General features: G+C 32.9%; 4 protein-coding genes and 2 long non-coding RNA genes across 9 annotated transcripts; 2 read left to right on the top strand and 4 right to left on the bottom strand.

The window, feature by feature from the left end:
* The first annotated feature begins 17,171 nt into the window (after positions 1–17,171).
* LOC127719103 (uncharacterized) lies at positions 17,172–19,987 on the top strand. Its single transcript, XR_007990174.1, has 3 exons — positions 17,172–17,513; positions 18,270–18,330; positions 19,103–19,987. It is a non-coding gene; the product is annotated as an uncharacterized LOC127719103 (long non-coding RNA).
* Positions 19,988–31,491: 11,504 nt separating this feature from the next.
* On the bottom strand, positions 31,492–66,961 carry LOC127719161 (electrogenic sodium bicarbonate cotransporter 1-like). Its single transcript, XM_052225183.1, has 19 exons — positions 66,822–66,961; positions 58,591–58,735; positions 57,283–57,443; positions 56,497–56,721; positions 54,451–54,548; positions 52,897–53,142; positions 51,577–51,723; positions 50,840–50,919; positions 49,417–49,591; positions 49,002–49,135; positions 39,918–40,470; positions 38,608–38,721; positions 38,068–38,232; positions 36,815–36,993; positions 36,416–36,488; positions 35,980–36,048; positions 34,884–35,060; positions 33,257–33,373; positions 31,492–32,837 (listed from the first exon to the last, which is right to left on the bottom strand). The coding sequence occupies exons 2-19, from the start codon at positions 58,731–58,733 to the stop codon at positions 32,466–32,468; spliced, it is 3,228 nt and encodes a 1,075-aa protein (XP_052081143.1). The 5' UTR covers positions 58,734–58,735; positions 66,822–66,961; the 3' UTR covers positions 31,492–32,465.
* Positions 66,962–79,512: 12,551 nt separating this feature from the next.
* LOC127718473 (sodium-driven chloride bicarbonate exchanger-like) lies at positions 79,513–146,712 on the bottom strand. Of its 2 annotated transcripts, XM_052224519.1 has the most exons (21): positions 146,659–146,712; positions 136,021–136,061; positions 120,774–120,921; positions 120,085–120,245; positions 119,308–119,523; positions 118,002–118,105; positions 117,203–117,448; positions 115,166–115,312; positions 114,243–114,334; positions 112,626–112,800; positions 110,139–110,272; positions 108,473–109,043; positions 106,899–107,012; positions 105,007–105,171; positions 103,661–103,839; positions 102,002–102,074; positions 98,060–98,128; positions 97,018–97,194; positions 85,348–85,464; positions 84,352–84,364; positions 80,143–80,409 (listed from the first exon to the last, which is right to left on the bottom strand). In XM_052224519.1, the coding sequence occupies exons 3-21, from the start codon at positions 120,917–120,919 to the stop codon at positions 80,231–80,233; spliced, it is 3,078 nt and encodes a 1,025-aa protein (XP_052080479.1). In that variant the 5' UTR covers positions 120,920–120,921; positions 136,021–136,061; positions 146,659–146,712; the 3' UTR covers positions 80,143–80,230. The 2 variants fall into 2 exon arrangements, with proteins under 2 accessions (XP_052080478.1, XP_052080479.1); XM_052224518.1 differs by lacking the exon at positions 84,352–84,364 and having other exon boundaries at positions 79,513–80,409.
* LOC127718474 (uncharacterized) lies at positions 91,266–95,648 on the top strand. Its single transcript, XM_052224520.1, has 2 exons — positions 91,266–91,321; positions 93,285–95,648. The coding sequence occupies exon 2, from the start codon at positions 93,289–93,291 to the stop codon at positions 94,198–94,200; it is 912 nt and encodes a 303-aa protein (XP_052080480.1). The 5' UTR covers positions 91,266–91,321; positions 93,285–93,288; the 3' UTR covers positions 94,201–95,648.
* A 15,261-nt stretch (positions 146,713–161,973) lies between the features above and the next one.
* Positions 161,974–237,075, bottom strand: LOC127718466 (cyclin-dependent kinase 14-like). 2 transcript variants are annotated; one of them, XM_052224511.1, is made up of 18 exons: positions 236,916–237,075; positions 224,157–224,222; positions 209,833–209,873; positions 208,872–209,058; positions 205,297–205,448; positions 204,565–204,650; positions 203,367–203,446; positions 191,376–191,470; positions 190,041–190,103; positions 186,636–186,697; positions 185,923–185,984; positions 185,452–185,572; positions 180,322–180,415; positions 179,323–179,386; positions 177,812–177,912; positions 170,872–170,962; positions 167,637–167,659; positions 161,974–164,816 (listed from the first exon to the last, which is right to left on the bottom strand). In XM_052224511.1, the coding sequence occupies exons 1-18, from the start codon at positions 236,962–236,964 to the stop codon at positions 164,787–164,789; spliced, it is 1,467 nt and encodes a 488-aa protein (XP_052080471.1). In that variant the 5' UTR covers positions 236,965–237,075; the 3' UTR covers positions 161,974–164,786. The 2 variants fall into 2 exon arrangements, with proteins under 2 accessions (XP_052080471.1, XP_052080470.1); XM_052224510.1 differs by lacking the exon at positions 167,637–167,659.
* A 6,227-nt stretch (positions 237,076–243,302) lies between these two features.
* Positions 243,303–252,081, bottom strand: LOC127718471 (uncharacterized). 2 transcript variants are annotated; one of them, XR_007989855.1, is made up of 3 exons: positions 252,008–252,081; positions 245,721–245,750; positions 243,303–244,663 (listed from the first exon to the last, which is right to left on the bottom strand). It is a non-coding gene; the product is annotated as an uncharacterized LOC127718471 (long non-coding RNA). The 2 variants fall into 2 exon arrangements; XR_007989854.1 differs by lacking the exon at positions 252,008–252,081 and adding an exon at positions 249,876–250,188.
* Between the last annotated feature and the right edge of the window lie 36,277 nt (positions 252,082–288,358).

The following is a 288,358-nucleotide window of genomic DNA, read 5'->3' as shown; positions in this document are numbered from 1 at the left end:
ATAAAGATGTGAAAATTAAAATTATTTAATTTTTTGTTACAAATTCATAAGTATGTAATTTAGAATGACGATAAAGATGCGAAAATGAAAAATAACAATGTGATCCAAGACTAAATAAATATGTAGAAAAATATGTTTCGATGTCAAAAAAAGTATACTCTCTTATTACCATGATTAATATACGTGTACAATATATATTTTAAAAACCCAATTAGTGTACTTAATTGATAGAAACATTAGAAGATATGGCCTCCCCGCCAGAGATTACATTACGTAGGAGGTTAATTATGTTTAATTACACATAAAAAAAAAACTGCAGGTCATCGTACGGTCTTTAATATTGAGCACACTCAATACCGTATAGATAGCGTTATAGCTTTTATCAGCCTTATACAAATGCAAATGTTACACAATTCAGACGAAAAACTAATGGCATAATGAGTGGCTTATCGTAAGACCTTCAGTTATATATACCAATAATAGATTCTTCCAATTGTCACATTATTCACAAAAAAAGAGTACAATAATTTCCTTACCATTCCTTACCGAAATAAATAAAACAATATCACAAATATATAACCTTAAAATTGGATTTTTGGGAACGTTTGGTAACTCTTATGAGATAGTGTTTATTCTTTGAATGTTTGCTTTTTCATTTTTAAAAAAATAGATGAAGATTGAAAGCGATAGATTCTCACTTATAACAATATAGATCTGTGATACCATTAGATAGCTATTGAGACAACATTCACCATAGACCATATTATATGGAAATACGCAAGTATAGGTCACCGACAAATCATCTTTGAATAAGAAAAAAACATACCGTTTGGTTACATTTGTAGCTATATGAATGTCATCGAAAAAACAAATGTCTTACAATTCAAACAAGAAACGCACCGGCTTGTTTTATTTAAGAAGGATTACATATAAAAACATATATGACAGAGAGCAACCAGCAAAAAACTTTTAATACAGACTCTTGACCTCATGTTTCTGACTTTAAAATGTTTTGAAGGTCCCAATCTTTCCCCCATGAGATGAAACAACCGTGTAACAGCACAACATGATAACAAACTGTAAAAACGTAATTGAAAACGGATTGACTTATCAGACCGGCTCAATGCTCATAAACTCTCAATATGAAGCAAAAGAAATAAAAACAAAACACATATAAAAGATCTAACAGTATGTACAGTTACTGAGCTAGCTAGTTTATAGTCAATTATCAAAATGCATGTAGATAAACCATGTTTCCATCACCAAAATAGTTTTGATTTCATAAGATTTCTAGTTTATTAGTAATTCATCATTGAATAGTTTCTTAGTTTGACGGGTCTCTTATCTATAGTAGTTGTATGTCGATTTTCACAATCATAAGTAAGTATATTTCAGCAGGATGTCTACAAATTCCCATATAAACGGAATATAGATCTGGCTGCACTTTATGGAAAATATGTGTCACAGATGACTACAAACAGGTAGTTGGCATATGACTTTGGCCTGAACTATAAACTATCAGGTGTACAGATTTATACATTGAAATACGTCTTAATCTATGTTATCAACTGGAAATGTCCTTCATTGTATAAAACTAGTTCAAATGTACATTTATTTTCATATAAACTCGTCGACTTTTGTGAACTTTGGTCTTTATGATTTAACTAGTCCTACTCGCGACATAGCCAGATCATTCTTTCCATTACTTATATTCGAGTTCACTTAGTGTCAGAAAAAAGAGCTCTGATTACGAAGTTTGTTAATTATGAATCAATACAAATAATCTTACTAAAGGATATACTAATACACCATCCGATAATCCTGGGGTAATCTTACTCATGAGAAAAAGTAATTAAGTATGGGGAAGCTATAACCATTATAGTTGTTATAGATTTCTTTCAAACCTTGTCTATTAGATACAAATCAAAGAAAGAATCAAGACATGAAGCAACCCATATACCGTGATCTATTCATGAATAAACACCATATTCTAAAGTGATATTAATGACGTTTTATGTTCTCTTTTAGAACGTTTTGATTTCGTTATTGAATGTCATTGACAAGCAAAAAAACAGCGACTTCGATTTAGTAACAAAAGATTGAAGTGATGAGAAAGAGACCGTGTGTATAGACTCTAACTGTTTGTTTGCACTATACGTGATATTTTAGAAAAACATGTTCATACATGAAGGCCATACTTTGATCTATAATTGTTTACTTTTTACACATTTTGACTCGGATGGAGACTTGTCTCGTTTGCACTCATATCACATATTCTTATTTATTCCAAACATGGTTTGTGTTCAACATTAGGTTAAATATATTATATTTGTTTTTTTTTTTTTATTTTTTAAAGACAGGAATAATCCCTGATAAATTAATGTTTGTAAAAGAAGTGGAAGCAGCATTCATGTATTGTCACCAGTTACCAGATCGAGACCATGACATATTAGAAGACGGAACTGAATATATGGTTGTTAATCTTGGAGGTATTGTCACGTTAAATTTTACATTTATTAATACTGTAGTGAATCTGTAGTGCATCCATTGTTATGTTTGAGTCTGTGTATTAACTTACATTTATGTTTTTAATTCTTATAAAAGTAAAAAAATCTTTTTCAAGTTTAGTCAAATTCAGAATTTTGTTTCTAAAAATAATTAATTAAGATAGGGTTTTTTAATGACATGAATACGAAAAACACATTTCAAAATTATTGTAATATTACCATGATTACGGTCACCTCGATTGTAGGTTTGATCCACTACTTCATTAATTTTCAATTTGCGTTTATAGTATTTTTTCTGATTACAATTTAACATTTCACAGGTCAGGCTATCTTGTCCCTGTAATCTAGGTTTCGCTTATCATACTCAGTGTCTAATTTTAATACAAAACAGTGCATTATCATGTTATTTGTGTATAACTCGTGGAATATCAACAATGAAAAATATTTGTGTCGCTGTGTTGCTGTCTCATTAACATGCATCCAATCTTTGACTTTCAACCAGCTCAAATGAAACATGTTTTATAATGTTATCGGGACTCTTTTGATAATCACAAAATAAGTACTAGCTTTTTATATTTAATGAATGCTTCTTTTCATGTATTGACTGTCTAGCCTCTGAATGTTTTTCTAATAAAAGAAGTATGTCCTAATATTACATTGTAGGTGGTAATGCTGACATAACAGTCCTCCAGAAGAATGTCAATCAAGTGATAACAAAATATCGGGTGACATGCAATGATTGCGGGGGTGCATCAGTGAATAACAGCTTCATTGGATTTTTAACTAGAATAGTTGGTGCGCCATTTATGACATCATTAAGAGAAGAAGCTCCTGATAGCTATAAAGATATTATGACAGAATTCGAATGCAAGAAAAGAAATATTAGCATTACAGAAGGTCAAACATGTAGATATAAAATGACAATTCCGTGGGTAGTCCTTAATTGTATGTGCGAAAAATACCTTAGTGACAATTTAGAAAGCGTAATTTCGGATTCTCCGTATGGGGAATTCGTTTGTCTTCGGGGTGATAAAATGCAAATTGAATCCAAGATTTTTCACAATTTATTCAAGATAACTATTGACAAGATTATATGTCTGATGAAAAACGTGTTTGTAGATTATAAAGATGCACATAAAATAGCGGCTATCGTCATGATTGGCGGCTTTTCAAACTGCGTTCTAGTTCAAGAAGCTGTGAGACAAACGTTCTCCACTGAAATGATAATTATACCGGAAGAAGCTGAACTAGCAGTGATGAAAGGGGCAGTTTTATGTGGACACCAGCCATGCCAGTACATACAGATTGAGGTGAGAAATATTCTATGTTTGTGCTATCGGCAACAAATTTATAGTAAATAATAAATGTTTATGTTTGCTGAATATGTAAAATTTGTTCAGAAACACTGACTATGAAAAAACTAGTTTTCAATGAAATATGTACAAATTAAGGAAAATATAAGGTATCTAGAGATGTACACTGTTATGATTTACAAATAGTTGACAAATATCAATATTACATACAAAGCACTAATGTTGCCCAAATCCAGTGAATACATCTAAACAAGACAACAATAGATCTGCTATCAACATTTGGTCCCTTAGTAGATAAACATATAACGAGATATGTTTTTTTTACATCTCAGTCACTTTTGTTATCAATGGTTTATAGAATATACCAATAAAAATATTGTAACTATAGAGCTATGATATTAACAAGCCACTAATTATACCAAAAAAACGTATAAAGGAATGTTAGCAGCAAAATTGACAACAATACGATTCAATGAAAAAACGCACATTGATAAAAGTGGTTAGAATAGTTCAAAAATACAAATTCGTGAAGACAGGTGCAAGAACAAGTCAGAAAAACAAGCAGCCGATGTTAATAAAATCAGAGATATCCCAAGTGTACCACGATGATCAAGAATATACGACTAGATGAAAATAACAAGGATATATCAACGTGACAATAAACTAAATGTTCGCAAAGATATGACTAGCCGCCAGGTAGAAATCAAATATGTTGTTTTATGAATGGGACGAAGTGATCACAGAGGAAAATGTCCAGGCAACAATATCCAACGGTCAGGAAAACTATTTTTAACATAAAGAACAAAATTTTGAAGAGTTTGATTGATCCTTGCCGCTCTACATAACAAGCACGGCAACAAGAATATGAAGAAGAAATAACTTTATTTTTAATCTCCGTAAGTTTGCGAAGAAACTCAAAGCAGGCATTCAATGAACACAAAGATAATGATGAGATTTACTCCAGGACAATATACATAGAAAAAAGAGAAATCATATTGGACTTGGTGATAATCGGGAACCACGGTCTAGCACAACTTTTTTTTTTTTTGCTGCACTGTTGTTATCAGATGTATGCGATTAAGAATAATGGGTCTACATCTAAGCATGTGTGAATACCCTCTACAGCTCGAATATAATGTTGAATCTATGGAAAATAAGGCTGCGGTGTCTGCTTACTTTGAGTGTTTCCTTGCGAAACTTACCCAGACTGAAAAAAACCAACATTTGTTAGATCATAGACTGATGAATTTCAATTCTAGTCTTTTTTCGTAGGAACACTGAGGAGTCCAGACTAAAAACATCATGAACGAAAGCGAACAGAATAAAAACAGAAGCCACACACTGAAGAAAGCAAGATTTTTTTTCTATAACAATAGTGTGTTGACGATTTCACGTTTACCAAGGAACCAGTATTTTTACAAAATGCACAAAGAAAAGAATGTGGCCAAAATGTTTTGGAAAAAGCTTGATGACAACGTGTGAGCCTCATACAATAACTTGAATTGTTCCAGGTCGTTTTAAAAGACGGGGAGAACTTATAAGCATTCGAACATGAAGTAATGAGCTGGACCTGTTTGACATAACTATGAACCTACTACGGCAACTATCATTACTACCCTGGAAATTTAAAAGGAGTAGAACAGAACATATGCAACTTGAAATAGAAAGTTCAGATTGAAAACATCCGCAATGTTATATGTCCAAATCGAAATTTGGTCATTTTGCAATATATTTCAGAAGAACTACAAACCTGATTTTGCATGTCCCCGATAAGCCTTAGACGGTCTTGAATAAGGCATCTTGTAAAATTACAATTTCCTCCGATGTGGGTGGCTAGATTACAATCGTTTTGTACCTTTACTAAAATCGCTCTTCACGCAATATCTACTAAAGAATTTTATGAAGTGAGTGTTAAAAATGAAATTCTCGAATTCGTCATGTTCAAGAATAAATGCCCTGAAATTTTTTCTGACATAATTTATGAATTCCTTTCAATAACTCGACCTTGCGTAATTAATGGTCGAACAAGAGACCAATGCGAAAGATCAACACAAACGCTACGCTAATAGTCAGATTTTGACCACTATTAAGAAAAACGAAACACTCGTGAATGCCATTATATCATTTGAAAAAAACAACAATGTCGATTGGATCTCAAAATGTTTGACACATTTACATCAGCAAAGTAGAATGCTAAATTTGTCTATATATTTCATATAGACACAAGGATCACACCAATCGGAATCGTTCTTATACCTAACAAATGAGTTAAAAATGTTTGTAAAGAGTGTTGGTCTGAATCTTTCAACAATGTTACCATCGATCCATCGATAGCAAAGGCAATTCAAAATCACAGATGCAACTCCCATATTCTAATTTGGTTAGTGAGGCATTAAGCAGGTTGAATAACCGGGTCACTAGAGACCTGTAAATATTTATTTAGATATTGATGCGCCACTCAGCGTCAACCCTGCATTTTCTTTTACAATCTTTTGAATGCAAAAAGAAGATATGGTATGATTGCCAAAGAGAGAACTCTCGACAATAGACCAAATGACACAGAAATAAACAATTATTGGTCACCGTACGGCCTCAATAATGAGCAAAGCTCATACCGCATAGTCAGCTATATAGGTCACCGTACAGTGAAGTTCATTAAATCAACTCCCTTGACACTGAAACACATTGTTCCCTTTGTGCCAAGAACACAAGTTCATCCGTTATCTACAGCGTTTAACGATTTTCATCGATATTAATATAATAAGTCCTTGTAAAAATGATGATCCTGCTTGAAAAGAATGTACATCATACCAAGCACAATATCTAAGCAAATAGCTTACAACACCGTAAAGACAAAATAAGCTCGAGCAGTGAATTTCTGTAGAAAAAAGTTACTGAAAGCAGAAAAAGACGTTTTATCTGATGTCTAAAAAATCATGCCACTAGCTTTTTTATCAGCTTTAGTAACACCACCGGATATTTTTGTTTTTGTATGCGCTGTTTATCAAACAAGTAAAAGACCCTTTGGACCTCATGGACAACAGTCTCGCTATTTCAGAATTACATTATAAACCTGCTTTCATTGACATTTTGTCAATACACTCGTTGACACTGACCATGCGTTTAGATATTGATCTAAATATATCGATATCTTATCTGTATGTGAATCCGCTACCTTTGATTAAGACGATGGTCAACCTTTAGTTAAAAAAATAATGTGCCACACGACGTTTACAAAAAGTCTGCTGGCAAATATTGTATCATACATTTTCTTTAAAATTGAGCTATGTCTTTAAGATGAATTTAAAGAGTTATTGGATCATTGTCGATGATACAACAACTGAAAGACAATTCAACAAAGGTAATTAAATTCAGCACAAAGTAGATCGTCTATAAACACGAAATTCTACACATGATTTAGATATAACGTTAAACAATAGTTGTCTAGCTTTCTGACTAACGCTAGGCATTTTGATATAGTTTGGTGGATAGAACTATGGTTTTCAAATCTTAGCTCACAAATGGCTCATAAAGCAAAATACAATTTACCTCAGGAAAAGCAGACCACTAAATGTAAAACAAAACAATGTAGAATAAGATTACTTACTACAGTTTACAAATAAAGCAAACGAAAGATTAAGAAAATAGGAGGAGGAGGAGGAGGAGGAGGAGGACGACGACGACGACGAGGGAGACGACGAGTCATTACATAATGATATTTCGATATTACATGATATGGTTTCGTATTGACTTGATATAGTTTTGTCATTACTTAATATGGTTTTGTCATGACTCGATGTGGTTTCACCATTATTTAATGTTGTTGTGTCATTAGACAATGTGGTTTTAACATTACTTGATGTGTATGTGACATAACGTTATGTAGTCGTTTTATTACATGATGTGGTTTTGTTATTTCATAATGATGATTAATCAATTCTTTATATGGCTTTAACGTTACGTAATGATGTTTCAAAATTTGACGATTTTACACTACATGATGTGTTTGTTTCAGTATTTGATGTGGTTATCCCTTTACTACTACGAGGTAAAATCACGTGACCATGATCCTGCTTGAAAAGAATGTACATCATACCAAGCACAATATCTAAGCAAATAGCTTACAACACCGTAAAGACAAAATAAGCTCGAGCAGTGAATTTCTGTAGAAAAAAGTTACTGAAAGCAGAAAAAGACGTTTTATCTGATGTCTAAAAAATCATGCCACTAGCTTTTTTATCAGCTTTAGTAACACCACCGGATATTTTTGTTTTTGTATGCGCTGTTTATCAAACAAGTAAAAGACCCTTTGGACCTCATGGACAACAGTCTCGCTATTTCAGAATTACATTATAAACCTGCTTTCATTGACATTTTGTCAATACACTCGTTGACACTGACCATGCGTTTAGATATTGATCTAAATATATCGATATCTTATCTGTATGTGAATCCGCTACCTTTGATTAAGACAATGGTCAACCTTTAGTTAAAAAAATAATGTGCCACACGACGTTTACAAAAAGTCTGCTGGCAAATATTGTATCATACATTTTCTTTAAAATTGAGCTATGTCTTTAAGATGAATTTAAAGAGTTATTGGATCATTGTCGATGATACAACAACTGAAAGACAATTCAACAAAGGTAATTAAATTCAGCACAAAGTAGATCGTCTATAAACACGAAATTCTACACATGATTTAGATATAACGTTAAACAATAGTTGTCTAGCTTTCTGACTAACGCTAGGCATTTTGATATAGTTTGGTGGATAGAACTATGGTTTTCAAATCTTAGCTCACAAATGGCTCATAAAGCAAAATACAATTTACCTCAGGAAAAGCAGACCACTAAATGTAAAACAAAACAATGTAGAATAAGATTACTTACTACAGTTTACAAATAAAGCAAACGAAAGATTAAGAAAATAGGAGGAGGAGGAGGAGGAGGAGGAGGAGGAGGAGGAGGAGGAGGAGGAGGAGGAGGAGGAGGAGGAGGACGACGACGACGACGACGACGAGGGAGACGACGATGATGATGATGATGATGATGATGATGATGATTATGATGATGATGATGATGATGATGATGATGATGATGATGATGATGATGATGATGATGATTTTATTACAAGCTATTCACATCTAGATATTATATTACAACAGTAAACATGACTAATACAGATAACATGTTAAAGCACTTAAGAGTCATTTAATATTCGGCTAAATAACCATCGAATATTACATCTTCCAACTAATTACGTATTTAAGAGATTGCAGCTGCTACCCAGACTTTATAAACCGTCACCAGTGTCTGAGCAGAAAGTTGATGAACCAGGGTTATGTCAAAGAACGTCTCGTCCTTTTTCTAAAAAGATTCATTGGAAGATATCAAGACCTTGTTGATAAATTTTCCGTATCAACTTCATAAAAAATACATGATGGTCTTGAAGTATAGTTCTAGGTACTGACATTGTTTATCATCTTAATTACGTGTTAAAGTGTTCTTTGTAAATTATTAACCTTTACTGTTTATGATGAATCCCGGTTGTGTTGTGTTGTGTTGTGGTCATTATTTGTATTCCTATTTTTCATTTCTGCTTATTTTCGTTGTCTATATGCCATTTTGTTTTTCTTTGTTGAGATATGTGTTTGTTTTTATAGTGATTAGGATTATTACACGATGTTGACTGTTGTACCCCTATTTTTGTCATTTTTACGTATTATATCTATTTGTTTTGTTCACACATTGTTGTTAATATAATTGAACTGTATGCCACTGTCATACAATTGAGAGGTTAAGCTAGCTATAAAACCAGGTTTAATCTATCATTTTCTACATAAGGAAATGCCTGTTCCAAGTCAGGAATATGACAGTTGTTTCCCATACGTTTGATGTGTTTGAACTTTTTGCTTTTGGCAAGGGGCTCTCCGAGTTGAATTTTCTTTGGAGTTTGATATTTTGTTATTTTACTTTTTTTCACGTTCACGATGAGACCTCAGACCATCTGAGATAAGACACCTTGTTAAATTACAATTTCTTCTGATTTGGTTCACTAGATTACAATCATTATTTGTCAATCGAAATCGTTACAGACGAAAAACATTTTAATGAGATATTCCTTAATTCTTCAACGTCAAGAATAAATGCACTTATCCGTTTCAAGACATTGTTTATGTTTTGGGTTCCTGATCTCGACCTTGGAAAATTAATGCTCGAACAAGAGACACAAGATCAACACGACTCGACTCCTATCATCAGATTATGACAACTATTGAGGAAAACAAGACAATCGTAAATGCCATTACATCACTTGAAGAAACCACAAAGTCGATTGGATAAAGACATGTTTAGACTATTTTATGGAGCGCCATAGCTGTCTTATGTGGAACTCTGATATAACGTTATGTTGTTCTATTATTACTTGATAATAGTTTGTCTTTACATAATATGGTTTTGACATTACGTAATGATGTTGTGATATAACTCAATATGGAATAGTCATTACATAATGATATTTCGATATTACATGATATGGTTTCGTATTGACTTGATATAGTTTTGTCATTACTTAATATGGTTTTGTCATGACTCGATGTGGTTTCACCATTATTTAATGTGGTTGTGTCATTAGACAATGTGGTTTTAACATTACTTGATGTGTATGTGACATAACGTTATGTAGTCGTTTTATTACATGATGTGGTTTTGTTATTTCATAATGATGATTAATCAATTCTTTATATGGCTTTAACGTTACGTAATGATGTTTCAAAATTTGACGATTTTACACTACATGATGTGTTTGTTTCAGTATTTGATGTGGTTATCCCTTTACTACTACGAGGTAAAATCACGTGACCATTTTGGTAAAAAATATGTTCTATTTTTAGACCGATTTCCATATGTCGTTTGTGTAATGCGCTTTGGATGAGTACCGCTATTCATTAAGTTAAAGTTCAAATTAAAGCTCAAGTTGTTGTTCATAGTTATTTGGTATGAAAAAGGGGAACGACAGACAAAATTAAGAAAAAAAGTACTAAAAAATGTACAGTTATTCGGACATAAGGGGGATATCTCAAAACCACTTGCCGGTTTTTCCTTAGTTCTCAAATGGAAGCAGGAGGGGGGCTAAGCAACAAAGCATCAATTCTATAAAATAAGAATTCTCCAGGTTTTTTAGCGTGTATGTTCATTTGAACATATGAATATTAAACTTTTTTTTATTAATTGCAGTTTCTGATATACCACGCACTAATTGAAAAAAAAAACCTTTTTGAAATATCTGTTTCACAGGTGACGACGAATAGGTTCCAGTTGTCGTAACCACAATGCCGTCATCTTTTCCCTTTTCCTCGAATGTAAACTACCAAATGAAACCAAATCACTGGGTTTGTACTTTCCCGAATAACAGGACGGGTGTCACAAGTTAAGCAGAATCCGCTTACCCTTCCAAAGCACCCGAGATCACGCTGATGGATTTATGTTACCCAGTCATACTGATCTATTTAGTTGAGCCAATCAAAACTGTATTTATATTTTCTTCTTATGCTGTGCTATGATACACTAGGTTAGGATAGGGATTAGCGCTTACATACATGTTAAACTCCGCCGCGTGCACTTTCTTTAAATGCCTGCCCCAAGTCAGGAACCTGTAGTTCAATGGTTGTCGTTGTTTCATGTGTGTCATATTTGTTTTTAAACGCCCGTCAAAATTTTGTCGGGACGTATAATGGTATACAAATGTCGTCTGTCCGTCTGTCAGTCTGTCCGTCCGGCGTAAACATGTCGCACCGTAACTTGAGAACGACTTATCCAAATTTCATGAAACTTGACATAGTTGTTTCTAATGATGGTCAAACGATCTGTATACTTTTTGGTGAAAATAAGATTAAAACTTTTTGAGTTACGGGACTTAGTAACTAAAACAGGTGTGTGTTTTTTTTTTCACATGTCGCGCGGTATCTCAAAAACAAGTTATGAGTATTGCTTAAAACTTTACACACTTCTTAGTTATATTAATCTTAAGATCTGTATACTTTTTGGTGATGATTCAAAATTTTATTTTTGAGTTATTGAGTATTTTGTAAAAAAAAAAAGGGGAGGGGTTTTTCACGTGTCGCGCCTTATCTCAAAAACGATTTATGATTATTGCTTAAAATTTTATACACTTCTTAGTTGTATTAATCTAAAGATCTGTATACTTTTTGGTTTTATTCAAAATTTTATTTGAGAGATATTGAGTTTTTTGTAAAAAAAAAAAAAGGGGGGGGGTTTCGTCAGAAACTATTTATGATTATTGCATAAAAATTCACACACAAGACGACGGGCGTATCATGCGCTCATGGCGCAGCTGTTTATTCGCAGATTGTTTAGCTATAAACTAGACCGTTAGTTTTCTCGTTTGAATTGTTTCACATCTTCACGTGGTGGTCTTTTGTGGCCGACTATACGGTGTGTTGAAGGCTGTTAGGTTGCCTATGATTGCTTACATCCACTGCATTTAATCTATGGTGGATAATTTGCTCATTGGCAATCACACCAATTGTTTATTTCAATTTCTATGTTGCGTTTTGTATGCTGTAAAATTGTTTATCTGTTGTACGCATACCTACCCTTGAACCCTCTTTTCGGAAGCTCGAGCAAAAGCCCTTGATCCACGATAAAAAAAAATAGAACTCAAATTAGATAACTCGAATTTCAACTCTTAATCTTAATCTAAATGAGACTCAAATAGGAATTTACCTCGAACTCAAAGTCAAAAGGTGACTCAATTTAAAAGTTGAAGTCCAATTGTAATTCGGAACTCTATCTTCAAATGTGACTCAAACTCGAAGTTCAACTCGAAATTTGGTATGTGGTTGAGAGTTGTTTCATTGGCAATCATACCACACTTCTTTATTTCTATATAAGGATTTTTAATGCATTAAATATTACCGAATTAAACTGTTTTGCCATGATAAATTTGTAAACCTCCATGAATTGTTATAAAACTTGTATAGGAGTTATTCTTCAAGATCAAGATAAAAGCATCTACAGAAAAACATGTTTTCCTCCGTTAAGTGTACCAGTTAACGTACAGTCAGTCAACATTTAATTTACGCTTTCACACTGACAGCAGAATTATCCGGCGAGACACAGGGTTAATAAGAATCTTTAATTTATTTATTAATTTACAGCTTCCATTTGAGAACTAAGGAAAAACAGCAGGACCAAATGGTCGTTCCTTTTTTTCATACCAAATAACTATGAACAACAACTTGAACTTTAATTTGAACTTTAACTTAATGGATAGCGGTACTCATCCAAAGCGCATTACACAAACGACATATGGAAATCGGTCTAAAAATAGAACATATTTTTTCCAAAATGGTCATGTGGTTTTACCTCGTAGTAGTAAAGGGATAACCACATCAAAGAATGACATGAACACATTAAATACTGAAACAAACACAACATGTAGTGTAAAATCGTCAAATTTTGAAACATAATTACGTAATGTTAAAGCCATATAAAGAATTGGCAAATCATCATTACGAAATAACAAAACCACATCATGTAATGAAACAACTACATTACGTTATGTCACATACACATCAAGTAATGTTAAAACCACATTGTCTAATGACACAACCGCATTAAATAATGGTGAAACCACATCGAGTATTGACAAAACCATATTAAGCATGTGTTAAGTAATGACAAAACTATATCAAGTCAATTCGAAACCATATCATGTAATATCGGAATATCATTAAGTAATGACTTTTCCATATTGAGTTATATCAAAACATCATTACGTAATGTCAAAACCATATTATGTAAAGACAAACTATCATCAAGTAATAATAGAACAACATAACGTAATATCAGAGTTCCACATAAGACAGCTGTGGCGTTCCATACTATTTACTTATCACATGGTAGAATGCTTTATTTGTCTATTCTTTTTAATACGACTTATGGATCAAACTAATCGGAATTGTTTTGCTATCTGCAAAAAAAAAGAGTTCAAGATGTTTTGCAAAGAGTGTTGGTCTGAACTTCACAACATGGTTACACAACGATAACAAAGGCAATTCAAAATTATAGACGCAACTTTTTGAAAATTAAAACCCGCCACAATCTGTTTGTGCCTGTTTCAAGTCAGAACACTAGCATACAGTAGTTGTTGTTTGTCGCTCTCTACTTATCAATTCCTTGTTTGCTTTATATATTAATAAGGCTATGGATATTTCCCTAACACTGTTAGCTAACTTGAATAGATAGCGTGTTACGTTGACCTATAGTTGCCAACATCCACGTCATTTAATCTCTGGTTGATAATTAGAACGCATTGGACAAAATGGATATTGACATTACGACAGGATATATCCTCTTTCATTGATGACTTGATGCAATCTTTAGTATATGACACAAAACGTTTTCTCGAACATTACACAGAGTAGAAATATCCGTAAACTGAATTCTGAAGAGGCATAGTTTTATAATAATGTATAACGTAGAGTCTGTTTTGAAGACTGATTGTGCAAAGGATATTTTGCACTTTATTCATATGCTATCGTAGAAGGCATAAGCTGCTACAGTACTGTAAACGAGACATTGACAGTATTGCCTGTACACGGGTCATACAAAAATAACAATAGCATGTTATGAAGACTTGTTAAGATATCAATGCACTAATCATCACCAACCATGCATTTACCCTTCTCGTAATTAAACTTTTTTGTAGTTCCGTAAACCAGCTTCCTTGACCTTGACAGTCATTGCTCACTAAGCGCCAGAAAACATGCTTGTCCGTTTTCTGTAGCGTTCAACGATATTCGTCGTCGATGTAAATGAACCGATCTTTATAAATATTAATGATCTAATGCAGTTGAACTCGTTTGCGAAGAATTTACATCATACCGTGAACGATATTTTGGTAAAAAAAAACTACCAATACCGTGTAGACATTCTATGTTTGAGTCGTAAAACATCTACTGATTCATGTGGCTGAAGCGCGAAACAAATATTCCAGTCTTGCTACCAGCATAATTGTAACAATCTGGTGATTTTGTTGATGCTCTGTTTACCTAATAAAAAGTAATATTACAAAAATACTGAACCAAGGAAAATTCAAAAAGGAAAGTCCCTTATCAAATGGCAAAATCAAAAGTTCAAACACATCAAACGAATGGATAACAACTGTCATATTCCTGACTTGGTACAGGCATTTTCTTATGTAGAAAATGGTGGATTAAACCTGGTTTAAGCAAAAGACACAGTATTTGAACCCCTTTAATTGTAGTATCACCAAACTCAGTATTGAATGACAAACAAGATATCATTGAAGCATTGACGTGTTTTTCGATATTACTGTTGACGCTGACCATGCGTTTAAATAATTATCTGACGATATTGGTATCTTTGTCCTGTAGTAACAAGTAAAATAACAAAAATACCGATCTTCGAGGAAAACTCAAAACGGAAAGGCCATAATCACCCGTCACCGTTGATGGAGATGATGTCTTGTTGAATAAAAAAAAGTAAACTCAGTTTAAACATGTTAAAGAAACGACTTCTAACATAAGAACTTGAGGACTTTGACATTCAGAGAGAGAACAGGAAAGATGTACCAACGTAGCTTTGTTGTCTCAAAAATCATAAAACAAGGAAGATTAAGTAGATAGAAATTGTGCTTGATGTCTAAAAAAAATAGATTGATTTAGTACAATTAATGTACAGCCTTGATGTCATTATATCTAACACGGTTCATAAACCATTAACATATAATGTGTGCATAGCGGCGAGCAAGGTTGGTTCAACGGGATTACAGACATATTCAATACACTGAAACATCAAGAATGGATCAGAGTTATGGGTTATTAAACTATATATCAAAACTATCTTTGTGAAAGATTTTTGTCGGAGTATTTATAAGTGAACAGTTGGAAAATCGCGAATAAAATTCTTTCTTTTCGTTGGTCTGTGTCTACTTTGGTGATGAGTAATATAACATTTTACCAGATATACATTGATTTTATCATTCTGTTGTTTACGATGATTTTTTATATCGGCTACTGTCTCGGGTTCCTTTTTCACACGCAAATGCCTTAACATGTTTTACCTTCCCTTTAAAATGTTAGAATATTAGCCGATCACTATTTTCCGTTTTAAACGTTGATTTTCTAAATCATGTTTACACATACTATGGTTTAAGATTCTCCATTTTACAACAAGCCTTTGACATTTAGCTTTTTTCCGTCTCAATTCATAGAATTATTAAACAATTTGACCAACTTCTTAGTTGTGACCTTTATCTTCATTTATTTCGTTCTCTTAATATATTTTCTTTTTGCTATGGTAATTAAGTGATTGAGCAAACACTTTCTTTTCTTTCCTCCCCATCTTTTCTTGAGTGTCAGTGGTCTCAATTACTGCATACACATAATAGTATTATACATATATATTTCTCAGTCTTTTTCTTTGTTTCATAGTTTCGCCTGGTCAGGTTGGCAATTGGACACATGACTGATTTCTGTAAACGTTCTTGCGCATTTTTCCTCCCTATTTAGTTTGTATAGATGACGGATATATTTCCAGAATTTTTTGTTGACCATTCGAAAGTTTGATTTTCAAGATCAATAATAAAACCCTATCGGGGTTTTGTGGCTGTGTTGAAGATTCATTGGTGGCCTTTGGTTGTTTTCTGCTCTAAGGTAGGGTTGTTGTCTCTTTGACACATTTCCGTTTCCATTCTCAATTTTATATGTTTGTCGTTATCGAATGAATATAATATATTATAATGTTGTTTCCAATTGCAAAGTAAAAATTCATAAAACCTATTTCAGTCAGACCAGTGAAGGTATATATTTTCTTTATGTGAATCTTTATCGTAATTTTTATTTGTAGATGAAAGCAGCACAAACGTCCGTTACAAAATGCATCTTTTGTGACAATCCAGGAATTTACCACTGTACTGAATGTAAATCGGCGTTTTGTCAGATTTGCAGAACTAAACATGATAAATTGCCGACTACGAAGACCCACACAGTAACCGATTTGAAAAAAATTGACCCGTCAGCTTTTTCAACTAATGCAATGTGTGTATCGCACAAGTCAGAATTCATTTACTTTTGTACACGATGCCATGTTCTGATATGCGGTAAATGTGTTACAACTGAGCACAAAGGTCATGACATCACAGATATCAAGACTGTTGCTGACGATTACCGAAGAAGTGCAGAGGGAAATATTTCCGATTTGAAAATAGCAGTCACCAAGCTGTCAACAGTAGTAAGACACATGACAGAAATTGAGAAACCGACCATTAAAAGAACATATGAATCCGCCGAGGCCGAAATAGACGAATCTGTTAAAAAGATAACAAAAGCAGTTTTTTTTTAAAAAGAAAATAAACTGGATGAAGTACAGAACCAACTTGATATAGAAATAGAAGAATTTCAATACGATCTAAAAAACAAAGAATGGATATACGAACATCAAAAAAACATCTACGAAAGTTTGGAGAGATTAATGCATGTATCACATGACATCACCTTTATCACTGCATACGAAACCCTGAAGAGAGAGATTCATGACATCAGTGATTTCGTTGGAGAAAGAGGTCAAAAACAAGTATACAGGTTTGATCAGAAGGTGTTTGTTCAGGAAGTTGTTAATGCAATTGTGTCTGATTTTGAAATGAGGTAAGAAAAAAAGAATACAATACAAACACACATTCAAATAGAAATAAGTCAAATAAATCAAAGTAAAATTTTGATGAATTAAACAATGAAATCAAGAATGTTTGTAAACAACTCAACTATTTCCAACACTACTAGGGAATAGACTGCAAAATAAAAGCCAGCATAAATTTATAAAAATCTAGAGACGTTTATTAATGTACGATTCCAAAACCAGCACCAATCAGAACTGTAATTTTAGAATACAATACACAAATACGGATGTAAGTTTTTCATTTTTTTGCAATGATCCTCATCAATGCTAGTCAATAGTGAAAATAACACAAACTAAATTCGGTGTGTCCATCGGACCTGTTTTTATATACCTGCATTAGGTAAACTCATATTAATCATTTAAAAGAACCGGGACAAATGAACACTTATTTTAATGTCCAAAAGGAATCCAGTTTAGATAATAAAAAAAAAAACATCTAAGGTCAAATACGGTAGCAGTTAATAAACCGTCATATAAATGTTAGCAATATATTTCTCAACTCATCTTATCTTTTAAAAGTCATCTGTTCATAAAAATAACAGCATCTTCGTTGGATTCAATTTTCAAAATTAACTATCAAATATTAAACTGCATTCAATAAAATGATACCAATGGTCGCACTTGTAAATGAAACAAATGCTTAGGATGTTGTGTGTATTCAATGATGTAACAAATTCCTAGTCTAACAGTTTATACAAAGCCATTGTTTCAATGAATATTTTTAGTTTGGTAGGCAGGGAAGATGGAAGCGTTGTTTTAATGAACAAAACAGAAACAGAAAAGAAGGTATAATGATGACAATATATATACGCCGATTGCGACTATTTATTATTAGCTTCTTTTGTATTTTTTGTAATTTTGAATAAAGCAAATATCATTTATGTTTTTTAATTATTCATGGCTGCCAAAGTGGAATACATTCATTTCAGTTATTTAAATGGGGATATATATCGTTACATTTAACAGGAATAAAATACAGATGCAGATCTGTTTTTTTATTTGACGGACATAACAAAAGATTGTAACTTCTCTCCTTGTTTACTGTTTATACAAAATTTTACTCATCTTTCAAACCACTGAATAAAAGTGTCCAATATGTCTATATTATTATAAATCTGAGAAGCCTCGGTCCTGCTCTATAGTGATCAAACAAATAAGTAATCAGCAACTTTCGAAACATGTAATTGACTGATTGAAAGTTACATTATCGCACACACATTTGTAATGTTGGTATGTTAAAACCAAAGAGATTTTATAAGAATAACCATCTAGGAAAAGACATTTAAAATGCATCCGTCATGAACTCGTTTGAGTTCAGTAAACTCCGTTCATGTAAAGCTGACTTTCAATTATAATTTATTCAATGTATATCATGAGTTCTTGCTACCTTTTTGGTGGAAAATTTTGATCAAGTGCACTTCATGAAATAGAAAACAACATGTCTGAAACGTACAAAACTATAAGCACCTTATTGTTATGAATTTGAATGTCCCTCTGGTATCTTTCGCCCCTCTTTTATTGAGCATTATTTCAAACTAATATTTTGTCTTTTATGTAGGAAAAGGAATAAAAAGCAGAAAAAGAATACTTCATCAATGAACACTTTCCGTAAAAAACGACATCCGGAAATTAGAGAATATATTGAATTACCAATGCACTGTGTATGCAGCAACATTAAACCATTGTCGTGATGTCAGCCTATTCATTTACTGTGGATTCTTTTTCTAGAATCAACGCTTCCTAAATCTGTCGCTGAAATGGACTCACCAAATTATATTCAATTGTTTCCTTTGTGTACTTAATTTCATTACGTTTGAATTGGCTAATTTACTGATTTATGTTCACTAATGGAATTAATTTAAAAACTTACCTTCAATATTTGTAATTTCTATATGCCTTCACTGGGAATCGAACCCGTCCTTGAAATCTATTATGTGTGACTGACATCAACATATCGACGAAACCTCTCGGCTACCAATGGGTTACAAAGTAAATGTCTATTTCATATATATGAATGAACATATAATATACATCGGTACAACGGACACACAGGGCTAGTACCTTTATATATACATAGTTTAGGCAATTGTATAGTATAAGTTGATAGCCGCGAGGTTACCATTGTTAAGATCAATGAGTTAAAGGTAGGGACTTGTCGGTTTAAGTTAAAATCCCTGTTTTCTCTTTGTTGTCCCTATTCTTTAGTTTTTCCGGTTTTTATTTTTCTTTCTTGTTTGGATGTTATTGTGGATATGTTTGTAATAATAGCGAGTTTTACCGTTTATTTTTGGATTATTTTAGGCTATTTCACATATTTGAAACGAAAATGATTACATTCTATTTGTTCACTTTTGTTTTATAAATAAAGTATGATTTCATCTGTTAATAATTTTTCAAATGATTATTCCTAAATTCCTATGCGAGAAAATCGTGATGTGCCTAGAATGAGCTTCTTGCTAGAAATTTCGGTCACATACTTATTATATATACTCTATATATGCTCTTTGGGTTGTTGTCTCTTTGACACATTCCCAACTTCCATTCTCAATTTTATTAGAAATAAGTTCGAATATGTCTTATTTTGTAAAAACAGATAATATTCACATGTCTGATAATATAAAGATTTTTATAGGCAGACGTGTTGTGTTATATTTGTATTTTTTAACCAGTTAATTGTGATCCTAGATTTATCAATGTATCGTTGGACGATAACATGGTTATTTAAACTCACTTACAATACCATCTAATTAAGAAAAGGCTTTAATTTTGAAAAGAAATTAACACAATAGTTTAAGTTGTAGATACCATGGATAAGCGTTGATTCATGAAAAACAAACCATTCGCCCTCCGAGCTCATGGTTTTTTCACGAATCAACGCTTATCCATTGTATCTATATAACTGAACATAATTAAAACTAAAATTATTGACCTAAGTTTCAAAATAACCATTTAGCAATTGGTATGTAAATTGTGTGTTTATTCTAGATTACTGTCTTTTCAAATAAAATTTGATTTTGATACTGTTTATTTTTTTGATTTTGATCTATATTTCATGTTTTGAGTCAATAAGAAACAAATAAAAAAAGAAATTGTAAAGCACGTTTTGAACCTTATCAAAGTCTTTATCTTTTGATGTAATACCGTTTTTTGATCGACCCATACAATTCAGAATATGTTTGTGGCATACCTGTTAAACATGCTATATATATATATATATTTGTTAAAATATACTTTTTCACTTTTTTGGTCTTTTGAAAAAAGTTGATTGTGCTGTATTTGGACCCCTCTAACAAGAAATTTGTTTTGCATGCACACGTATAAAAATTCCGGTTTTTATCCAACGCAATCATAGGTTTGAACTTTGTTTTCAATTTAGACTTGTTTATATTTTTTTCGTATGGGCTGTATTATATTTTTCGTCGGGTTTATATGATCCGTTCATCCTATTTTGACTCTTTAAAATTCAAGGTTCTATCCTAAATTGAGGTAAATTATATGGCTTTCCAAATACCATTTCGATTCCTAATATCACTGACGAGACATTAATTGTCGAAATCCGGATATGGTGTACAAAAACCTTTGCACCTTTTGTTTGCGGTATATCATCTTTTCCGCAAGTTTATTGTTTTCTGTTTAGTATTAAATTTATAATTAAGACCCATTAATGACATCGGTGATCCGTTTATTTGGCAATCGCCAATGGCAGTCAACAGGGTTTAAGAACATTTGTTGTTCGACCTGTTAGTCAAATGCGTCTTGTTAAAATATACTTTTTCACTTTTTTGGTTTTTTGGAAAATGTTGTTTGTGCTGTATTTAGACCCTTTTATCAAGAAATTTGTTTTGCATGCACACGTATAAAAAATGCGGTTTTTATCCAACGCAGTCATAGGTTTGAACGTTGTTTTCAATTTAGACTTGTATATATATATCTTTAATACAGTTATGAACATAGCATGAATAAGACAGTATTTTGAAAGTATAACAGAATATACATGTTACGTTAGTATTAAATGCTGTGTGTTTAAAAGGGGTGTAAATATTTTCGGGTTTATTCAATAAATTATTAAATAAGAAGCAGTTTTAGTCAAATCCAAGATCATTCACTATATCAACCAAAAACCTTCATATTACTTTTTGTCTTTTTTTTCGAAACCCTAGGAGACCAAACATAAACATCAAATACAAAGAAACAACAACATTATACACATTCATTTACGTTGAACTCAAAAGTCAAAATTATAACCTCATTTTGTCCTTTATTCTTTGACTGAGTCGAGGTTCCTACTGCTTTGTCAATCTAAATAAAGGCAACAGTAGTATACCGCTATTCGAAATTCATAAAACTTTCTTAAAACCACAACAGGTAACCTAGACTTCAAATATCGAATTTTGGAGTCTGTAAGACACAAAGTCGACGAGTCACAACGTTTATGAAAAAGTATAATAAAAAAATAACGACTTGAAAGAAATTAAAAACGGATAGTTCCTTTTCAAATGGCAAAACCAGAAGCTCAAACACTTCAAACGAATAGAAAACAACATTCCTGACTTGGTACAGGAAAACGGAAATCACAGGATTATTAAACCCACCTGTTCGAGGGACAAAGAACATTCTCTAAGTAAATAACAGTTAATGAACACCAAGGACGCTTGGGTTATATCAAAGAACGCCTTGTTTTTTTTCTAAAAAAGTTCGTCGGAAGATAACAAGACCTTGTTGATAAATATTCTGTATCAACTTCACAAATAGTACATGATGGTCTTGATGTATAGATTCTAGGCACAGACGTTGTTGATCATTTAATTTATGTGCTATAGAAGAGGGGGCGAAAGATACCAGAGTGACATTTAACCTCATAAATCGAAAATAAACTGACAGCGCCATGACTAAAAAAGAAAAAGACAAACAGACAAACAAAAGTACAGAAAACACAACATAGAAAACTAAAGACTAAGCAACAGGAACCCCACCAAAAACTTGGAGTGATCTCAGGTGCTCCGGAAGGGTAAGCAGATCCTGCTCCACATGTGGCACCCGTCGTGTTGCTCATGTTAGTACAAACAAGTTAAATAGTCTTATTCGGTAGGTCACATTCGTGAAAAGGGAACGGGATTGTAGTTACGACATAGGAACATATTCGCTATCATCTGTGAAACGGATATTCCAAAACGGTCAACCAACTCGTGATGGCGTCCGTAAAATTTACGAAGGGATGATTTCAACTACACCATTTGGAACTCTTGGTTTAAAAGCTTCCTTGTGAGCAGCAACCCTCTATCAAGGAAATCATGATAGGAAATACAAGCCCGGGAATATCGTGTCAATTGGGAGATATATACTCCGTATGTAGGCGCTGCTGGAATGTTGCTACATAGAAATGGAAAGTTCACAATTGGGAAGTTGAAATCATCTCTTTTGTCGTAAAGTTTTGTTTTCAACCGACCCTCATTGTCAATTTTCTAGATGTAAGTCAAGATATGAGGCAGACTTAACTGTATCTGTTGTATCCTTTATCTCTTGTTTGATGGGATAGATGCGTTCAACATAGTCACCACATTTTAAATTATCTAGTGAGAGAACATCATCTATATAGCGGAAAGTAAAGTTAAAGGATACTGCTAACTTCTTTTCTTTCTTGCTAAGAAGTTCCTGTATGAAGTCAGCCTCATTTGAATAAAGGAACAAGTCGGCAAGAAGAGGGGCACAGTTGGTTCCCATGGGAATGCTGACAGTTTGTTGAAAAACATGTCCTCCAAACGTAACAAATATGTTGTCCATCAAGAAATCAAGCATCCTGATAATGTCAGTTTCAGAGAATTTTTTGTTTGAATCAGAGTGATTTTTTACAGAGTAGGATTTATCCCTCCCTAAGACAAGATACTTGTATCTACGTTGGCCATTCTTTTTTATGAAACAAAGCAATACTAACTCTTTCAATTTGCCTTTAAGTTTGGAATGGGGAATACTTGTGTAAAGTGTAGAAAAGTCAAATGTTTTAATACTGTTGCAAGATGAAAGAGTCTTAGATTGTATGAACTCGAAAAGATCTTTGGAATTTGTTAGTATCCACATTTGATTCACACCACCTCAAGAATAGGCAGTTTCACAATAACCATGAAGCCCGGCATTGATTGCTGATACAATTGATATTAATAATTTAGAAAGAGGTTTCGTGGAGCACTTGGAAGACCCAGCAATATACCGTTGTTTGTACAGACACTTATGTAGTTTAGGTATGCAATACAGTGATGGAAGATGCAGTTCTTCATCTTTGGTTGAAATTCCAAAGAAACATAGAACAGACCTATGATTATCCAGGATTTCCTCTTTAGTAAGTTTCGTGGGGGTATATGTTGGGTTTCCAAGTGAATTGTCAATACCTAATTCATTTATCAAGCAGTTTATGTAATGTGATTTACACTCAAAAACTATGTTGTTTGGGGCTTATCTACGGGGACAACATCATATTTGTCATGGAGGTAGGACAAGTGTTTTGCAACATTTGGGTCTTTAAAGATTGACGTAGCATGGGTATTGATAGACCCATTCAGTTTCTTAATTCTGATTTGTATCAACGACCGCATAGCCTTAATCCATTCGGAAAGAGTATCTACGTCTTCTTTCTCGCGTTTAACCTATTGCCAGGCATACTCCTTGACTGAATCCATCAGTATGTTGAAGTTGTGTTTCCAATTGATGGATTTAGACTCACGATATTTCGGACCTTTGGATAATACATTTCGCAGGGAAGTGTTATTGACAATGTTGGGTCACCGGTAATAATGTGGCAAGCCAGATTATATATGAATGAGGAACTAGCACAGATGCAATCAGGAGGTTTAGACTTGAAGTCGTCAATATTGAGATCCTGCAACACGTGTTTGTAATTGAAAATTTTAGTTGCAATTAGTTTGGTATAGATATAAGAAATGATTGGTACAGACTGATCTTTAAAATAGGGAGGTACTTTCGATGAAACTAATTTATGATGAAGGATATTGCCCAAGTCGAGACTTTTGTTGGCAAAGGAAAGTTTAAGAAAGGATCTTTTCTCTTTTTCATCTTTTCCAATGCGAATGGATTGAAAAGTCTATGACTTGCAATATCCGAAATGATAGCTGTAAGTTTGTATTGGTTTGAATGAGGGTTTGTAACAGTGGTTTCCAAACATAAATTGAACAGAGAATGAAATTTTTAAAGGGATAATGAATAAAGCTTCGTGCGAATGTGATGAATACCTAACGGGTTTTGTTTAAATGGCAGCAAGTCATTAATAGAGACATCATGGAGAGTTGGTGATGTATAATGACGATGACCATGACTGCGTCATTATACATCACCAATTCTCTTATATAGTGTTCCAATACATGTCTTTTTAAATTATTTACCTTTACTGTTTGGTTCAGTTTTGGTAATATCCTCTTGGCGAGTCTCGGTATTATACATTCCGTCATTGTGTTATTTTACTATGGTCATGTTTGGTATTCTTTTCTTTCATCTTTGCATATGTGCTTTGTCTTTATATGTGCTTTGTCTTTATATGTGCTTTGTCTTTATATGTGCTTTGTCTTTATATGTGCTTTGTCTTTATATGTGCTTTGTCTTTATTCCATTTTGTTTTTCCTTGTTGACATATTTGTTTTTAAAGTGATTAAGGTTATAATATGGCAGTTGTTATCAAATAGTCCGTTTCTATGTATGTTCTCGTTTGTTTTTGTTGCACTTCATTGTTTCTGTTGTTCCGTTATTTTCCTCTTATAGTTGATGTGTTTCCCTCGGTTTTAGTTATTTACTCGGATTTGTTTTCTCTCATTCGATTTATGACATTTGAACAGCGGTATACTACTGTTGCCTTTATTGTGTTATATTACTTTTTGTTACAATTGTAAAAAATTTTTATTACTTGCTCCCAATCACAAGCTTTTAATTTTAAGCTTTGTTACTTTACTAACCTTCCGCCTACTTCTTAAGTCCTAGCTGCTTCCAAAATATTCGTTTTATCGCATCAGATTATTATTCATTTTCTAAAGACTAAATGAAGCTATCAACGTTCAAACTACGGTCACGCTAGCTTAATTGTTTTGAAAATAAACATTGAATGACAAAATTTCTTCTAATGTGACGTTTACATTTTCTGACGTCAGACACGCGAATCAATGAATGTGGTTTTTAATTTGATAGATGCTTTTGTGCTTTTTTGTAAATAATTGTTTGTTTTGATATTGTAACACAGTGATGACTGCTGTACCCATATTTTGACTATTTATTCATAATGTCTGTTTTGTTCACGCATCGTTGTAAATATAACGGAATTTGATGAGACTGTCGTACAAGTGAGAGGTTTAGCGCTATAAAACCAGGTTCAATCCACCATTTTCTACATTTGAAAATGCCTGTAACAAGTCAGGAATATGACAGTTGTTGTCCATTCGTTTGATGTGTTTTGTCATTTGATTTTGCCATGTGATTAAGGACTTTCCGATTGAATTTTCCTCGGAGTTCAGTATTTTTGTGATTTTACTTTTTAATGCCCATACATGTGTATAAGTGTTCTTATATATGAATAGCGCAGACCTCGAACATAACACAAGGAAAAAGAATCTCGCAGCAACCAAGTTTAAAGTGGTAGTTTTTACAAATATTTTCTAATACATAAACCGTATCTTGGTCACAGCTGGATCTTATGAGTTCTATTCAGACACAATCTGTAATTTTACTGATTGTGTCTTTTTTTTCTGATTGAGATCTTTTGACTGTTTGTTATATTAAATGGCAGATAGTGCATGTCTAGCGTTGTTGGAGCTGTTTTATGCATGGAGCATAATCCTGTTAATTAAGGCGTTAAAGTGTGAACATACACGAGCGTAAATACTAACTGAGATATATGAATCCAATACAAATAGAGGGTATACTACTGCTGAGAAATGGAATGTTGACATCTTTCTTCGGTCTAATCACCATTCTTACTACTGTAAAAGACTGCCTTCGGAAATATACTGACAAAATGTATTGAATCAGCGGTGTCAATCAGATGTGGATTATCAAAATGACTACAGATGTGCTGTGCAATTAGAAAAATGTGTTAACCTCGGGTTAGTAATGTCGCTGAAAACGATTATATCAGCTAAACGTCCGTCAACTACATTCTAGTCAAAAAGATACATATTCTATATGAGTTTTTATGTTACAAAAATACACTTGAAAATGGTATTTTTCAATTGATTTGAAACAATTCAACGTAACATGTAGACCTTTGCTGAATATGAAAATGAGTACTTTATTTAAAAAACAAATTATAATGTTATATGATTATCTATATGTTACCGTATGCCTTTCGACAATGAGCAAAACCCATTTTGCATAGCAAGCCATACAAAGTTATAGAATAACAAATGTTAAGCAATTCAACCGATGAAAACTAACAGCCTGATTTATGTACAAAACAATAAATAAAAAATAAAGATGACATAAAGCAACAAACAAAAACAACTGAATTAAAGGCTCCTGACCGCTTGCCTACAAAAAATCAAACGTAATGGATAGTTATCAAAATATGTTTTGGGGAAAAAATGAAAATAAAATATGTGACCAGCCATGAGATTTTCAGGCTTTTGGAGGTACCAGGGTCGAAATTAGTTTTTTGCATTTTTATGAAGTGTACATAGATTCAAAACACCCTGACAAGTTATTTTGCTAGATTCTTCAAAATAACAGAATAATTGTCATTTTTGTTACTTTCGATTTTATTAAAATTTTTCATATTTTCAATTTTCATATGATGTTCATCTATCATTGTTGCTATGTCTTATTTTTTTATTCTTTTTTTTTTTTTGAAAGGGGGGGGGGGGTCAAGTCTTTTTAGATTAATCAAAGGGTAATTGTAGCTTATATAACTAAATAACCGAATGATTTTAGTTCTGTTACCATAGCAACAATGACTTAAACGCTTTTCTTTCTTTCGTAAAGAAAACTACATCAATGCTAAGAAAGTGAATACCAAGATATATAATAAACCATCAAGGAGATGTGTATTATTTGATATGCTTTCTTATATTGATTCTGTTGACAGTTTGGACTTTCAACTCTTTACACTACACTTCCACACAATCTTATCAAACAGAAGTTTTCCTATTTAATTAAATGGTCGTTTTGGTAAATCTGAATGCAAATATATTTGCTGCAACTCATTTAAAGCCTTCTTCTCTAACGAGAAAGTAACTATGCTTCATATACTTACTGGAGGTGTGATGAGATGATTGAAGCCGATAATTTTCTCCTTGATAATATTTATGCACGTTTCGGCAAAAAAGTTTATCGACAGGTTGTAGGTATTCTTATGGACACTAACTGCGCCCTTTTGATAGCAGACTTGTTCTTGTACTGTTATGAATCACAGTTTATGACCAAACTGAGTAAAGATCCGTCAAAATTGCATTTAATTGATAAATTCAACAACACTTATCGTTATCTTGATGATATTCTTTCGTTAAATAATCAAGAATTTTCTAAATATACTGCCGAAATTTAGCCTAAGGAACTTACGTTAAATAAATCAAAAATAAACGGTATTAACTGTCCTTTCCTAGATTTAGATATTTCAGTTTTACACGGGAAACCCCACACTAAAATTTACGACAAAAGGGACGACTTTTGGTTCCCTCTTGTTAATTTTCCTTTTTTGGATGTTGATGTTCCTTTTGCACCATCTTACGCTGTTTATATATCACAACTCGATCGTTATGCCTGTGTCTGTTGTGATGTTTCGGATTTCACTGAACGTAATCTATGTTTTACTGGTAAATTATTATGTAAGGGATTTCGTTACCACAAATTACTTAATACCTTTACTAAATTCTTACATAGATATAAAGAGTTGGTTTTGAAGTTTGGTTGTACCTGTAGAAAACTTATTTCAAACGGGATAGCACATCCTCATTTTTACGGAGATGTTGTTTACCGTGCCCAAAAATTTAGAAAGGATCCTGGTAAACTTATCGATCCTTAAACTTATTCTAAAAGATTACCAATACAACACTGTAATTAGATCTTTGAATATTGTTTGTATTGGTATTAGTATTGATTTTGTTATCAGTAAATTAAAAGCAAACTAAATATTATTGTTATATACATATGCATAGTCATGGCTCTACAATCTGTCGATGCCTGTATCTTGGCATTGCACAAGGTCATGTTTTTCTCTGACCGTTGATGACGTCTTTACATTAAATCCATTGGATGTTGTATGTGTACTGATTGATAATTTAGTCTTAGATGCATAATCTTTTTTAATTAGTTATTATTGGCTTTGAACTAGCTGCCAGTAACTGCGAGGACTCTCAGATCTGTACTTAAGTGTTTTTTGTTTTTTTTTGTTGTTGGGGTGTACAAGTAGCCAGCCACGTCCCCTCTGTGTTTTTGTTAGATGTATTTCTATTTGTATCCATCTGATGAGTTAAGCCTTTTTCAACTGATTTTCATACTGTGTTCTTATGTTGTACTGTTACACCACTATCCCAGGTTAGGGGGAGGGTTGGGCGCCTACTAACATGTTTAACCCCGCCACATTCTGTATGTGCCTGTCCCAAGTCAGGAGCCTGTAATTTAGTGGTTGTCGTTTGTTGCTGTGTTACATATTTGTTTTTTGTTCATTATTTTGTACTTAAATTAGGTCAATAGTTTTCTCGTTTGAATTATTTTACATTTGTCATTTCGGGGCCTTTTATAGCTGCTCATGCGGCATGGGCTTTGCTCACTGTTGAAGGCCGTACGGTGACCTATAGTTGTTAATTTCTGTGTTATTTGGTCACTTGTGAGTAGTTGTCTCATAGGCAATCATACCACATCTCCTTTTTTTATATTTCTTATGTTCATTTATTATCTTATTGTGAATACATTGTGTTCATGTATCCTGACAAAGTGATTCAATCAAATATCTGTTAATGCAGAGTGAGATGAAAAATCAAACAGGATGGTCAATAATCTTAGGGCATGCAGGTGAAAGGGATATAAGAAACGTCTTCTTTACGTTGTTCTTAGACAGTCATGGATAATTGAAAAAACTAGGAATAAACATGGGTTGAGATAATATTGGGGTCCCCTGATGGGCGGGTATATCTTTCTTGATTTACACGTACCAGCTGTATATGTCCATACATATGTTCATAGTTTCCATTACAATGTGAAGCAATGAGATTTACTCCCCAAAACTTGGGTGTTCATTCTTCAATATGATTCGTGAAAGTTATAATTTTCGGTACTTTATTTTTCTAAATAATGTCTCGCAATTGTGATATAAATTAAACCATTTGTATAATCGAAAACATATTAATGATTCAGGATAAAGATATTTACGCAATGAATCTAAAAGATAAATTGTGTGAATTTAGAACGCGATTTTAAACGGGACTTTAACCTTAATTATTAATTTTACGTAAAGAATCTACTTGTTTTGTATATAAACAATATATAATTCTAATTACCTCAAGTCATGACAAAATGAAACTTCAATTTATCGCATGATATAATTGCACATTCAATAACAGGTGCTCTGATTACGTTACGTGATTTTACATCGACGTTTTCACATTATGACGTTTACCGCTATAAGCCTGGATATGTCATGGAGGGTCACATATATCTCCATTATCTCGAATTAAATCTAACAGTTCCCTAACTATCCATATATATTGAATATGTTGTATATTCTATAGTCTTTAACTATTATGTATTTGTATTTATTACATAAAAAGATTTAAAGTAACTAACTGGCTTGTTATAAATGATTACAATGTTATGATTATAACCGAAAAATACCTTTTGTTGCTTATTGTTATGTAAAGATTTTTCGAACAATATTTAATTGACAGGTGTACAGAATTACCAAATAAAATGAAGTTAAATAAGATTTAGTGCTTGAATTCACATTAATAACAATTGCAAAGAAGCTTTTTTCAATAACATTAAATTTATCGAATGTAAAGAAAGAATGCTGTTTTTTGTTTATCGTCCAGCACTGGAAAAAATAAAGTTTTTGGGGTTGCCTTTCTCGTCACTAGTAAGCGAATTTTAGTCCGAAACATTCATTTTGGTCTTAACATCATATAAAAAGACTGCACACTAAATTGCTAAGTGATGTTCAGTCTTTCAGTAACATGTCAGATTAATTAACTGTGGTTAATTCAGTACTGTTCAGACAATTCGCTTGCAGTCAATTCATTACTGTTCAGTAGTTTTTTTAGACAATTCAGTACTGATTAATTTTGTTTCTGATCTGTATACGTGAATACCAACTACATATATCAATTGCCGACAAGCGAATGATTTGAACAGTACTGAATTTATCGCAATGGTTGAGTCTGAACAATAACTTAATATCAATTAATAATTTATTTTTCAATCTTTTAAGAGCTCTACAGATCAAAATGACAGTTTCAGACTAAAATGCATTCAATAGTGTATGTTAAGCAGAAAAAATAAGTCCATAAGTCCAAAAGAAAAAAAAAGATTTGAACATCCTAAAAACTTCGAAAAATCTGTAAGAAAACATTTAATTCTTTTATATTTTATGATATGCTTTTTGTTATCTTATGTTTTAACTGCAAACATATGCTAGAAATCATTGAAAGTGTAAACTCTTCATGCTTGTATCAATGAAATAGTTTTGATTCTTTGCTTAAATTGTATTTTGAACTTTTAAAACTTTATCAAATTTATGTAAGAAGGTAATGCTGGAAGGTGACGCTACCGGAACACTTGAGACGATTCCCGTTGTTTTGTATGGTTCATCATGCTAAATGTTCAGTTTCTTTTAACAATCATTTGGTCACGGTGTTGTCAGTTCTTTGATTTGCTGATTCCTTTTTTTACAATTACATTAAATAAAAAATTACACAAACTAAAGGAAACAACTAATTGTTTATTTAATTTTTTCTTATTCTTTATTGCTTCTTTGGTCAGTTGTTATTTTGTATTGGTACTTTTTGGTCGGTACATAAGAATGTTTCGACTTGATGATATTTGAGATATAAACCATGTTAATCACAACGTAATAAATAGTCTAAATAGATACTTTGTGACATCACCATGATATTTAAAATTTAGTAGCTGATTTGTGTCAATTCAGTACACTAACAGTAAACTTCAGGAAAAGTGGGTCGAAAAATATCAAAGGGATACTCGAACTCATTGTCGAAAACAAACTGACACCTCCATGAAAAAAAGGAAAAAAGACAAACAACAGTACACAAAACTCATTACAGAAAACTGAAGACTGAGCAACACCCATCCAAAAAAGGGGGTGATCACAGGTGCTCCAGAAGGTTAAGCAGATTCTGCTCTTCACGAGGCACCCGTCGTGTTGATCATGTAAGGACACAACAGTAATTGTCAAAGTATCGCATAAATATGAATGGAAGTCCCAAGTACACTTGATATGTCACCAACATGACTAAAATGTCATATCGGTTTTACGATCGCAAAGAACAATGAAGTAAGAATCAAAATTGCGATGTACTGTTTTCCACATGTATAAAATGTCTGAAATTGATTGACAGATAGCTATAATACATCCTGTCAATCAACTTAAGGGATTTCATGTTACCGTTCATTCTTGTTTAACACAACGAAAAGTTATAATGATATGTTTTTTATCGTCAATCAGCTTGTGGATCAACTATATAAGGTCGTTCATTCTTAACGTCATCACACTGAAAAAGTACAGTTTCATAAAGAATATTACATCAATACATTATCGAGCAAATAATACAAAAAATATCCTCTTTGAAGGTAGAGATTATATACACTAGTTTTGTCTGAAAGCTTACACTTTTAAAAAGTTCAACTCTCTTTAATAAAAATCAGTTCGTTAACTATAACAGTTTTATAATGCCTATATGTTACGTGGTCACGTGGTTTTTGGATTACTCGTGCAATGTTGGTGGTGGTATCGCAAGTAAGGATGGCCTTCGTGTTTTCCTCTTATCAAATATTTCTTGATTTCTTATACCGTCTGTATTTTCTTGTGACAATGACCTGTGTAAACAGGAAAGAGAAAACTGAAAATCACTATTCACAGAACGTTCACTTGACTTCCGGTAGGTTTTGTCATCTGGAAGTGCCATTAAGGAAATCTTTCTTTGGCGTTTATCAAAAGCTTCCAAGTTGTTGGAATTCATCGCAGTTTCGTCAACACTTTGTAAATAAGGTCGAAATCCCATGTTGGCCGTTGCTGGCAGCGATTTGCATCGTTCTCTTCTTGCTGAAACGGACTCTCTTCTTCGTGTGTCTTTGTCCTGTAAACATAACTACTTTGTTCATCATGTGATTAAAACATAATAAATATGTAAATATCTTTCGCCTAAAATATTACTCATAGAGTAAGGCAGTGAATTAATACCGACCAAATACTTTACTTATTTTTAATTTTCAAATATTTATATAGATTACATTGACCTTCATTAAATTTGCTATTTGTAACGCTTTAAAAAAAATACATCTATACTGAATGCTTGTAAAGGTAGAATCAATGTACAAAAAAAAAGGTTTCGCGATGATTGAGAAAAAGAATAGCGATTAACCGATAATAAACGGTAATCCATAATATAATCGATAACACGAAAATATACTATCTGAAGTACATCAATGACACTTATTATAGTGCACCAGATGCGCATGTCCACAATTAATTTCTCGTATTTTATATAATATTTACAATATGTTTATCCTCTTCTTGTTCCTTCTTTGTCGACGCAGCTCCATCTAACCATTTTAATTCATGCTCCGAGAAAAGATAGTCCATTCCTTTTCTGACAAAACATGTTGCGAGAACCTTTTAAGAAAAGGAAAGAAATTGGTCTTTTATACTAAATGTTGATACAAACTTAAAGTCATGGTAATATTGTTATAAAAGGAAGAGAATATAGTTTTTTGCATCGTTGTTTTATTCTCTCTCCATTTTCTTAAATAAAAGTTTGAATATTTTTTGACAAAATTATAATGAGCAAAGGATGTAATTTCACGACCGATAATAGTTCATCCATCAACAAAACATGGTGTTAACCATTGCTCCTTAGTCTTAGCTAAAGTTTTGTTTCCTAGTAATTTGTAATAGTGTTTGGTTGGGTTTTTTTAGCGTTTTTATTGCATTGTGTAATAGTCACAGTGGTTTAAGCAGTGTGTAATCAACTGTATATCATTGAACTTGATTGCAAAGCTCTTTACTATGCATCATAGTTGACAACAATTCTAATATGACGTTCTTCAAACGCTTTGGGTACACATTCGTGGTAAAATATGAATATATTGGTATGTCAGCTGATCGTCAACGTCATGGATTGTTTGGGTTGTTCCAATCTTACTCAAACGTCTTTTGCTTTTTATAAATGAATAACCCAAGGCCAGACGGTATAAATGACGTCATTGAACGATGACGTAAAAATTTCAGCATTTTACGGGAATATGCACGAATTTAAAACTGAAAGTCGTCAAAAACATGAAAACATAAATAAACAATGATAAGAATTTGTTGGAAGCCCATTTTCTTAAATAAAAGTAAGATAATCAATCAATTTTGTCTAAACCTCTCTTAGTATGTTATTGTAAATCTTTTGAGCATGTCACTTATTCAGTTTTCTTCGTATTTTACGCCAATATTAATAGTGTGTTCAATTACGGGAACAGCAATTATTTCCCTTTACCTAGAGCGCTTAGAAACAAAAAAATTGATGTCTTTGTCCTATAAGAATAGAAATAATTAATGGAAGCTTGACCACTCGATTTCGCTCGTGGTAAAATATTTTGCATAAAACCCTTGGTAAAATCACTATAAATTCAAGCATCCATGAATTATTTCTTAAATAACTTGGCATTTGTATTTGTTCATATATCGTTATCATATCCCTTTTTTTTTTTTTTTTTGTTCATCGATATTTTCAATCAGCAATAATCAAGAAAAAAATCTATATTGTTATGTTGGGCTGTTACACAACTGTCTCAGGTTATGGGACCCGCAAACATGTTTAACCCCGCCACATTCTGTATGTGCCTGTTCCAAGTCAGGATCCTGTCATTCAGTGATTGTCGTTTATTGCTCTATGTCATATTTGTGTTTCGTTCACTGTTTTGTACATATATCAGGTCGATAGTTTTCTCGTTGGGTTGTTTTACATTTGTAATTTATAGCTGACTATGTGGTATGGGTTGTATTCACTGTTGAAGGCCGAACGGTGACTTATAGTTGTTAACCTCTATGTCATTTGGTCTCTGGTGGATAGTTGTCTCATTAGCATTCATACTACATCTTATTTTTATACTAACATATCAAAAACATGATTACTTACCATCACAGGAAAAATTATTGATATCTTTTTATAACTTTTAACGCCCCATAAAACACCCAAACAAATGACTTGAAGTACTGTGAAAAGATGAACTTTCTTCAATGGAACATGTCGCAGATATTGATAATCAGGCTGGTATTTTTGCGGAATAAATATAATGCTTATTCTTTGCATTAACTGAAAAAAAATGTAAATCATACTAATAATACATCACATGAAAAGTCATGACAGGCTATGTAGTCAAACATAAGTATTTACCTTTTTTCAAACTCAATATTGGAATGTGCAAGAATGAGTTTTCTTTTTGGTAATGAATATTTAACTTTATTATATCATTTTGAATGTAAAGTTAAATGTCATCTTGGAAAAAAAGGCAGTTTTAAAAAATATAATGAATTTAAAAAAAAACAATTAGCCAAGAGAACAATATTCAGTTGTATTTCATTTGAAAATAACAGAAGCAATTGCTAATTAGTGCATACATGTATCTATGTCGTTAATTTAAAACAACACAGTGCTAAACAGTAGACAGTGAAACTAAACCTGTTGGTTTTTCATTTGACATGAATCTTAAAAATGGTCGTTCTGATGAACATGTGACAATATATTGATTGATTAATAGATTGGTATTTTAATGCCTCTTTCAAAACTATTTTGTTATTTCTTGGCGGTCATTTTTATTGGTAAAGGAAGCCGGAATGCCTGGAAAGAACCAGCAACCTTCGTTAGGAAAACAGACAATTTTAGTCAATTTAGATTGGAGTCGAACGCACCTACCACGTGCCGGAGTGTGACAGGCTAATGATACAGTAGTTGGACTACTTAGGCCACTCGGGCACCGAGGCCACTATGTGACTTTATAAAATCGTCACTCAACTATACATGTTCTATCATTTCTTTTATTCATTAAATTGCAAATACAATGCAAGAATACGCTATTTTGAAGTCGTTTATTTGACTTTGTGCGCGTGAATTGTTATTTCAAGTACAATACACCCCTTGATTTTCGCTTCTAAAATATTACAGATTGCTAATTTATATCAACTCTACCAACATTCTGATCAAAAAGAGGTAAAAAAAATATAAGATTACTGACCTGCATTCCATTTAGGGAAGCAACACCCATGTAAAGAAACACACCATATAGTACTGGCATTGGTATAAACTATAAATATTCAAATCAAAAAGTTGATCAATATTATACATATAACAAATATCATACATGGTATATGTGCAATCCACCATAGAAGAAGGGGAATGTAACAATGAGATGTTGTTTGCGGTAACACATTAATGGATGTTTTTGTGTATGTTGTAAGTGCAGACAAGGTGCTTGTTTTAAATTACGTCTGACTCCGCGATATTTGTTCTACTATTTATTGCACTTAATGGTAAAACAAACCTATATATATAAAGATAACCTATATAAACGTTGGTCCATATTTTGTTTAAGAGATTGCGATTTCCACTCTAGCCATGCATCTCCTTAATAAAAAAAAAGGTTTAGTAGCCTTTCATAAACATAAACTTACCTTGAGAACTGAAGTTATTAGAACAGCGAAACCACTCAGTATTCCCACAAGTAACGCTGTTACCCTCTGTTCCCTATAAATATTAAAAAATAGTTCAAATAATTAGACATTATTGTCATTGACATCATCAAAACGGGATACAACTCTTTGTTGGGTAAAAGCACATATTTCTATCATTAGGTGAAGTGACTTATGCATGTACATGATATTTTGACAGTCACTAGTCTTTGATCTTTATTATCGATTTATCATGAAATATTTCCCTTTTCTGTTGTTGATTATTCTCTTCATTTCTTATTTGTTTTTCATGCTTTATTTATTGAGTTAGACTCTCGTATTAATGTTTGTTATCATGGAAGGGTTATTCTTTTCTTGTCCATGATTAAGCTTCTTAATTACCTCACACCAAGAAAAGTTGGTTTCTCTCCAGGAGCAGTACATTCCGATTCTCTTGATAAACTCTTTATGTGCGCCAGCGCCGACACAGTGGCTGCAACATACCATGGAAGTCCAAATAACGAAAGAGCCACTATCAATATACCAAGTACTAACATATCTAAATGGTATCCTCCTCCTTTCTGAAATAACACAAATTTTTGCAGGTTGGTAATAAAATCTTGATAACAAATAAAAAAACATATGTTTAAATCCGAATAATCAATCAAATATAATACTACTACAGAGAATGCCTATCTTCCCAGAGCACCGAACTTAACTCCAATTTTTAGACAATTAATTTGCCTTAGAGCTCCGTATTGTTGTTATACTTTTTTGCTTAGCCAATATAATTGTCAGCTGTGTTCTTCTCGACTTTAGTTTGCCTGTTCTAAGTAAAGGGAAGGGCAATATTTGTTTTTAATCATTTTGATAGCAAATATGCCCTAACATACACTTTAAACAAGAATTTTGTCTTTCATATATGATAACATGTCCATCATTTTAATCACCACTCCACAGAAACAATATTTATTTAACCTATGATCATGTTTACAATTTTTGTATTTTCACAGGTTTGAATAATGATTCAATTTAAAAATTCATTTGAATTTTCAATGTCCCTTCAAATTAAAAGTTTTGATTCTCCCTGTCCTTTTGATATAAAAGTAGTAATGTTTCATCAATCTAAAAAACAAAATGTTTAAAATGTATTTATTAAAAATCTGTCAAAATAAAGATTAAAAGTTATTTTAAAAGATATGTATTGCTGTTTTCACGTTTATTTGGCATAATTTTAAAATAGATACAGAACTGCTAAAAGTTTACTTCAAATGTGTCTTTTGAATCAAACAATTAGGATTGTCTGTTTATAAATGTTGAAATTATAAAGAAACTAAAGTTTCAACTCCTTCAGGAAGTGTTTGCCTTAGATGGATTTGGCTTTTCTTCTTGGTCATATAGATCTTCAACTGTTTCGGTTCTTATACATCCTTGGCTTTCAAATATTCGGCTTTGAGCGGTCCTGATGAAGGTAGGCCAGAAAACCGCTTTGGACGCATAAAATTTATAATGTGTTGTTTTCATTTTTTAGGAAGCTTCACTCTTGGTTTCACTGTCATACGTCTTGACCATCTATTTGTTTTACAATACACTAAAATTGCGAATTAAAAATTTGTATTTTTATAAAACGATTGCATGATGCGAAATAAACAAACCCTAAGTTTATGAGCTGGTCGATTAACGATAACTGCTGTTATTTGCTGGTCCATGAATATCAGGATTGTCGTCAGTACTGCGGGAATAGCAGCGGCTAATATCAACCACCAGGGATTTTTATCACTCCAAGGATTAATGAACCAACCACGGGCAGCATTACTAGGCTGGAATTAAAACATCTGTTATGTGTTAATGTTCTTTTTATAGCCTTTAAAGTGTTAAAGCTGTTTGTTTTATTTTTCGGTATCATAAGTTGTCATACTTTAATCGGATATTTCGTCAGATAACTTATTGTTCATGACATTGCAAGACAGCAAAAATAGGTACTAAATTTCTTTTAATATTTCCGGTAAGCGAATAATCATTTAGGAAATTGATTCAATATGTTTGTCATTATGGCTTGAAATAAACGTTCATTTTGTCGAGTAATATCATTGATAGCTTAAAAGTGGTCTCTGGTGGTGTCTTTTTTTTAATCCAAATGTTTAGCCTTAAAAATGGAAAATATTTCAAATAAACCATGCTCTTTATCAACATACCTTGAACTCAGTAGGAACTGATAATTTTGGTGTCGGAACGCCAAGTAATGCATCCAGTACAACCATAGATATAATGGACAGTAAAACTCCGAAGTCACTGATAGTACGTCTAATCTATAATAATAAGAAATGATATTATTGAGAACAAAATTCAAAACAATAAAACAACGAAGAAAGAACAATATAAAATCCGAGCATTGAACAAAAAGCCTTTATAACTTTTACAAATATCATATTGGAAAAAGTAATCATTATCATTAATTAAAATTACAAAACTACAGTCCTAGGGGTAATATAACATACAAAACAAAAAAACAAAAATATCTTTTTTAAATCCTGATTTGTTTTCTTATCAGGATTTCCTTGTAAGGGAGATGCTGCTTACAACGGAGACATTGTACAAATGGTTTGCAGGGATAAATCTAGTCGTCTTGTTGAAAGTTTTCCGAACGCCGTAATTGGTTTTGTTGGCAGTTTGGGGTATATTTGTCGTACACAATACTGTTCTTCTTTTTCTTGTACATGATTATCGTCAAAATTTATAGAAGTGAATATATGCATTGTGGATGATATATGCCTAGCAGGAGAAGCTTATACCGCCGACGCATATAGTCTCTCTTCTTTTTGATTTCATGCGATTCTCACAGTTTCTGTTGATGACCTTGGTTCATGAGATTTGAACATTGGTAAACTACGTTCGCCTTCATGTAAATAATTTGAGTAATTTTAGGATGCCTGTGCCAAGTCGGGAGTGTGACAGTTGTTGTCCATTTGTTTGGTGTGTTTTGTCGTTTGATTTTGCCATGTGATTGGGGATTTTCCGATTGAATTTTCCTCGGAGTTCGGTATTTTTGTGATTTTGCTTTTTTTTTTAAATTGTTCAGGTTGACTGTTGCAGCTACAAAAAAAACGACATGGTTACACTTCCGGAGAACAAACGTTCACCTACGACTTTATGATGGCATTGTTTTCAATAAAAAAGAGTCAAAAGTTACCAAAGATACCAAAGGGACATTCAATTACATAAGTCAAAAATAAACTTTCAACGGCATGTCAAAAAAAAAAGACCAAAAGACAAACAACAGTATACAAAACACAACACAGAAAACTAAAGATTGAGTAACACGAACCAAATCAAAAGGTGTATTGTGAACTGTTGACTTTCACCTTGTTACTTTTGGCCAATGTGATGCGCATCGTCCTTCGATGTGGGTTTTTTTATTTAATATTTCCGTTGTTTCTTCTCTTACGATGTGCTTGCATTATTTAAAACAATGATACAAAAATTTCGGTTTTTAATCAAATCTTACCGTTGCTGTTGCAAACGTTCCGCCTTTGATATTAACTAAAATAATTGCAATTCCAAATGTTCCTAGAAAAAGCAGAATGGAAAAAAAGAACACATTCGGTACATACGGTTTGTCGTCACATCCGCTTCCGGTAAGATTACCACCATAATCAGAACAATTGAACGGAAGCACATTATGGTGTTGAGTGCCCGGATCTTGAACTGAATAATTGAAATCTCGTTCATAGACACTGATTACTGACAGGTTCGTTGTATATTCAGAAACATTGTTAACATTAGTATAATTATAAGACGGTATTGTAAAGTTTTCACACACACATGAATCTGCTGATGACGCATGGTGATGAATCGGAAAATCATTTTCAACCTTAATCAAATTTTCAAAAGCTTGATATATGAATATCAGTGCAATTAGGCAAGCAAAACATTCTTCTGTAAATCTTGTTATGTATCGAACTAATGCACTTAAGTCTAGTGCTACGATTACAAAAATGATGAATGCAATCCATAATCCAACCCAGCATCTAAAGGGCATATAGTCCCAATCTTGGTCCCTGTAAAAAAGATAGGTATTCTTATACGTACAAATGTGGCAGTAAGTGGTAATAAAAAAATCATGCAAGCACGTCGATTTAAAAAGTTTTTACCGCTAATGATAAATCAATGTTGTCACAATTTCAGAAGTTTGAAGGAATAGGTAGGTCGGAATAAAAGCCAATTAATGTGGACTAATCTTCATATTTATTCATTCATCTTTTTGCTTTAAGTGTCGCTTTATTTCTTTTTAATCTAGTTAAAAAATCTGTAGTCGAATTCCTAAATAGAGGATTTATATTGTCAGTATTTAGTCTTGCAAAGTTAGATTAAGATTGCCAAAAAAATTAAAAAGATTTAAACTTATATTTCCTGTGGCTGCTCTCACTCCTTTAATCAAGGTTGTTTTTTTGTTTTTTTGTTTTTTTTTTTGTTTTTTTTTTGTTTTTTTGGCTTCTCTCACTATGTCTTTTGCACTTGAATTGAGGATAACAAATACTATATAAATGAATAACTAGAGTTTATTTTGTATTTACATTAACATTATATCAACCATTATAGTTACGAAATGGAAGTACACTATAACCAACACATTGTTATATCTTGGTTTTTGTTTTATCTATATTTAGCTTAAGTTGGCAGAAACTACGAAATGTATTTATAATATTCTGTATTAAACATAACTCACAAAAAACAGTAACATCTTGGTTTTTGTTTTATCTATATTTAGCTTAAGTTGGCAGAAACTACGAAATGTATTTATAATATTCTGTATTAAACATAACTCACAAAAAAAAGTAACATCTTGGTTTTTGTTTTATCTATATTTAGCTTAAGTTGGCAGAAACTACGAAATGTATTTATAATATTCTGTATTAAACATAACTCACAAAAAAAAGTAACATCTTGGTTTTTGTTTTATCTATATTTAGCTTAAGTTGGCAGAAACTACGAAATGTATTTATAATATTCTGTATTAAACATAACTCACAAAAAAAAGTAACATCTTGGTTTTTGTTTTATCTATATTTAGCTTAAGTTGGCAGAAACTACGAAATGTATTTATAATATTCTGTATTAAACATAACTCACAAAAAAAAGTAACATCTTGGTTTTTGTTTTATCTATATTTAGCTTAAGTTGGCAGAAACTACGAAATGTATTTATAATATTCTGTATTAAACATAACTCACAAAAAAAAGTAACATCTTGGTTTTTGTTTTATCTATATTTAGCTTAAGTTGGCAGAAACTACGAAATGTATTTATAATATTCTGTATTAAACATAACTCACAAAAAAAAGTAACATCTTGGTTTTTGTTTTATCTATATTTAGTTTAAGTTGGCAGAAACTACGAAATGTATTTATAATATTCTGTATTAAACATAACTCACAAAAAAAAGTAACATCTTGGTTTTTGTTTTATCTATATTTAGCTTAAGTTGGCAGAAACTACGAAATGTATTTATAATATTCTGTATTAAACATAACTCACAAAAAAAAGTAACATCTTGGTTTTTGTTTTATCTATATTTAGCTTAAGTTGGCAGAAACTACGAAATGTATTTATAATATTCTGTATTAAACATAACTCACAAAAAAAAGTAACATCTTGGTTTTTGTTTTATCTATATTTAGCTTAAGTTGGCAGAAACTACGAAATGTATTTATAATATTCTGTATTAAACATAACTCACAAAAAAAAGTAACATCTTGGTTTTTGTTTTATCTATATTTAGCTTAAGTTGGCAGAAACTACGAAATGTATTTATAATATTCTGTATTAAACATAACTCACAAAAAAAAGTAACATCTTGGTTTTTGTTTTATCTATATTTAGTTTAAGTTGGCAGAAACTACGAAATGTATTTATAATATTCTGTATTAAACATAACTCACAAAAAAAAGTAACATCTTGGTTTTTGTTTTATCTATATTTAGTTTAAGTTGGCAGAAACTACGAAATGTATTTATAATATTCTGTATTAAACATAACTCACAAAAAAAAGTAACATCTTGGTTTTTGTTTTATCTATATTTAGCTTAAGTTGGCAGAAACTACGAAATGTATTTATAATATTCTGTATTAAACATAACTCACAAAAAAAAGTAACATCTTGGTTTTTGTTTTATCTATATTTAGCTTAAGTTGGCAGAAACTACGAAATGTATTTATAATATTCTGTATTAAACATAACTCACAAAAAAAAGTAACATCTTGGTTTTTGTTTTATCTATATTTAGTTTAAGTTGGCAGAAACTACGAAATGTATTTATAATATTCTGTATTAAACATAACTCACAAAAAAAAGTAACATCTTGGTTTTTGTTTTATCTATATTTAGTTTAAGTTGGCAGAAACTACGAAATGTATTTATAATATTCTGTATTAAACATAACTCACAAAAAAAAGTAACATCTTGGTTTTTGTTTTATCTATATTTAGCTTAAGTTGGCAGAAACTACGAAATGTATTTATAATATTCTGTATTAAACATAACTCACAAAAACTAGAGGCTCTAAAGAGCCTGTGTCGCTCACCTTGGTCTATGTGCATATTAAACAAAGGACACAGATGGATTCATGACAAAATTGTGTTTTGGTGATGGTGATGTGTTTGTAGATCTTACTTTACTGAACATTCTTGCTCCTTACTACTATCTCTATCTATAATGAACTTGGCCCAGTAATTACAGTGGAAAATACTTTGTAAAAATTTACAAAAATTTACAAAATTTATGAAAATTGTAAAAAATTGACTATAAAGGGCAATAACTCTTTAAGGGGTCAATTGACAATTTTGGTCATTTGCCTTATTTGTAGATCTAACTTTGCTGTACATTATTGCTGTTTACAGTTTATCTCTATCTATAATAATATTCAAGATAATAACCAAAAGCTGCAAAATTTTCTTAAAATTACCAATTCAGGGGCAGCAACCCAACAACGTGTTGCCTGATTGGTCTGCAAATTTCAGGGCAGATAGATCTTGACCTAAGAACAATTTTATCCTCATCAGATTTGCTCTAAATGCTTTGGTTTCAGAGATATGAGCCAAAAACTGCATTTTACCCTATGTACTATTTTTTAGCCATGTCAGCCATCTTGGTTCGCAAGCGGGGTCATCGGACACATTTTTTAAACTAGATACCCTAATGATGATTGTGGACAAGTTTGGTTAAATTTGTCTGAGTAGTTTCAGAAGAGAAGATTTTTGTAAAAGATTACAAAAATTTACGAAAAATGGTTAAAAATTGACTATAAAGGGCAATAACTCCTTAAGGGGTCAACTGACCATTTTGGTCATGTTGCCTTATTTGTAGATCTAACTTTGCTGTACAGTATTGCTGTTTACAGTTTATCTCTATCTATAATAATATTCAAGATAATAACCAAAAACGGCAAAATTTCCTTAAAATTACCAATTCAGGGGCAGCAACCCAACAACGGGTTGTCCGATTCATCTGAAAATTTCAGGGCAGATAGATCTTGACCTGATAAACAATTTTACCCCATGTCAGATTTGCTCTAAATGCTTTGGTTTCAGAGATATATGCCAAAATCTACATTTTACCCCTATGTTCTATTTTTAGCCATGGCGGCCATCTTGGTTGGTTGGCCGGGTCACCGGACACATTTTTAAACTAGATACCCCAATGATGATTGTGGCCAAGTTTGGTCAAATTTGGCCCAGTAGTTTCAGAGGAGAAGATTTTTGTAAAAGTTTACGGACGACGGACGACGGACGCAGGACGACGGACGACGGACGCAAAGTGATGAGAAAAGCTCACTTGACCTTTCAGGTCAGGTGAGCTAAAAAAGAAAACTAGAGGCTCTAAAGAGCCTGTGTCGCTCACCTTGTTCTATGTGCATATTAAACAAAGGACACAGATGGATTCATGACAAAATTGTGTTTTGGTGATGGTGATGTGTTTGTTGATCTTACTTTACTGAACATTCTTGCTCCTTACTACTATCTCTATCTATAATGAACTTGGCCCGGTAATTACAGTGGAAAATACTTTGTAAAAATTTACAAAAATTTACAAAATTTATGAAAATTGTAAAAAATTGACTATAAAGGGCAATAACTCCTTAAGGGGTCAATTGACAATTTTGGTCATTTGCCTTATTTGTAGATCTAACTTTGCTGTACATTATTGCTGTTTACAGTTTATCTCTATCTATAATAATATTCAAGATAATAACCAAAAGCTGCAAAATTTTCTTAAAATTACCAATTCAGGGGCAGCAACCCAACAACGTGTTGCCTGATTGGTCTGCAAATTTCAGGGCAGATAGATCTTGACCTAATGAACAATTTTATCCTCATCAGATTTGCTCTAAATGCTTTGGTTTCAGAGATATGAGCCAAAAACTGCATTTTACCCTATGTACTATTTTTTAGCCATGTCAGCCATCTTGGTTCGCGAGCAGGGTCATCGGACACATTTTTTAAACTAGATACCCTAATGATGATTGTGGACAAGTTTGGTTAAATTTGTCTTAGTAGTTTCAGAGGAGAAGATTTTTGTAAAAAATTACAAAAATTTACGAAAAATGGTTAAAAATTGACTATAAAGGGCAATAACTCCTTAAGGGGTCAACTGACCATTTTGGTCATGTTGACTTATTTGTAGATCTTACTTTGCTGAACATTATTGCTGTTTACAGTTTATCTCTATCTATAATAATATTCAAGATAATAACCAAAAACGGCAAAATTTCCTTAAAATTACCAATTCAGGGGCAGCAACCCAACAACGGGTTGCCTGATTGGTCTGAAAATTTCAGGGCAGATAGATCTTGACCTAATGAACAATTTTATCCTATCAGATTTGCTCTAAATGCTTTGGTTTCAGAGATATGAGCCAAAAACTGCATTTTACCCTATGTACTATTTTTTAGCCATGTCGGCCATCTTGGTTTGCGGGCGGGGTCTTCGGACACATTTTTTAAACTAGATACCCTAATGATGATTGTGGACAAGTTTGGTTAAATTTGTCTTAGTAGTTTCAGAGGAGAAGATTTTTGTAAAAGATTACAAAAATTTACGAAAAATGGTTAAAAATTGACTATAAAGGGCAATAACTCCTTAAGGGGTCAACTGACCATTTTGGTCATGTTGACTTATTTGTAGATCTTACTTTGCTGAACATTATTGCTGTTTACAGTTTATCTCTATCTATAATAATATTCAAGATAATAACCAAAAACTGCAGAATTTCCTTAAAATTACCAATTCAGGGGCAGCAACCCAACAACGGGTTGTCCGATTCATCTGAAAATTTCAGGGCAGATAGATCTTGACCTGATAAACAATTTTACCCTTGTCAGATTTGCTCTAAATGCTTTGGTTTCAGAGATATATGCCAAAAACTGCATTTTACCCCTATGTTCTATTTTTAGCCATGGCGGCCATCTTGGTTGGTTTGCCGGGTCACCGGACAAATTTTTTAAACTAGATACCCCAATGATGACTGTGGCCAAGTTTGGTCAAATTTGGCCCAGTAGTTTCAGAGGAGAAGATTTTTGTAAAAGTTTACGGACGACGGACGACGGACGCAGGACGACGGATGCAGGACGACGGACGACGGACGACGGACGCAGGACGACGGACGACGGACGCAAAGTGATGAGAAAAACTCACTTGACCTTTCAGGTCAGGTGAGCTAAAAAGTAACATCTTGGTTTTTGTTTTATCTATATTTAGCTTAAGTTGGCAGAAACTACGAAATGTATTTATAATATTCTGTATTAAACATAACTCACAAAAAAAAGTAACATCTTGGTTTTTGTTTTATCTATATTTAGCTTAAGTTGGCAGAAACTACGAAATGTATTTATAATATTCTGTATTAAACATAACTGACAAAAAAAAGTAACATCTTGGTTTTTGTTTTATCTATATTTAGCTTAAGTTGGCAGAAACTACGAAATGTATTTATAATATTCTGTATTAAACATAACTCACAAAAAAAAGTAACATCTTGGTTTTTGTTTTATCTATATTTAGCTTAAGTTGGCAGAAACTACGAAATGTATTTATAATATTCTGTATTAAACATAACTCACAAAAAAAAGTAACATCTTGGTTTTTGTTTTATCTATATTTAGCTTAAGTTGGCAGAAACTACGAAATGTATTTATAATATTCTGTATTAAACATAACTGACAAAAAAAAGTAACATCTTGGTTTTTGTTTTATCTATATTTAGCTTAAGTTGGCAGAAACTACGAAATGTATTTATAATATTCTGTATTAAACATAACTCACAAAAAAAAGTAACATCTTGGTTTTTGTTTTATCTATATTTAGCTTAAGTTGGCAGAAACTACGAAATGTATTTATAATATTCTGTATTAAACATAACTCACAAAAAAAAGTAACATCTTGGTTTTTGTTTTATCTATATTTAGCTTAAGTTGGCAGAAACTACGAAATGTATTTATAATATTCTGTATTAAACATAACTCACAAAAAAAGTAACATCTTGGTTTTTGTTTTATCTATATTTAGTTTAAGTTGGCAGAAACTACGAAATGTATTTATAATATTCTGTATTAAACATAACTCACAAAAAAAAGTAACATCTTGGTTTTTGTTTTATCTATATTTAGTTTAAGTTGGCAGAAACTACGAAATGTATTTATAATATTCTGTATTAAACATAACTCACAAAAAAAAGTAACATCTTGGTTTTTGTTTTATCTATATTTAGCTTAAGTTGGCAGAAACTACGAAATGTATTTATAATATTCTGTATTAAACATAACTCACAAAAAAAAGTAACATCTTGGTTTTTGTTTTATCTATATTTAGCTTAAGTTGGCAGAAACTACGAAATGTATTTATAATATTCTGTATTAAACATAACTCAGAAAAAAAGTAACATCTTGGTTTTTGTTTAATCTATATTTAGCTTAAGTTGGCAGAAACTACGAAATGTTTTATAATATTCTGTATTAAACATAACTCACAAAAAAAAGTAACATCTTGGTTTTTGTTTTATCTATATTTCGCTTAAGTTGGCAGAAACTACGAAATGTATTTATAATATTCTGTATTAAACATAACTCACAAAAAAAAGTAACATCTTGGTTTTTGTTTTATCTATATTTAGCTTAAGTTGGCAGAAACTACGAAATGTATTTATAATATTCTGTATTAAACATAACTCACAAAAAAAAGTAACATCTTGGTTTTTGTTTTATCTATATTTAGTTTAAGTTGGCAGAAACTACGAAATGTATTAATAATATTCTGTATTAAACATAACTCACAAAAAAAAGTAACATCTTGGTTTTTGTTTTATCTATATTTAGTTTAAGTTGGCAGAAACTACGAAATGTATTAATAATATTCTGTATTAAACATAACTCACAAAAAAAAGTAACATCTTGGTTTTTGTTTAATCTATATTTAGCTTAAGTTGGCAGAAACTACGAAATGTATTTATAATATTCTGTATTAAACATAACTCACAAAAAAAGTAACATCTTGGTTTTTGTTTAATCTATATTTAGCTTAAGTTGGCAGAAACTACGAAATGTATTTATAATATTCTGTATTAAACATAACTCACAAAAAAAAGTAACATCTTGGTTTTTGTTTTATCTATATTTAGTTTAAGTTGGCAGAAACTACGAAATGTATTTATAATATTCTGTATTAAACATAACTCACAAAAAAAAGTAACAAAGTGACGTTTTTGTTTAATGTCAATTCCATTCCTTAAGACTTTAGACATTAACCTTATATTGTTTATTCGTATCATCACTGAAGACGTTGTGAATCAGCAGATGTAGTAATGATGAAAACACAAAAAAAAATAAACACTTTTTTTTCCTTTTTTTTCCTTTTGTGCATTTCATTGAAACAAAATTTACATGTGGGAGGTTTTTCTAGCTTTAAAACCAGGATAGCCCACCATTTTCTTCGACAAATGAATGAACCAGGTGTTTATCACTTGTTCCATTGATTGATAGCGTTTGAATTTGTCAGTTCATATGAACGTCTCCTTTTTGAATTTACCTTTGAGTTTGGTATTTTTAGTAATTTTTTTTCTATTATGAAAGAGGCTGGACATTCAATACTCATAGGTCTAGAAAAAAAACTGAAAAAATAATGGCTAAAATAAAGAATCTACAAAACACTACATAGATCACTACATCTGTAAAACTATAATATATATTCCTTCACTCTAACTCGGGAAACAAGAGCACATAAACACCCCCACATTAACATTAATTAACGTTAAGTGAAAAATGTCTTTCCTTAACTTAGGTTCTGATATAATAGTTTTTAACAGAGTTAATCTTTATCCTAATATGTAGAAAACAATAAAGTCACCATCCTGACAACACAAATATTCTGGTGATCACAGTTCAAAAGAGACGTTAATTCTGCGTATTATGATAATTTCCTAGTCCATGCAAAAATTGATAATCAATTTTGAGTTCTCTTGAATAAAAGTCCCCTTCATTTTTATAAAAAAAAAATGTTTTCCATTGTAAAAGGGATACATGAGAAATCAGTGTGGTACTTACACGCAAAAATTATACAGTATCATCTCTAATACCAACATTGGACCTGTACTTCCTAAGATATTCAATGGCTGACCAGAAAACAAAGCAAACACTACACCAGTAATGGCTGCGGCTAATATACATTCCATTGGTCCCTTGATTGGAAGGATAATATTTTAGTGGGAACACATTATGAGATTTAAGTATATTTTAAAAGGTCTTTAATACGAAATCGTTTTTCTTACAAATGAATCAGACAAATGATAAATTTATAATAAAAGAATAGGTGTATTGCATCTTTTCTCCAGTTATGTTTTGCATTTTCAAATGGCAATGAAGAAAAAAAAAGTGAAAGTGCAGTCACACAAAATTTTCTTTTTTTGCTTTTCAATCAATAGATTATCTGTTCAATATTTCTATTCCATAAATAAAATACCATAAAATTAGCGGTTTCTTTTCCAAGTAATCCACCAAAGGTCACATTCGGGGTCAAGGTCGCTAGGAATAAATATATAAATGACGCAAAACACTGTATATGTAATCCATCAGTAAAGTCACTCCCATACCAAGGTATTTTTCGCTTAACATCTGCTACAAGACCACCAAATAACCTGAAAATCAATCCATTTGATTTTATGAAAGCTTGCAACATGGAATCATGCGAACAACTAACACAGAGTTACACGTTCATCTTAAAAAGGTATTAGTAGATGCAAATAAATGTGATGATATATTTTATATCTCCAACAAATAATTACCTGTCAACCTGCAAAATTTCGATAGTGTTTGATTGATTAATTGATTGTTGCTTAACGTCCAGTGGCAAATATTTTATGCATTTTTAGGACGAGAAAAAATAAACAATAAATTCAATATTTTAGGTAAGTCCTGTCATTGAGGAGAAATTTAGACTGCCACTGGAAAATGAGGGTATTTTGGATAGGGACAGAAATTCGGCAAAATTCGAGGACACATCGCTTATGTCATATAGGAATTTGCAATGGAATTTTATTACCTTTTTGAGTGTCCGTTTCGACAGTCGTAGACATACGAAATAAACTTATTCCAATTTTTTATACTAGATACCCAAATTATCAAAAAATTAAAGGTTTATTATCACTATGTAATGTAAAAGTTATAAAAATATTATCACTGTTTTTTAGTAAACTTATGAAAATTTTGTGAATTGATTGTATAATAAGGTATTCTTTTTTTTTTCATATCCACCATTGTATTGTATTGTTTGTATATATGTAAATATTTCATCTTCTTGTTACACGTTTGAAATGTTTCTGAGGGATCAAATAAAGTTGTTAAGATGGCTCCATCATTGGAGTACATTGTTGTTGACAGTTACATTATTAACTTTGAACAGGCTTATTAAAGAAAATTGAACGAAAAAGGTTTTACGGCGCACATAATTTCGGTTAGTTACATATTGAACATAGGTCAGTTATAGTTACTTAAACGTACATGACTTGGATCAAATAGTATATCTTCATGTTCCTGCCTGTCCAATACAGCGTATGATATTCATTTGTCAGATAATTGTAGTGTGTTGTTACATTTAACTGCTAGTCAATTGCAGTGTATGTTTAGCATTCAGACTTTTGAAGTGTATATTTACCATCAAGACCTGTGCAGTTTCTTTTTACTTTTACGACTTTTGAAGTGTATATTTATATCCAATCCTTCGTCATTTATAACATTTACCTGCCAGTCCATTGAAGAGTGAACTTAATTAGCTGTGAAATGTTTGAATTGCTTATGTTTGCAATCAAGGCAATTGCAGTGTCTTTTACCTGTTAGCCATTTGAAGGGTATATTAACAGTCAGTCTATCGTATATATAACAATTACCTTCCAGTTCTTTGCAGGGTAGCATCTATATGAGTTTGGGGTTCTTTTTTCTTAAAGGATTGACCTGCTTTCCGAGTCTCCTGAAAATTTAAGCAAATATAAATGAAAACTGCCGAAGGTGTTATATAAATATGATACAACCTTTTATTTTAAACGCATTCAGGTCTCCTTATTCTGATAAAATCAAACGCTCGACTATTTCAACCAACATAATGTCATATTCCTAACTTTGCACATGCCTTTCCCGACGAAAATGGTGGGTTAAACCTGGTATTATAGCTAGCTAAACATCCCACTTGTATGACAGTTGTTTATAGTTCCGTACGCGTTATATTGACAAAACCCAACAGACACAATTAGTTAACGTGACAATAATATTGTGATATACTTGTAATAGCCAAAACATACAGCACAGACATAACACACAACTTACTTTAATAATCCAAACAAACAAACAAATAAAAGTATTGCAAAAAACAACCTGCAAAATCTTCAAAGTTAGAAACTGTAAGGAAGACGCTATCGATGAATCAAATTGGTGATAAATTTTATTTGAAAATTGCAATACTGTAAATCAATGCAACATTTTTCCCAAGGTACGCGTCTGATTTTTCATTGCAAACAAAGGACACATTCTTACAGATTGACTCGCGCTTGTTTTGTTCAATTTGGAGTCGTGGATGGATTAAACTATAATTGCAGTATTTTCAAATTTGATTTTATACGCTTATTCAAACCTTTGTGGGTAAAGTATCCGGAGGCTCTATTCTTGTAGCTGGATTCCAACATCCAGGTGGCAGCACTGTTGTTTGACTGGTGAATTCCTGAATTCCAGTTAATAAATCTATCTCCGATTCAGCTTTGTATGCTACTTCCCTAAAAATCTAAAAAAAAAGATATTGTTTAGAATGACTTTTTCACTCCTTTATATTCCTATTACATTCGTATTATTAGATCTGTGTAGTATTGTGTGGTCTGATGGTCATTTTTTTGCCATTTTTCTTTCGACCATGGTGTTCTCTGTCTTTCTTCAATTTTCGATTTCGATGTTGACATGTAATTCTTTTCTACCTTTTATATATATCATGACATAGTGCAATGTAATTTTTTTTTATAATATCATATTTAGAATATTTGACCTTGGTTGTCATCAGTGGTTTTAATAGATTGTCTACAGTGATCATGCTGTATCACTAGCATGTCAACACTGAGGTTGTGAGTTCGAATCCCTCACAGGGCAGGTGCACTTGACTCCAATCTTAATTTACTAGGAATGCCAGTTTTCCCACCGAAGGTCGGTGGTTCTCTCCGGGCACTCCAGCTTCCTCCGCCAATAAACATTGACCGCCACGAAATAGCACAATAGCGTTGAATTGGCATTAAACACCAATCAATCAATCAATATACAGTGATCACTAGCCTGTCAACACCGATATTGTAAATTCGAGTTCGACTCTGATCTCAAATCGACTTTTCAGAATCTATAAGTGACTATGGGTCATCGCATTGTTCGTACACCAAAATGATTATAACGTTAGTCATTGGATCAATTTCCTTTGTTTGGAATGTTTTGGTGTACGGATATCGGTATCGGTATCGGATTAAAAAAGAATGATAGGTTGAATTTGTAAACTCAAATTAAACAAAATGAGCGATCTTTTGATTGGCCTTATCTAAAAGTGAAGAATGGATAATTTTACTTGTCATGAAAAGCGTAGATATTTATCAAAGACGACTGACTTGGTGCAGTATTGAAAATTAAAAGTAAATAACTGAATATATTTAATGATAAATACATTAACATTTGAAAGAATGCATGTTCATGTTTGAGGTCATATAGTAAAACCAATCTGGATATGTTACACACATTGATTTGTCCAACTGATAACTTTTTCAGCTTTGTTTTCTGGGGAGGATTAGGTTTTTGTCGACTCGGGTGTGCTTCTGTTCCCTTGTAATAATCATAATATTTTTCGTCTCGCTCGACTCGGTCATTTTTAGTTTTTTCGTTCCCTTACATTGAAATCTAGATGATTTTTATCCATTAAACTACTTACATCATCTGTGATCAAGGTTCCCATACATCGAGCAGCTTCCTCTGCTGGTTCCAAATTCCCTTTTGGAACCAGTAAAATAAACAGGAAACGAGTTGGCAGATCCACTTCCGTTATCATTCCAATATCACTAGCAGTTTGAAGCCGTACAAAAGCACACAGATTTCCCTTTAAACCTTCGACTTCACCTACCATGATATTCATTACTTCGGAACCTTGTGGTATCTTCTTCTTAAATTTCGTATTCCTCTGATAACCAAAAATTATATCAAATTTATAACTAGGTAAAGATACTTTCGTTGTCAATACAATGGAATTTTATATGACTGTCATACAGGTGAGAGGTTTAGCTAGCTATAAAACCAGGTGTAATCCACCATTTTCTGCATAAGAAAATGCCTGTACCAAGTCAGGAATATGACAGTTGTTATCTTTTCGTTTGATGTGTTTGAGCTTTTGATTTTGACATTTGATTACGGACTTTCCAGTTTGAATTTTCCTCGGAGTTCGGTATTTTTGTTATTTAACTTTTTAAATACCATATGTACCAAAACATAAATTTAAAAATAATACTTTATAAATTTCACGCGTTCGAATGGCTTTTTTTTATTTACCTTGATCAGGAATGCGCAAAGACAAATATTCAAATGCCAAGGATGTTTAGGATCTGGAACAGTTGAAGCGCTATATGAGAAAAAAGGATCTTTAAATAAGACCAAATTTATCTTAGGTTCACTTACCTACGGGAGTTAAAACCTGAGTTTCTTAATGAGTTATGAAATTACAAAAGGACAATTTTAGAATGTTAACTTTATTGTAAATCATGTCAATACCAAAGTATCGACTACTGAGCTGATGATACCCTCGGAATACCCTCGGAAGTAAAAATGCGGTTTTTTTTTATTCTAAGTGTAACCATGTGTATTAACAGTAAAGTCCAAATTAACATAGTATTTACGTTTACGATTTTATATCATGTAATTTGTTAATTGATATTAAATATATTTAAAGAGGAAGATTTGTCTTGTCTAATTTATTTAGAGAAATCTATACATATCAGCTAGATAATGATTCTCGGAATAAGATTGTCTTCAATATCGCATGTTTAGTATGTACATCTATAAACATAATGACATACTTGTGGAACAATATCTATGTTCAATATTATTACCACTTGACCTTATAGCAGAAACAAATATATTGAAAATGTAATGCATAATATGTAAATGTCTCGTCTGCTTTGTTCAACTTACTAATTACATTACATGACTTTTTGTATATTTCATTATGATACGTTATGTTGATTGGATAACAGCAATCTCGCGTCATTCTGAAACTTACCTTCATTTCAAAATAAAATGTAACGTTCATGATGACACGAGCTTTCAAAATAAAGTGCACAGGTAAGTAAAAGAGTACTTGATATAAATCGTGTTTCCGTGATCCTAGCAAAAAATGTTGAATGCTTCTTTTAGTAAATTTATAGGATTGTTAAAGAGTTGACCGTACGCACATTTTTAGAATGAATCGCGTTAATAATGATATAAAAACGTTTACCTCCCCATCCGAAAGTGCAACCTCGTTTTTATGATCGGATGTTCCGGTTTCAGTACTGTCCATTGTTTCAGTAGATTCCGGACTAGGGTTGTATGCCTCTGAAAAAAGAAAAAGACTATGAACAACAAAATTATTTATTTTGTAAAAATTATTTCCTTACTCCATGTTTACCTTACAACAAAATTATTTCTATTTTCCTGTGTATGTTATTTTATTTAGCGGCATTTTGTCCAAGGTTATGGTTGTTTTTCTGGAATTGTTTTACGTCTAACCCCCTTGTTTAATTAATTTTTTATTTTATATTGTGTCATAGATCAAACGTTTTCGTTCAGTGTATGTTAACTTGTTTTTGTTAATATGTCTTTTGATTGAGTTAAGCCGTTTCAATTGATATTTTATAGTGTGTCTTTCTATGTTGTGATGTTACACTATTGTTTCAGGTAAGGTGATGGTAGACGCCTATTAAAACGTTTAAACCCACTGCATTTGTTTACACCTGTCCTAGGTCAGGAACTTGATGGTCAGTGGTTATCGTTTGTTGATGTGGTTCATAAGTGTTTCTCGTTTCTCGTTTTTCATATAGATTGTACCGTTGGTTTTCCTGTTTGGATGGTTTTACACTTGTCATTTTTGGTGCCCGTTATAGCGTGCTGTTCGGTGTGGGCCAAGGCTCCTTGTTGAAGGCCGTACTTTGACCTATAATGGTTCACTTTTTACAAATTGTGACTTGGATGGAGAGTTGTCTCGTTTGGCACTCATACCACATCTTCTTATATATGTGTACATTTCGAGTCAATACTGAAATTGTGCTCCTAACTCTTTCACCCTTCGACAAACATGCTATCGATCGATTTGCAAAATAGAGAATAATTGGTTTAAAATAAAAAGTATAGAGAAAAAGAATTAGAAAAATAGCGAATCCAGTAATAAGGATGCTTAATATAAAGAATACAGAATAATTGTCCATAAAATAAAGAATAATGAAAAACGGCCTAAAAGAAAGAGTACAGCGTTAAAGACGTTCCTATCGAGACAATCATAAAATTGTACTGATATCTTATCTCACTTGGTTTATTTTCAAGTATATTCAAATGTTAAAGCTGGCATATGGGAATATAATATATGAACTGTTCGTACATATTAGGAAAATATATATCTTATTTGTAAGAGCTGTAGACATACTTTATGGAAAGAAAAGCGAGACTCGTCGAGCTTTTCTCCTGTTGCTTAACAAGTTTTAAAATCTATTTTTATAATTTTCCTATAACATGTAAATTGTTCGAATATTGTTGTTATCCTGCTCAATGTATATCTATTATATTTGCAACACGTTGATTGTTTTTTTAAATGAATCAACATGACTGAAACGAGAACCACGAAGAGGACCCAAATATGAATTGTGATGTAAACAGTAATTTGACTGTTGCCGTTCGCTTGTAACTAAAACAGGATACAGGCCGTCTATACACGTCAATGTAATATTTGTTATCTGTACACCTGTATAATTATGCATCGTGATATGCATAGTAAAGATTTCGATTTCAGGAGAAATAGAAACACAAATATGTAAGCAATGTGTTCATGAATCAAAATACTCGAATATTTAAGATAAAAGAGCTTGCTTCCTCATAATTATGATAATTTAGGACAAATTATGATGAAATTTTAAATCTCAAAGACTTACAACGAAACAGTTGCCTAATAAACAAAACCGGCTGGCAGCCCATTTTTTTTAACTCGATTATAGTTAGACTAAAATCCTCAATTTCTAGGTAGAATCTCCAAAAAAAAAATCGGTTAAGCGCCTATATTCGATCGTCGCAGTTGAAATATTTTTTTTTGGTTTATCAATGATTGGTATTGACTAATCTGTGTAATTTTTGTCGATGTGTTTAACTTAAAATACAATGAAAAGGTAAAGACAAATGTTTCTTTAAAATGTAGACTTGTTCTATGTCCTTTATCCGTTTGGCTCGGACAACAAGAATGATTCAGATACCCTTGTGTTGCAAGGGAGATAACCGCCTAATTAAAGAATATACTTACGATTTGTATGACTCTTTGAGTCATTCGGGGTATCTCGGTCTTCGTCTTCACTCTGACTATGATTTTCGGACAATTGTGCCTCCGATCGTATCTTTGGCAGACGAATTTTATGAAGATGTTTATGAAGCGTCTTGTGTTTGTGTTTCTTCAAGAGAATTGCTCTGACATGGTTCCATAACAAGGGCTGTAAAGTACCATCGCTAGACCAATGTTCCAGTAAAAGATCTAGAATTAAACAACAGATGATAAAATGGAATTTACACCATGAAAAATGAAGAATCGTATGTTAGAAAACATTAAGACTTTTTAAGAAGATAGAAGAAGCACAATTGGTATCGTCCAAATTCAACAAATTTGAATCTATTCAACAATCAAAGAAACACATTTTTTTCTACTAGCTAAATCTGTAACTTGTATTCTATTATCTTTTATAAATTGACGGTGTGGACAGATATTTTCTTTATTTTAATTTTTCTAAGAAACTCTCAGGAGTATTCAATTCAACCTGTAAAAATGGTCCTGAAAATGAGTATACATTGTTGAATCTAAACTATTTTGATTTATAATGACCATTCCGACTCCTTGGCTTTCAAATATTCGGCTTTACTCGTTTCTGATAAAGGTAAATCAAGAAAAGCGCTTCGGACGCATGACATTTATAACGTGTTGTTTTCGTTTTTCGACAGTCATATTCGTAAAACCAGTATATCAAAAGTAAACAAAGGACAGATACTACGTACATATCGGTTGTCATAATTAAAAGGTCAGCATCTATTTCCTTCTCACCTACTATTTCGAACATAGATGTCGCTTCTAGATCTAGCAGCACGGGATTGGCTGTTACAATCATGTGTAACTCTGTGAGGTACTGCATGCACAAGGATGACACGTGGGGCTTGGACCATCGTTTACCATCCTCTTCAAGTTCCTCCTCAAACTTTACCCAACTGTTTAAAACGAGAGAGTCTTATCAATATAATAGGAACACTGACAGAAAGACGTATGTATCTCTATGCTACGCCGGATAATGAATTGTCTCACATACACCTTGTGTGGATAAACAAATGAAACATACGACTATCTTTGCTATGAAAGAACTGGTCAGACATGTCAGCATTTTAATAAAATTATTCAAGTAAGCAAATGCTCGATAAGGACAGAACAACAGATGAAGTGTGAAAATACTGCTGTATAAACTCGAAAAACAATATAATTTGTGATGCACACCAAGCTGAGGGTTAACAAAGGTACATGTTCACTAGGACTTCCTCGTCTGGCAATAAAAACCCTTTCTAATAGGGGTGACCGGTTGGCATCAATGTTAATATGTGGAATGGATGCATACGTACTCAGGCAAACCAGTCGGAAAGAGGAGATTATAACTAAGTGAAAATAAAGCTTTGACATTATAAATTTTAGAATTGATTTAAGGATTTTATACAATATTCCTTTTTGTAGAATATGTGTACCAAAGATATCGACCCTATCTCTTTGTGCTTTCACTTTATCGTTTGAGTGACTGGCAAATTAATAAATGTTATACTTTTCCATTTAATTGTTATATGGACACATTTACACCTTTAAAACAGAAATATAACAGTAGTGTCACACAATTTTTTTCATTCGCCATTTTATTCATCGACAACAGCTCCATTAGAATCTTATCTGAGTTCGTTTACAAGTAATTCATATAGCAGTCAATATGACTGCACAGTTGGCTGCAAACCGTGGCTGAACATTCACGGTATTACTAATAATCTTTGTCTGTCAATGCAAATTTCTTAATGTTATACTTTAATGTTTAATTGTTATTTGGACAAGTTAACATCTTAATAAAAAGTGAACAAGATGATACATTGTGACAAATTTTGTTATCTTCCAATTTATTTTATCGACACCAGTTTCTTTAGAGTCTGAGCCGAGTTTGTTTGGCAGTAATATGTGTAACAGTCTGGTGGCTAACCGTAGCGCAACATTTGTATTAAGAAAAGACGATATGATATGATTGCCAGTGAGACAAATATCCACCAGTGACCAAATAAAGTTTTTAGCATGTTAGTAAAGTGATATTAGGAAGTGTTTCATAATACCTACCGCCTGACTTCCTTCCAAACAGATTCGTCATGGAATGGTCTCAGAGCATCCATTTGACAGAACACGTGACATATCTCGCTTTCACTTTTGCCAATAACAATATCTGGAATCCCATTGGTTTTTGGATTTTCTTCCCCAGACATTTCTGGAAATGTCAATTATAACAAGAGGCTTATAAACAAAGAGTATACGATTGCCAATTATATAAGTCAGAATGGTTAATCTCTCTCTCTCTCTCTCTCTCTCTCTCTCTCTCTCTCTCTCTCTCTCTCTCTCTCTCTCTCTCTCACAAACTCTTTTATAGAAATAAAAGTTTCATATAATATTAACAAGATTTGGTAAAGTTGATAATGAGACAACTCTCCAACAGATACCAAATGACGTAGAATTTAACAACTATAAGTCAACGTACGGCCTTCAACAATGAGTCTAACCCATACCGTGTATGATTGTTGTTACATGTATTCATTGTGTACTGAGGCACGTGCCGTTAATTAAGTCTGAAACGCAGTTACTGTTGAATAGTCAAACTTAATGTGTATTATATATACATTTCATATTTTACAAGCAAAAAGTATGATTTATGGACATTATGATCATAATCCATCTTGTTACTGCGTTATTTCATATTTACAAGTTTAAGACAACCACAAATCTTTTTATAAGTCATTTAGCGAATACTAAATAAACTATGAAATATAAAATAGTAAGAACTGGTTACCTGCAATGCAGAGCTACTATGAGAAGTTAAGAGGTATCAATGACTAATTTTGCAGTGGATTTGCGTTACTTATGGGGTCAAATCCAAAATAAGACGAACCCTAGTGGACTTTGAAAAGAAAATATTCTTTATAATGTATGTAAGAGTTTTTGCAATACTTTTCCATATATTCATAAAATCAAAATGTTATTTTGTACAAAACAGTTTGTATATTGCTATTGAAGATGTTGACGGGGCACCTGGCATAACCCCCAAGTTTTGGTGATGTTCGTGGTGCTTAGTCTTTAGTCAATGAAATATTTTATAGACTGTTGTCTGACTTTTCGTCGTTCTTCCTTCTTTTCTTTGCCACGATATTGCCGGTTTTCTTTTCTTTGCCACGATATTGCCGATTTTCTTTTCTTTGCCACGATAAAGCCGATTATCTTTTCTTTGCCACGATATTGCCGATTTTTTTTTCTTTGCCACGATATTGTCGATTTTATCTTCGATTTATGATTTTTGATTGTCCAATAGGCATATTCCTCCTCTTATTTTATGAAAAAGTATTAAATAAATTGAAATTGTTTTATGTTTGATGGTATATTTTTGCCTCAAATATCCTTAACAGACATTCTTATGTTAGTATATAAAAGAGAATTATTAGATTGACTGCCGATAGAAATTTGGTTAAGAATGTCCTTCTCGTTTATTTTTGGATTAATACTCGAAAAACACCCAAATCTTTCAAAAATTGCAGCTTTATAGATATAAGAAGATATGGTATGAGTGCTAATGAGACAACTCTCCATCCAAGTCACAATTTGTAAAAGTAAACCATTATAGGTCAAAGTACGGCTTCAACACGGAGCCTTGGCTCACACCGAACCGCAAGCTATAAAGGGCCCCAAAAATGACTAGTGTAAAACCATTCAAACAGTAAAACCAACGGTCTAATCTATATAGAAAACGAGATACGAGAAACACTTATGAACCACATCAACAAACGACAACCACTGAACATCAGGTTCCTGACTTAGGACAGGTGCATCAAATTAAGCTATTTTCATGCATTCATAATTTGGCGTCAATTTCAGAAATACGACGCAATGTCATTACAAACATATGCTACACATGTGAAGCTGTGATAATGTAAAATTTGATAAAAATTGTAGAATCTTTGTTATTAGTTTTCATATGGTTTGAAAATGAATTGCTATTTCGTGGCGGTCAGTTTTTATTGGCGGAGGAAGCCGTAGTGGCGGGAGAGAACCGCGGACCTTTGGTAGGAAAACTGACCATCCTAGACAATTAAGATTGGAGTCAAGCGCACCTGCAACGTTCGGGATTCTAACTTACAACCTTAGTGTTGACAGGATAGTGATACAGTAGTTCGACTACTTAGACCACTCGACCACCGAGGGAAATGATTTAGTTTAATAATTCACGACACAACACTCGTGCGTTTATACGCTCGCTTGGCAAAAAAACAATGTCAAAGGAACAACGCGTGTAATAATGTTTGGACTCAATGTCACAACAAAGCCTTCAAAACGGAGAAAAATCTCACACATCAAGAAAACCATCGCACAAGCTTTTTTCTACTTCGTACTTTATTTATTTCATATCACTACAATATTTCTATGATGCTACTTCCGGTAAATGATGTTACATCCGGTAAATGGTCAACGAACACTGAACAATATCATGGTTTATATGGTTATATTATTCACTAATGTTATTTCCATATTTGAGCTGTTTTTACTTTGTATCTATATAATTGTAAATTTGTAATGTCCTAATCATTGTACTGATTTTGCCCATAATGAGTCCTCTTTTGGAAATACAATTTATCTTATCTTACCTTATCTTTTATTTTGATTTCAGAAGCCTTTTATTTACAATAAAATTATATATTTCATGTAAAAAATATTCTGAGAATTAATTTATATGTAATTTTTATATCCACAGATTTATAATTTTTGTTTCTGAAGGTTTATCACGTTATACGTCTTTACGTTATACGTCGTTTTATTCTCATACCAGAACAGTAGACATATATTAGCCTCGTGATATAAAAATCCACCATTTGATTAATTAAAGTTGTTAAGAATTAATTTTTTAAACTTATCTGACACAGAACAAGGATAACATATTCAATCAAATTAAATTTGTGAGACAAATAAACAAAAAATAAGTACGAACAAGCTTTTAGTTATTTACAACTTCAATAATAGTATAAGTGTGGGATTTACGCCAATGAGACAGCAAACCAACGACCACAAAAAACATCTAGAGGTCTCAGTACAATCTGCAACAAAACAAACGTGTCAGGTGCATGACAAGCGAAATATACTTTATGTCAAACTCTTAATCGGTCCGAGGCCATAAAATTTATGAACAAATTAAACAGAAAATTATCATATATCTAAACAACATTCTCCAAAAATACAAAAGACTTGTATATCTGTCGAAAGTTCAACAAAATAAAACTAAATATGTAACTCTTTTATTTGATTTGAACCTCTTTTACTTGAGCCAATTTATAATATTTCAGTTTAGAAAAACAGTAGAAAAAGAGAATTTTTGACTCATGATAGAGTTAAATAAATTTTAAATAGGCCTTGATTTAATAACATATGACTTTGAGAAGAAGACCAGTAATAGAATCGATGCTGATGTGTTATGCGCGAGTTTGTGTCGTGAATGTGTACACCATTTTTGATTTTCAATATCACAGAAATAGATAAACACACTAAGATAGGAAAACCATATGAACTTAAGCACCTAGAGGAGCTGTCTGTAACCGCTTACCCTTTCTGAATTAACCCCCGGTTTTTTAAGGGGAGGGGGTTTGTTTTTCGTGTTCCTTTATCTTTAGTTTTCAGTGTAGTTAGCCTCCTCATGGGGTTTTTTAATATGTGATTACTTTGCTGTTTTGATAGTGATTTTTTTATAACCAGACCAAATATTTCATGATTATTTGATAATTTGATAATCTAGGACTGTATTTTTGATTATTTGATTATCTTGTTTAAAAAATTATAAATGATTATGTGATATATTGGCCAAAAATTGAGATTATGTGATTACTTGGATACCCCGTTGAGGGGCCTCTGTAGTGTGTTGTTGGTTTTTATTCTTTCCGGGGTTTTTTTGGTTTTTGTTTTTACCATGATTTTGTCCGACTTTCACTTTTATTTTACTACATTGTAATGGCTTGTGACTGTCTCATTGATATCTTCTATCCCCCCCTTTGTTTTTCTTTTTTTTTTTCTTTTTCTTTGAGGGGGATAGGGGTATCCGGATGGATGGCAATCAAAAATGATAAATGAAAGAAGGAACTTGGTTAAACGGAAATAGACGAAACTTCTAATAAAACTTCACAAAAACTATGATTACATGGAAACCTAAAAACCAAGCAAAATAAACCTAATAGAAATAGAAATGTACCCAAGTGCTCCAAAAGAGCCAGTCAGTAATGAATATGAGGAGATGCCAATGAGACAAATATTTACCCGAGACCAAATGACGTAGATGTAATCAACAATAGGGTCGTTGTACGGCCTTCAACAATGACAAGGCCCCTACATGACACAATGTAAGACAAATGATTCTAAACAAGAAAACCAACGGTCTGATTTATGTACACAACAAAAACGAAAACACAAATGATAGACAGTAACTCACGACAACCACTGAACTTTACAGACTTCTGTCCTGGGACAGGCACACACAGCAGTTTGTCATTTTTTGGCATTGCATTGGAATATATGTGGTTATTTGCGTGCATTTTGTCAAATAATCTGACTGCAGATACTTTGCCTCTTTTGACACAATTGTGAAAACTGCTGAATCAAGAAACCGAATTGTGATTGACGATAGTTGTATTTCTGTTTGGAATGATTTTTAAAGCACGTGGGTGTTCGTAAAGCTTACTTTTGTGAAGCTAACCGTCGATAACAGCCGGCGTTAATATTCATGAGGCCAGCCTTCAATAATATTCATGAGCCATCAATAAATAACATTCACGAAATGATTTGCGTTCGATAATATGTTGTTAGAGAAACTATCGATTATTATGATAAAATAACGTGTTTTGTTTATATTTGATCTTGTTTCAAACAGGCAAGTCAATGGGTGTCTTCTTTGAGGTCCGCGTTTGTTTAATCAATTATAAAAAGGAACCATTAGTCTTCTGCAATGTCTGTGTCTTTTAACAACATTTAAAATGAAAGTAAAAAAAAAGGTTCATAAAAATAGAACCAAGAACCGATCTAGTCAAAATTCTGTGATTAGTGAAATAGTGCAAACTGGAACAACAACAAAAAAAGGATGATTAAGTATAGAAATGTAACGATTACTATAAACAAAGAAATTTAACGAAAGAGATGAAATATGCATAATTATAAATCTTGAAAACTGTATATTCCCTCAGACAAATTAAATAGAACAGTTCTTATGAATATCTCTGACTTCTCGAAGTATTTAAATATTTAGAAATTATACATAACACGTAAACTGAAAGAGATTAAAAGCAATTAATTGCCATATGGGTATTCCATTCTGTTCGTTGTCTACAAATATAGTTCCATCTCAACAGTCCTACATACCGTAAATGCGATCGTTTATCTTCTATTTTAAACAGCCCAGACAAACAAAAAGTTTTACAATTTAAGAAAAAAGAAGAAGAAATAAAAACTGCCAGCTTTTTTTACACAAGTGTAAAGCTTACTGTTTATTAAAACCATGCAAGTCAAAATTTAATCAACTTCACGAATAATACATGATGGTCTTGAAGTATAGATTCTAGGTACTGACGTTGTTTATCATCTTAATTACATGTTATAGTGTTCTTTTATTTGTCTTTGTAAATTATTAACCTTTATTGTTTTGTCCATTTTGCGTAATATCCTTTTGGCGTGGCTCGGTACTTAGTTGAGCTGTGGTCATTTTTATATTCTCGTCTTTCATTTTTGCTTATGGGCTTTGTCTATATGCTTTGTTTTTCTTTTTTGACATATTTATTTGTTTTTATAGTGATTAAGATTATAAAACAATGCTGACTGATGTACCCTTATTTTTGACATTTTTACCTATTATAAAATTGAGAATGGAAATGCGGAATGCGTTAAAGAGACAACAACCCGACCAAAGAGTAGAAAACAGCCGAAGGCCACCATTGGATCTTCAACACAGCGAGAAAATCCCGCACATGGAGGCGGTCTTCAGCAGGCCCCTAAACAAAATGTGCATTAGTTCAATGAAAATGGACGTCACACTAAACTCCAAAACATATAAGTGAACTAAAATTTAAAAAAAAAACATACAAGACTAACAAAGGCCAGAGGCTCCTGGCTTAGGACAGGCGCAAAAATGCGACGGGTTAAACATGTTTTGTGAGATCTCAACCCTCCCCCTATACCTCTAGCCAATGTAGAATAAACAAACACACAGCAATACGCACAGTAAAACTCAGTTTAAAAGAAGTCCGAGTCCGATGTCAGAATAGGTAACAAAAGAATTTAGCAAAATGACAATGATGAATAAATTAACAAGGGACTACTAGCAGTTACTGACATGCCAGCTCCAGACCTCAATTTAACTGATTGAAAGATTACGTCTTTATATGAAAATTAAGCACAATCCCTCCCGTTAGGGGTTTAGTATCATACCATCATAAAATATACGAGAAGAACATAACCCGTATCATGCCAACAACTGGTTTTAGAATAAATGTGTTTATTTCCGATACATAGACCCTATGAGTGAATCAATATTAATACCAAAATATGCCATCTTTAATGATATGACAACTGTATCGTAACTATATCCCTTCTGAATAAGTCTGTTTAAAGGTCTGGTTAGCTTTTGAGGTGAATGTCGAATTTTTGTGCTTTGTAAAGAATATTACCATAATAGATTGGATGAGAATTACCTGAACGTATAAGATGTCTGCATTTTGATTTATATTTACGAATGAATTCCTTGTACCGATGACAAAATTTAGTAAATTTTTTGACTGGTTAATGATATCGAAAACTATGGTGTAATAATTTTTTAGTAATACAGAGGTTTCTTTCGTTAAAATCAAATACGTTGTTACATACACGAGCGAATCGAACAAGTTGAGATATATAAACACCATAAGATGGTGACAAGGGAACGTCACCATCTAAAAATGGATAATTAACGATAGGAAATGAAAAATCATCTCTTTTGTCATAAATTTTGGTATTAAGCTTCCCGTTAAAGATATAGATATCTGTTTGTTTTGTTCACACATGCATTGTTTTCAATATAATGGTATTTTATGCGACTGTCATATAAGTGAGAGGTTTAGCTAGCTATAAAACCAGGATTAATCCACCATTTTCTACATAAGGAAATGCCTGTTCCAAGTCAGGAATATGACAGTTCTTTTCCATTCATTTGATGTGTTTGAGCTTTTGATTTTGCCATTTGATAAGGGACTTTCCGATTTGAATTGTCTTTGGAGTTCGGTATTTTTGTTATTTTACTTTTTAAAGGAAATAGAGACAAGACAATGACACCAAAAGTAATACCATTGAATTATGATAATTATTACGGGCTGTGTATAGGTAGTGCGAGCATTAGTCTAACTTTTGAAAAACTATTATAATAAACTGACCGACGTTAAGGCGTGAGTAAAATATAACAGATATATAAAGAACACAGGAAAACGGCAAAACTAATGCACTCTTCAGATCGTTAATAATCGTACCAGTCTTGTAATTTGCAGTTTTGTCTCATTGTATTAAAGAAGACGTTCAAAACTAGAGGTCTGTTGTTATTTATTTGTTTTCCTTTTTAGGGAGCTGCCATTTGATTTTTATGGGGGGACTAGGATGAAAAATTTTGTCCTGCATTTTTTTTGGTTGTTATCTCTGTCCTGCCTTTTTATTTTTTCACTCTATTCGGTCCTGCCTTTTTTTTTTTAGCTTATCCTGACTTTTTTTTACATAAATTGTCATCCTGCCTTTTTTTTTGCGAAGTGTCTCATCCTGCCTTTTTTTTTACTCCTATCCTGCCTTTTTTTTTAAATTTCATCCTAGCAATTAAAGGCAACCGTACGGCCTTCAACAATGAGAAAACCACATACCGTATAGTCGGCTATAAAAAGCCCTGACATGAAAAATATGAAACAATTCAATTGAAAAACCCAACAGCCTAATTTATAACAAAACAATTTACGAAAATAAATATGACAGACATAAACCAACGACAACCACAGAACTAGTTTGCTGGTACCATTCCCTCCCGTAACCTAAGACAGTGGTGTAACAGTACAACATAAGAACATACTATAAAAATCAGTTGAAAAAGGCTTAACTCACCAGATCGATACAAAGCAGAAAACATCTAACGAAAACACAGAGGCATGCTTCAAGAATAAAATTAACCCTAGTATATAAGTATCCCAACGAGGTAGTGATATACAGATAATCAAGCATAATACATATTTGAAAGAGTATTCATACACTTAGTTAGTCCATATTAAAAAACTTACCTTAATTGTCTAAGTTGAAATGTAAAAAACATACAATATATGCTACTCAATGTTGTACAATGCTTCCATTTGATTCAAATACGAAACAAACATTGCTGCTGCAGTGATCACGTGACCAACAAGCCAGAGACCAACGACAAATTTCAAGAACGCCCCTATAATTACATTGTTATTGTGTATTACAAGTGAATTGATGAGGAATGTCGGTAAATAACATTAATACTTGTAATTTAAAGTGTTAATTTGTATGTTGCAAATCTGTTTTATGACAACAATTTGACCTTTAAGGTCACTCTTCCTCAGGGAAAGCCCTTCAAATTTAATTAAAAAAAACATGCATTTCTCTTTTTTTTCAAGGCTGGTATAGGTAGATATTAATATGTAAGTTAAATACAGGTGAAAGTTTTATTTATCTGAAATCACTGAAATTAACATGCATGCTCCGGAGGGTAAAGGTCATTAGATTTAAAATTGCCGCTTCGTTCTTTGTATAAGGCTGTAGTTTTATCATTTTTTATAACCAAAATTGTGCATATTATAGTTGTAGCTAAAGAAAATATTGCAGAATATTAATTGTCTGAGATATAATTAACTTACGTTTAAATTTCTCTCTCTGTAAATCTTTAAAAGTTAACAAAATATATTTATTATTAGATACTTATGTCTTGCATTGGTCGAATTTGAAGACATTTCTTGAATCCTTGAAATGAAAGGTCATTGGAATTATTTCCAGACAAAAGAGAAGATTGTCGACGACTGTGTTGTAATCCATTTGCATTCGTTGTGTCCGTTCTACTGTCTTACGCTAATTCAAATATAACATTCTACAGTTCCCCCTCCCATATCTGATAGAACGCATTTATTTTATTTAATCAATGTAAACATACTATAGAAAATAGAGTCAAAAAATTCTGCAGCAGTTGAATGCACGAATGACTTCAAGTGACTTAATTGACGCTTTACCATTGAAGTATTGATTAAGAAAGTCAACTTTCACAGTGAGTGAACATGTCAAGCAAAATGGACTTTGTGATGTACTAACTTATTCAGTTTAAACAGTTCTTCCCTCCGATTTCTTCCACATGTTTTGCCCGTCCCATATTAGGCTAGCAGGGCCATGTGTTGTTAGTTGTTGGTGTCTTTGTGGCCTTCATTTATTTTAAGGATCCAAACCCATAGAGTTATACTAAACTATTCTGAACACTGAACATTACCCTAATCCATACCTAACTCTAACACTAACCCTTAAACCTAACCCTAGCCTAGAACATCGCCTAACCTAACTATAACCATAATTGAATCCTAACCCTTAAACCTAACCCTAACCTAGAACATCCCCTAACCTAACCATAACCATAATTGAACCCTAGCCCTTAAACCTAACCCTAACCTAGAACATCCCCTAACCTAACCATAACCATAATTGAACCCTAGCCCTTAAACCTAACCCTAACCTAGAACATCCCCTAACCTAACCATAACCATAATTTAACCTAACCCTAAAGTAAAGGGGCCCTAAAGTGAAAGAAGGTCGTCTTTGTAGGTACGTCTTTTTGTGAGGAGTTGGATGTTGGTGGTTGTCGTGCTCTGTTGAATTGTCTTAAATGTTGGTGATTCCTGGTATCGTGTTTATGTATTATGTTACTAAATGAATATCCTCTTGATTTCAAGATACTTAGGTCTTCAGTGACTTTGAGCATTCCTTGATGTGGTATAATTTTGTTCAATATTGTTCTGTTTGACACGTGCTTTTGTTATAAATTATACCGTTACTTGAAAACTTAGTGTGTTCGTATACTGCTTCTTGTAGTTAATAGTTATGTATATTTTTTACTTTTCACCAACAGAGATAAAAAAAAAAAGAGAGTATATAATTGAGATCTCAACACTAGATTTACCATTCATATGGTCATGCGCCCCTGTAATTCTTAATATAATATACACCTATTGACTGGGTGTGAGGGTAATAGCAAGTTTGTTGTCCCTGAGATACCAACTATTGCTTGAGGCAAAGCCGAGAGCAATAGTTGGTATGCGAAGGGACTACAAACTTGCTATTACCCGCACAACCAGTCATTAGGTGTTTTATTATACTGAACAACACAGTCATTAAGTGTTTTTATATACCAAATTAACTAATTTTCTAAAAGTGTACATATATCATCTGAAAGAATAGAAAAAAATGTCACATAACTTGACATGCAAAAGATGAACTATACGTTTTTTTATAGTTCTTCTTGTATTTGTAAATATTTCATTTATTGCAATCAAGACTAGAAATACTTGTGTTAAATTTTCTGTGCATATGATAAATTTAAGCTAAAGTACACCAAACGCAAATTCGCTTTTAGAATACGACGACCGAACCCATATTATGAATAAGGTACTACATTTTAGATCTTTAAAAAATGCGCGGGAAGATTTTCTCTCTTTTATAATTGCTTCTTGTAAGTGAAATTACAATCGACACAAACAGATTATACCGTTTACAATATCAGAGTTTGACGTTGCCAAGCAAAATAGTCAATGACATCATTATTGTCCAATGAAAAATAAGCATGAAAAAGTACGGGAAAGATGATTATGAAACTATTAACCGGGGTAATAGTCTTTGAAACTATTGACTGGCAAATAGTCTGTGGAATGAAATAGCACAACTATTTCATTATTTTTTATATAGAAAAAACATACTGAGGTATAATAAATCCGATTGTTTCCGTTCTACTGGCTTCAACTTGATTATCATAGTTAGCTGAGGTAAATCTACTGTGTATAATTTTTTTACTGGAAGCAAACATTTTCCAGTAAAAAGACTATTTACCGGTTTGTAATTTCGAAAACTAATTACTTAGTACTAGAAGCAAACATTTTCCCGTACTTTCTGCATAATAGCACACTTATTTACTGGCTATTTAGACAATAGCAAGCTTCGCGTCGGGAAATAGATGGTGTCTCGGGGGATAATACATTTCCCGAATAGCCAGTGCATACGTACAAAATATTATCGATATGTTACCTTTATATTTAACCCAGCAAATACTTTTATACTGCACTCGTTCTATTTGAGCAGTCAAAATGCGTTGACCGTATATTTCTATGTCATATACAGTCACTGACCTGATATCACTTTTCCTCATGAATATTTAAATAGAAATTGCCGAAATTATAATTAATTATTCATACGACCTATTCAACCTGTTCTTGTTTCCAATGTATACAACGACTCAAACTTATTTCTTTTGCAATTTTTAGAAAAAAAAAAACATATTTCACTTGTTAATTTTTTTGGTTTGCAAACTATAAATCATTATGTTTTATGCTTATTTTTGATATTTTAGTTCATTCTCAAACAAATTCGTTCACCATCGATTGCGGGTTTCAACAGGTAATGTACATTTCATTGTGTTGTATATTTCTCCGCCTGCATGATATGAGGCCTTTTTATAAAAGGGGGAAGTTTCCAAATATTCAAATCAAATAATAACATTAACACATTAAACAACAATTGAAAATGTTTGTTTTTAGATTGCAGTATAAAGACAATAATAGTGCATTGACTTGACATATCAACGATATAAGGATTCGGCCCGAAACGGGGAAAAAGCTCGGCAGAGCCTCGCATTTCCCCGTTTATAAGCCTCATCCTTATATCGTTGATATGTCAAGTCAATGCACTATTATTGTCTATGTATACAGTCTGTTTTTCCAGGCGATTCCGTGCATTTCCGGCTGTTTCCGTGTGATTCCGATTATATAACCTTCATATTTAACCTAGCGGTCAGAACGATTGCTAATGGGTGTTCTAATTTTGACATGTGTAGTATCTATATGACAATTAATAATGACCAGTTCACCTACTGTGACAGAAGGTGACGAAGTTATAAATCTAACGAACAAAACGCTTCTTCATCTTACACCAGGCTTTTATTTTCTAGCAAAATACACATGAATGTTACAAAAATAAATAAAGCTAGCTGTTATCTAAAAGTTAGCATACTTTTTTATAATGTGAAATTAAAACAAGTGACTCTAGTGGATTTATATATGACATTTTATTGTTTTTTTATGACCCCGGCCTAATTTGTGTATTGTCATTTTTCCTACTTAAACTAACGGTTTTTCTCACAAAAACTGACAGACATTTGATATATTTACACAAGATATAGGATAACTATACTGTATATAAAAATAAAGAAATGTGGTATGATTGCCAATGAGACAACTATCCCGCAGAGTTCAATAATATGCGAATCATTGTGGCGAAAACAGAAATGCAAAACTTAAGTGTTGTTCTATAATAATTTACGCAGGCAACTCGAACTTAAATGTTGAATTCACGTTAAATTCGCGTTCAATGTTTAAATTCTTCACTTGAAATTCACATTAAAAATGGGAAAATATGGTGAATTAAGCATTAACTTGAAATTCACGCACAAATGACACTCATCTTCTTTTCACGTTATTATATAGGTTGACGTGAAATTCACGTGAAAAACAAAATGGCTTTTAGAATAAATGTTCAATTGTATTTTTAACACCGTTGTTTTGGTTAAAAACTGTTGTATGATGCGTAAACTTAAGGAGGAAACAAACATAGTTTTGTTGTCAATTTCACACTAAAATCGTTATCATGTGATAATAAAAAAAGGTGTCGGGTATAAACGTAAACGAAATAGCAGCTGAGCGACACAAATATCCAAAAGATATTTAGAGAGTAACACATAATGTTCATCAATAGACAGGCATCTATACACTAGGCCAATACAAAATAAGGAGCTGTTGTGTGATTGACAATGCGACAACTATCCCACAGAGTTTAAAAGAAGCAAATTTCAGCATATGTATGTCGTCGCACAGCTTCAACAAAGAGCGAAAGCCTATACCTTATGGTCAGTTATTTTAGGTGTCAGATCACCAATTTACTCCCTCCAATTTAGAACAATGTAAAAGTAACCCTACTTTGACAAAAAATAGTGCTTTTGATGTTATTGTATACTTTAATTAACCAAAAGTTTGCAGAAATGAAACTTTTGGTGAAAGAGAAATATATTTAGACCATTTTGAGCCAAAATTTACTTGTCCATGAGTTTGAATTAAAAATTGAGGATCAATGCGCTCCATAGTATACTAAGATTTTCAGAGAAACCAGCGGTTATTTTTAGTAGTACTTGTCTTCCGAAAGGCAGTTCTTTCTAAGAAGACTTTAAACAGGGGTTGAAAAATAGCATGTAGAAGGGTGATACATGTACAATTCAGGATATACCTGGTTCTATGAAGTTAAACTTATGGTAAAATATTAAGAAAGCTGTGAAAATTACAAAATTTGGTTGAGTAGTTAGGAATTTTGAGTTAGTGGTCTGACACCTAAAGGCTCCGACATAACAAAATACGAAACAATTCAAACGAAAAACTTAACGGCCTGATTTATGACAAAGCAGTGAATGAATGACCAATATGAAAAACAGCAACCAACAACAAACACTAAATTATAGGTTCCTGACTTGAAACAGGGACATGTAGAATTATGTCTGTGAACACGTTTTAAGCGCTCAATCCTCCCACTAACCTGGGACAATAGTGTAACAGCACAACAATAGAACAAACTCAAATGCATATATCATGTCCGGCAAAACTAAAGTATCAATCAGCACACATTCAACGAACTTAGTGTTTAACCAAACTTCAAAACCAAAAGTTTGTAATGCAGAATGTTTGTATTCATGTATGAAAAGCATGACTCTATTGTTTGACCACAGTCTGAACTTTCGAACTCTTATCTGCCTGAAAGGTTTTTGTATATCTTTGCTTCTATACTATGGGTTATGATCTTAGAACTGACATATTCAATAAACATTTCTTGATACATTAGATTTATTTAAAAAGACTAATGTTTAAACCCATTGATCACGTGAAGGGGGGCTTCAGGGTGTCTTATTGTTGACATGTATTATTTTCACTTGCAATTAATTATAACATGTACAATATGTACAAGGTGAAATCGGGACATGCATCTTTTACATGTTGTAACATAGTTTGTTGTCTACTGAAGTTACATGTTCACATACCGTATTAAAAAAGAAAGATATGTAAGCAAATTGCAGGTTGTTTGTTATTCTATAAACTTTCAAAAATACAAAAATATGTAAAATTTGCAATTTTGTATCTAAAAGCAAAAGGCAGCGTTGCTCACAATTAAAGGGGCATAAGCTGTCAAATTCATGTTCATCGGTTCGACTAAAATTCTAATATTTAATTTATAACACACTAAAACGTATATCTGAACTATAAAAAGTATAAAAAAAACAATTTACAATGCATGGGCTCGATAATATGTATCAGCATTTCGTGTGTATTTTAGTCTGGACTCATCTTATTAACCATCGAGGTGACCACCAAAGACTGCCGACGGTCATATAACCCGAAATAAACATAAATATAGATATAAATAGATAGCGAACACGTGCAATTGGATTTTTCTAGGTCTGTTTGATTTCATATAAAAGGTTAAAAATATATGTTAATCATCGTTTTCACCTGTATAAGAATGAGTTTTTGTGGATCGAATCAGTCAATCATTGAGGCAAACGGTTTACCCTTGTTTCACTTTCAATGTTGACATTTTTTTCCTTTTAATAACTGAACACGCCTAATTCATGTATAACCCATCTCTAACTAAGGGGTTATATTGAAGGTCACATGAATACGGATTCAATGAGGTCGAATTATTTACTTGCAAGTGAATAATTCATCAGCTATGTTTCTTAGCTTATTTTGGCAAAATTGAACCAAACTGGCTACTAAAAGCGAATTATTATTTCACTTTTTCACTTTCATTAATGATTGAAATAAAAAAAAAGCATATTTTATTTTTTTTGTATATCTCGTAGCTAATGCCTCTTTAATATTATATCGACTCTTTAATAATCGAATACTAGTAGGTTTTAACAACTTATGTAATTTGAATCGAATTTAAATGATTTTTTTTTATTTTATGAACCCAGCAGTGTCAGTGGTGCAGCTAATCCAAGGTTTATTCTGTTTCAAGTTTATTTGTATCAACCACATTCACCCAATTACGAAATTAGTAAGCATTCGGTCCTGATACAGTGCTTCGTTTTCATCTACACCGTCTCAAATATATGAAAATGATTTTAGTTGTCCTTGGTCGTCAAAAAAGACAAAGGTGTGGATGGGGGGTTACAGAATAATAGGCAAAATATATAAAAAAAGATAAAAATGAACTAAAAAATAAAGAATAAAGAATAATGAAAAATGGCCTAAAAAAAATCAAGAATACAGAAATTTCCAAGTGCAAACAAAATTAAACATCCCATTCCTTATATACCTATATGGAGTTAATTTCTTTCAGAAAGATAGGTCATTCTTTCGAAGAATCAACCAGGACGATACCATGTTTCAATGAAATATGCTCCAAGGCATGAAATAATGACCTATGTGAGGTCATTATTTTCCTTGATAAAAACACTAACTTTTTTTCTAAATCTTACTTGTTTATGTAGAGAGGCTACGATTTCGACCTTACTAGTTGAACTTAATAATATATACTAGTATATAAAATTACTAAGCTTTCTTCTTTATTATAATTGTTAATTTTTCTTATATCATTTAAATATTCATGCAAATGTTTTTGGTCTAATGAAACAAGAATAAATCGTACTTACTAAATATATAATACAATCTGAATGAAACACTTTATAGATATGATGCTTCCGAATGGGGGTTTTCTTCTCTTGGTGTATCTTTATCAGGGACGCTCAAACATAAATATTTGAAATCCAGGGATGTACTGTTTAACTACTTGATAACGTGGGGAGCTAATGACCTAAAGGGACCTTAAACTTTTAACCTTTTAAAAGTTTTTTTTAACTAACTGAACTTATACAAATTTGTAATCAAAAGTGTATATTACCACTAAAAGATGTTATATATAAAAATATTTTCAAGACAAGGCAACACGTCACTGAGATCCAACTAGATGCCAAGAATTTATGGAAAACCTAAAGCATTATTATTTATGAAAACGAGTGGTTTCACTTAATTAAAACCTTTGTTCATCATTATTATACTCATTGATACTTATATCATATTTAAGTAAATGCTTATTGCAATTACCTTGTACTTTCTTCCGTCTGTGCGTTCGTTCGTCCGTCCGTTCGTCCGTCAGTCCGTCCTCTTGTTCGTCCAACAAGTATTTTTGTCACACCTGTCTCATGTCTCAAATATACTATTGAAAAAAATATCTTGGCAGTGATGATTAGTAATGTTTATGCTATTACAACAGAAACACGTGTTATGAGAACGTAAGTTATATTATACGTTTTACCATTAATAACCCGAATAATGTCAGTCGTTGTATTCCGCCGTTCTCCAGCTAATTTCCGATCGCTAACTTAGCGATATAGTCTATAGGCCGCTACAGGCGCCGAATTATTCGAGTTATACCATTAATGGGTCTGTACCGCTGTATGTGAGCTGTTCACTTTCTGTTTCCGAGAGAACCATTCGCTCAGTAGCCCGTGTTTTTTTTTTTTTTTTTTGTGTGTTTTTTTGTTGTTATTTGAATGATGTAAATGATATATTTTGTCAGTAAATTTCCTGTAAACAAACATTGTGTAAATGTTACTATAAGACTAAGGAACAACTCCCTCAGGCAAAGTTGGCCGCACACGGTTGGTAATGTTTTGAAGAAAAGGAGGTGGAAACTGTACATTTTTTCAAATATTTTGAAAATTTAAGATCAGGGGCGGAGCATGACACTAAGGGACACAATTAGATGTCCTGTGATAATATTAGCGATACAAATTATACTAAAGGCTTTCCAAGACAATTTATATACAAGTACAGGACAACTATTTTACAAAATAAAGTATAGTGTTAAAAAAACCTTGCTGTCGTTTGCATTGGACATGTCTTGCCTCTTTATTGTTCATTAATGGGGATACGTGAAATCCGAAGAAAAAATAAGCATTCTTTCCCGGGTCCCCAAATTAACTAGTACCCGAGTCTCTATTAGTGTAAATACCGAATATCCGAAAAAGAAGTCCTTCCTACCTCTCTTAATTCATTGTGTAGAATGTGAATTGTCATATTATGGGTCAATTTTGGCGGGAATGGAATAAATTATGTGTAAGGCAGTTTTTATATAGAACTAGACGGGTGCCGCTAGTGGAGCAGGATCTGCTTACCCTTCTGATGAACATAAGATTACCTCCTGTTTTAGCGAGATTTGAGTTTCTCAGTCTTTAGTTTTCTACTTACAAAAAAATGTAGCAGTCTTTTGGGTACTTATTTGCCTTTTCATTATCGTTCTTTTCTTGCCATGGCATTGTCAGTTTATTATCGTCTGATGATTTTAGAATGTTCCCTTGGTATCTTCCGGCTCATTTTGAAAGCGAATTTAAAAAAAAAATAATAACGTGATGAATTTTAACATTACTTATATTTCAACTTATGTAATTTGTTTTTGTCTTATTTTGTTGTCGAGGGAATTTTCATGTAAATTTCGCTTACATCCGAATAATATCTGAGGGTCTGGGTAGGGGTCCTTCAATTCTGTATGCTTTAATTTCTTGAGCATTTTTCTCTATTCTTTATAACTTTTGCTCATTATTCTCTTTTCTTTACATTCAAGCACCCCATTATTCTCTATCTTTATTTATTGGCTTATTTTTCTTTTCTTTAAAGTTTTTGCTCTTTATTCTGGCAATTTTGTCCATTATTCTCTATTCTGTAAACCCCATCCAGACCCTAATATCTTTATTTTTTTTATCTTTTTTTTTATATGATACATTCTTTGGATCGAAACATATTAATGACTTATCTATAGTCCCAAATATTTGAATTGTGCTAAGTATTTCAGAAGAAATCAATAAAAATGTTATTACGCAAAATGATGCATGATGAATAGGTCTCTACTCTAGCCCTGACCCAGTGACGTTTTTAATTTAGCTATTTTGTACTGTCAAATGTGAAGGTAATTGTCTGAGTCCTTTTTCACTAGGTTGGATGTATAAATATACAACCACGTCCGATTTGAATGGTACCAAATACGTCACTCTGTAGTAGCACAAGTATTACGTTTTCTCTAATTCTTTGACAATTTATTCCTTTCTGCACTCATTGTATAAAAAAAATTAATCAACGTGTGGTTGCCGGTGATCTCAGAAGATGATTGGATGAATTTAAGGGTCATAACCTTTATCAGCTCAAAATATGCTAACAGGTGTTAATCAAATTGACAACTTTGTGAAATGTGGAAGGCACTCGAAGGGGGTTTGGTTTAACAAAAAATGAAAATGTATTTTTAAATCATTAGAGAAACCGATTCTTACATAGTTACTCGTGAATTATCGGATTTATCCAATCTCGATAGTTAAATCATAAATTTTAAAGTCCTCGCCAAGGCTCAGACTTTAAAATTGATAATTTATATAACTATCTCGATTGGACAAATCCGATAATCAACTGGTATCAATGTAAGAATCTATATCTCTATGTGAAAATGAATTTGGCCTTATATCAACTCAACTGCATGAGGAGGTCGTTGAATGTCACAATTTCTGCACATGTCTTGCATATCCTCCTTTCCCTGAAGAAGTCAAAATTGTCCGCCCTTCATCCAGGTTCACACACTTTTGTAAGTATTTCATTGGATTGGTAGTTATTTTGTTCTGGTCCCGAAAATGCATGAAACATTTGCCACTGGACATTAAGCAACAATAACTAATCAATCAATTTTTTTTTTAATATTTTTTTTTTTTCATGATCGTAAGACTTTTTTTTCAATTACAATTTGCCATAGCGTTGTCCTTTCGTTTTCGACTCATGATTTTAATTGGGTGTCCCTTTTGTATCTTTTTTGTTTTGTTGTTGTCCTTTTTTAGGCCCTTATCACTTTTATGACATTTGTTTGCCTGGTTATCCAAACCTTTGGTCTCGAATGTACCGGATGGAAGTTATCCGTGGTTTATGCTGCGAATTCCTTTAAGAGGGTCTGGATGATGGGGGGGGGGGGGGGGGGTCCTTCATTTATGTATTCTTTCATTTTTTAGGCCATTTTTCTCTATTACTAGTATTTATACTTTTTGCCCATAATTCTCTATTCTTTATATTTTAGCACCTCATTATTCTCTATTCTTTATTTTTTTGGTCCATTTTTCTCTATTCTTTATATTTTTTTGTACATTATTCTCTATTCTGTAAACCCCCTTCCATACCCTCATATAACGTTTTAACAAGCTCTTTTGCACATACAGACAATTTTATACAAGTTACATGTAAGTGGATGCCACTCGAAGCCTTTATACAAAATAGAGAAAAAAAAATTCTTGCAAACCAACAATGCTGTATGAATAATGATTGCCAATAAAAGTTTTTGAATACCACAATTACGAACTTCACTTTTAAAACGAACCTTTAGATTGCTTTATAAAAATCAGATAGTAGTTTATTTGGTCATTTCAGATATTATACTTTCAAAGTTCACAGCAGTTCAGAATATACCGTTTTCTGAATATGAACGATTTCCCGTGATTCACATCTGTAAAAATGTAAAAAAAAAAAATTATAATCGAATTGAGTTGTTTATACTACAGGTGACAGTTTTGCTTGTGAAATGATGATGATGATAAATGGCTGCTTAACGTCCAGCGGCTAATTGATATGTATATTCATGACGGAAACATGTTAATGTTATATGAATATTAACCTTGCTTTGTAGTAGACTGACACGCTGAGCCGGATTTTTAGCATGCTAGTTCACAAGGTAACAGTCAGCAGGAAGACATGTCACTTTACCCGGACACATTATTCTGACTCCGAGCCGACCAGTCTTTGATCTTACTCCTTATTGCCGCGTGCTTAGCGAAGAAGCAGCAATACGATGTTTTGCTCGTGAAATGATTGGAAAAGATAGGCAAAAGATACCAGGCAAATGGACATTGTAAAAACTCATAAGTCGAAATGTAACTGACAACGGTATACAAAACACAACATAGAAAAACTAAAGACTAAACAACACGAACCCCAACAAAAAGCAGGGGGTGATCTCAGGTGCTCCGGAAAAGTAAGCAGATCCTAATCTACATGCGGCAACCGTCGTGGAAGTTAGCTATAGTTATAACATGTCTGTCCAAAAATGTCTCCCTTAAAGGCTGGGCATTTTAAACACAATCACAGGTCGTCCATTTTCCCCACTGCTTAAACCTACCGCTCCCATATTAAAAAAAAACTTTAGATTTCCGATTAAACGAGTGAATATGTACTTGACCTTCTATAGTTTAGTATCTTTGTTATTTCTAATAGAAGTACCCCAATATAAAAAAAAGATGTCATATGATTGCCAATGTTTAAATGAAGTGGATGTAAGCAATTATATGCAACCGTACGGCCTTCAACAATGAAAAAAAACCCATACCGTATAGTTGGCTACAAAAGGCCCCGACATGAAACAATTAAATTGAGAAAACTAACAGCCTTATTTATAAAAAAAAACTTTACGAAAAACAAATATGACAGACATGAACAAACAACAACCACTGAACTACCGGCTCCTGACTTGGGACAGACATATAAAGAAAGTGGCGGGATTAAAACATGTTTGTGAGCGCTCAACACTCCCATAACCTGGGACAGTAGTTTAACAGCACAACATAAGAACAAACTATAAAAGTCAGTTGAAATTAAGCTTATATTAATCGGAAACAAAATCTGGAAAACATACTATTGAGTTCACTTGTATGCACACAATTAAATTTAAAAAAATAACATATTTAGCAATGATTCTTTTTATAAATAAATGAAATTGCACAATTCCATATTAATTTACATATGTACAAATATGAGATTCTCATTGGACGATAAAAACAAAATCGTAAAAGTCAATTCCTCAAGACAAATCTGTAAGTTCCGGGTATATTTTCGCGCTACCTTGCATTACTATAACAATTCTAGTTTTAAAAAAAAGTATTACAAGAAAACGACATATTCCTAAAAATAAATAATGTCCTAGCCTAAGGGAATGTTAAAATATATTATAGGTCTTAAACATCGAAAATTAAATCCTTACATTGGACCACAATATCCAACGGTATGTAAGGACCACGTGGCAAGGACATCTGCAATGAACTCGAATTCCATTTACACCAACATCGCACAAAACGTTGAGCTGTTCTTATTAACGGATATTTACAATATTTAAGTTGTGTTGTTCAAAACACTTTCAACACTTTTGATGCATAGATCTCGTAGGTTCTCACTTGTATATATTTATAGAACGAGAAGATCCCTTTCTGTTTGCATTAAGATCGTGCCCAGTTTTTTCGAGTTCTTCCATATAACTGAAATTCGTCGGAAGAGATAGCAACGACAACTTCCGAGTTGCTCTTTTTTCAAATATGTCCTGGTTCCTGGCTGAGTGTACTGATTCCTGGGATATTGTTCGTTGAAGATATGGTATTGGTGGCGGGAAACTCGTTTCCATTATAACTGGTTGCTGAGAGGTATAGATCGGCATCGACTTTGATCGACTTGTCTTTTTCTTTATATATTTGGACGGCTTTCTTATTTTCTGTAACGTGGAAAGAAAAGTTAACTTATACAAAAGGATTTTAATTAAAAAATGCTGGAAAACAATCATACACACATTTTATATTTGATTGTTGTGTATGCATACGGACTTAATAGGATTGTCAGAAATTCATGTATATTAGGAGTATAAGACACTCATTATAAGTTTTGAAGGAAATAAATGTACACTATGAGAGCCGCATTTGTCTTTTTGTCTCTTTTTTTTTGGTCATTTCTTGTTTGTGTTTTTGGTCGTTTTTCGTTTTTTGACACGCCATCATCAGTTTGTTTTGACTTTGAATGAGTTTGAAATCTCTTTTGGTCACTTTCGCCTCTCTTGTCTTATTTTTTTGATAATCGTACATTGTTGTTCGTTCGTCCGTCATATCTTATAATTGAGATGATATCATTAACAGTTTTCTAATGCTTGTTTAAACATGTGGAAAGTGTGTGGAAGCAGGGGCATTAGTGATCAATGTGCACTTTTGGTTTTTTTCCTGTCGAATATGCACAACCGATTATCGGCTACCACTACGGCAGATACCATTGGTTTTGTGTTCTCGATTGCCATTAGAACAATTGTTTTTGTTTAAGTGTATGATAGCAGATGTTTGTTTGCGTTCCGATTGATATTGCATTAAATGGATTTTGCAATCTGGAACAGAATATTTTGATCCTTGTTATCTACTGCATCTGCCGCACCGATAGCCGGTTAGTGGATGTGGTGTGTAAATTCATGGTAAAATTATGTCTCTGTTCTGTATTAATTCACTGTCGTACCGATAGCCGGTTATATAATGTAGTGTGTAAATTCATGGTAAAATTATATTCATGTTCTGTATACATCTATTCGCTGGTTTCGGTTATTCATCTTGTTAGTTCCAAAAACCATTCTCCAATTCGAACCCGTAAAACTGGATACCAAAGTACAATAAATGTTTAGTCTTGTATATTTTTTTATCAACCAGTGTTAGTGTATGTTAATCATCGTAAAATACTTAAACAATTCAAAGTAATGCACTGAATAACTTGAAAAGATTTATGCACTGTACATGCTTAAAAAATGAACACATTTATGGCACGTTTTAACTGTAAAAAATACATTTTCTGAATTTGGTTGTATTTAAATATCGAATTAAACTGAAATCATTCTGCTTCACAACTTATCACTCTGTTCGTGTTCTTCTGATGCAAAACTAGAGTTTACAATTATAATGATATAGCCAGCAAAGTTACATGTGTTCCATGCAAGCAGAGTTTATGAGAAACGGGAAGTGCTTAAAAACATATCAAACGTATTGTTAATGAATATTCATCAAAGGTTATAAAGCATAAAATTATTACGTTTTAGTGAAGTCTTTCTAAGTCAAGGAGTATGGAACGATATTTCTCTCCACAGGCTCATTAATTATTAAGTTATGATATTATGTATACACTTCATGCTATAAATATTGTTTATATAGGTTGGATTGTTGCAGGATTATCCGAATCGATACTATAGATAAGTTTCGAGTTGACAGAATTTGAGTTTGAGTTATTTCCCTTGGACGCCATTTTGGAGGTGTAAATGGTTGATTTTCTTATTTGACTCATTCCGGTATAAACAAATCTGATAAAAGAAAGTGGTTACAAATTTAGCAAAATTAAGAGAAATCAAAACTGTTCAGAAAAAGATTTTTCCTGACTTCAAGCGGTCAGTGTAACGATTTGAATTGGCTGATTTTTTAAGGAACTTGTGCACGTACATCTCCGCAGACACAAGGGAAGTAACTCTTGCTCAAATGGTGTCAATCGATATCTATCTATACAGTACATGCAAAAGATGTTGTTTACCGGTACAAAACATTTTATCCTTCTCCAGCAATTTTCCAGCTGAAAAGGACAATGTGATATCAAACTAATGAATGCTAGAAACATTCATTGATATGGCTGAATGGCTGTACGGTAACGTTCGTCACATTTATTTTTCTTAATGTAAACCAATCATGTGTCAATTCGTCCCGAGCTGAAAAATTTTCATTGGCTGTCAAAGATGAATAGTAGCGGTTCTGAAGACTTGAATGTGTTTTAAACAACATATTACGTTGACTGTTCATGTTTTTCATTGAATTTAAAGACTCATGATATCATGTGTACAGAAAATGCTACGTTTTGGTGTTTTTCAATTTCATAAAATCATGATTTGTTACAGGGTCGTCTTTGGCGCGGATTTTATTTTCTCGCAGCGACATCTGTTGATTTTTTTCTTTGGAAATCATCTCCACTTGATTCACGAATGATAATCCTGACTCTAACAGACAAAACAGGGATTTTTTGTATGATTGCGTTCGACCATTTGTCATCCTCTGTATCTGAAGGTTGGTTGTATTTTTTTGTTGACGCGCCGCTAGCTTTAATTTTTAGCAGAAAGTACATTTTTACAAGTCATTCCAGTAGAAAAGAACTTTAATTTGGTCATTTTTGGGGCAATCTTCTATTTATACAACAAATGTCCACAACAGATAAGATTGCAAGGTATGAGCACATTTTGCTTCGAAACTACTTACACCAGTTGTTTTTAACTTTCTTCTGACCTCATTTTTGCAAGATAGTGTTTATGATCCGGAAGTCAATTGTCGAGTATGCGCAATACAATTTCAGAGAGCAAAAATTGATTGCAGTCGCAAAATAAGCTAAGGAAACAGATAAAACAACACAAGCTTGTAGAAAGTTAAACAAAAGCTGAATACAACAGACAAAATGAAATGACTCATCGATATCAATTTGATATCCTTTTTCAGCTGGTCGGAAAGAGCGAATTTCTCTGCCACACATAGGAAACACAATTGTCTTTGTATTTGATTTGCAATACCAAAATTGATAATTAAACCTTCAAAATATCGTATAGGTTTCATGATCAACGGTTTGCTTCCGCTCTACGTTGTGTTAGTTCTTACTAGTCCTCTTCTTAGATGTACTTAGGTCAGGTTTAGGAATTTTTGTCAGATGTTCGGACTCCTTAGTTTTTTCCTATAATACAGGGTAAAATATTTTGCCCCGGAACACCCATTTTTCTTTTCATATAAGAATTCAATAGCTCATAAATAATCAGTTACCAAAATTTAAGCATATTCTAGATTTCTTTTCTTTCGATTTGAGACCCAAATAATACCAATGCAAATATAAGGTAAAAGTCCGAGTCAGCCTTTTCCCGCCATTTAAAAAAAAAAAAAATCTCGAAAAGGAGCTCCATAACCTATCAATATTTTTAGCTTATTTTGATCCCTAACTAATGCTCTTCTGACTTATAGTATCAATTTTAATTTCTAGATTTTTTTAATTCCACCTAAGTACATCCTTAAATGCTGTATTTACAACTTCAATCAGTTTTTATAGCATAGTAAGATAAATTTGGTATATTATTATTGTGTACCTTTATATATGTTAAAATATTTATGGGTGTAACCTCGGTTAGGGTAAATGACATCAGCAATACTTTTGTAAAAAGTAAAATATCAAACGTCAGATTCATCAGTACTTTATATATAAGCATTCAAGTGAACCAGAGTTATTTCTATGATCTGTAAGTCGCGTCTTCGTTTTGTATCCTTCTTTGCGATTTGAGAGACTTACGGACAATAAGATGGTTGATGAATTGATCTCATACAAATAACTATCACCTATGGATCATTTTCGTACTACTTTCTACCACTGTAAAAATCGGTCTAGCTAAATAATGTATTGACCCAATAACATAACAGAGACTTTGACGAGAAACAGCCAATATCTAACTTCAAGGTCAATATCATTAGTTAAGTGACAGCTTTTGTTTAACGTTTTGCAAGGGCAGTACATAAAAATCAAGCTACATCAACATTATTTCATAACAACAATTAGACTTGGCAGCGACTTATAAACGCAATCAGCAATTTTGAAGCAGATTTCAAAAGAGAATCATATTTACCACCAGAATTTATCTGAAAGCGAATAAAATTGCAAGCGCTTTAGATACTTCACTATGGGTATTAAATGGAGAGTTGAGTTCTCAAAAAATAGTCTACCATCGACACATGTTCATATGCCTGTCTTATACCAAAACACTTTTTCCTGTTATTTGAAGAGTTTATTTTTTATTGCGGATTTTTTAAAATTTCTGTTAAATATCTTCGAAACGTTTAAAGATTCTGGACAAATAATAAGGACCTTCACATTTTGTACAAAAAAATGTTTTTTTTTGTGGAAGACAGCTGTATGTTAGTAACCGATCGTGCGAGGGCTTTATAGCAAGTCAAAGTCGTTAAACACTCTCATCGTCGTCGCTGTATCTTGCCCTCTCGATGTCTTTTAAATATTTGTGTCGCCGGGTTGCTGTCTCTAATATGTACTTATATCTCTTTTTATAGCGATTACCACTTAATAATAAGAGCCTATTCGTTATCATTCACTAAGACCTTATACATCTTTACTTAAAGTTCCAATTTAATCACTATGGAATCATTGTCAAAGAACAAAATGTTCCCAAAAAACTGCTCAAAATTGGGCATCATAATTGACAATACAACAACTTGTATTGTAGTATTGTATTGCATTCGGTATGACAAAATCGAGGAAAAGGGTACAACATTTTGACTACGACCATTTGTGGTATTTCTTCAGGCTTTCAGTTTCTACAGAGAATCTTTATTGTTAAAATGGTGTCGAAATAAACTCCCGTTTTTTTATTTTGGTTTATTTGTATGTTTCGGAGTTTATGTTGCATCCATTCGCTGAACTAGAATACATTGTTGTTAGGGGCCAGCTGAAGGCCCCCTCTGGATGCAATATTTTCTCTCTTTGTTGAAGACCCATCGGTGGTCTTGGACTGTTTTCTGAGTTTGGTGAGTGTCTCTTTGACACATTCCCCTTTTCTATTGTCTAAGCAAATTAACAAAAATGTTTCATAGGCCATCGTTATATGTACCTTTTCGCTGTCTTTTCGAAATAACTGTTTACCAGGAAGCAAATCGTCCAGCCACTTCAAGTCATGATTATTAAATATCAGCTCCAGACCTTTCCTAATGAAACATGTTCCGAGTACCTTAAGAATGAAAAAGAAAACATCTTAATTAATCTCACATTTTGTATGCGATACAATATCTTCAAAGAGAAAACAAATAGTATATTTTAATAGTTTCATAATTCTATGGCAATTTTAAACGTACCTTGATAAGCACAATATACTTGTTTGTGACTGACATCTATACTACTAAAGGAAGAGACCGATTTCACTGAGCCGCAACTCCTCTGAAACCATACAAAGTCGGAAATATTTGTGATATGACGTAGTAAATGTAGTGTTTTGTACTTCCTTAATTTGTCTTTGAAACAATCTTTTTTCCACAGAAAACGCCATTTTTTGAGAAAATATCCAAATTCGGCGACCGTTATCGATCCGTGTCTTATATGCTTTCGCGCATGCTCAGTCGACGGGCCAGTTTGGGTGTTGTTCACATATTTGCATAATTATACCGATTGTTTATTTTCAACGTATTTTAATGGAGTTTGCTTTTTCTTTTATTGCTAATAAGATTCGGCAACTTGATTATGTCAACAGATTTGGAGTGGCGTCTTGACGGTTTCTGAGATACAAGAGGGGTTGATTCCTGATGAAGTGTTTAAGATTTTATTTTTCATCCGATTTAGATGGGATTTTTTCCATTGTGTTACTCATTTCGATCTCTTTCAGTAATGTCAACAGATTTTACGTAGCTCATACGGTTATTGAGTTAAAAGGGTAAAACACTACTGAAAATCACACTTTGCCACACTTTTCTTAGGGTATTTAATATTTTATTTTCCAACCAAGATGAATAGGGTCTTTTGCATTATATTCCTCATTTTCATCTCTTTAAAGAAATAGAATTAAATGCATTAACCGTGTCCAAATCCTTACTGTGTCGACCTTATTACTGTGTCCACACTCTTTGTTTCAACACTTGCCCAATTGTACCGCGATTTCGCGGGCATCTTCTAGTGTAAAACAAAATAGGTCTTGCAGTCATAAAACTTTGCTCTGTACTCGGATTACACATACCTGCCAACTTTCACGATTTAGGCGTGTACTACACGATTTTGACCCTTTGTCACGATTGCACGATCGTGATCGTGAAAAAAAAACTAAAACACGATTTTGTGAAAATTTACATGAAAAATATGATTGTTCCCGAATTTGAACTGTTCCCAAGGGAAGACAATCATGATCAGCCAATCAAATTCTGTGTTTCTCATGATCAAATTAATAAGCCAATCAAAAACGTTTTCTCTTAAGAATATTCTAACATGCTAGATTTTGAACTTGTGTTGTACTCCTCTGTGTGTTAGTCAGAATTGTAAAATCGTGAACATAGAAGGTTAATTTTCATCTGCAAGGAGGTTCTTAAACAGCTTAAGAATAAAAGCATGGCTGATTGACAAAATTCAATGATGCAGTACTACCATAAAGATAATAAATAGTAGTTTATTCACTAATTTATTGACATTACACTTGCTGTAACATATCTCATTTTTGTATTCAATTAAATTACCAAATGGTGCAAATCATTTAAAGTACAATGTACTATACATTTTGTACTTCATTTTTTACAAGGACCAAACAAACAGGTTTGGAACAAACCCCCAAATGAGGGGTATATCCCTTAAATGAGGGACTGTCCCCAAGACATTAAATCAAGGGGTAAAAAAGAAAAATTTAGATTTTTTAACTTAAAAGTAGGAAAATTCATTATATTTGGAACAACTTTAAAGTCTTTTCTAAATGAGGGGTCCAATAAAAATCCAGGAACATTACAAAATTCTTGGACATGTTTTGACCATACATGTATAATACCAGATAGATGTATAATTCTTTAGGAAAAGTTTCTTCAAATAATATAGATATGTGCTCTTTTGTACTTAAAATTGGTTTTTAATGTCCTTACATTGAGGGGTTACCCCTCATTTGGGGTGTTGTTCCCAACCTGATAAAGTCTTTCTTTGTGCATAATTTTAAATTTTAAACGTCAACAATCATTTAATATCCTAACACAAGAAAATAAATCCTGGTCTTCTAGCTACAGATTCATCTTTCCTACTGATATATTAATAATAACTGAATCATGCTAATTAACTTAAGAAAACGGCTTGTAAGCTCGTCATACAAATATGACACTTTTTCTAGACCACAAAGCAGCACGTGCAAAATTTGTCGCAAAGAATTGTTGTCGCGCACTAAAACCCCCATGGGGACTTTCAAAAGTTGGCAGGTATGATTACAAATATGTGCTCGAAAAATCTATAATCGTACTCAAAACGTTTATGACTTCGGTCATAAAAAGTTCGAGCACGAGTATAGTACTCCCACTCAAAAATCAACCCAATCAAAATACTGGATTTGATGTTTTGAGCACAAATTCTGTACTCCAAGTACTGAGTAAAATTAAACGACTCTGGTAAATATGGAAAGCCAACGGGGTCAAAATTCTCAATTCGTAAATTGTCAATTTGTAACTTGTAACTGTGTAATTTCAAAATTCTCTTAATTCGTAAATTGTCATTTTGTAACTTGTATCTGTGTAATTTCAAAATTCTTAATTCGTAAATTGTCTTTTTGCCACTTGTAACTGTGTAGTTTCAAAATTCGTATATTCAAAATCTGTATTTGCATTTTTGAACTTCAACATTTGTAACTGTGAGATTCTTTATTTGCGACTATGTAATTCATTAAATCTAACATTCGTATGTTCAGTGACGTGGTTACAAATGAAAAATCATGGCAAAATAAGAAAAAGTATACAAATGTTAGATTTAATGAATTACAAAGTCGCAAATAAAGGAATCTCACAGTTACAAATGTTGCATTTCAAAGTTGCAAATACAGATTTTCAATATATGAATTTTGAAACTGCACAGTTACAAGTTACAAATTGACTATTTACGAATTAAGAATTTAGAAATTACACAGTTACAAGTTACAAATTGACAATTTACGAATTAAGAATTTTGACCCCGTTGGCTTTCCATAGGTAAATGTTAATGTATGAAGAAAAAGATAAAGAAAGATTTTTCTCGATGCGTGCACATGATGCATAATAGAGGTTTCTCAACATCTTACGAACGAACGAAAATTGACCTAACTTGACGTAACTTGCCGTAACGAAAAAAGAGGGAGCAGTAATTTATTCAATAATTTTGGACTATCGGTTGTGATCTTCTTCCCCTTGAAATTTCTTTTACATAAAAAATATATACATTTTGGAATTTGTAAGACCATTTTGAGTCGTAATGATATACAATTTACGGTTTAATCAAAACAGTTGAAAATCTAATTGATCAATAAATTATGGCGCAAACATGAGCTAAAACTAATCTACGCGTGAACGCCTCTAGTTTTTATAATTTGAAAAAAAAACATCCTCGGATCCGGGGTAACTTCGTTGCCCCAACTCTAAAATCCAAATGATCACTTCTTGACCTTAAATGATTATAACTGATTTATATTCTAGCTAAACTGATAAAGTCAAGAAGATAACTAAAGGGAAACATTGAAGTAAATATTTGAAAAAAAGCAAAAAAAAAAAAGATAACACTTTAAAAAGATGTTCTGTAATGTATTTAGGTTTTTTGGTTTGTTTTGTTTTCATTGCAGCTCTTATTTTCTTTGTTAGTATATATATATAATTATTTTGTGGGTTTTTTTTTTTTGCTTTCGTGGAGTTTATATGGAATGCTGTATATGTTTTTCTTCGGTTTTTATTATAGAATTTACAGAAAATGTACCTTTTAAAAACTATGTAACTATCAGTTTTGTTAGTGTTGTAGCACTCATACTTTCAACAAGAATACACAAAACTTTATAACTTTACGATTGATCGAGTGCACCTTTATATTTCTGTAACTTATTCCCTAAAAATGATTTAACAGCAAGTCGGACCAATTGGACCTAGTGCACATTGAGACTTTCCTGTTGAGTGCTTTATTCTAGGAGACAGAATTTACCCAAACTCACTCTCCTTTATTCGTTCCATATTTATAAAGAATGTGTGAATACAGTGGCGGATCCAGAACTTTTCATAAGGGGGGCCCGCTGACTGACCTACGAGGGGGCCCCCTCCAGTCATGCTACAGTGATTCCCTATATAATCAACAAATTTTTCCCACAAAAGGTGGGCCCCCTACCCCTGGATCCGCCTATGCCAGGATATAATAAATGAAAAATACTAAACTCGTGTCATATCATGATCAATCACTTTTCAATCCTTTAACAAACCGCTAATCTCGTCGTGACAAGCATGGAATACTTGCAACAGAACGCTAAACACCCAACCATCAATCAAATGAAATGCAAACAAGACGCGGGGATTTTTTTAACTGCATTACAAACTGACAATGTTCTGTTTAAATGGACAAGGGAGATAAATCGAACGCATATATTCGACATGTAAACAAACGAAACCCAACGTAAGAATACGTAACATTCAACAAAAGAAAATAAATTGGAACACCGATGTTAAACCACAAAAATAAAATGCAAGGTGGCAAAAAGACTATGCAACTGTTAACTGTTTTCTTTAAACACACTGCACTATCGGTAGACATTTATCGTGGATTTTATTATAACAAAATTACTGCTCCTTAACGATACGTTCGTAGAGTTTCGTCCGTTCGTAAGATGTTGAGAAACCTCTATTATGAGGCGCTGATTGGAGGACTGACAGTTCCCGATGATACCAATCGCACGTTATCATAGTACTTCGGTAATGGGATCATTCAAATGAAATATTTCGTCTGCGATTTTACAATTCATATAGTTAATACGAGGTCTAGATGTCTAGAGGAGGTTTACAGAATAGAGAATAATAGCCAAAAAAGTTAATGAATATATTTTATTTGCTTTCTATACAAATGTTCATCAATTTTTTGATGAATTCAGTCAGTAATATTTCAGAAAATAAAAGAGATAGATGCATTATATTTTTAAAATTTTCAGTTATAGTTCAACGAACCAAAGTTGTATGCAAAATTTTACCAAAATCTGTGACATAGCCCATTTACTGTAACTTGACCTTTAGTAAGTTTTGCTTGATGATCAATACCTGATTAAATATTTAATGCTTTAACAGAAATTAACCCATACATTTACTATCGTGTATTTTTATCTGTCATATCGACCCATATCTTATAATTACAGAAGTATAAATATGAGACAGATTCGAAAAACATCAGTACTACATGTATACTCAACAACCTAAATAAAGCACCACGTCTTCAATATAGTATAGTTGCAAAATTTCTAGTTTTCCTACAAATTTGCAAACCTCTTGTACATTTTAAGAATAACCGTCAAATTAATCTCTGTTAACAATGAAATTTTGCTTTTGTGGCGACACTGGGGATTTCATCCAAAAAGTCAAAAATCAAAAGTCTGAAATTATTAATTTTTAGGCTGGCTATAAGAAAAATTAAGAATCTGGAAGATAAAAGTCAAAAGATACACGCAACTTCAATTTTTTTAAATTTGGAAACATTTTTCTTTTTTTCCGGTTGAAAATGTGATTTTTGTAGATACAAATTTTTAAAATTTGCATTGTCATATAATTGATGTGTATTACTCGGAAAATATTATCAGAAAGTTTTGAATCATTTGAATCCTTTTTTTTTTTTTTTTTTTTGAAGAAAAAATTTACAAAGATATAGATAGGAATAAAAAGAAGAAATAAATCAATGGAGGTGGTTTGTATATTACGTTGTTCATTATACTACCCATTCAAGAGAACAACCTCGATTTAAATACCTTGAGTATTGATCTATTATTATGAATAGTAATTAGCCTTAACCTTAACAGTTAATTCCATACTACATAAATCACCTGCAATTATTTGTTTCGTTTCAATTGTTTGATTTATTTGGCATTTTACAAGGTAAGCCGGATATTTACAATTGTAAATACGTTTTGTTTTCTCCCGGTTTGATTTATTTAACGTTTTATAGGGTAAGTGAGTTACAAAAATGTACATGTAGTTATAATTGTAGATATATTTTCTCGTGTATGTACCATTTAGATAATTTTATGTAGTTGTGTACAAAGATGATTGTTATTGACATTACGCAAATCTGAATCAATATTTATTTGCTTTATGCAATACATAATAATACCAAACAAAACATGGTCATCAGGTTACTGGTCGTTACTAGTATATACAAAAAAGAAGATGTGGTATGATTGCCAATGAGACAACTCTCCACAAGAGACCAAATGACACAGAAATTAACAACTATAGGTCACCGTACGACCTTCAACAATGAGCAAAGCCTATACCGCACAGTCAGCTATAAAAGGCCCCGAAATGACAATGTAAAACAATTCAAACGAGAAACTTAACGGCCTAATTTATGTACAAAAAATGAACGAAAAACAAATATGTAACACATAAACAAAGGACAACCACTGAATTACAGGCTCCTGACTTGGGACAGGCATATACATACAGAATGTGGCGGGGTTAAACATGTTAGCGGGATCCCAACCCTCCCCCTAACCTAGGATATATAGTTCGATAAACTGCATACATATAACTTATAACTAATGCAGGGTCGACTTCGAACAAATGAAGATTGTTGATGGATGTCTGATTAACGTCCAGCGACAAAATAAATGCATATTCAGGACAAGAACATGCTTGCTAATGTTATAGGAATATCAACCTTCCTTTGTACTAGATCAAAACGATCAGCTGGACTTTTAATGTGTTAGTTCACCAGATAACAGTCCACTGAAAGACATGGCACTCTACCCGGAGACATTATTCTGATTCCTAGCTGAAAGGTCTTTGCTTCCCCTCCTTAATGTCGCGTACTTAGCGGAGAAGCATCAAATATCAATTTTAAAGTCTTAGGTTGGACCCAGCACTCCCGCACCCAAGGCGAACACGCTACCACGAGACCACCAAGGCGGTTGACTTCAAACGGAAGTACAGGCAACACATAAGATTTGTTTACAGACCAACTTAGTCTAGCATTTGATTATATAAAATATGGAAATATGGTATTTTATTATTTTGATTTAAATTAATTTTTTTTTATACATAGAAATAGAAGTTAAACCTTAACTCTTTTACCTTTATGTACAGAAGGAAGGTCTTGGCGTGGGTTTACAGAATAAAGAATGAGCCAAATCTACCAAAAAATCAACCCCTAAAAAAATTACCTAAAAATTGAAGAATACAGAAATGAATGACTCCCGATTCAGATTCGAATAGATAAATTACAGCTCATGATCACCTTATTGTTCCAATTTTCTTTTTTTTTTCTTTTTTTTTTTGTTATTTAATTTCTAATATTTATGTTAGGTGTTCTGTTGGCACATGTTTGTGTTTTGGTTTCAATTTCCATCTTTGCCATGGTGTTGTTTTTCCTCTTTTCACTTCTGACCCCAAGGGTGACTGATGTATACAAATATGGTCCTTTCTGATCTTCCTCCGACCGACAGCAAAACCCATGCCAAAGTGGGGTGTCCGTTCGGCTGTGCGGAATGTATATTTTCGCAGTAATCTCCAGTCAGAATTGGGACGTTAATCTTTTTCCTCGAATTGAAAGAGTGTTACGCTCTCTGAAGGTTACATAACCATTGTAATAACTCTATAAGGGTGACCAGCTGCAAGGTAACATGTCTACACCTAACTAGCATACCATTATTTTCCAGTGGCAATCCAAATTCCCGTCCTTTATCCCGGTCGACCCTTTTATATGACCTACCCTTTTGTATGTAATTGAATTTATTCTCTTTCTGAACATGCATGGCATAAATTATATTAACCACTTGGCGTAAAGCAAACAAACAATCTATTATTCAATCAATCCATCTTCGACTTCTTGATTTTTCAGACAAATGTTGTTATACAGACTCCTACGCGATGGTGAGAACGTGTCTGGGGGTATAGTCGCCAGGAATTCACAGTCCACAGTTTCTTTAATTGATCACATAGCCTCTAAACAGGGTACAAGCTGGTGGGGTGGAACAAAGTACATCTCTACGTGCCATAGTTTAGAGGCTGTGATGTCGTTTGCCATAAACAGTAGGGCAAAAGAATCGTCTGCTGTGAATGTACAGATTGCAGAAATCGATACGAGTACTTTACCTTCGGAAGTAGAAGTTATTGATTTATCGTCAAGGGAAAAGAGACGCGCATATCTGCAAAAGGAAGGCATAAAAAATACGGAAAATACAAAATTCCGAAGATTTGAGGATATCACTGAAACGTCTAAAGAAGTCACAATAGCCAGCTTTATACCACCACATTGTATAAAGTTGATCAGTAAAACAATAACCTCTAATTTACTCTTTAGACTTTTAAGAGATGAAGAAGTCAGTCTCATTCAAAACGGAGATTCGATTACAGCAAAATCGCTTCTATCAGAAACATCCGTTGTTGATCACGTGACCAGTGGTCTCCAATCAAATCCTTCAAAGTACATATCTACGTGTACGACAGTCGATATTGTAAAGGAATTTGCTGCAAATCTTGTGAAATCAAACAAAACGAAGACATCAAAAACTTTTCACATAGCTAAGATTGATGTCAACAAACTAATTCCCACACAGTTTGAAATCATTGACTTGTGCTCAGATGAAATCAGACGAAAACAAATAATGAAAGAACACGATGAAGTAAAGATTGCTAATTTTCACAAGGTGTGCGATAAATATAAAGTAGTATTATTAGTGGGTCACGTGCCTAGTCGTTGTATTGGCATTTTGAAATTGACATATAATTCTGCGAAAGACGATTGGTCTGAATAAAACACACCATAAACATTGTCATATCAAACATTTAAATAACTGAGGGGAAAGACGTTCGAGGATTCCTACTACCCTTCTATAGAATACAAAACCACCAGCAATCATTTTTTCCATCTGCAATTCGTCTGTGGAATGAACTACCATCTGCTGTCGTCACAGCTTCCACTTTGGAAGGATTCAAAGACAGCCTCCAGACACCTGCTTCATGTTAGATATCTCAGTTTTAATTGTATATAACACCACGATGGCTTTTAACCGGATTTGTGTACATAGTGTGTTGGAAAGATGTTTCCTGTGGGCAATGTGTAAATAGTCATTTGCGATAATACACCAGAGGTGGTATGCAAATTATTGGAAGAAGAAGAAAAAGAAGAAGAAGAGGACTCCTCGGTGTTATACCTGACGTTAAATCGTATCACATGATTGTTAAACAATTGGACACTGTTCAAGCCGATACATTTATTTTTTACTTCTCTATTATTCACCCTTTTCCTATCACACATTTTGTTATACAATTTGCGGAGGGGAAAGATGTCTGAGGACTCCTCATGATTTCACCTGACGTAAACATGTATCACATTGTTAAACAATTTGAAGAAGTCGTCATATTCAACTTTGTCTAATATTTGAAAAAGGAGATATGCCCATCTTGTTGACGCATCTAGTTTTAATCTTTGCTGAATTGGTATGATTCAGGGTGCGCTCGGTTTGCGAGTTCCAGACGATCGGAATAGACGGAATAAACCGGAAGTTCATTAGAACAATACAGAACTGTGTTTTGAACGCGTTCCAAGTGTGCCGAAAAATATTAGGGGCAGACAGAATTCAAAATGACGGAGAAGGGAACTCAATGGTAGAGATACAGTAATCATAGCTTTCAGTGAAATAAAAAATGCAAATTGATAATCAGTTCAATCAAGGATTTGTATAGTAAAACTATACAGTCATATGATTCTTATTATATATATCAACGTATTTGATCCTAAAAGCCTGATTTTAAGTGAAATATGCAATTAAAGTGTCTTTTTCTGTCAGACTAACACGTTATCGTGGCCGTCCGATGTCTTTTTCGTATAATGATAATTATGACGACTTTGAAGTCAGAATTTTTTATTTGGACACTAAAAAAATGTCATGTTTTGTTCGGAAAGGTCAATAGATGCAGCCTACGGAAAGATACAGACCGTGCAAGGCCCTCATGGGTAGTCAAGGTCGTTAAAAAACCCCTCGTCGACGGAAAAGTGAAGCCATGCAGTTGCAATTAAGTTTTGCCTCTCGAAAATGCTAATTATTATCTCGTAAATTCGTATGTATTGTTATTAATTAAATAAAATAAAAGAGTAAACAATAAAAAAACACAACCTAAAATTCACAGGCCGAGCTAGTTGTTATGGTAGGACGAGTTTGTTATGGTCCGAGTTTGCTATAGGCCGAGCAGATCAGATAAGAATTCACAAATTGGGGTTTTTACCCACCATTTTTATGTAATTGAGTGAAATAGTTTTTTCAATTGCATTATTAAATCCAATTCACCCCTCCAGCAAATATCAAATTGGGGTTTTCACTACCATGCTCCTTATTGTATTGGGTTTTTCATCATCAAGATATTGAATTTAGGCATGTTTTAATGAAATTATATCAAACCGAGATGTTCATCCATCTTTAATATGTTTCTTTCATTATATGTGATAGCTGTTTTATTTGGTTTATTCCCTGATAAGCAATTGTTCGTTTAATTTGTGCCTGAATTGTTTCAACCGTTTGACTGTTTTGTATTTTCTCTCAACTTAATATATAAACTGGTGTCACTGGTTGGACAGTAACTGATTACTTTTCTAGAGCACTTCCGATCACCCTTCGGTTTATTTGGGGTAGGTGTGGCTAAGTTTTTAGATTTGTATGTAGTACTTGTGAACATTAGATCTTGTGAGACAGTTTTGCCAGTCCTATCAACTGTTCGCCACACTTACTTTTTTTTAAAATAATAAATAGTTCCCAGTTGGATAGAAAAACACTCATTTAAAACTAAAATAATACTTGAATGTTTCCGTTTAACTTTATTTACATGAAATTATCTGATCATTAGTTGTCCTATATTAGAATTTTTGATTTCCAATGCTTTTTAACTACATTGTATATAATAGAATAGGCCTTTCACTATTCCTGCATCACTGATTAGTCATATGGAGACGAAACCCGTGTTTGTCGTACTAACAATATTCTCGTTAAGGCGCGTATTCTCGCCCTGGACGCATGGTTTTCTGTCTGGACGCGCCTTTGCATGAACCCGTGTGTCCGAGGAACGCTTCCTGATAAAAACCTGTTTACATCAGCACGTTTAACTTTTTGAGCAATGGACAATTCCAACAGGGACCCAGATCAACTATTTGCATGATGTAACGCTCTATTTGTAAAACGACAGGATATTTCCAATTATAAATATTACGGAAATAGATTTACTCGACGATAATGTACAGATAAAGGTAAAAAAAAAAAGCACACAAAAACGACTAGAAGGGTTGAGACCGCATGATTTTGACATATAATTGGGTTTTCTTTTGCATGAATTGGGTTTTTGAACGCTGCAATCGTCAATTGCATTGGGTTTTCAATTGTTTTTATTGCGTGATCACGCAAATATGCAGCTTATCTGGAGCTCTGGGGCGCCGAGCTTGTTTTAGGCCGAGTTCATCAGCAGTGAGATACATCCGGTTCCAATTCGTTCGATTAACGTCTGGATTCGGAACAGACGGAAATAGTAAACGACCTTCAAATTTGAACCGGAAGTAATGTTCGGTTCTCGCTAATAGTACTTACCATTATGGGAAATCCTATTGATATTTCCTTGACACTCTTAACAATCCAGAGTATACCTAAACATCCGCACTGTATACCGGTAAATATATGAACTTTCTGGAGTGGCACATGACGGAGATATTTATAGTCCGGTTGATATTTTTGTGGCGTTATCAAGAGAAGAAATCTATCTTTTAGCTACAAAAATAATGCACATAATAAATAAGAAAATCAAATTTGCATCATATATTTATTTTCATTTTTAACAGGGTTCCAAAAGAAATGTGTATAGGCAAACTTATAACATGAGTGTCTGGATAGGGTTTACAGATCAGGGGAAGATGGGGTTCTAAGGGAGCTACCATTTGATTTTTATGGGGGGGGGGGGGGGGCTAGGATAAAAAATTCTGTCCTGCCTTTTTATTTTTCACTCTGTTCGGTCCTGCCCTTTTTTTTAAAGTTTTACCTAAATTGTCATCCTGACTTTTTTTTGCAGGTTTCTCATCCTGCCTTTTTTTTACTCAAAACTCCTGTCCTGCCTATTTTTTTTCAAATTTCATCCTAGCCCCCCCCCCCCCCCCCCCCCCATAAAAATTAAATGGTAGCTCCCTAAGATTTAAAGACTAGAGAATAATAGGCAAAATAAACAAAGAATAGAGAAAATGGTTAAAAAAAATTTAAAAATGAAATAAAGGACCCTCACCCCATCCGACCCTCACACCATGAATGTCTTTTAAATATACGTGGTTTAAGCTGACTTAAACAAACATGGGTCTCGTCACTTTACTTGTACCTGTGCTCTGTTTGTTTCCTTAACTGGTTTTTATTGTATGTTCTTTTATGCTGAACATTGTATAACTAAGATTAAAAGGGGAAAGTGCTAAAATAATGGATGATATGGCCTTTTGTTCAAGGGTCTGTTCGATTCCAAATCAGGAAAAACAATTCGTACAAATGAATCTGCAACAACGTCAGTACCTAAAATCTATACGTCAATAACATCACGTATTATTTGTGATTAGAAGTTGATACGGAATATCAATAAATTATTATTGCAAATTACCTGCATTCCTTTGAGTGAAGCAACTCCCATGTAAAAAAATACGCCGTAGAGAACTGGCATAGGAATATACTGAAAGTGTAATATTTCAATGATTATTAATGAATATATTTTAACTGACCGGATAGGGTATAAATTGATACATAACTTTGCAATTTACGTTTAAGGATGTAGTCCGAAGAAATAAAAAAAAATGTTATTTAACTTTCTACTAACCCCATATTAAGTATACAGGGACTTCATTCGGTCGTTTTTAACCAATGATATTCCCAGAAATGTATAGGCGGTAAGAGAATTGTGAATGTACAATATGTACGATATTCATGATATGGGTTTTATTTGTTGCAATGAATCCTTAACGTACAGAAAGTGTGGAATTCTTCCTACAATAGGCATCACATCTAACGGCCCTTCTCCGATCGAACGTGACTACGTATTTATGCATCCATCACAACCAATGCAAACGGCCGCCGTTAGCATGGGTTTTGCTCGCAGACAGTTACGCCTACTCTAAGTAACTATATTTATATATACTGATCGACCCTTAGTTTAAAACCATATTCTTGTAAATTAGGTGACATAAAATAAAATAGCATTTTAATATCTACTATTTCCCTTGCAGCATATATATTGATTTTTTTACAGAAAACAATGCACCATAGCTTAACCTGAAAGTGGCTCAACTTCAGCTATAACACTCAATCTGTTATTTCTACCACTTCCGTTTTACCGTTCACATATGAGATCCTATTACATTGGTGGATCCAGGGGGTTACTGGGGCTGAAACTCTGTTTTTTCATTCTATTTTTTACAGAGGATGACCTTCAGGTCATTCCGATGTATTGCTATCGCCTAAATTTCCATTATGCAAATTAGTTTTGGGATTTCAACCGATCTATAAAAATTATAGATCCGCGGTCATTACAAGGGAAAAAAGTGCATTTTTATACCTGCGATTCCGTTTTCCGTTCGTACGATGTTTCATCAAAAAATGGAATCATTTCAGTTGTTGATTTAGTACTGAAAATTTGACTGAAATATCTCCTTTTAAATACGGTTTTATATGTTTAATTGGTGTTTAAGAAAGAGGTCAGGTTCTCATGTTCATTCATAAAATTATCGTTCATTCATTCATGAATTAATCGTAAAATCAAAATCACTACACAGGTCACACAGGTTGTATACGTAATGTCAAATGATTACCTGTAATCTAAAAATAAACAAACTTAACTGACTCCCCTTACTAAAGTGTGTGATAACATTTTGTGAGGAAATTCGATGTTTGCTATACCACTGTTCATTTCAACGCACTTTATGACGATACCACTTTATCAATATGAATGAAATTTTTTGCAGTGTTTTAAGAAATAATTTTACTTTAAAATCGCGTATCATTTGTGAACTATTAAATGTTTTACAAGGACGAATTTTCTGTATAAAGTCAATGATTGTGTGAACTTTTGAAGCCCAAACTTTTTATAGCCTTAAATACGCTAATGAAAGATCCGAAAACTATATATATATAGTTACCCATACAGAACGACATGTTTTTGAAATTGTAGCAAAACTTTTGGTTGACAAATTTTAATTCGTTATTGCATAAATATTAACTTGAAATATCTGTCATTTTCTCCCTACCAAGTTTACCCCTATTACTCATTATGATGTGGACTGGACATTGTTATTGAATCTTATGCAATTTGATTGGATTAAGTTTTTACTAGATTACCTTCAAACTGTTCATGCTTTTTCGTACGAGTATATCGATTAAATCAGAGCGTGCATGAATGTGTAAAGTAAATTAAATGACCTGCAAACTGGACACTGGACCAGTCCATATTGCGTTTTATCAATGAATAGATTTTTTTTTGTATTTTCCAAATTACAGGGCCAACAAAGGGCATAAAATCAGATACAATTGATTTACATAATTGGTAACAACAACAATAATAGCGGCATATGAATAGGTATGAAAGGTAACAATTGCCACTTTTTATCTTTTCACATAATTTTCCACATACACATTAGATAAATTATTTTTGATAGCCTATTGCGGAGAAAAAAGAGAAAGTTTACTGTATTAACGTTCTATTCCATTAAATACGCCATTTTTCGCAGAAAAACATTTTATGCACGGCTACGCCAGGTAAAATTGTTGTTTATCCTAACAAAAAAATACAATTTTCAGTTTCATTAGAATATTATAATAATAATAAATCCCAAATTTATGTAGTCATTAGATAAAGTCCTTATATGTCCGATCTGCCTATTTTTGGACATCAAAAGACAATACGATCGTTTTAAGGTCAATTTCGTCTACCTCACACAATCTTGTTAGGCACTATAATGAAATGGACCTGAAATTTATTTCACATGTTTCCTGAAAATTGATAAATATCAAAGCAACATAGAGCTGTTTGTTCTAGTTCGTATAATGACAATTTAATGTCATGTTTGTTTGTGATGACCCCCCTTTTCGGGATTGCATCAGAATTATAGTTATCTCGTATCGCATGAGGATGACACATATCAACTGAGCAATTATGTTTGGGACTTAGTTTTAAGAAATGATGTCAAAGTAACATTATGAAAATATTTTAGTAAGCTGAAATATATTTTTATTTTTTACATATTTATGTCTTGTAAGATATTTTATTTCTTGCCCGTTTTTCAACATTTGCGTCTGGAAAGTTGAAATGTTTTAACTGAATGGTTAATTTAAATTAATTATGAAAATTGTTAAAATTAAATCAATAAAGGAAATTATTGCCCAGTTACAAACACTACCAGGGGACAATCCATATTGATTTTTTTTAGTTATATGTTTCAGCACATGTATAATTAACCCCAACTTTAGCCTGGTAAACTTGTTGTCTCCTTGTGAAATATAAAACATATTTAAAATGATTTCCTGCTAAAGTCTTTTATTGATATAAAGTTAAAACCGTCTTGCTTCTCACTAGTCAACACTCTTGTCCTGTCAGGTTTAATTCTTATATATATGGATGAAAAATAAAAGTCCACAAAGCATTAACATGGCAGCAATTGCTTTTACAGCCTTTAAGGCTTTGATTTTTTTTACAGAAGAGTGTCCACCATGCACTTGCACTGCACTATAATGATAGTAGAATAGAATGATATACAAATAGATGAAAATTATATATACATGCAACCGTAATATTAATATAATATATAACAACAAACCAGTGTATTCTCTGGAACTATTATTATATTAGTATAATAGTCTAAGGTATACTGATTTGTATCACTACAATATAATAGTTATTACGGTGAGGTTGAATTTCCTGTCATTTATTCATCATCCAAGCAGGAACTTGTATCAGAAAAAAAAATCTCTGTAAATTAACCTCAGTTTCAGGTATAGAGATGTGATCTGTTTCTGTGACATGTGCTTTTGACCATACACAAGAACCTGCGGTCATCCGATGTTCAGTACTTCAGTACTTTGATTTTAATTCTGTGAACGTTTCATGGTGTTTTGGAGGTTCGAACCTCACCACTTTCAAAATGACTGGATCAGTGCCTGTATTACAATACCAATACACAATGTTTAATCATTTGCAATCTATTTTAATGAGGGTGGTCAATGTTGAGATACGGTAGACTTAAACTTCGCCATTGCATTACTGGTATTGATGGTTCATGCTCTTTTGATACAAGGACCATTAGCACACACAATATTAGATAATTTTGTTTTACTAACAAAGGTGCGGTTCCAGCCAGTTTGAAGAGGGGGAGGTCCCGACCCCGGGAATACCATGATGAAACGTTCACATGAATTTAAAAGAAGAAAAAGAAGAAAAAAAGGGGGAGGTCCCAACCCCTGGACCCCCTGGATCCGTCAATGTAACACTTGCATCGACTGTAACGAATAATAATTTATAACCTCAACGCAGTGGCAGCTAATATGTTTTTAATGTTACCTTTAATATTGATGTTATCAAAACGGCCAATCCACTAAACACACCAACCAATAATGCTGTTACCCGCTGCTCTCTACAAAACATGGCGGTTTTTTTTTAAGTATAAAATAGTGCTAACAATAGAATATCTTGTCAATTCGAAATGTTTTTTTAGTTATGTCCCTTAGATCATATCCCTCTGTTGTTTACATCAACATTTGTCTTTTTGAACCTCGACCTGATTTCTAAACAAACATCAGTACATTATCTCTATACATTTTTCAACAGGAAAGTTGAAATCTAAATGTATGGGAAATAATTTGACATAATCTTGAGAATTCCATCTGGTTTTATAAACTTGTGAGACCGAAACTTTTAGAAGTCAAAAATAACAAACATTTGATTTAGTTTTGAGAGTTATATTCTATGATATGTTTCACTGTCGTGCTGTTTCTATATTTAGTGGTCTCAAATATTCATATCATGTTTTCATTTACTGACTAGGATTTTCAGTTTTCCTACCAAAGGTCGGTAGTTCTCTCCGGGCACTCCGGCTTCCTCCACCAATAAGAACTGACCGCCACGAAATAGCACAATAGTATTGAAAGTGGCGTTAAACACCAATCAATCAATCAATCAATCATGTTTTCATTTCAAACTTTCTGATACAGTCAATAATATGGATTGGATTATTCATATATACTGATTGTTTTTAAAATTGGAAGTGTCTCACAGTTCGACAACAGAAATGTATTTATACACTATAATTGTATAGTGTCTCATCAGTTTTGACTCAATGAGTTTTAACAAAAGAAACACGACGGTTGTCACGAGCGGAGCAGAAACGATATTTACCTACCCTTCCAGGGCACACAAGTTCACATTTTTTTCAATGTAATTTGATTTGACGAACGGTGGTTTCCTTTTCTATATTAATGAAAGGTTAATGACTTTCGGTACATCTTCAAGTTTTTTTTAAACTGTTGATTCATTACCTTTCGTGGATTTCGTGGGTATAGTCGAATCACGAATTTAATTGTTCAGCGAAGTACAAATTATCTATAAGCGTTTATCTAGACCTTGGTAAAACCACGAAGTCAAATATCAATAATTACATTACATGTATGTTTCATTATAATACGTTATTTTGATTTGCTAACAGCAATCTCGCGTCATTCTGAAATTAACCTTCATTTCAAAATGAAATGTAACATTCATGATGACACGAGCTTCCCAATAAAGTGCACAGGCAAATAAAGAAAAACTTGATATAAATCGTGTTTTCATGACCCTAGCAAAAAAATGTAATTATAAGTATTGAATGCTTCTTTTTGTAATTTTATAGGGTTGTAAAAGCGTTGACCGTGCGCACATGTTTAGAATGAAGCGCTTCCGCGTCCGCGCTTCATACAAAATGTACTTCGATCAACGCTTTTACCCCCAATAAACTTACAAAAAGAAGCATTCAATTCTTAAATGAAATCATATTTTCTTCAATCAACGGAAATTGGTACCCACGAAAATGAATCAATCCACAGTAACTTTAAAAGGTTTTTCTACCCAATTCTAATGAGTCTCCCCCCCCCCCCCCCCCCCCCCCCCCCCCCCAGTAGGTTTTACGTGGTAATTAGACGGGTACATTGTATGCTTATTTTAAATCAATTTATTCCCAAATTTTACCTAACTCCAAGGAATGTTGGTTTCTCTCCTGGTGCTGTACATTCGGACTCCTTCCTTAAACTCATCACGTGAGCCATTGCCGAGACCGTTGCTGCAACATACCATGGTAGCCCAAGAAATGATAACATCACAATTAGTACTGCTACTACTAGCATGTCCAAATGGTATCCACCTCCTTTCTGTAAGATTTTTATAGATCTATATGCAATACCTATTTATGTTAAGTAATTAGTCTTTGTTAAAAAAAAAACATGCGCTAGGTGAAACGAAATCTGAAATAAACGTATGATGAGCACAGAAATAAAAATTGGTAAACAACAATGATTTTAGAATGTTAAAAGAAATAATATAAATATATGTCAGCCTGGCGTATCTAATGCGTTTTGCTAAGTTGTCTCTTTAAATGCAAGTAGTTTGATATCCATCAAATGCGTCTTAAGAGAATATTCTAAACCGGATGTGTCGAGATGGTTCCTCACCTGCTGTAAAGTACAATTTTCTAAATCAGAAGTCTATAATTCCGTAAATAGTAGTTTTTTATTTATTTATACTGAAATACATAGTACCATTATAAATTGATAGACCAAACATTCAGCTCCAGCTCTAAATGTATAGACATGACGGACGTACAGTCTGAACAACTGTTGGATTTCAGAAAGACGGAATGCCTGATCACTGAGTAGCGGAATCATCCAAATAGTTTCCAATTGAACTGATGGAAAATTAAGGATGTTCTTTATTCTGTTTCATAATAACAAGCTTTTTAAAAGTTATAAATCGAAAGCATTTGAATAAAGGAACTTAAAAAGCAGAACAATTTAATGGGTGTGATTGTTTACGAGATAAATAAGCCATTGAAAATTTGGCGTGAAGTGATTCTCTCTAGATGTTTCGTACATTTAACATTGGCACCTTTTTTCTTTCAAAAAAACTACGAAAAAATAACAAGGATTTTATGAGATTTTTCAAATATGGCTTTTGAAACTACATGTAATAAAATTATGAAAAGAAAAGTTGGAGTTAGTGGATAAAACCAGAGGATTCCGAATATCTGGCAAAAATTCAAAAACAAGAGGAGCAAACATCCTTAAAATACATTGTTTTTGCATTTAGTAAATAAAAAAACACTTTCTATTTGTGCTCTTTTAATAATATATCTAATAGTTACGCTAACTTGAGCTTATGGATGATATTTGTTGATCCATAAAGATCAAGAATGTCGTCATATTTATGCTTGCTACTGAGTTTATCAAAAAATTTAATGATGGAGATTAAGATGCCTTTGTTTTTGCATAAAGTAAAATAACACGTTTTAATTGACTCTTTTTACAATGTATTGATAGTACCTTGAGCTTATTTTCTTTTCTATTGACAATCACGGATGTGATCTGTTGATCCATAAAGATCAAGATTGTTGTCAGAAGGGCGGGTAATGCCGTCACCAAGATTAACCACCATGGATTCTTATCACTGATAGGGTTTATAAACCATCCTCTTCCAGGCTTTGTAGGCTGTAAATTATAATATACACATGAGGGTCTGGGTGGAGGTTCTTTAGTTCTGTATTCTTTTTTTATGTCATTTTTCTCTAACCTTCATTAAATTTGCACAGTATTCTATATTCTTTATTTTTTGCCCTATTTTTCTCCTTTTTTTTTGCCTATTTTTCTGTTGATTTTGCCTATTATACTCTAATGTGTAAACCCCATCCAAAACGTGCAAATACTTCTATGTTCTATAGATTAAAAATTTACATGAGAAACAGATATGATTTAAAGTGCAGTTTTTTATATATATATAGAATTTCATGAGATTGTGTTGTATTCTTTTTTAAGTCAGTCTGATTGAACGAAAGATGGTATGTCCACGCTTATCTTACCCTAACCCTAACCCTAACAACTGAAAGTAAAACAAAGTACTTTCAGATCCTGCTTAATTAAGGAAGTTCGCTACTCAGTTTCAAAATAACAAGCTTTCCATAACACTAGTATATATTGATAGGGGATTAATAAAGGAACAAAAAGAGCAAAAATAAAATATAGGTCAGTGTGCTTGTTTTCGAGATATTAGCCATTGAAATATTGGCGGGAAAATATCCTCTCTTGATTTTTCATATCTATATCAATGACAAGTTAAAGTTCTCAAAAACTGTTAAAAAATAATTAAGATTTTATAAGACTTTTACAGATGGCTTATAATTATGCATGTAAAAGATTTTTAAAAAGAAAAATGGGGGTCAATGGGCAAAATTTTTTAAGGCATTCAAATAGATAAAACCAGAGGATTCCGAAAATCTGACAAAAATTCCAAAAATATGACAAGCGAACTTCCTTAAGTTTGGTAGGACAATAACGTTACTCTGTGTCATCAGAGGCTAAAGGCTCATATTCCCTGTCAATGTTTTTATAGGTGATAAAAAAATCTGTGAAAATTTCGTGTTTACGTAGCAATTTTCTAAAATTACCTTCGTATAAGAAACGCTCAAAACCTCGACATTTTGATTGTTTGTAATTTGAATGATTTCTTATCGTTAGAATCCTCATTTACATAACAGAATAACATTTACATATTACGTTTACATTTTCATTCGCGATCTATATCTTTTTTCTCAACAAACTATATACAGTTGAATGGTACAGAGAACAATCCACAATTATTAAAAAGTGTGCACCACAGTTTTTATGTTATTTCGAATAGACAGAAAAAATTATGTCTATGAGCTGATAAACAAAACAACGTCAGCCAATCGGAAGACGCGTTACATCCAAAATTAAATTATTATGCTATAGAGGACAGTTTCAAACATTTACCCCGTCTTTCTTAATTTTGTCCAAAATAATAAAATTCTTGTTTTTATTTGTATTTCGAGAGGAAACCTTCTAAGATCGCTATATACCACAAAAGACGGTGTTGATGATTTAAGTTGTAAAAGCATCTTACAAAACTTTAAGTGAACCCTTTCAATGATATCGTTGTTACCTGTTCCCCATATTTCGCAACCGTACAAAAGAGCGGGAACGACCATTTTATCAAATAGGTCTAACTGTATTTTAATAGAAAAATTGTGTAATCTTCCAAGCTTTAAAACCTCATACATGACTTAAATTAGGCCTTTACAAGATGCTTCTTCCTTTGCTATTTTAAAGTTTCCATTACGGTTAAGTAAAACTCCTATCTATCAATGTAAATTGGATATTGTAAGTCAAAGTACAGTAACGTCACACTAGTGACCACTCACCTTAAATACAGATGGAACATTCAATTTAGGTGTTGGTACACCAAACCCTGCATCCAATGCCACCATCGATACAATGGCAATCAGAACACTAAAGTCACTCACTGTTTGTCTTACCTAAACACATGAATATTCATATCAAATATTGACCAAAATTGACAATAGTTAATTGAAAGGGGTGACACGTTTTTGGATATGGGATATAGGGGTACAAAAAGTGAGGATGTAGGATATAAGGGTTAAAAAGTGGGACCGAAGAAAGAGAAGGAAATATTAAGGGAAGTGGGAACAAATTACAAAACTATTTGGGAAATGAGCATACGGCGACCTTTAGTTGCTTACATCCTCGTCTTTTGGGCTATTGATAGTTGTCTCATTGCCAAAACTAAAAATACCACATCACCTTATTTTTATACTAATCTACTAGAACACACCCGTAACATCGCACGTCAGTGACTGAATTAAAGAACCTACGCCTTATTTTAAGCCTGCATTTTTAGTGTTCGTATTGTCATCTGATAATGTCATGCTAGTTATAAGGTGCACAGTTTTCTCTGATTTCAAAATCTTTCTGTTTGAACCCGTCCTGGTTTTCTTACTGCAACCGGAAACTACATGTGACATATACTATTGTTATCGCTACCAGATTCGACCCGGAACTTGTTAATTATTTGGAAAACAAAAGGGCCTGGATTTTCAAATAGTTTCCTACTTTACCATCTTACCATTTTATGACTTATTAGGACCTAAATTAATTAATTTTTTGCAAAGTTTTAAGATATCAAGTACCTTTAAAGAATAATGACAAGATCCCAAATAAGGTAATTTTAAACTGTGAAGGAAAACTTGTGTATATATGTTGAATTGTTCTAAACCCCAACCCTTTTACATAAGTCTTATAAAATAACCTTTTCATTATAAATTCTGATGTACGTATAGCACCTTTAACTAACAATTATAAGAAAGTTTAATTTAAGACCACTTAAATTCTAAATTCTTATTTGTAAATATATCCAGTTCTTACTTAACTTGTTCTTACACCTCAGCACATTATGAATATTATTTTTAAAATTGTATGATGACAATCCTATGAATTAATTATAATATTAATTATTTAGTAATTATTATTGCCTAAATTCAGTCATCTGTACATAATTAAATGTCTCCTTATGTTTTAAGGTGTATATAGTTGCTACAATTATACCCTATGGGTAGTGCTCCACAATTAATGGAGGAATATACAAGAAACTGAACTGAACCTGGAATGTTGTAAGTTTTAACCAACACCATTGTCCTATATTAGTTATATATAAAGTTGAATTCTTTGATTCGTCGTTTTTACGTCATGCCGGCTTGCAAATTGGACCTTGTTTTAGTAGTAAAGATATTATAGCTGGCCCCTTAAACAAAAATGTGTACTAGTTCAGTGAAAATGGACGTCACACTAAACTAATAAAAATGAACTAAAATTAAAAAAAAAACATACAAGACTAACAAAGGCCAGGCTGTCTCATTGGCAATCGTACCACATCTCCTTATTTTTATAATATTTTTTTATTATTTCTTATTATACATACCATTGTAGAGAAATAACGTGTTTTTTTGAAAGACACCAATATTTTTGCAATTATAAATGTTCCAAAGAATAATATACCGGACATAAACAACACATCCGGGACATACTGATAACTATCACATCCGTTTCCATTTAAAATTCCGCCATAAAGTGAACAATTTGAAGGTGCAATAAACTGATGTGAAGGCATTTCGTCTCTTGGTGAGCGAGTTACTATATCTTCATTTGAGGATAGACTGAGAGAAGCCGATCTGACATGACGAACTAACAAGCCTTCTTCTGGATTTGGTGTCGTTGTTGGAATGGTAAAATTGTTTATGATACAAAAACATCCACTGTCAGTTGCTAATTCAGTATTACGGTGAACTGGATAGTCTATCCCGATTTTATATAACTGCAGAAAGGCTTGGTATATAAATATGAGTGCAATGAGACAAGCAAAACATTCTTCGGTAAATCTTGTTATGTAACGAACCAATGAGCTTAGGTCAAACGCAACAATGATAAGGATTAAAAGTGCAGTCCACAAGCCTACCCATACACGTACAGGCATAAAATCCCATTCATGATCTCTGAAAATAGTGAAATCAATAAATATAAGTTAAATATGTAATGGATTTAGAAGGCATGATTTGAGGTAAATAACAAATCTAATGATTTGCCCTTTGATAGAAGTGTTCATTGACATAGACCTCCTGTACTGTCCGATATAAATACTGAAATACAGATAGTGTCTACAATCGTGAAGTAACGGAGATCCATCTACGTTTTGAAAGATAATCATTATCAACGTGACCAGTTTTAAGGATGTTCGCTTCTCTGCTTCAAAATAACAAGCTTTTTAAAAGACCGTTATACAATGATAGTATGTAAATAACGGAATTAAAAAAGCCCCCCTCCCCCTCCATAAAAATATGAAAATCCGTGTACTTGTTTTTGAGATACAATCAATTGAAAATTTGGCGGGAAATGATTCTCTTTGGAATTTTCATACATTTATATTGTTACTTTTTATCTTTCAAAACCTATGAAAAAATAAAAATAACAATTAATTTATAAGATTTTCAAAAATAGATTTTCGGAAATCTTTTGTCTATGTCGATGTCAGTTTTTAGTTGTAATCTCTGTCCTGCCTTTTTATTTTTCACTCTATTCGGTCCTGACTTTTTTTTACCTAAATTGTCATCCTGACTTCTTTTTTGCAAATCTCTCATCCTGCCTTTTTTTTTTACTCAAAACTTCTGTCCTGCCTATTTTTTTTCAAATTTCATCCTAGCCCTCCCTCCCATAAAAATCAAATGGTAGCTCCCTTATGATAGACTTTAAACTTGAAGATTTATAAAATAATAAATGAAACTAACACGTTATACACTTTATAAATTTGGTTCGTCCAATCGCTTTCCTGGATTTACCTTTATCAGAAATGCTAAAACCTAAATATATGGGGAAAAACAGGAATGAAAAAATAAATAAACATAAGGAGCTATATGACAAAAAAAGTTACTTAGTATTCTTCGATAGTTTTGGAAATTTTGTTTATCGTAATTTTTTTTGTCTTTTCCTTATGTTTCAATCTTTAAAACTTTATTTGGACCCAAATCGGCAAAAAAAAAATACACCCTACCGTCAAGTTATTTGTAACGGCAAAGTATTAGAAATAATCTTACTTGCAAAAATTATACAGTATCATCTCCAATACAAGCATAGGTCCTGTACTTCCTAGAATATTTAGTGGCTGTCCAGCAAATAGTGCGAATATAACTCCTGTAATTGATGCTGCCAGAATACATTCAATTGTTCCCTGTAAAAAACGTTAAGGAGGATAAGTATTCCTGCTGAAAAGGGGAAATTCACTATTGGGAAATTTAAATCACAGTATTTATCGACAATCAAGTGATGAACTCGCCGTTCGGAATCAAAACGATTGTGCGTACATCAAAGTGTTCCCTATTTATACGTTAAGGAAGAATTTTGTAATTTTGTTCACAGTAAAATAGAGATTACAAAATACTGTGACACTGTTTTCTTGCATAGATACATTAAATATACGTGAATTCTTCAGATTTCAAAAGAGCTTCTGGAAACTTTAAGTCTCGGTCATTCTCTGAAATTAATTCTGTCAAAACCTTCAATTTTCCAACCCTTTACACCACCATACCACATGAAATAATCCCCAATGTCTCCATAAAAAAGTTCATCGGAAAATACCAAGACCTAGTAGATGAATATTCAGTGTCTACTTCACAAATAATACGAGATGGTCTTGAATTATAAACTCTATGTGCTAAAGTTGTGTATCTTTTTATTTACTTTACAGTTTTCCCTCCATTTGTTTTCGCGCTCTAATGTTTCTTTTGGTCGTTTGACCTTTAACGTGACTCGGTATTTATACATCCCGCTATCGGGTTTTTGATTTTGGGCGTTTCTGGTGTAGGCGGGTCCTGAGTTGCGACTCGGATGCAAGAGGATTGTACATTGCTGTTTCCATTTTGTTTACCCTTGTATTTATATTTTACTTAATTTGTACTTTATTGAGAAAGTGTGTACTGAACGATTAAGTACTATCAACTACAAAAACTTTTTTGTTGGCGTCTTTGTCAAATTTGCTATCAATTAAATCAACCGTTTTGAAGGCGTCTTTGTTAGATTTATTTGTTTGTTTGTTTGAAGTTTAAAAAGTTGTGTTGTATGTCTGTGATGATGTATGTTTACACAGTTTTGGCTGCTGGAATCCAAATCATTGTCACATTAACCTAGCTGTCATGTCTGTTTGGGTTGCTCACCCAATTTGACAATACGGAACTAAAAACAACAGTCATACAAGTTGGAGGTTTAGCTAGATATAAAACTTCGGAAAATATCTGTACCAAGTCAGGAATATTACAGTTGTTTTTTCACTCGTTCTGTGTTTCATAACGTTTGATTTTGTCAGTGTTTATGGACTTACCCCTTATTGAATTTACCTTGGAGTTCGGTATATTTGTTATACTTTTTTAATAGATATAGGAAGATGTGGTATGAGTGCAAATGAGACAACTCTCCATCCAAGTAACAGTTTATAAAAGTAAACCATTATATGTCAAGGTACGGCCTTCAACACGGAGCATTGGCTCACACCGATCAGCAAGCTATAAAGGGCCCCAAAAATTACTAGTATAAAACCATTCAAACGGGAAACCCAACGGTAATTAAGTATACTGTCCTTATTAGAAAAGGGAAATTCACTTTGGGAAAATTTAAATCACAGTATTTATCTACATGCAGTGATGTTATCAATTCGCCGTTCGGAATCAAAAAATAAAATAACAAAAATATTGATTTCAAGGAAAATTTCAAACGGAAAATCCTTTATCACATGGCAAAATCAAAAGGTTAAACACAGCAAACGAATGGAAGAATTTCATTGTTCGTACACAAAAATAAATTTTACTTTACATCATTGGTTAAATATCTATTGTTTTTAATCCCTCACAGTGCATATCTCTTGATGTCCGATTTCAAAGTATTACCAAGATGCATTATATTTACTTTGTAAATGCCACATTGATTATGACTATATAAACATCTAGATGAAACGTAGGTGATCTACGAATCAAAAGTTATATATCCTTTTTGAAATATTGAATTTTTGAAATTTGTATTAGACACAGTGCTTGTAAATACTATAGTCAAACAAAAAGATCACTTTTGTTTTCATCGTATCGAGGTCAATGCAATCTAATTACAGATCCTGTGTCAACACTTTGCTAACAAGGATCTGTTAACACTCCATTTTACTTTCTGTTCTTGTAATTATTTTATCAGCCAATGAAATTTCAGCCTTCAAAATTTTGAAGGTGTGTATTAAAATGACAAAACATGAGAATACCAAAAGGTCTTTAAAACAGAAAGTAGAACGGGGCGTTTTCAGATTCAGTGTAAGCGAAGCTTGGACACAGATGTGTATTTTAATCAGAGTGCTATCAATAAGTCACTTCAATTAGACGCAATGCATATATGATCGTCTTGATGGGGGTTTAGAGAATAGAGAATGATGGGCCATAAAAAACAAAGAACAGAAGAAATGGTCTTGAAACTGTAAGATAATAGAAATCAAGGTCCTCGTATATCCAGATTCTGTCATTGTAAGAAATCCTTAAAGAAGAGACGCTTACCATAGAGCCATCTGTTGCGTCTGATAGAAGTCCACCAAAGGTCACATTAGGGGTTAATGTAGCTAAGAAGAGATAAATGAAGGATGCCACACACTGTATATGTAATGAATCGGTAAAATCACTTTTGTAGTACGGAAGTTTACGTTTTACGTCAGCAATGAGGCCACCAAATACTCTGAAAGATAAAAAAAAGTTCATCTGCAAAATTTCAAGGGAGACAAATCAATTGATTAATTTCTTATGTCCGGAACGCTCAAACCAAGACATAAATTTTAAAGCCAAATTACTTAATTCATAAACTGAGATTTAAAACTGTATTTAACAACTATGGGTACTTAGTAATTTGAATCAGCAGTAATATGAACCCCACAACATTCTGTTTGTGCCTGTCCCATGCCAGGAGCCTGTAATTCAGTAGTTGTCGTTTGTTGCTGTATACCATATTTGTTTTTCATTTATTGCGTTTACATTTGTCATTTCGGTGCCTTTTGATAGATTATGGGTTTGCCTCGTTGTTGAGGACAGTACGTCCGTGATCTTTAGTTGTTTACTTCTATGTCATTTGGTCTCTGGTGGAGAGTTGCCCAATAAGCAATTTTACCACATCGTCTCAACCCAAGCTTCATTAAAAATAAGGAGACGTGATATGATTGCCAACTGGACAATGCCAATCAGCCGTTTTAAAATCTAAAGGATTATGAGTAATTTCATTGTTCATACTCCAAAATGAAAACAATGTCATGCCATTGGCTGAGGTTCCGTTGTTTAATACAGTTTTAACCAATCACAACGTTTTGGTGTATACTTTTGAAAATATTACCCACAATCCTTTAGATTCTGAAACAGCCAATTATTGTTCATGTCAGTTCTAATATAATACAAGCATGACTGTACGTTCTAGTCTTCACACATCTGCTTGTCAATTCTTATTAAATACAAACCTGCCTGTTAATTCTTATTAAATACAAACCTGCCTGTCAATTCTGATTAAATACAAACCTGCCTGTCAATTCTTATTAAATACAAACCTGCCTGTCAATTCTTTTAACATACAAACCTGCCTGTCAACTCTTATTAAATACAAACTTGCCTAACTTGCCTGTCAATTCTTATTAAATACAAACTTGCCTATCAATTCTTAATAAATACAAACTTGCCTGACAATTCTTATTGAATACAAACTTGCTTGTCAATTCTTATTTAATACAAACCTGCCTGCCAATTCTTATTTAATACAAACCTGCCTGTCAATTCTGATAAAATACAAACCTGCCTATCAATTCTTATTAAATACAAACTTGCCTGTCAATTCTTATTAAATACAAACCTGCGTGTCAATTTTTATTAAATACAAACCTGCCTGTCAATTCTTATAAAATACAAACCTGCCTATCAATTCTTGTAAAATGCAAACCTACCTGTCAATTCTTATTAAATACAAACCTGCCTGCCAATTATTATTAAATACAAACCTGCCTGTCAATTCTTATTAAATACGAACCTGCCTGCCAATTCTTATTAAATACAAACCTGCCTGCCAATTCTTATAAAATACAAACTTGCCTGTCAATTCTTATAAAATACAAACTTGCCTGTCAATTCTTATTAAATACAAACCTGCCTGTTCTTTCTAAGGTGGGATCATCATGGCTATCTTCTTCATTCTTATTAATAACAATAGTTGCGTACGCTGGAGGTTTTCTCGATTCCTTCAATCAAATGTAAATGGAATTACGTACATGCTACGATTTTTCTGATGATTTAAAATTCAAATTATCATCACTCAAAGGGGTGTACCGAGTAGTTTCATACTATATTATTGAAATTTTAAGGACAAAAAACTATACATTGCATTAGAAATATCATTAACATGTGTATCAACTTAAAGGTTGATTAATAGATAACTGTTTACTTTACTTCCAGTGGCAAAAACTTGATGCATATTAATATTCAGAATGAAACAATATAACAATCAACCCAACATTTTAGTTCTTCAAAGTGGGTCACGAGGCCACCTAAGTACCACTAATCTAAAAAAAACATGTTTAACCCCGCCGCATTTTTGCGCCTGTCCCAAGTCAGGAGCCTCTGGCCTTTGTTGGTCTTGTATCATTTTTAATTTTAGTTTCCTGTATATATTTTGGTGTTTAGTATGACGTCCATTCTCACTGAACTAGTATACATATTTGTTTAGGGGCCAGCTGAAGGACGCCTCCGGGTGCGGGAGTTTCTCGCTGCATTGAAGACCCATTGGTGGCCTTCGGCTGTTGTCTGCTCTATGGTCGGGTTGTTGTCTCTTTGACACATTTCCCATTTCCATTCTCAATTTTACCTACGTAACCACCAATGAGTGCTTTAGCACTTAAAAAGTAGGATACTGACTTGGGTAGCATTTTCATACCTTGATGAGTTCAGTCTTACTTTCATTTGCCTGAATGAATTTAGTCAGACTTAGGTAGCATTTTGCCTGGAATAATCTAATCTGACTTGGGTGGCATTTTACTCTAAAATAATAAAATGATTTTCGTGATTTTTCCTACCTTTGTGGGAATTTCGGCTGGCGGTTCAATTCTGATGCTAGGGTCCCATGATCCAGGAGGCAGCACAATCGTTTGACTGATGAACTCCTGCAATCCTGAGAGAATATCATTTTTCTCCTCGGCACTGTAGGCAATCTCCCGGAAAATCTAATTGAACATAAATTATAATTTGGGATGATTTCCTTATCTACAAATACTTAAATGTGATTGGTCCGTTAGAATTTCTTTCCTTTGTTTATACTTCCATAGACATGTACCATGTTGACAGGGCTCTCGGTCATAAACCTTACTTAGTACTAGCAGTTCAACATATGTGCTTGACACATAAAATCCAGTATTTTGATTGATTAATTTCTGATTCTGAGTACGATAAGCGTGCTCTAATTTTTTCTGACCCCAAGGCCAGAACTACTTTCGTAACCTATATGAACCCTGCGTCGATTTCATTTTAATTTTCATTCCCAATATACATTAATGTGTTGCTGGGGTTCCACGAAATTGATGTGTAATGAAAAACTGGTCCGATGCACTCACAAATTGAACAAAAGTTTTCGAACGGACATTTATTTTCAGTTTGTGAGTGCATCGGGACTCGGCCCAGTTGACACGTTAGTTAATTCTAGGGATAATGTTTGTAAGTGCATAAGAGAGGCAAAAGATACCAAAGAGATAATAAAACGCATAAGACGAAAACGAACTGACAATGTCATGGCAAAACAACGATTACTAAACGAAAAAAAATAGATTGAGCAACACAAACCCCTTCTTAGATTATGGAATAGACTTTAAAAATTAAAATTGATAACATTGTTAATTTATTATATTATGATGTCGCTTGTAGAATTTCTTCGATTCGATTCTTTATCAAAAAAAATGTTGTTTCGTAAGCTGTAAATATCCAAAATTACATTTTATTTTTTATTTCATCTTTTTTAATGTTTTCATGTCCGTTTTATAAATACTATATTGTCTTGTTAACCAGATTTCAGGACACATAATAGTTAAGAAATGATTGATACACCAATAAAATACAATTTACTACTATTAAAAAGTACGATATTTATAAATAAAAATACAAACAAACATAAAACAATAAAATATGACAACGTTTGTCATTTACATGACGATGTGAGTGTTGTTAATCACAAGATGAACTGTTTGATTGTCTAGACTTAATGATAGCTGAGGGTCTGGATAGGGGGTCCTTCATTTCTGTATTCCTCAATTTTTTATGCCATTTTTCTCTATTCTTTATACTTTGTGACCATTATTCTCTAATCTTTATATTTCAGCACCTCATTATTCTCTATTCTTTATATTTTTGGTCCATTTTTCTCTATTCTATATATTTTTGCCCATTATTCTCTATTCTGTAAACCCCTATCCACACCCTCATAGCTAATTTGTCCTTGGAGAAATATAGTACCTTCAATTCAGAACTATAATTGTCCATTCAATTACTTGTTTAATCTAAATTTCATTTGTAAAGTAAGGCTATATGAGATATATTCTCATGCTATATTTGATGGACATGAGATATATTCTCATGCTATATTTGATGGACATGAGATATATTCTCACGAATAACTGGGAAATAAAAAGGCGACAGTAGTTTACCGATGTTCAAATCTAATTAATCGATTAGGAAGAGAAAAATATTTAAAAAAAACACACAGAAACTGGGAGAATTGCATGGACTCCAAAAAAGGATGAAACGGGTGTATCGACAGGTTAAGTGAATCTCCTATTATGCATGCATCAACCTCCATGCGAATTCACACTCTGCTAAAATGTCATAGTGAGGAAAGGACATAATCGGTCAAATAACCAAAATATAACAAAAAAGAACGATGCGTTACTATTGTTCTTCATTTCGCAGTTGCAAATAAAGCAGGCTTCTTTTAGCCATATATTTTGCTACAAATTTTAATTGGTAAAAGTTAGAGTTGGTTAATGTTTCAATGTTTAGTTGACATCACTTTGTTTAAAGCATAACATGATATGTAGGGTACATGCGCATTTATCATGATTGTTTACCTCATCTGTCATTAGTGCTCCCATACATCGACCAGCTTCTATTGCTGGTTCTAAATGGGCTTTAGGAACCAGTAGTATAAACAGGAAACGAGTTGGCAAGTCGACTTCCGTTATTTTTCCCAAATCCTTTGCCTCGCGCAGACGCACAAAAGCACACAGGTTGTTAGTAAGTTCTTCCACCTCGCCTACCATTATATTCATAACTTCAGCTCCGTCTGGAATCTTCCTTTTGAATTTTCTATTGGTCTGGATTTAAATAAAAACAAATAACATGAGTTTAAGAAATCGGTATTTTTATTTAAGATTTGGAAGATATATAATTGTTACAATTAGCAGAGTCAATTATAACATGAAAGTTTAAGGAAAAATGTCTGGAAAGCAGAACAAAGTATCGAAAGAGTATTATATACATTGGCGCCTGTTAAAACGTTTAAAGCCGCTGCATTTTTATTTTTTTTTATATAGATTAGACCGTTGGTTTTCCTGTTTGAATTGTTTAACACATGTCTTTTTGGGGCCCTTTATAGCTTGCTGTTCGATGTGAGCCAAGGCTCTGTGTTGAAGGCCGTACTTTGACCTATAATTGTTTACTTTTTACACATTGTGACTTGGATGGATAGTTTTCTCATTGGCACTCATACCACATCTTCTTATTCATACGTGCATGTATGTATATATATATTTTGAATTCGTTTGCATTTTCATACTTTTGTAACCCTGTTTTCTATGCAAGCCTTTTATTTTTATTATTTATAGGAGAGATATTTATTTTTTTATTATGAGTAACGTGATAACACACCTCTCCACCGAATGATAGTAGATTAGGATTGCTTGCTTTGACATCGCCATTTTCAATTCCGTTGGCCAGCTCAGACAGGCTCTGTGTGCTCGGCTGGTATCCTCCTTAAAATGAACAAATAAATAGATAAAAGGTAGAAGTAGTTAAAATCTCGTAAATTCATTTTGAATATATATGTAAAGTAAATTTGAAGGACAACGTGTTCTGTGTTTTACTTTCAAAACACATGTTCTACCTAGACAAGATGGGGTTGTGCACATTTCGTGACTGTAACTATTCGGACCATCTGAACTATGCGTTGTTCGTTCGTTGTATTTCTCTGCATACCGTTTTCCTTGGAATCACATGTTCGTTGTTCAAATGACGTGAATGTGAGCAGCTATGGGTTACCGTACGACCTTTCACAATGAACAAAATCCATACCGTATGTTCAGATATAAAAGGCCCCTGCATATCAAAGTTTAGCACAATTCAACCAAGGAACCAAACGGCCTCAATAACGACAAAACAGTTAACAAAAAACAAATAATTACAAACATCAACCCACAACAACCATTCAACTAAATGTGGTTGACTTAGGACAGAAACATAAGGAAGAGGGCATGGATTAACATGGATTTGTGAGCACTCAACCCTACGCCTAACATGGAACACTGGTGTAACAGTACAGATTTTCTGATATGTTTCTAAATTGCATCAAATGTGGGCTTTTTTACACGCATCAAAGGAATAATTGTGGTCTCCTTTTTATCCTAAAGGTACGACAAATACATTATAATTCTTTGTTTTTGAACTTTCTATGACAAATTAGACGATAATTAGTCTAACTTAAAATACATGCACAACATTATGCATTTTATTCTGCACTTTTGTTTCATCTAAAACCACTAATTAACAAAGATATATCTTTTAAAACACCTGCTTGAGTGTCAATCATGTAAATTATCGAGACAAATTAAATATTTTCAAATTTAAAATACGTCCCTGTTTTGCTATTGGGGTGTCATGCACAAGTAAGAGTAAAAACTGTTAAATTGGAAGTCAGAAACATGTGGATAAATAGCGCGGGTGTCTTATTGTCGAGTCTAACATTAAAATCTGACTTATCTCCGTTGGTGGTTCATATAATATAATCATCTCATATGATCATAACCTTTTCCTATATATAACTATACTAGTTTCCATTGGACGTTAACTACCCATCCTTCTATCCAAAAGAGGGATGGGTTATACGGGTTACGCCCGTCCGTCACATAAATCATTTTATTTTTCGCATTTGTCACATGATCTACTATTTCATACAAACCATTCATTCTACTTCTGATTTCCGGTGATGACGGCGCATCCTCTTCGTCACTGAGAAACGCCCCTTGGAACAGATTACTGGCTCTGCTTTGGTGGCGCTTTATCTGTCGTCTGCCGACATGCTGATGTTTGTGCCTTTTAAGCAGAACAGCTCTCACGTGATTCCATAGCAAACTATTTAAGCTTCCGTTGAACCGCCATTGCTCCAATAATGTGTCTGACAAAATATTAATAAAGTATGATACCCAAAATATGTGATTTTTGTAAGCACTGATTGTGACCAAAATAAAATAAAAAAATCATCATTCATGTGTTTTTTATTCCTTGTTTCAGATATTCAAGCATTGACGTGGTATTGTGGTATTAGTATAGCGATGCAAATACGTAAATATTCTAAGTTAATATTCGTTTATATTTTGCGTCAGTCAATACATTTCTTAAAATTTTCAAATCTCTATATTTCATTATTATTGTTATCGTACTTATAACTTTATTGTTACAAAACTCCGTTTGAACTTATTTATTTGTATAGTCAACATGCGCAAGTAATCAATAATTCTATATCTGCATTGAACCCTTGCTCTTCTAATTCAGCGACCCAGTACTATTTCTGGGAAACCAACTATAATATTAGAGTCTCAAATGGCGAATTTCGGAAATGACTTTCAGGAATGATTTAAAGACGTTATAAACTTAGGGAATTTGGCGGAATAAACAACAAAAGGAAAAAAAATAATAACAATAGAAAATATTAGTCCGACAATAAGCGACATCTTACCGACTATATCGAACATAGATGTCGCCTCTATATCTAGTAAACACGGATTAGATGCCACAATTAAATGTAACTCTGTCAGGTACTGCATGCAGATCGATGATACGTGTGGTTTTGACCATCTTTTTCCTTTTTCTTCTATTTCTTCTTCAAATTTCACCCATCTAGAAATAAAAAGTGAAATTTATGTCAATGTTCACCATGGATTTTCACCAGTGTGTAACATTTTGAGCACAATTATCACACTCAGACTAAGAAATCAACCAATCAAAATATTGGAATTAGTGTTTCGAGCTCAGATTGTGTGCTCCGAGTACCGAGTTAAGTTGTATGACCGTGAGACCAGAAAACGATACTGTCATATTCCTGACAATGCATGGAAGGCGTTAAATAAGTTTCAAAACGGAATTTGTATGAAGTTTAAGATTTGTATCAAAAGGAGACCGAATTGTATTCCCTGAAGTTCATGCGATTATCTGATTTTTTTTTTAAACTGATTTGTATTTTCTTATAGGTTTTGTAAGATTCAAACATCCGTAAACAATTTAGCAATCCTCATTTTAACATAATGAAATGTTGTAAGATGCATTGAGGACCCAATACACACAACTTTGACTACTTGCTTTGTATAGGTATGGACCACAGTTTTTATTTCCATTCACAAAACATTGAAAATGGAAACATGTTCTCACCTTCGTACCTCCTTCCAGACGAAGTCGTCATTGTAGTGACGCAAAGCGTCCATCTGACAGAATAAGTCACGTGGTTCAAGTTTCTCCGATACATCGTCAATAATTATTTCAAACGTTGGTGTAATTGATTCTATTTGTGAAGACATTTCTATAAAAGAAAACAATTCTTAAATGTTAACTAAAACACATTATATGCACACAAAAAAAATCACAAACCAAAGGCAACAAAAATGATAGCCAATAATCGTCATTTTACCATAACATGCATAAGCAAATTAGTCGATTTTAAATGAATCGTCACTTTACCATAAGCAAATAAGTCAACATGGCTAAAATCGAATAAGAAACTGCCCGAAACTTCCAATTTAGGATGCCTACTGCTAAAATTCGAATAAAAACATATCCATGAAATGAGGTGAAATTATAAAATAAAAGTCAATGTTTTTTTTTATTTAGATACAAGCAATATATATAAGTTAGTGAAAGTCTATATCTAGGTTGTTGTCTCGTTGAACTTTTTTCCACATATCATTTTATTCATACTTGATGTTGAATCATCTCATCGAGGTTAAACATGAAAATTCTGGTATACTAAGTATTTATGAATATCAGAGGTATTTTCTCAAATCTGCCGATGTGTATCGAAGTTGTTTAATTAATGTTGTAATTAAACACTGGTCTTTAGGAATACCTTTATCAATTATTTGAAGAAAAAAAAATGAAGAACAGAAAATGCCAACACGCGGCCAAACAACAATTTTCTTATGTTTTTGTAGGAGTATTTATCCTTACAATTTAAAAGCGTGTGAAAAAGCAATTATTCTAATCATTTACAGATCATGTTTATCGTTTTGAATTAAACAAAATGTTAATGAAACGTGTTTGTTCTATGCTGTTTATAAAAAGGGATAGCATGTAAACAAATTTTTGTAATCATATAAAAAATGTATAAAAGATCAGAGAATCACTCAACATGTATATAAACTTGTAAATGAGGGCTGTATGGAAGATTACAGAATAGAGAATAATGGGTACAAACTATTAGGAATAAAGAAAAATGACCCTCCAAAAAAAAAGGAATATAAAATAATGAGGTGCTAAAATATAAAGAATGGAGATTAATGGGCAAAAAGTATAAAGAATAGAGAAAATTGGCCTAAAATTAAAGAATACAGAAATGAAGGACCCTCATCCAGACCCCTGTAAATGATTAAGTGATAAATATATAAAATATGAATATTGGAGTTGACAGTGGATAACCTTGATGAATACCTTGACAAATAATTTTTCACACATTAATCATGCAATAACGATGTAACAAATGAATGTTGTGTACTTTTTATTTATTATGCTAAATGTCTTAGGTGTCATTGAGTTGAACAAGAACCGAAATGTTTTCGTTCTTCTTTTTCCTTCGAGACATTTTTTTACAGTGTTAAGGTAAAAAAAAAACCAGGCCAAAAGGCTAAAATATTGCATTCTATGTTTGATGAATTCAATAATAAAAAAAATGCAAAATCTAAGAATGACTATCAAAACTGACTAGTCGAAGAAAACAGAGGTGTTTTACCAACAAAAAAAAATGAAAAGACAATCAGAAGTCTACAGAACACTACACACAAAACTAAAGGCTGAGCAACACAAGCCCCATTAACAAGCGGGATAATATTAGATGCTCCGGTCGTGGAACCTTTTTTCAAATGAGTAAGCATCAATTGCAGATATGTCCTAATGTTTCATATTAAGATAGTATTCTCATTTGACAAAAACTTATTTGAAATGTTCTAATGCCCGACGAATAGTAAGACTTTATTTGCATATCAAAGTTTAAAATATGATTTCATTTTATTCTACTGCACGACATGCAATATATAACTAATTTGTTAGTAGAAGAAGCATACACTATACTGACTTTTTTATTTGAATTACAGTATTTGTTTGTTTCCGTTAGATTTACCATAGCCCATTTATATTTCGAAGATTTCGGTACACTTGTTAATCCCTGTTCCCATATCAAAGTAAACTGCATTTCCTTATAAAACTAAAAAAAATGAGAATTGTTTTACCTGAACTTATCTGATCATGATCTGATATACAAGATGATTTTACAAAGGAATTAATGTTTGTCATTAGAAAAATAAAGGGAATGACAGTATATGATTTGTCGTATTACTAAATCATTGAAAACGGATTATAGTGGACGACCTTGACGTATACCTTGACAAGTAATATTACCTTCGCTTTGACCTTATAATAATATCTATGTTGCCCTGTAGTAGGGTTAGAATATATGAGACAGATGAGAGTTAATGTGAATTATATAAATGAAGGTGACAGTACTTTTCTGTGTCCAAACTAGTACGTTCAAATTAAAAAAAAAATCTTGTTTGAATGATTATCTTTTACAATGGATGTCTTTACGGTCGGCTTCGCAGAAAACATGAAATGTTAAATTAGATTCATATAATGATAATAGTTGAATCAAATACTAGTACATGTTATTTCTAATTGGGCTATTAAACTAATCAATAAATCAGCATTTTTATAAAATGAGGTACAATAATTCTGAATCTTTACTAATATTATTTTCATATATATTTAAGTATTTATTTAAAATAAATAAGTCATCTTCTATGAAATATCTTAATGGTTGACAGTAAGATACGTACAATATTTGTTACTATTTCCTTTATCAGAAACAAGTACTGAATGAAATACCGAGACTACCGTGTTTTGTTTTTAAAGTATTTATACGTGATAATCAATTTTTTTAGTAGTATAAAACTATGTGAGGAAAATGTGTACAAAACCACAAACATAAAGATGTCGTGTTAACAATAGTTACAATTCCTGGTGACACGTCACCCGGTAAACATGATCAACCAATAATGCGTGACCTTGATCAAATCTCGCTCACGATTTGTTGACTTCTTACGGGATCTCTTCCGTTTGATGTTTACTTCTGGACATATGTACATGATTATCCACAAAATTTCCGTCAATTGTGAAGAAAAAAATATTAAACAATGTACATACAACTTCCGATCTATTAGTTTTGATCCGGTTAATGCACTTCAACATTCAGTATTCCTTATACATAACTCATAAAAATAAAGCTGTTATGTATTTTCTGCAAGAAAAATTCAAAATATGTTAGTATATCTTATATTATTCTCTCTCTCTCTCTCTCTCTCTCTCTCTCTCTCTCTCTCTCTCTCTCTCTCTCTCTCAACATTGCTATAAATATATAATGTTAAATGAAGGAAAACTTTATTTGTTTCTATCTAAGCTAATCAAGTGTCAAAATACAGTTTCTTTTCTTGTCGTCAGGCCTATAACAAGATTCTCAAAGGAAATGCAGTTCTAGTACATATACATTTTATGTTACACAAACTTTCAATGTTGGATAATTTGTATATTTTTAAATGCGTTTGTCAAAATAACTTGTTTGTATCTTAGAAGGTGTTAAAACAACACGTTTTACATGTTTTTAATCAAGTTTCATACTATAATTGAATGGTACTACTGAAGGAATTTAAATTTCTAACATATCTGAACAATTCTTACATCGATACAACGTGATGTAATAGAAGACATGCATGGCGCAGCAAATGTGACCTGTAGGCGGGAATGTTATAAAAGTCCATTCCCCCTGCAATTGCAAATGTAAATATTGATGTTTGTTATTGTTTTACATGTCTCATATTGTGATAAGGTCTTAATCCTTGCTGGCAAGGAGTCGTAATGAGTTTTTTATAAGTAAAGGAACTTATTTTGCATGCCAACGTCGATTGACCACATATCTTATTCGATAAAGCAAAACGGTATCCCGATTTAGTATACACTAACAAAAAAAACAAAAAAATACAATAAAAATAAAAATATGGAATATCTTATGACTTGGTTCATAATGGCATGTTGTACAATTTACGAAATGTTGACGACGGATATGTTGCAGTTTTAATAACCACAATCCTGTCCTGTTGTCCTCAAATCTGACATTACCGAATTAGACTTATCACCGAATTTATACTTATAATATGACACACGACCATGCGTTTAATGTGGAATAGAGTCTGTTACCCTTTGGGATCACCCCAGCTTTGTTGGTGGGGTTCGTGTTGCTCAGTATTAATTTTTCTATTTTGTGGTTTGTCTACTGTTGATTTGTTTTTACCATGGAGTAGTCAGTTTGTCTTAGACTTATGAGTTCAAACATCCCTTTGATATTTCCGAACTATCTTCTACAAAATGTGGGAGGTATATTTAAAGGGGCAAACATACAACATAAGTCGAGGAAGAACAGGAAGTATAATGACCAAAAGAAAAACAATGAAATGTCAAAAGCAAATACATCCAGACACAACCTATCAAAATTAATATTGAACCACACTTAAAATGAGTGAACCAAATCATGTGTTTCGAATGGCTAAGACGTCCCTGTTTCACCAGAAACACCTGAGATCACCCCCGGCTTTTAGTGGGGTTTAATTTGTTCAGTCTTTCTATGTTGTGTTTTGTATACTTTTGTTTGATTTTTTGATATTTATCTTTTCGACTTATGAGTTTGAATATTCCATTGGTATCTTTTGACTCTTTTTTTTAACATTATTTGAGATAACCAATGTAAGTAAACATTTAATGATAAGTCAAGTTAATTAATTTTACCCCAAATTTCCTTTTATTCATATAAAGACATAGACAAACGTTTAAGCATGAAAAAGGCGTGAAAACCAACCACTAGTATTCAAATACATATGTAGTGCAAAACCTGTCAATGAAAAAATACCAGAACACGTGTGCTTAAATAAATGTTTTTCATTTTTTTTGTAGTACCAGACTGAGATTTTATTTTAACCTTTTTTCCAATTATATTTATTTTAATACAATACCACAACCTCGGTTTTGTCATGACAAAAGAAAATAAACATCACTCTTAAACAATAAAGAAAAAATACTATTTTACCAACATGCAACAGAACATTTTGTAACGACTGTTATATGTTTTACATAGAAACAACACTTTTCAAAGGAAAGTTATGTAATCATGGTAATAAATTTTGAGTATGGAGCGAAAATGTTAAATTTAATTGTAATTTCTTGAGTTATTATTGTCATTGATCAAGAAAAGTTGGAGGTTTTGTGCAATAAAGGCATACACATGTCATGATGTAATGACAAACAATTCTTCTTTGCAAGTTTTAATGTCTTAATTTGTTTGCAACATATTCTGTCGAGCTTTATTTTCACGTAAAACACCTGTCAATCCATTATGAACAAAAGTCGTCCAAACTTACTTCTAAGAAATACTAGCCAAGTTCTATATATACCTGTTCCAAATAAACTCATCATAGATACCAGGATTGAAATTTTGTATTTGCGCCAGACGCGCGTTTCGTCTACAAAAGACTCATCAGTGACGCTTGAACCAAAAAAAGTTAAAAAGGCCAAATAAAGTACGAAGTTGAAGAGCATTGAGGACCAAAAAATCCTAAAGGTTTTGCCAAATACAGCTATGGTAATCTATTCCTTATGTAGAAAAGCCTTAGTATTTCAAAAATATAAAGTTTTGTTAACAGTTAATTCATAAGTATGACCATATCAATGATAATTCATGTCAACACAGAAGTGCTGACTACTGGGCTGGTGATACCCTCGGGGAATAAAAGCTCCACCAGCCAAGTCAGTAGCCTGTAACTCAATAATTGTCACTGGATGCTGTCCGTCATATTGTTTTAGTTTATCGTTTCCTCACAAATAAGGCATTTGGCTTTTTGTTTAAATTGTTTCTTATTTGTTCATGTCAGAGCCTATTATATCGCTGAGTATACGGTCTGGATTGTGTTCATTGGTAAAGACCGTACGGTTATTCATAGACGCTTAAATCCGCCTCATATAGACTGTGATAGAAAGTTGTTTCATTGGGAATCATACCACATATTACAGTACTCCAGTTAAAAATTGAAAAAAGCAGGGTGCCAGCGGAGGGTGGGCACTTTTTTAGGTTAGGAAAAGGCACTGTTCAATTTTATTTTTTTGGTCTATGTTTCTGTGTGTATCCATCTTTGCTTTTTATCACATGTTCACATTGTTACTGTATATGTTGACAATAAAGATTCATAAGTTGTTGTTTTGATATTACAGAGTTCAGAATACTGTGTGTGTCATTTTGCAGTTATGACTTATTACTCGTTAGAGATATTAACGAAGGTATTTCGCTAATACGGGAACAAAAATAAAGAAGAAAAAAGGAAAATAACAATAACAAAAATACCGAACTCCGAGGAAAATTCTAAATGGCAAAATCAAAAGCTCAAACATATAAAACGAATGGATAACAACTGTCATAATCCTGACTTGGTACAGGAAAACACCATATGTAAAATGTCACTTACGGCCATAATTAATTTCATCATAAATTTCCATTGGGTAAATCTCAAACTACCTTCATTGGAAAAAAAATTTCCATTGGAACATTTCGAAAGACTTAATTCAATCAATTACTAACAAAAAGTCATCCAATCTTATTGCTGAGCAAACCTGACGAACAGAAAATTTGAAACAGATATTTAAGCAATGCGCATGCCTGTTTAACTTAAGTACACATGTGCCTCTCTTATCCCTTCTTGGTGGTTCGTGCTTTAATCTATACTGTTGACCATTCGGCCATCGAGGCCCCTCTATACTGTTGAATTGTAAATAAGAAAAGTATACTACTTAAAATGATCAAACAATATGGAAGTTAATATCTACAGGTTATGTTTCGGTCTTGCCAAATTCAATACACCTGGAACATTTGTGAAAATAAAACACACCTTGAGTATCATGAAATCAAGAAGCAGGTAACATGATATAATCATCAGAAACTAGCATATACATTCTAACGAGCATATACGAATACGAGCATGAACATACACAGATATACACAGCAATGCACGTTTCACAATATGCAAAAGATAGTGTATAAAATATAAAACAATAAAAATAACGAACTCCTACGAAAATTCAAAACGGAAAGTCCCTCAACAATTGGCAGAATCAAAAGCTCCAACACATCAAACGAATGGAAAACAACTGTCATATTCCTGACTTGGTACAGACATTTCCTTATATAAAAAACGGTAGATTATCATTAAACCTGTAATGTATTCGTCATCGATCGCAAAGACATTTTTCTTTATGCACAGAAGTTCTTATAAAACGAAAATAACGACAGTTTTACAGACGGGAATTTTTATTTCGCCTCTAATAGAACTATTATTATATCCAAACCTATTTATCCATTTAAATATTTATATAAGAATATGTGGTCAATTTTTTGCTATTTGACTACGAAAATACTGTAAAATGTCTTAATAAGTTGCTTTTTTTAAGTTGTGGTTTTCTGTCTTATTCCTATTATGAACTTGTGGTTAAACAATTGTCAATTGCCACGATTCACTATTTGAGCTTTAAAAAACAAGAGCAAAACAAATTTTAAAGCTTTATAATCATATGCCATTTTTTGAATGATATTTCCTTGACCAAGTTTTTTTTTCCTGTTAAAATTGCATGTTATGTTGTGTATTTAGATTGAATAGATTCCTGTCTAGATATAACAGTTTCGCAACTTTTAATTTTTAACAACATGTTTTATAACTTCGGTTTGCGTACAATAGAACTTTATGATTGTCATATTCATATATAAATCATGAAAATAAAACTCCTAGACACACAACAAAATGTTTTTCGAAAAAAAACAGTATGCTGTGGTTCTCCTAAAATTAAAATATACAAGAACACACACTTGAGTATGGACGAACGTTATTACCCACATAACGCATACGTGACGAGGAATTTAACTACACACTAACCGTTTCCGTTCCGTCCGGACACTGCTTTGTTTTCAAACATCCCGTATCCACAAATAGATGCCTCTCTCACAGCATTACTACTGAACGGGAGAACTCGGTGTGACTATATTTGTATACGCGTGTTCGTGTGCTATTGTGTATCAAATTTATTTCTCGTAAGTAGTATCTATGAGATCGATGACGAATACATTACAGGTTTAATCCACCGTTTTCTACATAAGGAAATGCTTGCACCAAGTCAGGAATATCACAGTTTGTTTTTATATACGTTTGATTTGTTAGAGCTTTTAATTTCGCCATTTGATAAAGGACTTTCCATTTTGAATTTTCCTTGGAGTTCGGTATTGTTGTTATTATACTTTTTTTTCTATATAATTTTATACTCGTACTTTAACAACATATTGTCTAACGTAGTAATCCGAGGGAAAATATATTCCATCCTACTTTACGAATATCCTCTTTCCCAAATGATATATCTATGCAATAAGACAGTTATTTCAAGATTATATATGTTTTCTAAGAAAATAAGATGCACCACTGAAACAGAGATATATAGCATCTCTGTTAATATTAACCAAGAAAGTTGATGTCATTCTCATATCATTGTTGTATATTATGATTGAATTGTGTAATGTATTGCTATTGTTGCAGCTCAGTGTGCCTAAGCTTGTAAATAAAGTTGACTTGTCTAGTCGTACACAACCAATCAGAACATTTCACTATTAAAACAGAGATGGAAGATACCAAAGGGATTTTAAAACTCATGTCGATGAAAAAAAAAAACTGACCACAACATACAAGACTTACAAAGGCCAGAGGCTCCTGACTCAAACTCATGTCGATGAAAAAAAAAAAATGACCACAACATACAAGACTAACAAAGGCCAGAGGCTCCTGACTCAAACTCATGTCGATGAAAAAAAAATGACCACAACATACAAGACTAACAAAGGCCAGAGGCTCCTGACTCAAACTCATGTCGATGAAAAAAAAAATGACCACAACACTCCGGACAGGCGCAAAAATGCGGCGGGGTTAAACATGTTTTTTATGTGATCTCAACCCTCCCCCTATACCTCTAGCCAATGAACAACATAGAAAAGTAAAGACTGAGCAACACGAACGCAACCAAAACCGAAGAGAGATTTAAGTGCAAAAGGAAGAGATAGCAGATTCTTTCTCCACATGTTGACAAGATAACTATGTTAGTTCCTATGTCAGTTTTCTCTGCCGAAGCAGATGCGATGAGAAAGTGAAATATAAAAACATATTTAAGATTTACATAATAATTTGTCATTGTCACATGTGAAAAGATTAAATACTTTTTATTGTTTGCGCACTAGATTCACCCAAATGTTTCTATCAATGAAGCAATTTTACAATTTATCATCGTAAAGTCTTTGGGAATTTATACTCTTTGATGTAGCCCATGATTTTAATAAAATACTTTAAAGGAGTTCTTGCAAGGATAATTGAAGATCTGTTAACTAATGCTGCCTAATCAAACATACAGACAGCGTGGTTCTTTCAAACCATGAGGAACAACAAATTTTAAGGATGTTCGCTACTCTGTTTCAAAATTTCCAGTTTTTTTTTAAAGACTGTTATAAAATGATAATATATAAACAAAGGAACTAGAAAAGCATAAAAACATGAAGGGTCCGTGTGCTTGTTTTCGAGATATGAGCCTCGAAAATTTGGCGGGAAATGATTCTCTCTAGATTTTTCATACTTTTAACATTGGCCGCTTTTTTCTTTTAAAAACTATGAAAAAATAACAAGGATTTTATAAGATTTTCAAATATGGCTTTTTAAACTGTATGTTATAAAATTATGAAAAGAAAAGTAGTGGTTAGCGGGCAAATATTTCTAATAGCAATACATGGATAAAACCAGAGGATTCCGAAAATCAGGCAAAATTCAAAAACAAAAGGCGCGAACATCCTTAAACGGACATTTCTAGGTATTCATACATCCCGTACAACTAGACATATTCTCCTTCCACAAAATGTGTGTTACTGCCGGACGATAAAACTATGGCAAATCATGTTTCCATACTCCAATCAACTCTTGTTGCCTAAATTAAACATACAGATAGCGTTGTATTTTCAACCAATAAGAACAACAAATCAAGCATCCTTATTTTAAACAGACATTTCTGGGTATTCATACATGCCGAACAACTAAACATAATTCCCCTGCACAAAATAGGGGTAAATGCCGGACGAAAAACTAAGACAGACCATATCTCTATACTCCAACAAAATCTTTGGGCAATTCAATCTTAATGTACAAATACTTTAATGTTGTACACTAGCAGTTTTAACTTTGGTTAAAAAAGGTGATTAATCACTTTACATGTATGTAGCTCTGTTCTATATATATATGAATTAATCATTATCATATAACAATGCATTGAAAAAATCTTCATGATGTTCTCATTAGTATGTTCCACACGTAAGGTGCATAAAATCACAAATACAAAAGCATACTATTTCTTGGTTATGCTTAAGAATTGAATGCTTCTTTTCATAATTCTATTGGGGTGTAAATGAGTTGACCGCAAGCACATTTTGTATGAAGCGCGAAAGCGCTTCATATTATAAATGTGCGTACGATCAACGTTTTTTCTACCCTGTAAAATCACCAAAAGAAGCAATCTCTTCTTATATTTACATTTCTATGCAACAACCATAAAATTAAGAGTTATACTAAGGACTTCGTTTGTTTTTCACTGCATTATTTTAACATTGTGATGGATAACGCATGCATACATGCAGTCATAGCTGTTGTATATTCTACGCAAATAAAATATGAGATTGGAGTGCCTTGCGATTAGTGTAAGCCAAATTAACGGATTCTAATGAAACATACATGTAATGTAATTATAATGAATTATAATTGAGATAAATTAAGTTAAACAGAAAATGAATGTCAATACATCTGTTAACCTATTTCGGGTTGAAAAATGTCTTTATGCAAGTCTGTAACTGTTTGAAAATTGAGTTAATATGAGAACTATGCAAAACAGACCAAAATTCATCCTTTATTTCGTATTTAATGTTCTAAAGTCATTCAGAGTCTTATACATGTACATGTATACGTGTACTTGCATAAAGTCGATTTCTATTCGACGCAGTTTATATGGCGAAAGCATGAACGAAGCGCACCACTGTTAATTTACAGTTGTAAATTGCAAATTTTATTCTTATTCAAACCAAACAGGTTATCTTAAACTTGTGTTAAACAATGTTAAATGGAGATCATTATCTACAATAATACAATAATTTTGAATTTAGAAAATTTAATCTGGAATGAGCAAACATGCCTCTTTAATTGAAAAAGGCAGATAGTAATAGATCCATAGAAATCAAAGACTGTGCATGTTTGTAATATACATAATGAGAGGATGAGAATCATGTGTTCTTAAATTGCCAAAACAATACATTTGTAAACGGACTTTCCGTTTTGAATTTTCCTTGAAGTTCGGTATGTTTGTTATTTTCCTTTTTGTTCACAAACACATTTACTTTGTTGATAAAAATAATTCCTGACATTCCAAAAAGAAAAATACTAAAAATATTTTATAATTTGATTCTGCATATGCGCATATGTTTTGATTGTCATTATCGCACGCATCTAAAACAATAAAACCAATAACACGGATACGTATTATGTCACCTAAGCAAACACAAAGACATGTGCATTGCAAGGATAAGTTATGGTAAAATATTTTTGTCAACTAAACATATTTTAAGAATACTATATTACCAATGATGAATACTAACTACTGGAATTCTTACATCTTTAGTACTTTTAGTCCATTAAAGGAAGTATCAACTGGTATCAACGAATATTTTACTGAACCATTATTTTGATTATGATCGATTGGTGTTGTATTTCAGTGGCATAACTTACATATAATAATAAGAAGATGTGGTATGATTGCCAACGAGACAACACTCCACCAGAAACCAAATGACATAAAAGTTAACAACCATAGGTCACCGTATGGCCTTCAACAATGAGCAAAACCTATACCACATAGTCAGCTATAAAAGACCCCGAAAGGACAATGTAAAACAATCGAGAAAACTAACGGCCTGATTTATGTACAAATCAATTAAAGAAGAACAAATATGATATACGGCAACAAACGAATTACAGGATACTAATTTTGGACAGGCACATACATAAAGTAGCAGGGTTAAAGTTTACAGGCGCCAAATCCTCCCCTAACCTGGGACAGGGGTGTAACAGCATTACATATGAACAAACTATAAAAATTGTCGAAAAGGGCTGAACTCTATGTATATTTAAGACAATAACATGTTGCTTCGTTACGAATTTGTAATGCTTGTACTAGACTGACACACTGGCCTGGGCCCTCGGTCATAAAACCTTACTCAGTACTGGGAGTACAAAATGTGTGCTCGAAACACCAAATCTAGTATTTTGATTGGTTGATTTCTGGGTCTGAGTACGATAATCATGCTCAAAAGATTTATGACCGCAAGGCCTGGGTAGGTTAACGTTTATAGTTAATAAGGTCCTCGTCCGCAGTAGGACATGTTAAATACCCGGATACATGATTTTAATTCCAAGTCGATTTGTCTTTTAACTCTTAAAAATGAATTAAGGGGAGTGGCTGCAACTTTCAATGTTCATGATTTGATTTGGTCCAGAATCTAGATCGAAAAAAAGTATGAACAAAAAGATCGAACTTAAAGGTAAAATTCAAAAAGAGGGAAGTTCATAAAAACTGACAAAATCAAACGTAAGACTATATTTATCTACGGAACGAAGAAAATGATAGGTTAAACCTGGTCTTTTAGCTAGCTGAACCTTCAAGAATCTTTCGCTTTCGATGCGAGCACGAGACCAACGAACGGTTTCTCGTTCGTAGATAAGCACATTATGTTAAATGAATGGTCAATGGGGAACACTGTCGGCATGATAACATTTGTCCCTTACGTGAACTTGCGGTGAAAGTAGTTTCTCATGCATCAAACTGTTAAATTTAACAAAGATTAAGTATGAATCTGTGACTTTATATCTGGCCCCTGGTAAATAAAATACGGATGTAAATAATGAATGTTTTCATGTAATTTATAGTGCGTCACCTAAGTTTAAATACATAAAGATATAATTTAGGAGAAGTTGGTGATACATCGAGAACATTTTTTATCTGTACCAAACATAAAAGCTTGTTTTTGTGCCATGGAAAATAAGACCAATCTTCTTCGTATTTATCTTATTATTGGTGGCGCATTAATCATTTTTCAGTTTTCTCTTGAATTTATACAATTGTACATGTAAGACTAGTTTACTGTTCATCTTCTGGCAAATTAATGTTAATTTTCTGAATATTTAATTAAACTACATGTATGAATGATCAGAGGTGACGTAAAATGACAATATTGATAAATCTGCAAACTTCGATTAGTGTTAAAAATAAGAAGTGCATTACAAACTGAAAAGGTTTTGGAATACAAATTGGCGTATTTCATTTCCTGATGTCTGTCTAAAAGGATAAATATTTCTAATAATTTTGTGTTTGTATAGATCATAGACTCCTCAATATTGACAAGTAAATCATAGACAGGCAAATAATGACTTTTTAGAGAATAAAAAGAACCAAAATGAATGATCTTTTTTTTAATATATACTCCAGTTAAAGTCAATACCCAGTTCTAACAAGAAATGAAGCACATGAACAAATGACACACGACACCTACTGACGCGGTTCTTGACCAGGTAATAACTCATGAAGATGTGGCAGGGTTAAACTTTATTTTTAGCATACCCCTGCCCCACCCCCCCCCCCCCCCTTTTCCCCTTTTCAATCTCGAACATTAGATAAAAAAAACATACAGTCAGTACAAGAAAATGACTTTGCTCTACAATAACGGTATATAAAGGCAACAGTATTACCGACCCCTCATGGGTAGTCAAGGTCGTTAAACACTCCCTTGTATTAGTATTTTACCGATGACTTAATCTCATAAATCGATTAGGAAGACCAATTATGGTAACAAATAAAACTGAAGCAATCGCATGAACAGCTAAAGAGGCGATGCCGGGTGAGCGTCTCCTGCTATGCATGCATCACCGGTAATGGGAATCCCGCGAGATCAAAATTTCACAATCGATAATAGGACACAATCAGTAAAATTACATATAAGACAACAGTATACAGCTTCTTTTCCATAGGTAATATTTTCTGTACCAAAAATCTGTAGTACTGGAAATCTACTTTTAATATTCAGTACTATTTTGTTACTTTAAAATTATTGTAATATTTAAGTAACGGTATTTTACAGTACTTGATTTATACTTAAAATTTAAGTACTACGGATTGTTGGTTACACCATTACATTTTTAGCATTTAGAAAGTTTGTCTATTTCAAATCTCTTAAAGTTATGATTTTCAAACATGGAATATTGTGATCACTGTTGGTATTATTTCTGTACCAAAATTTCAAGTACAAATCAAGTACTGTAAAATACAGGTACATAAATATTACAATAACTTTAAAGTAAAGAAATAGTACTAAATATCAAAAGTAAATTTCCAGTACTACAGATTTTAAGTACAGAAATAGTACCTATGCAAAAGTAGCAGTGTATGTATGGTATCTAAACATCTAATACTGTGAACACATAGCGCTAGTGAGTTGAGAAAAAAGTATAACAAAAATACCGAACCCCAAAGTAAATTCAAAAGGGGAAGTCTATAAAAACTGACAATAATAAACGTCATCAATCAACGGAACGAGTGGAAAACAAATGTTTTATTCCTAACTTGGTTCAGACACACAAACATATCATTACAAATTTGTGATGTTGCCGAAAAATCGATTCCAGTCGTTCTTCCTCGCAACTATGTTAAAGCAATGCTTATACTTGTTCGGCTTTTAAACTATTTTGATCTGAGCGTCACTGATGAGTCTTATGTAGACGAAACGCGCGTCTGGCGTATCAAATTATAAGCCTAGTACCTTTGATAACTATTTTAGCCAATCCCTTTTTTCTCAGTATCGCATAAATAATAATCGCATTTTGGTCTTAAATGACAAAATCGCAATACTAAATGTAAGCAATAATTTCTGAATTTATAGTAGTTTGAACATGTACGAGCGTAACGTATCAATTGAAAATTGTAAACGTCATAAGATGGGACAGAGGGTATGTTACTGCTGAGATATGGGATATTTTGGAAAGTTGAAATTATGAAATTTTGAAATTCTCACGTTTGTCATAGATTCTAGTTTAAAGTCGTTCACATGTGTGTCAACATCTAGGAAACATTTCAAGATATGAAGCAGACCTTCTTGTTTTGGTGGTAACCTTAATATCAAGTTTACCAAAATATATGAGATGCAAGTACTCACCGAAATATGTGTTATTGAGTGACAAGATATCATCAATATATCTGAAAGTAAAATTTTGGACGATAAGTTTTTTTTTTCCTTTTCCCATTGAGAAAATGTTATTTTAAGGTGGTACCCAACACCTTGACTAATATTAATTTGGCTCGTTTAATTTTCATAAAATTTTGACAAAATGTTTACTTTGACCCTTTGACAAAAATATAAAAAATTCAAAAAATTTCAACCAACCACTTCATCAGAAAAATTTCATTGGTTATATAGCAGTTAGACAAACACTAATTTTGATCATTGAGAAGCTTAATATTTTCTTAACAGTACAACGTGATTAAAACGTCTAGCTGATTTTTACAGAGTTATCTCCCTGTAGTGTTAGGTACTACCTTAATTCTGCTTCATATGAGTATACAAATAAGGATATATGTATAAAAATAATAAATAGCAAATTATACTATAGTATATATGACAAAATGTCGCAGTTAATGAAAGCAAAATCAAAGATCTATATATACGACAAACAAAAGGACAAACAACACAATGTACCAATCTAAGAGTACTCGCATGAAGTTTATTCATGAATTATTTGAGTGATCACCCGGATTATTATTAATTTTGGAACAAAAATCAGCAGAGGTTCGGAAGATTTAAGAATTTTACGCTTAATTTAGTTATTTGTGTTTCAAAACCTGTTGGTTTATACATGAAATTATTATGATAAAAATAAGATCATATCGAGTACATATATAAGGTAGCAAGCATCTCATCCAAGACGAAAATTAAGATTAGAATCCAATAAAGAATTGCTTGTACAAGGAATAAAACATAAAATTGGCATACACTGTGACTTTGAGATGAAGAACAGCTTTTTGTGTCTTTTTTTTTTTTTTTGCTGTGCATGTACTGATTTTGTGTCATGGATGGATATCCCATATCCTTTGTTTTTCTATTAAGCAACACATGGGCCACATTATTCAAGGTCTAATTATATAATGTTTAGATATTAAATCGAAAATTTAAAGACAGTATACCAATGTTTGCTTAATTTCCAAACTCTGTGTGAGGAAACTCATCAAAGATATAAGGGTCATAATATGGTACGCTAGACGCGCATTCGATCTACATCAATATCACCATTGGCACCAAAACCAGATGTTAAGGTAATCTCTGCTTTAGTGTTTCGAATAATGTCAACAGTAAATGTACCAGAAACTAATTATCATAGTTATCAATGTCAACACACAGTGGTTGTGATACACAAGCAGTGGTATCGACACAGTGGTATTCAGATCTTCATTCAATAAAGCAGGATTAAATCATTGAACTTGCAACAATACCTTAAATTAATGAAGATAGAAATTGTACATTAAAGGGTATATTTGATGGTCTCTAAAAAGAAAACTAAAGTTCACGAAAACAATGCGGAACTGTCAAAATTCATAATTATTTATATACATCACGACTGACTCCATTGTTTACATACATTTGTTTACGTATAAGGTGGTATATTTCTTTACAAGGTGTTTAACTACTTGTAATTTGTTTTGACGAAACATTTTTTTCTTTCTATTGGAGTAGCAAGATAATAAGAGTGAAGCTAGTTCGTTCATATTAATCTCTCGTGTTTTTGCATGTTTAACGATACATATGTGTCATTTTGTTAATATAACACAATTATCGTGATTGGGTCTCAACTGCATCGGTACCAGCAGGTTCATTTGGTAAAGTGAGGTTTTGTGAAGAATAATTGATCGTGCGTTCCATTATAGAAAAAGACTGAATTTAATGTAAATATTATTTACTTGTCAATGCAATATATGTGTTTACTCTCACTAATATGTGCAAATTAGTCACTTCATGTTTTTAATCATTAAATGAAATTAGAGTTCCAATATATCATATTTTGTAAACAACAAACAAATAACTATATTGAAGATGGATGTTCTGTATTAATATGCAAAGGAGTATAACAAAAAAAAATGAAATCAAGGTTATCCTTTCGAACATTTTACGGACGCAATCATGAGTTGGTTAACCGTTGTGGAATATCTGTTTCAGAGATGACGACGGATATGCTCCCATTGTCGTAACCACAATCCTGTCCCTTTTTTCATCGAATGTGACATACAGAATGAGACATATCAGCTGCGATCACCCTCGGGTTTGGTTGGTGGATTTCGTGTTTGTTCAGTCTTTTTTTCTTTGTTGAATTTTGTATACTTTCTTTGTCTTTTTGATCGTTTTTCGTTTTTTTTTTTGTTTTTGCCACGAACTTGTTTGTTTGTTTACGTAAGAGTTTGACTATCTCCTTCGTATCTTTCGCCTCTCTTTAGAAAAACACTTTAATTACTATTCAAAAAGACTATATATAGGGAATTCATAGAAAAAAAAGACGACAGAAGATATCAAGGTCGCAATAAGAAACGATGAGTCGAAGAAAAAAGAAGTTTTCCATGACCAAGAGAAAAGTATAAAAAGACAAACAACATTTCAAAAATATTATACCAAAATATTAAGCCTTTTACCTGAATAAATATAGAAGCGACACAAGTTGCCAACACGTCCTGAATAGGTGAAACACCAAAACGTAAAAGCCAAACTGCAAGAAAAACGACTGCCTAGTTTTAACAGTATTGTCGTATTTCTCTAGACGATAACATTGTCATCAAATTGTAACACTTAAACTCTACAGTATACAAATGTTCCAGAAGAGCACGTAATAGACCACTTTCAGTGGTTGTCGTTTGTTGCTGTGTTACATATTTGATTTTCGTTCATTATTTTGTACATAAATTAGGCTGTTAGTTTTCTCGTTTGAATTATTTTACTTTTGTCATTTCGGGGCCTTTTATAGCTGGCTATGCAGTATGGGCTTTGCTCATTGTTGAAGGCCGTACGGTGACCGATAGGTGTTAATTTCTGTGCCATTTGGTCTATTGTGGAGAGTTGTCTCATTGGCAATAATACCATATCTTCTTTTTATATATATAGCAAAGAAGTGGTAATCTAATCTGCTTCTTTACTGAATGTGTCATATTCCCCATTTTGACATTTTGACCTAACGAGGATTTGCATACAGGGAGGTGCATGCATTTAAGGAAATGTTTACCCTGTTGACACACCTCAGTGATTTCCTCAGATTTTGGTATTCCTATTTTTATTTGTATACTGTAAACAGGGAAATTTTCGCAGCAGTTCTATTTTCGCTATTTTGAGTAATAGTTGAAACGCAAAAATACAAACAGTTCTGCGAATATTTCAAGGAAAACTCGATTCAAAGGATGAGGAGCATAGATGAACCTATACCAATAGGTTTATAAACAGGGACAATTTTTTTAAAAAGATTTTACAGACTTTTTTTAAAATGAAAGGTAGTATCAAAAATCAAAACTTTTAACTCATGACTGACAATCGAATTCAAATGAAAGTCATCTCGAGCGAGAGGAATTTAATTGTTTTGTTATACAAACAACACTCATGACAGCTAGGTAAATGACATATTTTAATCATTTTTAAAATGATTACCATATTGTAACTGCTACACTGATTGTTCTGATCAACAGATTGACTAATTCGTCGTAATCAAGGCAGCTTAATTTGTTAATTTGTTAATTTTTTTTGAGTTTTTACATGCAAGCATAAATGTTGAAATAACGTTACATCTGCACGTGCATTAAAGTACCGACGATAACTGTTCACTTTTTTCAGTCATTAAGTCTCTGATCAATTTTCACCACTTGAAGCACAAATGTAGCGTCATTTAAAAAAAAATGTAAAAGACCCCCATCAATCTCGAATTCAAAACGGCGCGAAATAAGATTAAGTTGGCAAATCGCAAAATAAAGATGGCGTGAAAATAACCCGGTTTACAGTATTCTCTGTGGATTAATTAGATATTAACATACATATAAAAATAAGAAGATGTGGTATGATTGCCAGTAAGACAATTCTCCACAAGAGACCACATGACACAGAAATTAACAACTATAGGTCACCATAAGGCCTTCAACAATGATCAAAGCCCGTACTGCATAGCTATTATATATGTATAAATAAGTAATGTTGCGGCTAATTAAACACAACACAAAAAGACGCAAGGAAAGACAGAAGGCAAAGATTCCTTCAGTAGATGTTCACAATCCGGAACATCATTCCTCTCGGTTTCTAATAGATCTGGATATTAGTTTGTCATTTAAGAGAATGTGTTTTTGATGGTTGAAAGTATCGGTTTAATTTTTCCGCCACTTTTCTTGACTAGAGTTTATTAAGAGCTGGACGTATTAATTAGATACTAGTTTATTGTTAAATACTGTTTATTGTTCATTAGATGTCTTTTGTTCTTTTTTGTCGTTGGGTTGACATTTTTACCTATTATGTCCATTTGTTTTGTTCATACATCGTTGTTAATATAATGAAATTTTATGCGACTGTCATACAAGTGACAGGTTTAGCTAGCTATAAAACCAGGTTTAATTCACCATTTTCTACATAAGAAGATACCTGTACTAAGTCAAGGAATATGACAGTTGTTATCCATTCGTTTGATGTGTTTGAGCTTTTGATTTTGACATTTGATTAGGGATTTTCCGTTTTGAATTTTCCTCGGAGATCGGTATTTTTGTGATTTTACTTTTTGCTGTGATATGATATAGTGTCCACATATCCTTTAATTTGCAAAAATTAATCAGTTTAATGCATGTTGTTAGTAATATCCAATCGTATGACCTCGGAAGTAAAACACTAATGCGTACATCAAAGAAGCAATCAATTATGACACGTCATAATCATCAGCTGGTTAGTTGTACTTACCACAGAAATTAATTATCATAGTTAATACCGGGACATAAATCTGTTACACTCCCACTAATTTTATGAAGACATAGGTGAATACCTATAAGTGGGGGAGAAATATAGGCAGCACCAGTTGACCAATGTTCAAAACGACAAAGAAAGGTCTCATGATACTGAAATGTGATTGCACAGTAACTATTACATAAAATGAAAGTGTCATTACATCATTAGCATATTTGACATATTTTGAGAAAATTAACATCCACTTCTTTCCTTATTAATGTATGATGTAATTCAGATTTGCATTTCAAAGGAAGTTGAATAAAAGGATGTCAACCATAAATTAAAAGTATAGATACACATTAGAATCATTGTCGCATGCTTTGATGAATTGTAATTACCACCAAGTTAATAATTTATTGAAATGTGTAATAGCGCAGAACATTATCACACACAATATTTCAAATTCCAGTAGTCAGCACTTCTGTGATGACATGAATTATCATTGATATTGTCATATTTTAAATTAAACTTTTAATTGTTCAGAATACCGAGGATTTTCTACCCCAGGAATGGATCACCTTAGCTGTATTTGGCAAAATTTGTGTTTCCCCAAATTCTCCTCAACTTCGACTTTATTTGACCTTTTAACTTTTTTTTATTCAATCGTCACTGGTAAGTCTTTCGTAACCGAAACACGTGTCTGGCGTTCTCAATCTTGTATATTTGATGAGTTTTTTTATATCAAGAATCTGCTTTACAAAGGTGACATGACAAAGAACCTGTCAAGATTTCTGGCAAGCATATGTGTACGCAAGTTTGAGAGATTTATTGCTGTTTAAAATTAGTTTTACCATCACAAATTGGTAGACCGATACGATGCATCTGTGGTGCTTCTAACAAAAGACATGTTTTCGTGTTCTTAAATCAAAGATTTCAATAAACGAGTAGACGAAAATCCTATTCCTAGTGATGTTTCCGCTCACGCTCTTTTTGGGGATCATGCGATTTCATCAGTTATTTTCATTTGATTCGAATATGGAATAGGATATTTGAATATCGACTGACTATTGTTGATTCTAATTTAAACTCTAAATGAATACATTTGTTGATTTTCTACAATTTATTCACAGCCTTTTCTGAACTCGTGTCGATTCATAGTTTGGTATATTGTCTTAACACCAGCCTGCCTACTGTTGAAAACTGTGGTTTGCCTTCTAGATATTATTTGGTTATTTGTGTTGTTCGATTGCTGTCTTATTGACCATTTTGTTTTATTCACATATCAATAATAGATCAATTTATACAAATGCTGATCTTTAAATGGCTAAATGAGGAATAATTTGGATATGTAACCCCTTTGTATGAAAACAACCTATCTATATGAAAACGATCCCAGATTATAGAATTATGAGCTCCGCCTATCTAATGAATCAACCCTATTTTACACATTTTCCTGTAATTAATGCAAACGGTTGCGTTTTAAAACCTCGAAGATATTGATCATTTGAAGAAAAAAGTCATTGACATTATATATATTGTAAATATGAATAATAGATAGAAATATGTAAAAACGAATTATTATCTTAAGACATACATGTGTTTGATAATGATCAACATTTGATAAATATTTCACGAGCTATCTTCTTTGAAATCGACATCATCATCACACAAATTTCAATTTTATAACGAATAATTGATTTCACTTTGGATTGTAACTGCTTTTATTTCACTCTACAATTTCAATCGAAATTTTATTTTGAAAGTTTTACTCTCAGTTTTGAAATGTTAATAATTTCCAATAAGTTTTATTTCCTGAGTAGTAATGAATAAAACTATAATAATGCGTTATATTTCAATAGAAATCAACACAATCAACAAGAAAGTTCACAAGAGTGTATATGTTTTAAATTACTTAGATCAACAGGTAAAACATTATACAGATCATAACATGTACAAATATCAATTACATCAATAACATCTTACAAAAGGATCGGTACATCACGAATGTATGTCACTAAATTCGTAATAAATTGTTTTTCTTGATCATCATTGAGCTGTAGATGATTCTCCTTCCTTGAATTTTTCATCAGGATTATATATGAGCTGCGTCGGATAGAAATCGACATTATGCAAGTGCACATATACATGTACATGTATAAGACTTTGATTGATTTTTGGAACATTCAATTACGAAATGAAAGATGAACTTTGGTCCGTTTTATTTGGTTCTTATAACAACTCAATTTTCAAACAGCAACAGACTTATAGAGATTTTTTTTCAATCCGTGATAGGATAACAGATGTATTGATATTCATTTGCATAAGGTCATTTCTATCCGACGCAGCTCATATATTATTTAAAATGTCTATGAAAATACCTTCATCGTACTAGTCTTAATCATACACAAAATATTTAAAATATTTCATCAGAACATCAGATATTTTAACTCCTCCGGAGCATCTGAGACCAACCCCTGTTTTTGGTGGGGTTCATGTTGCTCAGTCTTTAGTTTTTTATGTTATGTTTTTATACTGTTGTTTGTCTTGCGGTCTTTTTCTTTTTCTTTTTTTTTTTTGTTATAGGGTTGTCCGTTTATTTTCGACTTATGAGTTTGAATTTCACTTTGGTATCTTTCTCCTCTCTTTTAAGGGAAGTAAAAAAAACATCAAAAGAGACATGGATATATTGTTCACTTTGTGAGTTCAAGATGTCACTTGGGTCTTAATTGTTGTGTATCTGACTTATACTTTCTGCAAACTGTATCTTTGATTTCAACCAGATAGTTTCTAAGGACTGTCAAACTTGGAGTAGATTCGTTACCATGTTTCTATGAACATTCACCCGTGATTTTCCAATATACACAGCAAGAGTCTTAAGATATAGCTGTCATGTATATTTTAAAGATTTCGAATTTAAAACCCGAATCTGAATTATGAAATATAAAAAAAATTTAACAAAAATACCAATCTCTAAAGTAAATTCAAAATGGGGAAGTCCAGAAAATCTGAAAACACGCTATATTTTGAATTTACACTGATAGCTTTGTTTTCAATATTACATGACAGATGTAATCTTATAGTATAGTGGTTTATTTTTCTCAAATCTTACACCTAATATTTCAAAAAGTCATGTTGCATGTATTAACCATGTTAACTCTATTCTTTATTCAAATCAAATTGATTCTGTGCAAATTTAAGACCTACTTGTTGCAAGTGAATTATAAACAAGCAAATTCTATCATCTTAGACGGTCTCTATCAATATCATTATTACCTTTTTTATTGATGTTATAATTATCATTTTGACTAGTATTATTATTATTTTGACAAGTAATATTATTATTTTAACCAATATTGTTATTTTGACAAGTATTATTATTATTATGACAAGAATTATTATTATTTTGACTAGTATTATTATTATTTTGACAAGTATTTGTGTGTATAAAATGTTGACTATAACGGCATGCAATGCACAGATCTAGCCCGGTAGACGATAAATAAACGAACCTCATTGTCAAGGGGCCGAGACTTGCTTGCAATTAGGACCAAAATGATATCTTTCGTTCTTTATTCACAGATGAAGTATAGCTTTTGTAATTGAGAATTCGAAATGACTTTAGTTTAAATGTGTTTCGCTATAGCTAGGCTTTGCATGACGTTTGTAACGTCTGATCTGTACATTGAATTGTAACACAATGTTTCTATAATCATGGTGTACAAAACTAAATGCTCTCAGAGCATGCAGTAGTATTTAAACATCTGTTTAAGGTGGTACCTAACACTACAGGGAGATAACTCTGTAAAAATCAACTAGACGTTTTAATCACGTTGTATTGTTAAGGAAATATTAAGCTTCTCAATGATCAAAATTAGTGTTTGTCAAACTGCTATATAACCAATGAAATTTTTCTGATAAAGTGGTTGGTTGAAATTTTTTGAAATTTTTATACTTTTGTCAAAGGGTCAAAGTAAACATTTTGTCAAAATTTTATGAAAATTAAACGAGCCAAATTAATATTAGTCAAGGTGTTGGGTACCACCTTAATGCTTGTGTTCACGACAGGTTGAAATAAATCATAATGATTATGAATGTCATTTACAATTGTATGTTCAATTATTGACATGTTGAAAGAAATGACTTTTATATGAAATTAAATAACACATTATTAATTGTATGCGTCCGAAGCGCTTGTTTGTGTTCAGCGCTATCAGGAAGGCTCAATGCTTAATATTGGAAGGCCACTTATGTTTACGTACTTAAATAGATGAAGAGTTATATGATCAAAAAGGTCCCACAAATAAAAGCCAAATCCATCTAAGGTTATCTTTGCTTCAGGGAGTTGATTATTCTTATTTTCTAGCACTGGGTAGCGAACGATACAGTGGACTCCAACACCTAGAGTATATGATAAGCTCAGTAATCAGTGATTCGGTATATTAATACATGTATTTATAACATACATTTCTAAATTATCCGTTGATTTTTTAAATTATCAAGAATCTAAGGTTTAAACCTACTCGGACAAAGATGACCATAGATTCATGTAGTTATGCTTTTTGTGTCCGTTTTAGGCAGATAGATCTTCACGTATGAGGGAGTATATAATCTTTGCCTTTCAGTTAAGGTGGCACCCAACACCTTGACTAATATTAATTTGGCTCGTTTAATTTTCATAAAATTTTGACAAAATGTTTACTTTGACCCTTTGACAAAAATATAAAAATTTCAAAAAATTTGAACCAACCACTTAATCAGAATTCATTGGTTATATAGCAGTTTGACAAACACTAATTTTGATCATTGAGAAGCTTAATATTTCCTACAACAATACAACGTGATTAAAACGTTTAGCTGATTTTTACAGAGTTATCTCCCTGTAGTGTTAGGTACCACCTTAATAGGTTTGGGTGTTTCTGGTGATTGTAAATTCAGAGAAAAACAATTCGGACCCACCAAACTCAATAGTATAATTTACATCTTCAAAGACAAAAACTGTGGATTCATTATTATTCGTTGGATACCAATTTTCGTGGATTTCGTGTGTACAGACGAACCACGTAATTAAATATTCAACGAATGACATATTTTCTTTAGGCTTGTATGCAGACTTCGGCAAAACAACGAAATTAAATATCCACGAACATTTAAGTTTTCCTTAATCAACGAAAATTGGTCCCAACGAAAATAAATGAATCCACAGTACAACAAATGAATCCACAGTACAACAAATGAATTAATACCAATAGAAATAAAAATCAACAACAAATACCAATACAAGGCAATACACTTTCATAACAATTGTTTAAGTAGGGAAAAATGTAAGTAATGAAGGTTTGACCAAGACACATCGTTTGACCACAAAACTTTCCTAAGCGTTAATATAATCATTAACTTTGTTCCAGACAGCACAAGGATAACAAAAATTTTTAAATCATAAATAAAGGAGTTATATATTATTGAATATTAACGAACTTTAGCTCCCTATTTGTCAACCAAGAACTCCGTATAGTTTTTAAATATTCTAAACAAAGTATTTCTAAATATTAGTCTTCAATCTTTATTTTTCTCCATTTCTCTATTTTTTTAAAGTTATGTCTTCAATCATTCAACCTTTTCATTCTACATATTCAAAATTGAGGGCCGTATGATAATAATAAAAAATACATAATCGTTGAATAATACAAAATGAATTTTTTTTTTGTAAAAGAGTATTGTCTTTTATCTTATATTTATCAATTTCAAGCCATCGAAAGATATGAAATCGATCAGCTTTCTATGTATTACCTGAATTAAATACATTTGTTTTACTAGTCCAAAAATAGTTTTAACATAGAAAAGTCAACTTACTATTTAATGTCAGGAATGGGTCCTTAAATCTTAAATTACTTTCAATACACCATGTTACATTATTTGAAAGAAGATTTTATTACTTTTCATTTCTTTTTATACGCATTTGAACAACATCGTTCTAACAAAATCACGTGATATGTTCAATACGCTGTTATCGCTTGTGACGTCAAAAAAGACAGTAAATGATGGCTGATCATTGTTATGAACTGACCTCTGCACATCATTACAAAATACAGTGGATCGTATTTTAAAGGTGCCACTTTATTCGTTAAGGATAAGATGAAACAATACTGATATTTCCAATCCCATATGGCACTGTGTTGTCTTGACTTTTTTAGTAGTCTTCATCATTCATCTGAAAAGAAATTTATTCAAAAACATAAAATACTCCTGAAACTAAACTATTCCCTCACATACACCGTACACATACCTTGTGTATGTCTCACGTTTATAGTCCTGTACTTGGGTCATGATGGATATGATCTGCCTAAGGCTTATGTCACTCGTTGTAAAACATGCAATCTCTTTTAACGAAGTGTTTTTGGGTTAAGTTCTATAAATTTAGTAAATGTATAAACTTTAAAACTTTTGCATTTATCTAAAATTTCAAAATATTGCAGAATATAACGGATTAATATTTTACTTTGTCATTATTTGTGGAATTGTATGGATACTATCAACAGCTTGTGTAGAAGCTGTTGATTAAATGTAATTGTCTATAAATCATTTGAGAATAACACTGATTTTAAAAACAAAACAGGGAAGAAAAAAGGGGGGATTCGCAATCATGAACAAATAAATGCAGACAAAATCGTGGCAAAAAAATAAACAATGAAAGGACTCTCGCAACAATAACAATCACTACATAGAAAACTACATATCGAGCAAGAAGAACCCTACAAAAAAAGGGGGGTGAACTCATGTACTCCGGAAGGGTAAGCAGTTCCTGTACCAGATGTCACACCCGTCGTGTTAAACAATTATCATTGTATAATGTTTTAAATCTCAATCAATATTAAAAATGAACGTACAACACACATTTCGTGTTTCGTTTTGTTACATTGTAATCACATTGATTATTTAACGAATGGCTGCTGAAAGTGCAGTCACTGTGGTAAATATATAACACAAATATTTAAGACCATCTAATATTAATTTACCCTATTTACTATGTAGTTCTAGAAAGAAACGCGCTGATTTTTAATGTGCTAATTCACGAGGTAATAGTCCACTGAAAAACATGTCACCCTACCAGACATAGAATTCTGATCCCGAGTCTACAAGTTCTCGCTGTGCACTCTTGACAATCGATATTCAGAAGGTGAAGTAACATAATTCAGTTTTAAAGTCTTTGGTTTTGTCCAGCTATTAGTTGAATCCAAGGTCTTTTCAATAGAAGCTACATGAGACAAGAGACCGTCGATGCGATTTAATTCTTTTTAAAATTATGTTTTCCAGTGAAAATTGAATGGAAAAAGCTTAGCCAATGGCGACATTTTTACGATTTCTTATTGATTTTCATACTAATTTACTGATAAGCAGAAGTTTGATATATCATTATGTTTGAAATAAAGTTTAAACAGATACTTATGTAACCTAAATATTTTAGTTCATCCAAGTATTCAATCTCTCCTAATCGCACTGGCCTATACTCGTTGACTGAATTATTGGGGTTAATACTGATAACGGTATCAAACCGCTCGACATAGAGCCTTCACTTGTCCAGCTTTTTTGCTACTCAAGCTAAGTCTGAACTAAATTAAATTGAAGTTAGTAATCATTGTTCTTAATGATACGTCATAAATAAGAAAATGCAGACCAAACAATTTTGCATGTCAACTCTTGTGTTTAGATATTGCAAATTTCGCATACTTTTGTAAAATAATGCATTTTAGGACATAAGGAAGTCGAATCAAAATAGATTTGAAAGTTAATGCATGGCTTATGTACATCATTTGTTTTCATTTTTTAAGACGATTACTCAAAATAAAACATACTTAATCATAACTGTAAAACTTATCCATCTTTAGCAGAAAAGAAAAAGAAACTATGACATGATACGGTGGGACTATTTAGTACGCATATGAAATTGGGTATAGTGAATTTGAAAACTCATCAAAAAATTAATTTATGCTAGACGAGCGTTTCGTTTACATAACTCTCATCAGTGGCACTCGACACAATTACGAAATCGAGGAGCACTGGAAACGGAAAATTACTTAAAGTTCTGCCAAACTTGGCCAAGGCGTTCTTTGCATGGGATCACAAAACTAACGTTTATCAATGTGTGTTAACATTCTATAAACAGTATATTTGTGAACAAACGCATTAATGTTTCATCTATATACACGACTGATAAATATAGCCCTTTTCAGAAACTCATTTTCGGATCGTGAATGTTATTCTAAAATTATAATTTGAAGCAGGTTATCTCCGTCGTCGGGGAGTAAAACTGATTTGTGGCAATGCAGCTCAATGAATATTCAACAATAAGCGGTATTTAATTCCTGTTGTTTGAAGATAATGCTTGTTTGTGATATAAATAGAAAACATTGTAATGGTCTTTTGTCTTCCAAATAAACTAATCATAAATACCAGGCTAAACATTGTATACGCCATGAGTTTCGTCTACAGAAGACTAACCAGTGACCCTCGTGACAGATTCGGGCTTTCGGAACTATCCTTTTGAGCTGGTGATACCCCTCGGTGACATCAAAAGTAGTGTATGTACAAACTCACTAAAGTTACTAAGCATTTGCCTCTGGACGTAAAGCAAATAAACTCATCATCAATTCTAGGCTACAAATTGTGTATGCCATGCGTTTCGTGTACAGAAGACTAACCAGTGACCCTTGGTTCCATCACCAAAATTCAGATCCGGGCTTCCGGAATTATTCTTTTGAGCTGGTGATACCCCTCGGTGACATCAAACTAGTGTATGTACAAACTCACTAAAGTTACCAAGCATTTGTCTCTAGGCGTAAACCAAACAATTATAAATCAAGATAACAAGCCTATAATTGAGGGTAGTAATGGGGGTACCTTCATGACGACTAACGGTAGAATTTGTTGCCAAATGACATTAACAGTAATTTTTTTGGCTTGACGATAAAATGTACATTTTCTTTATGACGATAAAAATTTGTGCTTATTTTGACGAATCACGGTAATTTTTTCCATAAAATAACGGTAACGGATAATTATTTGAGACCTCTGACGAATCACGATATAATTTTAACCAATTTGACGCTGACGGTAGCCGAAAATGACCGTTTGACGCCTGACGGTAAAGAACATTCCTATCCTCATAATTGGGTACGCAATACGTTTCATCAAACTCAGCGACAATCGGAAAACCAACTTATTTAAGAACTTAAAGAACACTGAAAACAAAAACAAAAACTCCAAACTTGTGTCAAATCTCGCTAAAACCATACCTGCCTAGATTAGAAAAACCGTTACGTTTTGGGTAATAAATGTGACGAAAAGACCGCATCAATCATTTTGAATTCAACACATGTAAGCTAATTACTGGGCTGGTGATACCCTCGAGGACATAATTTCGCTATTAATGTAATAGGTGCTCAAAACTCATTAAATATATCAAAATTATAATTTAGCAAGCTCGACTCACGAAACATCTATACAATACTCTACCGAGACACTCGAATCTAAATATTAAGAGGAGCAATTCAGTTGCGAAATTAAAAGGCATTGATCACCAAAGATTCGTATAATGGTGTTTCATATCTTCTTTTATCTTAGTACGCCAGATATGCGTTTTATCAACACAAACCACGCATTTGGGTCAGGTTTGCATTTACAAACGCAATAGCTTTATCATGTTAATCCAAAGCTATTTAAAAGACGAGAATTATCTTCGTAATTAAATTCTTAATAAAAATACTAATATTAACATTGCATGTTTTTATACTAGATCATGTCCCACTGCATCTAATTATGACAAAAACATGAACTTAACGCTTCTGTGTTGACATGAATTATCATTGATATAGTCATAATTAAAATTTACTGTTTACAAAACTTTGAATTATTCAAAATTCTAAGGATTTTCTATCCAAAGAGCAGATTACCTTATATATATTTGGCAACACTGTTAAAAAATGTGGTCCTTAATGACTTTCAACTTGGTTTTTTTTTTTTTTTTGCCTTTTTTTTTTTTTGCCTTTTTTTTTTTTGCCTTTTTTTTATTCACTCATTATAACCGAAAAATGCTTTAATTGAATATTAATATAAACAACTGTTCCACTTTAACAGGTATGAACAGAAATTAAATTGAAAAGTAATAACAACTGTTCCCCTTTAAAAGAGGGACGAAAGATACCAGAGGGACAGTCAAACTCATAGATCGAAAACAAACTGACAACGTCATGGCCAAAAATAAAAAGACAAACAGACAAATAATAGTACAGATGGCACAACATAGAAAACTAAAGACTAAGCAACACGAACCCCACCAAAAACTGGGGGTGATCTCAGGTGCTCCGGAAGGGTAAGCAGATCCTGCTCCACATGTGGCACCCGTCGAGTTGCTTATGTTATTACAAATCCGGTAAATAGTCTAATTCGGTAAGTCACATTCGTGAAAAGGGAAGGGTATTGTAGTTACAACATAAGGAACATATCCGATATCATCTGTGAAACGGTTATTCCATAACGGTCAACCAACTCGTGATGGCGTCCGTAAAATTTACGAAGGGATGACTTCAACTTCACCATTTGGAACTCTTGGTTTAATAGCTTCCTTGTGAGCAGCAATCCTCTATCAAATGACGGGTAAATACAGGGATTAAATTGAATAGTAATAACAACTGTTCCCCTTTCACGGATATAGGCAGAGATTAAATTGAATAGTAATAACGACGGTTTCCCTTTAACGGATATAAACTGAGATTAGATTAAATAGTCATAACAACTGTTCCACTTTAACGGATATAAACAGAAATTAAATTAAATAGTCATAACAACTGTTCCCCTTTAACGGGTATAAACAAAGATTAAATTGAATAGTAATAACAACTGTTCTCCTTTAACGGGTATAAACAAAGATTAAATTGAATAGTACTAACAACTGATCCCCTTTAACGGGTAAAACAGAGACTAAATTGTTTTTATGATAAAGGGCTTGTCTAGCAAACAAACATGTTGTTTCCTTGTTCAAATTCACCTATATTTGCTGTAACTTATTTTGCCGTCCTGATTGATCTAACCTTGGCAGGATGAGTGTCTGCATACAATTAATTCTCCATGTTCAACCTGAACAAAATAATAATAATGACGCTGTATAAAGAAACAGATTCATCAATTGAAAAATATGAATTTAGTTGTTATGTTGTTATACAAAGTCAATTGTTTGGTCGATCTTTTTGTGGTGAAATCGTACTTTGTAAAGCTCTAATGCATCATTATAAACATTTAACAATTTAACAAAATAAAATAAATTTATGTTAATTTTGTAGTGCATGTATGGAAATACAGCATGTTATTCCACTGCATGATAATGATAGTTATGAAATAAATATTTGATTGGTGGACACGACTATCCACGTAACATTGAACAAAACGTCATTGTCTCCTCTAAACATTGTATCATCCTTACGGAGCAATAATGAGAACATAGTAACATTCTTAGTATATATAAAACTACGGAGATGTGGAATGATTGTCATTGAAACAGTTATCCACTAAAATTAAAATGACATTGCTATAAACAATTACATAGGTACCTGTATGGCCTTCAACAATGAGAAAACCAATACCGTATGGTCAGCTATAAAAGGTCCCGACATGAGAAATGTGTCCTTAAATTAATAGCCAAATCTATGAAAGGTCAACTGTGCCCCAGGGAGTTGTTTATTTATTTATTTTCTAGCACTGGGTCGCCACGGTATTAACATGATATATATATTATATGTTATGAACCTATGATTTAAAATCCCTGAGGCAATAATGAACGTATATGGTTTTGGCTATTATTTGTAGGTCCTTTTTGGTCATACAGCTCTTTCGGTTCTAATACATCCTTGGATTTCAAATATTCGATTTTAAACGCCTCGGACGCATGACATTTTTAAGCGTTGTTTTCATTTATTACAGCACTAGGTCGATACCGCTGCTGGTGGTCTATCAGTCTCCGAGGGTATCATAACAAACCTTTCTTAAACATGTTAACCTTTATCCGTTTAAAAATTTCTAAAATATTAAGAAACTAAGTTTCAACTTCACCAGGCAAAGTTGACCTTAGATGGATGGTATATCCACAAAATCGATTCGGATGCATACAATTTATTAACAGTTAGCTAAATATTTTTGGCCTGATGAAGTTGAAACCAAAGCTTCTTAATATTTCCTAAATCAAAGTTGTCAATATCGAACTACAAAAGAGAGGCGAAAAATACCAAAGGGACATTCAATCAAATTATAAGTCGAAAATAAACTGACAACGCCATGGCCAAAAAAGAAAAAGACAAACAGACAAACAACAACAATACACAACATAGAAAACCAAAGACTGAGCAACACGAACCCCATCAAAAACTGGGGGATGATCTCAGGTGTTCTGGATCCTGCTCTATATGTGGCGCACGTCGTGTTGCTCATGTTAGTATAAAACCGGTTATAAGTCTTATTCGGTAGGTCACATTCGGGGGAAAGGGGACGGGATTGTAGTTACGACAATTGGGCATCTGTTAAACGGATATTCCATAACGGTCAACCAACTCGTGATGGCGTCCGTAAAATTTACGAAGGAACAATTTCAAATTCACCGCTTGGAACTCTTGGTTTAATAGCTTCCTTGCGAGTAGCAACCCTCTATCAAGGAAATCATGATAGGAAATACAAGCCCTGGCATATCTCATCAACTGGGAGATATATACTTCGTATGCAGGAGCTGCTGGAATGTTGCTACATAGAAATGGAAAGTTCACAATAGGGAAGCTGAAATCATCTGTGTTGTCGTAAACCGACCGTCATTGTCAATTTCTAGATGTAAATTAAGATATGAGGCAGACTTAACTGTATCTGTTGTATTCTTTATCTCAAGTTCACTGGGGTAGAATACATAGAAATAAGAAGATGCGGTATGAGTGCCAATGAGACAACTCTCCATTCAAGTCACAATGTGTAAAAAGTAAACAATTATAGGTCAAAGTACGGCCTTAAAAACTATATTTCATATGAAGACTTAACGTATAAAATTTTAAAAGGATTAGTTATACAGTTTTGAAGAAATTGCAAGGGAACAGTTCGCCGCCTGCCTTCTAACTTCCAAATTATTGTTAGTAACCAGATTTTTCTGTCGGAAAATCCAGTTAAAGATCAGCTTAAATTCTACAGGAATGATGAACCAGTGTATCCCTTTATTATAGCTTTGGTATATTAAAAACTTCTACACATTCATTAAAATTTGATTGCCGCATGTGGCAGGTGCGTTGGACTCAAATCTTAATTGATAAGGATTGTAAGTTTTTCTCCCGAAGGTCGGTGGTTCTCCGGCCATTCCGGCTTCTTACACCAATCAAAACTGACCGCCACGAAATAGCACAATAGTGCTGAAAGTGGCATTAAAAACCAATCAGTCAATTAATCAAATAAATTCTATTGCATATCTTTGTTGGTCTCGGTTGAGTTTATATATCTTTTTTCTAGTTCGGGTTGATTTAATTCTGGACATCTGTTTACTTCTTGATGTCTTTTTAATTGTTTGGTTGCTGTAAAGATATATTTCATGACCTATCGAATTAGACTTATCACCCGGTTTGAACTTACTGAAACATGACGGGTGCCACGTGTGGAGCAGTATCTGCTAACCCTACTAGAGCACACAAGATCAGCCCTTCGTTTTGATGGGGTTCGTGTTGCTCAGTCTTTGGTTTTCCTTATTGTGTTTTGTATACGCTTGTTTGTCTTTTGATCGTTTTTTGTTTTTTGTCATGGCAATGTCAAGTTGTGTTTGTCTAATGAGTTTGAATGTCTCTTTGCTATCTTTCGACTGTCTTTTACACCATCTACTTTATTCAAACATTTCACATTTAACAGTACATTTGTAAAGCGCAATTATTTATTTATTACCAAAAGGTATAGATTGCTTTATCCATATTTGGCACAAATTTCAGGAATTTGCGTTTATTAATGCTCTTCAATTTTTTATTAGATATTGCTTTGCAACTGTTTTGATTCAAGCGCCAATGATTAGTTTTTATAGTTAAAAGACGTGTCTGACATATCTATTTAAAAGCCTGATAGCTTTGCTAGGTTTTTAAAAGAAGACACTTACATTATGGGACTGTTTATCCATTCTTAGGTCAAATTAACGAAATAGTTACCAATACTTTAGTGAATGTTTTTAAGTGAAATAGAGGGTGTTTTGTCTTGAAATTTACAATTGTTTTTTTCAATCCCTTGATTTTTTATGTTTCATAATTATTTTGAAAATTAACTTGCAAGTTTAAGATTTTCATCCATTTAGAGAAGCCAACACCATTAATAGCTATAGCTCTAAGTTTGAATTTAACTAACAGTACCAACTACATGTATACTGCACCAGATACGCATTTCAACAATTAATGTCTCTTCAGTGAGGCTCGAGGCCAAAGTAATTGAACATCAATAAAATGCTCCCAGGGCGCAGCTTGATACGACCGCAGAGGTCGAACCCTGAACAGTTGGGGCAAGTATGGACACAACATTCAAGCTTGATACAGCTTTGCATTTGGATTGTGATTAAATATTTGACACAGCATAGGTTTCTGACACAGAATGAATGTGGTCTAAGAACTTAAAAATTTTAAATTGGACATTCACCTATTATGGTCCAATATCCAAAATCTAAATACATGGTTAGATTCAGCATATCAAAGAACCCCAAGAATTCAATTTTTGATGAAATCAAACAAAGTTTAATATTGGACCCTTTTGACCTCAATGTGGACAAAGTTGATAACGGGGCCCAAAAATCAAAAATCTAAATACATGGTTAGATTCAGCATATCAAAGAACCCCATATATTCAATTTTTGTTGAAATCAAACAAAGTTTAATTTTGGACCCCGATTTGGACCAACTTGAAAACTGGGCCCATTATCAAAAATCTAAATACATGTTTAGATTCAGCATATCAAAGAACCCCAAGAATTCAATTTTTGTTAAAATCAAACTAAGTTTAATTTTGGACCCTTTGGACCTTAATGTAGACCAATTTGAAAACGGAACCAAAAATTAAGAATCTAAATACACTGTTAGATTCGGCATATCAAAGAACCCCAATAATTTAATTTTTGATGAAATCAAACAAAGTTTAATTTTGGACCCTTTGGACCTCAATGTGGACCAATTTAAAAACGGCGCCCAAAATCCAAAAACTTAATACACGGTTAGATTCAGCATATTAAAGAACCCCAAGAATTCAAGAATAAAACCCCATTGAAATTGGTCAAGAAATAAGCAATTTATACGAAGTATCTTCTTTTGCACAATATTGTGCAATTGAATATTTCCTGCTATTGCGCAATACTGTACAATTGACAATTTCTTGCTATTGCGCAATATTGTGCTATTGGATATTTCTTGCTATTGCGCAATACTGTGCAATTGAAGATTTCTTGCTATTGCGCAATACTGTGCAATTGAAGATTTCTTGCTATTGTGCAATACTGTGCAATTGAAAATTTCTTGCTATTGCACAATACTTATTATACAAAAATTTACACATCCTGTTTGGTGTGTATCTCCTACCATATCATTATTATTTGCTTTTAAATATAAATCAGAAATAACCAACTTAAAATGGAAAATTTTAAAAGAAAAAAAAAAGGAAAAAAAAAAATCCCCCCCCAAATTTTTTGAACCCCCTTATGATTCATCACCCCAAACTCAATCCCAGCCTTCCCTTTGTGGTATGGTACCTTGCAGTACAATTTCAGAGAGATCCATACACTTGAACACAAGTTATTGACTGGAAACTAAAAAAAATGTGTTTTTTGGCCCCTTTTTGGCCCCAAATTCCTAAACGTTTAGGGCAATTACCCCCAAACTCAATTCCAGCTTTCCCTTTGTGATATGGAACCTTGTAGTACAATTTCAGAAAGATCCATACACTTACACACAAGTTATTATCATGAAACTAGAAAAATGCTTGTTTTTTGCCCCATTTTTGGCCCCTAATTCCTAATATTTTGAGGCAATTACCCCCAAAATCAATCCCAGCATTCCCTGTGTGATATCGAACCTTGTGGTACAATTTCAGAGAGATCCATACACTTTAACACAAGTTATTGTCTGGAAACTAGAAAAATGCTTATTTTTGGCCCCTTATTCCTAAACGTTTTGGGCAATTACCCCCAAACTCAATTCCAGCTTTCCCTTTGTGATATGGAACCTTGTAGTACAATTTCAGAAAGATCCATACACTAACACACAAGTTATGTCTGGAAGTTACAAAAATGCTTATTTTTGGCCCCTTTTGGCCCCTAATTCCTTTACTGTACCATAACCCCCAAAATCAATCCCAACCTTCCTTTTGTGGTATTGAACCTTATGGTAAAATTTCATAGAGATCCATTCACTTAAACTAAAGTTAGAGTGCGAAAACCAATGTGTCTTTGGACGACGCCGGACGACGACGCCGACGACGACGACGACGCCAACGTCATACCAATATACGACCACAAAATTTTTTTTGCGGTCGTATAAAAACCAAATAGAAACTTGAGAGAGCTGGCCATACCAAAAAGAACCTAAAGTATAGACAAATCTGATCAAGGAATCAGATGTTTACATGCTGGAGATATATTCCTTAATCTAAAAAGTAAAATCACAAAAATACTGAACTCCCAGGAAAATTTATAAAAGGAAAGTCCCTTATCAAATGGCAAAATCAAAAGGTAAAACACATCAAACGAATGGATAGCAACTGTCATATTCCTGACTTGGTACAGGCATTTTCTTATGTAGAAAATGGTGGATTGAACCTGGTTTTATAGCTAGCTAAACCTCTCACTTGTATGACAGTCAAAAAGAGTGAGTACACTAAAAATATATTTCTATTAGCAATTATAGAATACGATCTGACGGTAAGATTAAGAATAACATACAAATAAATACACAAAGCAAATTTATTTTTGTATAAATGATTAAAAAATTACACACAGCACTTAATACATGATGCTTTTAATAAGATCTACATTAAACAATAGCTTACATAGATCGCATGTTAGGATGAATTTGGTGTCTTTTAAATGCATGTGCTATTAATCTTTAATAATTAGAATCTCACAATGATGTCCATTTCAATTACCTTATTGTATACATATGATGGTGCTCCAAATAAGAGAGGAATCAATTGAAATACAGTGCCATACACTGATTGATACCAATACCAGAAATAATACAGTTTAATACAGATTTTGTCTGTTAAATAATTAATTGATTAATCAATTGAAATACAGTGCCATATACTGATTGATTTCAATATCAGAAATAACACAGTTTAATATAGATTTTTGTCTTTTAAATAATTAATTGATTATATTAACCTTTCGCAATAATCAAGTTTGTTTACAAAAAATAATATATATATAATAAGATAAAAGTTATGATCGGTTCATCAACTTGAGGACGCTGCCAACATAACAAATGCTAATCAGATCACAAATTGTTAATCTATTTAAAAATACAGATCCTGTGATCACATTCTGTTTACAAGTATCTGACAAGCTCCATTTTAATTTCTGTTTCAAAGACCTTTCAGGATCCTCTGATGTTTTGTAATGAAACATAGCTTTAAAAATTTGTAGACAGGAATTTCATTTGCTAATGTAATTCATGTATTTAGGGGGAGGGTTGAGCGCTCATAAACATGTTTAACCCCGCCACATGCTTTATTTGCCTATCCCAAGTCATATTTGTATTTCATAAATTGTTTTGTTAAAAGTTATGATGTTATTTTTCTCAATTGAATTGTTTCATATTTTTCATGTAGGGGCCTTTTATAGCCGACTATAGGGTATGGGTTTTTCTGATTGTTGAAGGCCGTATTGTTGCCTATAATTGCTTACATCCATCCACTTTATTTGAACTTTGGTGGATAGTTGTCTTATGGGCTATCATACCATATCTCCTTATTTTCATATTTACCAGAACAGAAAGTAGAACAAAGCATTTTCAGATCATTGTAAGGAAGCGTAAACAAAGTATCTTGTATTTTTTTCAGCTTGGCAAATACCACCAACATTACTAAGTCTTCAAATTTATTGCCTGTATTTGTATCTTTAAATGATCAAAAATTTCTTTTAATTTAACTGTCAGTCAGGGGTACTACTTGTACAAGTTATTTTTATTTACTTGAAGACGTAAATAAAATATACTTATATAAGTTAATTTGTAGGATACTTATACAAGTGTATTTTATTTACTTGTATACGTAAATTATTTTTTGGCCTAGTTACGTCCCTTAGACATTTAGATTTTTTTACTTATACAAGTAAAAAAGTCATTTTATCTTCTTTTCTTGAATTCTTAGAACTTCTTTGCCTTTGCTCTAACAGAATTTTGAATTGTCTGTCCTTTGTAGATGTCTTTACTAATCATTTAAATGTAATTTCATGGACAATGAAAATCTCATTTGTCTGTTATCTTCAGAACACTGCTCATTTATAAGCCCCCAAGGAGCAATTTTTGAAGGCCTTGCACAAATACTTAAGGTCTTTGCGCAATCAGTTTCTTTGTTGAATCAATGAGATGAAACATTGAACTCTTATCAAAAATTATGAGCTAACCTGAGAAAAATTGTTAATGGCATCATTTTACATCTCAAAACTTGAGAATTTTTGTGGGATTGGAAAAAAAATTTACTTATACAAGTAAATTTTTTTAGAAAATTAAGGGGAGATTATTCAAATATTATAATTAACTTATATAAGTATAATTTATTTACTTCTTCAAGTAAATAAAGATTATTTGTACAAGTAGTATCCCTGACTGACTGTACTAATGTTAGAAACAGTAAGAAAAAAATGAGACTATTGAAAATATATTGTTTTCATCAATCACAGATAAAAGCCTAGATTTTTTCCCTCCAGAAATAGTGAAAATGTAAAACAAGACCTGTATTCTACACAATATTTTGAATTAATAACTGAATATAAAAATATCTTTTGATTGGCACATTATTTTTTTCTCAAAGAATAACCCTCGGAGTCTATTCCCTAAAATAACAGCTTCAATCTAATAAAAATAATAACATTGACAATGAGAAAAATAAAGTTCTAATAAAGAAAAAACTTACAACAACAAATAAAATATAAGATTAACTTAAGCTTAGTACATTTATCAATTAACAAGTACAACATTAATATACATATAAGTCTTTTTATAATACTTTTATGGTATATCTTTCCAATTTTTTAATGAGCAACACATGAGGGTGTGGATGGGGATTCTTCATTTCTCTATTCTTTAATTTTTTAGCCCATTTTCCTCTAGTCTTTATATTTGTGGCCCGTTATTCTCAATTCTTTATATTTTAGTATCCCTTTATTCTCTTTTCTTCATTTCTTCTTTCTTTATTTTACTTTTTGCTTACTATTCTCTATTCTTTAAATCCCATCCAGACCCTCAAACATGTTTTAATATAAGAAAATCAATTAAAGACACAAAGACATAGATTTTTGCACATTTCACAGGGACTGTAAAACAATTGAAGTTAATTCCATTAAATGCATTTTTTGTTTCCTAAACTTGATAGCCGAAAAAATGTGTATATTTTTTTTAATTTTCATACCTATTTTTTAAAGCTAATAAATTGTTACTATGTTACAGTTGTAGATACTAGCAAAATAACAACAATGAACCACAGAGCAAATGCAGCAAAAACAAATAAAGATCAAAAACTCCTTTTTCTTGCTCATTTGGAACAACATGAAATAAAAATAAAAATTAAATAAATGCATCTACAAGTTTTTAAAAATAATTCTTCAGATAAGAATTCAGGATTAAAAAAAACAAAAATTGATCAAATACTCACAAAAAAGTATTCATATTTTTAAAGAAAATAAACGTTATTCATAAATTCAAAGAGTTCAATTTTCAGTGCATACGCTCGGAATTGAATTCAATTATCACATATAAAAGAGATCTTCCGTTCAATGGGACTGTTTGACATAATAGACATTTATATCTAAAGTTATATAATGTTTATGGAAAACAGAATAATTAGTATATATAATTTGTGTCTGCTTATAGTAAGCATTTAGCATCAAACATTGAAGACTATGCTCCTTTTTAAAGGAAAGCATACATACATGTATAAAACCAATATTGCACATTAGACCTTAGGTATTCAAATCAAATTAGTAGGAGGATTCAGGGGCGGATCCAGCCATTTTTAAAAGGGGGGTTCCCAACCCAGGATAAAGGGGGGGGGGGGGGGGGGTTCCAACTATAAGTCCCCATTCAAATGCATTGATCGTCAAAAAAAAAAACCCGGAACCTCCCCCTGGATCTGCCACTGGGTTTCATGAATTTTATAACATTTCAGAAAACCTGCTTCATTTAATAGTGCCTGGGAAAGTGTAATTCAAAAGTGTCTGGGCAAGTTTGAATTATAAGAGTCAATCAATAGTGCCTCCATGAAGATCAATATTTTAAAGATACTTTCCCTAAAAGGAGTTGATTTAGAAGGGCATCATTTTTTCTAAATATGACACCTGAGCTCTCTTCTGAATAATAGTCACATTCGTAATGCAAGCACCAGGATCCAGTCCAGAAGTGAAATGTAGTTTTATGAGGAAAACCATTTTTTTCAAGCCTAAAAGGCGAAAAAAATGTGACTTTCAGTCATTATGTCTTGGTCTTTATGAACTAAAAAGAAATAACTAGCTATCACACCACCAGCTACTAAGCAAGCTCTTACATGAAATAAACTAATTATTACAAGTTTGAAAAAACATCTTTCATTTAAGAGATCAAATCTTGCATAGGAATTTAATTATCCTGATTGTATTACCACTCTCTGTCTTGTGGATTAAACTGAATTTGCAAAATAAAGCTTTTACAGAAAAAAATCTATTTTTTTTAATCAAAAGTTACTTCAATTTGCAATCTTTGCCTCCTTTCTCTAAAGTAATGAAAGACGGGTCAGTTATGTTTGCTAAAACAGAGGCAACTCAAAATATACTTTCCCCTTTCAATTCTAAAGTCCAGAAACCAGCACAAAAAAAGAGATTGTACAATGAGTACCTGCACCAATGGGAGACAACTCCTGCAACCTCTATGGGAAACAACTCATGCAAACTCCTTGCAAGGGAAGTAACTTTTGAAGATATTGAAAGGACAAAATAAAAAACATGTGAACAAACAATGAACAGATTTTAATCTGTCAACTTAACCATAACACAACACATATATATCACATTGTATATAGAAATAAATGTACAAAATAGTTACTATGACAACCACCTCTGTGAGCAAAACTTCCTAATTATGCTAAAAGAAAGAGAAAGACATTGCTTATATGGCTATTCCAGAAAAAAATGTAGGGGGGGGGGGGGGGGGGTGTAAGGCATTTTGTTTCAGCACCCGCAACCCAGAAAATTGTAATTGAGAATCATAGTGCATTATACATGTGAAAAGTTGCTCTGATACCCATCACCCATGTATAAATAATGTAAAGTGCCTTCCAACACCCCCCCCCCCCCCCACCCCTACACTTTTTTCTGGAATAACCCTTAGTCATTTTGGCCTGTTTAATATTTCAATTAAAAAAAATGATACTACCAATGACTTTGATTCAAATTTCACAAATCTAAATTTAGAAACTTGTGGAAAATGTCATTGGTTTGTGTGAATAATGTTATAATCTATTGTGTGGAAAATGTCATTGGTTTGTGTGAAAAATGTCATTGGTGTGTGGAAAATGTCATTGGTTTGTGTGGATTCATTCATCAAACTTAAATACAATCAACTTTAAGTACTTAATTCATAAAAAAAAGGTTTTCATACAAGTTTAAAATTTACAATGTTGCTTATGAAATGAAAAAGTATGAGCATACATTAGAATAACACTTTCTGATTTTTTTGCTTCTGACTAGAAAAAAAAATGAACGTTTTAAAACTTTGTCACTACATTTCCTCAGAAAAACAAAAAAATATATATTTCAAAAAGAAATCAATTCAGAATAACAATTAGCAACCTACACATCTATTGCACTTTTAAATCATAAAGGTTTTAAATAAAGGGAGGGAATAACCACTTTCATCATATTTTTTAGAATTAAAACAGAAAAAAAATCTGTCTTGAGACATTTTTTCATAACATCATTGGACCGGCTAGGGGTAAAGGGTGGAAATTTAGATATTTTGATGGATTCTTTCCTTGAAAATAAAAAGGCTTTTTTTGGAAAAAAAATAACTTTCAATTTGTTCTGGTTAGAATTACCCAACCTTTAGAGAATCAATAAGCATATCAAACTTATTCCAAAGTATCCATAAGGGTAGAAATCTAATAATTTTACTGCAGTAAACTGGAAAATAACGTTTAAATCATTGCTTTTTAAGAAATGTACTGTAGATTCAGAAAGTTTTGCAAGGTGTTTATTATTGAAAATACAAAAGAAAATGATCTTCCAAATGTAAATTTAAGTGACAACTTGTATGTAGCTCTTGACAATTTTTATGTTTTATTTACATGGAAAAGTAAGGATTGATTTATGTTACAGTGGCAAATTGCATTTCTAATATTCAATATGATAACAATTATTTTTAACAAATATGACCAAAAAATGTTATATGATTTTTATGTTCGGTGGAACATTCTATATTTGATTTTTAAATAATGTAGGAAATTGACAATATATGTTATTTACTTACTATAAATTGGAGACATTCCTTCTCAGAATAAATAGTGGACAATTCAGAATTTTTGGTCTAACTCCTTAAATGTCTTCATATATTTCTTAAAGAAATATTTTTTTATCATCCAAATTTTATTGCAGATAGTTCTGTGAGGAGATCCTGCCCCCGTCTATATCTGCCAAAAAATTGTATCTAGCATATCTTCTTTTTGTTTTCAAAATTTTTCACCAAACTTTTTTCCAAATACAAACAAAATGAAAATTACAACCATATAAACTTAGAGGTAAATTTGTCAGTTAAGGATGTACTTAGGTCAGGTTTAGGAATTTGTGTCAGATGTTCGTACTCCTTGGTTTTTTTCCATCGATACATGGTAAAATATTTTGCCCCATAACACCCATTTTTCTTTTCATATAAGACTTCAATAGCTCATAAAATGTCATTTACCTAAATTTAAGCAAATTCTAGATTTCTTTTCTTTAGATTTGAGACCCAAATAATACCAATGCAAATAAAAGGTAAAAGTCCGAGTCAGCCTTTTTACGCCATTTTAAAAAAATTAAATATCTCGAAATGGAGCTCCATAACCTATCAATATTTTTAGCTTATTTTGTTCCTTAACTAATGCGCTTTTGACTTATAGCATCAATTTTAAATTCTAGATTTTTTTAATTTCACCTAAGTACATCCTTAAGTGGTATTTTTAAATTTAAATTTAATTACAGTATCTTAATGCTATACGAAAAATATCTGCAAAAATCTGCAGAAATAAAATGTACGATTAAAGCCCAAAATCCTATGCCTATCACTGGCTTATAGGTTAAAAACCAACCAATACAGATTATACCAGACTTGAAGATCTAAAGTATGTCCAAATCTTTTTCATCGAAGTAATTCGGGTCTTCTAATTTGGTGCACTATCCGTTAACAAAAAAGGCCATCTAAAATTTGTATATGAAAACTGTATTTTCTTCCTTGCTACGGTGTAAAGGGGGTCAAGCCTTTGGAAATCTGTAAAAGCATTCTTGAAAAAACCTGTAGTTATTTCATTCCTGTCTTGCAAAAAAGAATTTCTAGCCTGGCCTACTGTAATCATATAGAACTATTATTGTAAAAATTCCTTCTATGAATTTAACACACAAAATAACAATGCTACCATTAAAGACTATACTCTAACAGTTGTCCGTATTCTAGGACGGGGTCTTGCAGGAGACGACGTTTTTAATAAAAGTTCGTCCATTTCAGGAAGCAACTTTAATCCAGGAATGTTGAACACTGAAGATGCTGAAATGTCAAAATAGATGAATTAATTGAGTAAAAATGTTCCAAGTCCAGCAGTAAATAATACATACAGAACAATATGTAAATGTGAGGGCTATTCCAATAAAAAAATGTACCGGGGCAACATTTATTTTTATATCCCACGACCAATAATCATTATTTTTATTTGTAACACAATAGAGTTTACTTCTAATCTTATCAAAATATCATGTGGTGTCCAACTCTCCTGAGTAAATATGACAATACACCTGTAATTAAATTTCCGGTCATTGCCCACTGTACTGATTTATGACATTGTTTTCCCACATGTGTTTACCTAAGATTTTCTTTGATCATCATAATAAATATTTAGGGATACATTGTTTTAGATTATGAACTAGAGCGCACATGCTGAAATGTCTCGCCTGCTTTACTGACCATTGATTTTATGTTGAAAGTCTTAAAGATAAAGGTTTTACTAAAAACATTACAGAAACTTAACATTTTTAAAAATCTATGACAATGAGGCCTGGTCAGATAAATTGTGTCAGACAGACATATACACCTTGCAACAGACCAAAACACAAAAACTTAACATTGACCAATAAACCATAAATATGAGATCAAGGTCAGATGATACCTGCCAGACAGACATATGCACCTTACAATTATTCCATACACCAAATATAGCTGACCTGCTATTAGTATTTGAAAAACAGACCAAAACACAAAAAATTTAACATTGACCAATGAACCATGAAAATGAGGTCAAGGTCAGATGATACCTTCCAGACAGATATGTGCACCTTACAATCATTCCATACACTAAATATAGTTGACCTATTGCTTATAGTACTTGAAAAACAGACCAAAACACCAAAAAACTTAACATTGACCAATGAACCATGAAAATGAGGTCAAGGTCAGATGAAACATGCAAGACTGACATGTACCCAATATGTCAATATCGAACTTGACCTCCATTTTGTCATCAGTAACAACATATTAAAATTTGAAAACACAGACACGACTAGAAACACACTTTTTTCAATCTTTCAAGAACCATAATTCCTGAACGGTGAAAGTGAAAATCGTCAATATTGAACTTGACCTCCCTTTTGTCATCAGTAACAACATATTAAAATTTGAAAAGCTTTGGTTGAATTTGTCAACTTAAAAATCACCCTAAGATTGATTAGAAATTTTTCATTCGATTTAAAAACACAGGAAATCTTGTTACTATACTAAGAAATAACTATGTGACAAAATAAAAGTATTTAATTCTAATAATTAAAAATTAAATACAGAAACATCGATCTTATACCAGAATATCCATTCCCTACCCATTTTCATGTGGATTTATTTTAGGCTTACCAAGCTTAGCAAGAGTTGTGTCCCTTGGTTTGTCAAACTTCCAATATTTGTTTTGAGTCGAGCTAGGGGTATCTCGAAATATTTCTCTGGTTGACTGACTTCGAGATAATGAGAGTAGACTGTATACCCTGCTCTGGTCTACCAGATATTCCAGCTGACAGAGACTTTTAGTTGGCTACCAAACAATAACCAGTGTGAAGAAAGACTTCTTCAATAATTGACAAGTGTCATCTAAATTTCAAGCTTGAAATTGTACCTGAGTCTAGAAACATTGAATTGATGGGACATGTTGTCGTCTTAAGGTGGTACCAAACACCTCGACTAAAAATAATTTGGCTCGTTTAATTTTCATAAGATTTTGACAAATATTTACTTTGACCCTTTGACAAAAATATAAAAATTTTAAAAAACTTGAACCACACACATTACCGGAAAAATTTCATTGGATATATAGCAGTTTGACAAACACTAATTTTGATCATTGAGAAGCTTTTTATTTCCTTAACAAAAGAACGTGATTAAAATGTTCAGCTGATTTTTACAGAGTTATCTCCCTGTAGTGTTATGTACCACCTTAAGCATACTCCAACTCATAGTTCAAAGTATCAGAAAACAGAAAATAAGTGTCTGACAGATCTGAAAAGTGTTCACACTTTACAACTTTTCACTTCTAAAATGCTGACTAAATATGAAGTCATTCTTTCCAGTAGTACCTGGGAAAAATGTGTAGAATATATTTGTTGGACTACAGTATAACAAATGAACGGACAAGGTGACTGCAATATAGCCTCAACTCCTACATTTGGGGTATAATTAATTTTACTGTTAAATATATGACGTCAACACCAAATCCTCCAAATGACAAAACACTTGAAACGCATGAAATTGATAACGTGTTTACATGTTTTTTACAGCACTGAGTCGATACCTCTACTGGTGGACTATCAGTCCCCGAGGGTATCATTAGCACACTAGTCAGTACTTTGGTACTGACATGATTTATAACAAACTATTTAAAATTGCCCGTTTATAAATTTTAAAATTATACGGAAGCTAAGGTTTCAACTCCCTCAGGCAAAGTTAGCCTTCGATGGAATTGGCTATTTTTTTTAGGTGCTTTTTTGGTTCATAGCTCTTCAACGTTTTCGGTCTTTATACATCCTTGGCTTTCAAATATTCGGCTTTGAGCGTTCCTGATGAAGGTAAATCCAGAAAAGTGCTTCGGACGCATGAAATTGATAACGTGTTTACATTTTTTTTTTTATATAACTACTGCTTCAACAGTTTCCTGACCTAAGACAGGCACATGAACAGGTTTTTTTCAGAAATTACTGCATCACTTGTGTGAAGACACTTTCATTATTTAGTCTAAAATTTGAACAAAATTTCATTATTTCCATTACCTTATTAAGAACATCTAATAAAATATTAAGTATCACTCCAATTCTAATTATTTAGAACAAATCTTACCAAATTCATATTTATTCTTTTACCTTTGCCAAAAAAGAAAAAACAAGAAAAATTAGAAAATACACTATAATTTATTACAAAATTTACAATAGACTCCACTTCAAAATCATAATTTATCAAAGAATTGCCTTTTCTGTGTATTTTTTTTCTTATGGGTACCAATTTCTGTAGATTAAGGATATATTGTATGTTCATAGATACTTATTTGGAGGCTCCAACATTTAAGTCATCTCAAAATGACAGAAATTGTGTGAAAAAATTTCTGGATCCTTGGTCAAATCCTCCAAATACATCCAAGCCTATAGAGAATTTGCATTTTCTATAACTCTTAAAGGAGTAGGGGGCATAAGACCTTTGTGCAAATTGAAAAGTTAAAATACATGTTCTTTAATTTGTCAAAGCTATACTACACAAGAATAAGAAGATCTGGTATGATTTAGGTCACTGTAAGGAGGGTGGTAAAGGGTTATTTTCGTGCAACGTGTTTTGCCATTTTTATTTCACGTGCAGCCGTGAAAAAGGTTTGTTATTCACTGTGTTTCGTGAAATTGGTAAAAAGATCAACGTGAAAAAAATTTTTTATTGTTCATTCATCGTGAAATGGCCATTTTATTTCCCGTTCTTCCGTGCAGATACCCCCCTTTACGCCCCTCTGTAAGGGTTAAACAATGCCATACCTCATAGTAAGCTATAAAAGGCTCCGAAATGACAAATGTTAAACAGTGCCATACCTCATAGTAAGCTATAAAAGGCTCCGAAATGACAAATGTTAAACAGTGTCATACCTCATAGTAAGCTATAAAAGGCCCCGAAATGACAAATGTTAAACAGTGTCATCCCTCATAGTAAGCTATAAAAGGCTCCGAAATGACAAATGTTAAACAGTGTCATACCTCATAGTAAGCTATAAAAGGCTCCAAAATGACAAATGTTAAACAGTGTCATACCTCATAGTAAGCTATAAAAGGCCCCGAAATGACAAATGTTAAACAATGCCATACCTCATAGTAAGCTATAAAAGGCTCCAAAATGACAAATGTTAAACAATGCCATACCTCCTAGTAAGCTATAAAAGGCCCCGAAATGACAGATGTTAAACAGTGCCATACCTCATAGTAAGCTATAAAAGGCCCCGAAATGACAAATGTTAAACAGTGCCATACCTCATAGTAAGCTATAAAAGGCCCCGAAATGACAAATGTTAAACAATCCAAACTAGAAAACCAACGACCTGTTTTCAAAAAAATAATAATATACAGCAGCAAACAACAACCACAGAATAACAGGCTCCTGACTTTATATGTGCATTTCCATATATAAAGTTATTTGATTTTATAGTGATTAAGATTATATTACAAAGTTGACTGGTGTACCCCAATTTTTGACGTTTTTACCTATTATGTCTCTTTGTTTTGCTCACACATTGTTGTCAATATAATGGAATTTTATGCGACTGTCATACAAGTGAGAGGTTTAGCTAGCTATAAAACCAGGTTTAATCCACCATTTTCTACATAAGGAAATGCCTGTACCAAGTCAGGAATGTGACAGCTGTTTTCCATTCGTAAGATGTGTTTGCGCTTTTGATTTTGCCATTTTATAAAGGACTTTCTGTTTTGAATATTCCTTGGAGTTCGTTTTTTTTGTTATTTTACTTTTTTCCAAACATTTCTTGCAAATTAGATATAGTTCTCAAAACCTCTATTTTCTTGGGCCAAAAAGGGGGTCTGAAAGGATTACCATTACCAACAAAATCCATGATAATCATTTCTTAACTTAACAATTGTTGACGCCCCCAAACGACGCCACTGGAAAAGCAACACATATGTCTCGTCTTCCCCAACCTTAGTCAAAGGCCAGAGTAAAACAGTTTGTCTTAAATGGATCTCACAACACCATTTTACTTCCTGTTGTGAAGGCCTTTAGGCAATGCTTAGGTTATCAGAATTATCAGAACAGAGCATTGTCAGATTCTTGTATAATTGAAGTGTTGACACAATATCTCTATTTGATTCTAATTGCTGTATCTTTTATATGAGGCAGGTGTACTAATGAGCTGCGTCAGATAGTAATCGACCTTATGCAAATTTTCAACCCAAAATAGGATATCAGATGTATTGATCTTACATCTGTTATCCTATTTCGGGTTGAAATTTCAATATGCAAAGTCTGTAACTGTTTGAAAATTGAGTTCTTATAAGAACCCTACAAAACAGACCAATATCATCTTTCATTTCGTATTTCAATGTTCCAAAATCGATCAAAGTCTAACACACATTCATGTATATGTGAACTTGCATAAGGTTGATTTCTATCAGACGCAGCTCTTATGAAAGCGAATGAAATGTCTGTTTCGAGATGTCATTATTATTCTTTGGTAATGCACAAGTACAAATGTTGTATAAAAAAAAAGGTTAACAATTTTGGATTCACTATAGCTAGTACTGTGGATTCATTATTATTCGTGGGAGACCAGTTTTCGTGGATTTTCTGCCTAAAGGTAAACCACACATCTAAATATTCAACGAAGTACAAATTTTATATAGGCATTGTCGATGGTTCATGTGTGTCATATTTATTTTGCTATAAATTAGGCCGTTAGTTTTCTCAATTGAATTGTTTCATATTTTTCATGTTGGGGCCTTTGATAGCTGACTATACAGTATGGGTTTTTCTCATTGTTGAAGTCCACACAGTAGCCTATAATTGCTTACATCCGCTTGATTTGAACTTTGGTGGATAGTTGTCTCATTGGCAATCATACCACATCTCCTTATTTTTATATACATGCAAACTTTGGTAAAACCACCAAATTAAACATCCATGAAAATTAAATTTTTACTTAATCCACATAATTTGGTACCCACAGAAATAAGTGAATCCACAGTATACTGATATTGATTATATTAATTTTTTTATTTATTTTCTTTCTGTTAGGCCCTAAAAAAAATTTAAATGGATTGATGTTGCCTACCGACCCACCGAAAACAATGTAAAAAGCAGCCTACTCGAAAATAAATTATCACACAAATCGTTTCAAATTTTGTTTTTAAGATTTTTTCTTGCTCTTATGTTGTTTTCTTGTCTGAAACATGAAACTTATGTTGGTGGCCAAAAAAAAAAAAAAATCCCTACCTATCTATCCAACCCTACGAGTCATGGGTAGGCAACATCAAACAAATATTTTTTTAAGGGTGGCCTTATTGAGGATGTCATACTCATGTAAATAACTTACCATCAGGAATCTCGTGAATTTTTGGAGGAAGATCATTAAAGTATTCATGTCTCATCGCTGATTGAGCTGATATCCTTTTCTGTGGACACATCTACAAAATACACAATAAATAACATTTATAGGACCTCATACTTTCTAGACTCTAAATTTTCTTCTTTTTTTTTCAATATTTTCAAAAATATGATTTTTAGGCAAGGCTCTGTAAGATGATGTAATATATTGTAAAAAACTGTTTCTGTCCTTAACCCTTACCATTCAGAAACAGTAATATTTAGGACTTTACCCAAAATACTTTTTTTTTTTTGCTTTAATGACTCTCAATACTAATAGAGGTTAGCTGTTTGATATTGATTTCAAACTTGACAGGTACCACTTGTGGAGCAGGATCTGCTTACTGATCCAGAACACCTTAGATCAATCCCTGGTTTTTTTGTGGGGTTTGTGATTTTAAGTCTAAAGTTTTCTATGTTTTGTTCTGGATACTGTTGTTTGTCTTTTGGTAATTTTTCATTTTTTGCCTAGGCGTTGTCAGTTTTGTCATCGACTTATGAGTTTGAATATCCCTTTGGAATCTCCAGTCAATCTTTTACCCTGGAAAATCGAAATCAGAGAAAAAAAGCAATTCTGGAAGGGTGGACTTTCCTTTTCTATCTGGGTCATGCAGTGTGGAGGTGTGGAACTTCCAAAAACAATGTAAAACTACTGGTTTACAGCTACTGATGGTACACATTTTTCAAATATACACTTCAGGAACCTCTTCTATCACTTGCAGGCCAAGTCCAGGGGAAGCCAAAAATCGGTAGTAAAGTCCAGATTTTTTATTGAAATGGTCATTTAAAGACTGCTTTTCTCTCAGACTTGAGCACTTTTGAGGTTCATGTGTTCACTGAGGTTAATCCTCTATGCAGACTACAGTAAGCTACACAGGTCAAGGTTCATTAAAATAGCTCATGCTGCCGCATTATTAGCATCACAAAGGCTAGTTTTTTTTCTTCACAGACAAGACAAAGGAATGAGGAAATTAATAAAATGTTGATACAGAGATATGTATCACCTGTATGTTATTTTGAAATAGATTTGCAAATGTTGAAATCAAAATAGCAATACTTTATCGTGTAAACCATGCAAAAGTTTCAAAGCCAATACACTATGACTGAGGGGGCAGGGTAATAAACTAGAGGCTCTAAAGAGCCTGTGTCGCTCACCTTGGTCTATGTGCATATTAAACAAAGGACACAGATGGATTCATGACAAAATTGTGTTTTGGTGATGGTGATGTGTTTGTAGATCTTACTTTACTGAACATTCTTGCTCCTTACTATTATCTCTATCTATAATGAACTTGGCCCGGTAGTTACAGTGGAAAATACTTTGTAAAAATTTACAAAAATTTACAAAATTTATGAAAATTGTAAAAAATTGACTATAAAGGGCAATAACTCCTTAAGGGGTCAATTGACAATTTTGGTCATGTTGCCTTATTTGTAGATCTAACTTTGCTGTACATTATTGCTGTTTACAGTTTATCTCTATCTATAATAATATTCAAGATAATAACCAAAAGCTGCAAAATTTTCTTAAAATTACCAATTCAGGGGCAGCAACCCAACAATGTGTTGCCTGATTGGTCTGAAAATTTCAGGGCAGATAGATCTTGACCTAATGAACAATTTTACCCCCATGTCAGATTTGCTCTAAATGCTTTGGTTTCAGAGATATGAGCCAAAAACTGCATTTTACCCTATGTACTATTTTTTAGCCATGTCGGCCATCTTGGTTCGCGGGCGGGGTCATCGGACACATTTTTTAAACAAGATACCCTAATGATGATTGTGGACAAGTTTGGTTAAATTTGTCTTAGTAGTTTCAGAGGAGAAGATTTTTGTAAAAGATTACAAAAATTTACGAAAAATGGTTAAAAATTGACTATAAAGGGCAATAACTCCTTAAGGGGTCAACTGACCATTTTGGTCAAGTTGACTTATTTGTAGATCTTACTTTGCTGAACATTATTGCTGTTTACAGTTTATCTCTATCTATAATAATATTCAAGATAATAACCAAAAACAGCAAAATTTCCTTAAAATTACCAATTCAGGGGCAGCAACCCAACAACGGTTTGCCTGATTGGTCTGAAAATTTCAGGGCAGATAGATCTTGACCTAATGAACAATTGTAAACTCATCAGAATTGCTCTAAATGCTTTGGTTTCAGAGATATGAGCCAAAAACTGCATTTTACCCTATGTACTATTTTTTAGCCATGTCGGCCATCTTGGTTCGCGGGCGGAGTCATCGGACACATTTTTTAAACAAGATACCCTAATGATGATTGTGGACAAGTTTGGTTAAATTTGTCTTAGTAGTTTCAGAGGAGAAGATTTTTGTAAAAGATTACAAAAATTTACGAAAAATGGTTAAAAATTGACTATAAAGGGCAATAACTCCTTAAGGGGTCAACTGACCATTTTGGTCAAGTTGACTTATTTGTAGATCTTACTTTGCTGAACATTATTGCTGTTTACAGTTTATCTCTATCTATAATAATATTCAAGATAATAACCAAAAGCTGCAAAATTTTCTTAAAATTACCAATTCAGGGGCAGCAACCCAACAATATGTTGCCTGATTGGTCTGAAAATTTCAGGGCAGATAGATCTTGACCTGATAAACAATTTTATCCCATGTCAGATTTGCTCTAAATGCTTTGGTTTCAGAGATATAAGCCAAAATCTACATTTTACCCCTATGTTCTATTTTTAGCCATGGCGGCCATCTTGGTTGGTTGGCGGGGTCATCGGACACATTTTTTAAACAAGATACCCTAATGATGATTGTGGACAAGTTTGGTTAAATTTGTCTTAGTAGTTTCAGAGGAGAAGATTTTTGTAAAAGATTACAAAAATTTACGAAAAATGGTTAAAAATTGACTATAAAGGGCAATAACTCCTTAAGGGGTCAACTGACCATTTTGGTCAAGTTGCCTTATTTGTAGATCTAACTTTGCTGTACATTATTGCTGTTTACAGTTTATCTCTATCTATAATAATATTCAAGATAATAACCAAAAGCTGCAAAATTTTCTTAAAATTACCAATTCAGGGGCAGCAACCCAACAATGTGTTGCCTGATTGGTCTGAAAATTTCAGGGCAGATAGATCTTGACCTAATGAACAATTTTACCCCCATGTCAGATTTGCTCTAAATGCTTTGGTTTCAGAGATATGAGCCAAAAACTGCATTTTACCCTATGTACTATTTTTTAGCCATGTCGGCCATCTTGGTTCGCGGGCGGGGTCATCGGACACATTTTTTAAACAAGATACCCTAATGATGATTGTGGACAAGTTTGGTTAAATTTGTCTTAGTAGTTTCAGAGGAGAAGATTTTTGTAAAAGATTACAAAAATTTACGAAAAATGGTTAAAAATTGACTATAAAGGGCAATAACTCCTTAAGGGGTCAACTGACCATTTTGGTCAAGTTGACTTATTTGTAGATCTTACTTTGCTGAACATTATTGCTGTTTACAGTTTATCTCTATCTATAATAATATTCAAGATAATAACCAAAAGCTGCAAAATTTTCTTAAAATTACCAATTCAGGGGCAGCAACCCAACAATGTGTTGCCTGATTGGTCTGAAAATTTCAGGGCAGATAGATCTTGACCTGATAAACAATATTATCCCATGTCAGATTTGCTCTAAATGCTTTGGTTTCAGAGATATAAGCCAAAATCTACATTTTACCCCTATGTTCTATTTTTAGCCATGGCGGCCATCTTGGTTGGTTGGCGGGGTCATCGGACACATTTTTTAAACAAGATACCCTAATGATGATTGTGGACAAGTTTGGTTAAATTTGTCTTAGTAGTTTCAGAGGAGAAGATTTTTGTAAAAGATTACAAAAATTTACGAAAAATGGTTAAAAATTGACTATAAAGGGCAATAACTCCTTAAGGGGTCAACTGACCATTTTGGTCAAGTTGCCTTATTTGTAGATCTAACTTTGCTGTACATTATTGCTGTTTACAGTTTATCTCTATCTATAATAATATTCAAGATAATAACCAAAAGCTGCAAAATTTTCTTAAAATTACCAATTCAGGGGCAGCAACCCAACAATGTGTTACCTGATTGGTCTGAAAATTTCAGGGCAGATAGATCTTGACCTAATGAACAATTTTACCCCCATGTCAGATTTGCTCTAAATGCTTTGGTTTCAGAGATATGAGCCAAAAACTGCATTTTACCCTATGTACTATTTTTTAGCCATGTCGGCCATCTTGGTTCGCGGGCGGGGTCATCGGACACATTTTTTAAACAAGATACACTAATGATGATTGTGGACAAGTTTGGTTAAATTTGTCTTAGTAGTTTCAGAGGAGAAGATTTTTGTAAAAGATTACAAAAATTTACGAAAAATGGTTAAAAATTGACTATAAAGGGCAATAACTCCTTAAGGGGTCAACTGACCATTTTGGTCAAGTTGACTTATTTGTAGATCTTACTTTGCTGAACATTATTGCTGTTTACAGTTTATCTCTATCTATAATAATATTCAAGATAATAACCAAAAACAGCAAAATTTCCTTAAAATTACCAATTCAGGGGCAGCAACCCAACAACGGTTTGCCTGATTGGTCTGAAAATTTCAGGGCAGATAGATCTTGACCTAATGAACAATTTTAAACTCATCAGAATTGCTCTAAATGCTTTGGTTTCAGAGATATGAGCCAAAAACTGCATTTTACCCTATGTACTATTTTTTAGCCATGTCGGCCATCTTGGTTCCCGGGCGGGGTCATCGGACACATTTTTTAAACAAGATACCCTAATGATGATTGTGGACAAGTTTGGTTAAATTTGTCTTAGTAGTTTCAGAGGAGAAGATTTTTGTAAAAGATTACAAAAATTTACGAAAAATGGTTAAAAATTGACTATAAAGGGCAATAACTCCTTAAGGGGTCAACTGACCATTTTGGTCAAGTTGACTTATTTGTAGATCTTACTTTGCTGAACATTATTGCTGTTTACAGTTTATCTCTATCTATAATAATATTCAAGATAATAACCAAAAGCTGCAAAATTTTCTTAAAATTACCAATTCAGGGGCAGCAACCCAACAATGTGTTGCCTGATTGGTCTGAAAATTTCAGGGCAGATAGATCTTGACCTGATAAACAATTTTATCCCATGTCAGATTTGCTCTAAATGCTTTGGTTTCAGAGATATAAGCCAAAAACTGCATTTTACCCTATGTACTATTTTTTAGCCATGTCGGCCATCTTGGTTCGCGGGCGGGGTCATCGGACACATTTTTTAAACAAGATACACTAATGATGATTGTGGACAAGTTTGGTTAAATTTGTCTTAGTAGTTTCAGAGGAGAAGATTTTTGTAAAAGATTACAAAAATTTACGAAAAATGGTTAAAAATTGACTATAAAGGGCAATAACTCCTTAAGGGGTCAACTGACCATTTTGGTCAAGTTGACTTATTTGTAGATCTTACTTTGCTGAACATTATTGCTGTTTACAGTTTATCTCTATCTATAATAATATTCAAGATAATAACCAAAAACAGCAAAATTTCCTTAAAATTACCAATTCAGGGGCAGCAACCCAACAACGGTTTGCCTGATTGGTCTGAAAATTTCAGGGCAGATAGATCTTGACCTAATGAACAATTTTAAACTCATCAGAATTGCTCTAAATGCTTTGGTTTCAGAGATATGAGCCAAAAACTGCATTTTACCCTATGTACTATTTTTTAGCCATGTCGGCCATCTTGGTTCGCGGGCGGGGTCATCGGACACATTTTTTAAACAAGATACCCTAATGATGATTGTGGACAAGTTTGGTTAAATTTGTCTTAGTAGTTTCAGAGGAGAAGATTTTTGTAAAAGATTACAAAAATTTACGAAAAATGGTTAAAAATTGACTATAAAGGGCAATAACTCCTTAAGGGGTCAACTGACCATTTTGGTCAAGTTGACTTATTTGTAGATCTTACTTTGCTGAACATTATTGCTGTTTACAGTTTATCTCTATCTATAATAATATTCAAGATAATAACCAAAAGCTGCAAAATTTTCTTAAAATTACCAATTCAGGGGCAGCAACCCAACAATGTGTTGCCTGATTGGTCTGAAAATTTCAGGGCAGATAGATCTTGACCTGATAAACAATTTTATCCCATGTCAGATTTGCTCTAAATGCTTTGGTTTCAGAGATATAAGCCAAAATCTACATTTTACCCCTATGTTCTATTTTTAGCCATGGCGGCCATCTTGGTTGGTTGGCGGGGTCATCGGACACATTTTTTAAACTAGATACCCCAATGATGATTGTGGCCAAGTTTGGTCATATTTGGCCCAGTAGTTTCAGAGGAGAAGATTTTTGTAAAAGTTTACGGACGACGGACGACGGACGCAAAGTGATGAGAAAAGCTCACTTGACCTTTCAGGTCAGGTGAGCTAAAAAAAACTCTGAGGAAATAAGATGTGCTAATGCTTATACACTGGCATACCATTAGTGGTTCCTCTTAAACTGACAGATGGAGAGTTGTCTCATTGGCACTCATACCACATCTTCCTATATCTATAATCACAAACTTATAAAACAAATTGATAACGCCCCTGCAGGAAACAACAAACTTTAGTCTTGCTTTTTTACTCTGCCAAGGAGCGAAAAAAATGAGAGACAAAGTACTGTTAATTCAGATATTATTGGGTGCATTTATTATTGCAATTTGTGAAGAATGGACAAAAATGTGAGATTAATCATTGCGATTTCAGGAAAATCTGCATACAAATGAATGTATCAGATATCAGAATGCAAGTTCTAATCATTGCAGTACTCACCCAGTTGCATTAATCGCATTAATAAAAACCTGGCAATAACTTCTGAATTTACAGTATGTTAAAATAAAATGTCATACCTGCAGAAATTGACTAGCAAGATCTTCAGCATTAGGAATGAAAGACAGTTTTGGAATTGCTAATGACAATGAAGACACTCTCTCATACATAACAAACTTTTCTGTAAAATAAAAAAAAATATGTGAGTATTATATTCTAATATAAAAGATATTTATCAAACATTCATAAAAGCTACTGTAAACAGCGAAATTTTCGTGCCGTCTTTGATTCAGGATTTCCATACTGAATTCAAATTCGCGCCGCCTTTAATTTGCAATTTCCAGGGGGTGTTTATCTATGTAAGAAAAAATTTAAGCAAAAATACTAAACTCTAAGGTAAATTCAAAACAGGGAAGTCCATAAAAAATGACAAAATAAACTGCTATCAATTGGACTTGGTCCTATGAATCAAGTTTAAGTGAAGTGTTCACAGTAGTATTATTTTCTTGTATTAACTCTTCCCGCCAAAAAAAAAAGAGAAAAAAAAAACTGCCCCGATAATTTTCCTGTTTACAATAAATGTAAATGACTATGTATGAGTATAATAAAGAGGACAAAACTAAGCACTAAGAATTAAAGGCAGAATAATGAGATACACATATTTATATGTAGCAGCATATCTTACTAAACATTACATTGTATTATAATTAAAAGTATTTTTCCTGTATGATTTTTGTAGTGTTTGTTCTATGGGAGACAAATCTAGTTAAACCCTGCCACATGTGCCTGTTCAATGAATTTTGAGAAGTGTTCGTTATATGTTTAAAGTTTTTTTGATATTTGGAGTAAGGTTTTGATCGGTAAATGTTAATCGTCTCTGATAAATGTATTCACACCTTTTTTAACCTTTGTGAGTTAGATTTAGGGGTTTAGACACCTGTCTATTGTTAATCCCTACTTGTCTTCTGGTTTTCTGTGATGTATTTTAACGTTAACTGTCTCATTGACATATCAGCACAGTCATTTATTCATAATCTGCAAAGACTGGTGAGCTAAGAGTCAGAATAATGTGTCCGGGTAGGATGACATGCCTTCTTGTGGACTGTTACCTTGAATTGAGTAACTAGCACATTAAAAATCCTGCTCAGCGTGTTGTAAAACATAGATATATTTAAACTATTGAATTCAAAGCTTTAGATACATTTTCAGCGTACGTTGGGTTTAGTACTTATGATGAAAGAAAAGAGATGACATGTCCAATCTATAGGCTAGAAACGAGGGACTTTTATTTGGTTTTGCCCGCTCTGTGCCCATTCACATCATGGAAAGGTGGAAATAACACAATCTACTTGAGCTATAGTGTATTTCTTTAAAGTTTGTAGTTGCCTCCTTGGTATGCCCCCCCCCCCTCCTAAAAACCTTCCTAGAAATTTAAAATTAAATTCAAATTATGAGTTTTTTTGTTGGGATTCTTGTTGTTTCCTTCATACAAACCACTCTTCCAAATAGCATCCTATCTTTCTCTCCAAGCTAACTCCTATCATACTGAGATAATTTAGACACACCCCTACACATCTCCCCAAAAACTTACTCCTATCGTACTGAGGTAATTTAGAGACATCCTTCCATGTGTTGTCTGTGGGGGTTCCCAGCACCTAAAAATAGACATGAATTACGTTAAGATGAGATCACAATATATCATTTAAAGTATAAAGTATTGATCCTGTCATGGTATCAATTAGGCAATACAAAAAGTTTAACTGAAACTTGTTTACATTTGCTTGGATGAGGCAATCAGACTATTTTAAAAAGAACTTACATGTTGTGGTAAAAAATATATTTAATAGTCATAATTTGATTTTTTTTGGGTCAAAATGTACACATGCCAAAATACTTGATTTTGAAAAAAGATAAAATTATAAATAAAATTGTGTGTAAAACATTTCATGGATATAAAACAAATCTTACATTTATAGATGCTCACATTCATGAATTAATCCTCATCATATAAATAAACAATTAATTTTACTACAGTATTAGATTTCATTATCGCCCCTGAACCATTGAAAAATGTACCAGAATAAAAGAACTTTCATCATTTAAAGTGAGTCCAAAATAGAGCTTAGGGCTGACAAAACACTTAACTGAGTTAACTCCCTAAAGCATATTTGACCTTAGATGGTATTGGCTATTTTAGGTCCTTTTTGGCCAAATAGCTCTTCAACTGTGTCGGTTCTTATACATCCTTGGCTATCAAATATTCAGCTTTGAGACTTCCTGATGACGGTAAATCAAGAAAAGCATTTTGGACGCATGAAATTTTTAAAGTGTTGTTTTCATTTTTTCTGGTTAAGTCAACAGGATGCTTTAGCAGCAGTCTTAAATTTAAACTTCTTATTAACATTAATGTTTTTTTTTTTAACAGACATCTACTATTTTTGCTATTAGATGTTCTGCATTTGCAACATTATTTTTATAAAAAAAATTGATGAGTTGAAATGCAGGCTTTTCTAAACTATTATACAATGGAATTATTAAAAAAAATGACTGATACAACCCTGAAAAAGATGATTAACCTATTTGTACTTACCCTAAATATTTTATCTAACTGATCATAGGAGTCCTTCATACCAGGAAATGTCGGAGCACCAGCAATCATTTCTGTGAATATACAACCTACACCCCTGCAAAATACATGTATACAATAGATAATTACCAAGACAGAAGGAGCACCTCCTATAACAATTAATAACTCCCAAAGATAGAAGGAGCACTTCCTATAACAATAAATATCTCCCAAAACAGTAGGAGCACCTCCTAAAACAAATAATAACTCCCAAAACAGTAGGAGCACCTCCTATAACAAGTAATAACTCCCAAGACAGTAGGAACACCTATAACAAGTAATAACTCCCTGACAGTAGGAGCACCTCCTATATCAACAAGCATTCTGAGAGTATTGCATGGCAATACATAGTCCCCTACCGGGTAAAAATTCATTATACTGGAACAAAATGCTAACTTGTTCTATAACTTGTCATGGTGTAAACAAAAAGTAAATATCATGTCAATATCTTCAAGCATGACTAAAAACAGTGTGGAAAATTGATTATATGAGTGAATTTTTCAAGTCCAAGGACCATAACTCTGCACAAAATTATTAGACCGAAACAAAAATTTGAACTTGATCTGTAACTTGTCATGATAAAATTATATACCAATTATCAATCAATATCGTATAAGCATGATGAAAAAAACATTAGATATGATTAATAGTTCTCTAAAATTAGATATGATGTAATACAGTGTATATCTATTTTCAAATTATAATCAAATATAATTAATAGTTCCAAATATTTTTTCTTTCATTTGTCACAAACTAATATAGATTTGTAACTTATCTATAAAATGTCAACAACTTTTATCTACACACTGTAATGTATTGAAATATATACATAATAAAAATAGATTATTATCTAATTAAAGGATTTCTCTTCATAATTTTTTTTTATATATATAGCATTCAGAAAATAAGTTTATACTAAATAACTAACAAACCTGCCAACAAATTCTTCAAATAATTGAACAAAGAATGTCTTTTAAAAAATTAGTTATCTCCCTTTGTACAGAAATATGGTTTAACATAGTACTCTAACATTAGATATGGTCCAGAGTTATGGTCCATAACTCTGGATTAAATCATCAGACCGGAACAAAATTTGAACTTGATCTAAAACTTGTCATGATAAAACTATATACCAAATATCAAATCAATATCTTCAAGAACGAAGAAAAAAAAGTGTGGAAAGCTGATTTGCCGGACTGACAGAAGGACAGACAGACGGACAGACAGACAGACAGATAGACAGACGGACGGAGTGCAAACCTAAAGTCCCCTTTGACTTCGTCTGTAGGAGACTAATAAGTAACTCTCAAGACATTAGGAGCACCTCCTATAACAATTAATAACTGCCAAAACAGTAGGAGCACCTCCTATTACAATACATAACTCCCAAGACAGTAGGAGCACCTTTTATAACAATAAATAACTGCCAAGACAGTAGGAGCACCTCCTATAACAATTAATAACTCTCAAGTCAGTAGGAGCACCTCTTATAACAATTAATAACTCTGAAGACAGTAGGAGCACCCCCTATAACAATTAATAACTCCCATGACAGTAGGATAAAAAATTTCCTGACTCTCAAATCCTCAATTTATGATAGAAATCGAGTGAAAAATTTCTGGACCTTGTTTAGCACTTTTTAGTACCCTTTCTGTCGAGCCTTTGACTTTTGTCGAAAAAGAAAGCCATAGCGATCCTACATTCCGTCAGAAGCTTGTTTATGATCATAAGATAATATTCAAAAGTAAATTTCGTAAAAAAAAAATTCCATTTTTTCCGTACTTTACTTATAAATGGACTTAGTTTATCTGCCAGGAAACATTACATTCACTCTGTTGTTAAAGTTTTTGAAATTTTAATAACTTTCTTAAACTATCCTGGATTTCTACCAAACATGGACAGAAGCTTGTTTATGATCATAAGACAGTATCCAGAAGTGAATTTTGTAAAAAAAAAATCCTTTCCGCGGAACCCTTACAAATTTTTTTAAAAGAATAGTTTGTGGAATAAATCTAAAGTACAGATAGCCTTTACTGAAAAGTTATTTCATAATAAAGTGAATCGTCTGAATTTAAAAAAGAACAGTTTATTTATGCAAGCAAATCAAAGTATTTTCTTTCACTTCAGGTCATATTTACACAAGCACACATTAAAAGATTATACTTTTTGAAAAAAATTAATTTGTTACTTCATTAAAACGTGATTAAAATTGCCTTTAGTTGTTTTATTTGTATTTCCATTTTATTTTTTCATTTTCAAATTTTCAAGCATGATTGACATTAAAATTTCAACAATGTAAGACCACCAAATTTTTTAAAGGACGTTCAACAATTTACATTCTGTCAGTCCTATATCAGACAGAAACAAGAATGTGTCCATAGTACACGGATGCCCCACTCGCACTATCAATTTCTATGTTCAGTGGACCGTGAAATTGGGGTCAAAACTCTAATTTGGCATTAAAATTAGAAAGATCATATCATAGGGAACATGTATACTAAGTTTCAAGTTGATTGGACTTCAATCTCATCAAAAACTACCTTGACCAAAAACTTTAATCTGAAGTGGGACAGACGGACGGACTAAGGGACGGATGAATAAACGGACGCACAGACCGAAAAACATAATGCCCCTAGGTGGGGCATTAAAATGAAATTTTGCAATCTCTTTTGAATTGGTGTTTAATTTCCAGTGGGAAATATTTTATTCATATCAGGATGCAAACTTGTAAATGTGATATGAATTTGAACCTAACATTGTACTAAACGACACAGGCTGAACCAGATTTTAAATGTGCTAGTTCACAAGGTAACATGCAAATTCATTTCTTGTAAAAAATATTCTCTAAACTCACCACATATCTAAAGACACTGAATAATTTGTGGACCCCAGTAACACATCAGGAGGTCTGTCTATACTCACCACATATCTAAAGACACTGAATTATTTGTGGACCCCAGTTACACATCAGGAGGCCGGTCTATACTCACCACATATCTAAAGACACTGAATAATTTGTGGACCCCAGTAACACATCAGGAGGCCGGTCTATACTCACCACATATCTAAAGACACTGAATAATTTGTGGACCCCAGTAACACATCAGGAGGTCTGTCTATACTCACCACATATCTTAAGACACTAAATAATTTGTGGACCCCAGTAACACATCAGGAGGCCGGTCTATACTCACCACATATCTAAAGACACTGAATAATTTGTGGACCCCAGTAACACATCAGGAGGCCGTTCTATACTCACCATATCTAAAGACACTGAATAATTTGTGGACCCCAGTAACACATCAGGAGGTCTGTCTATACTCACCACATATCTAAAGACACTGAATAATTTGTGGACCCCAGTAACACATCAGGAGGCCGGTCTATACTCAACACATATCTAAAGACACTGAATAATTTGTGGACCCCAGTAACACATCAGGAGGCCGTTCTATACTCAACACATATCTAAAGACACTGAATAATTTGTGAACCCCAGTAACACGTCAGGAGGCCGGTCTATACTCACCACATATCTAAAGACACTGAATAATTTGTGAACCCCAGTAACACGTCAGGAGGCCGGTCTCTACTCACCACATATCTTAAGACACTGAATAATTTGTGGACCCCAGTAACACATCAGGAGGTCTGTCTATACTCACCACATATCTAAAGACACTGAATAATTTGTGGACCCCAGTAACACATCAGGAGGCCGGTCTATACTCACCACATATCTAAAGACACTGAATAATTTGTGGACCCCAGTAACACATCAGGAGGTCTGTCTATACTCACCACATATCTAAAGACACTGAATAATTTGTGGACCCCAGTAACACATCAGGAGGTCTGTCTATACTCACCACATATCTAAAGACACTGAATTATTTGTGGACCCCAGTTACACATCAGGAGGCCGGTCTATACTCACCACATATCTAAAGACACTGAATAATTTGTGGACCCCAGTAACACATCAGGAGGCCGGTCTATACTCAACACATATCTAAAGACACTGAATAATTTGTGGACCCCAGTAACACATCAGGAGGTCTGTCTATACTCACCACATATCTTAAGACACTAAATAATTTGTGGACCCCAGTAACACATCAGTAGGCCGGTCTATACTCACCACATATCTAAAGACACTGAATAATTTGTGGACCCCAGTAACACATCAGGAGGCCGTTCTATACTCACCATATCTAAAGACACTGAATAATTTGTGGACCCCAGTAACACATCAGGAGGTCTGTCTATACTCACCACATATCTAAAGACACTGAATAATTTGTGGACCCCAGTAACACATCAGGAGGCCGGTCTATACTCACCACATATCTAAAGACACTGAATAATTTGTGGACCCCAGTAACACATCAGGAGGCCGTTCTATACTCAACACATATCTAAAGACACTGAATAATTTGTGAACCCCAGTAACACGTCAGGAGGCTGGTCTATACTCACCACATATCTAAAGACACTGAATAATTTGTGAACCCCAGTAACACGTCAGGAGGCCGGTCTATACTCACCACATATCTAAAGACACTGAATAATTTGTGGACCCCAGTAACACATCAGGAGGTCTGTCTATACTCACCACATATCTAAAGACACTGAATAATTTGTGGACCCCAGTAACACATCAGGAGGCCGGTCTATACTCACCACATATCTAAAGACACTGAATAATTTGTGGACCCCAGTAACACATCAGGAGGTCTGTCTATACTCACCACATATCTAAAGACACTGAATAATTTGTGGACCCCAGTAACACATCAGGAGGCTGGTCTATACTCACCACATATCTAAAGACACTGAATAATTTGTGGACCCCAGTAACACATCAGGAGGCCGGTCTATACTCACCACATATCTAAAGACACTGAATAATTTGTGGAGCCCAGTAACACATCAGGAGGTCTGTCTATACTCACCACATATCTAAAGACACTGAATAATTTGTGGACCCCAGTAACACATCAGGAGCCCGGTCTATACTCACCACATATCTAAAGACACTGAATAATTTGTGGACCCCAGTAACACATCAGGAGGTCTGTCTATACTCACCACATATCTAAAGACACTGAATAATTTGTGGACCCCAGTAACACATCAGGAGGCCGGTACCATAAAGTGACTACTTCATTGGAGTAGGTGTGACTAGGAATAGATTTAGCCCTGGCTAAACCTGCAATGTATAAAATAAAACTTGTCATAATTATAGCAAGGAAATGAAGAAATTTCTGTATTCAATGATAAAAGTTTCATTCAAATCAGACAATAACTTCAGGAGATTGTTTTTCTAAATGTGTTCTTATATGAAATATATGCTTAATTTTCAAGAGGTGGAACACTTTTGACTTCTGACTGTATATTGCTTTTTTTCTATTTGGATAGATTTACCATGCATTTACATATATTTTTTAAAATTTTAAAATTAAAAATATGAGGTTGTTTAAACAATTTGTTGATAAATAAAAATTATCTCCCCTTGGTATTGTTTTTCCACATCTTCTTATCTCCCCTTTCACAACTTACCAAAATCAGCTAACTTGAGATCACCCTGTTCACTTATTAACAAATTTTGGGGCTTCAGATCCCTGAAAATATAAATAACATGATTCACTAAAATAAAATTCTCTACACAAAAAGATTTAAGTTACAATTTTCTACATAAGGAAATGCCTGTACCAAGTCAGGAATATGACAGTTGTTTTCCATTCTTTTGATGTGTTTGAGCTTTAAATTTTGCCATTTGATAAGGGACTTTCCGTTTTGAATTTTCCTAGGACTTTGGTATTTTTGTTATTCTACTTTTAACATACACCTAAAGGTACACATAAAGTAATAAACAATTTATTCTACCCCAGGGCCTTGTCATGTGCCAGTCTCAAGCCAGGAACCTTGTCAGTAGTTGTAATATGCAATATGTCATGTAAGACTAGTTTTGATTGGATGATTGTCTGCACTCAATTCCATAGTTGACGGTCGCAGTTATTTGCAACAACTTTGAGCGATCACAGCTGACGTTTCCAGGATATTTCAATTGTTTATTTTTGAACATTTAAAGACTTTTGCATTAGAATAGGAACTACAGTACTGTATTTGGGATATTAGGGTCACAAATCTTTGATTTACTAGCCCCATTCCGCACTGCAAGTAAAACTTACATTTGTGACCATCAAATTCCTAATTGACGGTGGCAAATCTTCAAATACAGTACTGTTATTCCTTAATTAACACAACTATACCTGTGTAATATTTTCCTTGTATGACAATATCGTAGTCCTCTCAGTAATTGGAATAAAAATATCTGTAAAAGAAAAAGTAATTTACCAATATCAATATTCTGATCATAAATGAAATCACAACTATACAAATATTTAAGGTCATTTAAACTTTCTTGGCAAAAAGGGGGGATGTGAATTACATAAGCTATTAAATTCCATTTCTCTTCTTTTTTTTCCAGGTTTATTTACATTTTTGCACTTTGTATCAACATTTTTCTATATCGGTTTTATGAATATGAACATATTGCTGTTTATTGAATTTGATTTTTGATTTGATTTTGGTGTTTTAACGCCACTTTTAAGCACCGCTTTTGGGCTATTTCGTGGCGGCCAATTTTAATTGGTGGAGGAAGCCAAAGTGCCCCGAGAAAACCATCAACCTTCGATAGGAAAACTGACAATCCTAGTCAATTAAGATTGGAGTCGAGTGCACCCGCACGAGCGGGGTTCGAACTCACAACCTCAGTGTTGACTGGCTAGTGATTACAGTAGTAACTACTTAGACCACTCGGCCACCGAGGCCCCTCGTATAGGTAAAGAAGATAATATATGCAAACAACAACTACTGACCGTACTGGTTACAGTATTATTTATACTCATACGACCATTGTAAACAACACATCCTTGAAAGTATATGCGTCACGATACAAATCTTAAGTTTCACTTCAATAAACAGAAACGTGCATTTCAAAATTGTCGAGCAATGAAATATTTTTAGATATCATACACATTTTAGATAGTTTCGTATTTCAGTACTATCGTTAGAATACATAAAAGGTAATAAAAAATTTTAAATAGTTTCATGTCTGAACATTTTCGTGAGTATGAACTTAATACATAATTTGCAAATTATTCTTTTTTAAATACGGTCTTTTTGTACTTTTTGTTCAGTTAAAACTTCGGCCCCGTGGTAATAAAACGATAAAGGGGGGCTTTAATTCACTGTACACAGAAAAAAACAACAACACCTATCATTGATTTCTTTCAGCATCTACACACACTCTGCTTAACCATGTTCAATTGGCAATATTAACTGAGATGTGTAAACGCCATATGATGAACATATGGTAAGTAGAAACTCTAGTGTAGATCTCAGATGTTACATTCCAGGACTGGAGAACAGGAAAGTGGTTACAAACATATCCGTCGACATCTGTTATTTCATAACGGTCAATCAAATATTGATTGCGACTGTTAAATTTTACGCAGGAATAACTTCAACTTCATCAGTTGAAACTCTCGATATGATCGCTTCCATGTAAGCAGAAACCATGTAACAGGGAAATAATGATAAGAAACGAAAGCCTTGGAATATCGTATCAACTAAAGATATATACTAGATATACAGGAACTGCTGGAACATTGCTTCAGAGAAATGTAAGGTTTACAATTGGGAAGTGGAAATCATATGTTTTTGTCGTAAACTTGTTTTTTCACCCCCGATCCGCATTGTAAATTAATAGATTTATTTTAAAATATGAGGCAGACCTTACCATATCTGTTGTATCTGTGATGCTAAGTTCGATGGGAAAGATGCGTGCAACATAGACAACAAACTTTAAATTATTTAAATTGGGGACATTATATTTTATAGCTGGACGTGATGTTTTTGAATAAAAGTTGTTTTTTACGAATAATTATTTGTTCCTCCCTAAAACAAGAGAATGATTCAACTTGGAAGATAAATTATCATGGCTGTTGATGAATATTAAACCTGCGATTAAAAAAAAACCTACAACACAGAGGATTATAATATGATATAATGGACTAAAACTAGAATGACAATGAGTGACAAAAGAAAGAAACGGTAAATTAAACATGAATGAATGATATAGCTTTCCAACGATGACTGATTCATACCATGATCTTATACTGATGATTTATGATAAATGCTGAAGATCTGCATTCTTCTTATATATAGGATTTTATTGAAATTGATATATTTCATATTACTTTTTCTGAAAAAAGTTGTATATTTTATTGTTATATGTCTCAATTTCTAAGTTCTCACTCGTTTGTTCTTTGACGAAACGCTTAAGTTGTTTTACTTTAGGCACTGAAATAAAAATAAGACGATTTATCGCACCGCGGGTAAATTATCACGTTGTGATTGGTTTAAAGCCGTCACTTGGTGACCCCCTATGGATCCGTAGGGGGGTTAGTAAATTTCATAGGGGTTCATGACGTCACGTCTACTGTTAATGGTGACGTCATTTATTAATGTTGTTGTGTTTCATTGTTTATTTTTCTACAAAACACAGCAGAAACAGTCCCGCGTGCGATAAATTCTTTATACGGTTCACTACTGACCCCCTACTGACCATAGAGGGTGAATAAAATCCATAGGAGATTCCGCCTTCGGCCTCATCCCCTATGGATTTTACTAACCCTCTATGGATCCATAGAGGGTCAGTAGCGAACCATATAACTTATAGTGGTATGATTGCAAACGATACAACTCTCCACAAGACACCAAATGACACAGAAATTAAAAACTTTATTTCACCGTACTGCCTTCAACAACGAGCAAAGCCCAAACCGCATAGTCAGCTATATAAGACCCCGAAATGACAATTTGAAACAATTCAAACGAGAAAACTAACGGCCTTACTAACATGATTAATGTACAAGATAATGAACAAAAAATAAATATATTACACAGCAAAAAAAAACAACCACTGAAGTACAGGCTCATTATTTGGGACAGGCACATACAGAATGTGGCGGTATTATACTGGTTTGAATGTGACACCCCTTTCTACCTAAATACAGTTGTTCATCTGAACTCAAAATTCATTTTGTTTTTGAAATGTTATGTTGGAACTCTTTATCTGAGGTGATCTGTCACCTATTTTAATTTGATCCAGTGATGAGTCTTTTGTACACAAATCGTGCGTCTGGTTTGATTAATTCTAAGCCCGGTATCTTTGATTTATTGATTATTGTTTTTTTAACACCATTCATAAGCGCCATATTTGGGCTATTTTGTGGCGGCCAGTTTTTATTGTGGGGGGAAGCCGGAGTAGCCGGAGAAAACCACAGACCTTCGATAGGAAAAGCTGTTTATTGAAAGTATATGGACTAATTAGATAGATTATACAAAGATCTCTAGATCTTTCAAATAAAATGCTTTGGAAGAATTATGCCTCAGAACGTAACAAAAAGTTCATTTGAGGTGCATCAATCAATATAAGATTGGGGGTTGGTTTTCAAACCACAGCAAGACGTCTGTACCCAAATATGTATGTTGAGACCCCCATCCCGCTCCTTCCCCCGTGAAAAATAACCACCAATGTTTTATTTTGTCTGAATCCCCATGTGTGTACTGTATCAATGTTTATTGGTGCTGAAATATTTACAACATACCTTTACATTAAAAGCATTTAAACCTCCTGGATGCCTCTCTAAATACTGACTTAGGTCTGTATGCTAAAAGATAAATATAAATTCATTTATTTAATAAAATTTAGAACATAACATTAAGACTGATTCTTAAATAAAGAAGTCAAGTTAACACCTTCTACACTGCTACTTTTGCATAGGTACTATTCCTGTACCAAAAATCTATAGTACTGGAAATCTACTTTTAATATTTAGTACTATTTTGTTACTTTAAAATTATTGTAATATTTAGGTACCGGTATTTTACAGTACTTGATATGTACTTGAAATTTAAGTACTACAAAATTTTGGTTACACCATTACATTTTCAGCATTTTGAAAGTTTGTCTATTTCAAATCTCTTAAAGTTATGATTTTCAAACATGGAATATTGCGATCACTGTTGGTATTACTTCTGTACCAAATATTTCAAGTACAAATCAAGTACTGTAAAATACAGGTACCTAAATATTACAAGAATTTTAAAGTAAAGACATAGTACTTAATATTAAAAGTAAATTTCCAGTACTACAGATTTTTAGTACAGAAATAGTACCTATGCAAAAGTAGCAGTGTAGCGGTTAAAATAGGTAAATTAAAACCAGATATTATTGTTATACTTATATGCACATTCACGGTTCTACAGTCTGTCGATACCTATAATTTGGCATTGCACAAGGTTATGTTTACTCTGACTGTAAATGACTCCTTTACACTAAATCCATTGGATGTTGGATGTGTACTGATTGATATTTTAGTCTTAGATACATGATTGTTTTTATTAGTTGTTATTGGCTTTGAACTAGCTGTCAGTAAGGGTGAGTACTCTCAGATCTGTACTTTGTGTTTTTTGTTGTTGTGAGGAATGTATGAAGTACAATATTAACAGTTGTAATTATTAGTTATTATCATAAGGGAAGTCGGTAGTATTTTCAATTAATCTTCATCAAAATTTAAATTTCTTTTATTCTTTTAGAATCAACAACCTCCTAACATTAACAATCCCATCTCCTTCTATTCCTATAAAATATACAGTAAATTCAGAAATTATTGGGATTTTTGAGGAATGGACAAAAATGTGAGATAATTCTTTGCAATTTCAGAAAAAATCTGCATAAAGATATATGTATCAGATTTCAGAATGAGAGTTTTTATCATTGAGATAAATATCCAGTCGCATTATTCGTATTTATAAAAAACTCTAAATAATTTCTGAATTTACACTAATAATATGTTAAAAGTGTTAAATTTGATTAAAGGGAAATAATTCTTACTACTCTAAAACTGGCACTCAAGAAAAGATGGCTTATATTTACTTACCACATATTCAAAGACGAATGTTAATGTTTCTTTTGTGTGAATTATATCATGAAGTGTAACTATATTGGCATGTTTAAGTCCTCGTAACAATGAAGCTGTAAACAGAAATAATATTTAGTAACAGAAAAATAAAAAATTCAGATATCAGGTCCATAACCAGGATGTCTCTGATGGGGGGTTATTTGGGGTCATGGTGCTCTGACTTTAATAGTCAAACTTCAATTTGAAATTCAAGTTTAATAGTCTAAAACTAATTATTTTTAGGTTTTTATTTTTCAGGGGGTTGGTAGGATGGGGTCATGGATTAAACCCCCACAACCTATTGCAGGATACAGGTATGGATACAACTCGAGGGGACTACTTCCTATATGCAAGGTGATAGGATGTGCCGCTGGAATAGGTCACATTTTCAAGCTTGAAAATATGTGAATAGGAGGGGAAAACTATCAGAATTATATGATAAGGTCAATAAAGTTCCCATTATATTAAAATCCCTGTAATTACAATTTTTACCTATGCAATATATGAAAAGGTATACATTTATAAATCTAAAATATATGAAAAGGATGGGGTAACAGAAACCCAGCGGCACTCCTATCAATTAAGTATTGACGCGCCCCCCCCCCCCCTCCCCTCCCACCCCCCCAGGCCCCAAAGAAGACAACAAGACATCTGTTCATTGTGAAAGACACTACCTTGACATCTACATGTAGAATTTGAGCAATGGTAAGAAGTAAAATAGAAAACACTGTGTAACCGCAAATTACAAAAAATTCCTAGCTTTATAATTGAGTTTGATTACAAGTATGTTGGCATCTCCAGCCCAGTGGTCAGCCTATAACCATTACCAAATATTATCTAGTAATCAGCCTGACCATTACCAAATATTATCTCCTTTTATTAAATATTTAGTGGTAAATACATGTATACTGTATGTGTAATACAATCAATGACAATCGTGCTGTATCAAAACCCTACAACTCTATGATGTCACGTCATTGATATCGGTCACGGTTACATAAGCCTTATCAAACCCTAACAACTCTATGACGTCACATCGTTGTCAATATAATGGAATTTGATGCGACTGTCATACAAGTGAGAGGTTTACCGCTATAAAAACAGGTTCAATCCACCATTTTCTACATAAGAAAATGCCTGTACCAAGTCAGGAATATGACAGTTGTTGTCCATTCGTTTGATGTGTTTGTGCTTTTGATTTTGCCATTTAATTAGGGACTTTCCGTTTTGAGTTTTCCTTGGAGTTCAGTATTTTTGTGATTTAACTTTTCATTGATATCAGTCACGCTTACATAAGCTTTATCATACCCCTACAACTCTTTGACATCACGTCATCGATATCGGTCACGCTGGTAAAGGCTTTATCAAACCCCTAATCTGTATTACATCAACTCACGAGGGAAAACATCTACTTGAAGTATATAATAAAGTGTATATGATTTTTTTTTTCAATATCACACCTCGTATCAACCCTCGACCAATATAATCCCTCAAGCAGAGCTCTTGGGATTATATTGGTGTCTCGTGTTGATACGGATATGATATTGAAAAAGCCATATGATATTCTCTATTGACTGTCATTCATATTCAATATAAACTTAAAAGATTTTGATGAAGTCATATCTCAGCTGAGAATCATAAATCATATCTTATTAAAAATTCATATCATTTTCTAGATTAAAGGTCAAAAATAACTAAATTAGGAAACCTAAATCAATTCCTAACGGCTGTTACATGTGAATTTAGAGATTAACGATATAATTGACTAACACAGGTTGATCAATCATATCAATAAAACAACAGTCAGTCGGAAAACTCAATGAAAAACCTTTTATCAAGGTAGATAATTATACAAATAAAATTATAGTAGGTCTGAAAGTTCAATGAAGCTGGATAGTTATATGAATAAAATTACAGCAGGAATGATAATAAATAAGAATAAAATGCTTTGCTGGGGCGCAGCTTGATATGACCGCAGAGGTCGAACCCTGAACAGTTGAGGCAAGTATGGACACAACATTCAAGCTTGATACAGCTCTGAATTTGGATTGTTATTAAATATTTGACACAGCATAGGTTTCTGACACAGAAAGAATGTGGTCTAAGAACTTGAATTTATTTAATTTACCTATTATGGTCCAATGTCCAAAATCAAAATACATGGTTAGATTCAGCATATCAAAGAACCCCATATATTCAATTTTTGTTAAAATCAAACAAAGTTTAATTTTGGACCCCAACTTGGACAAACTTGAAAACTGGGCCCATAATCAAAAATCTAAACACATGTTTAGATTCAGCATATCAAAGAACCCCAAGAATTCAATTTTTGCTAAAATCAAACTAAGTTTAATTTTGGACCCTTTGGACCTTAATGTAGACCAATTTAAAAAATGGGACTTAAAATTAAAAATCTAAATACATGGTAAGATTTGGAATATCAAAGAACCCCAATAATTCAATTTTTGATGAAATCAAACAAAGTTTAATTTTGGACCCTTTTGACCTCAATATGAACCAATTCGATAGTGGGGCCCACAAATAAAAAATCTAAATTCATGGTTAGATTCAGCATATCAAAGAACCCCATATATTCATTTTTTGTTGAATTCAAAAAAAGTTTAATTTTGGACCCAACTTGGACCAACTTGAAAACTGGGCCCATAATCAAAAATCTAAACACATGTTTAGATTCAGCATATCAAAGAACCCCAAGAATTCAATTTTTGTTAAAATCAAACTAAGTTTCATTTTGGACCCTTTGGACCTTAATGTAGACCAATTTAAAAAAACAGGACCCAAAATTAAAAATCTAAATACACGGTTAGATTTGGAATATCAAAGAACCCCAATAATTCAATTTTAGATGAAATCAAACAAAGTTTAATTTTGGACCCTTTTGACCTCAATATGAACCAATTTGATAACGGGGTCCACAAAATAAAAAATCTAAATACATGGTTAGATTCAGCATATCAAAGAACCCCATATATTCAATTTTTGTTGAAATCAAACAAAGTTTAATTTTGGACCCCAATTTGGACCAACTTAAAAACTGGGCCAAAAATCAAAAATTTAAATACATGTTTAGATTCAGCATATCAAAGAACCTCATATATTCATTTTTTGCTAAAATCAAACAAAGTTATTTTTGGACCCTTTGGACCTTAATGTAGACCAATTGAAAACTGGACCCAAAATTAAAAATCTAAATACACTGTTAGATTCGGCATAACAAATAAATAAATGTGATCAAAGATTTTACAAATCTAATGCGCCATACTGTGCAATTAAAGATTACTTCTTGAAATTTTTCAATATTTGAAATTTGAAAAATAAATAATATTTGCAGAATAATTCTTTTTAATTTCTGAAATCTGAAATGAGAAAAAATTGACCCCCCACAATTTATTTTTATCCCCCCCCCCCCCTTTTTTCCCCCAAAAAAAAATTTGTTCCCTCAAGATATGGTCATAATCTCAATTCAAATTTCCAATGGAGTTGGCAACCATAATTACCCATTTAAATTTACCATAGTGCTAACTTAATCTATTTTATAATAGAATTAAAAATATAAGGTCAAATCTTTCATATGGATTTTTTGGTAAAAAAAAAAGATGCAACATTTGCAGATATTTTTACTGGTCTTCCTTTATAAATATGCATTTCTTTAAACATAATTTAAAAGCAGTGTAAGGGAAGTAACCAAAACGTTGTATTTGGATTACCTCCCTTACACTGTTTTAAATTATCTTTATTGTTCATTAACCATTACTTAATACATTATTTAAAAGCAGTGTAAGGGAGATAATTTCAATGATGTATTTGATTTATCTCCCTTACACTGCTTAAAATTATGTTTTGTACTAAAGTATTTGTCCATTAACCAGGACAACCTTGTTTTTCCCCCTTTTTTGCCCCTAATTCCTAAACGGTTTGAGCCATAACCCCCCAAAGCAAATCCTAACCATCCCTTTGTGGTATGGAAACTTGTAGTATAATTTCAGAGAGATCCATACACCGTTCCACAGTTATTGTCTTGAAACTAGAAAATGCTTATTTTTGGCCCCTTTTTGGCCCCTAATTCCTTAACTGTTGGTACCATAACCCCCAAAATCAATCCCAACCTTCCTTTTGTGGTATTTAACCTTATGGTCAAATTTCAAAAAGATCCATTCACTCAAACTAAAGTTAGAGTGCGAAAACCAACGTGTCTTCGGACGACGCCGGACGACGACAACGACGACCCCAACGTCATACCAATATACGACCACAAAATTTTTTTGCGGTGGTATAAAAAGCAATAGTTTGTACCAAGTGTAATAGGTATTTCCCTTCCACAAAAAGGACAATATAGATATATTGGAATTTCCAACTGTATTTTTATACCAAGTGTAATAAACAGTTCCCTTTAAAAAAAGACTTCCTTGCCAAAATTATTGTAATCTTTCAACTGTATTTTCTATAACAAATAATTCTGCAAACAATATGCAGAATCAAATTATTAGAATTTCGTTACTTATTATTATAACAAAAATAACATGCAAATGTTACTCTTCCACAAAGAAGGACATTATAAAATAATTAAAATTTCAACTTAATGCTGCACCATGTGTATTAGCTATGTCTCTTCCACAAATGAGGACATTAAAGATATATTGAAATTTTTCAACTGCATTTGTAACCAACATCTATTTCTTTTCCACAGAGGACACTAAAGAATTACTGGAATTTTCATATGTATCTATAAACCAAGAGTAACATTTATTTCCTTTCCACAAAGAAGAACATTATAGGATTTTTGTAAATTTTCAATTACATTTTTCTACCAAGTGTAAATTAAACCTATTTCCCTTTTACAAAAAAGAATTTTACCGAGTTTTTGTAAATTTTCAATTGTATTTTTATATCAAGTGTAAAAACTATTTCTTTTCCACAAAAATTGACAAAGAACATTATAGAATTTTTGGAATTTTCAAACTGTACTTTTGTACTAAAAGTAACAGCTATTTCCCTTCTACAAATATTACAGAATGACGTTATTGACTTTTTGGAATTTTCAACTGTATTTTTGTACCAAGTGTAACATCTATTTCCCTTCAACAAAGAAGTATATTATAGAATTATTGGAAATCCATTAGGTACCTACTTCTCTACTTATTCCAACTAAATTACTTTACACAACTGACCTATCAATACAACAGATACTAAAAACCTACAATAATTCCTTCCTGGGTCAGACATGTCCATGTAATTCATTTATTACCAATTACACAAGAATTATATATATTTCTCTGGATAATAAAAACCCATAAAATTCAACAACTATTCCTGCTTAATGTTCTGTCTATAATATAACTATAATTGTAGTTTTATTTCATAAGATTTGGGTATGTAATTATTATATGTACTTTATCGTAATTTTGTATTAAGCTTTCAGAAAAACATTGCCTTAAATGGCCTTATAACACAATTAGTTGGTAGTGCATTTCTTAAGAAAAAATATATAGAAAGTTTTTCAGCTTTAAATGAGAATTTTTATTTTGAATTCCCACATTTTAACAGACCAATAATCAATTTTAATTAATTCTGGAATACATACATCAATGTCAATAATTTTAACATTATGGCCTGTCTAAACTCAAAGACATTATTTAAAAGGGAATTGTAAAAGAAATTTCTTAGGTGGTCCATTTATATATATAATAACCAAGCATATAAAATAGAAAGGCGAAAAACAAATACATTTGCTTTATCTTAATAATCCAAATATAAAAATGAAAATAATTTCTGTTTAGTGTATCTTAAGTATAGCAGATACACATAACATTTTACCAATGGTCCATCACTGCTAACAATGCATCCATTCTGCAATAAAATTGAGAATGGAAATGGGGAATGTGTCAAAGAGACAACAACCTGACCATAGAACAGACAACAGCCGAAGGCCACCAATGGGTCTTCAATGCAGCGAGAAACTCCCGCACCCGGAAGCGTCCTTCAGCTGGCCCCTAAACAAATATGTATACTAGTTCAGTGATAATGGACGTCATACTAAACTCCAAATTATACACAAGAAACTAAAATTAAAATCTTTTTACCAAATGCTCATCACTACTAATAAAAAAGAAGAATGTGTCTGAGGACACAAATGCCCCCGCCCTCAAGCTTGCTTATAACATGTGAAAATACTTTTGGGACAGACGAAATGACGGACAGAAAGACAGACGGAAGAACAGACGAAAGGTCAAGGGTAACACCTAATGCCCCCTTCGCCTAGAGGCGGGGGCATAAAAATAGATCAAACACAACAACAACCCAGATAAGATTGAGGTCAGGTCAGGTCAGTAGGACAAACATTGACTTATCATAACAAAGAACATAGTCATTATAATGATGTTGGTTTTTTAAAGTTCTGCCTGAAAAATTATTTAACATTCCAATCACATGCCTCTCCATCTGTTTACTTCCACAATTTGATGTTAAATAAAGTATCACTTGACTTAAGGATGTTAGCTCCTCTTGCTTTTGATTTTTTTGCCAGATATTCGGAATCCTCATGTTTTATCCATGAAGTGCCATTAACAATTTTGCCTGCCAAATTAACCCCCAACTTTTCTTTTCATAATTTTATTACATATAGTTTAAAAAGCCGTATTTGAAAATCTTATTAAATCCTTGTTATTTTTTCATTGTTTTTGAAAGAAAAAAGGTGCCAATTTTAAATGTAAGAAAAATATAGAGAGAATCATTTCCCACCAAATTTTCAATAGCTTATATCTCGAAAACAAGCACACGAACCCTATATTTTTTTCTGCTTTTTTTAGGTTCCTTCATTTATACTAGAACACAACCCCGGGTCCGTGACTGAATTAAAATACACCTTATTTTTTAGGCTGGATTTTTATTATTTTTATTGGCATCTGATAACATCATGCTGATTACAAGGTCACAGTTTTCTCTGCTTACCAAATATTTCTGTTTCTACTCTAAATGCTCACATTAAATCTGTATTGATATCATGTGTTAAATTTCTTTCTTTACACATTTATCATAGTATCAGTGATTTCAATAGCTCCTCACACTATGTTTTAATGCTTCATGCATGCAGTTTATTTTAGTAATCCAGAATGAATGTTAAATTCTCAGGATTGAAGACACAAAATCAGAAGGATCCATCAGAAAATTACAATCAGGACCTTTGACCTCTGTTATTTTCTAACATTATGAGAGGTTTAGCAGTAATTGCTTGTATGTTCCCCAAGCATAAGCAGATTTATAAAGTTGTAAGTCTGTCCATTCCTTACATCCATAACTCCCCCTTTTTTCATAAGCAGAAAACCAAAAACATTTTTGTTATATTGAACAATAGATATACTCCCTGTTCATTTTCTAACTCATTTCTCATAAGAGAATGATTTTTAAAATTTCTGACAGAAAAATACAACTTTACCATTTTCTTCGCCTCAACAAAATCACAGATGCTAAACTTAAAATTTCTTTTTAATTGTCAGCAGTGCCAACAATTATTTGTTATTATTTCAGCTTATGGGAAATCACTTAATAATAAGTCGATAAAATTTGTGTATTTAATTTTCATGGAGATAAAATTGACCCTTATTCCTCAATCCTGGTCCATTGACTTTATAACTAAGGCATGTTACACAGATAAGGCATAACTCTGTGTCCACACTTTATTTCAATTACTGTGGATTCATTACTTTCGTTGGTACACATGTACCGATTTTCATGGATAAAGGAAAACTTGTAATTTCAAAGATAATTGATTTTGTGGTTTTGTTAAAATCTCAGCATACAGGCAAAAATTTTGTATTTCTTCGCAAACTTTAATTCCTGGTTCACTGCCTGTACCCACCAAACCTACAAAAATAAGAATCCCAAAAATAACTAAAGGGGGGGGGGCACAGTATAGCTGTTTACAGCTGCCCATCTTACCAGCAGTAATTTTATTTCTTTACATTATATAATTTAATTATTGCAGCTAATACTATTAAAGTTTTATTCCTAAAACACTACAATCAGTGGAATATTAATGCCATGCTAGGGTAATTAGAATACAGACAAACTTAACTTGGTCCATGATTGCTTGTTTAGAGATCAATGTTTAAAACCAATCTAACAAATTGAAATTTTGTGTCTTTATTTAAGTTGTTAGGGGGCTCCAAAAGGGTACCACCTTTCAGTCACAAGGTCACATTTAAAATTTGCTTCAGGGTACCAGGTCACCTTTAAACTAAAACAGTTAATAATACAGGTTTGAACGTTTTTAAAGGTCACAGATCCATTTAAATGAGACAAACTACCACAAGGTCATAGTTTGGGGCCACTGTAATGTAAACTGTTATGGTACCCACTTTGGTGACAAGGTCACATTTAAAATTTGGCTCAGGGTACCAGGTCACATTTAGACAAATGACAGTTAATAATACAGGTTTGAACATTTTTAAAGGTCTATTTGAGACAAACACGCCAAGGTCATACGTTGGAGCCTCTGTTATGTAAGCTTTGCATGGTTTCTTTTTGCAGTTATCAACTTTGATTCAAAGCTATGACTGATTGGATTTTGGTGTTTAACGCCACTTTCAGTACTATTGGCTAAATAGTGGCGCTCAATTTTTATGTGTTGTAGGAGTCTCCGGAGAACACCATGACATTTGGCAGGAATCTGACAAGTCAATTAATATTGGAGTGGAACGTACCTGCCACGTTTGCAGTTTGAACCTCAAAACCTTAGTGTGGACAGGCTAATGATATATATAGATGATCTACTTCGATCACTCAGCCACCCAGACTCATTCAAGGCTATGTACCAGTGACAAAAAAAGTCATTTGAATACTAAATTTATTAGAAAATACAAAACTGATTTTTCAAATTATGATATTTTTCACTGTCCATTTTAAATATGAGATTAGATGTTGTTAATAAACTAGAGGCTCTAAAGAGCCTGTGTCGCTCACCTTGGTCTATGTGAATATTAAACAAAGGACGCAGATGGATTCATGACAAAATTGTGTTTTGGTGATGGTGATGTGTTTGTACATCTTAATTTACTGAACATTTTTCCTGCTTACAATTATCTCTATCTATAATTAACTTGGCCCAGTAGTTTCAGAGGAGAAGATTTTTGTAAAAGATTACTAAGATTTACGAAAAAATGGTTAAAAATTGACTATAAAGGGCAATAACTCCTAAAGGGGTCAACTGACAATTTCGGTCATGTTGACTTATTTGTAGATCTTACTTTGCCGACATTTATTGTTTTTTACAGTTTATCTCTATCTATAATAATATTCAAGATAATAACCAAAAACAGCAAAATCACCTTAAAATTACCAATTCAGGGGCAGCAACCCAACAACGGGTTGTCCGATTCATCTGAAAATTTCAGGGCAGATAGATCTTGACCTGATAAACAATTTTACTTCATGTCAGATTTGCTTTAAATGCTTTGGTTTTTGAGTTAAAAGCCAAAAACTGAATTTTACCCCTATGTTCTATTTTTAGCCGTGGCGGCCATCTTGGTTGGTTGACCAGGTCACGCCACACATTTTCAAAACTAGATAACCAAATGATGATTGTGGCCAAGTTTGGTTTAATTTGGCCCAGTTGTTTCAGAGGAGAAGATTTTTGTAAAAGATTACTAAGATTTACGAAAAATGGTTAAAAATTGACTATAAAGGGCAATTACTCCTAAAGGGGTCAACTGACCATTTCGGTTATATTGACTTATTTGTAAATCTTACTTTGCTGAACATTATTGCTGTTTACAGTTTATCTCTATCTATAATAATATTCAAGATAATAACCAAAAACAGCAAAATTTCCTTAAAATTACCAATTCAGGGGCAGCAACCCAATAACGGGTTGTCCGATTCATCTGAAAATTTCAGGGCAGATAGATCTTGACCTGATAAACAATTTTACTTCATGTCAGATTTGCTTTAAATGCTTTGGTTTTTGAGTTAAAAGCCAAAAACTGAATTTTACCCCTATGTTCTATTTTTAGCCGTGGCGGCCATCTTGGTTGGTTGACCAGGTCACGCCACACATTTTTAAAACTAGATAACCAAATGATGATTGTGGCCAAGTTTGGTTTAATTTGGCCACGGAGTTTCAGAGGAGAAGATTTTTGTAAAAGATTACTAAGATTTACGAAAAATTGTTAAAAATTGACTATAAAGGGCAATATCTCCTAAAGGGGTCAACTGACCATTTCAGTCATGTTGACTTATTTGTTAATCTTACTTTGCTGAACATTATTGCTGTTTACAGTTTATCTCTATCTATAATAATATTCAAGATAATAACCAAAAACAGCAAAATTTCCTTAAAATTACCAATTCAGGGGCAGCAACCCAACAACAGGTTGTTCGATTCATCTGAAAATTTCAGGGCAGATAGATCTTGACCTGATAAACAATTTTACTTCATGTCAGATTTGCTCTAAATGCTTTGGTTTTTGAGTTATAAGCCAAAAACTGCATTTTACACCTATGTTTTATTTTTAGCTGTGGCGGCCATCTTGGTTGGTTGGCCGGGTCACGCCACACATTTTTTAAACTAGATACCCCAATGATGATTGTGGCCAAGTTTGGTTTAATTTGGCCCAGTTGTTTCAGAGGAGAAGATTTTTGTAAAAGATTACTAAGATTTACGAAAAATGGTTAAAAATTGACTATAAAGGGCAATTACTCCTAAAGGGGTCAACTGACCATTTCGGTTATATTGACTTATTTGTAAATCTTACTTTGCTGAACATTATTGCTGTTTACAGTTTATCTCTATCTATAATAATATTCAAGATAATAACCAAAAACAGCAAAATTTCCTTAAAATTACCAATTCAGGGGCAGCAACCCAATAACGGGTTGTCCGATTCATCTGAAAATTTCAGGGCAGATAGATCTTGACCTGATGAACAATTTTACCCCATGTCAGATTTGCTCTTAATGCTTTGGTTTTTGAGTTATAAGCTAAAAACTGCATTTTACCCCTATGTTCTATTTTTAGCCGTGGCGGCCATCTTGGTTGGTTGACCGGGTCACGCCACACATTTTTAAAACTAGATACCCCAATGATGATTGTGGCCAAGTTTGGTTAAATTTGGCCCAGTAGTTTCAGAGGAGAAGATTTTTGTAAAAGTTTACGGACGACGGACGACGGACGACGGACGCAGGACGACGGACGACGGACGCAAAGTGATGAGAAAAGCTCACTTGACCTTTCAGGTCAGGTGAGCTAAAAACAAGAAATTGTCACAATTTAGCTTCACAGTATCAAATCTACAACAAAAATTGAAATTTTGTCCCACCATTCAGTAAAAATTAAGATACATCGGTTTGCTCCAACTGGCCACAGTGTAGTAAAGGGCTTGTTGCCTTGGGAATGTCAGAAAAGCCCAGTTTCTTTCAGGTATATTTTAGACTTCTGTTCGTTGTTCATCTTTGTTTGTGTTTTCAGTTTTTTCTTTAGATTTTTGAGTGTTTCAAGTCTTTCCTTGCTGATTTTTTCCAGCTTTAATCTGATCAAGAACAGTAAAAGTGACGTCACCCAAATTGAAACTTGATCTGAGTTTTGTGGTAATAAGCATTGTGTGTAAGTTTCATAACATTAGGTTGAGGCAAGCTTAAGTTAGAGAACAGAAACAAAAAATTCAGCACGTTTTCCTTTTGTAAAGGTGCTTTTTTTCGATTCAGCTTGTAATTTTGCTAAGAGCTCCTTTATATACCGAAACTCCTGTACAAAACCATTTTTTTTTAAAAAGGAAATGAACCGTTTTTTAACCGATTTAAGATCTCTCATGACAGACTGAAGACTCTCTAATCCTGATTGTAGCTGGTGTCGTAAATCGGTTAGTTGCTATGAAAATAAAATGACAAAGAATAAAATTATAGAGTTATCTTTTAACTTACTACTTTAGATGGACCCTCTACATCTTATTAATTTACCTTCTCTTATTGCAGTAAATGGAGCTCCTTCTTCCTGTTGAAGTCGGATTTCTTTCAATGCAACTATCTGATTCGTCAAACTGAAAAAGAGCAAAAAATCACATATAGAATATTTATTTCTCCGACACCTGTCTATTTTTGACACCTATTTGTTGACCTCTAGATGTCTTTTGGATGTTGTGTTGTCTTGTTTGGGTTGCTGTCTCACAGACTCTTATCTCACATCACCTACTGCGAATTCATTTATTTTCGTGGGTACCAATTTTCGTTGATTGAGGGAAAATTGTATTTTGGATTTGCCATAGCCTGCATTCACACATATAGTAAATGTGCACTCTGTTGAACATTTAAATTTGTGGTTCAACTTTATCTACGATTTGATTTGATTTTTTGTGTTTAAAAGCCACTTTTAAGCTTTTTGGCTATTTCGTGGCGGCTAGTTTTTATTGGTGGAGGAAGCCAGAGTGCCCCGAGAAAACCACCGACCTTCGATAGGAAAACTGACAATTCTAGTCAATTAAGATTGGAGTCGAGTGCACCCGCACGAGCACGGTTCGAACTCACGACCTCAGTGTTGACTGGCTAGTGATTACAGTAATAACTACTTAGACCACTCAGCCAACAAGGCCCCCAACTATTTCTATGACATCCATGAAAATTGATATCCGACAAATAATAATAATGAATCCACAGTATATAAAAATATAAGAATTTACAAATTAGGAATTAATTAGGTATCTTAAAAGGGAAATAACTCCCCTGAAAATTTCAGTAAGGTGGAGATATTATCACTGACAAATGGTTTTCCACATCCTACAAAATACTGTGGGAGCACTTTTCTTAGAGAGTACCAGGTTTTGTAGTTTGTGAAATTTAGCTGGTTGCTGTTTTAAGATTAACATTTTCAGACTCAATACTAAATATGTATTTTATTGGGTACCTAATTGTGGTTCCCCACAAACATTATGTTTTCATATTTTGGTGTGCCTCCTCAAATTTGATAACTGATGAAAGAAATATTGTCTCTCATTTCACATTGCAAGACGCAGGCTGCCAGATTTATAAATTTATCCTGAATAGTAAAATTATTTGCTGAAAGTGTTACAAAATTTCTCTACTGGCAAGGTTTCTGCAAAGAATCCAATCAAGAAAGAGGCTGTTCTGAGTAAATAAGAAATATTTCAAACAAAAAACTCACTTGCTAAAACCTTTATATACAGTGGCATAAGATCCCTCTCCTAACTGTTCAAGTTTCTGGTAGGAATCCTGTCTGCCGAACTGTCCCTAAAATACAACATAACGAATATGAAAATTATGGCTAGTATCTAATGCCCATTATATTACCAACAGTGTATTTTATTCAGCTGAGAGAAAGAGAATCTTAATGTCATGAGCCTATGTCATTGATGTTACCTAAGAAAATAGGGATAAACAGATTATCAATGTCTCCCTTCAATGAGATTGTAGCTGAGAAACACCCTCTTATTTGAAAAACCCATGTTAATCTATAATTGTATTTCACGTTATGGTTAGTAGTAATCCAGATACATGTATAGTTGTTCTATCAAGATAAAAGCTACTTCAAAAGTTTGCAGAGACTATGACCAATTGTAAATTCAGATATAACTGTTGAAGTATATACACAAATGGGAGATAACTCTAACATTACTTGCTAGATGAAAAAAAATATTTTAAGGAGGAAGACTTCAGTTAAGGTACACAACTCTTAAAAATTACAGAAACATTTTCATAAATACATTCTAAGCTTCTAAGTCAAAGAGATTATTCTGATTCTGATTCATATGAATGCTTAAACTTGATGAAACTGATAATAGCAAATGTATTAATAACTTATTTTAAGAGGTATTTTCCACTTCAAATATGCCAAAAAAAAAAGCAAGGCTTTGATTCTTGTTTTGTTCTATCTTACCCCATAACTAGAGGTTCGTTTTGGTGAGAACTGTTTCATGTATCGATGACCTTCTGACCTTGGCCTTTGATTTTTATCTCCTTCTTCCTGATCCAGTTGATCTAACATATCACCAGCTGAGTGGTGCCGCTTTACTGGTGCATGAGTGTTTACTGAAATGATACAAATAATATTTTAATTGTACTACTGTAAATTCAGAATCATCCTAAGGATGTAGTTAGGTGAAATAAACATAATCTAGAATTTAAAATTGATACTATAAGTCAGAAAAGCATTAGTTAAGGAACAAAATAAGCTAAAAATATTGATAGGTTATGGAACTCCGAGATATTTAATTTAAAAAAAAATGGCAGGAAAAGGCTGACTCGGACTTTAACGCTATATTTAGCATTGGCATTATTTGGGTCTCAAATCGTAAGAAAAAAAATGTAGAATCTGCTTAAATTTTGGTAATGATCTTTTAATGAGCTGTTGAAATCTTCTATCAAAAGAAAAGTGGGTGACATGGGGCAAAATATTTTACCCTGTATCCTAGCAAAAGCCAAAAGAGTCCGAACATTTGACAATAAAATGTTTCGCCAAGGGCAGCTGGTTATGACCGCATAGGTCCAACCCTGAACAGTTGGGGCAAAAATGGACACAATATTCAAGCTTGATACAGGTCTGGATTTGGATTGTAATTAAATGTTTGACACATTATAGGTCTCTGACACAGAATAACTGTAGTCAAAGAACTGGAAATTGGTTATATGATTTGAATTAATATTCAACTGAAGATTTCTTGCTTTCTTCAATACACTGTGCTGTTGCGCAACACTTAGTAAATCTGTTTTCAGACAATATACAAAGAATTAGCCAAATAAATTGTGACCCTCATTTTTTCTTTGGAACATTGACAATTTCTTAAATCTTGTAGAAAAAAAATTGACCTTCTCAAAAAAATAACCCGCCCAAAAAAAATTTGTTTTACCCCCCTCTCCAATTTTTGTGTGCCTTTTCCATTGATTTGATACTTTTTTTTTCCATTTCAACAATTTCAATACAACTATCCGTTTTAATTGACTTATTTGGCCTAGAATTTTCCTTATCACCATCGTCAATCTGCCTTTCTCTTCCCCCGATTAATAAAAGAAAACATTGAAATTTGACGATCCACCATTTTTGTCAATGAAAACAATCAGCGAAGCGCGATTAGTATTTAAATTTTTACGGTGCAGAACCCAAAAAAATCCGGAATTTGAAAAAAAAAGCCGACCACCTCCTAAAATGGAAAGGTGGTCAGCATTGAAAAGAAGGTGGTCGGCACACCCAGCTTAAATGCCGAATGGAAAACACTGGTGTCACTGGGTTGCTGTCTCAATGATGAAATATACCCAACATCTATCTTTATTTATAATAACAAATTTACAGTATCATGATCTTTAGATTAAAAATATATTATAATATATGAGATTATTATATACATTAGCATATATGTCACATTGTGAACACTTTGAAGGGAGATAATTTCTAACAAAAAAAAAGCCAACAAAGGCCATAGAGTAACCAACAAGTATTTAACATCCACATCATCTGAACTCTTGTGGATAGCTGTCTAATTGGCAATCATAACACTCCTTAAACTTTTATATTATGACACTATTTCTCATAATTTTAATTATATAGATGATAACAATAACATAACATATTAACTTATTTGCACTGGTTTTGATTCAGTTCGATGACGGCCGTCCAAGTGTGATATTCACCCTCATAGCTACGTAACTTACTTGCACTGGTTTTGATTGAGTTTGATGACAGTCGTCCAAGTGTGTGATATCCCCCCTCATAGCGATGTAACTTACTTGCACTGGTTTTGGTTGAGTTTGATGACAGTCGTCCGAGTGTGTTATATCCCCCCTCATAGCTATGTAACTTACTTGTACTGGTTTTGATTGAGTTCGATGAGGGTTGTCCAAGTGTGTGATATCCCCCTCATAGCAATGTAACTTATTTGCACTGGTTTTGATTGAGTTTGATGACGGTCGTCCGAGTGTGTTATATCCCCCCTCATAGCGATGTAACTTATTTGCACTGGTTTTGATTGAGTTTGATGACGGTCGTCCAAGTGTGTTATATCCCCCCTCATAGCGATGTTACTTACTTGTACTGGTTTTGATTGAGTTCGATGAGGGTTGTCCAAGTGTGTGATATCCCCCTCATAGCAATGTAACTTATTTGCACTGGTTTTGATTGAGTTAAATGACGGTCGTCCGAGTGTGTTATATCCCCCCTCATAGCGATGTAACTTACTTGTACTGGTTTTGATTGAGTTTGATGACAGTCGTCCAAGTGTGTGATATCCCCCGTCATAGCGATGTAACTTACTTGTACTGGTTTTGATTGAGTTCGATGACGGTTGTCCAAGTGTGTGATATCCCCCCTCATAGCAATGTAACTTATTTGCACTGGTTTTGATTGAGTTCGATAACGGTCGTCCAAGCGTGTGATATCCCCCCTCATAGCGATGTAACTTACTTGTACTGGTTTTGATTGAGTTCGATGAGGGTTGTCCAAGTGTGTGATATCCCCCTCATAGCGATGTAACTTACTTGTACTGGTTTTGATTGAGTTAGATGAGGGTTGTCCAAGTGTGTGATATCCCCCTCATAGCGATGTAACTTATTTGCACTGGTTTTGATTGAGTTTGATGACAGTCGTCCAAGTGTGTTATATCCCCCCTCATAGCGATGTAACTTACTTGTACTGGTTTTGATTGAGTTCGATGAGGGTTGTCCAAGTGTGTGATATCCCCCTCATAGCGATGTAACTTATTTGCACTGGTTTTGATTGAGTTTGATGACGGTCGTACGAGTGTGTTATATCCCCCCTCATAGCAATGTAACTTACTTGTACTGGTTTTGATTGAGTTTGATGACAGTCGTCCAAGTGTGTGATATCCCCCGTCATAGCGATGTCACTTACTTGTACTGGTTTTGATTGAGTTCGATGACGGTCGTCCAAGTGTGTGATATCCCCCCTCATAGCGATGTAACTTACTTGTACTGGTTTTGATTGAGTTCGATGAGGGTTGTCCAAGTGTGTGATATCCCCCTCATAGCGATGTAACTTATTTGCACTGGTTTTGATTGAGTTTGATGACGGTTGTACGAGTGTGTTATATCCCCCCTCATAGCAATGTAACTTACTTGTACTGGTTTTGATTGAGTTTGATGACAGTCGTCCAAGTGTGTGATATCCCCCGTCATAGCGATGTCACTTACTTGTACTGGTTTTGATTGAGTTCGATGACGGTCGTCCAAGTGTGTGATATCCCCCCTCTTAGCAATGTAACTTATTTGCACTGGTTTTGATTGAGTTCGATAACGGTCGTCCAAGTGTGTGATATCCCCCCTCATAGCGATGTAACTTATTTGCACTGGTTTTGATTGAGTTCGATAACAGTCGTCCAAGTGTGTGATATCCCCCCTCATAGCAATGTAACTTATTTGCACTGGTTTTGATTGAGTTCGATGACGGCTGTCCGTGTGTGATATCCCCCCCCCCCCCCCCCCCCTTATAGCGATGTAACTTACTTGCACTGGTTTTGATTGAGTTTGATGACGGCCGTCCAAGTGTGTGATATCCACCCTCATGACAATTGGCAGGATTTAAAGTGTTATTTATTAAGCCGTAATCGTCTTTCAAACCACATCGGCTAAGGGCAAGGTTAGGTGGCACTGTATTGTAGGAGGCGCTGTCTCCATTCTTTGTATTTTCGGACTAAAAAATTAAAATTTATGTGTATTCTAGATTTTGTAGTTTATCAAGAGATATATTTTCTTTGAGAGTATTATTTTTAATGTACAGTTTTTTACAGTTTTTTAGCAAATTTTGGCATTTTAGTGCCATGTTATAATAAAAGGTTCAAAATTCTTAAAATTTTACAACTCTTACTTATTAAATGATTTTCTGCTATAACAGTTTTTCACATGTTCAATTATTTTATAAAGGATTTAATCATAAATAAATGCAGATTTTCTTATATAAATATATATTTACATGGAAATGCAACATTGCATGTCTTCTCAAAAAAGAGTGAAAACTTAAGTCTTGTGAATACAAGCAACAACACTTCTAGGGTAGACAAACTGAACATTTTATTTATTCCCGCAATATTTTCCAAAAACAGTGCTTGAAGTATGCATTCTTACAGTGTTCTCAAACTTAGCTATCAAAGTATAATTGATAAAATATGTTGACAAAAATTAACTTTTGAAAAATACAATCAAGAACTTTGGAATTTAGGGACTATGCATGAGGAAGATACATTCCTTAATTTTATAAGATTATCTAAGATCAATTATTTATAATAGCAAACTTCGATAAAACAATATTTGTATTTTCATGCTGAGCTATGTACTAATCTTCAAAAGATCTAACTGTAATAATTTATGTCTTCATTCCAGATCAAATTAAGTTATTTTGTTTACATTATTATGTAATATTATAAGATCAATATCTTTAGAAAATTTACAGTAATTTAAAAGTACTAACCTCTAGATCACTCTCATGAATGGTGTCTTCTTTGGATATAGCTGAAAACCAAAAACAAACCATTTAAATTATATAAATAACATAACACATCAGTTAGTGTTTTCTATGTTTACCTTTCCACTTGCAATTATTTTCTCTTTTTAGCAATTACTAGTAAATGGAGGGCCACACAAGATTTTAATGTCTTCTTGTCATGACTGTGTTAGTAAAAAAGAATTGATTCTGCTGTAAAGAGATCCAATTGTTCTTTATACATGCAAACATATATCCTGATCAACACAGACCTGCATTTATTAAAATAAAAAAAGGTGAATGTAGGGGTTTCCCCATTTATTGGTAAAAAAAAAGGTGTTAATTTGTAGTACATTTTTCTCATATCTGACTGCTACGTAGGACCCCTTATTTTTCATCCATACCCCATCTTCAACCTATAATTTAATTGAAAATTTGATCTATTATATTGTTATTTAAGAGTTTTATTCACTATCAATCCTATAGTCAGGTTTTTATTGAATAAATGTTTTTCTGTATATAATTGTTAATTATGGTGATATTAAAAGAATTGAAGGGTGGCAGTTGGTGGTCTCAACAAACCAGTTTTTAACCCCACCACATTTCCATATGCCAGCTGCTCCAAGTATGGAAATTCTCAGTTTTTGTATGTCATTTCTCAATGAATGCTATTTGTTTTAATCTCAAATCACTGATGTTTTTGTCCAGTGTTTATGCCATTCGGGCCCCTTAATTATTGAATAAATTTTCTTTTTTTTAATGTTTATCTTGTTTGGAGAATTTGGTGTTTTATATGCCTTAAAATCTTAATTTAAAGGTCGCCTGTCTTTATATCAGGTCAGTTTTCTCTTGTCCAATGGGTGACCTTTAAACACAAGTTAACTGTTGTAAAATTACAGTTGTTTCAGTCCTAAATATATAATGTGGATTCATTTATTTTCATCATGTACTTATTTTGGTAGATTGAGGAAAAATTGTATTTCCGAAGATACTTGATTTCATGGTTTTTTCCAAAATCTGCATACATTATCCAATAGAAAATTTGTACTTAGTTTTTAAATTTGTGGTTCACCTTTCCCCACGAAATCCACAAAAATGGTATCCCACAGATAAGTATGAATCCACAACAATGGTATCCTACAGATAAGAATGAATCCACAAAAATGGTATCCAACAGATAAGTATGAATCCACAACAATGGTATCCAACAGATAAGAATGAATCCACAAAAATGGTATCCCAAAGATAAGAATGAATCCACAACAATGGTATCCCACAGATAAGTATGAATCCACAACAACGGTATCCCACAGATAAGAATGAATCCACAAAAATGGTATCCGACAGATAAGAATGAATCCACAAAAATGGTATCCCACAGATAAGAATGAATCCACAACAATGGTATCCCACAGATAAGTATGAATCCACAACAACGGTATCCCACAGATAAGAATGAATCCATAAAAATGGTATCCCACAGATAAGAATGAATCCACAACAATGGTATCACAACAATGGTATCCCACAGATAAGTATGAATCCATAACAATGGTATCCCACAGATAAGAATGAATCCGTAACAATGGTATCCCACAGATAAGAATGAATCCACAACAATGGTATCCCACAGATAAGTATGAATCGACAACAATGGTATCCCACAGATAAGTATGAATCGACAACAATGGTATCCCACAGATAAGAATGTATCCACAGTATATAAGAATTTACAAATTAGGAATCAATTAGAAATTGCAAAAGGGAAATAACTCCCCTGAAAACTTTTAACTAGAGGCTCTCAAGAGCCTGTGTCACTCACCTGTATCAACTGCTGTTTTGGAAATCATGCAAAATAAGGTTAAAATCATAATTAATAGTATTGGATACCATAATAATGATTGAGGTCAAGTTTAGTTTAATTTGGCCAAGTAGTCAAATTAAAAGCAGGTCATCCCATTGTAGCCTTACAATAGTTACTGAAGACCCCTTATCATTATTTAAATTAGTTTTCAAGTTGTGATCATTTGAAATTGTTTTTTTTACAATTTTCCCTTAGACTTCTATAGTAAACCCCTATGTTCATTTTTTAGCCATGGCGGCCATGTTGTTGGATGACAGGGTCATCGGATATATTTTTTAAACTAGATACCCTAAGGATGATTTAGGCCAAGTTTGGTTGTATTTGGCCCAGCAGTTTCAGAGGAGAAGATTTTTGTAAAAGTTAACGGACGATGGAAAACAGACGACGGATCCCAAGTGATGAGCCAGGTGAGCTAAAAAAGTGAAGATATGATCACTGACAAATAGCCAAATCCTAAAAATACAGTGGTTGACCTTTACTTGTGAAATCCACAAAAATGATATCCCACAGATAAAAATGAATTCACAGTTTGAGCATTATCGATGTACTTTTCATTGATGAATATTTGATAGAGTTACATTGGACTTCCTGATGATCTGTCTGTAATCTTGTTAAGTTATGTAATCGTGTGATCAATCGTAGTTACATTGTTTATATTGCAATGTTCTGGTTGGTATTGTGATAAATTAAACTTAAGAATGTTTATTGCTTAAATTAATAACATTTTTATGTAACAAGTCTTTCTATAAGTACATATGTACATATGTATTAGACTCAGAGAATCCTCAAAGTCATAAAAATCATCCCAATGCTTTTTTCATTAGACTTTCTCTATATCCATGTTTATAGGTCTAACATTTATATTTTCTCTAATAATTGTACAGTACAACTCAGCCTTTTGGTTTTTTTATTGAACTAACATTGAACCATTACCTGTTCTTCACACAGTTATGCTGTCAGTATAGTTTAAATTCTAATAGGTTGTTGGGCAATGTATAACACAATTTGTTAAATCACTTTGCCAGATATAATTTATAATTCGTTGATAATTTACTTAATTACCCCTGCAGATGTTTTCTTTATTACACAGAAATATCACGTAGTGTGATCCACAACTTAGTAAAGAATTCCGTTCAAATTAGTGCAATAAGAATGTATGGCTCACATTGAAGGCCTTATAACTGTCACATTAAGATGAAGAGCAGCAATAAAAGGGAAGTTTTTTGCTCATGGCTTTTTATCTTAAGGTGTGTGTAGTAATTTTTCTCAATTTCATCAAATCACATAAAATAATTTGTTTCATGATCTACAATTAGAGTCGTGTTCTAACCAAACATGTTTTTATCCAAAATTATCCAGACATTTCAATGATCAATAGCAAATTGGATTATTGCTTAAACGGATCTGACAACACTTTACTTTACTTTCTATTCTAGGAAAAATAAACTAAAATAACACAAATATTGAACTCCAAGGAAAATTCAAAAGGGAAAGTCCTATTAAAATATCAAATGGCAAAATTAAACGCTCAAAAACATAAAACAAATGGAAAACAACTAGTATTTATTACAGCAAATGAAATTTCAGCCTTCAAATTTTTGAAAGTGTGTATATATATCATTACGATAAAACCAAAGGATCCTGAAAGGTATACAAAAAAACAGAAATTAGAACAGAGCATTATATGTCAGATCCTTACAAGTGGAGCTTCAACGCACAGGATGTGTATTTCAATCAGATTGATGTTCTTTAAATGAAAAAAAGTAAAACAAGAATGTGTCCATAGTACACGGATGCCCGTCTCGCACTATCATTTTCTATGTTCAGTGGACCGTGAAATTAAAATTAGAGAGATCATACCATAGGGAACATGTGTACTAAGTTTCAAGTTGATTTAACTTCCAACTTCATCAAACACTACCTTGACCAAAAACTTTAACCTGAAGCGGGACAGATGGACAAACGGACGGACGAAAGAATGGACGCACAGACCTAAAAACATAATGCCCTCTACTATCATAGGTGGGGCATAAAAATATGGTATGATTGCCAGTGAGACAACTCTCCACCAAAGACCAAATGATTTTGACGTTTAAAGAACTACAGGTCACAGTATAGCCTTCAACAATGAGCAAAACCCATACCACATAGAGTCTCAGTTATAAAAGGACCTGAAACGGCAAATGTAAAACAGTTCATACGACAAAATTAACAGCCTGATTTATGTACAAAACAATAAACGAAAAACAAATATGATATGCAGCAACAAACCACAACCACTGAATCAGTCTTCCGACTTGGGACAGGCACATACATTAATGTGGCTCGGTTAAACACAAAACATAAAATGTTCTCAATAAATGTCAACAAATTTCTTTATTTGGTTAAGTACCTGTTTTCAAGGTTAAACCATTGTCATTTAAAGAAGGCCAGACAGTAGATCAATAGCAATTACTCACAGTGATAACATATATATAAAACATCTTTTAACATATGAAGTAGTTATGTAACCTCTATCAGGTAATTAATTGTCCATTACATAAAGACTTCAGTTTGAAGTAGAATTGCTTCAAATTTAGGATGGTCTAGAGGGGATTAATAGAATAGGGAGTAATGGGCAAAAAACACAGAAATAATCAATGACCCGAAAAAATAAAGAAGAGAAATAAAGATACCAAAATAATAAAGAGAAGAAAATAATTAGGGTTCAAAAAACAATGAAAAAATACAAAGAATAGATTTTGATTTTGATTTTTGGTGTTTTTAACGCCACTTTTAAGCACTTTTGGGCTAGTTCGTGGCGGCCAGTTTTTACTGGTGGAGGAAGCCGGAGTACCTGGAGAAAACCACGACCTTCGATAGGAAAACAGACAATCCTAGTCAATTAAGATTGGAGTCAAGTGCACCCGCACGAGCGGGGTTCAAACTCACAACCTCAGTGTTGACTGGCTAGTGATTACAGTAGTAACTACTTAGACCACTCGGCCACCGAGGCCCCCTTCAAAGAATAGAGATTAAAGAGATAATCTCCAAATTTTATAAAGAATAGAGAAAAAAAGTTTAAAGAATAAAGAATTGAAGGACACTCATCAAGATCCTCATACTTCAGTTAGAAGTTGAGATTGAAGTGACACAGGAAAATAAACTTGAGAATGAAGTTTATCATATTGTATTATACAATTAACAGAACCTTGGTGGTTGACTATTCTTTAAGGTTCAAATGTATTTAGTCAACATCTACTTCTATAATCTGACTTTAGATCATTATATATCACTGTTATCTTAAATCTTCAATTAAATAAGTCCTTTAACATTAATGCAATCTGATTCAATAATTAAATTTTTCACTTTAGGTTGTTTGAAGCTGTGAGTAAACATGTGTGAGATCTGAAAACGCTCCATAAAGGGTCATGATTCAGCATGTTCAGAGACAACGCCCCATAAAGGGTCATGATTCAGCATGTTTAGAGACAACACCCCATAAAGGGTCATGATTCAGCATGTTCAGAGACATTTTAGCAGCAAATCTATTTTTTCTTCCTTAATAAGTTTTGGTATATAAAAGAGAAGCCAGAGATACCAAAGGGACATTCAAACGCATCAGGCGAAAATAAACTGACAACACCATGGCTAAAAAAGAATACTTTTTACCATTGATAAATTTAATTTTTTGGTGGGCTAATAGACATTTTAGCAGCAAATCATTATTTTTTTTTCCCCTTAAAAAGTTTTGGTATATAAAAGAGAAGCAAGAAACCAAAAGGACATTAACTCATAAGGCGAAAATAAATGGACAACGCCATGACAAAAAAGAATATTTTTTACCATTGTACTGTGGATTCATTTATTTTTCGTGGATATCAATTTTCGTGGATTGAGGAAAACTTGCATTTTTCGTGGATATTTGTTTTTGTGGTTTTGCCAATCTCTGTATGCAAAGCCTACAAACAATTTGTAATTCGTTGAACATTTGAATTCGTAGTTCACCTGTACCCACGAAACCCACGAAAATTGGTATCCAACGAATAATAATGAATCCACAGTAATTAGTTTTTGGCGGGTTAATACTGTTGCTCAATCTGTATTGTTTCGTGGGTACTAGCTATATATATATATATATATAGTGTTAGTCTTTTTGTGGTCTTTCTTTTTGTACCATGACACTGTCTGAGGTTCTCTTGACCTGTGAGTTTTGAATATCGCCATGGTATATTAATTCCAACTCTTTTATACTACAAAATGTATGAAGTTGAACTATAAAAAGTATTAACAGGTAAACTGTGAAATATTTGTAAATACAATCGGTAAATTCTGCGATCAAACCAATTAATTATCTTACATTATTCCGGATGTATAATGCTTGTGGGTATGCTTTGGAATAGTTATGAAATTGGCCATCAAAATCTCATTATTTTCATTTTTAACATTCATTGAATTAATAATGGACCAGAAGGCAACTTCTCTGCCCTAATCGCCCACTAACACGAGATTTGCATTAATATTACATTACATATTCTTGTCTAGGTATGGCTATTATATTACTCTATCGTTACTGTCGTACATGCAGTGGCTAAAGATTTATACCAGTAATTTAAGTGTTACAGCTAAATACCACTTAAAGTATAAACATTTAAACAATTAACTAGAAAAGCATCATTTTTTTAGGTAGAATTAACTGTTTAGAGGGGTGGAAGTTTTTTTTTCTGGATGTCTGAATTGGGCCTTTATTTCTGCAGGAATTGAAAATTATACTCTCATCGGGATATGGGAATGGATGTCTTAATTTTCTGGAACAAAGGGATTCAAAGTTTATTTTTGCAGAAATTCAGGATTCTGCATTTTTTTTTCGCTGGATATCAGGATATAACTTCTCCTTCTTGCATGATATGAATCATGACTTCTTGAAAATTATAATTACTTATATAATTATTATTACAGTAATTATAAGAACCTACAAATATTTTTTTAGAGTTCCAGGAGGAGAAAAATCCAAAAAGACCGATGAGTTGAAGATATGATATTTTTTGTACAAAATTCTGCAAAATCGCACAAAAAGCACATTTTAAAATATTTGTACTTTTTCTTAAAAAATTAAATTGAAAACCACATGCTCAAAAAAATGAAACAATCCAATCTACCTATACAATTATATACCTTAGGAGAAGAAATCCTATAAAGTAAAAAGTTTTTTTTTTTATTAAATAAGATTTCAAAACCGCAAAATCCTTTTCAAAAAAGACATTTATCTTTTCAACCAGAATATAGGATTTCAAATACACCCCTTCTTTTTATCCCCCCTTAATTTTTTAATTTTTTTTTGTCATCCAAGCCAACTATATATATTTACAATACAAACAGTAGTGTGTTTACATCATTATCAACGCCCTTCACCTTCAGTAAATAATACAGCTGTTAAGATGATTGAGAAATAATGATTTCCTGCAAGTCTTGTAACCACAACTGCCGAAAAATAATCACTTGTAAACTGTGTTTTTTGGCAACTAATCTGTCATACCTATAAAGATTGAGATGTTTAGAATTCCCATGTCCAAAGTCTAATAAAACTATTGTATTGGGTTAACACCCAGTGTCTCAAAGCTAGAATATATTTTTACTCAACAATGTAATTTTACAAGATTGTCTTCCATTTGGACAAGTACAGGTACAAATAAAGGAAGAATGTGTCCACGGGATACAGGACAGGATGCAGATGCCCCCACACCCCATACATTTTCTGAAAAATTCTGTTGGGGTATATTCTTTTATAATTTATCTTCTACAGTTCTCTGAAATCTATCAGATACTCAAAGCAATTTGATTTATCTTTGTCATTTTACCATTTAAGTTGTCTTTTTGTATTTTCTGCTACTCTGCTTTTAGCACACCCCATTGAGAAATTCATTTATAAGGAAAAAGGCTGGTTTGGTCAGAATCAGTTCAAGTAATTGATAGTTAATTAACTTAAAGGTCTTCAAAATATTCATCTAGGCCGCCCTTAAAAATTTCTTTGTTTGATGTTGCCTATCCATGCCTTGTAGGGTTGGGTAGGTAGGTAGGGATTTTATTTTATTTTTTTTGGCCAAAAACATAAGTTACATGTTGTGGACAAGAAAAAAAAGTTAGAGCAGGAAAAAAAAATATAAAAAAAAAAAAATTGAAACAATTTTAGTCATAAAATGCTTTTTAGGTGGGTTTAGGTAAGGCAACATCAAACAATTTAAATTTTACAGAACTTTGAGCAATTAATTAGATAGATATTGCAATTTAACCAGTCGGACAAATTACATGTGAATAAATATTTGTGTTGCTAAATGCACTACATGCAGACAGAATGTGCATACATCATGCACTTTGACATGCAATATGCAGAATTTTTCAATTATTCTCTCCTGTCTAGGCCAACGGGAATTTTAAGGTAGTATCAAAGTACTAGCTAAGAAGATCACAGCAATGGTATTTAGGACCACTTGTATTAATCAGTCAATGTAACGACACATTAGCTGCATTCACATAACCATCACTGATGATGCATTAGTTAAATAACAATCAAAAGGAATTTGGAAGCTTTTGATAGAGTAGAAACTTATTTCTATCACTTCTACAGACAAAAAGAAGTTTAAAAGGCCATAGCCAGTATGTGTGATATGTGACTCAGCAGTCCCCTGGTTTTACAATAAAAAAAAGTTGATGCTGTAAAAGTTACTTCCCCTCTTTGAAATGACAGATCTGGTTGAACAAAGGGTAATATCTGTTTACTAAAAATGCAAACTGATCTGAGCCTTGGAAGGTGGCCCCTTGGAGCACTTAACGATCCCTCCGGCCTATATATAGTGATCTGAGCATTGGAAGGTGGACCCCTTGCAGCACTTTACGATCCCTCCGGCCTAAATATAGCGATCTGAGCATTGGAAGGTGGACCCCTTGGAGCACTTAACAATCCCTCCGGCCTAAATATAGCACCCCCTGTTCATTCTGCATAAGGCCCTGCAAAATCCTAATTATATGGTTTCATGCACTTCATAACAACAGGCTCTCATTTGAAATTCAGGCCTAACTGCTTGAAAGACTTATTGAAGGGAGTCTGTATTTTAAAGAAACAAGAGTCATCCTATCACCCTTTTCTTATAGCAGACAATTAGGCCGTTAGTTTTCTCAATTGAATTGTGTCATATTTTTCATGTTCATGCCTTTTATAGCCGACTTTACAGTATGGGTTTTCTCATTTTTGAAGGCCGTATGGTTGCCTATAATTGCTTACATCCACTTAATTTGAACTTGGGTGGATTTTGTCTCATTGGCAATCATACCAAATCTCCTTTTTTATATAAAGATTTTGAACAAATAAATAAAAAAAATTTTTCAAGATTTCACTTTTCTAATTTTCTTTACTTCAGACATAAAATCAAAAGATTAAGAAGAATGTCTGCAATTTTGAATAAATAGAAATTGATACTACCTTAAAATTCCTGATGGCCTAGACAGGAGAGAATAATTGAAAAATTCTGCATATTGCATGTCAAAGTGCATGATGTATGCACATTCTGTCTGCATGTAGTGCATTTAGCAACACAAATATTTATTCACATGTAATTCGTCCAAATGGTTAAATTGCAATATCTACCTAATTAATTGCTCAAAGTTCTGTAAAAATGAATCCATTTTCTCAATTAATCATGAGAAATGTAATTACATCTGCCAGCCAAATGCAATAGTATGTGCTTAAAATATAAACTGCCAAAGAACTGGTATCTAAATGTAGAAAATGAGGGATAATTTGTGAACAAAACAACACATATTAAACCTATTAACATTGCTTCTTCTTTAATTAATTTTGGTACTTACAGGCTTGTTAAAGTACATCTACTTTATATCAATAGCAAATATTTATGTTAAGTGTATCTACATCTACATGTATGTTAAAGTCAAGAGACAAAGCTAAGTAGAGCAAAATTCACCAGAATTTATTTCAAACAAAGGTACTGGTAATGCTCAAAATTTTTTTGAATCCTTAATACAATTTACAGTATTATAAATCTATGAGTTTATTTTGAGGTTATAGCAATATTATTATAAAGAACAGCTTTGAGAATCCCCCCTTTTTTTGCCAATGAACATATTTCTATCTATCCAAGGGCAATTAGCTACAATATTTTTTTTTTCTTTTACTATTTTTAAAACTAATATGTACCCTACCCAAGAAATGCTGTCCAGAGATCACTCACAATGCAATTTTATCTTGCAATTATAAACCTTAGAAGACTCTAATTGTAGCTTACCCCAAATGAATATACAGAAATGATTTTACATCCAAACTTAAATTAATATCATTTTCTAAATATCAATACACAATATCTCCACACAGGATATCTTGTCGATTTAAACAAAACATTGAACTGTTAATTAGCCGTAAGTGTAAGTCATTACAAAATGTATTATGTAAAATGCCAATCAAGTAAATTATATTCAAAATAAATCAAAGTTTTCTGCCAAATTTATGATAACAAAAGTTCAAAGAACTTCATGTCAATCAACTCCATCAATAATGAAAAAAATAAATTCATATCCAAAATTAATTATGAACAATTATTCTGCACAAGCAAAACAATGCCCCGTACCAGCAGGAACATTGGTCCGAGTACACAGTTATTTCGTAGTGCATTTCTTTTAGACAATAAATGAAAATTAAAAAAATCCCACCTGCGCTTTCTCAATAATATTTTTACAGTGTGTTGTACTACTTTTGGGACAAATTATATCAAAATTATAGAAAACTTCATCGGCTCTAACTCAAAATATGGACAATTTTATGTTAAGGGGGTCTTCAAATCTTTTGACAGCTTCCGAAGTGCTAATTTTTAACATTTTTCAGCTGGACCAAATCACTACTTTACTTTAAAATTCATGACCCAATTTTTTTTACAGTGTCATTTCACCCCCCTACTTGCTATTTGAGTCATAAAACATGGAGAAATAAATTTGGAAGGGGTATAAAAAAAAATGGCAAGTAACACACTGTCAACACTAGGGACTACATTTGTGGACAACGAAAATCAAAGGACGATAACTGTGTACTCGGACCTAATAGGGTAGAAAAAGTTGACCAATCTTAATGAAACTTGGTATGACCAAAGCTTAATAAATTATAAGACTGCCTACAACGTTTCATGGCAATAGGACATATATTATAGACAATATGACTAATTCTATATTCAACTTTGCGTGTTAAATGTAGACGTTAAAATTGAAAAATTTCAACTATCAACATTTGGGGCTTAAAAAATTTAAATATTGCAAAAAAATACTTTTGAAATGCCTTAATATATAAAATATTATGTATTAAAAGCAATTGAGTACTCATTTGATTTATCAGACTTATCATAATTATAAAAAAGTCAAATTTATATGAGCCTGTGCCTAAAAATGGAGGTTTTCCAATGAAGGGGGGGCCTTACATGAAGATGTAATATTTTCCAGCAATTTTAAATTTGTAAAGCTTTTTGGTTATAAATAATCCTTACATATATATTTAATGTACTTTAAATGGAAAGAAAACTCACAAATAACATATCATATTAGTTTAAAAGGGTCTTAGGCCAAGTAAGACTGAAAATAATTTAGGGTCAATTTAGGCCGTAGCACATATTTACATTTAAAAATGCATATTGAAGCTATAGGAAATAAAAATTTGTGTCTTTTCTATCATTTCTATACTCAGGTGACATGATACAATAAATCTGAGCACAAAAAGACTCTTGCATTCAACTTTTTTTGCTGACAGTATGGTCTGATACAAAGATTTTTCACTTTTTAGTGAAAAACATGCATGCAATTTTAGTCGCAACAAGCTTATATTTGAACCACTTGCTATCCTACAGAAGAAAAGAAAGATATTATGTGACATGAAACAGGTACAAAAGACATTGTTAAGTGCTTTTTATACAAATTTAGTGAGGTCTTTATTATGGACTTCAACTTTTATGTTCCAAGCTCCTCACATTTAACTTGATCCAAACAGAGCGTTAGACGAGGGTCATATATACAACACATTTTGTACATATTGTCTGAGATAATCTTCTTTTCTGTAGATTCAGAGTTCACAAATGAGTAATACAACTGGATTGAAGCATAGAAACACAAATATTGACACATAAAAACCTGTCAGATAGAAAGTCAGAATGCCACTTATGCATCAAAATTGAAAAAGCTATGAAATGCTTATTTTGACCATAATATGCCCAAATTGGTCATTTTTGCAGAAATTCTATCAAATAAAAGTTTAAATCCTTTAGTTTTATGCTATTTGACAAATTGACATCATCAAATCATTCAGGGAAGTTGCCAAAGTACAGATTCTATATTTCCTGATTTCACCTCTTAGGTCCGAGTACACAGTTATTTCGTAGTGCATTTCTTTTAGACAATAAATGAAAATTAAAAAAATCCCACCTGCGCTTTCTCAATAATATTTTTACAGTGTGTTGTACTACTTTTGGGACAAATTATATCAAAATTATAGAAAACTTCATCGGCTCTAACTCAAAATATGGACAATTTTATGTTAAGGGGGTCTTCAAATCTTTTGACAGCTTCCGAAGTGCTAATTTTTAACATTTTTCAGCTGGACCAAATCACTACTTTACTTTAAAATTCATGACCCAATTTTTTTTACAGTGTCATTTCACCCCCCTACTTGCTATTTGAGTCATAAAACATGGAGAAATAAATTTGGAAGGGGTATAAAAAAAAATGGCAAGTAACACACTGTCAACACTAGGGACTACATTTGTGGACAACGAAAATCAAAGGACGATAACTGTGTACTCGGACCCATTGGAAGAGTTTACGCTTACATGGGCAACGAGTCCCATAGGAAAAGTCTTGTGTATTATCAATTATAATCTAAAATAGTTAACAATCTTTCCAATAATATTTTTTAGTAAAAATAATTAATATTGTATATATCCACTATAACATTTCTGATATTAATACAAATTATAGTAACTGTCTGGCATCCATATTTTTGAACTCTGTATGTGGGAATTACTTCAAGTTCATATTGCATTTAAAATTAATGAATTATATAATTTCTAGGTTTTCATGTTTAATAAATTTAATACTCTCTTTAATTTGATCATAAAATTTCTAATTAACATGATTAAATTATTGATAATTTGAAGAAAATTATGTTAATGGAATGGATATTAATACTCTGCCACGTCCTGTCTGTGTTTATGTTTGATGTTTCTCTTCTTTGTAATGATCTGATGAGTTGAGCCTTTTCCAACGGACTTTAATAGTTTGTTCTTATGTTGTGCTGTTACACCACTGTCCCAGGTTAGGGGAGAGTTGAGCGCTCACAAACATGTTTAACCCTGCCACATTCTTTATGTGCCTGTCCCAAAGTCAGGAGCCTGTAGTTCAGTGGTTGTCGTTGGTTCATGTCTGTCGATCATATTTGTGTTTCATTAATTGTTTTGTTATAAATTAGGCCATTCGTTTTCTCAATTAAATTGTTTCATAATTTTCATGTTTCAGCCTTTTATAGCAGACTATACGGTATGCGTTTTTCTCATTGTTGAAGGCCATACGGTTGCCTGTAATTGCTTACATCCACTTTATTTGAACTTTTATGGATAGTTGTCTCATTGGCTATCATACCTCATCTCCTTATTTTTATAATGAACATTATTATATTACATTTCAAATTATGTAGCTTCAACATGTTACTAAATCAATGAAGATTTAACATTATGCATCAGTTTAATTCGGGGCCTCGTGGCCGAGTGGTCTAAGTAGTTACTACTGTAATCACTAGCCAGTCAACACTGAGGTTGTGAGTTCAAACCCTGCTCGTGCGGGTGCACTCGACTCCAATCTTAATTGACTAGGATTGTCAGTTTTCCTATCGAAGGTCAGTGGTTTTCTCCGGGCACTCCGGCTTCCCCCACCAATAAAAACTGGCCGCCACGAAATAGCCCAAAAGCAGTGCTTAAAAGTAGCATTAAAACACCAAAAATCAAAATCAAATCAGTTTAATTCTGCTCAACTGTAATTTCTAGTCTAGCTGAAGAACAGCAATAAAAGCCCTATTCCTTTGCATTGGGTTCTGGTTAATCTGTGTGAAGGAATTTGAATATAAATCATTTTAAAAGTAAGTTTAAAAACATGTATCTGATCATTTTTTTATCGTGAAACAGTAGATTTTCTATATCCTTTTGGCTTCATAAAATCATAATGCATATATGGCTGCCTTTCGAACGTGTATTATAGGCCCGCTTCAAAGTACAAAAGTTCTAAATTGTCCTATTAGGATCGAAATAATGTTATCATGCCACGCTTACACTCAGTATAAAGATTCATTGTATTGACAAATATAATGCCTACCCTTGTTAAAATGAGCATAGAGCAAGGCAAGAATGAATTATTTTTTAAATTAACTATGACTTACATAATCTTCCAAAACTTGCTGATAATCTCTTCTTTAGTTTTTTAACCTTACTTATTTGTCTTTTTCCTGAAATTAGAAAGAAAAATTGCATGTTATTCCAATATACTTAATAATTCCACCTTGCTTCAATTGTAACTAATTGTTTTTCTTTAAACACTTGCCACATTCAAGCATCAAAATATCAAGTTTTTATCGACCTCACCTTTTTATACATTGCGTAAAATGAACCAATTGATTCTGAAAGAATTTAAAGAGTTGAAAAAAATTATATAATAAGTATGTGTTATCCATAAGATCTATTGATTGTTTGGTTGTTGTTTGACCAACTTAAATATCCTGGATAATTATTCCATGCACATATACATATAGATTCTGCAAAAAGATATACTGGAACATTGGTTCCTATAGTCTATTATTTCTAAAGCTCAATAAATGTGAAGTACAAGTAACTTAAGTAATCTTTTGTCTACTTTCATTATAACGCTACTTGTGTGGATCTAACCCTATTGAAAAGGGGGCAGGTTTCAACCCCACCCCCACCCCCCACCCCCCTGGAACACCATGAAATGTTCACATAATTAAAAAAAAATATGTATAAAAAGAAGGGTTCCGACCCAGAACCCCCCTCCCCCCCCCCCCCCCTTCTGGATCCACAAATGCTTTCTCGAAGGTTCTAATCAGAAAGGTTTAGATGTACTTTATAACCTTATTTTAATATTTGAATTATTACTCTATAAAAAAATTTTAAAATGTATATATATATACATTGTATACACAGGTGTTCCAGTAAAAGTTTCATTCTTACATCATCTCCTCAATAAAACTATCAAAGTAAGAATGGTATCTAGGGAAAATTGTTTTCACCTACCTTTCAAATAGTTTTCTACTTTGAGTAAATGTACAAATATCCTTTTTTAGAAATTTAAGTCAAAAAGTTATTGAAAACAGAAGGTCAACAATTTTCAATTTAAAATCCTGTATTATCTTAATCATCAACCAACATTGACCAAGGCTGATGTTCACAATCTTAATCATCAATCAACATTGACCAAGGCTGATGTTCACAATTTAGTCAAAAAAAATCATGCCTTAAAGTTTGTTAACAACCTCTAACTTCTTACTCCAAAAATCCTGCTGTTATTCACCACCTTATTAATTTTTCAAACATAATCATGCCTTTATTCACTGCCACCTCTGTTTTCACCATTACACACATACTTGTCTTATAACAGACATTCAACGTCAAATTAAAGGAGCTTCTGATGTTTCTCAGAAGTCAAGATGCCTCTTACATCACATGTGAGAATATATTCAAAGCCACATGCCAATTTTCATTATAATTAGCAAGTTATGAAACAGAATCATGCTTTTATTCTTTCTTGCAAGTTATATTTAAGGCCAAGCTTTTGAAATTACCTGTTCTAATTTATATGTTCATTTCAATAAACATCCCATTAGTCTAAAAACCTTTAAAAACAGATACTGTGGTACATAAATTTTTGGTACATTATCTTTCATTGTATGAATAAAGGGCGATGTGGGGAATACAGGTCAATGAGACAGCAAACCAGTGACATAAACAGGTCAATGAGACAGCAAACCAGTGACATAAACAGCCAAAAGACATCATTTAACATAAATGAGTTTCAGCATGACTGAACAATTATATAATATCCTGAACCAAAGTTCCCATCATGGTAACATAGTATGGATAAAGATTTTCTATTTGCCCTCATTGACAATCTTATTCAAACACAGACCCCTATGTCTATGCTTCACCTTCAACAATTTCTTTTTAACATTTTGTTTTAGAAACCTTTTCAAGTATTCCCAGGTTCTGTCATAATGATAACCACCCTAAAAATATGCAGCAATACATTTCATTGGTCAATCAACATATATTTGTTCCGCCTATTTTTAAACAGAAGTTCCCCTGGAAAATTTGTTAGAAACAGTCATAATATCTGTTCCTGCTGGAACAACTATGCTATTCTTTTATTCTGTTAGGAACATTAATACTGTAATATTTGTTCAAGTGAAAATAATATGCCAGAATATTTCTTCTATTTGAAACTAAAATTGTGAAGGAACTTATTTCATGACAGGTTGATGTTACCAGAAAAGAATGCAGAACAGAGTATTGCCAATTCCTTCTAGGCAAAGCAGAGTATTGCCAATTCCTTCTAGGCCAAGCAGAGTATTGCCAATTCCTTCTAGGCCAAGCAGAGTATTGCCAATTCCTTCTAGGCCAAACAGAGTATTGCCAATTCCTTCTAGGCCAAGCAGAGTATTGCCAATTCCTTCTAGGCCAAGCAGAGTATTGCCAATTCCTTCTAGCCTAGTTCTAGGCCAAGCATGTACACAGGATCTGTATGTCAATCAAGTTATAGATTTTCTTGCCTTACTTAACAGTGCACCTGTCTATCAAATCTGACAAAAAAAACTTTGATGGTCTTTTGTACCAATAGAATCAGTTGTCAACAATAAAATTCAATCCATGAACTGTCAATAGTCTTTTTAAACACAGTGTTTTTTTTAAATGATAAAACATTTATTTATCCACATTTTGGAGAACTTTTTTATGTTAAGTGAATGCTAAAAACCTAATAGAAAATCTTGACTAATTTAATAACTAAATGGCTGTATAAATATATAGCACCAATTAACAAGTTAACCTTGCCTAATCTTTGATCTGCCAGTAACGTTTCAATGGTCTTTTTAAACACAGTGTATTTCCTGTTAATTAATTGTTTTTCTTGTTTCACCAGACTCCCTAGTATCAAGATAGATAAATTAGATGAATAATTTCAAACAGTACAAAAGATTTTTCATTTACTTTGTAATTTTGTATTGATGATAAATTAGGAGGATAACCATTATCTGGTTTCCTAAGATAAATAGATTTTAATCAGTGATACAGTCCTCTGGTCTTTAATGTACAATGTCTATTGGACATCTATAAATGAAGATATTAATCATGGTGAAACACGAAATTGACACTATTTCAAAGATCAGAAGCTATACAGATTATAAATTTGTCTTTAATCTTCTTGGTAGGAAGAAATTCTTTATTGTCAACTCAATGGTGCATCACAGTAAGAACAAGTGATGTGTCTTTTTATGTTGTAATGTTACACTACTGTTTCAGGTTAGGGTGAAGGTTGGCACCTGTTAAAACGTTTAAACCCACTGCATTTGTATGCACCTGTCCTAAGTCAGGAACCTGTTGTTCAGTGGTTGTCGTTTGTAGATGTGGTGCATAAGTGTTTCTCATTTTTTATATAGATTAGACCATAGGTTTTCCTGTTTGAAATGTTTTACACTAGTCTTTTTGGGGCCCTTTATAGTTTGCTGTTTGGTGTGAGTCAAGGCTCCATGTTGAAGGCCGTCCTTTGACCTATAATGGTTTACTTTTTACACATTGTGACTTGGATGGAGAGTTGTCTCATTGGCACTCGATCACACCACATTTTCTTATTTATATTGTCTGTCCATTTTCAGTTAATGTTGTCTATTGGTTTGTTTTTTAATTACTTAATGTGGTACCAAACACCTTGACTAAAATTAATTTGCCTCGTTTAATTTTCATTAAATTTTGACAAAATATTTACCTTGACCCTTTGACAAAAATATAAAAATTTCAAAAAACTTGAACCACACACTTTATCGGAAACATTTCATTGGATATATAGCAGTTTGACAAACACTAATCTTGATGATTGCGAAGCTTATTATTTCCTTAACAATAGAACGTGATAAAAACGTTCAGCTGATTTTTACAGAGTTATCTCCCTGAAGTGTTATGTACCACCTTAAAGTGCACCATGTAAGTTATAAAATTATTCTATCATGTCATCCTCTATGCTCATTCTAACATGGGTAGGCATTATATTTTATACTTATTGACTGGGTATGAGTGGAATATATAGTAAGTTTATTGTCCCCCCAGGTGCAACTATTGCCCTGAGGCGTAGCTGAGGGCAATAGTTGTATCCAAGGGAACAATTAACTTACTATTCCTAGAATATACAGTCAGTAAGTGTTTTATTATACCGAAAGATACAACAGACAATAAATGTCGGGGCTAAATCAACTATCGTAATATAAAAAGCAGAAACACAACCATACTGTTTAATGTTTACTTCATCTAAGGCTACGTACCGCACTGACGTCAACCCTAGATACAATAGGTAAAACGCGACATCGTAACTCTCGCAGTATTCTCAAAACATCCTCCAATCTCGTAGCTGCAGTTGAAATTCAGAGAAATATAATGACGCTTGTGGTCAGATAGTTTCATCGAGGGCAAATAGTTGGAAACTATTGAACGGTCAAATAGTTAAATGCATGCAATTTAAAAAATAGTGAAAATATTGTGTCCTTATTTTATATAGAAAATGATAACTTGAGGTATAATAATTGTTAATATCTTTTTACCGAGTGTCAGTGTGATCATGAGATGTTAAATGTTGACAAATATAATGCCTACCCACGTTAAAATGAGCATAGAGCATGGCATGAATCCATGATAGGTCATTTTAAGGGCAATAACTCTAATAAGAATTCAACTAACAATTTTGGCCATAAGAATTATTTGTAGATCTGGTCTTGCTGATCACTTTTGGCTTTTTAAAGTTTTTATCTGTCTACTTTATATTTTAAAATACTAGACAAAATCGAAAAAGTGGTAAAAATCGTCATTTATATGCAATAACCACCAATAAGGAGTCTTCTGAAGATTTCAACCATGTGAAGACTTATTTGTAGATCTTGTCTTGCTGTTCACTTTTTCTGTTTAAAGTTTCTTTTTATCTATTATAGTTTTCAAGATTATAGACAAAACAAGTGAATCTGTGAGCTACTGCTCACTACTGATACCCCCGCCCCGCTAAAAGTATAAGGTAAACAGGAAGTTGTTGAGTGATGAATCTGAAAATGCAACACACCGTATATCTGACTCATATAAACCCTGAAACCAAATTTCAGAAATCCTTGTAATGTAGTTCCTGAGGAAGATGAGACGAAAAATATTCATGGGACGGACAGACGGACTGACGGATGGACTGATGGACGGACGGACGGACTGACAGATGGACAGACAGTCACAGAGGTAAAACAGTATACCCCAACTTTTTTAAAGCGGGGGTATTTAAAGCGGGGGTATAAAAATTGGTAAAATTTTGGATAAATTTGGCTCAGTAGTTTTTAAAGGAGAAGATTTTTGTAAAAGTTAAAAAGATGATGACGACAGAAGATGAACTACTTTTGGCTAGGTGAGCTAAAAATGAGAAATTTGCCATTCTAAAACATGTAAAACTTAAATTTTAACTTCTGAGAAAGAACAAAAATTGTATCGTTCTAGAAACGGTGTTGGAATTTGTTATTCTACAAGGATTCTTAAAGACTATATATTTGTCAAACATTATCTTTTTTTTTTAATCATCTGCAAACAAGATTCTATGTAACATCATCAGACATGGTCAACTTTTTAAGCAACATAACAATAGCAAAATCAGAAGAAAATTTGAAGTCATAATTGAATTTTGACAAGGGGCAAATCCAAGAATTTTGAATTGGGGGCCTAATTCTAGGAAATGAAATATAAAAGAGTGAAAAGAATTTTGGACAATTTTATGCAAACATTTTTTTTTCTAACAAAGGGGAGATTAAGGCATGGATTATATATACATATCCATTTCCTTCCCCCCACTCCCCCAAAAAAACAGCTACTGATTATTATATAATTGTTCAATAACAGGAGATCAATTTTGTAATTATCTTTCACACTGTCCTGTTAAACATTAGTATCTAATGACTTGTTGCTACACATGTATTTCAAACCTATGAATATATTACAAAATGAATTTATTGATGTTTGTCACTCAGCTGCTAGTCGGTCATTCAAATGTCACTGTAGCAGTATTTCTACATGTATAATTTACTTGATCTAAACTTATCCTTTATCTTTCCCACTAATACCATACATGCATATATTATAACCCAATTGCATGAGGGTCTAGATATGGTTTACAGAATAGAAAATAATATGCACAAAGTGCAGAATAAAGACCAAAAATTATATAAAGAATAAAGGAAAAATGGCCAAAAAATAAAGACTAGAAAATAACGGGTGCTGAAATATAAAGTATAGAGAATAACGCGGGCTGAAAAATAAAGACTAGAGAATAATGGGGTGCTGAAATATAAAGACTAGAGAATACTGGGGTGCTGAAATATACAGAATAGAGAATAATGGGGTGCTGAAATATAAAGAATAGAGAGTTATGGGGGCTGAAATATACAGAATAGAGAATAATGGGTGCTGAAATATAAAGAATAGAGAATAATGGGGGGCTGAAATATAAAGAATAGAGAATAACGGGGGCTGAAATATACAGAACAGAGAATAACGGGGGCTAAAATATACAGAATAGAGAATAATGGGGTGCTGATATATAAAAAATAATGAGTAAATTAAAGAATAGAGAAAAATGGCCTTTAAAATTTAAAAAAATACAAAAAGGAAGGACCCCATCCAGACCCTCTTGCATTGTGTATTATAATATGTAAAGCTGTTTAAACATTTACTTAATATCTTTAAACAAAACATGTTATTTTATCACTTCATTAAATGAATGTTATTTAATAGTATTATTGTTTTAATCTCCAATTATTGATGTTAAAGTCATCCAATGTTTTTTGCCCTTGGGGCCCTCAATTGGAATAAAAAAATCAACTTCTTCTATACAATCTGCATATATACCATACATGTACATGCTAAATGTACACATGTACAAATGTTATAACCACAATTAAAATGAAATACATTTCTTTACATTAATGTATGTATATAGACTAGTATATCCTGTTACAAACTAATTATAAAAGATCAATAATCTAATTTTGTAATCTACATGCAAATCATTTGACTAGTCTACAACCTAAACTGACATGAGTGACTAAAATCAATTTTAATTGCCTATGTATTACATGTTTATATCGTAGGAATTCAATGATTTAATTGTCAATGCCAGAGTCATACCATACCATTGAATTCAAGATGATATTTGAACACAGAATAGAGAATGGAAACTGGGAATGTGTAAAAGAGACAACGACCAGACCAAAGAGCAGTAATTATAAACAGCCTAAGGCCACCAATGGGTCTTCAACGCAGTTAGAAAATCCAGCACCCAAAGGTTGTCTTTTAACCCATATGTACATGTATCGATATCCTTACAATGTTTTTTTTTTTTTTTGAGAAAGAACTAGATAGAAACCATGGCAATCAAAAGGGATTTTGTAATAATGAATGCTAATTAAGCAGGTGCTCATACTGTCAGCATCTGTACTATTATTTGTCTGTTTGTCTTTTTATTTTTGGCCATGGCGTTGTCAGTTTGTTTTCGATCTATGAGTTTGTCTGTCCCTCTGGTATCTTTCGTCCCTCTTTTGAAAGCATTAAATTCATAAAGTTCTCAAATCTGAGAGTTCACTTGTCTAAATTTCTAAATACATATCTATTTAGCTTAAAAATTTCATCTTAAAAAAAATGTTTTGAAACCGGCAAAATAACAACAAAAGCCATCAATCTTTTTTAATAGGCCATTTAATATATATTTCTGATTTATCATTTGAGATAAGTGAAGCATCTTTTATCTGATCTTGTAATGTTGAACTGGCAAGTTCTCCTTAAAAAACATTTATTACCCTCAACACAGCAAAGATATTAGAAGCCAATGCAATCCTTTATTTATGAGTCTGTTTTCATTTCAAAATGATTTGTTGTTTGTTTGTAGATCGTAAATCTCTTTATTTCATTTAATAATTGGCAGCAAAGTAAATTGTTGTGTTTTTCACTGCGTTTTTGCATTTGGTCAAAATTTTACACGAATGAAATATAATCATGATAACATTTCTACGATTGATCATGTTTATGAATTTGGCAAACTTATTAGAACGAAATCTCCACTCGCTGATTTTTTCATGCTCCCTGGTCATGAATTTAGAATCTAATCAAAATAATATCTCTGCTTGCTCATTTTTTTATGTTTGGTCTTGAATTTGGCAATCCAATTAAAATTAAATCTCCATTCGCCCATTCCTTAATATAATTGGCCATGAATTTAGCAATCTACATATGTAAATAAAATTAAATCTATATTCTCCCATTTTTTCATACTTGGCCATGAATTTGCCAATCTAAATAAAATTAAATCTCCATTCGCCCATTTTTTATACTTACCCATGAATTTGGCAATCTAAACAAAATTAAATCTCCATTTGCCCATTTTTTATACTTACCCATGAATTTGGCAATCTAAATAAAATTAAATAATAAATCTCCATTCGCCCATTTTTTAATGAGACTGTCAGAAAAACTTTCAACCCTGTCAGCTGTTAGGGGATGACCATTAAATTTTTTGGAGGGGGCAGTAAGATATTGAAAATGTATATTCTGGCCTGGTAAGAGTTGAAAATAAATAACTTTGCAAAAAACAGGATGAAAATGAATATTCTGCAACAAGTGCTTGTACAAAATACAGGAATATATTGTGGGAAAAAAACATGCATATATATATATAGCAACAGATGAAAAAGAATAGTCAAAAAATCCCCCCCCCCCCCCCCACCTCAAAGTCCAAACCACAGATTATCAAATGGTCATCCCCTTATCATCATTATTCAATTTTGTTTCGTTTCCAAATCTTTGATCTGCCATGTGCAATGTATACACATCCAGTTTTATACTAATTAAAACGTATATAATGTACTAGAATCGTTGTAATAAATCATCTTTGAAACATTTTTATTGATTTGAGGAAGCAATATATACAGATGATTTGAGATACCAACAAGAATCAAATCATTCATATAACTCACTGAATAAACATCAAATATCGTCTAATTGATCCCTCCTCAGCATTGTAAAGTATGGACTCATTTATAAACTGTTATCTGCTGCTACATGTAAATTCATCTTGATTAGGGAAAAAACTTTAAAAAAGACCATGTTGTCTAGATTCAATGACAATCTCTTCCAAATTAAAAATTCAAATATGTATATGTGTGTCATCAGTATCAATTTAATTATTTAATTTTTAAGAAGTAGTCTTTGTTTAGGGGCCAGCTAAAGCCCACTTCCCGGTGCAGGATTTTCTCGCTGTGTTGAAGACCCATTGAATTGGTCGCCTTGGGCTGTTTTCTGCTCTTTGGTTAGGTTGTTGTATCTTTGAACCATTCCCCGTTTCCATTCTCAATTTCATAATGAGTGATATATAATTTTTTTAGGCCAAAAATAAAATTTAAATTGTTTGATGCCGTTTTCCTACCCACCTAAAAAGCAGCCTACCCAAAAATAATTTTGACACAAATTGTTCCAAATTTTTTTGAAAGATTTTTTCCCGCGCTTACGTCATGTCTAAAACCTGTAACTTATGTTGTTGGCCAAAAAAAAAATAAAGTCTCTACCTACCTACCCAACCCTATAAGGCATGGGTAGGCAACATCAAACAAAGAAATTTTTAAGGGTGGCCTTATATGTCAATTTTTCCTGCCTCCCTATATACAGTGTATAGCTCCTGACAATGCACATGTACAAAAAAAATGTATGTTTGTTCTCTTTTATTGCCACTGGATATTAAACAACCAACAATCAATCAATCAATCGTTCTCTTTCAAAAGTTAGCATGCCAACCCTAGCATATTCTACTTGATTTTTTTTTTGCACTGATCTTACAACACCATGGTTAATTAAGTCCAGACATTTTTGTAAAGTATAAAAAATAAGACTATGTGGTATGATTGCCAATGAGACAACTGTCCACCAGAGACCAAATGACCAAACCAAACTCTATATAGGTCTATAAGTACTGGTACTGTTTCAGTCCATACACGTTTGGATAACCTCAGTCAAAATCCAGAGTACTACCTTTACATATATATATGATAATCCTTTAATAACATTTTTGAAAATAAAAAAAAAATTTCCTGACCAGGTTCTAAAATTTGGACAGACAGCTGATGCATTTATATGATTTAAAATATATCAAATTTCTATACCCTTATTTATATAATATATGATATAATCCTTTAATGATATTTTTGAAAATAAAAAAAATTATCTGACCTGAGGTTCTAAAATTTGGACAGAGAGATGCATTTACATGTATATGATTTAAAATATATCAAATTCTATACCGGTATATAAATATAAAACCTTTTCAAATTTTGAAATTTAGTTGACTTGAAGCATGCTACAATGAACCTGTTTTCTCTTTACATATACACAGTATATTACCACATCTCAAGTATTTACAAACCCTCTCTTATGTAAATAAATACTACCAGATCAATATCATTTCAAAGGAAATAAACATAATAAGTTAGTTTATTTTATATGTAAACACGACAGAGAAGATGATTATATTGGCTAAGGTGCCTGTAAAATCAATCTTATAATATATACATTGTATATTAAATAATTAAAAGTAATTAGTTGATATGTATCACATCAGATATACAAATTTAATTATATATTGGGGCTGTCCAAAGGAGAATCATATTTTTATTGGATTGAATCTTGAAACATGTCAAAAATACATTTTGTACATGGTACAAAGCCTTTCCTCTCTTTCAATATACAAATGTACTAGTCTTAGGGCTTATCATTTGGTACTCCAGACACCTGTTTCGTCAACAAAAAACTCATCAGTGACTCTCAAATCCAAAAAGTTAAAAGGCCAAATAAGAGTACAAACTTGGAAAGCATTGAGGATCCAAGTTACATGTTTTAGACAAGAAAACGACGTGAGCATGAAAAAAAAACATTTAAACAAAATTTTGAAACAATTTGTGGGTTAGGCAACATCAAACAATTTTAATTTTATTTTTGGCCTTACAAGTTACAACAGTGATTATTTTGTTAAAAAGCCTCAAAGAAATCCCAAAAATGTAAAGATAATAATCTTAAAATTAAGGTGGGTCGATCGGGAAACTCGAAACAAAAATACATCTATTTTTTCACCTCAGTTAAATTGAATAGGTCTACTTTGTTTGTTGTAGTGCTCTGCAGTTTACAGTAATTATTATACAAATATAACGTAACTCTTAGCTCTATTGGCTATAATGTGGCGGCTCTTTTTTTAAGTAGAGGAAGAGTACCCAGAGAGAACCACAATGCTTTGGCAGGAAAACTGACAAATTCTGACCTAGTCAAAAAGGATTTGAGTCAAATACACCTGCCACATGCAGGATTGAACTCACAACCTCAGTGTTGACAGGTTAGTGACACACTAGATAAACTACAGATGTACTCAAGACCATTTGGCCGTCAATGCTCCCAAATCTATAATTGTAATATTGTAAAATTACAATGTATATCTACATGTACATGTACAATGTACCATATACAATGTACATGTAGGAATGCAGAGGTGGATCCAGCCATTTTTAAAAGGGGGGTTCCAACAATATGTCCCTTTTCAAAAGCATTGATCGTCAAAAAAGGGGGGTTACAACCTCTGGAACCCCCCCCCCCCCCTCCTCTGATCCTCCACTGGAATGAATGAGTTTTGGGTATACTGACTTCAAAGAAAAGATATCGATATTTTGCAATTCATTAGGTGATTATCTTCCCTTAAATTGAATACTGTATGTATAAATTCAGAAATTTGTGTGTGCATTTAATGATGATTCTGGACAAAAGGACAAACAATGTCAGATTTGTGATTGATTTAATCTTAGTGATTTCAGTAAAGTAAATAATGTTATCAAAATTGAAAATGTAAGATTTTAATTTTGCAATGCCTTTTCAGTTGCAAATTTCACAATAATAAATTCATTTCAAATTATATATACATGTATCAAAGGGCAGATATTGTATGACACCACTACAGACCATTTAACATTCTTTATCTGTGACATGATGTGGTAATTGTTTCAATTCATTTGGAGGTAAATAACATTGGAGCCTCATTTTAATAGTATTGAAAATACTTGGCCAAATTGGTTTCAGACCTATGATTTAATTGCACAATTTTTTTTTACATTAAATTTAGGATATAAACATGATATAATGTTGCAAGTACAAGAAAGCTGTCTTGATTGGATAATTCTTAAAATAATTTGAACAAACAGGGTGGAAAAAATAAGAGCTGGTCCCCAAATATGGAAAATAGTCCTGAAGAAACAATTTAGTAGGCCAAACCAATGTTGATAAACTCTGTGGTCCTTGAAACACGTTACGGCTTTATCCTTGAAAGCGACCACTAGGAACATGTAGGACCACATGTACAAATGTACTATTAAATTACAAGAGAGGTTCGGATAGGAAACCTTTTCTAACTATATGATTAATAGAGCCTAGAGGGCCAACACACCAAGTAAACAAAAAATCGAGGTGATACTCATTTGATATTTGACAGTTGTAAAATTTTTTAAAGTTTGATTTTTTAGTTTAAGGTCAGGGGAATAGTCTTAACTTAAGGTTATCATATGTATGGATGATGACACTACTTGTCTGGAAGGCCTTCAGCTGAACTGAAACTGAAAATACATGTAATTTCTTCGTCAATAAACAGATAAAATATTACAAGCGTCTGTTATTAAATGCAAAATATTATTATTATATTAACATTCATTCTGCAAGATGTCAATAGGTGTGACAAGCACAATCATTCTTTTGTCAACTAAGAACCCCTTTTTTATAAATGCGATATGAGTCATCCCGTCACACAAAAACATCGTGAAAAAGCTTACCATCTCTTGATTTCGGTTTTTCGCCATTACAGCGGACTTCAGTCGCCATATTCTCCGTGTGAATTCACTTTTGAATGATTAAATTTCATTATATTTCATTTCATTGTAAGAAAATGTTCCATTGTTGTTTGGCGACCTTTTTCTGATTTTCGATTTTCTGTCAATAAGTTCATTCGGAACTCTTCTAGTCTAGTTAAAGCCGCGGGAAATTTAACTATAAAAGTATGTGATTATAAGAATTAGTGATGGAATATCGACGCTTGCCATACCACGGTTTGCTTAAAATACCTTTATAACTATTCCGCTGAATTAAGCAGAATGAGAATTTTTGTAATATTTTGAGAAACGATTTTGCTCTGTATCTGCACATGTGCTGATGTATGACATGTATTATTTGTTAATAAGCTAACGCTTTACAAGTAAGTCGAATTTGCTGTGTAAGAAAAGTCAATAATCATGGTATGTTGACCTTTGAAGCCCAAACTCTCTACTGCTTTAAATACGCTAATGAGAGAAAATTATGCAAATATGAACATGTATAAGGGATTTATCATTTTTACCTGGAAAAGGGGGGGGGCTGGTCAAAATGTAGGGGGTTAAGTTTTTTTCTGTAAGTGGAATAGGGGTTTCAATTTTTTTTTATAAATCCAAAGTGAGGGGATCAATTTTATCTCTAAAGAAACATTTGCGAACTTTTGAATCTTCAAGTATATCCTACATGTATATCATGTGTGTCAAAGGTAAGTGTTTTGCATGTAAAATTTTGGCATGTTTAATAGAGTGGGGATCACTTTTTTTAAAAAGTTTTTAAGGGAGGATAAAATAAAAATAGTGAAATATTATTTGGGGATCAAAAAAATTTATATGCATGATTTCAAAATGACCAGTCCCCCCCCCCCCCCTTTTTGCCCCCCCCCCCTTTTCCTTGGTGATTATAGCAATACTCAGAAGTCGCATTCTGATACATATATCTGTATGCAGATTTTCCTGAAATCGCAATAATTAATCTCGCATTGCTGTCTATTCTTCAAAAATCGCAATAATAAATGCACACAATAATTTATGAATTTACACTATCAACAACAGAGTTTTGGTCATAGAAGTACAATATTGGCATATTACTCACCATGGTTATTCAATCAGGACCGTAACTACATTGAGGCAAATGAGGCAAATGCCTCATGTTGGAAATTTAAAAAAAAAATAATAAGTTGAATCAAAAGCTTGTCTTCATATCAAATTGTTTTCACGGCGAGTGTCTTGCAAGAAGCAAGTTCTGTTCACCCTCTGGCGTCGATCGCCCCTGTTTTTTCGGGATCCATGTTTCTCATTAGTTTTAGTTTTCAGTGTTGATTGTCTATAATTTGTTGTTATGTGTCTTATCTGTTCACGGGTTTGTCTTTTGATCATTGATTGCCCTTCTTCATGACTATTGTCTTAGCGTTGTATTTCATTTGCAAATTAGTAATTTTGTTTTAAACTCGAGTTTTATTATATTTAAGGACCTTTCGTCTAACTTTAAAAACTACTTTAAATTGAAAAAATATGTATCGGTTAGTCTATGAAACATTGATAATAAAAAATTAAAAAATATCGAAATAGCATAGTCGGAGTGGTCGGTAATGACGGGTGAACGGTTGTGTGGTTTGGCAATGTTACATGTCCACCGATGTCCAGATATTGTTCGAGAAAATGTTTTGAGAAGATACGAAGCTACCGGACATAGAAAAATTGGTCGTTTTTTTTCATGGAAAATTATACTTTAAATTAAAGACTACAAAACTGACTCTCTTTTATGTTAAACTAAAAAGATGACATGTGTTAAATTAAAGTGAGACAACCAATCTCCCGGAATCAAATCATTTAAAAAGAAAAATCATGTATTGCCATATGACCTTTTGCATTGAAGAGCGTAGACTTGCATTAAGCCGTGTTCAGTCCCTAAAATAGAAAATAAAGGGATATGGAGTAAATGTGCATGGAAAAAATACAAATTATCAATGAACAGGGCTTTTATTACTGTTCTTCATCTTGACAGTCACTGGAGGAACTTCAACAATGAACGAATCATTCATACCTTACAACAATGTTTAGACGGCCCCTATCGTCGACTTAAGCGGTACTTAAAGTAGCTGTGAATAAATTTCAAAGTCACAAAAAAATTACACCAAAGTCTAAACACAATACAAGACCAGAACAGGCAGATCCGACATTAATCACCCGGTATACATATTAAAACAGCACAAAAATGTAGCAATGAGGTCTTAAGAACGGTTTTCCTGAGTCTACCATGATGTGTACCCTTTCTATCCCAGTTAGGAATTACATCAATTTGTAATTGAAATGTGTTATAAAATTATAGAATTCACACAGTTATATCAATGATAATCAGCCCCTCTTAACTTAATTTGAAAAAAAAACATAATTAACAGGTATAATACGTTTTTCCTACAAGCAGAAACTCAATAACAAAAAAATAACAAAAAAAACAGCAGCCACACACTTAACAATGTGAATTATGCTTTTTGCTTTATCCTACATATCGGTCTTTTGATACTGTCCCTAAAAACTAAAAGTCTTACACTGAATCTAGATATTTTACTTTGGGAACAGAATATTGTCAAAAAAATAATTAAAACAAAACTTTTCAGATTATGATAGGGTCCGGGAAACGCTCAGAATGCACGATTTTGCGTCATTTTTTCCAGAGCTTATGGGGGCTTTCAGCGGCCCCCAGACCCCTCGCCGGCTAATAGTTTTGCCTCACTTTTAACAGAGGCTAGTTACGGCCCTGTCAACATTTACAGAGTTCACCCCATGGGAGTATATATAACAGAATACTAATTACGGAAGGACAATCAGAGTACGCACCACTGGAAAACAATATTGCACAACATGGAAGCACGATAGCGACATAGAATGTACACCAACGAACTACGATAGCGACATATACTGTACACCAACGAAGTACGATAGCGACATAGAGTGCATATCATGGAAGTACTATAGTGACATAGAGTGCATATCATGGAAGTACGATAGCGACATAGACTTTACACCATGGAAGTACGATAGCGACATTGAGTGCATATCATGGCAGTCCGATAGTGACATAGAGTGCATACCATTGAAGTACGATAGCGACATAGAGTGCACACCATGGAAGTACTATAGTGACATAGAGTGCACATCATGGAAGTACGATAGCGACATAGAGTGCACATCATGGAAGTACTATAGTGACATAGAGTGCATATCATGGAAGTACGATAGCGACATAGACTTTACACCATGGAAGAACGATAGTGACATAGAGTGCATATCATGGAAGTACGATAGTGACATAGAGTACATACCATGAAAGTACTATAGCGACATAGAGTGTACATCATAGAAGTACGAAACTAACATAGAGTGCATACAATGGAAGTAAGATAGCGACATAGAGTGCACACCATGGAAGTACGATAGTGACATTGAATGCACATCATGGAAGTACGATAGCGTCATAGAGTGCACATCATGGAAGTACTATAGCGACATAGAGTGCACACCATGGAAGTACGATAGCGACATAGAGTGCATACCATGGAAGTACTATAGTGACATAGAGTCACATCATGGAAGTACGATAACGACATAGAGTGCACACCATGGAAGTACGATAGTGACATAGAGTGCATACCATGGAAGTACGATAGCGACATAGAGTGCATATCATGGAAGTACGATAGCGACATAGAGTGCACACCATGGAAGTACGATAGCGTCATAGAGTGCATACCATGGAAGTACTATAGTGACATAGAGTGCACATCATGGAAGTACGATAACGACATAGAGTGCACACCATGGAAGCACGATAGTGACATAGAGTGCACACAATGGAAATACGATAGTGACATAGAGTGCATACCATGGAAGTACGATAGCGACATAGAGTGCACACCATGGAAGTACGATAGTGACATCGAGTGCATACCATGGAAGTACGATAGCGACATAGAGTGCATATCATGGAAGTACTATAGCGACATAGAGTGCACATCATGGAAGTACGATAGCGACATAGAGTGCATACCATGGAAGTACTATAGTGACATAGAGTGCGCATCATGGAAGTACGATAACGACATAGAGTGCACACCATGGAAGTACGATAGTGACATAGAGTGCATACCATGGAAGTACGATAGCGACATAGAGTGCATATCATGGAAGTACGATAGCGACATAGAGTGCACACCATGGAAGTACGATAGCGACATAGAGTGCATACCATGGAAGTACTATAGTGACATAGAGTGCACATCATGGAAGTACGATAACGACATAGAGTGCACACCATGGAAGTACTATAGTGACATAGAGTGCACACAATGGAAATACGATAGTGACATAGAGTGCATACCATGGAAGTACGATAGCGACATAGAGTGCACACCATGGAAGTACGATAGTGACATCGAGTGCATACCATGGAAGTATGATAGCAGCATAAACTTTACACCATTGAAGAACGATATTGACAGAATACTCACCACTGGCCGTGTCGTCAATATCTATGTTCGACTGAACTTTTTTTTTTTGAAGTAAGAATTGGCCTTCAAAAATGCAATAATGAGATATATATCAACCAGTGGTATCCATGAAATGTTGATTATTGAAAATTATAAACCTTTTCTCAAAAAATCTTCAATCACAATCATTACAATTTGTAGCAATATTAAAACTTTTGATTTTGCTGCGCTCTACACTACTTTTCCACCCGTTCAATTGAAATAGCGACAACTTAAAGGGATAGAAATAGAAAACCAACTTCAAGAGCGATTCTAGTAAACCATGTTTTTTAAAAACTTAAATATTAAGAACTAGTTGTCAAAAATAATATACGATTTAGGGAATTTTTCTTTATATTAAAAAATAACTTTTATTCTGTCAAATTCTCATGCTAATCATTTTACTGTAATTTGATGATTTCTTTATTCTGTACATCGTTCATGTCTGTAATCAGTATTGTATTACCTAATTCTTTTATTTTTCACAGTTATTCTTTATGCTTTTACACACTATTATTCTCTGTTTTTTGTTTGTTAATTTTTCTATTCATTATTTTTTTGGGGCATTATTTCTTATTTTGTAAACCCCATCCAGACCCTCACGTATGTGAGTTTTATGTGCTTTACTTAAAAAGTAACTGTGCTTTATATTATTGATCACCCGTTTACTTTTTTGAGTTAGTCCTCCAAATCGTCAAGCAAATACGATAGTTATTATGCCTACAGGTATGGTTGTTAGCTACTAAGAGGATATGATAACAGTTTGAGTTATTTCCCTTTGGTCATAATGCGTTAAATGCAATGTTAAAGTGCATTTATAGCTTACGGTAAACAATCTTGAGACAACAATCACACGACACAAAAATCAGTTTACAACTCTCAAAGTTACTGTTAACGATGCCAAGGTCCCCAGTTATTGCAGCAGAACTTTATTTGCATGGCGACGACTAACAACAGGTTTGCTTTTTTATTCATTATATATCTTTGAGAGTACTTGAAAGTCTGTAATAACCTCTTGTGGTCGAAAACATTGAATACAATGTGCCTGATGAAGGTATAAGAAATGTAAGATTTAGTTTCATCTTTGAAGAAGTCAAGTACGTGCCTTGTTTTCTGTACAAACTTTAGGTGGTGTTATATATGTATGGTCGTATGTCGTCACTGGGCTTCCAAAATGTCGTATATGATTTTTTTTTTGCTAAAAATACTCTTTTCACACAAACCGGCTTGGCGGGAGGAAATCTCTGATATTCCAAAATATTATTCATTTAGACCAATCAAAACATTTGAAATAAGACATGTGACAAAATTGTCAATCTCAATTCCAAAATGTTGTATGTAAACTTGAAAATTGTTGTATACATAGTGGCTTTAGGAATCTTAAACTTTTACATTTCCTTATTTCTATGACAATAAGGTTAGTTTTTGTGTTATCCAGAAATGTCCAAGTTTTTATTTCACAGCCAGTTACAAAAATGTTCAAGTTCACATACGACATTTTGGAAGCATGTATTTCAACCAAAATTTTCAAAGCCTGTTTATGAGAATTTTTGTTGATGAAAAATAAGTAATTTACTACATTTTGGAAGCCCAGCGACGATGTGTTTTGTAGTTAAGACGTGAGAGTTGAGTCCCTTTGTATAATGATGCATATTTGGCATGTGATGTAATATGTGTCTCCACATATGATAATTGTAACCAATCTGTATTTAACAGAGTTTGTATCAATAATGGAAGTGATTTGACTTCTTGAAACATGCAATTGAGCTTGGATAATGTTGGGGAAAACAGTTCGGTACGAATATGCAGAAGTCACAAAGAACCGATATGAAGCGGCAGCTTTTGTATTTGTCTTTAAATAGACCTTCCAATAAATGCAGCTCTGAATAAAATTTAAATTAAATGTACTTAAATTACAACATATTATGTATAAATATATGCGTTCAGCCAAATGATAGTACAAGGTGTGTTTTTCACGACAGAGATGTTTTTTAAACTAGATTTTCTAAAGTCATTGAATAGTTTACTGAAAAATATATGAAAATATAGATGTTCCCGGTTGAGGAACTTAAATATAATTTTCCTCGAAAATTATGAATGGACGTGTCATAAATGATTAATAAGTGGAAAGGTATTTTTAATGTTAAATAAAAGAATGAGGCGATACATTTTCCGTCTATTTATCAGAGTAGAAAGACTAAATTCTTTTAGCAGAGTTTCATATTTTTGTGTAATCTTTAATGCACTGGTGATTGATGATGATGCACGTTTGTGGACTTTATGTATTTACACCGATCGTTTATTTTTACGCTTAATAATATGTTCTATCAATTTTCAAATTCATACATTTCTTGATATTTTTGTATATCTATGTTTAAACCAAAACTATACATTTCCGGTTGTTTATGTACATACTATGACTATAACAGAATTCATACATTTCAGGCTGTTATTTTGGCCTATGTACTAAAGTAAAACTACATCTAAACCAATGGCGACTGAGTGGTAGTGAAAGTTTGTTTAGATTGTATAAGCATGAAAAAGGGTAAACTGTATCTTTTGGATAGGGCAGATTGAAACAAATTAGTAGATAAATGAGAAGAACACTTTTCTAAAACTAGCAGTTTCTTATGTTTTGTAGCTTGGATTCCGAAATAGATTTAGTTAACTGTAATGCTTTAACATATCAGGGTTTGTTCTCCGTTGATGCTTCATCACTCCGACATGTTTATCTTAATATCAAAATAACATATATCCATATCAAGTTACAATAGTGATGTTTTATTCATTTAAAATTTGACAAGTGTTCAAAACTCGCGGACTGCTGCATAAAATAGTGTGTCACTATTAGAAAAAATGTCAAGGTCTAACTAAGCCTATTGTCCCTTCAAATACATCGTGAAGCGATCAGAATCGCCTGTAACATCGTACTGGCCAGAAATACTACAGCTGTCCGTTGACAGTTGGCCATTATAATTTACGCTGTGTTTTCCATTGTACTGCTTTAGGAACTGTACTGTTCCATGAAGAACATCCCAGCTACCTTGTATGGTGTAAGTGCCTATTTCATCAACTCCGTTACCGGTAATGTTGCCATTATCCCAAACTAACTTGATTGCAAAATTATGTTCCTTTCCATATATATTGATTATAAGTTCCGAACCAAAGCCCTGACTGTGGATTATACGACTACAATTAAAAAGGACAAGATTAATTAAGGAAAATTATTTTAAGTTGTAAATTCACTTTGTATTATTAGAGTATTTATCCTTTACAATACTGTTTATTTAACTTAAGGAAGTCTACTTTAAGACCCAGATTTAATAGTTGGTTTCCGTATGCCACTATATAAATAACACATAGCTGAGAGGGTGATAGAGCAGATTGTTACCCCGAGAAAACATTGTCAACTGAGGCGAAGCCAAGGTTGACAATGTCTTTTCGAGGGGTAACAATCTGATCTATCACCCTCTCAGATATGTGTTATTCAATTTATTATACTGAATGTTCTGTTATTACTGTCTATTAAATTTCAAATTCAAAGTAATAAACTATGACGTCTTGTACATAACAAACATCCGTATTTAATAAAGCGCACACTTGATCAAGAGTCTCCGTGAAGGGTAATAGAGTATTTACCATAGGATAGAGTAAATTGTCTCCCTCGTATTAACCAATCAAAATCTGGCATTTTGACATGAAGTATTGTAAACTTATTTATCGTTTATTGTTTAATCATGATATAACATTAATTTTATCTTTTGAACTGTTCCACATTTAGTAATGCCGGGACCTTTTATGGCTTAATATACGTTACGGGTTTGCCTAGTATGCTGAGGGCCATACAGTAATCTGTAGTTGTTTCATTCATTGTCCTTTGTCTTTGATAGGCAGTTGCATCATTGACAATCGCCCCACATCTTCTTGTTTTAATACACTGCGCATCTGACGGTAGGACAACAATTCAGAGCTTCTGTATGCAATTTTTAGACGCATCGTGCACTCATTAAAGTTTAATTGAAAAGACTAGCTTGGTATACATTAAGTGATTGTCATTCATCACAATTTATGCCAACAAATATTTTCAAGTGGGATATTTTGATATTAGCTCTATTATTAATTCTCAAAATTATATCCTCTCGAAAATCGATCTTAGAGGGAGAGATCAGTATCGAGGACAAGACAATCCGAATATAAAACCCAGAGAACAATAATCAACATATTTCGAATATATTATAATACTTACAGTCATTTTGTAGCTATGAAACTTTAGTACCTTTAATTGAAAGTATAATTATTTATAGCATGCATCTTTTAGTAACAACAAACAAAAGAACTATGTCAATCGGACCTGCTTTGATATGATAACTGCACTTGACTTTTTACAAGATAACATTTTTGTTCGCTATGGAGATTCCGTATATCGTCAAGTTATTGGAATTACAATGGGGACTAACTGTTCACCACTTATTGAGAACATTTGATACAAAAATTTAAAAACACTTTTAGATATTTGGTCGATATATTGGCTCTCCATAATGACGACTTCAGTATGTAAACTAAAGTATCCTGTTGAACTGACTTTAAATAAATCTAATACTACCAATGAACAATGCCCCTTCCTTGATCTTGATATCTTTATCTTTAACGGGAAGCGTAATACCAAAATTTACGACAGAAGAGATGATTTTTCATTTCCTATTGTTAATTATCCATTTTGAGATGGGTTTATATACATCAACTTGTTCGATTCGCTCGTGTGTGTAACAACGTATTTGATTTTAAAGAAAGAAATCTGTATTACCGAAAAATTATTACACTCGGGGTTTCGATATCACAGACTTGTGAAAACATTTACTAAACTTTATCATCGGTACAAGGGCATCATTCGTAAATATAAATCAACATGCAGACATCTTATACGCGTACGTTGTCACTTTATTTTCGATCTATGATTTTGACTATCCCTCTGGTATCTTTCGCCCCTCTTTGGGTATTTCACATCCAATCTTTTATGGTAATATTCTATATAAAGCACAAAAATGTCGTCATTCACCTCAAAAAGCTAACCAAATCTTTAAACAGACTTATTCAGAAGGGATATAGTTGCGATACTGTTGTCAGGTCATTAAAGATGGCATTTTTGGGATTTAATATTGATTTACTTATAGGGTCTTTGTTTCGGAAATAAACACATTTATTCTAAAATCAGTTGTTGACATGATACGGGTTATGTTCTTCTCGTATATTTTATGATGGAATGGTACTTAACCCCTAACGGGAAGGATTGTGCTTTATTTTTATATGATGAAGACATAATATTTCAATCAGTTTAATTGAGGTCTTGAGCTGGCATGTCAGTAGCTGCTAGTAGTCCTTTGATTATTTGTGTTGATCATTGACATTTTGCTAAGTTTCTTTTTGTTAACTATTCTGACATCGGACTCGGACTACTTTTAAACTGAGTTTTACTGTGCGTATTGCTGTGTATTTGTTTATTCGACATTGATTAGAGGTATATGGTGACTCTGGTTGAGATCTCATAAAACATGTTTAACCCTGTCGCATTTTTGCGCCTGTCCCAAGTCAGGAACCTCTGGCCTTTGTATGATTTTGTTTTACATTTTGGTTCATTTATGTGTTTCGGAGTTTAGTGTGACCTTCATTTACGCTGAACTAGTACACATTTTTGTTTAGGGGCCAGCTGAAGCCCGCGGAGTGCGGGATCTTCTTTTTGTATTGAAGACCCATTTGTTGACCTTGGGCTGTTTTCTGCTTTTCGGACGGGTTGTTGTCTCTTTGACACATTTTCCGTTTCCACTCTTAATTTTATTGTTGGCAAAAAGCAACAGTCGAATGATTGATATAGTCGGATGCTGTCTTAGAAACGTGAGAATATTATACACTCGTGTAATTCAATGAGGACAAAACTGTTATTGGTCTAGCAGTACGTTTTAGTTTTGTGCTATAATATTGGTTACTTATAATGAATAATGGATTCTAAGAAATTGTATGATAAGTAGTGGATTCTAAGAAATTGCAAGGTATACTTTTAACCCAACTTCGTAGTAGTATCTAAAAATAAACCAGGGAAACAACGCAGCTCTGAATACGATTTAATATGAATAGAATCAGGTTAAAACATGTAATGTATCCATATTATATATATTTATGTAACATATTGAATATTTAATGTGGTATCTATGTACTTCACAGAAGTTTTGCAAATAAAATTTTCTCGGTTTCGTGTGTTTGACAAGGTCATGATTAAAATTAACCATATAAAGAAAATTAAATTATACATTTCTAGATTGTTTTTTAAGTCAGATTAATTCTGCAATTTTGCGTAAGATAACCCTTTGCCATTTTAATTGTCTTTTTCATCAACAATAACAATCAATACAGAAGTAGAACCGAAATAATTTAGATAATTGATAAAGTTGACATATGAGATTTAGGACAGAGTTAACAGTCACAAATCAAAAATTCGATGCCCATTCATTTATAAAGATACCGGACGTTGCGCACGATGTTGGTGCTACTTATAGCGTTACAAGACGTTCCTCAAAATAAGGCGATTTCGACGATTTCAAAGAACGTTTCCGGCGTTCAAGCATATAATTGATGAGGTCAATTTACTGTTGTGAATTTGGTAACCGATTTCGGTTTGTCTGAAAATGCATAGTTTTACAAATAAAACTCAAAGTGGTCGTATAGATATTTTTTTTAATAAATATTCATTTACAGGAGTTGTCAGTCTTTCCAGGCCATAATTGATAATTTTTCTTTAGACAGAAGTTCGCATTAATGAATCATACATTAATTTCCAAATTTACACAGATTTATTTTTAATATAAATTAGATTTTGAATTTATATTCTCCATTTTTTTCATATTTATACATACTCCTTTTGTTGCATTTCTTTCCGTGTCCGTGTCCATTTCCTTTCTATATTTTATCATTTCCCGATGTTTTCTTTGTCGCAAAATATCTAGGTAGTTCAACATTTGGTATTCATGTTTTTCTCATTTCAGTATTTTTGTGGCATTATGCATATCATTTGTTTGTTATAATTGCCAGCAATGCTTTTTCTCTATTTTATTTTATTAACAAAGAAATTGTACATGTTGCTTTTGACGAGTTAAAACTTGCAGATAGACATAGTTCCTTAAATAAAACAAATATGCTATATAAAAAAAAGATCCCGATATTTTTTTAATATCAATCTCATTTGGTCAACATTTGAATTTAAACTTAAACTATTCTTTTCTCATACATTGGTTGTATTTTAACTTATACATGTATTTTTATTTTCATTCGAATTAAACTGGAAACAAATAATTTCGATATAAAATTAAAAACCCGAGCATGACATCAATGACGTTTTGTGAACGTTGGGACAAAACGGCTATACTTTTTGAAACGATCTAAAAACCTTGTTGCCTAACGAAAAAATGTTAAACACTATATTGTTTAAAAAGAAAAATAGAAAAAAAACTTTTGCCGCCAAGTTAAAACCTCAATTTTAAAGAAAATACAGCGTTTTTTCGTTGGGACACGATGGCTATACTTATTGAAGTCATTGCAATAGAAACTATACGCATGGTTTCCGGCAAAAAAGATATCATGAACCAGGAGAAAAGTAAAAAAACTTTCAAAATATAATAAATATTTTTCCTCTCAGCTTTTTAAAATTTAACGGTATAAATGCGCAAACCCGAAATATACTTACCTTGCATATGCTTTTACATTTTTCAGACCATTTTCAAAAATAACATTTTCCGGATTACGGTTTCAGTGATATTAATTTTGCTTTAACACGCGAATAACTATAACAATAGCAATACTCTTGTGAAGTTTAAAGATGATCGGAGAAAAAATACCGTATGAAAGAAACGGAACTCTGATCTTTTGCACACAAAATGTAACGTTGGACATTACGTTTTTGCGTAAAAATGGGATAATTAAGTGTTGGAATTTCTTGGTATTTTGAATTTCGGTTCCTTTTTTCCTTTATTTTCAAATCTAATGTAATGAATTCAACCAGAAATTACTATATTTTTATCGGACTGACCAGTCTACGTATTTATTTTCATGTTAATCTATAGCAAAATGGAATTGGTACCAACATCGTGCGCAACGTCACCGTTGGACTTGTAAAGTGACAATCTTAATCATTCGTTGTGCTTGTTATTAGTGGAAACAAGTGTATACACAATATGCCATTCTTTCTTTTTTCCCAAAAAGAACCAATAATAAGATAATAGTATTTATTTGTTTAACGCATCTTAAAAACATTTATCTGTATTTCATACATTTTTTTGTTTCTGGGAAAAAATTATCAAAATAAATTCTGAATTATCAAAAAACTTTCTGATATTTAATGCAAATAGCCATTTACCTCTTTCCGGCTTGTATCGTACGCTTCTACAATCAAGGCATATAACCAACAAATATGGTATAAGATATACACGGAATCGTGAGCTCCAAACAGGGTGAGACCAAGTGTATCGATCGAGTAGGCGTCCCTTGCCACGTGTGCATCACCTATCATACTGTTACAAAGTCATATAATTTTCAATTCTAGAAATATGACAAAACAAGTCTGAGGGGAAAATAAGACTGGTAGCTAGCCATGCAAAACAAGAAAGGGCTAGCGTTGTTGAAAAAAAATTAATACCAACTGCGTACTTCAAAGTATTGGAAAACAGGAAACAGGTGTTCGACAGATCAGAAAGGCGGCAACACGTGTCAATTCAACCCTATCAAAATGGTTTTATCTAATGTTTTGGGGAAAAAAATCAATATTTGTTGGAAAACGGTTAGACAGATAAACTGAAATACAAATGAATGAACGAACAGACCAACTGACGAACTTACAGACGAATGGGAAAAAAGAAGAAAAGATTGACAAACAGGTGGTCGAACAGATGGACAGACGAAAGAATGAATGAATGAATGAACCAATGAATTGATGAACAGACGAAAATGGACGAACAAGATCAAATAGAGGGGACAAATGTTCTATTTACGACATTGACGCTTTTGAAATATCGGACTACCAAAATAAAGGATAAATGTGCAGTATCAAAAGTTAAGTAAATAAACTTGTTTATTTCTTATTTCTTATGAAGCAAGAATCTTGCTATCTGATCGGTTTACTACTAACCTGGGTGTAAATGACACCCTTCCTCAGTGTACTCGGTTGTAAAAAATACTTCACCCCACTTCACCCGGGGATTTAAATTCCCCCCCCCCAAAAAAAAATAGAAATTCATCAAAAATTTCAAAACAAAATAAACTTTTGTATTCTTTACCATGCGGGGGTCGTAATATTACGGCCTCTACCCATAAAATCGTTTAAGTCCAATGGCGCTTCATACTTTTAGAGGTCACGTATGTTATCACCATTATGTAAATGCAAAATATTACTATATATATATATATATATATATATATATATACGTGAAGTGCAACGAGGATGAAATTTAGGACAAAACTGTTTTTTCCAAAAATTGAATGCAGAAATAATAACTTTGAAAAAATAACAACTACCTGAAGTACTCGAAATAAAACTTTAACATTAGAACGTTGATATTTTGAATATAACCTTAAGTCTTTATTTTAGAACTAAATAATAGTATATGTCGTATCGTATACGTGTATCTATGGTTTACCTGTCCTAGAATGTAATTATAAATGAGATTTATAATGATGTTTTGTGTAAAATGGATTTTCAACAAAAAGTGATTCTTAGAAAATCTTTAATTTTTTTATTGATATTGTGTTGAGTTTTGTGTGTTATGAAATACAGTTTAAATAATGATTTATCATTAAATAATGAACTAATTTTTCTTACCATCTATCGAGATTGATCTATGGTCTAATTTTAGAATATGGTTAGTTTTAGCTTTGTGTCATCAAATAAGTAACTAATAATAGGTTTTAAGAAATTACAAGGAAGATTTTTTAACCCAATTTCCTAGTAATTATCTAAAAATAAACCAGGTTAACAATGCAGCTCTGAAGGAAATTTAAGATCAATTTGATAATATTACAACATATAATGTTTACATATATATTTTATCATGTTTCAGTTCGCCATGTTTAAACAAACATAAATTATTTATTCAATCAAACTCAACACATGTATCAGAAATGAGCTCTCCGGGTGAGATAAGCATACTTTTTTTTAATACAAAACGTATAATTCTTTTAAAAATCAGTTAATTTTTCTCAATGATCTACCATGTCTTCTTAAACACATTACGACTCATTCTCAACCGTTATATGAAAGTGTCAAACGTATATGGGATCAGACACAGCTATTCAGTCACACATGCATATAAAACAGTCTACAAACCAGAAAATATGTTGTCAGCATCATAAATTACTTTTCACACAAGAACAAAAGACTGTCTTGATGACGGTGGGAGGAGGGCTAAATACATCCAAGGCAGTTGTACGGAGTATACCAAACGTTATTAAATTTATATGAAACGACAAGAAAGAGAAACACGAGCCAAAACTAACCATATCTTGAATACCTGTATAATTCGTACAATTATACCTACAATGGGACAAATTATATACAATGCCCATTATAAACGTTACAGGTATTCTAAATTACTTGTTGATGTAAACAAAAACATGTGTTTTACCAAAACAAATACATGTGCTTCATTACTAATGATAAATTCATTAGTGTTCTAGCTCGCCAATTTAAACAGACATTAATTATTTATACAATAAAACTCAACAAATACATATATGAGAAATGTTTTCTGTTTGTGAGAGTAGCATTCTTTAAAAAGAAACAAAACAAGATTAAATGAATCAATCACCAAGGTTATCTAAAACTGTTAATTTTCGGGTATATTTTCCTGAACATATCCATCGCTGACATTTTCGATACCATTCTTCCGTGTTTCTTCAATAGTCTATCATTTATACTAACAACAGCTGCATCCGCCGCACCTAATACTGTAGAACTGTGTAAACCAGAACTAAATTGTTCTAGGCCTAAAGATCCAAGAGCGTACAACAACAACAACCCTATTGTCCATTTATAAGACAAGTTAGTACTTCCTCATAATCATGTTAATGCATAAGTGTTTGCTTTCCTTCAAAAAGTTACTGCTCTAAAAATAAGTTCTTTAGAATTGATTGCCGTGTTAGCTTGTGATAAATATATGTTTATAACATAAGTATCGGACAAATAAGTGCACTACATGTAGTCCTAGAAATTAAAACTTTACTTTCTTCTTTGTGTTAGTCAATCTAATGTTTTCAATAAATAAAGACATATAAGATAAAAAATAACATCTGATTTCTTCAAATTAACAAGTTCGGAAAATCTTTAAAATCCTGCTTAGACACATACAGACGGTTCTTCTATTCTTCTACTGAATTTGTTACCACTAATGTTGTACAATCTGGTACAGAATTTCCGGTGTAATAGCCTCTTTTTTGTTCATTGTGACATGTGAGCTCGTTTTAATTGATGTACATATATAAAATTACATGAATCATTAAATCCGGCTAGTTTATGTGACCAGCTTATTGCAAAATAAGTTCCTTCAACTATAGATGCAGCCTTTTGTTTTCTTATGTAAATGAATCAGTTATAACGAAACATCATAGTCTGATGCCGGTAAAGGGTGTTTTGAACGAATTATTTCTTCTACAAAAAATATTAAAAGCATACCTGTATTTCTTCCGGATGTTATATGCTATCGAACGTAGTCAAGTATCTGGAATACATTTGCTAAACATTCAAATAGCTGGTTTAGTGAAAGAATTTCTGTTCACTACAAACCGACGCTGAAAATTTCGGAAAAATGTAAAAAAAAATATGATAAATAGATAAAAGAGTATATACTTGTTCACTTAAATGAATGCTTTTATTATATAATTAATGTTACTGAACTTGCTCCGTACAGTTAAGCCTTATCGGATTTTTAAAAATGACTTCGCTGTCATTTCCAAAGCCTTGTCAACAGGTTTCATGCTTATGTCACAGTAAGACAAAACAGTCACCTACATCTTTGGCTAACGACTGAAATATCAGAAAAGAAATATAGACTGATCACTGGAAAATTCAATAACTTCCAAAGTATGATGATGAAATTCCATGTTCTAGGTACCCATATTGTATGTACAATGAATTAGCCTTCGAATAAAACTTTTTAAAATGTCTTATGCTGAACATGGTAAATCTACTTTAACGCTACCTTTATTGCTGATATTTACATGTTTTAACTATATGCTGTCATTTATCACTACTGTGTTTAAATTAACATAAAGTTAATCGAATAGCTTTACGTTCACGCAGGGTGAAACTCATGTTTTTTCTCATATTCACTCCATGTAGAATGGAAAACTTTTTCATTCAAATCTGAACACACCACTATATTGATAGAATATCGTTCCCAAATTTTAAGATTTGTCTAAATGTCTGAACAAAATCTCAATTCTGCTTATACACACTCATTTTAGGTAATATTTTCCCATGTTTGTTTCGTTCACAATCGTGAAATATAAGTCCTTTGTCATCAGACAAATAACATTATCCATAACTGAAGACATAGAAATAATTCTACTTGAGAAGTGTGCTAACTTTTGTAGCAAATATTTTTTTCAAAAAACTGCCATGTGACTTTTTAGTATCATTTATTCTACGTCTAAGGACTGCTTAACTAAAACTTACAGAATCTCATATCAATCCGAACCATTCCAGGCACTGAACTTGATAAACAAAAGGTATTGTTCATTTATTAAGAAGCCAGCTAATTCTAAACATGACTTTCTGAATTCAGATATTGACATTTCAAATACTCTTTTCAATACCTCAACCATCATACAGATATCGTTCTATATCTACGACGTTTTCATGCCAATATTTAACTATAGTTTGTAAACATTTTGTAAAAATGTAAGGAACTGAAATAAAACCGACAGCTAAAACTGAAAAATAATATAATAATTTTTCGTTCCAAGAGAACCCTTAATATGTATGTTGCTCTTTACAAATGTCCAAATGTAAATATCCAGATTTAACATCAATCTTGAATATGATAATCGCAATAACTAGTTTCTAAAAAAATCTCTTTTTCCATGACTTTGGAATAACAACATTTAAGTGGTTTACTACAAAAGGCTGGAATGGAATTTTATGTCATCCGTTACTCAACAGTTCAAGAAAGACTTGTTAACAAAATTAGTATAGTCAAACACAGATTTATTATTGCGAAATTTCATAGGGATGGTAGACTCACAAAAGGTATACTATAACCCGATTTAACAGTACTAATAAAAAATTTAGAAAAGTCACCTTTATCATTATCCGTAACATGTCCGATCCGAAAAGTATGTTTACGTAACAGTGCAGCAAATATTCTTCTACAAAATCGAGATATATACCTTTTATCTTATATTGCTGGATTGTTCCTTGTTGCATATTGCTTGTTGCTGCAATTGGGATAGCTTTTCCTCCAGTCTCCAAGTTGATGGCATTCATAGCACATATTGTTTAATTATGTCTGCGAAAGGACAGCTGGTTATACTATTGATGAGACATTTGATGTTGCGTTGTTTTCAAGGGTAACTGCTGCCGGTAATGGGTCAGGCAAAAACTAGAAAGTGTAGCTCTCTGTTTTGAACAAATGGAGTTATAGACTCATGCAGTAGACGTTCGTCTTCGGAAAGGATGAAATGTCGTTGTAAATAAAAGCAATTCAGTTGCACGGAGTATGCCTCGCAGCGTAAGGAAGAACTTAGATTGATTACATTATCAATCTTATTTAATTGATATGAAACGGCAAGCACGAAAAATACGAGCCAAATTTTAGAATGTCTAGAATACCTGTGTAATCAGTTGAATAATACCTACAATGTGACAAATTACATCCAATGAAAATGTTATAAATATTACAGGTATTCTAAAACACGTGTTGATGTAAACCCACACATGTGTTTTACTGAAACAAATACATGTTCTTCCGTATTATTGATCAATATATATCTACAATACTTGATATTCAATTTGCTTTTCGCAGATGTTTTGCAAAAAGGTAATAATGCAAAGTTACCCATAGATTATATACTGTGTGTGTAAATATATAAAATCAACGTTCATGGGTATATTTCCGTGTTGGATGAATTCTGTAAATATGTTGAAGATACCGTTTGTTATTTTCTTTTATGTATTACATAAACAATTACAAACGATACGGAAGAAAATCAGAAATAACTTAGAGATTGATAAAATTGACATGTGTGATCTAGGACAGAGTTAAAAGTCATTAATGAAAAAAAACTTATCAAATATACCAGTCCTATTCATATGGAAAGCTAATATTATCATTTCTTTAAGTTTGATTACAAAAGGTAACCATATTACTCTGTGTCATAAAACTGGAAATAGGGTACATTTGTTCCATCGAAGCCGTGAAAATAAAGAACAATGAACAAGGACGGATTTGCTTTCTTCAACCCATATCTACTATTTACAGAGGTCGAAGCTTGCGTAAAATAGCTTGTGCCAGCTGCTATAAACTACTTATACCGACAAGTACAATACGAAGACGAGATTTACTTTTTAATTTTTGATTCTGCATCTGTACCCTAAACAATTGGAGGTCAGCCACTGTGGCAAGACTTGAACTGTTTTCGCACTTCTTGATTAAATGTTTTTTAATGAAATATGACAGCATTAGTTTATACTCATGAAGACTTTTTGCGAAAGATATGCATCATGCAAACATTTTAATGTACGGCGAATTGCAAAGTAGTGTACATCGTGTTGTAAAACATAAACTACGGTGACAAACAAAACCCCAGGTATTTCTTTCTACAGATAATCGTTTTCTTAAAAAAATTATAGATTAATTCTAATTCAAAACAGGCATTACTTTTGCATCATTATATTCAAACAACCTCAGTATCTTTATATTTAGTGTTCCAAATAGAATGGACAAAATGGTGTTCTTGAAAACTAAGCAGTGGAAAAGATAAGATATCGGAAAATTGAACACTTCTAAGTGCTTGATATGTGCTCCGGGGTTTTATGGTTATGGGGTATTCAACTTGAGATATTATCTCTACTTGTGTGTCCTTTTTCATTTCCTTGCTTTTGGCCAATTTATTTTATCAAAATTAATCGGCAGTTCTCCTGAATTATTTTCGTATACGCATTATCCTGCCAAGCCTCTAATAGATATCTTGATGTGCCCGTGGTTGTGTAAATGTTTGTATTGTTTTCGAACGGTTCATTTGCTATTGTCGGACATTTTATGACAGTATCTGTTAGTTTTTGTTGCTAAATACAAATAAGAAGATGTGGTATGAGTGTCAATGAGACAACTCTCCATCCAAGTCACAATGTATAAAAAGTTAACAATTATAGGTCTAAACATACTTTATAATTTTTTACCCGCAGCTGTGTTCGTCAATGAACAACAGATGGAAAAGAAAATTTGCTTAGCCGTTACAAGGGGTAGTCTTGGAAAGAGTAATTGCTCCATATTGAAGGTGTCAGTGTGACTCATAGATGCAGAACTGCCAAAAAGTCGCTGTTGCTTTGTTTTTTTGCCTGCATTTAGTGATATTTTTTTGTAATTCATTGATCAACATCTTTCTTTTCATAAAGAATTTAACAATTAATGTCTGGAAACAGCTTTAGATTTTGTATATACATAATTTCTTTTAAATTTCTTTATTAATAGCTACCAATAAATTAAAATCCTTTTTATTTACCAACTGCAGTAAATATTGTTCAAAGAGTTCGCTGGAAGTCAATTCAATACTGTTCAAAAGCTTGTCATACAGTTCAGTATGTCGATGATGTATACAGGTAAATAACAACTACTAAACAGTCTGACCGCCAACGAACGGCATGAACAGTACCGCATTTAGTGGAGTAGAAAATTGACCGATAGACTGAAGATGACTTTACAATTTCTTGTTTACTCTTTTTTAAGAGCTGGTCAGATCAAAATTACCGTTTCAGATCGAACGTGGTTCCCTTGTGACATATTAGGACAGATAACACTCTAAGAAAAGTTTTAGTTACTTAAATAAATCGATAATAATCAGAGTAAAATGCCAGTATGTAATTGCTTCAAGTAAAGCATATTCCCGTACACATGCCTTGATTCTATTTTATCCATAACATAATCATATATATTCTCTACCTTCATTGTATATAAACGATTTAAAAAAAACTCAAATTTTTGGCCTGCAAGGCAACAGAAGAAATACAACCCCGATATTTTCAGTTTTAAACAAAATCCTGTTCGGGATTGTTACTTGTGGGCCTGCAAATAAACTCATCATAGATACCAGGATTGAAATTTTGTATTTGCGCCAGACGCGCGTTTCGTCTACAAAAGACTCATCACTGACGCTCGAATCCAAAAAAGTAAAAAGGCCAAATAAAGTACGAAGTTGAAGAGCATTGAGGACCAACAATTCCGAAAACCTTTGCCAAATACAGCTAAGGTAATCTATTCCTGAGGTAGAAAAGCCTTAGTAACGGATTTTAATTACTTTCGTTTTTCGGAGTGTTTATAAAAAAAAAAAACATGATTGCGAGTGCAATGTTAATAAATAAATAGTAATGAATGGCCGAATGAATTCACCCGATTTCAACACAATCGAAAACAAATGGAAAAAATTGAGAAGGAGAATATATCGCGTAAATATGCTTCGAACAATTAGTGATTTGCGTAATAAGTTGATTCAAAAGTGGAAGAAAAGTTCGACAAGCGCGCACCAGGCGCTGTATTTGAAGCAGGCGAATGTTTGCATGATCGTTTATTAACCTAAAGTGTGTTAACACGGCTTATTGAACTATTTTTTCTTAAACTCATATCTTGCATTGTTCTGAAGCCTAGTGCAACGTATGCAAGTGAAATTATATTTTTATTGCAGAGGAACCTCATGATGATTAAATAATACTGTATACTGTTTCCTTTGTTTAATACTTAGTTTGTCTTGTTATTTATTTTAGAAATATATACAAGTGTTAGTGCTGCAATCATTTTTAGAGCAGCATATATTATATTTTTTGATTACTATTGCGTTTGCGGGTTAATATGACGTTTTGTTCTTTTATTTCGCCGGTAGCTTAGTTGTTTGGGTGAATGTCAAGGAACAATATTTACATTGCTTCTAAGAAATATTTCGTTGAATGAAGATGATGAATTTTGCAAACATTGGTCACAAAATCCGATATATGAGCATGTCTGATGGCTAAGGTTAAGATCTGATTTGAGGCTCAGATCTAAGCAACTTAAAGGCGTAACATAAAACATTCCCTAATGATACATTAAGGTCTATACAGAAATTGGGTCCTACAAAAGAGGGACAAAAGATACCAGAGGGACATTCAAACTCATAGATCGAAAACAAACCGACAACGCCATGGCCAAAAACAAAAAGACAAACAGACAAATAATAGTACAGATGATACAACATAGAAAACTAAAGTCCAAGCAACACGAACCCCACCAAAAACTGGGGGTGATCTCAGGTGCTCCGGAAGGGTAAGCAGATCCTGCTCCACGTGTGGCACCCGTACCCATCAGTGGTTCATCTTTATATTGTCTTCAGTGGAAATCAGTCGAAATCTATCAACAAAAAGAGACATGGCTTTATTTTTCATTTGAAAGAAACTCAATTCTTTTATATATATTTTTGCTTATTCTTTAATATTTTAAATGGTTTGGAAGTATTTACAATAAAAAAAAGTATAACATAAAATACCGAACTCCAAGGTAAATTCAAAACGGGGAAGTCCATAAAAATTGACAAAATCAAATGTTAGACTGCTTCAAGCAACTGAACGAACGGAAAACAAATGTCATGTTCTTGACTTGGAACAGGCGTTTTCGTAGGAAAATGGTGGGTTAAACCTGGTTTTATAGCTAGCTGAATCTTCTATGGCAGTTGGTTATAGTTAATTATTAATTATAAATCGTCGTTATACATCCATGATGCATGTCTCGATTAATGACCTTCTGCATTTATACATTTTTTAAAGATCAGTTTGTTCCTATCATTTCTTATACCTATACTAAACTAATTGCAACTAAGATTTTCAATTACAAACAACTGTTGCAGGATCTTTATATTGACGATGTCAAGTCTAAATCTCCTGATTGCACATGTGCTAGTTCCCCATTTATATATAATTCGGCTGGCCACGTTATTACTTGTAACCCGAACATTGTCAAAAACATTTCTCTGCGAAATATGTTATCCACAGGCCCAACATATCGTGAGCCAAAATCTATCAGTTGAAAACACAACTTCAAAATACTGATGGATTCAGTCGAATATCATGCCAGATAATGGGTAAACGTGAGAAAGAAGGTGAAGATACTCTTTCCGAGTGGATTGAGGCTGTCAGGTCGTTGATACAAATCAGAATTAAAAACACTAAATGACTCTATGAATACACATGCTTTATCAATCTTTCAAAACCCAAATGTTGCTAAGCATCTGTCCTACCTCCATGACAAATATATTGTTGTTCCTGCAGATTTTTGAAATTATTTTAAATTAAGGAAAATATTTCTCTCATGCAAATTTCTTAATCATTGTCAGAATTAGGATATACTTTAGGTCCTTTTTGGTTTTATCCGCTCTTGAACATTTGTATTATACTTTGGATATTCCAATATACTTTGGCCTCGAGCATCACTGAAGAGACATTATTTGTCGGAATGCGCATCTGGTGCATCAAAATTGGCACCGTTTATATTATAAAGCTAAAAAAACCCACATTTTGTGTGTGTAAATCACATAACATATACTGCTTGATCAATGACAAAGTTATTGATAATAAGCTTCGAAACTCAACATATATACCCCCACGACACTTACCAAGGAAGAAATCCTGAATAATCAAAGGTCTGTTATGTGTTCTTTTAGAATTTCAACCAAAGATGAATAACTGGATCTTAACAACGTTATATTGCTGGGTGTTCAAAGTTCTCCACGAAACCTCTTTCTAAATTATTGACATCAATTTTATCCGTTATCAAAGTCGGGATTCAAAGTTATCAGATGTGGATACGAAAAAATTCCAAATATCTGTTAGAGTACATACAATCGAAGACTCGTTCATCTTGCAAAAGTATTAAAACATTTCATTATTCTACCCTTTTCTGCCCATTCTAAAATTGGTTCTGCTTTGTTTCATAAAAAGGAACGGCCAACGTAGATACAATTATCTTGTTTTATGTAGCGACAACAATCTGATCCCTACAAAAAATTCTCTGAAACTGATATTATCAAGATTTTTGATTTTTTTTATTGACAGCTTATTTGTTACGTTTAGAAGACGCTTTTTTCAACAAGCAATCGGCATTCCCATTGGAACGGGAACCAACAGTGTTCCTCTTTTTGCCGACTTGTTTCTTTGTTGATATGAGGCTGACATTATACAGGAGCTTCGTAGGAAGAATGAAAATAAGCAAGCTTTAACTTCATTTTCTGTTATATAGATGATGTCCTCTTACTTAATATTTCAACGTTTGGTGACTATGTTGAACACATCTATCCCATTGAACTTGAAATAAAGGATACAACAAATACAAATAAGGCTGCCTCATATCCTGACCTGCATCTAGACATTGACAATGAGGGTTGGTTGAGAGAAATTTCTTCAAAAAAAGAGATGATTTCAGATTCTCAGTTGTGAACTTATCATTTCTATGTAGCAATATTCCAGCAACGCCTGCATAAGGAGTATATATCTCCCAGTTGATACGATTTCCCAGGGCTTTCATTCCTATCATGATTTCCAAGTGGTGAAGTAGAAATCATCCCTTCGAGAATTATGCGGACGCCATCACGAGTTGGTTGACCGTTATGGTATATCTGTTTCACAGATGACGACGGATATGTTACAAATGTTGTACCCACAATCCCGTCCTCTATTCCTCGATTTTGACTTACCGAATAAGACTTATCACCGAGTTTATACTTACATGAGCAACATGACGGGTGCCACATGTGTTTAATTTTTTCTATATTGTGTTTTGTATCTTTTGGTCTTTTTCGTTTTTGCCATCAAGTTGTCAGTTTATTTCTGATGAGTTTTCATGTTCCTTTGGTATCTTTTTCCTCTTATTTTATATTGACAAAATTGGACGAGCAACCCAAACCGACATAACAGGTTGATGTGACAATAATTAGGATCCAGCAGCCAAAAACTGTGTAAACATACATAACAGACATGCCTCCCCGTGCTTCAGGTTTATGCTCTTATAACATACAAGATAATGGAGTGTGTGTCCGAGCGAGAACTTTGTGGAGACGATTTCTTATAATTATCTGACTCTAAATAACAAACAACAGCTATACAGTTTGACGTTTACTTGTTACTTTAACTAAAGCTAAGGTGACGTCGCCGATGAGACGCCGGCCTTGGATACAAAGGTAATTCGAGACGTTGCCGGTTCCGCGGTCTTCTCAACATTCTCAGGGCCTCAAAAAAGGACTTTATGTAGAAAAGAAAATTGAAATACAATATATAAATTACATTAAATTAAGATTAAAGTCTCTCAAATTAAAATTTTTCTCAGTTCTTTCACAGTTGAACTGACGTTGTTCATAAACAAAATCGCATAACATTAACAGTCCATAATCATCGCGTTACACATTTTTAAACAAACATGCTTGATCACTTTACTTCGAAAGTCCATAAAAAAGTTAAATGTTCCCTTTAATCGTTGTCGTGTTTCCATGGACACTTAACATAAAATTTGTTGTCTCGAAACTCAATTGAAGATTCTCGGTAATTTTGTATATAATCAGTCCCTTTTTTGTGCACTTCCGGAGATTTAATTCCTATAGCCTGAAGTTTCCAGTCGTGTTCCTCAGTTTTACGTGAAATAAGTACATTGAAAATACTTTTCTGAATGTAACGGTCCAGAAAATAAGTACCCTAGTTTCGATCTGACTGCGGTGGGTCCGTTTCCGCGTACAACTTTATCTTCAACTATTTTCCAATAAAAATCTGCTCCAATTAAAAACGAAATTTCAAAGGTATTCTGTTGCGTAACTGGGTGTGCGAGCTTTAATCCTTTAAAATAGTAATTGTTCCTGTCAATGTAAAGAATGTTGTTCTGTAACGGCGTAGCTATCATTGGAACGATTAAAACTTGTATAATTGGGATTTTATGTCCAGTTTCTGTTTCAACATAAACCGTGGCTTTATCAAGTCGCCTAGCACTCGTATTGGTTTCTCCAAATGATGAAATTTGAATTTTGTCGGCACCTTCTCTCTGCAGGTTTAATTTACGCGCAAGACAAAAGACCTTTGAGCGCCTTCATCAAACAAAATGTTCGTATCTGTGCAATGACAATCTGACCAAACGGAAGCCACAGGGGTTTTCAGCAGTACATTTGAACGAAATTGTGATGACGAGTGTAAAATTGTTGCGTCGTCTTGCATCTCAGTATCCTTCACAAGATTTACTACAGTTGATGTAGATGGCTTATTTTTATTCTGTCTGTGTAACGTGTCCGGCTTCCAAATTTGTATCTCTTTGTGTATACATCTTGTAATACCCAATTTGTCGTATTATGCTTCCGAGCGAGATGTTTTCTAATTTCTCCGGGCAGTTTGTTAATTATAATAGGAACTAATAAATTACCGTACGAGTCCTGTTTCTGTCCAATCGATTCGAGTCCTCTAACTAAACTCTTCATTCTGTTATAAAAAATTCTAAGGCTTATGAGGTCATTTCGGGGAGGCGTAATATCAAGCAGTGCTTGTAGGTGAGCTTGCGTAATTTTGTGAGTCTGTCCAAATCTCTCTATAAGAACATTTACGGCTTCGGCATAATTAGCGTTAGTTAGAGAAAATCCGGCAATTGTCTGAGCGGCTTCGTTTTCTAATTGGGCCTTTAAATAATTAAACTTTTGAACATCTGTCAATGTTTGGTTGTAATGAACTGCTGATTCGTAAGAATCCCAAAAGCTTGAACATTCTAATATATTTCCATTAAATGTCGGTAATGTTATTAGTATTAATTGTATTATTTTTCAGCAAGTAGTTTTAACATATATATATATATTAAATTTTTTAGGCCAAAAATAAAATTTAAATTGTTTGATGCTACCCACCTAAAAAGCAGTCTACCAAAAAATATTTTTGACACAAATTGTTCCAAATTTTATTTTTAAAGATGTTTTCCTGCTCTGAATGTCGTGTCTTAAACATATAACTTATGTTGTTGGCCAAAAAAAATATAAAATCACTACCTACAAGGCATGGGTAGGCAACATCAAACAAAGAAATATGTCAATTTTTCCTGCATCCCTACTGACAATGCACATCATGCACGTGTACAAAAAGATGTATGTTTGTTCTCTTTTATTGCCACTGGACATTAAGCAACCAACAATCAATCAATCAATCGTTCTCTTCTTAAAGTTAGCATGCCAGCCCTAAAATATTCTATTTGATTTTTGTTTAGCACTTATCTTACAACACCATGGTTAATTAAGTCCAGGCATTTTTGTATAGTATAAAAGATAAGACAATGTGGTATGATTGCCAATAAGACAACTCTCCACCAGAGACCAAATGACCAAACCAAACACTATATAGGTCTATAAGTACTGGTACTGTTTCAGTCCATACACGTTTGGATAACCTCAGTTAAAATCCAGAATACTACCTTTATATTATATATGATATAATCCTTTGATGATATTTATAAATAAATAAAAAAATTTACCTGACCAGGTTCTAAAATTTGGACAGACATGCATTTATATGTATATGACTTTAAATATATCTATCAAATTCTATATATTACACGTTAAAAATAAAAAAAAGAAAAAATAATTATTCCCATTTTGGCCCAGTTTTGATATTTCCCACTCAATGAGTTTTGAAAGACTGTGTATTAGCTTTTTTTCATAAAGAATATGCACATTGATTTGTACAACAGGGACATTTAATACAAATATAATCATCAATGCAATAAAAATCATCAAGTTCTTATCATTGTATATGTAAGAGAGTTGTGATACTCAAATACGATTACTTCAATTTATATAAAACATATTTTCTCCTCTTTATTTAATACGTTTACTTCCTCTGTAAATATTTTATAACTGTTTTATCTAAAGAGTATTGACATTCTTTTTCGTATGCGGTTCCTCTGTGTCTTGACTTCCAGAGTACTGTCTAGTAATATACGTTACAACTATAATACCACAGAGTATCGCCACTATAGTTATAGCTACTTTTGCTAAAGAGTATTAATATTTTTGCTAACATTTTTTTAGAGTAGCGATACTCAATTAAGCGTTTCCTACCTCCAACATTAGAATACTCCGGTAAAAGTTTTATTGTCCAAGAGAAGCATTATTCTAGAAGCAGTTCTTTAACATCTAGACTATTCAGACATCAAAGATTGCATATTTTGGCTTTAATATTGATTCACTTATAGGGTATTTGCATCGGAATTAAACATATTTATTCTAAAACCAGTGGTCGGCATGACACGTGTTATGTTCTTCTCATATATTTTATGATGGTATAATACTAAACCCCTAACAGGAGGGATTGTGCCTGATATTCATATGATGAAGACATAATCTTTCAATCAGTTTAATTGACGTCTGGAGCTGGCATGTCAGTAACTGCTAGGAGTCTATTGTTATTTATGTATTATTGTCATTTTGTTTATTTTCTTTTGTTTCTATTCTGACATCGGACTCGGACTTCTCTTAAACTGATTTTTTACTGTGCGTACTGCTGTGCGTTTGTTTTTTCTACATTGGCTAGAGGTATAAGGGGAGGGTTAAGATCTCAAAAAACATGTTTAACCCCGCCGCATTTTTGCGCCTGTCCCAAGTCAGGAGCCTCTGGCCTTTGTTAGTCTTGTATCATTTTTAATTTTAGTTTCTTGTGTATAATTTGGAGTTTAGTATGACGTCCATTATCACTGAACTAGTATACATATTTGTTTAGGGGCCAGCTGAAGGACGCCTCCGGGTGCGGGAGTTTCTCGCTGCATTGAAGACCCATTGGTGGCCTTCGGCTGTTGTCTGCTCTATTGTCGGGTTGTTGTCTCTTTGACACATTCCCCATTTCCATTCTCAATTTTATTTAAATAATCCTGAAAAAATTTGTTTCTGACAGAGTATCGATACTCTTTGAAACTGTTTTCTACCTTGAGAGATTCGATATTCTTTTAAACAGGTTTCTACCTTGGGCATGTTGAGAGTATCGAACTCTTTTAAACAGTTTTCTAACTTGAGAGTATCAATACTCTTTTAAACAGTTTTCAACCTAGAAAGTATCGATACTCTTTCAAACAGGTTTCTACCTTGAGCATGTTGAGAGTATATATATGTATGTCATATATGTATAAAACCTTTACAAATTTTGAAATTTAGTTGACTTCAAGCATGCTACAATGCACCTGTTTTCTCTTTACATATACACAGTATATTACCACATCTCAAGTATTTACAAACGCTCTCGTATGTAAATAAATACTACCAGATCAATATCATTTCAAAGGAAATAAACATAATAAGTTAGTTTATTTTATATATGTAAACACAACAAAGAGGATGATTATACTGGCTAAGGTGCCTGTAAAATCAATCTTATAATATATACATTGTATATTAAATAATTAAAAGTAATTAGCTGATATGTATCACATCAGATATACAAATTTAATTATGTATTGGGGCTGTCGAAAGGAGATTAATATTTTTATTGGATTGAATCTTGAAACATCTCAAAAATACATTTTGTACATGGTACAAAGCCTTTCCTCTCTTTCAATATACTAGTCTTAAGGCTAATCATTTGGTACGCCAGACATCGGTTTCGTTAACACAAAACTTATCAATGACTCTCAAATCCAAAACGTTAAAAGGCCAAATAGAGTACAAACTTGGAAAGCATTGAGGACCCAAGTTACATGTTTTAGACAAGAAAACGACGTGAGCATGAAAAATAAATGGGGAATGTGTCCATGGGACACAAATGATGCCCCCGCTTGCATATCATATAAATTTATAAAGGGACATAACTGAAGAACGGTATAAGTGATGCTACCCAAATGTACTTGATCTGAGTTTTGTGGTAATAAGTATTATGTATAAGTTTCATAACATTTGTTTGAGGCAAACTAAAGTTAGAGAACGGAAACCAACTTTGGGACGTACGTACGGACAAGGGTAAAACTTAATGCTCCCTCCGCTACGGTGGATTTAAACAAAATTTTGAAACAATTTGTGGGTAGGCAACATCAAACAATTATAATTTTGTTTTTGGCTTTACAAGTTACAACAGCGCATATTCTGTTGAAAAGCCTCAAAGAAATCCCAAAAATGTAAAGATAATAATCTTGAAACTTGAAACAAAAACACATCTATTTTGACCTCAGTCAAAATGAATTGGTTTTACTTTGTTTTTTGCAGTGCTCTGCAGTTTATAGTCGTTATTATACAAATATCATGTAACAATGTAACTCTATTGGCTATATCGTAGCGGCACCTTTTTATAAGTAGAGGAAGAGTACCCAGAGAGAACCACAATCTTTGGCAGGAAAACTGACAAATTCTGATCTAGTCAAAAAGGATTTGAGTCAGACACACCTCCCACATGCAGGGTTGAACACACAACCTCAGTGTTGATAGGTTAGTGACACACTAGATGAACTACTCAGACTATTTGGCTGCTGAGGCCCATATAGCATGTACCATATACATGCAGAAATGATTGAGTTTTGGGTATACTGACTTCAAAAGAAAAGATATCAATATTTTGCAATTCATTAGGTGATTATCTCCCCTTAAATTGAATGTAGTTACTGTATGTATAAATTCAGAAATTTGTGTGTGCATTTAACATGTTTAATAATGATTTTGGACAAATGGACAAAAATGCCAGATTTGTGATTGATTTAATCTTTGCGATTTCAGTAAATGCTGCAGACAAATTAATGCTATCAGAATTGAAAATATGCAAGATTTTATTTTTGCAATGCCTTTTCAGTTGCAATTTTCACAACAATAAAAACATCTCAAATTATATACATATATACATGTATCAAAGGGCAGATATTGTATAACAGAATAAGAATACGAATATTGTATTTCCAATTAAAGGGCCCCATAAAGAGCTTTCATCACATTACATACAAGTACATAAGATTAGACATAAATTAGAGACATATAAGAAAACAACATTGCTTAATACTATTAAAAAAATGCCATAAAAGGCCAGGACAGAACCAGATAATACAATTCACATCTTTGAAATATACCATTTAAAATCATATACCACTCAAAATATGTGTATTTGTGGCTAATTTGCATTTATTATCTTTGAACTTCTCCTTCTCTCAAGATTTTTCGAAAAATACTTTCCCAAACATATACATATTTAAATTTTCTAGTGTAAATAGCCATGAAAACTTTGAAAAATTGTCTAAAGATTGAAAATTATTACAAGTTAGAGAAATTTCAGTAAAAAACTCATTTCTGTTATCAACATATAGTGGACATTCAGTCACAAAGTGTATCTCATCTTCAACTTTATTTAATTTACAGTATAAACATTTTCTAAGTGTTCTATTCAAATAAATTTTGGCATATCTATCAGTCTCAATCCTTAATGGATGAGCGCTTATTCTAATCTTACAGATCTATTACCTTAATCTAAAATCTTTAGATCCAAATATTTTTCAAAACAAAATAGAGTTTTAAAGGAAAAATAGGTATTAAGTTTACCTTGATCTGATTGTTAAACTTTATTTCTATTTTCCTTCCAGAAATGGAGATAGTTTTTATATAGCTTATCTTTGATAAATTTTGTGAAAGAGTAGGTACTGGTTTTTAAATTACATGTTTGTATGCCCAGTTTTTGTAAAATACAGTCTATACTTGAGAACCATGTATTCACTTTATTATTGTGAAGTTCTTTACTACATAAATATGCATCATATAATAACATGTTCTTAGAATTATCTAGTCGATGATAATATTTGAACATTGCTAATATAATATAAAAATACATTGGGTATCTCCCTAGTTCAGAAGTCACAGCAAGATTACTGGATTTCTTATTTACACCTAGAACATATTTCATAAATTTGATATGTGATTTTTCAGATGTATCATTTGAAAACAATCCCTCTGCTGAATCTGAGAACATTACAATGTCATCAGCATACATTAAACAATCAACCCTTTGGTTATTAACATTGACATGGTTAGCACAAGAAGAGAAGACATCAGGGAGATCATTAATAAAAAGTTTGAATAAATTGGGGCTTAGAACATCCCCTTGTCTCATTCCAGTAAATGATCTAAATAATGGAGTTGATTGGTTGTTAATTTTGACACATAGCTTACTTTTATTATACATATCTTTAACTATAGCATAAAACTATCCTGCTATGTTGTGTTGAAGTAGTTTAAATTGTATACCTGTATGAATAACAGAGTCGAATGCTTTTCTGAGATCTACAAAGCATGCAAAAAGTTTACCATTTTTGCTATTAATACACTTGTCAATTAAAGTCTTAAGAACAAATATATGATCGGATGTTCTTGATTTTTTTGTAAATCCAATTTGACATTTACTTATGATATCATGTTCTTCAAGAAAGTGGTCAAGTCTATTATTTAAAACACAATTAAATAATTTACCTATGCGGGAGTTAATAGCAATACCTCTATAATTTTCAGGTTTGCATGGGTCACAAGACTTAAAAACCGGGGTTATATATGCTGATGACCATTGTAAAGGATAAAATCCTGTTGAAAATAGAATATTATATAGTTTTTGTAACAATGGAACTAAAACTGATGAACCTGCCTTTAACATTTCTGCAGGAATACCATCTAAACCTGATGCTTTTCCATTTTTAAGTTTTCTCACAGAGTTTGCAATTTCTGTATTTGAGATTCTAAAATCTAATTCACAAAATCTCCAATTTTTCTACCTCAGACCTTATTTCATGTATTCTATTACAATGGAAATTTGATGGCTTATTGAGCTCTGAAAAATATTCATGCCACTCCTCTGGCTTGGCTGAATCTAGAGTGTTATCATTTTTACGTTCTTTAAGTGAATTTATGAGTTTCCAATATTTCTTGGGATCATGATCCCTTAACTGATCAAGCTGATCTAAAACTTGTTGCTTAAAATGTCTTTTTTATATCTTCGCAATTTGGTGTATTCTCTGAAACATTTGAAATATGATCCTCTTATAATCGGATTAAAAGGATATTTAGAAAGTAATGCTCCTTTATCCATCAAAAATGTTCTTTCCTCTTGAAATCTGAATAAAAATATTAATATTTACATTTTTTTGTCTTTTTTTTATTTTTCATATTTTTTTTTAGAATACAAGCTTTTGAAGCAGCTAATTTTAGTATATCAGCAAATTGGGTAGCTGCTTTTTCTGAATCAAAATCTTGCTTTAGAAAATCATCTATTTTAGCCTTGCAAAGTGGGTGACATAGAGCATCTCTAAATTTTATTGGTGAGGAATTACTCCAAATGTATCCTCCTGTTAAATCAGTCATATTTATATTACATTTTGACGAATTCTTAATATAAGTTGCCATAATTTTGAATGAAAGCTTACAATGACAATCAGAAAAAGTTGGTAAAAAATCTGAAACCTCAAAACTAAGTATATTTGACATCAAACCTTCTGATACTACTACATAATCAACTACAATAGATCCGACTGGCTTATGGCAAGTGAATTTACCAAACAAGTCACCAAACATCCTTCCATTCAAGATTCTCATATTAGTGGAAATCCAAAATTCTGTTAGTTGTTTACCTCTAGTATCTACTTTCTTATCATAACTATTTCTAATATCTTGTAAAATGTCATATTCATAGTTATTACATAATGGTGTGTGACTATCATATACATCATTTTCTATAAAATCTGATTCTGCACCTGGCCTGGCATTTAAATCACCACAGAGTATAATGTTTCCTTTCATTTTGTATTTATTATAAATATCTCTTTCAATTAAATCTAATATGTCATCATCAGTTTGATGTAAATAACTAGAGGTGCTTGGTATTATATATGCTAAACAGAGGTAAATATCTTTCGCAAAGTTAAAAAAATCTTTATCTAATATGATCCATTGATAGTCTTTGCAAGTGTTTTCTAAAATTGTCACCCCTTTTCGAATATTGTTATTGATAAGTATGCCAAGTCCCCCATAAAATATCTGATTTGATGACTGAGGTCTACATACAGGAAAATACTTAAAACCTTCAATATCAATAGATGTATTGTAGCCAATGTGAGTTTCACATAAAAAGTATTATATCATAACTGTTCACTTGATTGATAAAGTTTTGATCTTGAGGCTTATTATATGTTTTTGAATTAAGCCCTCCAACATTCCAAACACAAAAAGTCAAGTTATGAATACTTAAATCATTTCTTCTAGGCATTGTATCAAAAACTATATTGTTAAACTGAGTCTGAGTATGATATTATTGAATAATATTTAAAATTACACCAATTTTGCTCTAAAAAGGGCCCTTCACTCAGAATAAAAAGAGGATGTAATTAACTTGAAAATAAAATAATAAGGAACAGCAAAAAAAACAAAAAAACAAAATAAAAACAAAAAAATATAATGAATAAGTGGCTCTTTGCTAAATTAATATATAATGTCAACTTTTAATAAATCAACTTAGTTAACTACTAAATTAGAAGTATAAATGTATGTGTTACAATCTTTATATCTTAGATTATTACTTATTAGTAAAATGTTTTATTAGATAAAGCAATAAAGTTTAATATTAGTGTCCACCACGACGGTCTCCTCTGTATCCACCCCGATATATGTTCGAGCCAGGTCCATCTCTCCCTGTATTGTTTGAGTTAGAATAATTTCCTCTGTTATTTGAGTTAAAATAATTTCCTCTGTTATTTGAGTTAAAATAATTTCCTCTGTTATTTGAGTTAAAATAATCTCCTCTACCTCTGTGACCTGAGTAATCACCTCTACCTCTGTAACCTGAGTAATCACCTCTACCTCTGTAACCTGAGTATTCACCTCTACCTCTTTATATGTAATTTGAATTGTTGCGTTTGCTAAGCGTTATGCGTTTCGGAAGGTCCAATACCTCATCAATGGTATCTCTTATGTTTGATGCAAAAAGAGAAACACCATGTGTGGTTAAGTGTACACCATCATCTCCAACATATCTTTTTAGAGCCTCCCCCTTGTAGGCTAAGTTGCTGTTATCACACATGTAGATAGCTTCATCGTTTTGAAAACTTTCCTTTAACATTGCACTTAGTTGAAAAGCCTTGTTGTTTATTGTACTATTATCTAATCTAGGGGTGGGCAATGAAACAATGATTTTTGTACTAGCAAATTTCCCCTTAAGGACTTGTATAATATCATCCATTTTATCAACACAATATTGTGGGCTGTGTGTTTTAATGTCATTCGTCACAGAGTGTAGTACAATATCATCTGGTTCTGTTGTCAACTCGAGCTCTGAAACGGTAGTTTCTGTTTCTTGCAACGTATATGCAGTTAATTTTTCGGCTGTAAATTTTGATGAAAGTTTTTTTATATCAATATTGTTTATGTTTGATGTCCCAATAATTATTACATGTGGAACATTAAGCTTTGAATTCTCTTCAAAATCTTTCTGTTCTGTGACATTTCTATTTTTTTTTTTGCCATGTACCTCTTGAAATGGTTGTCCAGAACTGTCATCCCGGCTCTCGTGTAACTTTAAGCTTAGTATTTCTCCATCTTTTTCTTCTATTTGCCTTTTCAGAGTGGCACACTGTGTCTCTAATGATTTAATGAATAACGATTTGTCTGATATGTCATTCAAAGCATGTTTTGTGTCTTCATTTAACTTGAACACTTTTTCAGCTTGCAGTTCATGTTTTTGTTTAGTAAATCATATTTATGCTCTTTTTTAGCTTTTTGAATTTCATTTTCAAATGTGTTCTTGTAGTTGACATCTTTCAGTTGTGCTCTCAGTTCCGAATTTTGTTTTTCTCGTTCTATTAAATTTGAAGTAGCATTATCAAATTTATCTAAAAGTTGTGAAAATCTGTCATGTGTTTAGTAATTACATCATTCATCTTACTAATATTGTCATTTTGTTGAGGGAAAACCTTATCAAGAGCATGCGTAAATTGTGTCTCTAGCTGGCTGACAAATTTCTCAACACCTGAGTCTTGTTGAAGAATAGGAACTAACATATTGGTTGGAGTTACTTGACAGCAAAAGTCTTGTTTATTGTTGTTCATATTAATATTTATATCCCCAGTAGATTTTACAAGTGTTTCATCTTGATCTTTAATTGTCTTAACCTGTGTTTCTTGATTCACATAATTACTAGCTTTCTTAGCTGTTTCTTGTTTGTTTTTGTTGACATTGTTTTGTGGTTGGGTATCTGGCATTGCAAGTGTGGTCAAGTTGTTATAATCAACAATTTGTGATACTAACCATTTAAGTGCCGGGAAGTCTCTGTTGTAGAAAAGGTCATATTTATTTCCTTGAATTTGTACAACCCCTGTATTGATGTGAAATGTCAATTTGTATATAAGGGGGATAACCTTGGTTGCTAAATCAATACAAAAGGTTTTTTTTCCACTTTTATTTTTTGTCCAATCTTTTGGTTCATCATTCCATACAATTATATATTCCTCGTTCTTCCCATAACCCTCATAATAATGTAACGATAAAGCTTTTATCCATGGAAGTATTCTATTGGCAATTACCCTGAATGCCACCATATTTGCATCAGGTTTGTACAAGTCAAAATTTATATCTTCAAATTTTAGGTCTTTTGCTTTCAGACCTGTGGGTGTGGTACGTTTGTCTGGAATACAATCTTTGGGATATTCGGCTGAACAACTTGCCAATGAAAGATCATATTTGTGATGATCGGCCGGAGTCTGAGGTGGAATGATATCTTCACCGCTTTGGCTATCTAGTACAGACATTGTTTATATTAAATTTCAATAATGTGAAAGTCTTGTTATATGTAATGCATCATATTTTACACACCGATATAACACCATTACAGACCATTTATCATTCTTTATCTGTGACATTGACATGGAAATTGTCGGCGGTAAATAACATTGGAGCCTCATTTTTAATAGTATTGAACATACTTGGCACCAAATAATTGCAAACTTCTGATTTGCATCTTTTTTTTCATATTCAATAACCATGATAAAACATGTACTATGTTGCAAGTACAGTAGACTCCACCTAATCGGATATCGGCTAAACGAATATATCGGCTATTGTAATATCATTTCACAACACCAAACCCTTCCCTATATGTTTAATGCTAATTGTATCGTGTAATTGAATATCGGATATAAGAATATATCGGCAAATCGGATAAGAATATTCAGAAAATTTTATTCAAAACCATGCACAATCGGATATCGGATATAAGAATATATCGGCAAATCGGATAAGAATATTCAGAAAATTTTATTCAAAACCATGCACAATCGGATATTTTCAATGTTTTTCTGACAGGAAATGGACCCGGAAGTTACGAAATTACAATCTTGCAGACAAGAAAATTAAGTTTTTATTTAATAAAAAGGAAATATTTCTTAATAAATTGTTATCTCAATTCATTGTCTTCCTTTGTAATGTGAATTAGATGCCCTTTAAATTCAAATAATTTGAATTTATTAATAATAATAAAATATACAAGAGCAGTACGTTGCTGTTTGCCGGTTTGGAGAATTTTGATAAAACTCCTAATGCTCAAAGAATCGGAAATATAATGCAAACTGAATGTACCTCCTTCTGAATAATTTATTGCAATATACATATAAATCCCTTTTGACAAGATAAATCTGACACTTTGTCAGATATAATTTTGTAACATGTGCATGACCACAAACATGTCATGGACGCCATTTTGTTTTGTTTACAAAATGTGAAGAAGCCTCGAGAACCATGACCTAAACACAAACAGTCTTCAGAAAACTTAAACTTGATGCAATAATATTTTGTTAATCATGATTATTTTCATAAATTCAAATTTGATTATTTAAAGAAATCCTCCTCAAATAAAATATATAATAAAAACTATTTTAGTTTAGAGATTGTGCACACAACTACAGAACATGCTTTGATCTATTTATAGCCCAATTAGCTTACCTGTGATAAAAGTAAATAATGGATATTAATTCGTTTACAAATCAAATAAAGACACAAACTATGTATGGTAGATATTTATTCACATAAATATTTCAGGACATATGATTTATTTTAATAAATGTAGGATTTAAAGACTGAAAACAAATATGATCATTTAAATGCAACTCTGTTGTCCCTTGAAACATATTATCACTTTATCCTTGAGAGCTACCTCCAGGAAATGTACAAGAAAACATGTACAAATATAGTATTAATCTACAAGAGAGATTGGGATAAGACATGAATAAAAGGGCAAACACACCAACTAAGTTAAACCAAGTCATTGCAAGTAAACAAAAGCAAAAAATTGAGGAGATATTTGACAGTTTTAAAATTTGGGAAATTAGGATGTTTTAGTTAAGGGTCAGCTAAATAGTCCAAACTTAAGGTTATCATATATATGGATGATGACACTACTGGAAAGGCCTGAACAGCTGAACTGAAACTGAATATAATTTCTTCTCTAATAAACAGATACAATGTTATATGCTTCTGTTATGCAATGCAAAATGTTATTATTATATGAAAATTCATTCTACAAGTTGGCATTAGGTGTGACAAGCACAATCATTCTTTTGTCAACTTAGAACCCCTTTTCATGCGACATGAGTCATCCCGTCACACAAAAACATCTTGAAAAATCTTACCGTCTCTTGATTTAGGTTTTTCACCATTACAGCGGACTTCAGTCGCCATATTCTCTGTGTGAATTCACTTTTGACTAAATTTCATTATATTTCATTTCATTGTAAGAAAATGTTCCATTGTTGTTAGGCGACCTTTTTCTGATTTTCGATTTTCTGTCAATATAGTTCATTCGGAACTCTTCTAGTCTAGTTAAAACCGCGGGAAATTTAACTATAAAAGTGTGTGATCATAAGATGGAATATCGAAGCTGACCATAACCACGGTTTGCTTTGAGGATGTATTCTTCTGATGTTTCAGTCTCGTTGAAATCACGTTCGGGTTTTATTTCCAAAACATGTGATACAAGTGGAAAATATCAATGAATTTAAAAAATATTACAATCAAACTATAAAACTCTGTGAAAAAATTGTGTACTTACAATATTATGTGTAAAGTAGTTTTTGAATAATAAAACTTTCAAATTTTAAAATCAATCCGGTCAGTGTCATCAGACAAAATATTGAGAAAATGGTTGAGGGGTAAAAAGAAATGATTTTACCTGGGACCATTAAGTCAATATATATTATGTCCCTGATTTTACCAAAAATATGTTCATCCCATATCAAATTTTTTTTCTTTTCAAAATTATTAGATATGTATATTTTCAATTATTTATAACAAAGAAGTTGAAATAATATGCTTTTTCTTTTCAAAATAAAAAGAGAAAAATCCAAAATTTACAAAATTGACAGCATGGTCAATTTGACACGAAAAAGCAACAAAATTTTATAAAACTTTTTAATATTAATACCAATCTATAATTTTTAAGTTAAATTAATTCAGATTGGTCCACTTTATCTTCAGTAAAAGTATAAAAACAAGTTTAATTGTGAAATTGTGATTTTTTTCATGATAATAGCCCAAAAATGGGTAAAAATTGATGAAAAATGGGAAAATCATTAAAAATGGGGTACTTTCAAATGGTCGTAGCAAAAAAAAGAAATGCACCACCATATGATTATTTCTTCATCAATTACTTTCTAACAGTCATATAAACCACAAAATCAGGCTAAGAAAAAAAGTTCTAGAAATGTTTGGCTCCTCAGAGATGTACACCCTTAACATACCTTTATAACTATTCCGCTGAAAAAGGCAGAATTAGAATTTTTGCAGTATTTTGATAAATGATTTTTATCTGTATCAGTGTATAATTTGTTAATAAATTAACGCTTTACAAGAGTGAGTCGAATTTGCTGTGTAAGAAGAGTCAATATATAAATTTTTAATCGTGGTTTGTTGACATTTGAAGCTCAAACTTTCTACTGCTTTAAATACGCTAATGAGAGAAAATTATGTAGATACGAACATATATAAAGGTTATTGTAAATCTACCAAAAAAAATGGTTGATTATTGTTTGGTCGTCGTAATAATTACAAGAATTTATCTTAAAAAATCTGTCATGTTCTCCTTCGACCTTCATGTGGTAGGGGGTGAGCAGTTGAGAGATTTGAGTACCCCACCCCACCTTATTCATATATTCATATATTTTGAATGACACAAATTGAAAACATACCCTATCATATATTTTTTGACAAAAATCTACCCATAGCTATCAAACTTTCCCTATTTCATGGAGAGATAAATAGATTTGACAAATATCTGATGCATTTCCAACTGTGAGGGGGTGGACAGGGGTAAGGGAACATGAGAATGAGGGGGCGGGAGTCAGGGGGCAGGAACCGTGTCCCGGGAACTTGGAGGGGATAGAGATGGGGATATTATAGGAAAAATTTGCCGACCGTTTTTCAACTAGGAATAAAGGGGAGGGAAGTGGGGGTAGGAATCAGGGACCCCCTGTCCTCCCACTCAACTTAAGTTTAAATCGCATCAGAGAAAAAAATCTACACCTGATTAGTTTCAGATACTTATGATAATATCCTAATTTCTCGACCTTATCTATATCATGAAGCTTGAACAAGTAACCTATTCCAGCGGCTCATCCCTACGACTTATTACACACAGTGAGTGCCTCCTCCCCTCCCGAGTTTTCTCCTCACCCTAATTACCACCCCACCCCTGGACACTTATTTTAATAATGAGTTTTCATTGTTAGTGAATTTTACGCTGTTCATTGGATGACGTTACTTTTGCTTCACGTTTAGGGGACAACTATTTGATTCTCGAAATGAATATCCTTTCCTGGTAAGAGCTGAAAAATAAAACATTTCGCCCAAGACAAGATGAAAATGAATAATCTGCAACACAAAGTGCAGGAATTAATTGTGAACAAAAGTGAAAATAAAATTTCACAAAAAAAAGTTTTCTTTTGATATTTTTTTGGTACTTTTTGTCTTAAATATAAATGTATATATAATATATATTATAATAATAATTAATGGTTGTTTTGTTCTGTGTTTGATCAAAATCTAGAGTTTGGATTTTATATGAATAAAATATTTGACTGCCTTTATCGCATGGACACCTGTATACAATAAGGAAATATTAAATGAAATGAAATATTTTCCACTGGACGTTAATCAATCAACAATCATCATCAATATACTTCACCTTAAAATGCCAGTTTTTGATTGGTTATTACAAGGGGGACATTTTACTCTATCCCATGGCTCAGCGGGAGACATTATATTGAATGTCACCCTCTCGTGCATTCTAATCAAAAATCGATAATTTGAAAGACGTGTACAATGAATTGAATATGCACCGTTTATTTTAATGACAAAGCTCAAGTTCTACGAATCGCCATTGGGCCTTTTTCATAAATTGTCAATTAAAAAAAAAGAAAATTGTAATACATTATCACATGGATACATTTTTTGTTTGCTGACTGAATTATCCATAATGTATGAAAAACAGCTCCATGGTGCCAAAAAATACATGGCTTGAATCATACGAATTTTTAACTTCCAAGCAATGAAGAGTTAAACGCAGGACTTCGGGAAAGTTCGGAGAGCCAACAACCTTGCTTCGGAAGTTGATGATTTTTTAAAACTCGAACAGATCCATTATTTGGAAAAAGGTAGGGGTCGTGCAATGTGCAAACTGTAGCCAATAGTCATCTTTAATATCAATGTTGCTTAATAAAAATAAGGAGATGTGGTATGGTTGACAATGAGACAACTATCCATCAGAGACTTAACGTGGAGGTAAGCAACAATGGGTCATCTTACGGCCTCCAACAATGACCAAATGTCATACCATATGTATAGTCAGCTTAAAAAACGGACCATGACAAAATGTGAACGAGAAAACCAACGGCAAAACGCTAAAGAAAAAGCAAACACGTCAGACAGTAACCAACGATTACCACTGAATTACAGGATCTTAACTTTAAACAGGCACATTATATGATAATATAGCTGTTTTAAATATGTTTGTCATCGTTCAATCCCCTTACATGGGATAGTGTTGAAACCATACAACATACGAACAGAGTTATAAAAATCAGTTTGAAATGGCTTGACTCGTCGTATTGCATGGCATGAATCACAAAAACATTCTTTTGAAAAGTACTGACAATATATTTCTTCTCGAGTTAATCTCATCATGGAATTCTCATTATGGAAGTACAATATCGACAGAGTACTCACCACTAAAAATAATATCGAGAGAGTGCCATCATGAAAGAACGATATTTACAGAAATTATACATATCACTGGGTTTATACTTACATGAGTAACTTCACGGGTGCCACATGTAGAGCAGAATTTTCTACCCTTCCATTGCACCAGACATCACCACCGGTTTTTGGTGGGGTTCGTGTTGCTCAATATTTATCCTGCAATCAGCCAACTATTGTACAAATAACAGGTACACAAATAAATGTTTCCTTTATTTGTACTTGTACAAATAAAGTCTCCTGTTACCTCGCTTCCATGTTGAGCAAGCGGTAATGTGGATGTTTCTTTTTGCGTACCAGTTCATTTTGGGGTCCTCTTCGCGGTCCGCGTTTAAACTATGTCGATTTCTTTGAAAAATTAGAGACAATGATTTAGATTTTAACAACTAAAGTTTCAAGTGTTGGGTGTAAATTTCAGGATAAAAACAATATATGTACATTGTCGGAAAATATAAAATTTATTTGTACTCGCTGCGAAACAGGAGAAAAGCTCGGCGAGCCTCGCTTTTCGTCCTATTTCTAAAGCTCATACAAATAAATTTTATGTTTTCCGACATTGTACATATATTGTATATTTAGATTTCTATGTTGTGTTTTGTATACTGTTGTTTGTTTGTCGTTTGGTCGTGTATCGTTTTTTGCCATGGCGTTGTCAATATAAAAATAAGGAGATATAATATGATTGCTAATGAGACAACTATCCACCAAAGTTCAAATGAAGTGGATGTAAGCAATTATAGGCAACCGTACTGCCTTCAACAATGAGAAAAACCCATACCGTATAGTCAGCTATAAAAGGCCCCGACATGAAAAATATGAAACAATTTAATTGAGAAAAATATGAAACAATTTAATTGAGAAAAATATGAAACAAATTAATTGAGAAAAATATGAAACCATTTAATTGAGAAAAATACCGGCTTAATTTATAACAAAACAATTTACGAAACACAAATATGACAGACATGAACCAACGACAACCACTGAACTACAGGCTCCTGACTTGGGACAGGCACATAAAGAATGTGGCGGAGTTAAACATGTTTGTGAGCGCTCAACCCTTCCCTAACCTGGGACAGTGGTGTAACAGCACAACATAAGAACAAACTATAAAATAAGTTGAAAAAGCCTTAACTCATCAGATCGATACAAAGAAAAACATAAAAATAAAACCAGACAGGACGTGGCAGGGTATATATCCATCCCTCATCCCTAACAACAAAAAAGACACTAAGTACAGATCTGAGAGTACTCGCACTTACTGACAGCTAGTTCAAAGCCAATAACAACTAATAAAAAAAAATGTATCTAAGACTAAAATATCAATCAGTACACATCCAACATCCAATGGATTTAGTGTAAAGACGTCATTAACAGTCAGAGAAAAAAATGACCTTGTGCAATGCCAAAATATAGGTATCGACATGTTGTAGTACCGTGAAAGTACATATGTGTAATATGTAGTATAATGGTTTTAATTTATGGATAACAAAATCAATATTTATACCAATAAAAACAATATTTAGTTACAGTGTTGAATAGGTAACCTTTTAGAATAAGTTTATTTAAAGGATTGATAAGTTTACCCGGATCGTTTCTAAATTTTCGGGCTGGGTTAACAACATCACCGTAAAATTGAGGATGTGCTATTCCGTTTGAAATAAGTTTTCTACAGGTACAGCCAAACTATCTATGGAAGAATTTGGTAAAGGTTTTAAGTAATTTGTGGTAGCGAAATCCCTGACTTAATAATTTACTAGTAATACATAGATTACGCTCATTGAAATCCAAAACGTCACTACAGACACGAGCATAGCGAACGAGTTGGGATATATAAACACCGTAAGACGGTGCCAAAGGAACATCATCGTTCAAAAAAGGAAAATTCACAATAAGGAAAGAAAAATCATCCCTTTTTGTTGTAAATTTTTGTGTAGAGTTACTATTCATTATATGATGTGCTTTCTCCATTATGTTATGTGATTGAGTCCTTATATTATGTGATGATTTCCTTATACGATGTAGAAACGGCATTATGTGATGTGCAATCACCTTTATACGATATGCAATCACCTTTATATGATGACAATTTGACATTATCTGATGTGCAAATTATATTATATGATGTGCAAATTATCTTATATGATGTGCAAATGGTCTTATATGGTGTGCAAATTATCTGATATCATGTACAGATGTCTTTATATTATGTGCAAACTTCTTTATATGATGTGAACTTATCCTTATGTTATGTGCTAACATCGTTATATGATGTGGTAAGGTCATTATATTATGACAATGTAACATCATATGGTGTTCTTTATATGATGTCAGAACATCATTATGATGATGTCGAAACATCATTATGATGATGTGCATTCATCGTCCTGATGGTCAATGAACATGATTACGATTAAAGCGATTACTCACTACGTCAGAACTGATTCCGATCTGCTTCTACGAAAACCTATCATTTTAAAATGGCGTCGACGTTAGCAGACGCTGTTAGACGGGTTTTGACTCAGATTAATTTGGGAGAATTGATAGATACGTTTATGGAAGGCAAAGTTGATAGTATATCAACGTGTCGTATGTTATAAGATGAAGATCTTTGACGACATGTATGTTGAATAAATCATGTTACATGAATGTAGAAAGAATACAATTATTAGGATAAATTTGAATGTTTTGATTTGATAAATGAAAGCCTAGAATTGGACTAATGACCTATTTTTAATAGTTGATCAAATTTTAGCTGGGCTGACCAAAGGCCTATTGAGGTTTTGTTTTCACTTAGTGGCTGTCATCCACGCGTCCGTCTGTAAAATTTCACACTCTAAAACCACTAGGCCTAAAGGAAATAAACTTGGCAGATAGCATTAGCATTTTTTTCAGATCCTTTATCATTTCTTTTCATTTTTTTTAGATAAGTAAAGGCGATGCCTTATGACTTCGCAATTCTTGTTTCTAGAAATCTTTTCGTCTGAAATCGATTAACCAAATGGAACCAAACTTGACAAGAAGCCTTTATAACGTTTCCTCATTTCGTCATTATTGAGCAACAACAATGGCAATCATGAGTAATTCGTGTTTCTTAGTGCCTTAGCAAAACTTATTTCCTCTAAAGTGATGGCGAAATGTAATAAATTAAAGGACTTTTAAGCAGTTTGAACTTTTTGATATATTTATTTCTACTTGTGTGGACAAAGAATTTGATTATAAGAATATGTGTATATTTCTACGAAGCCTAAAAGGGGTAATATATACCCAAAACTGACTTCAACGGTGTAAGTAGAATGTCAATGACATTTTTTATTTTATTTTTTGTATCGACTGTACCAGCCAGTAAGACTTAGGATAGTGATCAGGCGGCAGCGTCGGCGTTAGCTCTTGACTTAAAAGTTTAAATATTTTAGAAGGTAGAAGACCTAGATGCTTCATACTTTGTATATAGATGCCTTATGTTACGAACTTTCCGTCTGTCATATGTCCATTGTCCTTGACCTCATTTGTATTCAGTAAGTACTTTATTAAAAGTTTTTATTTTTTGTTATGTTAATTACTTGGGCACAAGGAGAGTCTGGTGCTAAGTTTGGATTGCAAAGGATAATCCAAGATCCTATAATATTGTTATTATTTTCAAACTGACACAAAACAATGCTAAAACACTTTTTCGTGTTTAAATAGATAACATCTTGCTAAGCATACAACTCGAGTCCAAATTTATAAATATTTATATAATTAGCCTGAAATCCCCCCATTGTCAGCAAACCAGGAACTCATACTGAAACAGCATCATCATCCAAAATAGATAAGTCATACAGAGAACCTTTAAAAATGTTGTCAATTACCAACAATTGTCCAACATAGTGGGAAAAAAGTCGGGAACTTCATGTTTTGATATTCATCAGTAAAAAACAACAAAATGCATTTTGGTTAATGTTTTGTTTAAAATCATTAAAGTCCATATAAATATAAATAAAAAGTTCCTAAAAGTACCGTGAATTGTTTGAGTACTGCATTAGTTATATCTTCCTCATTCATATAAGTAACCTATCATTACCGGATAGAAAAAAGAAATAACACGATGGGTGCGATATACGGTGCATACCCTTCCGGAGCACCTGATTTCACTCCCAGTTTTCAGTGGAGTTTGTGTTGTTTCTCTTTTATTTCTACTGTAAGTTGTAAATGTTTTTTTGGTTTTATGAGTCTTTGTTTACTCCTTGGTTTTAATTGTTATTGTCTTATAATTACTATAACAGCCTGAGTTTCCGACTTTGTCAGATTAATCTTGTTTCTCTCTTATGATGCGTAACGTGGTAACTATATTTGGTATGTGCGTACCTTGCAAGGTCGTCATACCTGTCAGCTAGTTTTCACTTGACCTCGACCTCATTTCTTGGATCAGTGAACAAGGTTAAGTTTTTGTGGTCAAGTCCATATCTCAGATACTATATATATAAGCAATAGGTCTTCTATGTTTTGTGTATAGATAATAGATAACGATTGTAAGGTGTACATGTCCAACTGGCAGGTGTCATTTGACCTTAACCTCATTTTCATGGTTAATTGGTCAATGTTGGGTTTTTGTGTTCAGGTCTACTTAGTATTTTTCAGATACTATAAGCATTCAGTAAATTATATTTGGTGTATGGAATGTTTGTAAGGTGTTCATCATGTCTGTCTGGCAGTAATCATCTGACCGTGACCTCATTTTCATGGTTCATTGGTCAATGTTATTTTTTCTTGTTTGGTCTGTTTTTTGCAGATACTAAAAGGAATAGGTTAACTATATTTGGTTTATGGAATGATTGTAAGGTAGATACATCTGTCTGGTCGGTTTCAGCTGACCTTGACCTTATTTTCATGGTTCATTGGTCTGTTTTTCAGTTACTTTATAGAAATAGTAGAACTATATTTGGTGTCTGGAATAGTTATTAGGTGTATAGGTCTGTCTGGCAGGTGTCCGAGGTTTCTTTCTGAGAATTTTTATGTAATCGATAATTTGGTGTCTGTCTGTAAGGGTTTATTTTACATTGAACTGCTGTACATTGATCATTTAAATGTTAATTTAATGTAATGCTTGTGGTATAAACTTTTTTTAACTAACATAATTCAATTATCAACACTAGAACAGGTGAGACATTTCAGTGTGTCTACTCTTGTTTAAAACAACAATGTTTTTGAAATCACAAGTTCATTTGAGAAATACACTAGCAGGGTCTTTGTTGACATGTAAACTTTTAGGCTCCTATATTAAAATGCCGAGGGGCATATCAATTAACCCTGCCTGTTCGTCCGTTTGTCCGCTCGTCCTCCGTATATAGATACTTTGTAGGCCCGAGTGTCTCTATATGAATATTTTTATATTCTCAAAATGCCAGGTATATTGACATAGAAATAATAACACTACACCATTTGGAGTAAAAGTTGTCTTTTTTATGCCCCCACAACTATTAGTTGGGGGCATATTGTTTTACCACTGTCCGTCCGTCTGTCCCATTATGAGTATATTGTTATTCCGGATACTCCTCCTACAGTTTCAATGCTAGGAAGTTTTCATTTTCCTGGCTGTTTGTAATATATTGAAGGTGTGCATGTGGTCAGGGTTTTGATTTTTGATTTAATATATGCTCTTTTGGGAGATAGTTGAACTTTGATATTTTTGGAGTATATACTTGCAAAAGAGGTGCATAGCGTTTCTAGATAACTCCTCCTACAGTTTCAATGCTAGGAAGTTTTCACTTTGCTGGCTGTTTGTACATATATTGAAGGTGTGCATGTGGTCAGGGTTTTGATTTTTATTCATATTTGCTCTTTTGGGAGATAGTTGAACTTTGTCATTTTTAGCTCACCTGGCCCACAGGGCCAAGTGAGCTTTTCTCATCACTTGGCGTCCGTCGTCCGTCGTCCCTAAACTTTTACAAAAATCTTCTCCTCTGAAACTACTAGGCCAAATTTAACCAAACTTGGGCACAATCATCATTAGGGTATCTAGTTTAAAAAAGTGTCCGGTGACCCGGCCAACCAACCAAGATGGTCGCCATGGCTAAAAATAGAACATAGGGGTAAAATGTAGATTTTGGCTTATATCTCTGAAACCAAAGCATTGAGAGCAAATCTGGGGTAAAATGTTTATCAGGTCAAGAACTATCTGCCCTGAAATTTTCAGATGAATCGGACAACCCGTTGTTAAGTTGCTGCCCCTGAATTAGTAATTTTAAGGAAATTTTGCCGTATTTGGTTATTATCTTGAATATTATTATAGATAGAGATAAACTGTAAACAACAATAATGTACAGCAAAGTAAGACCTACAAATAAATCAACATGACCAAAATGGTCAGTTGACCCCTTAAGGAGTTATTGCCCTTTTAAAGTCAATTTTTAACAATTTTTCGTAAATTTTTGTTATCTTTTACAAAAATCTTCTCCTCTGAAACTACTAAGATGAATTTAACCAAAGTTGTAAACAATCATCATTAGGGTAGTTTAAAAATTGTGTCTGATGACCCCGACCGCGAACCAAGATGGCCGACATGGCTAATAATAGTACATAGGGTAAAATGCAGTTTTTGGCTCATATATCTAAACCCAAAGCATTTCGAGCAAATCTTTCAAAAACAAAATTGTTCATTAGGTCAAGATCTATCTGCCTTTAAATTTTCAGACCATTCAGGCAACCCGTTGTTGGGTTGCTGCCCCTGAATTGGTAATTTTCAGAAATTTTTTCAGCTTTTGGTTATTATCTTGAATATTATTATAGATAGAGATAAACTGTAAACAGCAATAATGTACAGCAAAGTAAGACCTACAAATAAGTCAACATGACCAAAATGATCAATTGACCCCTTAAGGAGTTATTGCCCTTTAAAATCAATTTTTAACAATTTTCATAAACTTTGTAAATTTTTACAAAATAATTTCCACTGAAACTACTGGGCCAAGTTCATTATAGACAGAGATAATTGTAAGCATCAAGAATGTTCAGTAAAGTAAGATCTACAAACACATCACCATCACCAAAATACAATTTTGTCATGAATCCATCTGTGTCCTTTGTTTAATATGCACATAGATCAAGGTGAGCGACACAGGCTCTTTAGAGCCTCTAGTTGGAGTATATACTTGCAAGAGGTGCATATCGTTTCCGGATAACTCCTACAGTTTCAATGCTAAGAAGTTTTCACTTTGCTGGCTGTTTGTACATATATGAGGGGGTGGACAGGGTGTATCCTTCTCCCACCTCCCGCCCCCTATCTCTCACCTCCAACTTTTTTTTTAGTAATTTCTCTCCCACTTTTTTTTTTGTCTCCCAACTCCCGCTCCCCTTTCTCCCACCTCCTCTTCCCCCTCTCCCCCTCTCCCACCTCCCGCCCCTCCTCCCACCTCCCGTCCCCTTCTCCCACCTCCCTCAATAGCTGTCCACCCCCTCATATATTGAAGGTGTGCATGTGGTCAGGGTTTTGATTTTTATCAATATTTGCTCTTTTGGGAGATCGTTGAACTTTGTCAAATTTGGAGTATATACATGCATAACAGGTGCATAACATTTCCGAAATAACACTTTGCATCTGTGGGGGCATCATCTGTGTCTCCCATACACAATAATATCTCAAAAGAAAGTCCTACATTGACTTTGTTATAATACAGTTACTTCAGAGTGGAGTGTGGGGGGGGGGGCATCATTTTGTCTAGTTTAAGTACTACATTCGTGGGTACTTGACTGGTTACCTTAACTGGGATCTTATTCCAACTTTTCAACGCAATTTTTACGAAAAAAATTAGGCGAAAGACATATGATTTTTCTTTCATATTTTGATATATGTATGTAAATAGATTCAGAAAAGGTATCACTCAAGGCCATTGAAATTCAAGTTTGCCGGGACAAAATTTTTGGGAAACGACACCTTCACCCCCATTTTAGCACTATTTTATAGCAAATACATGCAGATTATTGCCATGGATACACCAAAAATAAATAAAATTTCACCATTTTCAGCATTGGAAATAGAATCTTTCGAAGATTCTGATTATAGACATATGCACATATATTAGATGTTTCTCGTTTTGTAAATAGATACTTAGTAAGACCGTTGGTTTTCCTGTTTGAATTGTGTTACACTGGATATGTGGGGCCCTTTATAGCTTACTGGTCGGTGTGAGCTAATGCTCCGTGTTGAAGGCCGTACATTGACCTATAATTGTTAACTTTGTATACATTGTGACTTGGATGGAGAGTTGTCTCATTGGCACTCATACCACATCTTCTTATTTATACACACATTAAGCTTTTACTATTTAAAAGCAAGGAAAAGAGGATGGCTAATATTCATGAGGGTAAATTATCACTTTGTTTGCTAACTGTGTATTGTTATCTTAAAGACTGGCATGTATACCAAAAATCGCCTGAATATCGGAAGTCCTGAAAGTTGTTCGTTGTGAAAAACAGAAAAACGGACAAGAGTTAAACTACATACCACAACTATATACTTGATTCAATCAAAGTGTTCGATAAACATTTGTATTTAAAGCATAAAATGACATGTACAAATTACATAAAAGGAATAAAACAATCTCGGAAGTCATCATCTTTGAAATAGTAAACTGTAACAGCATTTTTTTTATATTCTTATTTCTCAACAACATAATGCTTAACCAGTTTGGTTTTATCTAACTCTTTCAATTTCACAATCTGTCTGAAAGTGTATTGCCAAACACTTAAGAAAAATGAGAAGATGATATACATATGTCCTACACTGAAAAAGGTTAACTCGTTTATAATCACTCAATAATTCCGGAATTCCTCTCGATAATATGTAATGCTTGTAGATATACGTCGATTCCATGATATACAGAGCTCCATTTTTTTGGACAATACAAGTTTAGTTGTTCTTGGCATGTTTCATTTACAACAAACGCCTGTGAATCGAGTATAGGCCTGGGATCATCTATGCCAGTATAGTCATTTAAAGTATCTTCATAATTTCCCTCTGTACCGTAATTTTCGATGTCAAAAATTTCAAAATCGGGTGGATTATTAATCATACCTGCAGTAAATAATCAAAGAGGAGACGATTTTTCAGTACGAAGGCGGTGTTTTCCCCACGCCCGTGCCCATATGCTCAATTTTTCATCGCGTGATTTTTTGCATATATATACATGATGTAGAGCGAACATGTGGTCGCTAAGTGAATTGTCAAGAAAGCCTTCTTCCTCCATGAAATGAAAAAGATCATAATAAAAGCACAATACACCTTCAAAAACATCCCTCCACAACCTTTCTATCCTCTGATTGTGACAGCTTTTCCCTGTTATCATGCTACCACGGTTAGGACCTCGATCTTTGATCATTTAATCAGCAACT

This window comes from Mytilus californianus, unplaced genomic scaffold (genome assembly GCF_021869535.1).
Source record: "Mytilus californianus isolate M0D057914Y unplaced genomic scaffold, xbMytCali1.0.p SCAF_10, whole genome shotgun sequence".
Classification (NCBI taxonomy): Eukaryota; Metazoa; Mollusca; class Bivalvia; order Mytilida; family Mytilidae; genus Mytilus; species Mytilus californianus.
This window is presented reverse-complemented; position numbering and strand designations above follow the sequence as displayed.

Bases quoted from the DNA above. Each gene is read 5' to 3' on its own strand.
- LOC127719161 (XM_052225183.1), bottom strand. From the start codon at position 58,733: ATGTCTGGGGAAGAAAATCCAAAAACCAATGGGATTCCAGATATTGTT. The intron at 49,592-50,839 runs GTAATTGTTATA...ATTGATTTTCAG, and splicing joins ACCCTGCAAAGAACTGGAAG to GTTATTTGGTGGTCTTGTAG. The intron at 38,722-39,917 runs GTAAGATTTGAT...TTATTATTATAG, and splicing joins GAACGTTTGCAACAGCAACG to ATTAGACGTACTATCAGTGA.
- LOC127718474 (XM_052224520.1), top strand. From the start codon at position 93,289: ATGTTGTTATACAGACTCCTACGCGATGGTGAGAACGTGTCTGGGGGT.
- LOC127718473 (XM_052224518.1), bottom strand. From the start codon at position 120,919: ATGTCTTCACAAATAGAATCAATTACACCAACGTTTGAAATAATTATT. The intron at 110,273-112,625 runs GTAAGCGTCTCT...CGTTTTTTACAG, and splicing joins ACGCAACAGATGGCTCTATG to GGAACAATTGAATGTATTCT. The intron at 85,465-97,017 runs GTAAGTACTATT...TTCATTCTTAAG, and splicing joins CAATAGGATTTCCCATAATG to GTACTCGGAACATGTTTCAT.
- LOC127718466 (XM_052224510.1), bottom strand. From the start codon at position 236,964: ATGGCGACTGAAGTCCGCTGTAATGGCGAAAAACCGAAATCAAGAGAT. The intron at 190,104-191,375 runs GTAAGTAAATAT...TTTATCTTTTAG, and splicing joins CATTCGTCTTTGAATATGTG to CATACAGACCTAAGTCAGTA. The intron at 170,963-177,811 runs GTATGACATTTT...TGTATTTTGTAG, and splicing joins TTGCTAGTCAATTTCTGCAG to ATGTGTCCACAGAAAAGGAT.